The 284,701-nt window shown below is 50.4% G+C and overlaps 3 protein-coding genes and 1 pseudogene across 14 annotated transcripts; 2 read left to right on the top strand and 2 right to left on the bottom strand.

The window, feature by feature from the left end:
* Window positions 1-15,126: 15,126 nt before the first annotated feature.
* Dnaaf5 (dynein axonemal assembly factor 5) lies at window positions 15,127-63,591 on the bottom strand. Its single transcript, XM_047533591.1, has 13 exons — window positions 62,999-63,591; window positions 61,718-61,902; window positions 55,283-55,407; window positions 54,727-54,845; window positions 42,896-43,128; window positions 40,446-40,658; window positions 36,632-36,775; window positions 34,959-35,127; window positions 30,432-30,579; window positions 27,039-27,189; window positions 26,173-26,329; window positions 23,499-23,690; window positions 15,127-16,009 (listed from the first exon to the last, which is right to left on the bottom strand). The coding sequence occupies exons 1-13, from the start codon at window positions 63,579-63,581 to the stop codon at window positions 15,873-15,875; spliced, it is 2,556 nt and encodes an 851-aa protein (XP_047389547.1). The 5' UTR covers window positions 63,582-63,591; the 3' UTR covers window positions 15,127-15,872.
* Window positions 63,592-63,737: 146 nt separating this feature from the next.
* Window positions 63,738-200,887, top strand: Prkar1b (protein kinase cAMP-dependent type I regulatory subunit beta). Of its 5 annotated transcripts, XM_047533592.1 has the most exons (12): window positions 63,738-63,993; window positions 64,128-64,214; window positions 78,590-78,790; window positions 102,084-102,254; window positions 104,749-104,840; window positions 158,781-158,842; window positions 159,441-159,487; window positions 169,902-170,060; window positions 178,383-178,443; window positions 182,139-182,260; window positions 198,516-198,597; window positions 199,348-200,887. In XM_047533592.1, exons 2-12 carry the CDS (start codon window positions 64,200-64,202, stop codon window positions 199,518-199,520), a joined length of 1,185 nt encoding a protein of 394 aa, XP_047389548.1. In that variant the 5' UTR covers window positions 63,738-63,993; window positions 64,128-64,199; the 3' UTR covers window positions 199,521-200,887. The 5 variants fall into 5 exon arrangements, with proteins under 5 accessions (XP_047389548.1, XP_047389549.1, XP_047389552.1 ...); XM_047533593.1 differs by lacking the exon at window positions 63,738-63,993 and having other exon boundaries at window positions 64,115-64,214; XM_047533596.1 differs by lacking the exons at window positions 63,738-63,993; window positions 64,128-64,214 and adding an exon at window positions 64,236-64,254.
* An 11,305-nt stretch (window positions 200,888-212,192) lies between these two features.
* Window positions 212,193-233,703, top strand: Pdgfa (platelet derived growth factor subunit A). 8 transcript variants are annotated; one of them, XM_047533527.1, is made up of 8 exons: window positions 212,265-212,589; window positions 214,999-215,128; window positions 216,478-216,574; window positions 221,151-221,255; window positions 223,059-223,246; window positions 230,331-230,457; window positions 230,950-231,017; window positions 232,660-233,702. In XM_047533527.1, exons 2-7 carry the CDS (start codon window positions 215,066-215,068, stop codon window positions 231,003-231,005), a joined length of 636 nt encoding a protein of 211 aa, XP_047389483.1. In that variant the 5' UTR covers window positions 212,265-212,589; window positions 214,999-215,065; the 3' UTR covers window positions 231,006-231,017; window positions 232,660-233,702. The 8 variants fall into 8 exon arrangements, 7 of the variants coding, with proteins under 7 accessions (XP_047389483.1, XP_047389484.1, XP_047389486.1 ...); XM_047533530.1 differs by lacking the exon at window positions 212,265-212,589 and adding an exon at window positions 213,477-213,613 and having other exon boundaries at window positions 232,660-233,703; XM_047533533.1 differs by lacking the exon at window positions 212,265-212,589 and adding an exon at window positions 213,737-213,910.
* An 8,805-nt stretch (window positions 233,704-242,508) lies between these two features.
* LOC124970675 (jupiter microtubule associated homolog 1-like) lies at window positions 242,509-242,984 on the bottom strand (annotated as a pseudogene).
* Between the last annotated feature and the right edge of the window lie 41,717 nt (window positions 242,985-284,701).

The raw sequence follows: 284,701 nt of genomic DNA on the forward strand, positions 1-284,701 counted from the left end.
CCTCTTGCCCAAGGAGAGGCTCCCTGACTCAGGCCTCCTTGCTGATCCTCCAACTTGCCAAATGTGTTCCACTCAGGGCATTTGTTCTTGCACAGTTGGTGGAGTCAGGTTCAGAGCTCGGACTCTACCAAATGAACTTCGCCCTGGCCTTGACCTTCCTGTGACTTGAGGTCAGCCCCAGTGCTGGATGTCCTTGCTCACCCTGCCCAGGAGAGTGACAACTTTTCTGTTTATTCTAACCCACCTGTGTGTATATGTGTGTGTGTGTGTGTGTGTGTTCTATATTGAAACAATTTTAGACTTTTTTAACATAAACATTGCAAAAGTGCTGGCCATGGTGTTGCACACCTGTAATCCCAGCAGCTTGGGAGGCTGAGGCAGGAGGATTGCAAATTCAAAGCCAGCCTCAGAAAATTAGTGAGGCTCTAAAAAACTTAGAGAGATCCTGTTTCAAAATAAAAAATCAGGGCTGGGGTTGTGGCTCAATAGTAGAGCACTTGCCTAGCATGTGTGAGATGGCACTGGGGATGTGGCTGAGTAGTTAAGCACCCCTGGATTCAATCCCTGGTGGCAAAAAAAAAAAAAAGCCAAAGTAATAGAGTGTTCCCATCTATTCTTTCTTTGCTCAACTTCTCCTAACACTAACATCTTACATAACCAAGGCACAACATCAAGGCCAGGAATTTAATCCTGGCACAGTATTGTCAACTAAACCACAGACTGCCAGTTTTTCCCATGTCCTTTTCCTGCTCTGGGCTACTTCAGGGTCCCATGCTTCCTCTACCTGCTGGGTCTCCTAGGCTGCTCTGTTTCGACAGTCTTTGCAATTCCCTTGTGTTACAGGAGCGGGACACTTTAGGGGCACTGCTCAGCCATCTTGCAGAGTCCTGCAACAGGGTCTGTCTGATGTTTCCCATGCTTAGAATGAGGTTATGCCTTCTGGGCAAGAACAGCACTGATGTGACCTGTGTCCTTTTTTTGCTGTACTAGTGATTGAACCCAGGGGGCAAGCTACCACTGAGTTATATTCCCAACTGTTTTTATTTTTATTTTTTATTTATTTATTTATTTATTGCAGTTCTGGGGATTGAACCCAGGGCCTTGTGCTTGCGAGGCAGGCACTCTACCAACTGAGCCATATCCCCAGCCCTGTTTTTATTTTTAAATTTTTTCTTTTATCGCTTTTTGAGACAGGTTCTTGCTAATCTGCCCAAGCTGGCCTTGAACTTGCTATCCTCCTGCCTCAACCACCTGAGTAACTGGGATTACAGATGTGTGCTACTAGACTGCAGATATAATTTGATCAGGAGAGAGAAATTTCTTGGACAGACAAAATAAAAAGAGAATAACCTTTCTTTGCACTCATCAAAAATCCCAATAGCAGGGGCTGTAGTTGTATCTCAGTGGTACAGCACTTGCCTAGTACATGTGAGGCACCATGTAAAAATAAATAAATAAAATAAAAGTATTGTGTCCATCTGCAACTAAAAAAAAAATTAAAAAGAAAAAAGAAACTAAGCAAAGATTAAAAAAAAAAAAAACCAACAACATGTGAACAAATAAACAGTGTTCTCCTCTGGGTCACCCCTGGACAACTAATCTGCAGGGCAGGGCAAGACTCTGTACAGCTTGGCTAACCCAGGGATCTCAAAGTGTGGTTCCTCAGATCAGCATCACACCTAGAATTGGATAGAAATGCAAATTCCACCCCATTCCCAATAGTTCAGAAGGCCTGGACCAGTGCTCTGGGTCTGAGAACCACTGCCTCACACTATCAGGAAGGATAAGAGGTAGAATTTAAGAACACACCGCTGGCACTGGGGTGGGGAGAATCCCACCCAAAATATATCATGGAGCCCCTGAACCTAATCCAACAGTCATTAAAATGTCCCATCCTACCCTATTGTCCTCTGGTCCATATTCCTTGTGAGAAACCCTTCAATGCAAGTCAGGAGTTGGTCTGAAGGACAGGCCACCAAGTCAGCTGCCAGAGTGTCTGGAGTCTTCTAAGTGACCCAAACTACCTCTGGCTCTGCCTCCTTCCTGGTGGCCAACCCCAGCAGGGCCTGAGCAGTGCAGAGCTGCTTTCCTTTCCTGCCTCTGGCTTTGTCTCTTTCAGAGTCTGTCTTCTTGTTGGAAATATCTCGCCCTCCAGGCAATAAACGGAACTATTAATTACGATTTAAATAAATGTCCAGGCTGTGAGACCAGAGCACCATCTCTATGAGGGGCATTTCTCCATCTGGATGAGCACAAAGTGGCCTGGTGTGGGCACCTCCCCAGAGGGAAGGGACCAAGGTGGTTCACTTTCCAGAGGGAGGGAGCCTGGGACTTCCTGGCCCTGGCCCCAGATGGAGGCTTTGCCCACCATGTGCACCTGTCTTTAGCCGGGGCTCCTGGGGGATGGGGGGCACTGCAAAGTGTCCAGGTCGTTAGTCGCAAACCTAGTTTCCTAGCACTTATGGTCACTTAAAATACCTCCTTCCTCTATGTAACAAATATATTTTACAAATAATCAGAATAAATATTCTATCGTTTTCTTAGTTCTGTCTTTAGTTTTTAAGTAGCCCCCACAGGGGATTGAAATGCTCTGCCACTGAGTGGCATCCCCGCCCTAACTGTCATTTTAAAAGTATCATGATTTCACTGTTAAAGACCTTATTCAAATATAGCAAAATAGTTCAAGATGAAACTAAAATCTTCACTTAGCAAACAAAAATATCCCAGCTTGCAACTTGTATGCTATTCACTATTTCAAAGTTTTGCTGCAAATTAACTTGTAAGTGGTCCCAGAAGAATGAAATTGGAGCAGGTCAGGGTCCGTCTTCTCCTCTCCACCCTCACTGGGTTTATTTTAGATTCAATGTTAAACACTGTCACTTTGTAGCACCCGAGAGGCTGGAGAGGTACCCAAATTGGAAAAAGTAAAAGTTGACAACCAGGCGGAGGCAGCGCTGGGGCGTCTGGGGAGAAGAGAGGCGCAGGGTCACAGTCTGTGAAATCTGAGTCGCTGGGCTCTAAGACCCCTCTGCGCCGCCCCTGTTCTGTACTCCAGACTCAGCTTCTGACCTGGGTTTTGTCATTACATGTCACCCAAAGTTTTAACTTGTTTGTGAGTCTTTCATAGTAGTTTCCAAACCAATTTCACTAATTAGAGAAAGAGGTTCAGGCTGCAGCACTTGGGGTGTGCTCTCTCCCTCTCTGCCTCCCGCCGCCCTGAATTGACAGTAGTCCTCCAACTCCCCCACCCACCCGGATGCTCTGCCTCCCCTCCGGTCCAAAGCCAAAGGAGCCGCCCACCATGGGCTGAACCCCTGAGACCAAGAGCCAAGATAATCTTTCTTCCTCTACATTGTTCTCCTTGGGTATTTTGGTCACAGCAATGACACCACACAAAACTAACAGACACGCCTGCTATTGTCACTACCTCTTCCCTCTCCACCTCCGCCAAAACCAACTTGCTTTTTAAAGAAACATAAGTAAACTAACAAAGTCTTAGAATAAAAGTGCGGGACGTTAGGCCAGGGAAAGGATGCCTGGACTTCTGAGCAGGTTCTGTACACTGTTGCCATTGGCTGGGTTTATTGTCAGCACAAGCGCTGCCTCGGCCCTTCAAATTTCACTTTCCTCATCATCAAGAAACTCTGGAGTGGACACCTGAGTGAGCCCTGGTGAGCAAGGGCTTCTGCCCCAGCAGGCTCTGGGCCTCAGTGTGTGCCCTGAGACACCTGCTCATAGGTGACCCTGGGGCGAGGGCCAGGCCACTCCCAGGCAAAAGGAGGGAGATTGCCAGCACCAAATGCCGTCACTGAAGATGCTTTCAAAGTCAAAAGTGACTCAAAATCCTGGAAGGAAAAGCAAAGGTACTCTCAGCCACCATCCTGGTGTGGGGGGAGGCGCCCTGGCGTCACAAGGGCAAGGACTCCATGTCTGTTTGGTACTGGCCACTCAGAGAGCCCTGGGAAATGGGAGAAAGACCTCTCCTCACAGAAAACCAAGTCCCAAGGCTGCTCAGGAGACAACTGTAGGAAAAGGCCAGCCTGAGCCTGCTACAAAGGGGTCACACGTCCCTGCCTTGAGGAGGCAGGCTGGCCAGAGGCAGCCTTCACCTTGAGATCAGCCAGGGGGTTGTCTTCAACGTTCTAACACTTTCATATGAAAACCTCACACAATATCCACATATACACAAGCAGAACAGTGTGAACCCAGGTATACTCACTGATTCAGGGATCTTAAAGGTAGCGAGGATAGCTTTGACAGTTCTAGACTCTCTCAGGAAAGTAAGCCCTGATTTGCTCGCGCTCTCTTTTTCCTGATTTGCTCTTAGGTCTGGCTTCATTCAGCCGTGAGAACCATCTTTGTCCCGTGGTGTCAGTCATTGGCTTGTTCTTGTGGCAGTGTGGCATTCCGTTACTCTGTGTGCTATAGATTGTTTACAGATTCAGTCCTGTCAGTGGGCAGTTCGTTTATTGCCAGTTTGGGCCTGGAATAAGGCCACTATGAACATTTAGTATAAGCCTCAAGTCTCCCACCCCAGTACTACGGATCAAACCCAGGGGTGTTCTATCATCCCCGGGGGGAGCTACCCACCCAGTCCTTTTTATTTTTATTTATTTATTTTTTTAAAGGTTTTTTTTTTTTTTTTTTTGGTAGACGGATGCAATACCTTTATTTTATTTACTTATTTTTCTGTGATGCTGAGGATGGAACCCAGTGCCCCACATGTGGGAAGCGTGTGCTCTACAACTCCAGCCCCCTTTTCATTTTTTATTTTGAGACAGTCTCAATAAGTTGCTGGGTCTAGCCTTGAACTTGGGATCCTGCCTCGGCCTCCTGAGATGACAGGCCTATGTCCCCACACCTGGCTATCAGATAACCTTCTGATAAACCTTTTGCTTTGACATCCTGACATCCTTCAGGAACCCGAAGAAACAGGAGTGCTGACTGGAGAGGGAGGAGTCACCACTGTCAGTCAAGCTTCTGATCCTAAATTACAGTCTCAGTGAAGATATTTTGACTGAGTGATACAGGCACCAATCGCAAATTCAAAGGCACCAAAAGGTGTAGACAGCTCCCGCTAATTAGCCTTATGACAGCAACTTTTTGAGCTTCTTAAAATTCAGGAACTGAAATCTGTCTGGCCTTGAGTTAAGTAAAGATTTCACAGCTACAAAACCAAAAGTACAAATCATCAAACAACAAATCAGTAAGTTAGACTTCATTCAAAATTAAAAACTTCTTCAAAAGATGCTGTTGAAAGAATGAAAGACAAGGGACAGAGAAGAGAACATTTGCAAGTCATCTATATGACAGAACACTTATACCAGAATAGATGAAACATTCTCAGTAGTCTACAAGAAAACAACCCCGTTTTAAAATGTTGCGCAAAATATTTTTTAGAACAACAGAAATAAGCACATGAAAAAGATGCTCAATGTCATTAGAGACTAGGGAAACGCAAATGAAAACCACCCAGGGCTGGGTTGTGGCTCACTGGTAGGAGTGCTTGCCTAGCATGTGTGAGGAACTGGGTTCGATTCTCACATATAAATAAATGAATAAAATAAAGGTTTATCAACATCTAAAAAAATATTTTAAAAAACCCATCCTGAGACATGACTTCACATCTATGAGAATGGCAAAAATTAAAAACCCACCTATAAAGTATGGCAAAGATGGGGGACCAATTCTCAGAGGCTGCTGTTGAAAATATAAAATGGTACAATAACTTTGGAAAGAAGTTTGTCAGTTTCTTAAATAAAACGTTTATGGTGATGGCCATTTTACTCCAAAAAGTGTACCCAAGAAAAACGAAAACATCTATCATACAAAACTTCATACATAAGTGTTCCAAGTAGCTTTTTTGTTAATATCCAAAAGCTAGAACAAGCTCAAACTCAAGCCCATCAGCAGCTGAGTGGAGAGATACGCTGTCCAGCCACAGTGAGACCACTCAGGAATACAAAGGGATGGAGCAATGATGGAGCCAGCATGGGTGGCTCTCAACATAATTCCATTGTTCCAGTGTCATGGTGCACACCTGTAATTACAGTGACTCAGGAGGCTGAGTCAGGAGAATCGCAAGTTCCAAGTCAGCCTTAGCAACTTAGCGAGATCCTATCTCAAACAAACAAACAAACAAACAAATAAATAGAAAAGTGCTGGGAATGTGGCCCAACAGTTAAGCACCCCTGGGTTCAATCCCCAGTACAAAAGGAAAAAAGAAAAAAAGAATAATTACATTACATGAAATAAGCAGGATAAATAAATCCATTTACACATAACTCTAAAAATGCAAATGACTGTGTAGTGACTAAAAGCAGGTGACCTTGAGTAGAGGGAAGGTGGGGCTGCAGAGGCCTGGTGTCCAGGAGAGGCCCCCTGCCCCAGGCATAGTGGGGTATCTTGGTTGCATACATATGTCTGAATCACCAAATTGCATGCTTTAAATATGTGTAGTTAATTGCAAGTCAATAAAGTGGTTAAAAATAGCAATCAATCCACTCGGGGACCACACTTAAGGGATATGACCTCATGATTCTGCTCCCGGGTGCCCACAGAGAAAGACAGTAGCTCAGGACAGTTTCAGTCACAAAAACCACACACACACAGTCCAAATGTCCATGACGGATGAATGGTAATGTCACAGGAGAGTGGGGAGCTGAAGTTCCAAGCCTCGGTTCTGTCGTTTTGATGAAAGAAAATGTAAAGTTAGTCACTAAAAACCATGTGAGAGAACTTTTTAAGTAAAAGCAAAGTAAGGCTCAAGCAGAGAGCACCCTGGAGAGCAGAAGGAGAGTGGGTGGTCTCTGAGAACTGGGGTTCACCTTCTGCACTCTGCCAATCAGCTGTCAAACTCCTCCTTCATGTGGTGTGGTGGAGTTTTTGACCCTAATTGGTCCTCTCTGGAACTGTTATGGTGGCCACCCTATTCAGGGGGCTGCATCTACAAGTCAATCCTATGTTAATGTGGGGATTGGGGTCAGTGGTTGGTCAGAAGTTTCCTTATGCAATGACATACCTGTAGTCTCAGCTGAGGCAGAAGGTTGAGGAGGGAGGATTCCAGTTCAATGCCAGCCTCAGCAGCTTAGTGAGGCCCTAAGCAACTTAGTGAGACCCCATCTCAAAAGAAAAAGTAAAAAAAGGTTGGGGATGTGGCTCAGTGGTTAAGTGCCTCTGTGTTCGCTCCCTGGTGCAAAAAAATAAAAAATAAAAAAATGTTGCCTTAGTGTGACTGTGCTACTAAAGAGACCTCCCTTCCAAGATAAATGGAGGCACCCATGGCCCTAACTCCTAGCTTCACATGGACCTCAGTGGACCCTGTCAAGAGTTAGTCCCATTAATCCTTCTTGATATATTTCTCCAATTAGTTCCTTTTGCTTCTGTTTGTTCCTTCTTAAGATCTGGGCCCTTGATGTTTCCCTATAGGTTATCTGTTGTTTTCTCATCTGCCTTGAAAATAGTTTAAAGAAGACTCTGAAAGTAATTTATAGGATAACTGTGACCTTGCCATACATTTCACTGCTCTTTACTAGCTACTACCTAACATTCCCCCCTCAAGGATTGGAGACCCTAAATCATAGATGGAACAAGGGTGATGAGATCAAATCATTAGCTACTTCTTGCTGATTAGGGGTATAGGCCTTTAGGGTAGGTATCCCCAGTCCTTGCCATCAGTGAAATGTTATGGATTATGAGTAAGGTCATCCAGGAGACCATGGTAAATTTCTGATTTAGTCGAAACAGATTGTAAAACCATCTGTGAGGCAGATGCCCTATGAGAAAAACAAGAAGACATAAATAGCAGAATAAGATGGATATAATAGCTAGAGAAACATCTAAATATATCAATGAGTATGATAATGACTACAGACACCAGCAATTTCCTTCATCAGGAAGTGCCAGAAAATCATGAACTAAAAAGTTGCCCCCACGATAAGGCTAGTGAGGGCATGGCATCTATTTGGAAGTGTAAATCTTTGAGGAATTTGGTCACATTGTCAGAGTCATCAGGGATGTATGTAAACACAACATTCAGTCTGAATTTGATTTGGTGAAAGAGATTTTCTCATGAGTTCCACCTCAGTATTAAGGAGAGGAACACCTCTCTCAGTGTCATGGACAGCTTTTGGGGTATAATTGGTCAGAGCTTCCACATGCCATGTTACATCCTTCAGAACAAATCTTGGGACAAACAGTGAAGCTAAATGGTCATACCAATGAAAAGCAGATCATCCCCATCTCAGACTGGGGAGCTTTGTATGTTGTCCTGTTTTTTGTGTCTAGCTCCCAATACTAGATCTTCCCATCTACCCTGGAGGAAGCCAGGTCCATAGTTGTTCCCATATATTCACTGGGTCCCATTGGGTGCTGGGCATCTAATTCCAGGTCTTGATGAACCAATTAGTCCCAAATCAATCATCAGTCTATAAAACCATAATATGTTGACATGGAGATTCTGGGGTCTATCTTAACTCCTGAGTGGAATTAGGCCACTTATCATAAGTATAATTACATTGTTCCCAATGGATTGGGGTCTTCTGATTTAGATGTCCTGGGGTGGGTGTAAGCCATATATATTCATCTCCCCATTTTTCTTTAAACTGGGAATCGAGCCCAAGGGGCATTTAACCACTGAGCCACATTCCTATCTTTTTTAAAATTTTTAATTTTGAGACAGGGTCTTTCTAAGTTGCTTAGGACCTCACTAAGTTGCTGAGGCTGGCCTTGAACTTGTGATCCTCCTGCCTTAGCCTCCTGAGTTGCTGGGATCATAGGCATGTGCCACCACGCCTGGCTATATTCATCCCAAATTTGATAGTAACCATCCTAATATCTTCAACATTCTGGCATTAATCATGGAAGATGAGGAGTAGATAGGCTCAAATTTGGCTTTACGACTGCAAAAGCCTGGAAATTGGTTTGCTCTAAAGTAAAGTTTTTTGCTGTAACCTGGGTGTGACAGTCTTATTTATAGGCCATAAAATAACATCTGCACAAGTAGCAGTTCATGATGAGTACATCTTTCTCTTTTGTTCTAGCATTAAAGATTGTAATTTTATCTAGTTATTCCTTTTTAGGAAGATACCCAACAAGGTAATGTCAATCAATTGTTTTCATTGTTCAACTAGTGAGAACATAAAAAAAAAAGACAAAGAAACAAAGAAAAGAAAGAAAGAAAGAAAGAAAGAAAGAAAGAAAGAAAGAAAGAAAGAAAGAAAGAAAGAAAGGATTTGCTGGGTGCACTGGCACATGCCTATAGTCCCAGAGTCTTGTGAGGCTGAGGCAGGAAGATCACAAGTTCAAGACCAGACTCAGCAACTTAGCAAGACTCTGTCTCAAACTAAATATAAATAGGGCTGAGGATGTGACTCAGTGGTTAAGTGCCCCTGGATTCAATCCCCAGTACCAAAAAACAAACAAACAAACAAACAAACAACAACAAAAAAAAAAAAAAAAAAAAAGGGAAGAAAGAAAAAACAAACTTGGAGTTCCTTGAGTGGAAAACTGAAAACTTAGACAAACTCCTAACTGTATTTAAGATATCACAACCCAATAACAGAGTTGGACATTTAGTTATTTACCAAAAAAGAATGAGTGACTGTTCTTTCTTCCCAACTGCAACAGAGAGGAGGAGTAAAAGGTCTTATCCTGGGTATTCCCTCAATTTCCACTGGAATCTGCAGAAAGCTGTCCAGGGAGCAAGATTAAAGTACTATAGGTAGGGCTGGGGAGATAGCTCAGCTGGTAGAGTGCTTGCCTCGCAAGCACAAGGCCCTGAGTTCGATCCCCAGTACCGCAAAAAAAAAAAAAAAAAAAAAAAAAAGTACTATAGGTAGCATCAGTATCCAAAAGGAATTGAATGGCCTCGTTCTTACCTCCAAAGTTACCCTAGGTTCAGCCCCACTGATGGTGACTGGGCTGCCGATGGATTCCGAAGTCTCCCTCATTCTTGGGCTATCATTCAGACAGTGTCTGATCTGAGGCCCCTTTGACCTTAGGGCAGTCAGCTTTCCAATGGCTTCTCTATCACATTCAGGGCAGGAGTCTTTGGAAGCCTGCTCTTAATTGAGCAATCTTTCTTCCAGTGTCCTGGTTTTCTGCAACGATGACAGATGTCTTCAGGGGCTAGAGGTCCTGTGGAAGAAGGAAGAGGTGTCCCCTAAGGGCCACAGCCTTTCTCTCATCCCTCTTTTTCTCCTTTCTCCTGTCCCTTAGTTTCCTGTCTTGGTTATAGAAGACCGGGGAGGGTACCTGGAGTAGGTCATTGAGGGAAGTCCCAGGACCCGTTGTCAATTTTTGTAACTTCTTTCTAATATCTGGAGTGGACTGAATGATGAATTTATTTTTTAAAATAAGTTGCCTTTCAAGAGATGTAAGATCTAACGGTGTATATTTTAGTAAGGCTCCCTTCAATCTTTCTGAAAAGCCATGGGATTTTCCTAACTTCTGATCAGTAGTTGCCAATTTCATGTAATTAATAGGTTTTATCCTACTGTTTTTAAGTTCTGCCATGAGACAAATGATCATGGGATCCCTATGCTACCTGCCACTTGATTCATCATAATTTCATTGAGGGTCCTCAGTTGGGACAGCTGAAGGACCCACAGAGTATAAGTGTAGGTAAAATGTAAATCATTTCCAAAAGGCCTAGCCTCTTCTGTTATCAGATGTCTCTCTGTGTCTCTCTGTCTCAAAATTACTCTTTTATCTCCCCAGGTTAGCTCAGAAGTTTAAAGTTAGTTTGAATGTTGGAATCTCTCTATATGTTTATCAGGGTTTATCAGGGAAAAGTTTAGAAAACTTTTCCAAATCCTGTTTGATTTGTTTTAGATCTCACATGGAAAAAGGAACCTGTAGCCAGTCGTGGTGGCTCATGCCTGCAATTCCAGGGGCTTGGGAGGCTGAGACAGGAGGAACACAAGTTCAAAGCCAGCCTCAGCAACCGCAAGGCACTAAGCAACTCAGTGAGACCCTCTCTCTAAATAAAATACAAAAATACAAAATAGGGCTGGGGATGTGGTTGAGTGCCCCTGAGTTCAATCTCTGTTGGCAAAAATATAAAAAAGAAAAAAAAAAAAAACAGAAAAAAGAAAAAGTCACCTGTATTCTGTCTGGTCCAAATTCTCCACTTGTTCTTGTAATGGGTGTAACCTGGTAGTGAGCTCAGTGGGGACAGCTTGTGATGAGGCAAACAGGAGCAATAGGTAATGTGGGCACAGAGGAAGAGTGGGAGAGTTAGACTTTGATGGATCCGAGTGTGAAGCACATTGTTGAGAGGGAGGAAGGTGTAGTTTTGGGGATCTCCTAGGCCAGCAATGTCCTGACTCGTCATAGCTAGAAGAGCATCATCAATGCCACACTTAGCATATAAATCTTTTTGATCCCTTGATAAAAAGAAAGCCTGTACATAGAGGAATTCTGACCATTTCCCTTCCTTTCTGCAAAATGAATCTAACTGGGAGAGTATTGTAGTTTAGAATCTCATTGATGGACCATTTCTCTTTATCCCCTAAATCATACTGAGGCCATGCAACATTACAAAAGAAAATTAATCTCTTCTTAAGGGTCTCTGGGTCAAAACAGTTCCAGTTTCTCAAAATGCACCCCAGGGGGGTGGTAGACGAAATTGACTGTTGATTTCCCATCTATAAAACAAATAAAGCCAGAGTCTATTAATACTCCAGATGTCCCTCAGCAGTACTGACTTCCAAGAGAGATGAAGACCTGAAGGTGTCCCTTCCACACATTCCATTTTAAACCCAGAAACAGGAGGTGTCCCTGCATGGTTCCCAAGAACTTGGTCCAAGAACTTGGTCCTGCTTGGTCCAAGCTCTGCAACTTGTGGCTTATTTGCTGAACCCTCTGTTACTTAAGATTACAATTTAAGAAATATTTTTAATAACTTTATGCCAGTCAGTTGATATAACTTGGGGGTGTGACCCTTAATCCTTTTGCATAGAATTCTAAGAGCAGCATAGGCCTGAGGTCAGAGAGTAGAAGGGAGCAGTGTTTTTGTGTCACGACGTTGGAAATGTAGCAAATCTGAAAATAACAGGATAAGTGACATAGAAAAGAGCAAGAATCAGGCTGGGGAGATAGCTCAGTTGGTAGAGTGCTTGCCTTGCAAGCATAAGGCCCTGGGTTCAAATCCGCAGTACCGCAAAAAAAAAAAAAAAAAAAAAAAAAAGAGCAAGAATCATAGTATTGTTCAGCTTTCCCTTCAAATAATAAATGTGAGGGGACATAGTGTTCATGCAGAGTCACTATACAGTCCCACTTCATTATTATCGCTATTATTTTTTTATGATGTGAAGCTGGGAATTGAACCTAGGGCTTCACGTATGCTAGGCAAACACTTCGCTGCTGAGCTATACTGTCAATCCAGAGTCACTATACAAAATTACTGTTTTGGTGAAAAAAAGAAAACCAGCTGAGAAAAGGTTTATTATCTATGAGGTATCTTAAACTAACTAGTGCCCAATGAGGTGATTTGTAAGTAGGTAAAGATGGTGAACTCATTACCCTCCAGATTCTGGATATGGCCTCTGATAGAAGGTGGGATGATGCCTGATTCTGAAGAGAGTCAGGTGTAAAGTTGCCACCAGACAACGGACTCGACAGTGGAGTTATCCTGCTGTAATGGCCCTGCTCAAAAAGATGGCTGAGAGTGCAAGTCTGCATTCCAGTCAGAAAAAACAAGGTGTCACTGAGGTTGCTGACTGCAGAAAAGCTGAAGAAATACAACAAGATGACATAAGACATCAAAGGTAAAAGGCAAGATGTCAGAGGCTGTTACACCTCATCTCAATCAGGTTGGGAGATGAACGAGGTGAAGTTTAAATACCTGTCCTGTACATGGCTGTGGATTCGAGTTGAGTCACCAGGTTAGATGTCACAGAGAGTGGGGAGCTGAAACTCTAAACCTCGGTTCTGGTGTTCCGATGAAAGAAAATTTAAAGTCAGTCACCAAGAGCCATGTAAGAGAGCTTTACTGTAAGTGCAAGTAAAGAAAAAGCAAAGTTCAAGCAGAGAGCGCTCTCAAGAGAGTGGGTCATCTCTGAGCAGAGAAAGACGGAGTAACAGTGCCTTTCCAAACTTATTGCTATTTTACGTTTGCTCGGAGAACTGGGGTCCACCTCTGCACTCTTCACCAATCAGGTATCAAACTCCTCCTTCATATTGGGTGGTGGAGTTTTTTGACCCTAACTGATCCTCTCTGGAACTGTCATGGTGGCCACCCTATTCAGGGGGCTGCATCTACAACTCAATCCTATGTTAATGTGGGTATTGGGGTCAGTGGCTGGTCAGAAGTTGCCTTAGTGTGCTTGTGCTATGAAAGAAACCTTCCTTCCAAGATAAATGGAGGCACTGATGGCCCTAATTCCTAGCTTCACATGACCTCAGTGGACCCTGTAAAGAGTTAATCCCATTAATCCTTCTTTCTTGATGTATTTCCCCAATTAGCTCCTTTTGCTTCTGTTGTTTATTCTCAAGGTCTGGGCACTCAGTGTGTTCCTACAGGTTATTTGTTACCAGTTGCTTTCTCATCTGCCTAGAAAGTAGTTTAAAGACTCTAAAAGTAACTTAAGGAACACCTGTGACCTTGCCATGCATTTCACTACTAGCTACTACCTAAGCGTGACAGTGGGGCAGAGCACTTGCAACAGAGACTGTAAAGGGCACAAAGCCTTCACAGGAGACAGCCGATCTGGGGTCTCATCAGAGATGACCAACTTCAAATGGACTTGGCTTTTTCACCATGCCAAGGGAAAAAATCAGATGCACAAAGCCACGGAGTACATGATCCCATTTATACAGAAATACTTTAGAAAGATAAAACTAGAGATGGGAAGCAGAGCAGGGGTGCTGGGGTTAGGGGACACAGTGCTGCAGACTGGAAGAGAGTCACAGGGCGCAGGAATCCTCTGAGGCTGAGTTGTGGTGATGACCGCACGGCTCTGTAAATTAATTAAAACTCACCAAGCAGCGCACTTAGAATGGGCAAACTTTATGATCTGTAAATTATACCTCAGTAATGCTGTTAAAGTTGACTGCAGGGCTTGCACTACCAGATCCTTCTTTACCACCTGGCGCCTGGCACAGAGGACTCCATAAAAATTTGCTACTGAATTGAGCAAATTTATGAGAATTTCAAAGAATTAATGCTGCTTCCTAAGTATTAGACCTTTGCAGGGTGATGTGGGTCTTTGTCTACACACACCCCAGGTCCTGGGGATTCCCTCGATGGCCTCCCTCAGCAGCGCCTCTGTGACCAGCAGGCCTGGAAGGCACAGCTGGCCTCTGCTGCTTTTCCTCAGTCAAGACTTCTGTGTTTATTTCTGTATCTTGTGACAAGATGAAAATGAAGCTGATTGCTGGGGAATGGGGTGGAGCAGAGTTACCCTTACAGGCCTCAGAATTGAATCCCTGGATCTCATCAGGCTGCCTGCGGTTCTGCCATGGGGTAGGGTCTTAGGGGTTCTTGAAGGAAATGGCAGAGAACACAGAGAAAAAGGGAAAGGTCCCATCTGAGGGCACCCTAGGTCCCTGCCTTCACCAGTGATAGGAGCTAGGCTGGGGGCAGTTAGGATGCAGACTTGGACAGGGCCGATGACGTGACATCCACAGCGAGAGCACAACTCCAGGGCTGTAGTAACCTGGACTGTGGTGCAGACAGATCCCTTCAAGCCCTCCCTCTCCACACTCTCCCTGATCCCTCCAAGGCCATCCCCCTCTCCCTAGTCCCCTCCAAGGCCCCTTCCCCCACAGTCCCTCCAAGGTCACCCCTCCCCTCTTTCCTCTGCCCTTCCAAAGACTCTCTGCCTCCCCCACCCTCCAAGTTCCCCTTCAACCCTCCTTCAAGGATAAGCCTCCCCTTCCACCTGGAAGCTCCAGCTCCTTCTCTGCTGACACCAGCAATGTCTCTGGTTTATGTGGAGCTCCAGCTGCCTGGTATCCAGAGGGGACACCACAGCCTGTGGTGTCCAGCACTCTCAGGAGCCCATGGCACGGCACACCCCAGAACTCTCCAGGCTGGATCACCATGAGGCTGGAACTAATGGAGCCCCAGATGTCTCCAAAAATGTTGATTCATTACTCAAACCCATAAAGGCAAGGCAGGCAGAACTACAATAAATAATTTAATTAAAATTTCAAACACTAAAGCATAAATGTTAATATTTGATTGTTGGAAAATATACACAGCCTTTCCCCATGTTAACATAAACACTGGTTCACGGTAATAACACCCAATTAAAATCATTTAGGCACTTGGGTGTAGAAAGTGCTGAAGAATAAAATACAATCTTCACTGCTACTCAAAGCAGCCAGCTGAGGCCCGAGGAGCTGCTCTCAACGTGGTCAGCGTCACTGATGAAAACCTGTGGCCGGGCACCTACAGGAGCAAGTTCCAGTACATTTAAAATGGGAAAACGTCCACTGATAACAGGTAAGATTTCAAACTGCTTTCAGGCTGAGATAGAACCCAAAGAATGATGAAATTTCCTTTTTAATCACTTTGGCTTTTTTTTCTTTGTTCTTGAATAGTTAAGAACGTTATTGGTGGGCATTTAAACAGGACAGGACCCAGGGATGCACATGAGGAAAGTTAAGCGTCTGCTAACTTGCTTGCCTATGTGGTAGTTGGCATTCAACTTTAACTTTAACTCAGATGGGACTTTTGGGGACCCCTGAATAAAACAAAAATACAGAACCACCAGCATGTTACTCAAAGTGGGCCCAGAGCACTGTCTGGGGGGGATGAACAGCAGGGTGTATCTTGGTGCCCTCTTCTTGCTGTGGGCATCCTGAGCTGCGGATCAGGTGTCATGGCTGAGGCTGAGTCATGGTGCTGGCCCCGCAGCCTGTGGTCACTGAGCAGCCGAAGCAGCCTGCATGTGCTGCAGGAGCTGCTCACAGTAGGTGGCCGAGCGGTGCTTGTGGATGACGGCCTCAGTCTCACGCACCAGGAGATCTGGAAACAGGATGCTGCCCTCTTTGAGAACCTCTGTAAAACAGCAAAACACCTTGAAGATGCCAGAAGCCAACAGTGAGCAGCCTCAGGGCTCCGCACGCAAGCTCCCCAGTCAGCCCGTGTGAGCATTTCCCAGGCCGATGAGGTCACAGATGAGGTCACAGTGCAGGCAGGAGGAACTTAGGACAGTCCCCTTGGAGCTGGCTGCTGGGGAAACCTAGCACGGATGTCTCTCACGTGACCTCAGGGCCTTGGTAGCATCTGAAGAACTGTTTTGGAATTTTTTTCCCTTGGCACTGGGGATTGAACTCAGGGGTGTTCTGAGCTATACCCACAGACCCCCCCTTTTTTTAATTTGAAAAATAACATTTTTGTTTAAAAATAAAAGTTATTCATGATATGTTTCTTGTTTGAAATAACTTGCTGTCAGTTTTAAAATAGTGGAGATCAGCTTGTATTGATTTTGTTAATGATGAATTTGTGAGTAAAATAAACAAAGGTAAATGGTTAAATAATCACTTGTATAATACATCATGAATCTATAATTGTCATGGATTCCTAAGCTCAGCAGTGGTAGAAGGATTAAGAGGGTTGCTAGGATGTAAGGAGAGTGAGTAAAAGGTGATTTAAAAATATTACAACTACATTGACCAACTTTGATGTTTTCTTATGGCCTTTCCCGCCTTTGAATCATGAAATTATTTTACTTAGAAATCTTTTTTCCATTTACTTCCTATCAAAATTTCTCCTTCTCTAATCTTTTCTAGTTCAACTGGCTTCATATTTCTAAAAAATTTTTTATTTGTTTGTTTTAGTTGTACATGACGTCGAGTGTGTGCTGATATATTATACATACATGGAGTCTAACTTCCCATTCTTGTGGTTGTACATGATGTGAGGTTTCACTGGTCGTGTATTCATATATGAACACAGGAAAGTGATGTCTGATTCATTCTACTATCTTCCCTATTCTCATCCCCCTCCCTTCCCTTCATTCCCCTTAGTCTAGTTCAGTGAACTTCTATTCTCCCCTCCCCTCTCTTATTGTGTGTTAGCATCTGCATATCAGAGAAGACATTTGACCTCCAGCCCTTTTGAGAGTGGGGTCACTAAGTTGCTGAGGTTGGTCTTGAACTCAAGGTCTTCCTGCCCCAGCCTTCTGAATCACTAGGATTGCTCAACAGATTGTAGGACAATGCCTACCTAAATTTAAATTTCGGATGAACAATGAATTCTTTGCTAGTTTATATAAATATATTCCATTGGCTACAGAGGTCACACCTGTAATGCCAATGACTCAGGAGGCTGAGGCAGGAGGATCAAAAGTTGGAGGCCAGCCTCAGCAACTTAGGGCCCAAGTAACTTAGTGAGAACATGTTGTAAAATAAAAAATTAAAAGAGCTGAGGATGTAGCTTAGTGGTAGAGCATCCCTAAATTCAATCCCAAGTACTAATTAACAAAAAAAAACAAACAAAAAACAAGCCATGTGTTTCACGCCCCCGCCCCGCAGGTGTGTGAGTCAAAGAAACAAAAGAGGTGAAAAGACAGGTGATTCCTGCTCCTGACACCCCCATTTGCTCCCAGTGGCTCTTTCCCTCAAGCAGAGGCCTCTGGCATGGCTTCACCCTCTAGCCAAGCAGCCCACACTCCACTAATCCACTAACCCACCTAGAAGTATTCTTAGAAAGGTGAAATCTTTCAATGAACAAGTAGACTGCTTTTAAAAGTGATGTTACTGAAAGCTCACATTTATTCAAGTCTCAGAACCAGCACCATTAACATTTTCTGAGACTTGTTCTGTGCTGCAAATGAACCAGCTTGGAAATAGACAATCTCCATAAATTATCCACCAATGCCAACTCTCTGTCTGTCTGTCTCTCTCTTTTTTTTTTGGTGGTGCTGGGGTGAACCTAGGGCCTTGTGCATGCTAGGCAAGCCCTCTACCAACTGAGCTGTATCCCCAGCCTCCTCGATGCCACTCTCAACACATACTTGATGCAAACCTACTGTGTGCTAGTGCTACGGGCACTGCAACCTTTTTCCACAGGGCTCACGCTAGTGAAGAGTGGGCAGTGGCAAGCAGCTGGAATCAAGAGGGAAGCCCATGGGCACTGGCAGTCATGGACAAGGGGCCAGGGAACTGGGCGTGCAGGGCAGTGAGGACTGAGTCTGTCTTGACAGGGAAGGGAGGACAGAAGCGCCCTGAGGTGGAGCTGACCCCATGCTGCTGAGGGTATGAGAGAATCCAGCAGGACCCTTGGGCTCTATCCTCAGTTAGGAGGACGATGGCCACTGAGGCCCCTGGGGAATAATAGGGAGGGCAGGCAGAGGCAGCGGCTCTACCTGGGTGTCAACCATATCCCCTGGACAGATGGACACTTGTCTGGGTTCGAGAGCGGGGCCTGCCAGAGGTGTGGATCTGGGTGTGCTTGAGGCAAGGCAGTGAGATCTCCAAAGGAGGGAGCAAAGGACCTGGTGCTCTTGAGACAGAGATGAGAAGGCCCAGCAGCAGGGGACAGGTGGGTGAATACCAGCTATGCCCAGTGCTACCTGAGGGGAGAAAGGCCACACAGACCACTACTCTGGGGATTGTTGAAAAGGTGGGAAATGGTGGGAGGGGCTTGTGGGGAGAGGCAGGCAGAGGGTCTGTGCCTTGTTTTCTTACAGATGGAGAAGTAACAAATGTGCAGGGTGGAAGTGCTCCACTGATCCTGGAGAGGTCAAAGGGCCTGGGCCATGGGGCACGGTGGCTGTGAAGAGGGCTGAGCAGTAGCAAGCAGGGTGGGTGTATGGAGAGGAGCTCAGGCAGCCCTGGGTCACAGGCATCTCCCTGGCTAGGCTGTGGCCAGCTCGGAATGGTGGTGGTCGACGTGGACACAGGCAAGCTGGGGCTGCATCAGGATTCAGCCCCTGGGCAGGAGGCTGTTGAGGAATGAAGGCCAGAGCTCTGCCTTGCATTGGTTACTGTTGGTATTCAAGCCAATTTCTAATTAGCCTCTACTCCCCAGCTTCCTTCCATCATCCAGGGCGCCTCCGTCTGGTGCCTGGATCTCTGCTGCTGGTGTGATCCTTGTTCTCAAGACAACTTGATGCCAGACCAGCAGCAGTTTTTGAAGCATGCTCCAAGAGTCCAGGTCCTTCAGGGATCTGTGAGTCAAAACTACATCCACAACATACTCAGGGCATGATCTGTGGCCACTATGCTCATACTTTGCTGAGGGCAGGTGAGGGGCACAGGCTGTGCTGAGCTGGGGGGACCTGGTGGCGTCTCCCTGGTACATACATTATTTTTGCTAGAAAGAATGACTGCTGATGAAAACTGACAAACCTGGGAATGTGGCAGGAGACGGATGGAGTGTCTTCCACCCCAAGGAGAACAAGGGGCAGGATTTGTGGCCAAGGATAAAATTCAGGCTTTCAAGCAAGGAATCGGGACTAGAGAAACCCTGCCTTTCCCCAGGAGCCAGGCTCTCCCAAGGCGGACACTGCTTAGTGAGCTGCATCCTTGGGGGAAGACGTGCATGTCATTGTCAAAGTGCAAGAAGGGCTGATGGCCTGTAATGTGGGGAGTACAGAGGGTTCCTGGGGCAGCTTCCATTTGCATGGTAAGGAATCTCAGGACCAATGTCTGTCCATTAGTACCCCTGGCACCACATGGTACCAGAGTGGAGGACCCACTCCAGCTTCCATTTGCATGGTAAGGAATCTCAGGACCAAGGTCTGTCCATTAGTACCCCTGGCACCACATGGTCCCAGAGTGGAGGACCCACAGTGGAGGACCCACGATTATCTGAAAAGGCTTTAAAAATGCCCTTTGCTTCTCCAACTGTATGTGAGTAGGGGTGGGGACACATCTTTTTCCTCTTTCAACCAAAGCACCATAAGCCTCACAAGACTAGGTGCAGAAGCAGATGCGAGAATCCAGTCATCTCTCATCAAGCTGGACGCAGAGATTTGCAAAATGTACAAGCTATGCCACTCTTCTGCTGTTTTGTTTTAGAAACTACATTCCCAAAACACAAGTTATTTGTGTCGACACATAATGGACTTACTGTTATACTAGTTTTTATTTTTATTAATTTTTTGGTACCAGGGATTGAACCCAGGAGTGTCCTACAACTGAGCTACATCCCCAGTCCTTTTTATTTTATTTTCAGACAGGGTTTTGCTAAGTTGCCCAGGATGGCTTTGAACTTGTGATACTCCTGCCTCAGCCTTCCAAGTTGCCGGGATTATAGGCATGTGTCACCACCCCCAGTTAGTTATTTTAAACTAACAATTACTAAAAAAAAAGTTGTTTTTTTTTTCTTCTGGAGAATGGTATTTTAAAAATTTGTCCTAATTGCTTATACATGACAGCACAATGCATTTTGACATACTGTATACAAATGGAACATAACTTCTCATTCCTCTGGCTGTACATGGCGCTGAGTCCCACCAGTAGTGTAATCATACATGTATATAGTGTAATACTGTCTGTCTCATTCTACCATCCTTCCCATCCTCACCCCTTCCCTCACTCCCCTCTGCATCCAAAGTTCCTTCATTTTTCCCTACTCCCCCCTCAACTCTGGATCAGTATCCACTTATCAGAGAAAACATTAAGCTTTTGGTTTTTTGGGATTTGCTTATTTCATTTAGCATGGTATTCTCTAGTTCTATCCATTTGCCTGCAAATGCCATAATTTCATACTTCTTTAAGGCTGAGTAATATTCCATTGTATATATGTACCATATTTTCTTTATCCATTCATCTGTTGAAGGGTATCTGGGTTGGTTACATAATTTAGCTATTGTGAACTGAGCTGCTATAAACATTGATGTAGCTACATCACTGTAGTATGCAGATTTTAAGTTCTTTGGGTATAAACCAAGGAGTGGGATAGCTGGGTCAAATGGTGGTAACAATTACTAAAAATTTTCTCAACTTTTACTTATGAAGGCCTTTGATAAAATTCAGTACTCATTCATGATAAAAACACTAAAACTGGGGATAAAAGGAACCTACCTCAACAACATAAAGTTACATATGAAAAAACCAAAGCAAATCTCATGGTAAATGGGAAAAAATGGAAAGCATTTCCTTTAAAATTTGGGACAAGGATGTCCACTCTTGTCACTCCTGTTTAATATAGTGCTAGAAACTCTAACCAGAGCAACTAGGCAACAGAAGGAGATAAAAGGATTAGAAATAGCAAAGGAAAAAGTCAAATTATCACTGTTTGAAGATGATATGATCCTATACCTAGAAGATTTGAGAACTCCACCAAAAGACTGCTAGAGATAATAAAGAAATTTGGCAAAGTAATAGGTTACAAAATCAACATACAAAAATCCATTGCTTTCCTATGTACTAACAACAAATCTGCTGAGAAAGAAATTAGGAAAACAATTCCATTCACAATAGCCTCAAAAAAAAAATAAAATACTTAGTAATAAATCTAACCAAGAAGGTGAAAGGCTTCTCTACAATGAAAACTATAGAATACTGAAGAAAGAAATTGAAGACCTCAGAAGATGGAAAGGCTTCTCATGTTCATGGATAGGCAGAATGAATATTGTTAAAATGACCACATTACCAAAAGCAATATATAGATTCAATGTAATCCCCATCAAAATATCAATGATGTTCTTCACAGAACCAGAATAAACAGTCCTAAAGTTCATTGGAAGAATAAAAGACCCAGGATAGCCAAAGCTATTAAGCCTAAAAAGCAGTGCTGGAGGCATCATAATACCTGACTTCAAATTATACTACAGAGCTGTAGTAACAAACACTGCAGAGCACCAACATAAAAACAGACTTATTCTGTACCGCTGCACACAATGGCACACAAACCCACACATCTACAGTCATCTGACCCATGACAAAGGTAGCAAAAACATACACCAGAGAAAAGACAGCCTTTTAAAAACAAATGGTGCTGGGACAACTGGTTTATCCACATGTAGAAGAATGAAACTAGACCCTTACCTCTCATCCTGCACAAAAATCAACTCAAAATGAAACAAAGACCTCAGAATTAGACCAGAAACTATGCAACTCCTAGAAGAAAACATAGGGTCAACACTTTGGCATAGAGGCACTTTCTCAATAGGATCCACAAAACCCAGGAAATAATGCCAAGAGTTAATAAATGGGATGGCACAGCAAAGGAAACAATTAGGAATGTAAAGGAAGAATCCACAGAATGGGAGAAAATCTCTGCCAGTTACTCTTCTGACAGAGAATTCATATCTAGAATACATATAGAATACAAAAAACTATACACCAAAAAAAAAAAAAAAAAAAAAAAAACCCAAATTAATAAACAGGCAAACAAATTAAAGACACTTTTCAAAAGAAGAAATATAAAGGGCCAACAAATATATGAACAAATGTTCCACATCATTAACAATTAGGGAAATGCAAATCAAAACTACACTGAAATTTCATCTCACATGTCTAAATGGCAGTCATCAAGAATATAAATAGGGTTGGGGAGATAGCTCAGCTGGTAGAGTGCTTGCCTTACAAGCACAAGGCCCTGAGTTTGATCCCCAGTACCGTAAAAAAAAAAAAAAAAAAAAAAAAAGAATATAAATAATAATAAATGTTGGAAAGGATGTAGAAAAACAGGAATCCTTAAAAAAATTTTTTAAAGCTGCAGATAGACATAATACCTTTATTTTATTTATTTATTTTAATGTGGTGCTGAGGATCAAATCCAGTGCCTCACACATGCTAGGCAAGCGCTTTACCACCGAGCTACAATCACAGCCCCAAAAGGAACATTTTTACATTGCTGGTGGGACTGTAAATTAGTACAACCACTATGGAAATCTGTATGGAGGTTTCTCAAAAGGCTAGGCATGGAACCACCATACAACCCAGCTATACCACTTCTAAGGTATTTATCCTAGAGAATGAAAGTCATACAACAGTGATACATGCATGTTTATAGAAGCACAATTCACAATAGCCAAACTAAGGACAGTCTAGGAGTCTATCAACAGATGAATAGATGAAGAAAACGTGATATATATTCAGTCATAAGGAAAAATGAAATTATATATAATTTGCAAGAGAATGGATGGAACTAGAGATCATTTTGTTACATGAAATAAGTCAAACTCAGGCCAAAGGTAATGTTTTTTTTCAGAGATGAAAAGTAGAGAAGAAAAAAGGAAAAGAAAGGTGGGGGTGGAGCTCATGAAAATCAAAGGGAGATCAGCAGAGGAAAGGGACCAAGGGGTAAGAGGTGGGGAGGGAGGAGGAGAGTGCTTGGGATTGACATTGGCCAAATTACATTGCTATACTGTGCATCATTTGCATGTACAAATTTATTACAGCAAATCCCATCAGTATGTACTATAGTGCACCAATTAAAAAAAAGTGGGATAAAATTTTTCTTGACTTTAATTCCTATGATAGTATCATCAGTAAAATCACAGAGAGAGCTTCATGGGACAGTCACAGCCTTCTGAGTGCAGCTGAGCCTGCGGCCCTCAGTGTGTGCAGGCATCTGCACGTTAGCTTACCTAAGACTGCGTCCTGGATGGCGCGCTCGGGGTCGTCGAGGTGCACGAGGAGCTCCCTGTACAGGTACTGAATGCTGCTCTGATAGTACGCCCTCCCCTCGGTGCTCTGGACGCACTGCAGCCAGGTGAGCAAGGTAGAGGCCGCTGTCAGTCTCACTTCGGTGGACACGTCATCCAGGCGCTTCAAGAGCTCTGGGAGGAGGGGCCCAGACAGGAGTGAGAGGGTGCAAGCAGACACTAACAATATTTAATCCACAAAGTTGGGAGCACTTGCCCTTAGATCCCATGAACCCACACCTTGAGGGAGACATCAGGTATTAAAGCACTTACAGTGAGGTACTCTGGGTTCTGACCGGGGCCCTAGACCACACTGTGTTCTAACAGTCTGCCTGCAGGCTCGGCAGCTCTGTGCTGCCCAGGAGCTGTGCCCCACCTGTGAGGTGGCCGGAGCCCAGTGGCTCTAAGATGCTGATCACATATAGGCTTCCCAGGCTGGCTGCCCATTTTTCCCAGCCAGCAGCTGGCATAGGAATGGGTTGCTGATCCTTCCTCCCACCACTGTGGGCTCTGGATGGGGCTGAGGCAGTGGTGTGGTGGCTGTGGGTTTGTTTCTACTAGGCCACTGTGACCAGGTCACTCTGCCCCCCCAAACAGAACAATCTTTCCTGATGGGTGAAACTTTCAAAGTAAAAGAATAAGATTTTTAACCACATTTACACTTTTCCCTATAATCTTAAGAAAACCTCTGGCTTCTGGAGAATTGGTGCAGGTGGGAAGAGTGGGTGCTGGCGGGAGTCCACACCTCTCTCCTGCATGGAAGGCATGAAAACATCCGAAGTTCAGAGTGTCCCACAAAGAGGGGTCTCTGGCTTCCTCATGAGACGCCTGTGGGCTCTCTCAGGTGCTGGGTATCTGCTGTAAACTGCGTGGAAGCACGCACGTCTGCACGACTGGGACTGGCACAGGGGAGGGAGTGCCCCAGGCACGCTGTGTGACATCCACACATCCTGCAAGGCAATCACTTCACCTTGCATCTCAGGATGAGGAATGGAGTCAGAGTTAGGATGTGTGCAAGGCAGCAGTGCACAAAGCCAAGTGCAAAGGCACACTCCTCCAGGCCATGAGTGCCCAGGCCAAGTCCAGATCACAGGGGCTGGTACTTGCTCCTGTAAACCAGCTGTGGACAGAAGAGGCTGCCTGCAGGTTCACTTCTGGGATAGCTATCAGGGCTGGTCCTGCTGTTCCCTTCATCACAGTGGGTCAGGCATGCCCTTCCCTCTCTGGTCAAGTAGGCAACAATTCTTTCAACACATCAATTTAAGAGCACAGAAGGGCACCGAGAGGTGCAGGAACCTTCTGAATTTTTTTGTCATGAAAATAACCACCACGTTTGCTGAAACTGCAGGACAAATGCCCAAACACATGCAACCTCCTCACTGGCTTTCCCTTTTAAGAGCAAAGAGTGGCAGGTGCAGTATGCATGCCTGTAATCCCAGCCACTAGGGAGGCTGAGGCAGGAGGATCTCAAGTTCAAAGCCAGCCTCAGGAAAAGCAAGGCGCTAAGCAACTCAGTAAGACCTTGTCTCTAAATAAAATACAAAATAGGGCTGGGGATGTGGTTCAGTGGTTGAGTGCCCGAGTTCAATCCCTGGTACCCGCAACACCCCGACTAAAAAAAAAGCAAATAGTAACCAAACTGACCCTGGCAGCCAGGATGCACTCCCATCTCCTCTTGGGCTGCACCTCACCTTCTCTTCCATGCCTTCAATGCACTGAGCTTTAAATTCCAGGGCTTATTTCATTTACAGGAATCTTTGAGAATCACCTTTTGGAAATTAGGTGTGTGGGCACTCCCGTTTTAAGAAATAAGCAACAACAGACAGGCATCTTTCTAGAACTTCCTGTTTTTTAAAATTTTTTAAAGAATTTTTGTAGTGCTGGGGATGAACTAGGGCCTCCTGCATGCTAGGCAGGCGCTCTCCCACTGAGCTATATCCCAGTCCGTTGGTTCTTTTCACAGCTAGCTGCTCTTTATTCCTGCTTGCCTTCTAGTTTCCCGGGTGTTTTAATGGATGTTACTCTCTCAGCTTTGAAGAGAGAATGTGGGGCAGGCCCTCACCTCCCTGCGCTTCCATCCAGGGCCGGCCTTCCCTGTTCTTCCATTGCAATATCTGCAAGCTCCCCTTGAGCCACTGGTTTTCCTTCTCCGAGTTCACTACTTGGTTCAGCACATCCTTTTCTTGGTGGCTGCTCACTGACTACCTGGTTGGCACCTCTCCCTCCTGCATTCATCTCAGTCTGGGATGTCTGGTGTTTGCAGACACGGGGCTGTTGGTTCTGTCCCTCCCTGGTGCCCAGGTCTGGTTTCAGCACAGGGGCACTTTCTCCAGTGCATTGTGATGGAAGCTGTCCCAGATTTTATTTTCACAGTGAGGGCCTGGTCATAGCACCTGCCTGGGCAGGGGGTCCCGCAATCCTTATGGTCATGCACACTGGCTGCTGTGGACATGAAGCTTTGTCCTCCCTGCCCTCGTTCTGCTCCAGAAATCTTTACCTTCCACACGTTCTACTCACTGGGTGTTTTATACCTGCCACTGCTGGTATAAACTTGTACCAGCTCAACCAGAAGCCAAAGAGCATGTGACAGCAAATGCTTTGATGAACGGTGTCCTACCTGGATAAATCTTGATGAGCTTATCTGGATCCATCGTGTCACCAGTTGTCTTTAAAAATGTGTTCAGGACACGGCAGGAAATAAGCCGGGTGGTCTGGACGTCCTCCTCCAGGGTGGCCAGCACCTGTGGCATCAGTGCTTCCTGCACTTCCTGCATCTGCAACCAGTCAGCGTGTGAGGGGATGCCTGGAAGCTGACCTGCCCATCTAAACACTACTTGGCACCCACGCCCTCACACCAGTTCCAAAATGACAAAATGACATGCAGTCTGAAAGGCTGTTTTGGAAAGTTCTACTTGGAAGTATACTTGATTTTAAAACATACATAACTTCAACAGTTTTTATTTTAATGTGGCCAGCTGACAAGGTCCAAGTCCTACTACCCAGTGCTGTGCCTGGAGCAATTAGCTTGAGCGACAGCCCTCCCATGTGCCAGGAGGGGGCGCTCGCACACTGTGGGTGCCCAGCACAAAGGCCTTGAGGAGGATGAGGCATTCACAAGACCTGGCAGGAAGCCACGGTTTTCTAGCTTCCCAATTCCTGCACTAGTCGGACATGCTAACAAGCAGAGCAGAAAGCCTGAGGCCTGCCCCTACTCAGGGACTCCGTCGTTAAATTCTCAGTCTTCTAAAGGATGCAATACATAAACCAAGAGGAGGAGACCAAATTCCGTGCCAGGCCACCAGGTTTCTCAAGGTCACAAAGCCTGTGATCCCAGCCCTGCCCGCCCCCAAGTACAGCCCTCTGTGTTCTCCTGCTCCTTGTAAGAAAAGCACTGTGCTGGTGCTGTGAAACCCCAAGTGAGGCCCCACGTTTCCTACTGCAGGCTTCCTGCCTGTAGCCAGGACATGTCAGGGCCGTCCCTACCTGTGTGGCCGACAGGATGTCGCTGCTGGTGAGTGCCCACAGACAGGACACAGCAGCCGTGCGAATGGCTGCAGCCGTCCTCCCTGCTCTCCACTGCAGATTGGGAGCCAGGATGTCCTTCAGCACCATCTCCAGGTAGCTGGGAAACTGCCTGGAGCCAAAGCACGAAGGCGGTGAGGGCAGCGGATGGACTTGCGCCAGAGAAAGCACTTTAGTTTGGGAAGTGCACTGGGCTGGGACAGCCTAACAGGAAGCACTGGAAGTGACACCCCCCAGGAGAACTTCCATTCTGGGGAGGAGGTGGCTTCGGGCTGGGTGCTTCTCCAGTGGAAGAGGGAGCTGTTGCCCAGCCAGCAGACAGAGGCACAGCGGTCAGGGCAGGGCTGTACTTCCAAGGGCTTCAGTGTCCTCTCTTTGGACCAGTGGTAGGTCCTGATTTTCAGGGGAACTCTACAGTCTGAGGATGTTGTTCAGTCTCTTTAACACCAGAGGCTGCAACTCCAGTGTCTCCACTGAGAGGCCTGAGCTACCCTGACCCCGGCCACCACAGCTCCCAAGGCCCAGCAGACTCATATCCATCTGTGTTCACTTTATAGAAACTGGTCAATGGACACCTTTGACCACATGACCCTCCATGTCAGCAAGGGCAGCAGCTGTGGGGTCACTTGGCCTCAGGGAGGGAAGAAGCTCCTGCCAAGAGCCAGGGCGGCTTCGTCCTAGCTCCACATGCTGTCAGGGCAAACAATACAAAACCCCAGTCGCGCGCTCTCACTTCGCCTGACCAGCTCTGCATCTGCACACTTGAGTGCCCTGTTAAAATGGCAGAAGCCTCAGCATCTCCTGCTGGTTCCTGCACCTGCAGGCCCCTCCTGACAGGCCCTGTCTCCAGTATCAGCTGTGCCAGTGGCATCCAGGACAGTAAGAGACCACCCCACATGCGTAGCCCTCTCCTTTGAGGGCTCCAGGTGCTTGCCCCCAGCAGGGCACTGGGGCCAGGATGGAGATGGACAAGCAAACCTGGAGAGTTAGTCGGCCGCAGAGGGATGCAGAGTTTCAGTCAGGTTTCCAACGTGTTTTAACTTTTAAACACAGAGCTGTCATGTCCTGCAGTGATTCACAAAAGGACTCCGGGAATGACCTAGCTCCCTGCACCCGTTTCCAGGTAAAAGTGGCATTGAAAAGTTGTGGGCTTAAAGTTGAGGGGGTGTACAGAGGCTGACTGGACCCTGGTCCTTAGGAAAGATGGCTGCAGCCACATGGTCCCCAGACCCTGCCATCTGCACCATTAAAACAAGGGGAGTAAGAAAAAGACAAATTCCTTTGAAGCAGGAGTTCTGTGAGGATGCACACCAGACCTTGCTATTGCAAGGACATGTCCCGGTGACACATCCAAGAGGCCCCTTCAAAAGAGAGGACACTGCTCTGCCAAGAGGCCAAATGGAATGGGACAACGCACAAAAGATCACACACATCACCTTCCTTGACAGCATGACAGCAATTTTTAAGTAAATCTTTTACTCTCAGGTTGGCAAAAAGTTCTCCACTCATAACCAATGAGGATTGGAGTGGAGAGTGGCAGCCCGGGACATGTTATTGTCCTAACTCCTCCCCACGTCCCCTCTCAGATGCTCTGGCAAGGGTGGGAATCTGTGAGGAGGAGGCAAACAGGAGAGTGAAGACAAGCATCCCTCAGCAGGTCACTCCGCAGGTCACTTTAGGAGGAAGGCCCAGTCACAACCAGGCCTGCCTGCAGGAAGCCTGCCAGGCACAGGAGCCAGGGGCCTGCAAAGGACCAGCATGCTGGGCTTGCTGCTGGCACGCATCCTTCTCTGGAAAGGGACGTGACCTCTGGATATGCCCGAAGGTGGCACAGCCTTACACTATGCCCCTCACCATCTCTTTGGGGTTTCTGGTAGATATAAGGAAGCCCTGGAAGCCTTTTAATGGTCCATGTGCGTCCACGGTGGAAATACCTGATCCCAGACCTGAACCTCTCAGCCACCTGCTCTCCAAGGTGCTCAGCACTTGCCGATAGCGAACCACTCTGTGTGGGCCACAGCCAGCAGTGGCTCCTCCCCACAGTCCAGTCATGTCAACTAGAGACCTCGTGTTCTACCACGTTATGATTCCCCAAATAAAAAGCAAATGCTGTTGTGCTTTAAACCTTTCCTGCCTAAAGAAAAAAAAAGCAACCACTTACTTCACCAGAACAACCGTACTTTGAATAATCTGTTCTGATGTCAGTCTCGTCCCATGAGCAGCCCTCGGTGCCTCTCTGGAACGCTGTGCTCATGGGCTTAGCTGTGCTGGAGCCCAGGAGGAGTGTGTGCTGCTCCTCTAGGTGCACGGTGGAGTGGAGTGTGGGGAGGCCACAGCCTGGCCAGTCCTGTGGCCGCGCTGCCTCCCCATCGACCATGTGCACGCCTGCCTGCTCGTGGCCGACTGCCAAGGCGCTCATTAATGCCGTTTTATGGACCCTTCTATCCCTGAGGGTTTTGCAGACAAGCAGGAAACAAAATTTCCTGATGGCTGGCTACAGGCCCAATAGCAAAGAGGAGATTAGCGTTGTAATCAAAGAGAAGTGTGAATGACCAAATTATTTCCATAGGAAACTTTACAGTTGTGGCTGCACTCTGCATTGACTGGCTTGTTCTCTGGCAGGGGAGGGGTCAGGTGCCAACAGCTCAAATCACTTAGGGCTGCACCAGTGAGACCCACGAGCATAGGCCCCACCACCTACCCCACCGATGGTGGTCAACTAGGGTGGTGCCCAGTGTGACTCTGGACACTCTCTGACTTACAAAGTAGGACGAGCAGCCTGGGAGCAGCTGGGACTCATCCCCAGGTCTCTTCCCTCCAGAGTGACCCTGGGAGCTGAAACTGCTCTCCCTCCAGATACTGGTTCCCCTTCTCCATGTTCTTTGCCTGCCTTTTCCTTTATTTCAAAGCCATAAGAGTGGAGGCCCTTTCTGTTTTAATGCTTACCTAAAAGTTCTTTAGATAACAGAAGACTAGCCATCGATGGTAATTCAATCAGTTCTTTGTTAGGTTTGAAAGGTACCAAAAGGCTTTTAAAATGGAGAACAGCTAATATATAAGCCATTAATAGTTAATGTTCCCTAAAACTTTTTCATTCAATGGAATTTTAATGACCACACTAAAATGACTTTGATTTAGCGTCTCAGTGTTTCTCTGCTGTGCACTACTGTCCTGATCTTGTTGTTTACCCAGTGAGGAAAAACCCAGCAATTCAGGCCACCAAGAAGCTCAGGGGCAGTGGGGGGCAGGTGGAGAGACTGCCCTGTGGTGGGAAGAGAGGCAGGAGCCCTGCCCTGCCCTGCAGTGTGGGGGATGGGCCCTGCTGGGCTCTGCACAGACTTGGGAGCAACCTACCCCTGTGAGTCAATGGTGTCCTTAGGCCTTAGCAGCACCGAGGAGAGGACAGAGAAGAGCTTCAGGCGCATGTGTGGGTCTTTGGCAGGCTGCAGACAGGCCCGGAGGGTGGGAACCACGTGCTGCAGCGATTCTCCAACGGCAGGGCCTGTAAGACAGACAGACCGGGCTGTGGCAAGCTGTAGCCATCCCTTGACAGGGGGGCCTGGCCAGGTAAGGAAAGAGACCCAGGAGCACATGATCTTGTGAAAGGCCTGCTGTGGCTCACACCACAAGAAAAATAAGTATCAACCAGAATCATTAAATATGCATGCACCCACAGACGCACACTCCCCATACCATGTAGAGACTTCAGACACAGACTGGCATTTGATCTGAAAACTCACTGAATCACAGCTGGAAGGAAACAACCTCTGCTGTCACACTGATTCATGCAAACATAGGCCCCAAGACACTTCTTCACTGTCCTGTGCCAATGAATACACTTCATATTTTAGAATATGTAGCCTCCCGAGTCATTGGGATTACAGGTGTGTGCCACCACACCCAGACTAAATGCTGCTACTCGAACCAGCATTCTCTTTAACATGTTTTGCTAATTCTGCGATAAATTAGAGAACAAGCCAAGTGACCTGAACTTTTGCTCTTTTAAGATTCAGCATCTCAAATCCCAGCACTGTCAAAGCCTGAGAGATGGAAACAGAGAAGCCAGGTGCAGAAGGCTCTTTCACTCCCTGAAGCCACATATGGTCTAGGGGAAGAAAAAGAAAAATAAGCACCACCAAGATGGTGGGAAAAGGAACTACTGTACTAAGGAGCAGGATCCCAAAGTACTGGTGGGCACCGGGGGCTTTCCTCAGCACCACATGGGTGAGGGTCAGAGGTTTGCTCAGACTCCGTCAACTAAGAACAACTGACAAATGTCTCAAAATGTTTCGATGAGAGAAGGAGAGAGAGTTTTTAGGGTAAACACCAATCTCCCAAGACCAAAGAGCTCGATTCACAAAGGATGGAGAGACGCACAAAGGAGAGGAAAGTGTGAGGTTCAGTGGAGCCTCTGGTGTCCCTCCTGCAAAGTTTTAACTTATGCTATTCTTTACAAATTAAGACTAAACAAATTATTTTTTATATCTAAAGTCTGGGTCAAACATTTACTAACAAAAATAAAGAGAAAAAAATTCCTAAATAATGCAGGGCATCTGTCCTTACTTAGGTATAAAGCTGGGTGAATTTGAGCACCTAGTAAAGAGCCCTTGACACTCACACGACATTGTGGGGAGGCTAATGTTCGGTGGGGGCAGGTGACATCTCCTGTTTGAGCACTTACTCAGGCAGACTCCGTCCAGGGACACTCATCAAGGTCAAGCAGAGTAGCAAGAGGCCTTCCTGTGGTAAGATGACACTATTTCTGCCTTTTGAACTCTTGCTACTTCTTAATAAAATGGAAACGAGCTACCTTTCCTGGTCTAAATACAGAAGTGAGCATACTGTCCCTGGTCCCGCATGGTGCTGGAGTGTGAGAAGAGAAGGGCCCGTGGCCCCCATCATGATAACCCAGGTCTGTGGCTGGGGTGGTATTGTGAGGCAGGACACTGGGTATTAAGAATGTTAAAGGGGACAAAACCCAAAGGCAGAAAGAGCCCTCAGACCCTTGGCTTGCTGCAGGCGCACACTGTGGCGCTGGTCCTCAGTCTCTCCTGCCACGCTGCCCTGCTCCATGGGGCTCTGATGGTGGCCAGGCCCTTCTCTTGTGGGAATGACCTTACACTTTCAACTTCCTTCTAGGTATTTGGATCACTTCCAATCCCTACTAGCACATTGTGCCCTGTTGAATATTTTGGGTACGAAGCTGTTTTCTTAGTTAGGACCACTACTCCTCATGTGACTGCTGAGCAGGTGTGGATATCCTCAACACACCCAGCTGCCCTCCACAAGGACTGCCCACTCCGCTGCCTGTCACTCCCAGGCACTGAGCTGATGACACGGGGACAACCTTGTTATTTTTGGTCTTAATCTGATGGATGGATTTGCAACTCCTATTTCTTCATTGCTGGGAACACTGACAGCTGTCTGCTCTGGCCACACTGACTCTCCCACGACCTGAACGTCCTGCCTGCATTGTGGGTTTGTGCTGTCCTTGTCTCCTGTGAGCTCCACACAGCACAGGCATGATGCTGGAGTTCACTGGGACACCTCCCCAGGTCCACTCTCCTTTTATTTGGCTTCATATAAAGGCAAAGTTGTCTATTTCTTTTCTTTGTAGACTCCGCTTTCTGAAGTTTTAAATGTTTTGTACTTAAACAGTTGTCCTCTCATAGGACTTTAATAACTTAGAAATTTTTAAAAGTCTCTCTGGTTTATTTATTTTTTGGTACTGGGGATTGGAATTAGCGGTGCTTTACCACTGAGCCATGTCCCCAGCCCTTTTTTCTTTTTAGAGAAGGCCTCTCTAATTTGTTGAGGCTGGCCTCAAACTTGCAATCCTCCTGCCTCAGTCTCCCAAGTCATTGGGATTACAGGCATGTGCCACCACACCCGGACTAAAAAAATCTCTCATATTTAAAAAACTAATCTAATCCTTTTGCTTCCTCCATTCATTACAGTAGTATATGTTCATCATAGAAAACTTGGAAAAAACAGAAAATGATTCATACTGCCTGGACACTGTGTTGGAAATATATCATATTTTGAGATTTTACACACACACACACACACACACACACAGCAGAACAATACAGTGGAATTACAGGTTCATGGTGATCCTGGGGCTTAACATCCTGCTGCTATCTTTCCTGTCTTTTGGTGTTATGATATGAGATATATACTCGAATTTATTTTGCTAGTTATTAATCAGTTATGCTAGCACCATAAGAGACATTTTCAAACATAAATAGAAAATCCTAGGGAAATGGCCTCAGGTCTTGGCTTTACTGCTAACGGCTGGTAGTCAGTCTGAGGGTGTGCTCGCCTAGTGTTCCGACCTCGGCAACCTGGAGTAATCTGATATGTGAGATCCTTGTGGGTAATAGTAAAATGTGAAATTAAATAGCCCAGGCCCCTGGTGTCCCAGCCTGTGGGAAGGGGCTGGATGCTGCCCAGGTTTACACCCTAATCTGTCAGCTGTGACTCTGGGCCAGTCACTGGAGCTCCCTGTGTCTCCCCAGAGACAAGAACACAACAGGCTAATGTTTGAAGCAACTGGAGCAATGACTGGCATGAGTGTCAATGCTGTCACGACCTTCTTCTTTCCACTTTCTTTTCTACTTCAGAGATAATTTTGCACATAACTGCCAAAGAATAATTCTGGACTCTCTCCAGGTCTTGGAGCACTGGCCACCAAGACCAACCATGGTGACTGATGCTATGCTGCATAGAAGTCATAGGCTGACAGAGGCGCCCTAGACCCAGGGTGTGATGGCAACATGCACATCTCCAAGTGGCACCACTTGAGGGAGGCATGGGAGTGGCAAGGGAAGGGACAGTGGGGGCCTCCAGACCAGAAAAGGCTGACTTGCTGGACAAATCTCTGTCCACTTTGGAAAGTGCAGGATACATGCAGTGAACCACTGCAGCTTCTGTTAACGAAGGCCTCATGAGCACTCAGAGGTGCACACTCCACATCTGTAAGGATCACATACCAATGCTGCTCGTCTCAGGAAGAGCCCAAGTTTGGGGGCTTTGGGAGAACAGAGAAATGCTGAGGCCTCCAAGGGCCAAAGCCTCCTCACGACATTCTTAGCGCCAATGTGGCTGGAGGTGCTGCTAGAAAATGGGTAGTGAATGGATAGAAATGGAGATAATACCGTGTTAAGTGAAATAAGCCAAACTCAAAAACTCAAAGGTCAAATGTTTTCTCTCGTATGTGGAAGCTAGAGTAAAATAAAGAAAAGATAATATAAAGTACCAATCAAAAAAAATTTTTTTTTTTTTTGTATCAGGGAATGAATCCAGGGGCACTTAACCACTGAACCATCTCCCCAGTCCTTTTTATATTTTATTTTGAGATAGGGTCTTTCTAAGTTGCTTAGGGCCTTGCTAAGTTGCTAAGGCTGGCTTTGAACTTGTGATCTTCCTGCCTCAGCCTCTCGAGCTGCTGGGATTATGAGCCACCATGCCCGGTTATAGTATAAATTAAAAGATGAGTGAAAGGAAGTCAAGTAGAGGAAGGAGAATAGGAGAGGGGAGGGAGGATGGAAGGGAAAAGGGGGGGGATCATGAACTGAAATCCATTTCCATGCATGTATGACTCTGTCTGGTTTTGGGCTAGGGCTCTGTGAGAGCATTTGCTAGCAAGTGTAAGGCCTAGGTTCAACCTCCAGCACCACAAACAAACAAAACCCCAAACAGGTCCTTGGCATCTATGGAAGGTCTTGTCACAAGGCTCCTCTCTGCAGGCAAGGTGACTATTAGTCACTCTCTAAGATGCCCCAGTCAAATTAGCTCAGTGACCTGCATCCTTATTTGTCTGTGGAGAGGAGACGTGGCCGCAGTCTGAGCTGGGAGTTGGCCAGCACAGTAGGGGCTAACCTGAATGGGTGACGATCACACTGAACTGCAGCAGCTCTATGGAATGCACCGTCCAGTCACTGTGAGAAGCCGTCAGTCGCTCTAGGAGGGGGCCCATGTGTTTGCGATAGAGGTCCTGGCTGCTGGGGACATTCTCCACCGCAGCCAATGCATTCATGGTCTCCTGAGCCTAGAAGATACAAGTCAAAGGTGGGGATGATTCTCATTTTTAAGGTTCAGATTCCTTACTGGAGACCTGCCCTATCATCTGAGCCTATGACCTGTGAGAATAATTGGGTCAAACGTGAACACCGGGCCAGGAGAGGAGTGATGCAAGATGGAAATGCTCTTGAGAAAGGGCTGGAGGGCTGGGCTGCACTGACAACACTAAAACTTTGATTTCCAGTCATATGGCATCAATGCTGTTTGTAAAGCCATAAAAGAGACGATGCACCTAAGACAATTAGTGCCAATGGCACCCAGGGCTACAGTGCTCCAGGGCACAACTGCTCAAGAACCTTCTGATGTAGGGTGCCAGCAGGGATTGGCCAGGCAGGAACGTGGGGCCAAGCAGTTTTATGGTACTAGGGATTGAACGCAGGGTGCTCTACCACGGAGCTACACTCCTAGTCCTTTACATTTTTTTAGTTTGAGACCGGGTCCTGCATGCAGCACTGTGCCTGGTTCAAGTGGTTTTAGAGAATATTTTTACCGAAGACCTTCCTCTCACCCTCCTTCACTTAGCTCTCTCTCTCTCTCTCTCTCTCTCTCTCTCACCCCATCAGTCCTTAACGCAAAGACAGGTATGCAAATGGCTCTGGAGGGGACAAGGGATGGTTAAAATGTCAAGCTGGACAACCACCTGTCAACCTGTGCCTTCCTCCCCAAGGTTCAAACACATTAGGAAGTGGTCCAGATCTTGGTGGCAGCTGCCCAGTGGCCTCTCCTGCCAACTGATGGTGCTTGGCTTCCTTTCTGTGACTCCCAGGCACCGCCTTGCTAGTGTTTATGGCCTTATCAGCGACAAGCTGATTGCAAAGACATGCACCCTTTGCAAAGACTATTTTCAAAGATAGAAAAAAAGTTTAAAGAGACCTCAAGAAAGGAAAGGGAGGGCAGCAAGTCCCTTCAATGTGAGGCTCCCTCTGGAAGGTGCCCATAGCCACCTAAGTCTCCCAGAGAGAACCAGCCCAAGGACTGCTAAGAAATGGTGCTGAAGAGAAACTATGTTCTACACTAGCAGGTAAGTGGCACCCTGGGTCCCACATGTCCTTGGATCCAAGGAGACTGGTGGTTAAGAGACTTTTAGGTGAAAATACAGTGCCAACGAGATAGAAATACTTCTGCAGAGTGGAATTGCCATTAGTGTTCTGCCATTGCTCTCCTCTCTAGACTTCCAGTCACACAGACATGTGTGCACTTCTGAGACCCCACCAATACACACAGGCCTCAGGGTTGCTTCTTTGCCACAGGCTCTGTGATTAAACAGTCTTCCCCTCTAGATGCTAAAATACTTCTGGAGGTGGAGGGGACACCCCCATGGCACCTCATGCATGACTCATCCCAATTGTTCCACATTCCTTCATCTTTGCTTATAGGGCACATTCAAGTGCCCTGACATTCAAGTGCAGAGGAAGTCTAGGGAAGATGATCACATTTCCTTTACAGAGCGGGGAGGGGGGTTTCAGTCTCACCTTATCTCCAAGGCCTGTGGCACCTGAGACAGCCATTATGGTCACCAGCACCTCCATGAGCTGTAGGCTGGCTACACTGCAGCCCTCCTGACATGTGGACACCAGTGCCTGCACACACAGCAGCAGGTGCTCCAGGTAGAGGCCCTAGAAGAGACCAGAGGACAGCACTCAGTGCCCTGTGCCTGCCACCCCTGGAGCACACGGCCCATGTGCACAGCAAAACCAGAGGACCCACCTGCCACATCAGCCACAAAAGGGTACAGTTTAGACAGCAGGGAGACAGAACACAGGCTGAGAGCTAAGGGCTCAGCTCACTCTGTGAAATGCTAATGGTATTTTAAGTTACATTTAAAAAGTTCATAAGTGTCAGTGACACGTACTCTTATGATTATAAGTGAAATGACGTGTATCTCGCATTCACTTTTTAAAATAACCCAGAGCTCTTCCTACTCTCCACAAGTGTTTTTCTTTCTTTTTTTTACCTCCCTGGTGGTACAGGGAGGTAAAAGATGAAAACAAAAGAGCTGGTGATCAAAGTGGGGGACAGATACACGGAAGTACAATTCTCTATTTTTCTTTTTATGCATTTTTGAATATTTCTATAAGGCTAAGTTTTAACAAAAACAAAATTCTATATTTCTAAAAGCGCTTCCTGATGCATGGGGGCACTAAAGGCTGGGCTGGTCATAACATTTCCTTCTCAGCTTTAGCCACATCCACTACACAGTGTGGGTGGAGTGACGGAAAGGGCTGCAGCCTATGCAGACACCAGGTGCTGCAGGGTCCAAAAATTCCTAGGTTTCTGTTCACATGTGCTTTCCATGACATCCTGTATGTAGCATGACTATCCTACATACGCTTCACAAAGTATAGAATGAACTGGGTCAGTGGTCATGTATGTAATTTATATATGTGATTTAGAAACAACAGTACATGTATTTGAGGCAAATGCTTACATTTTTTTTTTTTTTTTTTAACTAACGGGTGTGGATTCAAAAAAGTATGAAAATTATTTGGCTAGACAATGGATTGGTTCTAAATTTCTGAAAGGGTTCTAAAATTTCATGACTCACTCGCCAGTGCCATAGTGCATTGCAAAGATTCTCCTGCACCCCAGCCCTGCCCTGACTCATGGACATCCTAATCTGTAGGACACCTGTCTGCCTATTCCCAGAAGCACCTGCAGATTTCTGCTTTTATTCCACTCCTGATTTTCCCAATGCCCTATTTCTTTTGACCTGGATCTATGGATTGATTTCTAAGAATGCAATGTGATGATGGCCAATGTCTAGGTGACCTGACACATAAATCTAAGAAGTCACCATTTTCCAACTAAATCAAAGGGAATGCACTTTTAAAAGGTGTACAACCCTCTCGGCTTTGATGGAGCGGTCTCATCACAAACCCAAAAGTGAAGTGGGTAGAGGGTAGTGGGCATCATCTGAGGAAACAGCAAGACCTTAGCATCCCTGGCTTTCCTGACCCTCTGATGGGTCAGGAAACAGAGAACGTCAATCAAACAGAGAACGAGAAATGAGAAGGAGAAAAGACGCATCAGGGGATGGGGCTGTTTCCTGCTTCTAAAATGCTATCTGCAAAAATGAATTCACCAGATAAAGCATTAGAGTTGTTTACATTGAGGTAAAAGTTATGTCCCTGTTCATTACAAAGGATAAGTGAGCTGTCCTCACACTGCCTCCTCATTTTGGGGACCTGTTGCTGATACACCCCAAGGACAAGGATCCCCTTTCCTTCAGCTGGGCCCAGGTGCAGAGCCTAGCCCAGACATCAAGAAAGTACCTTTTACTACAGAGCCAGCTTCCCAGCAACCACACCCATGCCCAGTCAGACTCACAGTGTAAAACATGGCTGCACAAATTCCTGTTTTAACATGAAATTTAGTAAACTTGTTTTTTTTTTTTTTTTGACTGGGGATTAATTCCAGGGTGATAAGCTTAACCACTGAGCCATATGCTCCGTTCTTGTTATTTTTTATTTTGAGACAGGTTCTCGCTAAGTTGCTGAGGCTGCCTTTGAACTTGTGATCCTCCTGCCCAGTCTCAGTTACTGAGATTACAGAAGTGCACCACTGTGCCCAGCTGTCTGCTCTTGAAAGATATTCTTAACCTGTTCTTATAGTCACTGAATAGTTGCAGGAAAAGCAAACTACTTCCCAAATACAGAGGTAAGTTGCCCGTGAATAGGAACTTAGCTGCGTCAATTCAGAAGCAGCAATGACCTTGGACCTGGACATGTTTGTCCTTTCTTGCTAAAACTTGAATCTATTGAGAAAGGAGTAAAGTGACCTGAGTTCTTATTGTGACCAGTTCCTTGGCCTAGGGTCTGTAGCATACTGGAACAGTAGGCTTATGCATCATCAGCCTTGGTCAGAAAGGAGCCTCTGCAAGAAAAATCATTGAGTAAGTTTGTCCTGGATCAAACCAGAGATGAGGAGCCAAAAATACATGATGGCCCATGAAGCTCAAGTTCTTTGTAACTAGCACTGAAAAATGAAATGATTACTTTTTTTGTCATTAAGATTGTAAACATTTGGGGCTGGGGAGATAGCTCAGTTGGTAGAGTGCTTGCCTTGCAAGCACAAGGCCCTGGGTTCGATCCCAAGCACCAGAAAAAAAAAAAAAAAAAAAAAAGATTGTAAACATTTAAGCACCTGTATACATTTTCAAGTTATATTCCTCTAGAAAAAGAATGCTCCTGGCCTACAAATCTGTATACAGGAACCAAAATCTTCTCAGAACTATTCAGAAATAAAACTGCAGAACTTACACAGATGGAATGTTGTGTTAAGAATGGGTTTGGGGGAGAGCTGAAATGCAGCCGAAACCCCACCAATGGCAGCCAGGCCTCATTCCTTCCCCACCTCTGCTCTGCTTTCCTCTTTTTCTCATTTCAGAAATGGCTTACGGGTTTCTGAAAGTAGATTATAAAAATGACTTAACAGAGAAAGCACCTGGACAGAGGACCAGGGACTAACTGATCCCAGCCAGTGGTCTCCCTCTGGCCCAGCTGCTGAAAAACATCAAGCCAGAGTACGTGCTGCCTCTGGGGCATGCCCAGACCTGTGTGGGACAGCTACCATGAAGGTAGAGCCCAGTCTCGTGATAGGAGGGTCTAGGGAGAAAGAAGGATGCACGAATGGACAGGGTCAAGTCTAACACATCCAAATAAAATAGCCATTATTTTGCTTTCAGCAGAGAGAATGACAAATTAAAACAAGCGATTAAGCCAACCCACCTAGACTGTCTCAGCCTCAGATGAGAGGCATCACTGCTCAATTTAAGACAAGCTGTCTGCCTGCAAGTCCTTGGCCAGTTACACCATGCCTTTATCCAAATGCCAAGAGGCATTGATAAAGAACAAGTGCTTGTTGATCACTAAGGATGCACTGCTTGTTCCAAGCACAATGTGACAGATGTGTCTCCTTCTTTTGGAGGAAGGCCCAAGATTTTTGCAGAGCTGTGCCACTAACCTTTGACACTCTTTGGTCTGTGACCACCCATAGCAGGATGGTCTGACAGACTCTCCTTGGCAATGTCTATCCTGTGCTATCCAACAAGATGGTTCCTGGGCACTTGATACATGGCTAGCGCAACGAAGAAAAGGAAATCTTGGTTTAATTTTAACTAATTTAAATGGCTGTCTGTGGCTAGGGTCAATAGTACTGGTACAGAAGTGATGCTGCCTGCTAACAAGCACCATCTATAGTTACGCTAAGATAGCCATGGTGGGACACCGCCTATCCCCCACGCCAGGAAGTGCTCTGCTTGCCTGCCCCTCCACTGCACCATCTTACGTTTTCAGATGCCTGGCAAACGTGTGCCTGGGTTAGCTCTGTGGCGATGACCTTGAGGTGTGGCTGGAGGGCGTCACATGGGCAGCCTCGAATGACTGAAGAAAGGACCAAGAGGCTGGCAGAGGAAGGTGCCTTCTTCAGCATCGACAGGATCAGCTTCAGAAACACTTCCGGGCTGACGAATGTCCCGATCAGTTCTGCGGACCTCATGCACTGTGTGTGGACATGGAAGACAGTGAGGGGGTGTGGAACACCTGGCCACAATGGGGTCTGGAACACTGGAATACACCTGGGATTTGAAACACCTGGCCACATCTGGGGGTTTGCAACACCTGGGCACACCTGGGGTTTGCAACACTTGGTCACACCCAGGGGTATGGAATTTCTCCCTACACTGCAAGCCCCTCATCTGATACCAGTGACCTGAACTTCTAATTGCTAATTGGCTCAACGTACACAGCACCTCCTCAGCCCAGATTTTATTTGGTAGGGGGAAGGCAACTGGGCTGATCTCTAGGTGTTATGTGTAAAGAAAGCTAATCCCAAAGTCCACATGCTGATTCCTTTCATAAGACACTCTCAAGGTGACATAATACAGAGATGGAGACCAGGTGAGGGCTGCCAGAAGGCAGGTGGAAGTGGCAGGAGGAGGCCGGTTGTGCTGGGTGGCCCTGGGGCACGGGTGAAGGGCCTGGAGCACACACGGTTTAGAATGCTCACCAGGTGCCCCTCATCCTTGCTCTTCTCACCCTATGTAAGATTAGACAGAGATACAATAGTCACTTTTTCTGTGGGGTAGTAGAAGCTTACAAGCTGTATAGAGACAAGAACTGCATAGAGCTTGCAGTGATAAACCTTTAAATGATGCCCCAAACCTAAGGCTATATTTTGTAAAAGAAGACTAAATACAATTTAAAACTGATAGTAGGTTTTGAAAAGTAAAAACACATGATGTGAGCTGGGCACAGTGGCACACACCTGTAATCCCAGTGGTTCAGGAGGCTAAGACAAGAGGATTGCAAGTTCAAGGTCAGCCTTAGAAACTTAGTGAGGACTTAAGTAACTTAATGAGACCCTGTCTCAAATAAAAAAGGGCTGGGATATGGTTCAGTGATATGTATGTATGTGTGTGTGTGTGTGTGTGTGTATAAATATATACAGAGAGACAGACATATGGCACGAAAGTAGGCTTTATTTATTTATTTTGGGATTGAACCCAGGGCCTTGTGCTTGAGAGGCATGCACTCTACTAACTGAGCTACATCCCCAGCCCCGAAAGTAGGCTTTAAATGGCTTAGTTCTTTTGGTGTTGAGGATTGAACCCAGGGGTGCTTAACCACTGAGCACATCCCCAGCCCTTTTTTTTTTTATTTTAAATATTTATTTAGAGACGGAGTCTTCCTTAGTCATTAAGGGCCTTACTAAGTTGCCACGGCTGGCTTTGAACTCACGATCCTCCTGCCTCAGTCTCCCAAGCTACAAGTATTATAGGCATGCACTACCACGCCCAGCTAAATGGCTCATTTTTAAAATGTGGAACCTGTAACATTTACTTTAAATCAGCACAGTGACTTATACCATTCAAAACAAAACCAATCAGCAAGGTTTCAATGAAATTACAAATTAACATGAGAAGGATACTTTGTCCTAAAGCCACAAATGAAAGCATTAGGGCCATGAAGTGTCCTTGTGTGATAGGTGTGAAGTCCCTGAGGTAGTGACCATAGTGACCATGTGTCAGCTCAGGCTCTGGCTGGCTGGTGCCAACAATGGTCGTGGTAAGAGGGAGTGGACAGATACAAAGCTCCCTGACTCTCCGCACTGTGCGTGGTGGTGCCAGCTGCCAGTCACATGGTGGAAGGGAACCAGAACACTAAACACTCAGAGTCTGAGGCACTGAGCTTCTGCCCAGGCTGTCTGTCTCTGTTGTCCCTATAGGGCTGGATAGGGCCCAAGTCAAGGAAGCTGGAATTCTGGGGCAGGTGGCATCTCTATTGACAGCCTGGTCTTTGAGGTGGTTCTGCACCACCACAGACCTGAGTGCCTGAGTGTGCTTAATGAGGAGCACACCAGCCTCACCTGAGCATGCTACCACCTCCAGGTGCTATAGGTCAGAGGTCATGGGGCAGGAGGACCCAGAGATAGGATTGTTTTTGGTACTGGAGATTAACCACTGAGCCACATCCCCAGTCCTGTTTAGTATTTTATTTAGAGACAGGGTCTCACCGAGTTGCTTAGTGCCTCAATGTTGCTGGTTTTGAACTCGAGATCCTCCTGCCTCACCTCCCAAGCCACTGGGATTACAGGTGTGCACCACTGTGCCCAGCAGGAATGCTTTGAATCCTAACTGTGGCAGCAACCACACAATTACCTGCTTGTAACCTAGCCCTGCACACCCCAACAGGCTGCGACTCATCACTCATAAATACGAATGGAAACAGGCCACTCACACTGCTGACCACGGCCTTCTCCTCATCAGCACAGGCCAGCTGCAGGGTTCTGAGGATGATTTCCAAGTGCTGGGTGGTGTGGTCCTCTGCATGCAGCAGCAGTACTGGCAGAAGCTGTGCAGACTTCACCCTGGTCCCCACCACCCAGTCAGTGATGTCACGACAGATGGCAGGAAGGACCTTGGAGAGGTTCCTGAAGACCAGCTCCCGACAACCCAGCCCAGGGCGGCTCTCTGGGGATGGAAAAGATGAGACTTATGAGTAGAAGGCAGCAACTTGTGTGGTGAGCAACTTATGCACACCTTATTCTGGGCACCTGAAGTCCTGAGATCTTAAAAATTAGAATGCCTCTCAAGATAAAATGAGACCAGAGTCAGAATATATCTTGAAGTATTGTTTATGGCTGTGTTGAAGCATAAGTGATGCATGAGAAACTACATATGGTTGAAGTGTCCTTAAAGGGACACGACTGCAGAACCACACCAACCTCCCTGTATCCAATGCTGCTCTGCAGTGGCTGTTCCTCCCCCAGCAGCACTGACCTCCCCAACACTACAGACCAGACTGCATTTCCTAACATTTTTATGTAACTAGAACTGGATAGCGTACATGTTCTTTTTTTGGTCTGGCTTCTTTCACACTGCATAATCATTTTAAGATTCAGCCACGGGACAGTATGCATCCTTTCCCATGTACTGATGAGAAGTACTGATGATTCGGATGTGCCAGTTTATCCACTGGCCATCTGCTCATGAGCACAGTCGTTTCCGGTTTGAATGCTATGAACATGAGTGGGCAGGTCCTTGGGCGGACACGTGCTGCTTCTTTTCCCTGGTAAACATCCAGTTGTGGAATGGATGGCTCACACGGCAGGTATGTGTCAATGTCTGAAGAAACCATGTGACTATTTTCTCTTTTTAGTTTTTTGAGATACCAGGAATTGAACCCAGGGGTGCTTAACCACAGAGCCACATCCCCAGTCCTTTTTTATTTTTTATTTAGAGACAGGGTCTCACTACTGAGTTGCTTAGGGCCTTGCTAAGTTGCCGAGCCTGACTTTGAACTCTTGATCCTCCTGCCTCGGCCTCCTGAGCAGTTGGGATTACAGGTGTGTGCCACTGTGCCTAGTTCCACCTGACTGTTCCCTAAAGTAGCTGTGCCACTCACTCTATACTCTGCCATCAGTGGGCTAAGGCTCGGTTGCTCCCTGGCCTGATGTTAGCTGGCCCAGGAAGCTGTGGTGGTCCTTCCGGTCTGACTTGATCCAGGTCTGACTTGCACCTCCCTGATGACAACAGCTGTGAGCAGGTTGTTTTCTGTTATCTTCCTTGGTGATGTGTCTCTTCAAATCTTTTTAGCCCATTTAAGTAAGTTGGATTGTTTTCTTTTCTGTTGTATTTTGAGAGTTCAGTGTTTGGGATACAAGTCCTTACACATATAATTTGCAACAGTTTTCTCAGTCTTTGACTTGTCTTTTCATTCTCTTAACAAAGTCTTTGAAAAAACAAAAGTTTTTATTTTGATGAGGTTAAATTTATCACCTATTCTTTTATGGAGTGTGCTTTTGATGATGTGTCTAGGAAAGCTTGCAGACCCAAAGTCATATCAAGGCTTTATCCTAGAAGTTCTTAGGTTTAGATTTTACATTTAGGCACATGATGTATCTTGGGTTGCTGTTTTCTGGTACTAGGGATTGAATCCAGAGTGCTTTACCACTAAGTCATATCCCTAGACCTTTTTATTTTGAGACAGGGTCTTGCTAAGTTTTTTAGGGTCTCTCTAAGTTGCTGGCATTGAACTTGCAATCCTTGTGCCTCAGCCTCCTGAGCTGCTGGGATTACAGGTGAGTGCCACCGCACCTGGCTTGGGTTGCTTTTTGTATATCATACGAGGTGTGAACCCAGGTTTACTTTTTGGCATGTGGACAACCCAATCACAACAACACCTTTGTTGGGAGACCATCCTTTCTCCACCAAATTGCTTTGACTTTTGTCAAAAACTGTTGTCTACTATGTCTGTTTCTGGATGCTCTATTCTGTTTCACTGACCTATCTTTTGCCAAAACCACACTGTCTGGTTTTCTGTAGTTTCATAACAAGTCTTGGAGCCAGGTAGCATTAGTCTTCCAGCTTTGTTATTCATTTACAAAGTTTTACTGTTTTTGGTTCTTTGCATCTCCAAAGAACCAAAAAAAATTTTAGAAAAAAAAAAATTGTTGATTTCTACCAAAACAGCCTTTGAGAACAGTGATGAACAGACTTTGACCTTAAAAATTCAAACCAGGGCCAGGGTTGTGGCTCGATGGTAGAGCGCTTGCCTAGCACGTATGAGGTACTGGGTTCGATCCTCAGCACCACACAAAAATAAATAATAAAATAAAGGTATTGTGCCCATCTACAACTAACAATATATTTTTTTTAAATTCTGAAGATAGAAATGAAACCATGACATGTCAGAATTTAAAGCATATTTAAAAAAAGAACAATTTGGACCGTAAATAAGCCCACTTTTAACTTTATTTTTCTATTTTTATACCACATTGGAGAATTAGTTCAAAATGATTCAAATTGTGTTGGCTGTTTAAATGAGTTTGTCATATATATTTTTAAAACAAAGAACCAAAGCACAAGTATACTGTCCTCCTGCTGACACTGGTGAAGTCTGCGGAAATAAGAGAAATGCTCAGCTGGGGCAGTTGGGAAGGGTCTGCTGACCACTGGAAGTTTGGGCCTGCACAGTATTTTCAATTGCTGGGCCGTGCTATGTACGTGGTTCCAAAGCCTCATTTTCTGCACTTAATATAGAAGACATAATATTCTTTTGGACCAGGTGTCAGTAGACTGTGGCTCATGAGCCATACCTGGCTGCTGTTTATAAATAAAGTTTTATTGGAACCCAGCCTTGTCTACTCAATCACTACCATCTGAGTTGCTTGGACATCACAACAGTAGGCCTGTGATGTCCAGGCCTGTGAAACAGAACTGCTTTTTACAGAAAAGTGCAGGCCACACACTCTGGACTCTAGCACGGAGACTTCCAACACAGCAGCTTTGCCACACGTGGCTATTCAAACTTCAGCTATTACACGTATCTACATAAACAACTCTGGTCTTCAGTCGCATGTCCCTGTCTGAAGTATTTGACAGCCACATGGCCAGGGACTGCTGCATAGCATAGCACAGAAGCAGAACACTTTGGTGATGCAGAGGGCTCTGCTGGTTGGCACCACTCCAGGCAGCTGCAGTTTGCAGACTGATTTTAACAGTGATAGAGAGAAGGGTATCAGGACAAGGCCCCAATAGTTCCTAACTTTCTTCTAATTAACACTATGAGGAACATCTGTGTGTAAATCTTTTTATACATCTGATTGCTTAAATTTGGATAAATGCTAAAAATGGAATTATTGGATCAACAGGGATATGTTTTAGCATTCCCAAATGGATCCTATACCAAGCCTATTCCCCATAAGCAGCACCGCTCTATAAAAATGGGGTTTTGCTTTTCTTTCCTAAAGAAGTAATACAAAACCAGAAATAATTCAAGCAATTCCAAGAAAATGAAGACGCTACATCTCAGCCTGCCCTGCCCAATTCCTGGTTCCCTCCCTGGAAACAATACCTGCCCCTCACTTCCAGCACAGCCCTGAGAATGGTCTGTGGGCAGAACCACACACCAACCCCTTGTACTCCCCCCCAAAGATGAGAGCACACGGCTGTGCTTATCACCCAGGGTACTAAAATTTTCCCACTAGTACACAGAGCAAACCTGTATGTATATGTACATCCATTTATCAACCTGCATCCCTGCTACCATAAGCCGATGCACTGTCTTACACACACCTTTGCACACATGGGTGGGCACAGTTATAGGACTGCTCCTAATCCCAGTAGACATTCTGGATCAATGTATATGTGTATTATCTTTATTAATCTAGCATGTTTATCCAACATGTTCAAGACTGTGCTCAGAAACCAAGAGAGGCACATGACTCTGGGTTAAATTCAACTGCTCATTTGATATGGTACCTAAGTTTCCAAAGTAGTAATTTCTAAAATTACCAGGCTGGCAGAATTAAACCTTCTTTCTCTTTCTCCATATCTCAAAGTGGTTTCCATATGAACATATAAACAAAATGAATAGAATTTAAGGCACAAATAATCTTATTTTGTACTGTGAATCATGGAAAATCAAAAAATAAAAACAAATGTCAAGTGGTCAAGCAAAGATACATACAGAGCCACAGCCCTGGCACAGGTACAGGCAGCTCTGGTCTCCTTTCAAGAGCTCCCTCATCTCCAGACTCCATTCAGATTCCTGTCCTCTGGCAGCCTGCCATCAACCTGCTCCTCTCCCAATGATGGCCTCACCTGCACCTGCACCCTTGGGCAGCAGTGGCTCCCATTAGGTCCCAGTGAGCTGGCCACAATGCCAGCTCCAAGGCCCTGCCCACACTGCCTACAGCTCACAGTCCATGTGGTGCAGCTTTAGCCCAGAATGCAACAGGAGTTCAACCCTGCCTCCTGCAGTATGGTGGTCAGACGGGGTTCGGCTCCCTCCAGTAGGGGTGGAGGGTGGTCCTCAATATACACTTACTGAGTGTATAAGCAGATGGTTAAAACTGATCCTTTAGGTGAGCTTCCTAGTACAGCTTTCCTGGACATCACTTATGTCTTAGACTCCTCTCATCTTTAGCATGAGTGTTGAGCAGAGGTAAATGTCCATAGCTGTGAAGTCACTACCCCAGTCCTGCCATCTAAGAAATCCCATCTGTAGTCAATGCCAGTTCCCATGCCAGTCCTGGGGCCAGGGATCTGCATCCTGTGTCTGTTGGTTTTGTCTTTTCTATGAATTCTTCATAAATAAGCTTCTTTTACTTAGTATGATGCGGGGGATTCATCCACACTGCTGCGTGTGTTATGCACTCTTCCTCTTTTTTCCTGAGTGACATCTCACTCACTGGCTGGATGCAGCTTGTTTATCCACTCATGTGCTGGCTGGCACATGGGTGTTTCCACTTTGGGGCTCTTCTGAAGAATGCGGCATGAACGTTCACCAGCAAGTCTCAAGGGGACATAAGTGTTCATTCCTGTTGAGTGTTACCTGGGGTGGAAGAGAGTGTGTGTGTGTGTGTTTGATGTGCTGAGAAGTGGCAACTGTGCTCCAAAGTGGCCCCACCACTTGCCCTCTACCAGTGATGCATGAAGGCTCCAATTTTTCTACATCCAAATTCCTTCCCAGATTTGATTATTTGTGGATTTATGAAACAGAATTTGAGGTCAGCTTCTGCCTCTCTATCATACAGCCCAGGCAGCAAATGCAAACACAGAGGAAGTGCCCTGAGGCCTGAACAATCATTAACTCAAGTCCAGAGTCCAGAACTGCCGGGTCAGGTGCCCAGAAAGCGCAGCAATTATCTATTAATCTTTTCTTGAAAACATAATTGCAGCACTTTAGTGAGCAAAAAGTGTGAAAAGACAATGTAAGTGGACAGCGCCTACAACAGAGAAGACGAGGTTGCATTGGCTCAACTCTTGCAGAACACAACTGACAACTCAATTAACAAGCTTACTTGACCATAAACAAAAGAGATGTGATGCAAATATCTGCAAAGCCAACTTATTTTCATAATTGAAACAATCTGACCTAATGGCAATGGACAAATGTCGAACTTTGCCAAAATATAGTGGAAAAAGTGAGGAAGTGCCAAAGAGCCCAGTGTTCCACAGAGAAGGAAATGCCCACCTGGAGGAGGGTTCAGAACCGTGGAAGCCAGAGGTTGGGTCAAAGTTCAAAGTTTGGAGGGATGCAGGAGGTGTTGAGAGTCTGAGCATCAGATCTCCCTCCACTGCATGGGTGTGGGCTGGCAGGACAGTGTGGCAAGACCAGAGGGTACTTAGTGACAGCACAGCTTTTGAACATCAGAACTAGCTCCAAATGAGCATTTCTAGCTGGCTGTGGGGACACATGGTGCTGCTCACTACTCTGGATCAGATGGCAGCAACCCTCATTCATCCCCCCCACTTCTCCTCTTTCCAGGAAGTATGGCTGCAATGCTTTCAAAAAATTAATTAAAATAAAAATGACTTGCCAGGTGTGTGGTACACAGCTGGAATCCCAGCAACTTACAACTTAGAAGGCTGAGGTAGGAGGATTGCAAGTTTAAAACTAGACACAGCAACTTAGTGAGGTCCTAAACAACTTAGCAAGACCCTGTCTCAAAATAAAAAGTAAAAAGGGATGTGACTCAGTGGTTAAGCACCCCTGGGTTCAATCCCTGATACCAAGCAAACAAAAACACAGTTCAGACCAACATGGCCACTGAGAAGCAACAACTGATTCTGACGAACGTTCTTCTGGTATGTCCTACAGGCAATGGTGGAACATGTTATTGAATGTAGAACTGTCATGTGGGTGAAATACTTTGTATTTACCAAGAGAAAGCACAATAACCTCAGGTTGATGACAAGGAGGGCTCTGAGGGCAAGAGGTCCCAAGGGGTGTCTGAGCCCTTCACAGAGCGCTGGCTTCCATTGCTTGAGGGCAGTGCAGTGCTGGCACCCTACAGACCTTTACTCTTCTCCCTTGTGCAGGTGACATGCCCACCTATACTTCCACTGCTACTACTAACCAGGTTCTGATAAGCTGGGTTGCAGTTCTGTTATGGAGCTGTGTGGGTGCCCATGAGCTGGTACAGAGCACCCCAAATATGCTTTGCACAGACCCAGCTGTATCCAAGAGTTGGAGACTTGCCTGGAACTGCATGGGCCAGGGTGACAGAAGCTTTGGGCAAACCCCGGAGCAAACCTGGTCTTGGGACAAGGCTCAGGCCCTTCCAGCCTGCTGTGTTTTAAGCATACCCTGCCCACCTCTCAAATCAGGGGATGATTGGTAGAACGTCCTGATGGAGCTGGGTTAGGAGTACTGGAACATTAACTCCTTCAACTTATTTTCTGCACAACTAGAGTAAGTGTAATCCAACTGCAGGCAGAAGAACATTTCACCAGTTTCATAACTTGTTTATCCATGTCTGATAGTGGGTCTGCCCTCCATCGTTATGTAAAAACTATCACAGATACACAGGAAGTTCACTGGGGCTCTGAGCAAAGCGTTAGATGTTCCTAAAGCAGAGGTGTCAGTTGGGCATGGTGGCACACACCTCTAATCCCAGCCCCTTGGAGGGCTGAGGCAGGAGATTCTGGAGTTTGAGGCCTGGGCAATACAGTAAGACCCCATCTTAAAATATGATAAATAGCTACATAAAAAGGGAATCTAAGAAATTACCAGAAGCTGATCTTGACAGAGACCTCTCCATGCCAAGGACAAGGTCAATGGGCAAGTGAGGCACAGTGGCAGCACTCAACACACAAGCCACTCAACTCCCAGGCCTCTGTTCCTTGTAGGCAGGGAGTGGACATGTTTGATGTTAAGTGAGGCATCACTGTCCCTTAAAGGGGGCCTCCTTTCCTGATTAGGAAATTCCTTCTTCCCCAAACCAAAGTTGTTTCACACAACACAAACCAGTTCTTCTGTCTCTCTCTCTCCTCTTGGTCACACAATGTGATGCTTCTGACAACTTCCATTCAAGTCCCCCATCTTTCCAAATACTCAGATGAAACACATGTGGAAGTATAGCAGGTAAGAGTGCTCAGGCAGAACTCCAGAGCACAGGAGGGTACTGTGCAGAGCACTCTGCATTACCATATTTATTCAAAAAAGTTTCACTTATTTCTGTAAAAAGTTCAAAAACAAAACAAAACAAAACAAATCAACTCCATTCTTCTGTGTTAATGGGACTGGTTGCCATTCACCCTTCTGAAGATGCTCCCTCAGCACTTAAGCCTGGTGAGGTAGACAATCCCAACAGGAAGATAATTCCAGAGGAGAAAGGCCTCCAGACCCTGCTGTCACCAATGCCCCACTAAGGTTGTGTGCAGATGGGCAGACAAGGTCAAGCACGGACTGTGCTTCTGTGGAGAAGGTGCTCACTCAGATGGACAGACCTGAAGACAATGAATGACGCCCTTCCTGTGCCCAGGTGTTGGGAAAGTTGGCAGCAAACTGTGGTGGAGGTTATGTTTCTTCCCTCTTAGGAAAGGGGCAAGACAAGCTGATCAAACCCCTCCAGATCCCAGGCTGCCTGTCTGCCAGTCATCACATCTGAGCAGTGCATAGCTGTGCACTGATTCACCACCATATGCCATATATCACACTCTCCTGCTGCAAGTCAACAGCCAGGCTATCTGCTCTTGCAGGAGGAACTCATCTGAGTCACTCTACAAAGCTCACCTGTCCCAGGTACTAGGATGCAGCAGGAGACAAGAGCACTGCTGAGGTGGGAGGTGATGGAAACACAAGTCAGCTAAGCAGCAGTGTGAGTTTGTCAAGGCACAGGGCACAGGAAGGAAGTGAGGCCATGATGGAGGCTCACAGGCCCTCTGGGGGTGAGGATCTGAGACAGGGACTTGGATGGGAGTTCAAAGGTTGTCCACCCAGAGAAGACACCGCAACACACAGATCCATCTAAAATGTAAGAATTTCAAAGCTCCACAGAAAACCAGAAACCCCAGATCAATACCTGAGCAAAAGGTCTGAATGGAAAATGAAAGAAGACATATGGACAAGCATATGAAATAAGCATGGAAGATCTAACATCACATGTCAGGGAAAGGTAAATCCCAGCTGCTCTGCACCAATAGGCATGGCAATGACAAAACCACCATGCCTCAAGGACGTGAAACACTGGCAGAGCTCAGAGCAACTGGAGATTGCTGAGCTGCTGGGAAGGTAAAACTGGCAGAGATAATGTGACAAAATGGTGGCCAGTTTCTTATGCAGCTAAACACACAGTTATCAGCCAGTCAGTTACCCACTCCTTAGTGGTTATCCAGGGGGAAGAAAACACCCCCATGTAAACCCAATGCAAATGTCTACATCTGCTTTATTTGTAATCATTCAGCACCAGAAATGACTCAAATGTCCCTCAGCTAGCAACAGGACACAATTGTTGTCCACCTACGGACCGAACATGCCCCCATGGAGTGGAGTGGAATGAGCTGGCATGGGCTACAGACTGGCGATTAATTTCATCCCCACACCACCTGGGAAACTTCTGGAAGAGAAACTGTTGACGGTTGCCTGGGTACCCGGGACATGTGGGTGATGACGTCATCCCCCTCTTGGTGGCAGAGGCAGCGTTTGTCAAAACACACAGACCTGCCGTGCAGAAGGGTGTGTTTCAGGGATGTGAACTAAGTCACAGCTGAAAAACAGCTATAGTGTGGCACCTGAGGAAGAGATGTCACAGAACCTGGGGTGGCAGGTGGTGGGCTGGGCATGGGGCTTGGAGGAACAGCAGGGAAGGACTGTAAGCACAAGACAAAGGCTGATGTGAGGGTTCAAGCAAGAGGCTGACGTGACCTGACATTTGATATACTAAAAAAAATTCTGAAAAATTATATTTAGAACTCAAACCTATACAATGAAGAAAAGTAGGGGAAAAATGCCAACATCTAATGAAATCTAGTGCTTATGATGCTAACTTTACTGTAATTCAATTCTAAATTTATTCTGCTCTAGTTGACAGAAAAATCCTGAACATAACTGCCCTCTGCAAGCCTCAGACTGCATAACAACTAGACATCTGTAACACTAGCCAGAAACATCCCCACGTCCTTTGCCTCATTCTAATGAGGAAGTACCAGAAGTCCCCAAGATAGGACAGGAGATGGAGACTTTCCCAAGGACCTGCACGCAGGATGCTGTAAGGGCAGAGCCTGTGTGCATGCACAGGTATAGTGTGTTGAACCTGTATGTTTGCGCACACCTCCCTCCTTGTTCACCACATTCCAAGGGTTGTACCTTCCTAGAACGGCCACCGTCTCCCATGCCTTCTTTCCTCTCTGCATTGTGATCTGTTAAGGATGTCCAGATGCCAACTACAAAGACAGAAGCCTCCACACCCCATGAGGCCAGCCCAGTGGCTCACTGACACCTGCTGCTGGCTTTCTGTGGACTGTGTGGGTGAACTCTGGGAGCCAGTGAAGGATGACTTGACACATATCTCAGCCTCTACATGAAATCAGTGGGCATGATCATCCACAGAGATCCATCACCCCATTGCTGATCAGAATTCAGCTGAGACTGTCCAAAACAACCCTGAGGTATAGGGCTTTCAGTCCCAAAAGTGCACAAGAAACATAGGTAGCTGAAGGCAAAAAGTACCAAAAAATTTGGGAAACAAACCCTTCAGAATCCTACCGCTATCTTGGTGCACAGGCTCATTTAAAAGTAAATGCACAAGCATTTTTTTTTTTTTTCTGTACTTAGGGATCGAACCCAGGGGTGCTTTACCACCGAGCACATCTCCAGCCCTTTTTATTTTTTATTTGAGACTGGGTCTCAGTTGCCTAGGACCTTGCTAACTTGCTGAAGCTGGCCTTGAACTTGTAATCCTCCTATCTCAGCTTCCCAAGCCACTGGAATTAAGGCATGCACCACCATGCTTGGCCACATAAGCAAACTTTACATCAAAATTCTACATTTTAGAAAGATGATTTGTTCTCAAACTTTCACTAATTAGAATAAACCTTGCTGCCAACTAGTATTTGTAATTTATTCCAAAATATGAGTGCCTCCTCTTTACCAACTTCACAGTGTGGGGTGAAGCTGCCAGAGTGGAGTGGTGCTCATCAGAGGGAGAGATGCTATTGAATTCACAGGCTGCAGAGGAACAGGACCTCCGTGGTCCCAAACTCAGCAGCACACCCAGCAGAAGTGCATGAAGCCGCCTCCACCACTGTGCTCACACCTGGAGTATTCCTTGTGCACCCTGACAGGGCAGGAGGGTGGCCTGGGAGAGACAACCTCTCGCTGAGATCTGCTTAATTTCAGTTGAATTTCTACCTGCTGTTTGTGCTTGTCAGTGTGGATTTTACTCCATTTTAAAAGACACCCTGCATGAGAGTAAAGGGGATTCTGAAGCAGAAAAAGCCTAAGGTGGACAAGTCAAGAGGCAGAAGAGTGGTGGAACCTGATGACAGCAAACTAGCAGGGCACCAACATGTGCTCAGGGGGTGACGGGACAAGACAAGGAGGCTCCAACAGTGGCCTGCACCAGGTATGGGAGTTGCACGGGAAGATTAAGAGCTCATCCAAATGTTTCTGTGTTTGCTCTTGTTTTAATGATACTGGCAATTGAACATGGGGTGCTTTATCACTGAGCTACAACCCTAACCCTTTTTATTTTGAGACAGGGTCTTGCTAAGGTGTCTGGGCTGGTTGTCCAACATACAGTACCACTGCCTGAGGTCTTAGTCCCTGAGCAGCTGGGATTCCAGGCATTCGCCAGAGACTGGTTCCTTATCCTATTTGTGACGGATGTATGCAGCTCTTCTCTTGGTAGATGGCCAAAGCTCCCCTGTGCCTATTTCCAAACTTCCACTGGCACTAGTAGAGCTGTTGGTGACCCAGAGTCCTTTGGGTTCTGTCTGGCCTGGCCCAAGGGGTGTGAGATGAATACAACAGTGGCACATCTGGACACCTACGGGAGGTCAGGAGCCTCTTTACCATAAACTGATCCAGGAGAGGAAGAAGCTAACACAGAGGCACATGAGGGGCTGCAGGGCACAGAGGTCTGCTGCCTGCCCAGGGCTTGGGGTGACAGTGGCTCAGCTGCAATGGCAGCTGACACCTGCTAGGAGGAAGCACCCTACCTGGGGCCTTGGGTAGAGCACATGTTGCCTCAGCTGTGCTCCAGGAACTTGGGGCTCCTTCCTGCTTGGCCGTCCTCACAGCCTTCTCTGCATTCTGCTCATCTACATGGCTGTGCTCACCTTGTAGCGGGTAGTGGGGTGGGGGTGCCAAGGCAAAGTCTAGCTTGTCCTTCAGATCCGCCTCATTCTCCTCTTGCCATTGCAGACCGATTTTCTCCCAGAGGCTGGTGGCCAACTGCCTGTGGCACAGCAAAAAGTGCACGAGTCAGGGTGTAGTCCTATGGAGGAGCTTGCTGAACGGGGTCAGATCAGTGGACACAGTGGGCAAGGGTAGGAAGGCTCCCCTCTCCCCAAGGTCCTGATGGACTTCTGACTGTGTATTAATGGTACCAAGAGGTGACAGATTTCTATCCATGGCCCAAACATAATATAAAAGATGCAATAATGGCTGTGCAAAAACCACAGAGCCCATCTGTATACCTCAGGAGCTCATGATATCAAACAAGGGGACAGAGCAGGTCTCTAAAAACAGGAGATTCTGAAGTGAAGAGAAACAACCATTGTTGTACAAGACAATTCTGGAAAACCCAGAAGCAAAGGAGATTCCTGCTACTACAGGAAGACACACCACCCCAGGGGCAGACTCCAGCCTGTTTTGCTTAGCAGGCACACTCACCTGATTTCAGGTATCTCGTCATTGAAGCTACTCAGCAACAAAGGGATGAGCTTGTGGAAAAAAGAGTAGCGGTCCCGCAGGTTCAGGAGCCAGCCCCCTACCACAGAGGTCACTGCCTGCCGGACCTACATGCAAAGAAAAAAGAGGCTTCACTCTGGGTGAAAAAATGCCAAGAGTTAACTGCTGTGAAAGCTGAGTCCTGCCTCCTGGATGTCCCCTGCTACCCCTGAAACAAAGGCATGCTCTGTGTCCTGGGCCAGGTGCCTCCTTCAGCAGCTGAGAGGAAGTGCTGCTGAGTCCTGTTGCTGTGTGTGTCCTGGGCTGTCTGGCCTGATCTGTAGTACCCTCACCCAGTCATGTCTGCAGAGCCTCCTGCATGGGGCTCTTGGGCCTGGCTGGGCGCTGTCTTGCCCTGGGAGTTTACACAGGCTGTGGTCAACCACCACACATAGAAACCTCTGGCTCCCCAGCCCGAGGGACTGCTGGGGAAGCCACTAGTGCCCCCCAGGGTTGCTGCTGGCTCTCTGAGGTCACACACAGGCCTGCCCTGGTTTACCTACCACAGGAGAAGAAGACAGCTACCAGCTGCCAGGCCATGGCACCATAATTTATTGGGAGAGGGAAGTAGCTGAGGCTGGGAAAGGGCCAGGCACAGAGGTGGCTCAGCTCTGGACTCGGATGCTTTCAGAGTCATCCTACTCCAAGATAGGGGCCAACCATGGTGCCAGTCAGTCACCGGCTTGGGCTGTGGGCAGCAGGAAGGGATGTTCGCCCAGACATTCAGGCTGACATGGCTCCACCTGGATGTGAGCCATCAGCAGTGACACTCAGCAGTGCACAGGGAAAAGTGGCTGTGGGCCTCAACAGTGTCTGATGCTTGTGCATTTGCACTAGGGGTGCTGCTCAGCCCTGGCTGCAGCAAGGCACACAGATGGGTCATGCCCAGGCCCTGCAGTTGCTGGTCTGGGACCTGGGGCCAGTGCCCTGAGCTCTCTGAACCTCATTTTCATCTGGGGAGAAATGAGAAAGAACAGGTTGTCACTCAGTCCCAGCAAGAACTAAACACATTAGGGAGAGGGGAGCACCTGGCACCTGACACACAGCAGGGCTCAGCAGCCCTCATTCCCTCCCCTACTTGTGGGGCACAGAGTAGGTGGCCAGGTGGGCACAGCCCTGGGAAGTCAGGAAGGGCACATGGGAACTCTACCACCTCTGCAGGTTTTTGTGAGTCTTAACAATTTAAAAATTAATATTATTATTATTACTGTTAACTAACATGACAAAATTATTAACCAAAAATGACACAAAGATTTGAGAAAAAAAGACAATCTCCCAACCATCTAGAAATGCACATGACAGCAACTAGCAGCTCCATCATGGAGCCCTCCTCCCTCACCCCTCACACTTGACACCATGAGGGCTGTTGCTGATGAATAAGGGTGACTCCGAGTTTAATAGAGCTGGAAGGTGCCAACTTATGGTCATGTGTATTGTGAAACTACTTGAGATAAGGGACAAACTTAAGGCTCAGTGAATGCCACATGCTGCCAATAGAAAAAAAACGATAAGTCATAGGGTCTGCCCTGAGAAACCAAACTGCACCCTACTCAGTGCCCACACAAAAGAACAGGAGGTCCTGCAGAGGGGACAGGCACACTTGCAGGGTCTGAGCACTCTCAAGAGCTCTTTAATGATCACCTGCCCAGTTCTGGTGTCTGGGTCTCCCACAGACTGGGCTTCTTCTGTAGAAAGGAGACCTCATGCATCATCTCTCATGAACCAGGGCCGTGAAGAGAGTGGGTCTGGGGCTTCTCTTTCCCATCAGCCTCTGGTTAGCCTAAGAAGCCTACACAGTCTAGCTGGCACAAGACAAAATGAATTGATTGAGAGTTACTTGGTCACAGGTCAGGTTTGTGGGTCACAGGGTCACTGGGCTGGAGAATGTCACACTTGATACCATCATTACAATCAAATGGGCACAGAGTATACCCAACCCCCCACAGGAAGGGCAGGAAGGGTCAGGAAGGGAGTGTGGTCATCAGTGTGGTTCCTTTGTGGACAGTGAACACAACTGCTACCACCCCACTCTATTCTTCCTGCTAACCAACTGTCAGCTGTGCTGCCCCTGCTGGTGGCAGGAAGGACAGACACAAGGTCATGTTCTCTGGCCACACCCCCTAGAGCTTTCACAAGCCACATATATTGGAAACAGTCAGTCTCCACACAGGCCACACAAGATAACTCAACACTCACTAGTCTTTGAAAAGTAACCAAAGTGCCCCAGCCTGTCTTGTAATGGTTATAGTTCCCTCAAGGTCATCTTGCCAGCTCAAACACCTGAGGTAGAACAAGAGCAGATGTCTGACAACCATTTGGTGACAAAAAGGACCTCCCTGCAGGGAGCAGCCCTACCCAGTCACCAGCACGAGGGCAACTTAAAATCACAGGTCCCAGTCACTTCACTGGGTTCATATGCTACCTAGTGACCTGAGCTGGAAGCTAGTTACGCGAATACCCTATTCTCACTTTCTCACTGTCCTTGGGATCCCAAGAGAACAGAGCTCCAGGGGAAAGACTCAGGGAGCCAGACACCCACATTCTGGCCCTGCTCCACCACTTCACCAGCATGCTATCTGAGCTGCTTCCTCAGGGACGAGACAGAGACCTCTTCACTGAAGCCACAGATTAAAGTTATTTCCAGGCCCTCACGATGTGGTTCAGTGACTGAAAGTTCAGCCAGCAGGTTGTAGGTCAGCAGTTGCTGGAAAGTTTTCTGGAAGGCAGGGGGAACTGGGACCTTCTGCACAGAGTATGGGTGTTCCAATGCAGCCCTGGTTGTTGAGCAAGTTGCTCAAAGTAAGCTCAAGGACAAGGGACACAGATCTGACATATGAGTCAGAAGGCAGCACTGGACTTCACACGTCTCTGGAAAGAACTCCACAGGCATCCCCACCAGCAGACCCCAGACCAGTGAGTGTGTAAGCTGGCAGGTGATCAGAAAGTGACATTCAGAATACCACAGCAACCAGCCTGGACATTGTAAGGAGCAAATTAAATCCTATCAGGAAGAAATAAGAAAATAAATAGACTAATATTGGGGAGCACATTTTAGGAGATATTAAATCCAAAGAAGAATTGTGGACTGAAGTTTTGGAAGAGCCTATCACCAAAGAAAACACACTGCTGCCTTTCAAGACTCTAGCAGGACAGTAATCAACTGGTGACATCTTCATTATCTGGCCCACGTCACCCAGCAACCTGCAGGGCAGGGCTACATTAACTCCATCACAGGGGGATACCCTATTTCCACCTGCATAAAGGCAAGCCCTCTATGATACCAGAGTCGGGCAAGCTTAACACCCATGTCTTGGATCAAAAGAATGTAATGGCAGCCATTTTAAAGACAGCTATTACAAAGTAAGTAACATATGCATAGCTACTGACACATGGTTACATGATTTGTAGATAGCTGTCCATAGTTCTTCCTATTTATAGAAGCTAATGACACAGTTGTACTATTTACAGAGAGTTCTGGACAGATCTAGAATTTACAGACAGTCATGGATACATAGTTACACTGTTTATAAATAGCTATGAAGGTAAAGAATTAACAGATAGTTATTGATACAGGTGTTTTATTTACAGAGAGCTCCAATACATAATTATTCCACTATTTTGAGGAATGACTTCACCTGTAACACACAGAAATGTTCGCTGCTGGCTATGTTCTACCACAAACTTAAGGAGGTGAGAGCAGATGCTGTTTTCACTGAGACTGTGCTGTGCAGCCCAGGTCTTGGATTATTGATGTGCTGACCCAGCACCCTTACCCTGTCTTCTTCCGATCTGCCATGTGTGGACCCCAGTTGGTGTACACCATTAGATTCAGCCTCAGCTGGCTCAACAAGACTAATGGGACAAGCTAAGGTTCCTGGAGGAAGAAGGCAGAGGACTCCTGTCTCTGCATATAGCTCCCACTGGTAGCCACGCTGCACCTGGACGGGGCAGCCTAGAATAAAGCCCAGAGTGGAGGCCAAGCAGATACTGCATTAAACCAACTCTGCCCTACTGGTGGACCCCAGTGACCACCTCCATGCCATTTTCCTCCAGGAAACCCTCATCCTGCTGAGACTCGCCTTCCAGCCATAGCCCTAAACTGGAGCCAACACAATCCCTTCCTCTAGTTCCCCTGCTCTTCAGGATGGAAGCAGAAGGAAACAGCACTCCTGGCTTCCACAGCCCCTTTCCTTTCCTTTTTTCCACAAAACTGGACCAGGCCCTTGGCTCATTCAGTCTGCTTATGCACACAGGTTAACTGAGCAAAAACTTGTACCTTATGTCATAAGAGTTGAAGGATATAGTGTGCAAATTCCTAGGAATATTGCAGGGGGAAAGGTGAATTTATGTTAAGTAAAAAACCTGAAGATAAGCACATGAAAAGATGCTTAACATACTAACCATTAGGGAAATGTAAATCACACACCCACTAGGATGGCAATAATAATAATAAAATAAAAATAAACATTGGTGAGAATGTGGAGAAAGTGGAACCCTCATGCACTGTGGAAATGAACAACAGCACAGCTGCTGTGGGAAACTTTGGAGATCCTGAGAAACCTAACCATGGGGTCATGGGGTCATCCTGTGTCTCAGAAATTCCACTCCTGGGTATTATCCAAAACAAGTGAAAGCAGGAACTTAAATACTTGTGCACATTTCATAACAGCATAGCTCAAAATAGCCCAATGGTGGAAACAACCCAATTGTCATCAACAGACAAAGATAATAATGTGGTCCATCTTCACATTGAAATGCTACTCAGCCTTGAAAAAGAAATGAAGCCCCAACACACGCTCCAAATATCAAAGGAATGGAGCCTTGACATACTCTATAGTATGGACGAACAGTACAAACACCATGCAAACAGAAGACAGACACTGAAGATCACATATTGTATGATTCCACTTGTAAAGAAATTCATAAAGCAGGCAGATTCATAAAGTCAGAAGGATTATATAGTTGGCCAAATTATACCGTTATATTGTGTGCACATGTATGGCTATGTAACAAATTCCATCATTATGTATAACTACAATGCATCAATAAAAAATATGAGAAAAAAAAGAAAGACAAGAAGTTGACATGATCTCCGTGGAGGTGGATATGCGAGGGTTACTGCTTAGTTATGACAGAGTTTCTGTTTGGAATGATGAAAAACTTAGAGGTGATCCTGGAATAACACTGTGAGTACAATTTAAACTAACAAACGTACTAGTACATGTTTTACAAAATTACAATTGATAATGTAACACACCAAAATGCACTGAATCCTTTAAATATATGAACTGTTTGGTGTGTGAATTATAACTCAATAAAGCTGTTTAAAAATCAAAGCTGGACATGGCGTCACATGCCTGTAAACCCAGTGTCTTGGGAGGCTGAGGCAAGAGGATCACAAGTTCAAGGCCACCCTGGGCAACTTAGTAAGACCCTGTCTCGACAAATAACATAAATAAAATAAAATAAACAAAATAAACAGAATCACTTTGTGCTATAATGGGGGCAAGATGGTGCCTGGGGAGACCTCCTTTTGAATATGACAACATATGACATGCAGGATTCCTGTGAGGATTAGCTGAGGTGGTGTGTGAACAACACATGGGAGGGGTTGGATTGTGCTAATGCACACTGGCAAACACTTTCATCCTAAGAGTAAGGACTTGCCACCTGGATACAGTTTCTCACTCAGTGGCTGAGGACACCAAGGCATGGATGCTTCTAGACACTCTGGAGGACCATGATCACTGCTCCTTCTGTCCCACCTGACCAGAACATGCACTCCTTGGCCATTTCTTCTTTGTGGTACAGAAAAACCCTTAGCCATCCTTTGCTCTGCAGCTTGTGAAATTTCTACAAGTCATGGTGGCCTCAGGTCCAACGTGCTTGTGAACCAGATGTTGCCTGCAGTAAATCCAGTGCTCTGATCTCCACCTGTCAGGCTCCTGCCTCCTTGCCTCCCACTGGGTCCTAATCCCCAATAGCATGAATTGTCCCCACACTTCTGACTACACCCTCTCCTCCCAGACCAGGCCCTCCAACCACCGTGGCTTTTCAGTGAAATTTCCTTGGTGGACCAGCACATAAAAGATGATTCTGCTAACTGAGCACACATGGTTTAGATTTTTCTTTCAAAGAGGCAATAATTGCAAAAAATAATTCCTTCCCACATCTTCTAGAATGATGAATAACATATTAACATGTTAAAACAACTTGGCTCCCCCCAGTTCCTCAGGATATGAAATAGGACCATCCTGCAAATGACGAAGGACACTTGGTGCATATGACACCTTAAAAAGTAAAAATCAAGTGAGCTAGTCAAAACTAGCAGGTCAGCATGCTAGAGGAAATAGACTGTCTCACAGAGAAATTCCTTACCTGAGGGACATCATCAAAGAGCCGCTGAGCAAAGTGAGAAAGCACGTCGTCTACAGACTTCCCGTTACCAAACTGGATCACCGTGCCTGTAGCTTCAATGACAGCCACCCGGACCTTCCAGTGCTGATGGGAGATGGTCTGCATCAGGGGGCCAATCAGGGACTCCGACTGCATGTGAAAGTGTTCTGTAGGGTGGGAGGCATCTGTCACTAGAACTTGCCCAGCATGCCGCACTCATTCACTGTGGACCACTAGCACATCAGACACCAAACACCTTCCTCCTCCCACTCAACCTAAACCCAAAATCTGACGTAAGGATCATGCATGCCACATGGCCCTACTGGCCTCACCCCATCCCTCCAGTTCCTGGAAGTCTTCTGTCTCTTAAATCTGGCTGATCCCTCCTGTTAACACACTTACAGCTTAAAAGTTCTCTCTTTCCAAACCCCAACCTGACTCAAGGGAAGGCCCTGATTAGATCTGAGCTGGAAGATTGGTGGAGAGTGGACTAAAGGGAATCAGGAGAGGAGCAGCAACCTCCACTTAGGAGCCCAACAGCCCAAACCAGAGCAAGTGGATTGGTAGTAGAAAAACGGAGACAAAGTGGATAGGCTGAGCAGTGTTTCTCCAGGTATGACTGGTAATCTCCACCAGAAGGTCACTGTTAGAGAGGCAGCCATCAATACCACCCAAGCCAGGCTTAGAATATGGGCATCAGTTGCAGATGTGGGGGTCTGGGATGAGAACCATGCTGGTAGACCTGGACAAGGGGCCACAAGGGAACTCACCAGGCATGGGTGTGGGGTTTGAGGTTGGAGGGTTCACCCAGAGTGAGTATGGGGTTGTGGGGGTACCAGCTCATCTGGTTTCAATTAGGGATCTGGTTCATGGGGAGGGGGCAAGGATCATGATGCGGGTTCATGGGGTGTGAATCAGGGAGTACGGCCAAGAGGGACTGGAGTCACGGCCTGGGTCTGAGTCGCAAGGATTCATCACCCCACGTGGGTCAGGGGGCATGTGTCTTTAGCTGTGAGGGACTGGGTTCGTGGAGCGCACTGGGGGTTAGAGGGAGGAGGCAGGGGTCGCTGGAGTCTTAAGACACAGGGTATAGGGGTCACAGAGCTTAGGTCTGAGTCAGATGTTCGAAGGGCAGGGGTCGCGAAGAGGGGTCAGGGGTCACAGAAGCTCGCCCAGCGGGAAGGGCGTCCGTCTGCGGCGATAAGGGGAACGGGTCGATTAGTGTGGGTCTGGGTCGGAGGGGCAGAGGATGCGACAACTCACCCGGCGTGGCACGCGCCAGGGCGGAGGCGCACTCGCAGCTTTCACGGCGCACCGCGGAGAAGGGGTCAAGCAGTGCGCTCCGCAGCGCGCGCACAGCGTCGTCCAGGTGGGGAGCGAGCGCGGCGCCGCCTAGGCGCACAGCCAGGCCGAGTAGCTGCACGAGCGCCAGGCGCAATTCCTCGCAGGGCTCTGGCGGTGGCCGCGCGGGTTCCGGTCGGGCCAGGCGCGCGGCAAGCGCAGGCAGCAAGCGCGGCAGGGCGTCGCAGGGCCGCGCGGCGCGGCGCAGACCCAGGTCCAGCAGGTGCACTGCTAGCGCGCGGCAACCCTCGGCCGGGTCGGCCAGGAGGCGCAGCAGGCGCGGTAGCAGCAGGCGCGCCCAAGGGCCCTGGAAAGCGGTAGGGTCGGCCCCGGGCGGCACCACCTCCTCCAGCGCGCGCTGCAGGGCCTCCAGCGCACGCCGCCGCCCCATCTTGCTGTCTGCCTCCAGCCCCGGTAGCAGGCGTCCCAACACGCGGCTCAGCTCCACCGTCTCATCCGCCTCTGTTGGCCCAGCGGCCGCCTCCACCTCCGCCGGCGCCGCCATCTTTCGCGCGTTGCCCGTCACCAAGGGAACCGGCCCTCTTACGACGGCCGCGATTCGGATTACGGCACAACTTCCGCCCGGCAAGGCCTGAGTGGCGTCAGGGGTGGGGCGGGGCGAGAGCGAGGAGGCGGGGTCGCGGGGCCGGCATGGAACCGGGTGGCTAGAGGAACCGCGCCTGGGCAGGTTCTGAACCGCCGGCGTGGACCGTGGGGGACCCTGCTCTTTACCTACCACGGTCCAGGACTCTGCTCATGCGATGCCGGCTGCGCCGCCTGCCAGGGTGCCCACGGCTCCTCGGCATGGGAGTCAGTTGCATACCGGCTGCAAGACAGCACCCGATATGAAAGTGTTCTAAGGACTGAACTTTGTTTCCACGTTGACCCTTCTCTTTGGTTGTTGACGCTGTTAACAGGTAGTCCTTGTGTTTTGTAAATATCTCTGGGAAGTCCTCCAACAGGCATCTGTTGGCCAGGCACCTTCGGAGGCACCTGTGAACTCTGATAATGCTGAGATGGAATTCCCGCCTTCCCTGTGTTCCCAACCTAGGGTACAGCAGGAGGAGCGGGACCCTGGTGGAAAGATCCCATCCATAAATTTGACTGCAGAGGTCCTAGGAGAATGAGTGCAAACAAGGTTGGTCCAGATATGTAACACTGCCTGAGGAAGTGATATCGTAAGTGAAGTGTGAAGAATAACAGTAACCAGGGGAAATGAGGTGGGGGTGGCCAGAGAGGGATGAAATTGCTTGGGCAAAGGCCGTTGGTAGGTGTCATAGACGATCCCTGTCCTTCAAATTCATATGTCAAAGTCCTCACCTCACTGCTTCAGAACATGATCTTGTTTGGAGACAAGGTCTTGGCAGATGTCATCAGATTAAGGTGAGGTCATTTTGATGGGCCTTGAACCAGTAGGACTGCTGTCCTCATGAGAAAAGGAAATTGGGGATCAACTGGCACATAAGGAGCAACCTTGTGAACATGTGCACAGTGGCTAACAAGCCAAGGAGAGAGGCCAGGAGGAACCAGCACTGTTACCACCCTGATCTGGGACTTTAGCCTCCAGAACCATGAGGAGTCAGTTGTGTTGGCTACACTTGGTAGACTGACTTTCCCCAGGAAAGGAAGAAAAGCTTCCTGTGGGGAGAAAAGAGGGGGTGTCAGCAAGGCCTTTGTCTTAAAATGGTCAGGGCTGAGGAATGTCCTGGGTAGAGCATTGGGAACCAGGTTGGCATTTTAAAAACTACCATGGCCCTGCCTGTTGCTTGGCCAGAGGATGGCAGTGAGGCCCCTTGGAAGGCTGTGGTCAAGGTGAGCAATAAGGAACATCACCCTCCTCTGGCCTCCCATCTGACTGCAACTACACACCCTGCCAGTAACTTGACAGCCAATGAGGAAAGGACTTGAGTGTTGGAAATGGGAAGATACACACTGCCAAGGGCCCAGGATTGGAGAAACAATTATGCCCCAGGGCCCTGGGTTTCCTTTTTCTCTTGTATATGTTTCTGGACTGGGTGCCATCCAGAAGGGCTAATAGCCATAGACAGGATATCTTCAAGGAAAAACCCCTGTATCTGGCCAATAGACTGAGGAAGGAGATGCCCAGTGGAGACCTAGAGGGGAGCAGCAAACCCACTCTACAATCTGCTGTCAGTGACAACTTCAAAGCCCCTTGTTCATACTAGGGTATAGTGGGTTGCCCAGATCACACAGGCAGTATCCATGAGCTTGAGACCTCCAGACCTTCTTGGCAGCACAGGGAGACTTACAACAAGAATATTCTGCTCCTTCCCACAGCAGAAGGTGGCCCAGCAGCATCAGGAGGCCTGATGAGCTGCCCTCCCACCCTGGGCCAGAGGATAAGCAGAACAGGAGAGCAATGCAAGGGCTCTGAAGGCACGTCTACAGTGGACAACAGGACACAGGCATGCCTGAACCTACATGCTCCACCCAAACTTGCTGCCTGTAAAGGTAGAGGATTTAAATAGAATCAGCAGCCTCCAAAGATAACAGCCCAAATGTCCACCATACATGTGAAAGTCACTTATACCAAGAACCTGTAAAACCAAGGTGAAAAGATAGCCAATGTGAATGCCCAGATGAGATGTTGCAATTATCTGCCAAGGATTTTAAAGTTGTCATAAAAAATGCCTTAGCTGGGCACAGTGGCATAGTTGGTATCAAAAAAACAGACAACACACCTTAACAAGCAGTTACAGGGCTATGAGTGTAGTTCAGTAATAGAGTTCTTTTATCAACAAGTCTTTTGAAGCAAGTGAAAAAATAGGAAATATCAGCAAAGAGAAGGTTTAAAAAGATCCAAATGGAATTTGAATAATATTGTTTGTTATTGGAAGGATGCAGGGGTAGAGATGATAGAGCAATAGAATTTACTCATTTTGAGTGACAGAAAATAGAGAAAAAAGTAATCAGAGTCTCAGGTCTATAGGAATAATTTGTCACCAACATCACAAGATGAGAGAGAGAGAGCTCCGAGTTAAAATGTATTAAAAGAATTAATGACTGAAACTCCCCGAATTCATTGAGACATAAACTCATAGACTAAAGAAGCTGAGTAAGCTTCAGGATAAGCCCTTCAGAAACCCACACTGAGTTGGCATGGTGGTGTGCGCCTGTAATCCCAGCAGCTCGGGAGGCTGAGGCAGAAGGATCACAAGTTCAAAGCCAGCCTCACCAACTTAGTGAGACCCTGTCTCAAAAATTAAAAGGACTGGGAATGTTGCTCAGTGGTTAAGCACTCTGGGTTTAATCCCTGGTACCAAGAAAACAAAACATAACAAACAGACCCACACTGAGACACATCATGATGAACTTCTGAAAACTAAGAACAAAAAATAATACCAGCCAGAGAGAGAGATCATCCATTGCCTGAACGACAGTGTGATAGGACTTGAGTGTCCCCAAGCCTTTATGTGTTGAAATATAAACTCCACTGTAAGGTATTGAAAAGGTGGAAACTTGCCAGGTGTTGTGGCACACACCTGTAACCCAGCTACTTGGGAGACCGAGGCAGGGGGATCACCAGTTTCAGGCCAGCCTGGATAACTTAGTGAAATTCTGTCTCAAAATAAGACGGGTTGAGGATGCACCTCAATACTTGCCTCATACGTGTGAGCCTCTGGGTTTGATTCCCTGTCTTGGGGAGTGGAGGGGTGGAAACAATCTGTGGTGTTTAGCGGGAAACCTTTGGGAGGCAATTAGGATTAGATAGGGTCATTAGGTGGAGCCCCCATGACTGAATCCTGGTGGTCTTATGGGAAGAGGGAGAGAGGTTAGAAGACACACACCTGTATGCAAACACATGGGCTTCCTGTCTCACCGAGAAGCCCTGTGTTACCTCAGGACTCTGCCCTCAAGAAGGTAGTCACTGAATGCCGCCCCTCTACCTTGAACCTCCAGAACCGGGAGCCAAAATAAACCTTTATAATTGGCTCAATCTGTGATACTGGACTCCTGGAAAGAGAGACAGCCTCATACCCCATCTTTACCTCATGAGTTTTTAATCATATTCCGTAATTCAAGCAGAAATTAACACTGATGTAGTGCTTGGTGTACATGAGAAAAGGTTTACAAGGATAATGTTTAAAAGCAAGAAGGGTAAAGTTTCCACACTGTCCTTGGAGTAGTAAAACACTGATACCGGTAGACTGATCCAGAGCAATACTGAGAACACTAAGCATGGTCATTTACTCAAAAACGTCATAAAGTGGGATTCTGAAAATGTTCAAATATCCCGCAGTAAAGCATGAGAGGTAGAACAAACACAAAAGAGTAACAAAAGGGCAGACCTCAACCTTCATATGCCAATAGTTTAAATGTGCATGTCCTAAGCACACCAACTGGAAGGGACTGGCACAGTGGATAAAATTCACGACCAGAATGTATCATCTATTCTGCTGAAACCTCCTTCGGACGTGAAACATGACTGATTGAAGAATGTAGAAGATGCTGGATATGCTAATACCGACCAAAGTGACTTCAGAGCAAAGGACACTTCTAAGGGAAGAAGGACTTTGCCTTGTTGATGAAAGGATCAACACAATAGGAAGCCACACCCATCCCAAATGTGTGTACCAAACAATAGGTCCTCAAAATACAGCGAACTCTGGTGGAATTGACAGGAGGAATCAAATCTGAAATAGCTAAAGACTTAAATTCAAAACTCAGCAATTGCTAGGACTACTGGGTAAACAGCACAGTAACCAGGGGGGTCCACTGACCTCCGCAGAGCATTCCTTCTGCTGTGGTTTGGATCTGGAGCGTCCCCCAGAGGCCCTGTGTTGGAGGCCTAGGCCCCAGGGTGCACTGTTGATGGTGGTAGAGACTTTAATAGGTGGGGCCTAGTGGGAGATCTTCCAGTCCTGGGGGCATGCCCTCCCGGGGGACTGTGGGGCCCAGGTCCCTTCCTCTTCCTCTCTTTTTCTTCTTCCACATCCTGTACGTCAAAACAAACCTTAGCAAATTTAAAAGAGTTAAGTCATGCTCTTTGACAATAATGGAACCAAATTTAGAATCAGTAACGAGATGCCAGCCCTGCCCCCTTGCAGGCCTCCAAGGGAGCTTGTGGGTGACCTCTGAGGTGGTCCCCATAGGTCGATAATTGGAAAAAAAAAAAAAAAAAATCCAGCAGAATGACAACAGGAAAATCTTCACACTGAGGAAATTAGACAACACAGTTCTACTCCTAGATAAAAAGTGAAGTCTTGAACATGGAAAAAAATAAATACACAGCAAAGAAGAGCAAAACCCCAAGGGTCTGTTAAATAGAATAATAAAATTGACAAACCTCTCTCCAGACTATCAAGGAAAAAAAAAAAACCACAACTGAGCACAAAATAAACCTAAGGAGTTTAAAGGGTGGTCACTATAGTCCCTAAATATTTTAAAAAGATAATAAAAGAATAATGTAAGCCAATCTATGCCCCGCAAAAGTATATGAAACAGGGAAATCATAGGAAAGCACAATTTACTAAAGTATAAAAGGAAATAGAAAACAGAGGTGTCCAACACTTTTAGAGATCAGGTTTCTAGTTGAAAACCTCTCAGTGAAGGCCACAGGCCCAGATGGCATTGCTGACAAATCCTTCAAGCATAATTTTAATAAGGAAATAACTCTGATCTTAACATCTTTCCAAGAATAGAGATAGGAATATGTCCCAGCTCATTTCATGAGGCAAGTATCACAACCTTGATTCCAAAGGGTGACAAGGACATTCTGTAAAAGGAATATTATATGTCAACTTTTATTGAACACAGATGCAAAGATCCTAAACAAAACATTAACAAAATAAATATAGAGATGGTGGATTTTTAAAAAGATAATAAAGTCAAATCGAGTTTATTTCAGGAAGGCAAGTTGACTTACCCCAAATTAATATAATTTACTTCATTTAAAAATGGAGAAAATAGGCCAGGCATGGTGGCACATGCATATCCAGCTACTGGGGAGGCTGAGGGAGGAGGATTACAAGTTTAAGGTTAGCCTCACAGCAACTTAGACTCTATCTTAAAAAGGACTAGTGATGTAGCTCAGTGGTAGATCACCCCTGGGCTCAATCTGCAGTACAAAAAAAAAAGCATTTGATAAAATATGACCCTCATTTTATTAAGTGTTTTCTTAGTGCATTATAGTTATACATAATAGTGGGGTTCATTTTGACCTAATCATACATGCATGGAATATAATTTGCTTCATTTCAGTCCCTAGTGCTGCTTCTTTTCCTCTCCTCTTCCTTTGCCCTACTTCCCTTCCTCTGGTGGTCTTCCTTCACTTAATTATTTTTTACTTATTGTTTTTTAATTGGTTCTTTATAGATATATGTGGAATTCTCTCTGGTTTATTCATATATGTACATAGTATAATTTGGTCAAATTCATTTCACATTTCCTCCCTTTTCCTGTCACTTTCCTCCCTGTCAATCCCATTCCTCTACTCCACTGATCTCCCCTCTATTTTCATGAGATCTGCCCCTGATTTTTCCTCTTATTTTACTCTAGCTTCCACATATAAGAGAAAACATTTGACCCTTAACTTTCTGAATCTGTCTTATTTCACTTAGCATGATATTCTTCAGTTCTCTCCATTTACTGGCAAATGCCGTAATTTCCTTCTTCTTTATGACTGGTTATACATTCCCCATTGTGTATGTATACTGCATTTTCTTTATCCATTCTTCTGTTGATGGGCGCCTGGGCTGGTTCCATAACTGGGCTGTTGTGAATTGCATTCCTAATAAACATTGATGTGATTGTGGCCGAATCACCATAGTATGCTGATTTTAGTTTTTTTGGATAAATACCAAGAAGTGGGATAGCTGGGTACATGTTAATTCCATTCTTAGTCTTGAGGAACCTCCATATTACTCTTCAAAGTGACTATATCCAGGGGCTGGGGATATAGCTCAGTTGGTAGAGTACTTACCTCACAAACACCTGGATTCAATCCCCAGCACCACAAAAAACAAAACCAAAAACAAAGTGATTGTATCCATTGACAACCTATGCGTGCACCTTTTCTCCCACATCCTCACCAGCATTTATTATTATTTGTATTATTGATGGCTTCCATTCTAATTGGAGTGAGATGAAATCTCAACCTCGTTCTGATTTGCATTTCCCTGATTGCTAGGAATGTTGAACATTTTTTTTTCATGTATTTGTTGACCATTTCTGTTTGTTCTTTTTAGAAATGCCTTTTTAGTTCTTTTGCCCATTTATTGGTTGGATCATTTAGTTGTTCGTTTGTGTGTGTGTGTGTGTGTGTGTTTGAGTTCTTCATGTATTCTGGATGTCAATGCCCTATTGGAGGAGTAACTGGCAAAGATTTTCTCCCATTCTGTAGGCTCTCTCTTCCCACTCTTGTTTCCTTTGCTGTGCAGAAACAAACTTTTTAATATTTGATGCCATTCCTCTTATTGATTCTTGGTTTTATTTCTTGAGTTTTATGAGTCTTGTTATGGAAGTCAGTTCCTGCACCAAGATGGAGTGTTGACCCTATGTTTTCTTCTAACAACTGATAAGTTTCTGGTCTAATTCCTAGGTCTTCGATCCATTCGGATTTGACTTTTGTCCAGGGTGAAAGTTAGGGATTTAGTTTCATTCTTCTACATAGAGCTATTCAGTTCTGCCTCATCATTTGTTAAAAAGGCTATCTTTTCTCCAACATATGTTTTTGGCATCTTTGTTGAGTATCAGATGACTATCTGTGTAGGTTTGTCTCTGTGTGACTCTGATTTATATAAAACTTAGCATATTAGGAATAGAAAGGAACATCTTTAAGTTAAATTTATAAAATCCCACAATAAGTATATTAAATTAAGGTAGATAGTTTCCAAAACAGTCAGCAACAGATCTTCCTATCACCATGTGCACCATCTGCCCTTGTGGTCTGGGCTGGGCTCATGGTGCCCAGCTGCTTCCAGTCCTCACTTTTAAGAGAACTGGCAACCATTTCACCCATCAGAATGGCTCTTACAAAAAATCAAGTTCAGCCAAACTGGTGTTGCACACCTGTAATCCCAGTGACCTCGGAGACCGGGGCATGAGAATTGCAAGTTCAAGGCCAGCCTTGGCAACTTAGCGAGACCCTATCTAAAATAAAAAATAGAGGACTGGGAATGCAACTCAGTGATAGAGCACTGCTGGATGCAATCCCCAGTTCTCACACACACACACACACACACACACACACACAACCAAGGGATAAAGAGTGTTGGTGAGGGTGTGGAGAGTTCTCTCACGCTGTTGGTGGGAAGGTTGAATGCTGCAGGCACTGTGGGAGACAGCTTGGTGGTGCCCAAATAATGAAACATAAGATTGGTCATTAACTCCACTTCTGGGACTTTGCAACTGGGACTCAAGGCAAAAGCTGCAGGCCCATGTTCTCAGCAGCATTTTCATGGCAGTTAAGATGAAAGTCCCAGGGCTGGGGAGATAGCTCAGCTGGTAGAGTGCTTACCTTGCAAGCACAAGGCCCTGAGTTCGATCCCCAGTACCGCAAAAAAAAAAAAAAAAAAAAAAAAAAAGATGAAAGTCCCAACATCCATGTGCAGTGAAGGAAATATGGCCAGTCCACACAGGGGCCACCATGCAGCCCTAAAGGGGACACAATGCAACCCTAACAGGGATGTTCTGATGTAGGCACCACCTGGTTAACCTTGAGGACAAGTGAAATAACCCAGGTGGATGACATCCTCAGTGCAGCCACTCACAACAGGTGGCCGGTGACGATGCAGTGTCCTGGGCTTGGCTTTCTCCTGGGAATCCTTGTTGCCAAGTCTGTTCCAGTGTGGAAGAAGTCAGCCCACCAAGGAGGGGCACAAGGCCAAGGAAGGAAAGAGGAAACGGCTCTTCCCGAGGTGGCTCCTAGCTATGGCCTTGCTGGAAAAGAGGAAATTTGTTCTAACTCTGAATCAAATTTGGAGTTTTAATTATTTCATAGTAGTGGACACTTACGATGGCTGAGTTGAAACTGGGTTTATATCTTGACAACTATGGAATTCTTTAATCATCTCCATTTGTTCCAAAATGTTTAAATTTATATCTGTCTAACTCCCTTCAGGGTATATATTCTAAGGAGCTACAAAAAGGCAAGGAAAATGGGACTCCGAAGTCTCTTCCAGGAGTCTCATCTGTCCAAGATCTTAGTTACATGACTTGGTTAAAGTGAGTCATTTAAACCAAATTTAGTAAATTTGGTTTAAATTTAGTAAATAACTAAATTTAGTAAATAACTCTTGTTTCATTCATTATTTCACCCGACAAATATTTATCTGGCACGTGACATTCCCAGGCATTCTGTTAGGCACTGAAGAGAATTATGAGCCAAAGCAGATGTAGTTCCTCATCTTCATGGAGCTAAAGGTCCAGCTGGGGGTTGGTTGATGGGCTGATCTGATGATAACACACAGACATGCAGTGATCAACTGCCAGGTAGGTGCAGGATGCCCGAGGATGGAAGTGGAAGGATGGAAGCTTCTGAGTGGAAGCTCTGGAAGTGGTACCTGGGAGTGGGAGGTCCTTAGCCAAGAAAAGAGAGGGAAGCCCCTTGTCCTATTAGGGGCCATGCCCTGCTAGGGAGAGAGGAAGCCAGGGGGAGGTGGACAAGTCCTTTTGAGAAGATTGTGAGGAAAGGCTTGAGGAACCCTAGGGCAGAGGAGCAAGGGAGACAAACCCAGAGACTGGCTCACCCACCAGGTCAGGAGATGATGCTCCCACATGGCGTGGGAGATGTGGGCAGGTTCAAGAGTTGTTTTGTGGCTAACGTTGACAGAAGCTGGCCACAGATTTGAGGCTGAGAGGCAGGGAAAGGTTCAGCAGGGCTTCCAGGTTTCTGGCTTGGATTCCTAGGCAGATGGAGGTATCCTCCACAAGGCAGAGAACTCTGGCAGACAACCAGGTTTGCAGGGAGAGCACATGTCTGGTTTTGGGCATAATGATCTTGAAATAGGTTCCACTTATGCAACACTACTTAGCAAATCACCCCCAAACGATGGGCTTCAAACAGTGACTTCTGTTAGTTTGCAGATTCTGTGGATCAGCATGTTGACAGGGTGCAGCAAAGAAAGTTTGTCTTCTCCCCATGGTGGAGGGTGACTGCACAATGGACAGCTGTGGACTGTCACTGGCCTCAGCCCCTTGACATGTGGCTGATCTGGGCTTTCTCACAGCATGTGTCTGGATCTAAAGGCGAACGTCTCAAGGGGAGGAAAAAGCTTGCAGGAGCAGGGTCACCTTTGTGTCCAGTGTCAGAAGGCACGCAGCGTACACCATTGTCCTCACAGGTCTCCAGCTGGCTTTCTGCTTCGGGCACATGGCCGTAGGGTGTGCAACGGGTCATTTTGTGGATGCATCCTTTGGTTAGTGTCTGACATGTACATTTCCTCATCCCAGAGGCCACCTCTGTCATTGGTTGCTGCACTAAACTTCCAGAGATGTTCTAACACCTGACTAAACATACTGATATGTAATTTCCCTCTGTAATAGTAGCAAAGTGTGTGCAAAGTTTTATACCATGCTTTGTTTTCACTTAAGAATATACCTTGGAGCTGGGCGTTGTGGCACATGACTATAATCCCAGCAGCTCGGGAGTCTCAGACAGGACCATGAATTCAAAGCCAGCCTCAGCAAAAGTGAGGTGCTGAGCAACTGAGACCCTGTTTCTAAATAAAATATAAAGTAGGGCTGGGAATGTGGCTCAGTGATCAAGTGCTCCTGAGTTCAATCCCAGGTAACCCCCACCACCAAAAAAAAAAGAATACATCTTGGAAGCTGGATGCTGTGGTGCATGTGGCACAGGCCTGTAATCCCAGGGGCTCTGGAGGCTGAGGCAGGAGGATTGCAAGTTCAAAGCCAGCCTCAGCAACTTAGTGAGGTCCTAAGCAACTTAGCAAGACACAGTTTCTCAAAATAAAAAATAAAAAAGGGCTGGGGATGTGACTCAGTGTTTAAGCACTCCTGGGTTCAATGCCTGATACCAAAAAAAATACACCTTAGGGATGAGTTCATGCAGAGCTGTCATCCTTTTTAACAGCTGCATAATATCCCTACCTTAGCTCTCCATTCCTCTAAAGAAACATTGTGACACAGTACATCATTGAATACCCTTTTGATCCTATGGCTGATGGGAGCTGTGATTGCTGCCCAGCATTGTGAAAGAGTATTATACTGCACAGTGTGGTAAAATGTAGACAAGTTAAAATTCAAAGTAGAGTTTCTACTGAATTCATATTACTTTCACATTATCAAGTTGAAAATTCATTAAAGGGAACCACAGTGAGTCAGGGACCATCTGTAATTATCGTCTGGTCACCACTGTGTCTGTTGGGGTGTATGTGATTATCATCCAGTCAATGGGTTCTCAAGTCTCAAACCTCTCCTTCCCTCAGTCCCTCATATTATCCACCTTGATTTGAGCATTCAGTGGCCTCTCCCCAGGAAAGTTCTCAGCCCAATAAGTGTCAGCCATTATAGTTTTGCAGCATCTCTGTCCTCTTGCTCAGAGAGCTTATGTGCATTGAGCTCAGGGGTGGAACTGGGATACACGTCCTGGACATTTGCCTACTGGGCCTGTCTTGAAGCACCAGCTCTGCAGCTTCTCCAGAACCCAAAGGACTCCGTCTTTTTTTTTGCACCTAGGAAAATATTTTTTTTCCTTACCATGCAGAGTGAATAAAGAATAAGACAAACATCTTCCATGTGTGCTTTTTTTTTTCCATGTGTGCTTTTAATATAGCAAGGGAGAGAGAAATTAACCCAGCAGCCTTTCAGGTAATTTAGTAGCTCCTGTGAGAGAGCTTGGTTGTCCCTCAGGGTTCCCTGCTTCACCTGGTAGTGCCAGGTGCCTTGGGGAATTTCCTTACAGAAGGAGCAGCTGAACCTTGGAGGATAAGGAGAAACTGGCACAATTGGGGGGTGGTTGGGCTTTGAGAACCTGGCTTTGAGGTGGGACTTTGCAGGGCTTGGTCACTGTGAACACATTTTGTCACTTGATGAATCCTATAGTCAGGTCTAGGGTTGAAGTAAGAGCCCACAGAGCTGGGAAATATGAAGATAATAGTGTGAAGCACATAGTGTAGATACTCCATTGTGTGGGTGTGTGTGGGGGGACATTCCTGGTTATGCATAATTAAGTTACTGGGACGTTTGAAGGGTAATGAAATCACCAGCTGCATGTTTTTAGTAAAAGGATATAGCTATTTGGATTCCCTAAAAAAGCCAGAATTTGTCACTGTTCAGCAGGGTGGTAACCTACTGTGAATGGTTCACATGGTTTGATGAGCCAGCTCTGTGAGGGACATTCTTATCTTTGTCAATTAAAGGCACTGGTCACCAGTCACTCAGCTCCCCTACTTAAATTGGACTCACCAAGCCCCCTCCCTTTGTAATGTCTTGGACCATTTAATGGGTTGTGCACATCAGGTCTGGGGATAGATTCACTTGGATGGTCTCACTTGCAACCAACAAAGTAAAAAGCCACTGAATTTGGCAATAAAGTTATTCACATGATGGGGGGGCAGATGTGAGAAGAGCTTTGGGATGGTTTTTAGTGTGGTTCTGGTTGGACTTCTGTCTTTGCTTCTGTGAGCTGCTTTCATCTTTGGGGATCCACCAGACAGTGAGAATCTTGAAAACATCTGGCCTTGCTTCAGGCACAGCAGAGGGCAGCAGGAGCCTCGGGTTATGAAGGCTGGGACATTGCTACAACAGAAGTCTGGCAAGGGAGTCTGGGCGGGGCTTGGAGGGTGGGGACTTGAGTGACCTGGAAATGTCCCAAGTGAGAGACTGGAGGGAAGCTCCCTTCATAGTGGTGTGAGGAGATGGGCTCAGGAGAAGCCACAACCTAACAAGGTCAAGGGACCAGGTTGTTAATGGGCCAGGGACAACATGGTCCAAGGAGGCTCTGCTGGGACTAAGGCTCATGCGGGGGTACCTCAACATTGTAGGGCTGTCCTTTGAGGTCAGCAAGAGAGAGTCCCCCACACACCCCTCTCAGGGAACAATACATGAGAAGGTGCCTACAGTGGGGAATCCCATAAGAGAAAAAGCCAGCCCTAGAGCACTGCCTGTGCCCAAGCCAGACCTCCATCATTGCCAGGTGAAAACTGCTCTTTCTCATTCTTTTTGCCAGACTACACTGGAGGAACCAGAAGGAACTGGATCAAGGGGGTGGGGGGCATGGGTAGCAAGACAGAAGGCAGGTGACTCCACTGCAGCAATTCCAAGTCCCAGCTGAGCTGGGCAAGGATTTGAGTTGGTTGTGCAAGTTTTGATAGAGATGAGATGGGGACTTGCATTCTGAAAAAGACCCTATTCTAACATCTGTGCCCATGGCAAGTGTGTCTCCCTGTAATGTGAACAGGATGTGGGGGACACACTGGAGGGCAAAGGCTGGGGAGGTGGAGCTTCCTGTTTGACCCCCTGACCGTGGCCTGTTCAGTTCAACTTTGCACTAGCAGGAAGAGGCTGGGCCAGGGTCAGTCCTGCTGGGAAGTATGGGCAAGCCTGGTGACCCTGCAGAGGGCCTGTGGCCAGGTGATGGGGCAACAGGTGATATGAGACAGGTGAGTGTTGACCAATGAGTGTGGACAGGTGAGTGAGAAAACAGACTGGGTAATACAGGTGAATGAGGACAGGTGGGTGAAGATGGAGAGTAGCTATCCTCAAGACCTGCGCTCCAGACCCTTCCTCCGGGTGCTTAGACCACTCCCAGGAAAGAGAGAAGTTTCTTCCCCGACTCTGGCAGATGGGGCAAAACATAATATTGGGCAATAGAAAATTAAGGTCAATTCTTTTTCCTGCAGGCCAGGTTTGTGGATTAGGAAGTCACTGAGCATGACCCCTCCCCCGCGGGGTGATAGCAGCTCAGACAGCATGGTGGGGGTGCCCTGGCCATTACCTGCAACCGCTGTGCTGCAGCCGGCTGCAGGGTCTGAGTACAGGGGAAGAGTGGGCGTGGGCCGCACTGGGGGCGGTCCTGGCCGTGCTACCCGGGTCCTGTGGGTCTGTGTGTCCAGGCTTGTGGTGCGTCCCTTGCCAGCCCAGGGAAGGGGTACTGGGATGGGGAGGGGGCAGGGAGGCCCAACCCGCCAAGGGTAAGGGGGGATCGCGGATCTGTGGGGAGACAGACACCCGCGACATGCCAGGGTGCAGCCGGCGGCGCGCGGCGGGGGCGGGCGGAGGGCGGTGCCGCTGCAGTGCGGGGACCCGCTCGCCGCGTCCTCGCGTCCCCGCGCCCCGCGTCCCCGCGCAGCCGCCTCCGGCCTCAGGCGTCGCGCATCCAGGTACGCAGGCTGGGGTGGGGTCTGCGTCTGGACCCGGACTGTCCCGACTGGGCCTTCGCCAGGGCTGGGAAGCCCACCGGGAAACGCAGGCATTTGGGGACCCACTGGCCGCGGTGCCCCCCCCGAGGAGTGAGTGAGAAGCCCGAGGTGGAACTAGGCCCGCGCCCCGGCTCCGGCCCGGGCGCCACATCACAGTCAGGGTGGGGGAGGGTGTCTTGCTTTCTTCCTCTTTTGGGGTTCAGGGCGCCGTATCATGGTCTGGGGATCCCTGCCTTCTCTTGGGTTCCGGGGCTCCCTATCATCGTCTGGGGGTGTCTCTCCTTGCGTTCTCTGTTGGGGCCCGAGGCATCCCATCATGGACTAGGGGTCCTCGACTACGTCCTCTCTTGGGGTGTGGGGAGCCCCGTCTTCATCCGCGGGGGTGTCTCAACCAGCGCAGAGGTCAGGACAAGCGCGAAAGATGGGGGCGCCTTTTTGGTGGCCTGAAAACACCAGGGTTTGGCCCGTGGACCCAGTCCTGGAGGGTGGCGGGTCGACCTGGCTATTGGGACTTAACCCTGCGCAGGGCGCACACAAGCGCGTTCTGGCGCCTTTGGCCAGAGGCTGCTATTGTTCTCTAGGTTCCATCCCTCAGTGAGGCCCCCAGCTGGGGCTTCCGCTGTTTCCTTTTTCCCTTTCTTTTCCAGCCTACCCCACCCTTTGATTCCCGATGACCTCTCCCCTATCCTACCCCCACAGTCTCTTTGAGGACCCCACCAACTGGGACCCCACGTGGTGACAACATTTTACATTTCACACAGGTGTCCTTAAAAACAGGGAGAGTGAATGAAAGTGAGACCTTATTAACCCCTGGCCTGGACACTCAGCACCAGGCATCCTACATCATCTACCTTAGATTTCTCAGAGAGAGAAATCTAAGAGAGAACTTAGATCACCCACAAGTTCTATTTGAACCTTTTCCATCCCCACAAAATCTGTTCTGAGTAAGGCCTTTGTGGCTGTTAATATATTAAGCAAATCATCAAGCCCTGAAAAATGAAAGATCTTTGACAAATGCAAAATAAATGACTTTTTCTGTGTTATGCTCTTTATTGGATCTACCCGCCAACAATAAATCTTATGTACCGTGTGCACGTTTGTGAAGCACAGCAGTGCAGCCCAGGGCTCCTCCAGCTTCTCTAACATCCATGTGGTTTTGCATTTTCCTCAGCCGGAAGAAGAAGACACCTTGACCATGGCCTCTCCATCCTCTTTCCACTTGGAGGAGGAGGACAGTCTGAAGGGGTGTGAGCTGTATGTTCAGAAACACAGCATCCAGCAGGTGCTTAAAGACTGCATCGTGCACCTCTGCATCTCCAAGCCTGATCGCCCCATGAAGTTCCTCCGGGAGCACTTCGAGAAGCTAGAGAAGGTCAGTGAGTTCCACCCCTGGGTGTCCCTTTGCGGGTGTCCTGAGGTTCAGGGGTCATAAGCCCCTGTTTTCCTGCCGTTCTCAAGAGAAGGGGTGGATGTCAGAAGAAGTTCGTCCTGAGGATCGTTCTGCAAGATGGAAAGTGAAGCCTATTTGGGTCTGGCCCTAGCTTGTTTGGTCTCAGGTTCATCCTTGGGCATTGTTTCCTGGCTAGAGTTCCCCCCTTTCTACTTCCAGAGGGTTCAGGACTCCCTTGGAAGGTGATCCATGTTCTTAGGTACCATGGAGCTCCCTGGCTGTTTTCAGCTTGGGGAATGGAGGTGGGACCAGGTCTGGTTATAGATTGGCACTTTGGATAAAAGAAAGTAGCTCCGATTGCCCTCATGAAGCCCGGCAAGTGGGATCAGGATTCACATCAGCCTGTACCACTGAGACTTGACAGTCATGGATAGTAACACACTTGAGACATGGGAGAAGCACATACCTGCTCAGCCCTTCTTTTTTATTTTTTGTGCTGTGAGGTAGTGAACCCAGAGCCTCATGCAAGTACTCTACCATGGAGCCACACCCCCTCTTAAGACTGGGTCTTGCTAAGTTAACTAGTCTGGCCTTGAACTTGGGGTCCTCCTGCCTCCTCCTCCAAATTTATCTGAGATTACAAGTATGTGCCACCATACTTGGCTTCAGCTCTTCTGAGTGACCCTTATAACTCATTCCTCAATGAATGAAACCCCCTCACCCCTCCCTGGCCCGCTTCTGAACTCTTCCTGTGGAAGGGCTGGCTGGGCAGGGGAGATCGGATGTGAGACCCCATGGCTTCATCTTGCTTCCTTTCCTGTGGTTGCTTCTTCTAGTTCTCATCCCCCCCTTCTCACCCAGACTGACTCTGGGTGTCATGTGAGATTTCCTCTACTTGATCTTTTGTCACAATTTAACTGTCCCTTGTCTCAGTCACTCATGGGGACCGAATGGAAATGTGGGTAGCCCCAGTTCAGGCTAAGATCTGCTTTTAGGCAGCAGTGAGCTCCCAGGTGCTCATCCATTTTGACACTCTTAACAGGGGCCTCCTGTGATCACATAGCCCTAACCCAAAGGAATGAATTTGTTTATTCCCTTTAAGACAATCCATCCAAAATTTATTTATTATTTGGTGCTAGGGATCAAACCCAGGGCCTCCTACATGCTAGGCAAGTGCTGTATCATTGAGCTACACCCCATCAAAATATTTCAGCCAGGCACAGTGGCGCATGCCTGTAATCCCAACAGCTTGGGAGTCTGAGACAGGAGGATTGCAAGTTCAAAGGCAGCCTCAGCAAAAGCAAGGTGCTAATCAACTCAGTGAGACCCTGTCTCTAAATAACATACAAAATAGAGCTGGGGGTGTGGCTTAATGGTTGAGTGCCCCTGAGTTCAATCCCCAATACCCCTCCTGCAAATATATATATGTTAAAGCAATGCAGCCTATTAAAGAAAATTTGAGACATTCAGGAGCAGAAATAAAATCTTCTGCAGTTCCCCCGCTCCTTCCCCCTCAAGCACTGTGCTTTTTAAAATCACAGTGTTTTTAGTCATGCATAGTCATGTTGCAAATGTACTTGTATATTTTGCATTTTTCCATTTGTCATCTGCTCTTCACAGACCTCATTTTCAATGTCTGCGTGATGTTCTGTTGAAGAGATAAAGGTTTTCAACCTTGCCCTCATGATTGGCAATTGAATTGTTTTCAGGATTCTTTTTAAGTACTGAAAGTTATGCCACACTGACATTTTCACCCATAGATTTTTTTTCCTCCCTCTAGTGTTTGTTTAGGATGGCCTTTTAGTACTGGAATTCCTGGGTGAAGATCATCTTGCTGATTCTGTGGAAGGCTTTCCAACATGGGCATCAGTTCACATTCCCACCAGCAGAGTAGGACTGAATTTATCCACACTCACAACTTCGGCTGTTTTAATTTTAAAAGATTTTCCTTTCTTTCTTTCTGCAGTTGATAGGTGAAAATGGCCCGTCTTTCTTTGGTTAGTCATGCAGTCACAGTTTTGTCGGGTCCCCAACTGGAGAGTGGGGAGGAGGCACTTTGTTTCTTGCACTTGGGAAGAGGGAGAGCCAGGCAGGTGTCCCTATTCCTCTCTCATCTCAAACCACACTTTGTTAGGCTGGAGTCACTTGCTTGGTTTGCTCATACATGATCCCCAGCTAGGTAGCCAGCCCCACGGGATGTGAGTTGATCCTTGATTGAATGCAGGAGTCCACCAGGAGACCCAAGGCCAGTCCAGAATTATGGCTCTTGCCTGCAGACGTATTTTGGTTGCTACACTGGGGGTGAACTTGGCTAGCCAGATGTTATCTGGTGGGTAGAAGTCAGGGCTGCTGGCTGAGCATCCTACAAGGTATAAGAAAACCCTTAGATCTTTCTCCATTCTTCTGTCTGTCCTACTCACTTTTCTCTATCCTCCTGGTTTTCCACTCTCTCTAGCATGCGCCCTTTCTTTTCCTTTCTATTTTCCTCTCATTTTCTCTCTTACCCTGCAGGGAGACACTCTGTTTGCTTAATAAATTCCCTTATGTGATTTCCCGTGTCCGGCGTGGTTTCGTGGGATTTCCTTACATCTGGTGCCGTGACTTGGGATGGGTCCTTCCACTGTCATGAGTGGAACCCCATCTAAGCCCTAGTGCCCCCCAGACATGGTTCCACCTTCCATTCTGCCCGGTCGCTCTGCTCTGCATTTATCACCAGACTTCAGAAGCACCCATCCCCAGATGCCTTTACAACCTGCTCTTCCCAACCGGACTTCTACCATGAACCCCTCAATTGACCCGATTTCTAAAAAGGAAACTCCAACTGCTTGCCCCACGCTGCCCGCTTCCAGCTTGAAGAAGCCAGATGGTCATCACCCCTTTTCCCTACAGCAGTGAAGGAGTTCCTAGAATTAGAGGGGTAAATGAAGTCAGAATTGGGGACAGGCAGTTAGTGTAGAAATAGGGGATCAGTCAAATTGAGGAAATGAAGTCCATGAAAATCATCTGCCTTTGGAAGTCTGGAAGGAGAATGAACTTTTTACATCTCACCTGCAAAACCAACCGCAGTCACTTAGGCAGGAGGAAGAGAGAAGGCTTCAAAAACAACTGGAGAGCAAAAGATTTTCTTATTAAAAAAGAAATGGGGGAATGTAATGCATAAAGCTGCTCCCCTGCCCATCAGGTACAGCCATTTTGCCTGCCTCCCAACCACTTGTCAATCTGTGAACATCCTAGCTAGCTATTGGTTCATCAGTCAGCTTGCAAGTATCCTGCTCCGATATTGGTCCCATTAGCCTGGCGGAATTCAACTGTTTTACTGTAGCTTCCCTGCCATCTTTTTCCATTCTTCTGTCTGTCCTACTCACTTTTCTCTATCCTCCTGGCTTTCCCCTCTCACTAGCATGCACCCTTTCTTTTCCTTTCTATTTTCCTCTCATTTTCTCTCTTACCCTGCAGGGAGACACTCTGTTTGCTTAATAAATTCCCTTATGTGGAAAAAAAAAAAAAGAAAACCCTTAAAATAAGGCATTATCTGACCCCAAATCTCAGTGATGCTGAGATTGAGAAACTCTAGAATTGAGTGGGTGAGGAACTCAAGATCACTGGCATGTAGGGGGACAGGGCCCAGAGGTGACAAGATTTGGAGCGTTGGAGGTCAGGGATGAAGCCCAGTTTCTGGTCTGAGAGGAGGAGGACACAGAAGGATTCAGCTTGTGGGGACTTGATGAGTCTGAGTTTGTAGCTCAGTGGGTCACCTAACAGGGAATCCCAAGGGCAGCTGGAGCCCTCAGTGGGAAAGTGTCTGTGATAGAGGGCAGTAGAAGCCAGGGGGAGCAGCAGCAGAGGTGAGGCGGAGGTGATGGTGTCCAGGTGGGGTTGAGGTGGGATGACCACTGGCAGATTGAACCTGGGGGTGAGGGAAGTAGCCTGGAGCTTGAGTCTTGATTGGGCAGAGCCACTGGGTGGAGAAGAAGGGGCAGGGCTGGGCGGGGAAGATCAAGTGTTCCGTTCTGGATGTGAGGTTTGAGCTGTCAAAGAGCAGCTGGCCGTGAGATGGGAGCTAGTGGGCAGGGCTGGGGCTAGGGTGGAAGATTAACTGTGACACTTGCCCTGGATTTCCTGCCTGACAGGCGAGGGCTGAGGTGCAGATGGGTTTGGGTGCCTCTCCACAGCGGGGTGGCCAGGGGACCTTGTTTTGGCCCTGGTTCCACATTGATGATGTGCCCACCACAAGTTGGATGTGACTTATCTGAAATGCCTGGAACCAGACTTGTTTGGGATTTTGGAGTTTTGAACTCAGATTACTCAACTGCTATTTAACAATAAGGGAATTATGTGAGCCCTTTTCAATCATGGATGCCCGTTGGCTGCTGTATTAGTTTGCACTGGTTGACAACCACAGAGGGGACGGCTTAAACAACAGAAGCTTCCCCTTTCACAGTACTGGGGGGTAGAAGTGTAAGATCAAGGCGTCGGCAGAGCTGGCTCCTTCAGGGGTCTCTGCGGAGGTCTCTTCCAGGCTTTTCCCCAGCTTTTTTTTTTTTTTTTTGGTGGTTGCTGGCAGTCTTTGGTGATCCTTGGATTGCAGAGTATCCTCCCCACCACTGTCTTTATCTTCACACAGCATTTTCCTGTCTCTGTGTCCAAAGTTTCCCTTTTAATGAGGATACTGGATGAGGGCCATCCCAATGACTCATTTTAACTCAGTGACCTCTGTAATACTATCTCCAGGGAAGGTCACATGCTAAGGCCCTGGGGTGAGGACTCTGAGATGTCTGTTTTGGGGAACACATTTCACCCATCATGGCTGTCTCTCCAGGGGTCTCCCTAGAGCTTATCATCGATAACAATTCATTGCTAAAGGGAAATATGTTGCAGGATATCACGTATGGTACAATTTCACTTTTGTCAACCGTAATGCCAACCATAGTGTTATCTGTATGCAAAAGAGAAATCCAAGGGAATCCCCAAACTCTCACAAGGCAGAGTTTATTTTGGTTTGTTTTTTCTGCACTAACTGGTAGGTTCAGGCTTCTGAGGTGTCCGCTTTTATGTGTGGGTGCATTTTATGGAGGAGAATGTCCTTTTGATGTCAGATCAAGTGGATCGGAGATCCCAAAGTGAACAGCACCCAAGAGAGCCTTAATATCCCACAGGAATCCCACTTCACAGGAATGTCTCCGGCCAGTGAGAAGCAGTGGGGCAGAACCAGGAAACTCATCTACTCCTTAGTGGGGCTGCAGCCCCACAGCGACAGTGCCTGAGCCACCCCCCTCTTCCTGTTAAGGTCAACTGGGCGGAGCTCTAGCAGGAGCTGGAGGAACGGAGGTTTTTCTCAGCTTTTATCACAAGTGAGGTGCATGTTCGAGGTGCATGTTCATGAGATGGTGATGAAGCTGCCTCTCACAGCCCAGTGGGGTGGCCAGGCCTCTATGTGAAGCCCAGGCCAGTCCAGCCAGGCACCTGATGTTTAGGCCAGGGCCAGTGAAGTCTTCACCTCTGGCCATTTAAAAAAGTCCAGTTATTTTTTAAAATTATTTAAAAATTTTTTTTTACAGACTGCATTTTGATTCATTGTACACAAATGGGGTACATCATTTCATTTCTATAGTTGTAAGGTCCAGTTATTTTATGATGGAGAGTTAAAGAGTAAAATTTTCTACCATGATGAGGTCTTTCTGAAGATTGTGGAAGGTGATAAAGTCATCCATCCTTTTAGTATTGAATTTTAAATGCTACAGAAAAAGGATACCTCCATAAAACACACCTGTTACCTCCTGTACACTGACCTTAAGTGCTCTGGGACCATTTTTGGCTTTGTAGTATAAATGCAAACATGCATATGTATGTGGGTGATTTTAGCATATGTAATTTTTTTTTGTTAAGATTGTTCTCTGCAGTAGTATTTTTATTGTGGTAAAGTGTACAGTGCAGTTGACCATTTTGATCATTATGGCTTCATGGATCATTGGCATTGAGTACATTCATACTGTTACACCTCCTTTTTAGTAGCACTATTTTAAAAATATTTTTTGCTTTTCTAGTTGTGGGTGGACATAATATCTTTGTTTTTGTGTGTTGCCAATGATTGAACTCAGGGCCTCATACATGCTAGGTGAGCTCTCTACCACTAAGCCACAACCCCAGTCCTTAGTAGCCCTTTTATGGCATCCAATGGCCATGAAATATTCCACATGTGGATGCATCATGGTCTGTGTTTGATGGCTTCCAGGGGTTCTTTTCCTTCACCCTCATGCTAATGAACTGATTTAAAGGAAGAGCATCAATGCAGACGACTCAGGAACAGGCTCTTTTTGAGGTAGAATGGCTGAATATTTTTGTGCCTCTGGAACCCTAGGATCAGTCCACTTCTAAAGGAGAGATGGATTTGTGGCTTCTCCCAGGACAAGCCATTATGGCTATTCTCCAGCCCTTGTCAGCACTGGCTGGTTCTGCAGCTCACTGTCCAGCCTGGAATCCTTCGCTTCCCTGTGGAACATCTCTCAATGCTGGTTCATTGGTGGGTTTCTCTTCCAACCAACAGTTGGGTGATCGGGGCCAATTCTTAGGTTTTTAGTAAAACAGACACATTGCCTTGTGCTTCACTTATGGCATGAGTGTACACCTCTGAGAAGGGAGGATCCAGGCTTGCTTTTCTAAAATATTTTTATGGAGGTGAAGGTGAATATTGGTCCATGCAGATAATGCCTTGTATTAGTCAGCTTTTTTGCTGTGACTAAAAAAATCTGACCAGAATAATTTGAGGGGAGGAAAAGTTTGAGGGCTCACAGTTTCAGAGGTCTCAGTCCTTAGAAGTCCAGCACCATTCCTCCGGACTCCAGGTGAGGCTGAACATCATGGCGGAAGAGTGTGGCAGACGGAGGGATCAGGAAGCAGAAAGAGAGGTCTCCACTTGCTCAGTACAAATATATACCCCCAAAGCAATGACCCCAATTTCCACCTCCTCCATCCACACCCTACCATTTCAGTTCCCACTCAGTTAATCCTTATCAGGGGATTAATTCACTAATCGGGTTAAAACTCATACAACCCAATCATTTGTCCTCTGAACCTTCTTGCATTATCTTACTTGTGAGCTTTTGGGGGGATACTTCACATCCAAACCATAACATGCCTCAAGAATGGGGCTTAAACTGGGAAGTCTCATGAATCTGGAAACCATCTGAAGTCACTGTGATTCCTGGTGACCAGTGCTGCAGATGCCATTCTGGTGGCATAAGCTGAATCTATTGGCTTCCTGGACTCCCATGGTCGTGGAGGACAGACTTGCATGTCATCAAACAGTTGTCCTCTAGCACTTAATAGACCCATACTCTGGGTTCTGAGGAGGCTAGGGGGATGCCAAGATGGGAGAACTGCAGTTCTAGCCTTGAGGGTAGCATTGGATACATGGGCAAATACAGGTGGTTGTCCAAGGTGGTGAAGACCATCTGGAAGCATGTGTGCTGTACTTTGAGGCTGTGGGGTTGACTGTGCCTTGGGGAGGGTAGGCAGGACACTTCACAGAGCGGGGCTTGAGTGGGCATGTGACTGCATAACACTGGTCAGGAAGGGGTGGAATGGAAGGGCTGTTTGGGCAGCAGCACAGCCCATGCAGATCCCAGTGCCTGTCGGGTAGGGAGGAATGGTCCCGTTGGGGCAGGGCATGGAGGGCCCGGCATGTGGGGCAGGACTGTCCTAGTGGCACTGGAGCCACAGAAGGATTTGACGTGACCAAATGCCTTTTCTGCCTGTGCTGAGAATACCATGAATGACACTGGTCGCCTTTTTAAAAAAATATATGCTGATTAAAATTAAAATATTAAATAAACAAACACAAAATTTTAGTACTGAATTTAAAGTTTACATAGATAAGCTCTCAGGTCTTTAGTAGACCATAATATGGTTTCAAAGCCTGTAGCTACAATCTATAGTGTCTACTTTTTCCCCCAAGCCTCAGTTTTACTTTATTTTATATTTTTAAATAATTATATAACATCTACATAAATGGTAAGGAGTTCGGCATGGATTTCAAGTTTTTCACCCAAAGGAAAGTGCACTCAAAACTACTTTGAGTTTCACTTTATACAAGAAATCTGTCCATTTATTTATTTATATTTTATTACTTCTTTTTAGTCATATATGATGGCAGAATTCATTTTGATATAATTATACAAGCATGGAATATATCTTATTCTAATTAGGACCCCATTCTATGGATATGCAAGATGGTGGGATTCGATATTTGCCATTCTTCCCTCCACCTCACCTTATTGTGGGTTAGTCTCCACATATCAGTGAAAACATTTGACCTTTGGCTTTTTGGGACCGGCTTATTTCACTTAGCATGATAGTCTCCAGATCCTTCCATTTACTGGCAAATGTCATAAAGTCATTCCTCTTTATGGCTGAGTAATATTCCATTGTGTATATATACCACATTTTCTTTATCCATTCAGCTGTTGAAGGGCACTTAGGTTGGTTCTATAGCTTTTGTGACTTGAGCTGTTATAAACATTGATGTGGCCGTGTCACTGTAGTATGCTGATTTTAAATCTTTTGGATATATAGAGGAATGGGATAGCTGGGTCAACTGGTGTTTTCATTTTTAGTTTTTTGAGGAATCTCCACATTTCTTTCCAGAATGGTTGCACCAATTTGCAGCCACACCAGCGATGTATGAATGTACCTTTTCCCCCACATCCTTGCCAACATTTGTTGTTACTTGTATTTTTAATACTCGCCATTCCCACTGGAGTGAGATGAAATCTCAGTGGTTTTAATTTGCATTTCTCTAATTGCTAGAGATGTTGAACGTGTTTTCATACATTTGTATTTTTTCTTCTGAGAAGTGTCTGTTCAGTTCCTTTGCCCATTTGATTGGGTTATTATTATTATTTTTTTGGTGTTAAGTTTCTTGATTCCATTATATACCCTAGAAATTAGTGCTCTGAAGTGCGGGTGGCAAAGATTTTCTCCCATTCTGTGGGCCCTCTAGTCACATTCTTGATTGTTTCCTTTGCTGTGAAGAAGCTGTTTAATTTGATACTGTCCCATTTATTAATTACTGATTTTATTTCTTGTGCTGTAGAACTCTTGTTAAGGAAGTCAGTTTCCGAGCTGACGCTTTTTAGATTTTGGAATTGGCCTTGCCTTTCTGGGCCATTTGCTTATGTTAGAAAATCCTCTGTGTTCGATCATCCTCAGAACATGTTACTGGGTTTTACTTGCTAATGCGTTGAGGACTTTTGCAGTATATTCTTGGAGGATGTTGGTCTGTGGTTTTTTATCTACTTAATGGTTCATACCACAGGTGTGTCAGGATAACGCAGGTCCTGAGTTGGGCAGTGGGTCCTCTTCTGTTTTCTGGAGAACCATGGTTAGAATGGCATGACCTCTTCTGAGCCCTAAGTTTTCTTTGAAGGTTTTATAAATTCAATTTCTTTTATTAGCTAGGAGCCTATTTAGGTTATCCATTTCTTCCTGAGTGAGTTTTGGTAGTGTGTGTCTTTCAAGGAATTGGTCCAAGTAATGTGAGTTGTTAAATTTATGGGGATAGATTTTTTGATGACATTAATTACCCTTTTAATGTCTGTGTTTGCATTATTTCATTCCTGATGTTGGTAATTTGTGTCTTTTCTTGCCAATCAGTCTGGCTATAGGCTTGTCAATTTTACGAACTTTGTTTCAAAGTAGATTTTAGTTTCATTGGTTTTCTCTATTTTTGTTGATTTTTGCTCTTATTATTATTGTTTGCTTTCTTCTACTGTCTTTGGGCTAAAGTTTCTTAGAGTGAAATTTTTGATTATTGGTCTAAGACTTTTTTTTTTTTTTTTTTGGTGCCAGGGATTGAACCCAGTGGCACTTAACCTCTGAGCTACATCCCCACTCCCCATCCCTTTTTATTTTTTATTTTGAGAAACAGTGTCTTGCTAAGTTGCTTAGGGCTTTGCTAAGTTGCTGAGTTTGACTTTGAACTTGGAATCCTCCTGCCTCAGCCTGAGTGGCTGGGATCACCAGGCATGTGCATCTCTCCCCGGCTAATACTGTTCTTTTCCAATGCAATGCTGTAGACTCCCTGTGAACATTAGCTGCATACCACAAATTTTGATATGCTGCATTTCCATGTTTTATTTAAGTGCAAAATTTTCCTATTTCCCTTGAGGTTTTTTTTTTTTCTTTTGTTTTGTTAATTATTTAGAAGATTTTTTAATTTCCAAAAATGTGGGGGCTTTCCAGATGCCTCTGTCACTCAGTCCTGGCTCAGTTCCATCCTGGTCAGAGTGAGTTGTGCGCCTCACCCTTTGAATTTGTTAAGGTGCATTTGGTGACAGATACGATACTGATCTTGGAGAGTGCTCCAGGTAATCCTGCTGCTGTTGGGTGGGGCAGTGTCAATGTCAGTATCTGGTGACAGGCATCTTGTGTCCCTGATGGCTTTCTGAACCCTTGTTCTGTTACTGCATAGGAGCACTGAGGTGAGTAGCTATAATTGCGTGCTTATCGAGTTTTTCCTTTAACTCCACCAACTTTGCTCCATGGACTTTGAAGCTCCACTATCAGTTCCTCTCCGTTGCTGGTACGTGTTCTGTGGTGTGCTTGGTCTGACACGAGGACTGCGACACACGCTCTCTTTAAATTAGGGTTTTCATGACTCCCATTTTTCCATTCTTTTACCGTAGCTATACCAGTAAAGAGAGTTTCTTATTGACAACAAAGATAGGAAATCTGACATTTCCTATCTTGTGATTGGTGGGTTTAGACACTTTACAATTTTTTAAAAAAAGAAATAATATTTCTTACCGCACATACACACATATACATATTAACTCTCTATATGCATGTAATGTGATTACTGCTATGGTTGGATTTAGGTCTACTATTTAATTATTTTCCTATTTGGCTCCTCTGTTTTTTTCCCCCCATTTGTTCTTCCTTTTCTGCCTTTCTAAAGCTTCTTTGATTATTTTTAGTATTGAATTTTAATTATCTACTGTCTTTTTTAAGCACTTGCTCTGGAACTTACAATAATTGTAAGCACCTCCTTGCCTGTTTCAGTTACTGTTTTACCATTTCGAGTAAGGCATGGAAGGGTTGCATCCTGAGCCCCACTCACTCACATTACGGTTGTCGTATATATTCCATCTACATACATTGAACCCTCCCGGTTATAGTTTTTACTTTTAATGCAGATGTTAAATAATTTGAGAGGGAAGAATCATCTGGTCTGTGTGCCCAGGATTTACCATTTCCATCTCTCCTCCTTGGTTCCTGAAGTTCCATCTGGACTTGATCACATCTGGAAACCCTGTTTCCTAACGACATCTCCTGGAGTTTCCAGATGGAGTTGGATTTGGGATACTGTGTATGGGTCAGCTTCCTGCCACTGTGACAAAATACTTGAAACAATTTAAAAGGTGGAAAGGTTTGTTTTGGCTCACGGGGTCAGAGTTTTAGCCTGTGGTCACCTGGCTGTGTTGTTTGTGGGCCTGTGGTGAGGTAGCCCATCATATGGTGGAGCTGAGCTGCTCACCTGAAGATGGCCAGGAGAGGGGGGTGGTGGGGGAAAGTGCTGGGACAAGATGTCCCTTTCAAGGACATGCTCCTAGTGACCCGGTTCCTCAAGCTAGGCCCCACCTCCTGCAGTTTCCACCATGTGCAAATTTATGAATCCATTGATGGACTCATGGATTGATAAAGTCACGATCCAGTCACCTCCCACAGGCTCCACCTCTGAATGACTGCAGCCTTGGGGACCAAACCCTCAGCCGGTGAACTTCCAGACCCAGAACTTCCAGATCCAAACCACAATACTCTTCCAGCCCTCACAGTGTCCCACGTGAGGAGTCAGACAGAACAGTGAGGCAAGACAAAAATAAAGGAGGAGGAGGCGATAATCTATAAAAATAAAAACAGAAAAATTAAGGAAGCAAATCAAATAAATGGTAACAATGAACTCAAACCCTGACTCTCCAAGGAGATTAATGAAGCAGACAAATGTCTCATGTGCCTTCCAGGTTAGGGAGAGGTGGCACAAACTTGGCATGTGCCGTGGATGGGGAAGGAGCAAGCACGTTTCTGAGCAGGGCTGGCAGGGAGCATCTTGTCTGGGAGGTCCTCCCTCACTCCTCCTTTCCAAGGCTGGCCCAGGATCCTCTTCCCTTGCCTTTTTCTGTATTCTCTGTGTTAGGCCTGGTCTACAGTTCCTGCTCAATAAAGGATTGGAGACTGTGTTTCTCTTATAAACTTACCACTGAATTACTGAGTACTCCCTGGACAAGTCCTTTATCCTCTCTGGTCCTCAGTTTCCCTGCTGCAGAGGGGGTGAGCTACTCTGGTTTCCTTTATGAGATGCTGCAACCCTGAAAGGGGCTCATAATTCCTGCGTGGAGCTGGTGACCGTGGGACCCTCTCCTGGAGGCCTAGGTCCTCAGATGCCACAGTCACCTACTTAGGACTTAGAGCTTCAGTGTGCAGATGGGCAATTTGGGGATGATATGTAGAACTTCTCCATGGAGATGAGCCAGAAATGCTGCTTATGCTTGCCTGGCATGGGGCCGGTACCTGAGGAAGCCATACTGTTGAAATCACTTTTCCTCCTTTGGGTGTGAGAGCCCAAGGCTGAGGAGGAGCCTGGCTTGATAAACTGCCTCTTTGAATCCCTGTTGGTGGGAGAGTGGCCTGCAGGCTCAGGGCCAGGGAAGTAGACAGCCAGGTGGGACTGAGGAATACCACCAGCCCCAGCCAAGGGGCTTCTCATGAGGATAAATTAGGTTCCAGAAAATCTCTCAGATTCCAGTCCCCACCTGAATTGTTTCTTTTCTTAGACTGAGGTCTGCATCCCTTTCCTTGTGTAGGAAAAATATAGTCAGAAGGAAAGGAGGAACATCTTTACAGCCTATGACATTGACTGGCCTTGGGACAGGAGAGGGACAGTCCCTGGACTGTTGTTACTCGATTCAGGGGGCAAATTCTGGCCACCACGCTTTCTGGAAACCCCTCTGGAAACTAGTTCCCACACTGTTGGTATGAAGATTCCTTTGGCTGGGAAAGCCTGTCCTGACCTGGTGACCTTGACCATCTCGCACTCCAGACGTGAAAACAGAGACAGGAAGGGGGATCTGAGAAATGAGAGGTTTTCCTGGAATCCCACGAGGGGAAGGGGAAAGGATACCATCAGAGATAATGGTCTGGCATTCCTGGGAGGTGGAGCAGGGAGAGGCGCCCTGTGGTGGCTGGGGAGGCGCCCTGGCTCCAACCCTCCCCGTTTCCTCCTGTGGCCTCGTGAAGTGGCCTCTGTGTTTCAGACCACCTGTATCCTGCCCAATGTGACCCTGTGCCTGCTGAAGATGGAAAATCATTTCCGTGCCAGGACAGGCGATGCCCATCCGTCTCAGAAAACCGGCCCTGACTACAGCTGCCTGGAAGAAAACAGCCTTGGTTCCTGAAGGAGGGACCTGGGATCCCCACCCAATGGAGGAGCCTGCACATGCTCCCTTGTGACATGGGTCCTTGGGGTACCCACTGCTGATGTGTCCAGTGGCTGTGGGTCTGAGAGCCTGGTAGATAGCTGTGAGCTCTGATCCAGATGCCAAATCTATACTCTAGAAAGAAATGGCCCTCCAGCTGGGAGCCATCCCTGCCTCCTCACCAAGAAGGTCCTTGTGATTTAGAATGGCCCCAAACCACCTACTGCTGGTCCTGCCCCCAGGTCTTTCTCTGTCCTTGGATGTTGACAGGGACCAGCCTGCTTCCTCTGCCTCCTCTGAACTCTGAGCCCACTCTACCGCCTATTGCGGAGTCTCTGGGAGAAGCTGAGCAGTAGCTTTGGTCGTGACCTGAGGCTCAAACCCTTGTCTTGATCTGTCATTCATTCATTCGTTTTTTTCCAATGGTGCCTGCAGTAAGTACATCTGGCATTGAGGCTCTGAGATGGCGTAGGGATCACAGTCCAGAGGGTAAAAAGCACTCAAACTGTAAATCATTTTGTCTCTGCCCCAGGGCCACAGCTCCAGTTCCCTGTGGGACAGTCCCACGTCTGGGCTTCACTGTTACCTCCAAGTCAGTGTGTCCAAAACCCAGCTCAAAACCATACTGAAAACAAAAACCAAGCAGAAATACCTAGTACTGGTGAGGACTGAGAGAGAGGGAGCCCTCCCGGGTGGCTGTTGGAAGTGTAAAGGGGTGTGGCCACAGGGGAGGACAGTCCTGTGGTTCCTTGAAAAGTAAAACATTGTCAGTACATGACCCAGCAACTCGGCTTCTGGGAACAAACCACACAGAGTTGAAGACAGGTATTCAAAGCAGGAGCATCCTCAGCAAAGGTGGAAACAGCCCAGATATGCATCGGTGGTCAGATGCTCCATCCCAACAGTATCATGTGGCCACCAAAAGGAATGAAGCATTGACAGGCCCCATATGGATGGGCCTTGGGGACATGATGCTAAGTGAAAGAAGCCAGATGCAGAGACCACAGGCATGGTTCCATCTATATGAATTTCTACAATGGCAAACCCACAGCGACAGGAAGCAGATCAGCAGCTTCTAGGGGCTGGAGGTGGCGGTGGCTGACAGACTCCTTTTGGAGATGAGGGTGTCTTAGAGCTGGATAGAAATGATGGTTGTAGTCTTGTGAATGTACTTTTTTTTTTTTTTTTTGTAGTACCAGGGATTGAACCCTGGGGTGCTTGAACACTGAACCACATTGCCAACCCCTTTAATTTTTTTTTTTTTTTTTTTTTTTTGAGACAGGATCTTGCTAAGTTGCTTAGGGCCTTGCTAAATTGCTGAGGCTGGCCTTGAACTTGTGATCCTCCTGCCTCAGGCTCTTGAGTTGCTGGGATTACAGGTACACAGTGATGCCAGGCTTATAAATATACTTAATGCCACTGTGTTGTGTACTTTAAAATGATTGTTGATTTTGTTTTGTGAATTTTGCCTCAATTATTGAAAAAAGTCTCACTCACCTGCTCAGAGGAGGCATCTGCCAGGCTCCTGTTTCCCCTGGGACATCTGGACCAAGTGTGAGACCTCTGTCAGATCAAGCTCTTCCCCCTCTACCCTTGTCTTGGCCATGCCCTTGTCACCTCCTGCATCTGCCTTGGCTACTGTCCCTTTCCAGGCTGAGTGTGAGCTGCCTAAAAACAGCTGTGGGCACAGGAGCAAACTCGTCTATGCATTTTCCCCCCCAGGGACCACAGGGCCTCAGGGGCGTGGACAGTATCCTGCCTTGGGCCTTTCTCAACTCACCTCCATCAGTCCAGGTTTCATGCTTCTGCCATGATTGTTGCCACTATTAGTGGCGTTGTTTTAAATCACTTCCAAAAGTGAAGGCCCAGAGCCTCTCTCTCACTTGCAGCATAACTTTTGTTTCTAGTTAGAATCCCGGTTTGGGTAGGAATGGCTATGATGGATATCATGGTTTCTGTGAAAGATTGCTCCTGAATGAAGGGACGCGGACATGCAATAAACATATCTTTCCCATATCCTCACTGACCTTTGTCTCCTGGTGACTTGAAATGGGGAGATATATAAAAAAGTGATGTATGACTCAGGGTGGGGTAGTGTTTATGCAAAGCTCAGAGATTATGATGTGGCTGGTTTTCATGGAAACAGAAGATGTAGTATGTGCTTGGCCAGCTCTGGAGCCCCGCCCTCCTGAGCCAGGCTGGAGGTCACCCCTTTATGGCACCCATGGCCCTGTCCATGAGTGCCACCCAGGTGAAGTGCACTGAGGCATCAGGCATGTGGAACCTCCCAACTGGGAGAACTATGTGCATTTCTGCACATGAGGAAGCTTCTGTCAGTAAAGATAGTGTAGGTGGAAGACTTTGTAGAAATGAATCAACTGATAATGCTCAGTGGTCAACCTCATTATTTTCCTGGGCAGACTGGTGGGCATGATCTGGAAGCCCAGGCTGAACTTTTATCCTGGGGAAGGGATGTGGCTACTTTCCATAACAGTCACCCTCCTCACCCCACTGGCAAAGCAGTGACTTGGGATCCCATTATTTTCTAGAGGAAGATCAGCTGTTGTTAGGGTCCTGGCAGTGCTGACTTGGGTTTGCCCTGATTTGCACATCTGTTTCACTTTTCATTTTGGGATGGGCATCATGACCCCTGGGGTGGATGTGTGACAGACAGGCAGAGAGGGAATGCAATAGAGACAGTTCATCCACAGCTGTACTGTCAACATGGCCTGGATATGTGTCTTGACATCCTGTGATGCTCTTTGCAGAGCTGATAGATGACAGTCCTGTCCAAGGAGATGGTCTTTCAGGGGTGTAGCAAGTGGAGGACGTCATTTCTGGGATCTGTTAGTTATTTTGGTGGTTTTAGTGGTATTTATGTCTGCCTAGTGGCAAACGAATGTTTTATTTTCATTTAGGCATGATTGTTCCTTCCCATTTATTTGTATTGCATTAGCATTATAACAGCAACGGGAGTCAAGGGACTTCACCCCAGCCCAACTTGGCTTTTGGTACTTAACACTCAGCACTCTTTTGTATATTTAGGCTCCCTTCTCCGTACCCCTGTGTGTGTGTGTGTGTGTGTATGTGTGTGTGTGTTAAAATCTAGAAGTCTAGATATGTCAGCTGATTCCATGGTGTATGCCTGTAATCCTAGTGACTTGGGAAGCTGATTCAGGAGGATCAAGAATTCAAAGCCAGCCTCAGCAACTTAGCGAGGCCCTAAACAACTCAGTGAGACCCTGTCCCTAAATTAAAAATACAAAAAGAGGCCGGGGGATTGGTTCAGTGGTTAAGCACTCCTGGGTTCAATTCCTGGTCCCCCCCCGACAAAAAAAAGTCTAGATATGTCAAGTAAGAGAAGGAAAGTGTTTGGAATTTTGTATGCTGAGTTACTCTGTGACTTTCAAAATATACTCTAAAATTTTTTAAATGTATTCATTAAAAAAATTTTTTTTTGTTTGTAGATGGACACAATACCTTTCTTTTATTTATTTATTTTTATGTGGTCCTGAGATTGGAACCCAGTGCCTCACACATGCTAGGCAAGTGCTCTACCACTGAGTTACAACCCAGTCCCCAATTCATTCATTTTTAAAACATCTTTTATATGTAGGCACTGTCCTAAGGGCTGGGGAGATTTTGTAGTGAGTGAAGCTTGTATCGAGGGAGGGAGACAGTGACCAAGATATGTTATCTGGGGTGGCCTGTGATTAGCTAGCTGCAGGTGCCACGAGAGCAGAAACATAGGAGGCAAGGGCTTCAGCCATGTGGGGCAGATGTTCTTCAGCACAAAGAAGATGACATTTAGATGGAGACAGGAGGTGGTGGCAGGCCTGGGGACACCTGGGAATGGTGGTACTGGCAAATGGACAGCAAGCACCAGGACAGGCCACAGGGGGCTGTGGTGGGCTTGTCTGGCTACAAGATACTTCTGTGCTAGCTCAGACTGGAGGCCCTGGTTAGCAGAGGGAAGACAAGATGTGTTGGTGTTTGGGCCCCCGTGCATTTAGATCCGGTGACAGACACGCCTGTATTTTACATGGCTGGAATGCGTTTGGATTGACTGCACACCTGCTTTTCTGTCTGACCTTTCCTTGCATCTCTGGGCTTCCCCGAGGGTTGTTATTTTATTTTATTTTTTTCCTGCTGACAGATCAGCTCTTAGTGTTTTCTGGAGCAGGGCCTGTCGGTCGTGAATCTTCTGTCTGAACATGTCTTTCTCTGTCCTCATTTGAAAGCATTTCCCCTGGGTGTGGAATCCCAGTTGGCCACTGTTAGCCACAGCCGTAGAAGTGCCCTGATGAGATCCCCCGTCCTTAGGACTCCTTAGGGTGGTGTTTTAATTTCTGGACCCACTTGAGGTTTTTTTCCATTTGTTCCCTTCTGTTGACCTGAAGTGTGGGAATTTGTGCATGGGCTTGACCCTGTGGCCTGATGTTTATATATATGTTTCCAGAAGCATTTCAATGTCTTTGATGATTTGTCTCCAGCTTTATTTCCCCTAAAAGTTGAAAAATCATTAATCAGGGATATCGGAAAAATGTCTTTATCACACTTACACACTAGAAGGCAGGACAGCTGGATACAGAGGCCAAGTGGAGCTGTGGTCCCTGGGGCATTCACAGCCCTGCTCGGTCCCTGGAGCATCTGTGGCCTCACTCACATCCCTATCTGGGGCTTCCTGTCAAGCAGCCTGAGCTGATCTGATGCTCAGTTCCCAACAGGCAGCCTGACTCATCTCCAGGGAGGACTTTTGGAAATTCTTATACCTGGAACTTCTCACTATAGAATATTATAGAATGTCCTCATTGGCCAGACTGAACATTCTGTGGCCTTTTCAACTATGAGCCTCACATCCAGGTTTGAGAATTCTCTCTCACTCCTAATGGTTCCCCCCTTTTATCATTTGGAACTTCCAGTGATCAGATATTGAAACTCTTGGACTGTTTCTGGTAGCTATTTTATTTTTTCTTACATGGCTTGTATTTGTCTTTTTGGTACTTTACTTGGCTATTTCCATAATTTATTTTCCTACTAGTATATATTTTATTTTTACATATATATTTTATTTTATTTTATTTTGCGGTGCTGGGGCTTGAACCCAGGGCCTTGTGCATGCGAGGCAGGCACTCTACCAACTGAGCTATATCCCTAGCCCCAACATATTTATTTTATATGTAATATAAATTAAATGACTTAAGAATAGGGCTGGGCAATAGCTCAGTGGCAGAGCACTTGCCTAACGTGTGAGGCACTGGGTTCAGTCCTTAGCACCACATAAAGATAAACAAATAAAAAAAAAAAAAGGCATGTTGTCCATCTATATCTACAAAAAAAATTTAAAAAGAATAAATGAGATATGTATGTGCTTACATTATTTCTTTTTAAAGGAAGCTTCCATTTTCATACTCTCCTATTAACATCTAGTAGATACAAATCTCTCTGGGCACGATATATACAAATTCTTTTTTTGAAGTTGTCTTCTCTGCCCTGAATTTATTTCCTCCAGGGTCATTATTTTTTCTTTTCATTTATCCTGGTCTTTACTTTCATATTGCATAGTTTCCTTAATGTCAAGAAATCTTTGTTTACATTTAAGAATTAGTCAATAGTCTTATTGAGTTTTTGATTAGATGTTTTAAAAACCCTACCTTAAACCTGGAGACAGTTGGGAAGTTTCAACACTAAGTGGGTGTTTGATATTAAGGAATAAGTATCTCTTTGGGGGCGGTAGTGGGTATTGTGGTTGTGTGTGAGTGTGTGTGGTGCTGGGGATTGCACTCAAGTCCTCCCACGTGCTAGGCAAGTACTCTCTTGCTGAGCCTCCTCCAGCCCCTGTGGTTATGGTTTTTTTTCTTCCACATATTTTTTATTGGTGCATTATAGTTGTACATAATGATGGGATTTCTGGTTACATATTTGTATGTGCACACAATATAACTATGTGATTTGACCATTATCATTCCCTGCACTCCTCCACCTCCTACCCCTTTGTGTCTTTCCTCTACTGATCTCCCTTTGATTTTCATGAGACCTTCCCCTTTCTTTTCCTTTTTCCTCTCTAGCTTTCACATATGAGAGAAAACATACCATCCTTGACCTTCTGAATTTGCCTTATTTCGCTTAACAAAATGGTCTCTAGTTCCATCTATTTTCTGCAAATTATATAATTTCATTGTTCTTTATGACTGAATAAAACTCCATTGTGTATACATACCACATTTTCATTATCCATTCATCCGTTGAGGGACACCTAGGCTGGTTCCATCACTTGGCTATTGCAAATTGGGCTGCTATAAACATGGGTATGCCTGTGTCACGGTAGTATGATGACTTTAACTCTTTAGGATAAACACTGAGGAGTGCTATAGCTAGGTCATAAGGTGGTTCCATGCCTAGCCTTTTGAGGAATGTCCATATTGATTTCCATAGTGGTTTTACTAACTTACAATCCCAATAAGAGTGTTAAATTGTTTGTGGTTATGTTTTTTAAGGGTAATCTGTTAGTGATACTTACTAAAGTATTTAAAGTGAAATTACATGGTATGTGAGATTTGTTCCAATAGAGTTGTGTGTGTGTGTGTGTGTGTGTGTGTGTGAGAGAGAGAGAGAGAGAGAGAGAGAGAGAGAGAGAGAGAGAGAGAATGAGGTGGGATGGAATGGGCTCTACTTTGATCATTGTTGGTGTTGGGTGATGGGCATTTGGTGAGTTATTGTATTATTACTTCCAGTTTTGCGTCTTCTTGAAATTTTCCACAATAAAAGGTAAACAAGCAGTAGGGCATCACGTGGGGCTGGTTGCTGGGCCTGCGTGCTCAGGGATCTTGCTTCTGGTTAACCTTCATGGCCTGTGCTCCACCTGTGGTTTTCAAAGGACAAGTCCTTCCCCTTCCAGAGCCAGGGGACCCTTCATCTGCACATCACACCCCACACCCGGCCCTGCTGGCTGTTTCCAGGAACCTTAGAAACCTCTTGACATCTCTTCCATTCTCTTAGTTGGTGCAGATTTACATATGCACATATTTTAAGGTTACTATCGTTCCAGTGAGTGTCTGGAGGAAGAAGAGATGTGTGTCACTCACCTGCCATCTTCTTTTTGAGAGTTTTACAAAGGTATTTTTAAATGACTGAATAATCCTGGTGCTCTTAGGATTTCCTGGTTGGGTGTTTGGGATCTGCAGGTATATGAGGGGACTGTGAAATTGCCGACGGGGTGTGTGCTGGCCGAGGTCTGTCCCTGCGAGTGGGACATGTTGTCTTTCCCTCTGTCATGTTGAGGGGGGCCAGCATGGATGGTCCGAGCCTAACATGTGGCAGATGAGTGCCCAGAGGGGCTTGGGGACAATGATGGTCTGGAGCCCACTGATCGCTGCCCCATTTGGTGCTGGCCAGGCTTGCTCTGGTCTGTGTGGGAGCCATCACGTATATCCACCACCCACAGGACCCCAGTTGACTGGCGTTTAGCAGGATCTCACATGTCCTCAGTTTTAACTGGTCCAGGAGACAGCCATGTTTTTGCTAGGAGGCTCTGCAGAAGGGCTGGGCCAGCAGGAAGTCAGGCAAGCAGGGGGGTCTCAGATGCTGTGCAGCTTTCTCTGCTTTGGGTCCTGGTGTGACCTCACCCTTCTGGGTTTTCACCTGCCAGGGTGACTTGAAGTGGGTTAAATGTTTGGAAAGAATAAACAGTTTGTTTAAAGGGAGGGTGTTAGAAGTCAAGACAGGAGATACACATTTACTGGCTGGTGCCTGTCCCTCCCATGAGCCCTAGGATGTCTGTGCTCCTGCCGTTGGATGCCTCAGAGCCTCGTCTTCAGCCCTGCACTGGCAGGGTCTTGGACCATCAGAAGGCATTGGTGGGTAACTGCCAGGTTGACCTTGAGTCCTCCCACCACCTGACCCATGAGACTGGGTCACCAAACCCCATGTCCAGTGCAAGATTTCATTGTGCTCCTAGAATGGCATGCAATTTGAATCTTACAAGTTGCTTATTTCCGGAATTTTCCTTTTATTATTTTCACAATGCAGTCAACCAAGGGTAACTGTGGGTAAGACTGTAGTGCCACTCCCTTGCCAGCATTCCCATGTGGGCAAAGCTCAGGGTGGAGTGGAACGTAAGTGCTTGGGGCCCAGGAAGTGCTGCAGGCATCTGGTTCAGGGAGATCTGCAGCTCAGGGGAGGGTCCTGGGGGTGGTACCCAGAGGAACTGTAGGATGGCAGGGAAGGTGAGAAGGGATCCCAGAGTCTACTGGGTGGCTCGTGGACGTGGTGGCTCAGGTCTGTGGGACTCCTGTGGCCTCTCCTGGCCTCTATGTTCGTGCACAAGTGGCTTCCTCAACTGGGGCCCTCTGCGGAGGTCCAGGGGAGGACGCTCACTCACCAAGGGCGGGGTGACTCTGCATGACCTTGAGCAGGACTGGCCCCTGCAGGGTGGAGCTTCCAGCTCTGGTGATCAATACGTTTTCCCTCTCACAGTTGAGAATGAACGTCAGTAGGACTGTGCTTCCCACCTCCCTCTTTCCCTCTGGCGAGGACCCTTTCTTGCTTCTTTCTGGTTTCCGGTGGCCCCAGGTAGTCCTTGTCTTGAATTGTCACTCTGATCTCTGCCTGGATGTTTCTGTAGCTGCTTCTCTGCGTCTTTGTGTCTTGTTTCCTGTGTCTTGTGAGGACACACTCATTGGGTTGAGGGCACATTCAAATCCTGGATGACCTCTTCTCAATTCTGACCTTAGTCACAGCTACAGAAACCTATTTCCTGATGAGGTCCTGTTTTGAGGTTCTAAGTGAACATGAATTTGGGGGGACACTCTGTAGCCTGTGATGGTGGGGCACTACAATTTTTGTTTTTGGGCACTGGAGATTGAATCCAGGGGTGCTTTACCACTGAGCCACATCCCCAGCCCTTTTCATTTTTAATTTTGAGACAGGATCTTGCTAAGTTGCTGAGGGCCTCACTAAGTTACAGAGGCTGGTGTTGAACTTGCAATCCTCCTGCCTCAGTCTCCTGAGCTGCTACCATTACAGGCATGTGCCATTGCACCAAGCTGGCACTGCAGTTTTAGTAAGGGGTAGGAGGCCTCACTGAGCAAGACCTGGAGGTGGTGAGTGGGAGCCATGTGGAGATCTAGAGGAAGGGCATGCCAGCAGTCAGGATTGCAGGTACAAAGCCCTGAGGTGAGACCAGAATCATCAGAGGGACCAGGAGATGGCCAGTGTGGCTAGAACAGGGTGAGGCACCCACAGATATTTCCCAAAGTCAATTATAAACCAGGTACCAGGGTATGGGTTGATCAGAGTCCCTTGTGGGGCCCCAGACCCCAGACTTGAGGGGTTGACACCAGGCACTCGGACTCACCCAACAGGCCCAGAGATGAACATTGTTTAATGTGGGAATGAACAAGTCTTGGTCTGGGGTGAGGGTACCGTGGCCAGCACAGGTGCCCAGCTTAGAGCAGGTGGATTTGGAGATGCCCTTGACGTCCATACAGGAGCCAGAACCTTGGAGGAGGATGGGCTGACTAGGTGTCTGGATTAGTCAGGGGAGGATGGGATAGAGATATGGCCAGCCTGGAGGAGATGGTCTTCAAGACCAGGAGTTGTCAAAAGGAAGCCAGCAAAGGTGCTTGAGGCAGGAGGTTCTGGCAGGGGTGATGGTGACCAGGAGCTTGTGAGATAAATGGTGGGTTCCTGGCCTTGTCCTTGGGACCCCTGGAGGCCCCTCCTCCCACTCCAACCAACTCCTGGGTTGTTTGACTGTGTCCCAACCATGTCCTCACCTCCTTTCCCCATTTCTTCTCTCTGTACAGGAAGAAAACAGGCAGATTCTGGCCCGGCAGAAGTCAAACTCGCAACCAGAGTCCCATGACGAGGAGGTGTCGCCGACCCCCCCAAACCCGGTGGTGAAGGCCCGCCGGCGGCGAGGGGGCGTGAGTGCAGAGGTCTACACAGAGGAGGATGCGGTGTCCTACGTCAGGAAGGTGAGGACTCAGCCCTGCTCCCGGCAGCCTGGGGCTCTCACAACCAGACCCCCAGGGAACCCCTGGTGCCTGGGGGCCCTGGTTTCCTGCTGGTCAGAGATTGGAGCCAGGTGGGAGGGGAGACATGGTCACCAGCAAGGTTGGAGTCGCATCGTCTCTGCCAGTGTGAACTGAGAGCGTTTATGGGATGAACTTTTGGGTGTGGGGGGTGTCTCTGTTTTAGGATTCTGAAGGGCTTGGGGAAGGACAGGGCTCACCTGGGTGGCTGGAGGGACTGTATGGTTCTGTCCTGCTGCAGGCCTCTGGTCTCTGCTTCAGAACACTGACCCCAACAAACCCAGGATCACCCTCATGACCTCTCAAACCCTGCCACCTCCCAGACGCCCTGTCTCCAGCACACTGGTGGTTAGGGCTGAAGCCCCAGTTCAGCCCGAGGTGCTGTCCCAAGACAGTTCAGGGGCATGGAGGGCACTCAGTGACACACAGACAGCACCACCACCCACCACCAGTACCTCTTCATCTTGCCGAATGGAAACTCTGCTCCCTGTGTTGCCCTTTTCCTGGTGCTTAATTCTTTTCCCATCAGATAATAAAGACAGTAAAAGTATGATTTTTTTATTAAATTTTTTTAGTTGTTGATGGATCTTTATTTTTACTTATTTATATGTGGTGCTGAGAATCGAACCCAGTGCCTCACACATGGTAGGTGAGTGCTTTTACCACTAAGTCACAACCTCAGTCCCAAAACTGATTTTAAAATCCATCAGACACCTCCTCATCCATGGTTTTCCTGCCCCCAAACTCAGATCTGTGATCTAACCCCGAGAAGGTGAGGGACGTTATGCAGAATGTGACCTCTACTCATCAAAAGGCAGGAGGGACATCTGAGGCATGCCTCAGACAAGAGGGGACCGAGGAGGCAGGACCACTGAATGTTGCCCACCAGGGTCCCTGAGCAGGGAAAGGCTGCCTGAAAACTCAGGAAGTCAGAGTCAGGGGTGGAGTTCAGCTGCACATTGTGGATCAGGACTGGTTCCAAAGCTGTGGCGAGTGCACTGGGGTGAAGTCAGATGCCGACAGAAGGGGAAACTGGGTGCGGTGTCCGGTACTGTCCTCACAACTTTTAGGCAAGTAGAATCTGTTCCAAAATAAAAAGGTGATTTTTAAAGAGTCTGCTAGAATTGCAGGGGCCCCTGGGAATCTCGGTCTAGTCTCTCAGAGGCATCTCACCCAGGGCTGCGTGGTGTTGGACATCCTGTGCACCTGTGCCAGGGTCCCATCCAACAGACCTTCTGGGGTGGCCAGAGCTCAAGGTGTGTTGCACCGTGGCCCAGGCAGCCTCCCATGTCTGCACCACAAGCAGAGGGCCCCTGTTGGGGCTGCTCTTTGTTGGGGGGCAGTGCTTTCCACGCACTCAGGAATCCCCCTGTCAGCACGCGGATCCAGAGCTCTCACAGGTGGGTCTTGAATCCCCATGGGAGCAAGCATGACTGAGTTGTCTATTTCAGAAATATTTTTTTGGTATTAGGGATTGAACCCCAGGGCACTTTACCACTGAGCTGCATCCCTCAGCTCTTTTTATTTTGAGACAGGGTCTCACTAAGTTTCTGAGTCTGGCCTCAAACTTACAATCCTCCTGCCTCAACCTCCTGAGTTACAGGTGTGTGCCACTGCACCCAGCAATTTTTCTATTTTTTTTTTCAGTTTTCAAAATTTTAAACAACTGCTTATTCTTTTTTTTTGTTTGTTTGTTTTTGATACAGGGGATTGAACCCAGAGGCCCCTAACCACTGAGTAACATCCCCAGGCCTTTTTATATTTTATTTAGAGATAGGGTCTCACTGTGTTACCTAGGACCTCACTAAATTTCTGAGACTGGCTTTGAACTCGTGATCCTCCTGCCTTAGCCTCCTGAACTGCTGGGATTACAGGAAGGGCGCCACTATACCCAGCCGTGTTTATGACCTTTTTAAAAAGTCAGTGAAATGAATCAAGAAAAGATAGTAACCCCACAACTGGATGTCATGGCACCTTGCAGGTGGCTTGACAGCCCGCAGAGCCAGTCAGCAATGATCCCAGATTCTAGATGGTGTCTGAACCACCTCTGGGGGCATTTCAGGTTCTTTTTTTTTTATATTATTGTATTTTCTAAAAAGTCTTTAGATGTTGATGGACTTTTATTTTATCCTTTTATTTCTGTGTGGTGCTGAGAATTGAACCCAGTGCCTCACACATGCTAAGCAGACTCTCTACCACAAGTCCCCATTTCAGGTTCTTTATCTTTTATTTCTTTAAAAAAAAATTAAAAAATTGTGACAGATGCATCAAGTGTCACAGCATGTCTTTTTAGCATCTTCTGGTAGCAACACCACATGGGAAACTGAAGAGTTTGATTTCAAGCCATGTCGCAGCCCCAGGGCCAAGCAGGAGTCTGAAGTCAACTCTGGCACAAGGCCCCGTGCTCTGTCCGCTGACTCCTTTGGCTTCCTTGCAGGTCATTCCCAAGGACTACAAGACCATGACCGCGCTGGCCAAAGCCATCTCTAAGAACGTGCTCTTCGCTCACTTGGACGACAATGAGAGAAGGTAGGCGCGGTGAGGGGGCCGGCTCCCTCGCTCCTGCGGCGGGGCCTCCATGCCCACTCCCACCTTGGAAATCACAACAGCGCCAGAACCATGGGCTCCCAAGGCAGGAGCGACTTCTAGAAAGTCGCACCGTGCTGTGTGTGCCCCGGGTCCTGCTCAGGAGAGGTGTCTCGGCCCTGGCATGCCCCACTGCCTCCCTCAAATCCTGGGCACAGACACACAACTGCCACACACTAAACCGGTCCTGGAAACACACCTCTTTTTGCCCTCATCATACTAGGCTGGGATTTTCTGGGAAACTGAGGCAGTGTGAATAACCCCCCCCCACCTTCAAACCTCAATTCTTATAATCAAGTCAGAAGATTTCAGACAAGTTGCTCAGAGCATCAGGCATGAGTTTATTGAAGGGATAGGAAAAAGGAAAGGGGACACTCTCCAGGGAGAGAGTGGGTTCTCTCAGAGAGGAGAGGGACAGTGTGCCTCTCTTGCCTTCCAGTTTTATTGGGGATCCTAGAGAAGTTTCTAGAGAGTCCTGCCCAGATCCTCCTGACATTTGACAGACATCAAGATGACATTAGACTTTTAAGATTCTTAATCATAAATTATTACAGATTTTATGGTTAGGAAAAATTATCCTTATCTCCCTGAGTTCCTGGATCTGGTCTGTGAAAAGGGTCACAAAAGTCTCCCCCTTCAGGGTAACTTGAGTTCCTTTTATTGATCTTATTTCGGGCCTGCATTTCTCCTGTAGATAACAGGTAGTTTGCTGAGGAATGTGACATATCCTGTCCACTTAAGCCAGGCAGGGCTGCAGATAAATTGCTTCTTGGAAAAGAAAGCATGTGGGGGTCAGCACAGTGGGCCCAGTTTATAGAATTATTCCCTTTACCTTGTGTTCCCGCCACTTGTATCAGTTTGTCCCCTATCAGGCTGACCGTTCCAGTGTCTTCCATATGCTAGGACCTGCCTGGTCCTTGCAAAGATGGAAAAAAATGCACACCCCACTCTCCCACCTATCCTTGGAGCTCAGGGCTGAGACAGGGTGACTGAGTCTCAATAAGTGGGTAGGAGGTCAGCGTGTTCCAGGGAGAGGGACTTGTAAGCTTGAGGGGTTCAAATGCCGTGCTTGGGAAGTTGATCCTAGCAATACTTGGAAGACCCAGAAATTTTTGATAAAGCAAAAAGTAAGTATGTCCCCTGACACCTGACTCCCAAAGACAATCCTGGACTTGGGACCATCCTTAGGGTTTCTTTGACGCACACGCCATGACTCCATAAACCTTCAAGAACAGAATCTCATTCTACAAACTGTCACACTTTGGGTGTCCTTGAATATCTTTCTCTGTCAGTAAAAATATTTTAGTGTTTTTTAAAAGTCAGTTTCCACAAAGTTGCTACTCTTTTGCTGCCTTCCTACTATGGCCATTTGCATTTTTAGTAATATAAATCACAATTTGATGACCACGTGGTCATCACTGAGTTCTTGTCCATTTCTTTAAAATAAATTACTTGACAAAGATCAAAGTGTGATCTTAAATATCTTAAAATTTCCTTCTTTTTTTTTTTGTATTTTTTGGCAAGTTATAGTTCTTCATTAGATTAGTAGAGCACGTTTTATTAACAGTTCCAGACAAAATCCAAATAACACACAATATTTAAGAGAAGGCTCTTTTTCTCCTACTCACTAGGGAACTACTCGCAGTGGGCTGGGATGGTTCTTCCAGACTCTTCTCTGTGTTTGTATGCATATCTCTACCTAAGCATACATAGGGCTGGACTGTGTGGTGCACACCTGTAATCCCAGCAACCCACGAGGCTGAGGCAAGAGGCTTACAAGTTTGAGGCCAGTCTGGGCAAGTTGGGGAGGCCCTGTCTCAAAATTAAAAAAAAAAAAAAAAAAAAAAAGCACTGGGGATGTTGCTCGGTGGTAGAACACTTATCTAGCATGTGTGACGCATGCTTGGGTTAATCCCCAGTACTACAAAACAAAACAAAACACAATAAAAAATGAAGTGTGCATGTAGGCATTCTTCACCCAGCATCAGGACATGCTTGGTATACCATGCTTGGTGTACCTGTGCTTGGTGGATCGATTGCTCTGGGAGGGCCTTCTGTAAGGGTAGATCTCACTTTCTGTTTTAGCATTTGCAGTGTCCCTTTGTAAAAATGAATCAGAGTTCTTCACCTCCCCTTTGCCAAGGTCTCCTAGGTTTCTGATTTCCTATGTTACAGTGTTTCCATGAAGAGCAAAGCACCGGGATTACCCAGCAGAGGCTCCCAAGGTGGCTGCTGGGTCCAGGAGATTGGACTCAAATCCTACAGGGTGCTCAAAGGCTTTTGGTACATTTTGCTGGGTTTTCACCCAGAATGACCAGTGGGCATCCTGCAAGGAGCTCTGTGTATGGCTGAGGTTCTTGACCTCTCACATTGGTGTTGAGAACCCCACTCTGTCCACTGCTCATGCCAGATTGGTCCACGGTGTTCAGTGACCCCTGACCTGGGACCTCTGAGCTTGGTCCACAACAGCTGCTGTCGCATGTTGCAGGGCTATGGTTTAAGCAGTCCGTGCTGTACCCGTCACTGCCAGGAACCCAGGAGGCTTCACTGAGGGGCACGGTGGGCAAGGAGCCCCCTTGTCCTCTCATGCTTTCTTTGTGCTGGGAAGGGTCCACATGTGGTCAGTACTCATGGCATTTCTCAGAGCGGAGCCCATGACACCTCCACCCTGGAAGACACTGGGTGTTACTGTTGTTTTACTTTATGTTCAAGGAAACGTGGAGTTGTTTCTCTGATTACTGGGTTGTGCAGGCTCCTTGGAAGTTTGAGCAAGGCAGTATTCTGAGCTATTCTGCTCAGGGAGAAGGATTTAGTCTTAGATTGAAAATAGACTGTTCAGCAAGGTCCCCCCAACACTGGAGACCAGGGGTGACCTCTCATCCTGAAGACTTCTAGGCCCTAGTGAGGGACAGTAGGGAGATAGGACCCCCCGCAAGATACTCATGACCCAACCCCTGGAACCTGGGAATGTCCCCTACACAGCACAAAAGGATTTTGCAGATGTGACTAAGTCGAGGGTCCAGGGTGGGAGATGGTCCTGGATTCTCCAGGCATGTTTTGAATACTGTCACACATGTCCTTGCTGGGGTGGGGGGCTGGGCCACATGCAGAGGAGGAGGATGTATGCCCACAGAGGCAGGGAGGGTGCTGTGGCCTCGAGTCACAGAAGGAGCCACAGGAAGTTGGGGGAGGCCAGAGGGTTTCCCCTGGAGCCGCTGGAGGAGCATCACCCTGCCCACACCTGGATTTCTACCCACTGATTCTGATTTTGGACATCTGACCTCCAGAACAGTTGAGAGGATAAATTTCTGTTATTTTAAGCCCCAGTTCGTGGCACTCAGCCAGGGCAGCTAGGTGACTGAAGTGTTGTATCTATTTTAAGTTGAATTTAAGCATCCATTTACAGTATAATTTAAATTTAGATTTTAAATGGATGATATATTCACATGGTTAAAATTTCAGAAGGTGCAGAGTAAGAACCCTCATCTGGAGACTGCCCGGGGACCCTTACTTGACCCTACTGGGCCTCTCAGGTCACTGTGCACAGACCCAAGGGCCAGGAATCACCTGTTTCATGGCTCAGTGCCACACAGACCTTTTAAAAATTTTTATTTTTTTATTTGTTATGGACCTTTATTTTATTATTTATATGCAGCGCTGAGATTCTAACCCAGTGCCTCACACGTGCTAGGCGAGCGCTCTACCACTGAACCACGACCCCAGCCCATAGACAGATCATTTGTAGTGCAACTTCAAGTTCACAGGGAAGGGGAACTGAATGACTGGGCCTGGGTCCTATTGGCCCTGCTAACTCACTTTTGTGCCAAATGGAAGGAGACACCCCTGGATGGCCAAGGCATGGTGGGCACTTCAGCTGACTTGGCCACCCCAGTCCCGTGCCCTCTCACATAACTAGGCAGGAAATTCAGCCTGATCTTGTCATTTGCAACTGAAAGGCAGGTGGCAATGACACCCTAGAATTGTGGGAGGGAGCTCACTGGACTCAGATCCAGGTGACAAGGAGCAGAGGAGGCAGATGGCTTGATGAGAGACTGTGTTTTGCAAGGCTGGCCCCAGAAGGAAGCGCGTGTCTGTCTGTATCAGGTCTTCTATTTTGCACAGAGGAAAGCTTACTTTCCACATCGAAATGCTGGACTCCTTTTTTTGGCGACAGTCTCTGAAGAAACAGGCGGATGGCTCAGGAACTGTTCCAGCGGGAGCGGTCAGGGAGGCACTGTCTCTTGACCTTTCACATGATGTCTCCCTGTGCGGCATCCGGAGCCCTTGCTTTTTTCCAGTGTGCTAGAAGCTGGGCTTCACAGCTCCGTCTCGCCTCGGCTGTGGTTTGGCAGGTCCAACAAAGTTCCTTCCAGGTTTACAGGGCGTCTGGCACGCCCTGACCTCGGGCTGCCTGCGGCTCCTCTGCTTCCCCGCGTGGGCAGAATAAAGCAGAATATTCCTTACAAAGGAATCCGCTTGTGGGTGAGCACACGTTCTTGCCTAACGACTTGCCCCTCCAAATTTAGGTTCAAGACAAGCCCAGTTTCACGGACTGGGCGATTTTACTCTCGTCAATTTATAACGGTGTCTTTCTACATTGTGCTAGAGATACTTAAGCTTGGAAAGGATAAGGATTATCTTTAATTAAACCCTCTTATTTAAAATAAGATAATGTGGTGTGGTTGTGGGGGAAGGCTGCTTCTCCCAAGCTTCCTGCTTTCTCTTGCAGGATGTCGATATTTCCAGTCTAGCCGGGTATTGCAGGCCTTCGCACGGTACCCAGAGGAGCACAGGGTGAGCTTCCCAGCCTCCTTGCCCTCCCTGCCCCTTCCCAAGGACACACTGTCCATCGGAAGCAGAACCAGGGTTCTTTCCTGTTGTCCAGAAATTCTCAGTGTGGGGTCTTGACGTCCTGGGGTGAATGACATTTCCAGGGCACTGGATCTCGCGTGGTAGGTGTTGAGCAAGAGAGAGAATCAGGAGAGCCCTGAATACAGAGTTTCAGGCTGGAGCTTTTACACACTGACACACATAATTGTGCATGGCATGGCATCTCACTCAGACACCACAATTTAAGGTGTGTCAAGATGTCTTTTAAAAGGAAAGAGTTGCATGCCACCATTTATGAGTTGTATCTGTGAAGTGGTTCTTTGTGCCTCAGTTTCCTCAAGTGTTCAATGAGGGTAATAAGACCTTCGAGGGTGGTGGTGAGGATGTAATGCAGTAGTGTCCAGATGTGTGTTATCATCACCATCATAGTCTTTATCACCATCATAGTTGTCACCAGTCACCACCACCGTCATCATCACCACCATCATCACCACCGTCACTACCATCATCATTTACCACCTGCTCTCAGGAGGTCCCTGGGAGGTCATCTTATCTCCTTCCTCAGTGTAAAGAAGAGAGCTCCAAGGCTCAGTGACGGGGAGGCCCTTGCCCCTGTGCCAGGCCACACAGCAAATGTCCAAGCTGGGGCTGGAGCAGGGTGTCCTCATACCCTGGGCGCCCCCTTCATAGCCCCTAACAGTCACATTGCTCCTAGTGAGGACCCTGAGGATGACTGACAGCCTCTCACTGGGCGTGGACTGTTAGCAGCAGCCGGAGTAGATTCTCACCCCTCCCCGCGAGGCCTGGGGCAGTTAGTTCTTGGCTATGGACAGAAGCAGCCTCAGGAGCTAGCCCCCGGGGTGCTTGGGAGTCCTGGGATGTGTCTGAAGCATCTGTTTCTGGCCTGGGAGGTTGTTCCCAGGGGAAGGAAATAGAGGCCCCGGGGCCCCATCCTGGCCCTTTTTCAGCTGCCCTGATTGGGGTGTCTCCAGAGGGAGCGTCACTGAACCTCTGGGAGCCAGGAAGTGTGCTAATTAGGCAGCACTGCCTGGGTTTGCAGTGTGCGTTGGGCCCTTGGCTGGGGCTCTGCAGGAGCTGCCAGATGGGCGGGCAGGTGAGGGTGTCTCACCCTGGGCGGCCTTCCTGGCAGCAGCTCCTGCTTTCTGCTGCTCTAATTAAAACACAGACCTCTGGCCTGAGTGCGGCACCGCTGGCCACGCAGCTGTCTCTCCTGCTATCTGTTGCTGTCTCTCTTCCTCCCACCCGTGTATCTTTGTAGTCTGTTTTTCCACAAATTGGCTCCAGGCCTTAGGTGATGGGAAAAACATACTGTCTGCCCAGTCACATGCAGCCTGAAGGGAGCTGTCTCCTTGCTGCTCTGAGCCTTTTCTGTCCCTTTTCTCCAGCCTGGCTTGGGCTTTGGGACTTTCTGCTTCCCTTTCAGGCAACATTAAAAAACAAAATTTGCATATTGGAAAATGCAGGGCCTCATCAGAGGAGAGGCTTATTGGCTTGAATATGCAAAAAGATTTGATTTTCCTCTTGCACAAAGCCAGGTTTGCTTTAGACAGAGGTTAGCAAATCTTCAGCTTTAGAGGCCAGAATCCAGTGGGAGGCAGAAATCTGGGGCTCTGGAGCTTGCATGGGATGATGTGGTCTAGCACCAGTTCCTGGACCACTTGCCTAACCTGCATCGTCTTGACAGGGTCTCCCAATAGTTCTCTGAGGCTGGCATTGGTAATAGTGCTGTTGGACAAATAAGGTACAGAGAGCTTAAGCCAGCAGCCCAGGTCACACAGCTGGGAGAAGAGGAGGCTGTGATTTGAGCCCAGGCTCTGGGCTGACCTGTCTTTCCCCATAAGTGTGCACAGCTCATGTCCCTTCCAGAGGACAGCAACAACCTTTTGAGGAGAACAAGAGTTTTCCACATGCCCAGAATTTTCCAGCTGATGGAGCTGTGATGTGGACTGGGAACTGTGGGTTATGTTCAATCTCTGTGGGATCTTTGATTGAAAGGGTCGCCAGGGCTGCGTTGTCTTGGAGCATAGGTAACCATGTAGCCCCATGCTGCATTCAGTTCCTGGGTTTGGGGTGAGAGGAGCTATGAAGTGCCCCAGCTTGAGTGCCATCTGGCCTTGGCTGTGGGTCTTGCCCATGGCCTTACTTCTTTGGTACTTAATGTTTTAAAACTTCTAGAATTAAATGGTGTATGTCTCCAGCATACCAGAGACTTCTTTCCCACTCATTCACCTTTTTAGGTCACATGGGTTGGATGACAGAGGCCCCAACTCCCAGCACCCACCATATGGAGGGGGACCTCTGAGTCTAGGGAAGGTGTGGGTGTCCACTGCCCTTGCTGAGAAAAGACCTCTGAAAGTCTATTCAGGCCTCAGGCTGTGGGGCCTGGACCCAGGGTCAGGCAGACACTCTGTAGGGTGCCCCCTGGTGGTGGCCTGGGCCACTGCATTTTTCTGGGGCCAGAGGGTGACTGACTTTGGGACTCTCCATCCTTGAGCCCCAGTTCCTAAATATAACCTAATTGCTCCCAGTGGAGTGAATAATTCACCAACTGGATGGGTGTGGGCAGGCTGTAGGGAGAGGTCTGGAGAGAGGGTAACAGCGTGGGGAGGTAGGACACGTGCCTTGTCCACTGGGCTGTGTGCCAAAGACAGCACCTCCTCATCCATGCGAACCCCCCCCTCCCCCCCCGTCCCCCGCTCCCATGAGTCAGGAGAAAACAGGCTCAGTGAAAGCAGGTGCCCTTGGTGCCTAGATCAGACCTCCTGCTGGGGTACTGTACACCCACCTCACTCACCCTGCGGAATGCAAAAACACTTGAACTTGTAACTCAGTGCTAGGTGATGCTTCTCAAGATCCCTACAGGGGCCATGAACCTGGCTGAGAGCTGTAGGTGCACAGTCCCATCTGCCTCATGGTAACCTCAGGGGATATCTCTATCCTGGGACTGTCATCCCCATTCCAGGTGAGGTGTCTGAGTTCCCGGGACTTGGCCATCTCCTCCTCTCCTGACAGGGACCCCCTCAAGTAAGGAAGCAGTATTTAAAAAGTGAATTATTGCCCCTGGACCAGGGTTGTCACGTGGGATGTCTGTTGGCTGCTGCAGGACCACTGAGGAAGAAGGACTGGCTCTCCCCTGGGGGGAGCGAGCTTTTGTCTGTGTCTTCAAGGATGGGGTGTTTTCCAGGCAAGGGAGAGCAGGGAGACACTCCAAGTGGGAATGTCCATGCCGAGATCGGAGGTTCTGGACAGGTGCCAGGTGAGCTGGGAGCTGTGTCAGTCACCCAAGGAGTGGAGCTGAGCCGTGGGGCTGCAGCTGGCGGCAAGGGCTGCTCAGCGGGAAGCTGCTGTTTCTGTAAACCAAGGTGCAAGGGGCAGACAGGAGCCATGTGATACCTCTGCCAGTGGGAAATTTCCGGTGCATTCCTCTCAGATGTTGTCTCGTGTCAGCCCACGTTCTTCTCTTTATTCTTTTTGCAGACATCTGTGCACTGGGCTCACTGGGTCCAAGGGACAGGTTTCACTTGTGAAGGATGTGTCTGGAAAGCTTGCCCTGACTCCCGCTGGCCCAGCTGCGTGTTGGGTGTCTGTTGGGTCAGCCTCCTGGCTCTTGGGCCTATTAGAGAAATCGCATCTTGCCATCAGGGCCGGCTTCTGGGCTGTGGCCTGTGTACTGCTCAGGAGCCCTGCTTAGAAGGACCCTGTGCTGAGACCCGGACTCTGTCATCACAAATTGCTCATCTTTGAACAAAGGGGCTGCACTTTTGACTGCACCAGGCCCTAAAATGGCAACCTGGTTCTTTGAGAACTGTCCTAATGGCTGTCCCCTGTGAAGAAGGCTGAGCCCCTGTTCCTGTGTTATGTGGTCTTTTGTTATTTCTTTTTATGCAAATCATCTGATTTGTTTTCTACTCACATTTCCCTCGGTTGAGTTATCTGTTTCTGATTTGCCTTAGTTATTTCTTTTCTTTTTCTCTCTCTCTCTCTTCCTTTCTTTTTTCCTTCCTTTCTCCTCCTCTTCTCCTCCTCTTCCTCCTCCTTCCTCTTTTTTTGATACTAGGGATTAACCTGGAAGTGTTTTTACCACTGAGCCACATCCCCAGCCCTTTTTATTTTGAGACAGGATCTTGCTAAGTTGCTTAGGGCCTTACTAAGTTGCTGAGACTGGCCTTGAATTTGCAATCCTCCAGCCTCAGCCTCCTGAGCTGCTGGGATTACAGCTGTGTACCACTGCACCCGGCTTGCCTGAATTATTTCTAAACTAACAAAGTCAGGCTGTCAGTGATTAAACACATTGCACTTATTTTCCCAAATAGCAACTGGTCTTCAACTTGGTCTACGACACTTTTTCTCATGTGGAAGTTTTAAATTTGTGTGTTTCTCCCCTAAGTTTTAAAATGTGGTTAAACGTACATAACATAAAATCTGTCACTTTAACCACTCGTAAGTGGAGAGTCTAGCAGCATTGAAAATATTCGCACTGCTATGCAACCGTCCCCACTGTCTGCCTCCAGGTCCTTCTCATCTCCCCAGATGGAAACTGCACCCCTTAGACACTCAGTCCCCAGCCCTTCCACGCACCCCAGCTCCCACCATCCTACTCTGTGCCCATGGATCCAACTGCTCTAGGGACCTCTGTGAGTGGAATCAGACAGGACTTATCCTTGAGTGAAAGACTCATTTCACTGGGTGTCATGCCCTCTAGGAACGTCCATCTGTGGTCTGTGCCAGAACCTTACTCCTTGTTATGCTGAGGGCAATCCTGAAGCCTGGGTTAGGTTTCCATCCTGGGGTCTGGTGGCAGTGGAGGGGGTAGAGTTCAGGTTTGATCCTGTGGGAGCTGAGAAGCCTGAGGCACCTGGAGTGGGGGTGCATCTGGGAGGCCTGATGAGCTGTGAAGAGTCACCAGCCAGCAGGCAGCAGTGTACAGGGGTCAGGGGAGAGGTGGTGTCCCAGAGGGAGAAAGCCACGCCTGGGTGGACCTGGGACCTGAGCTGGGGAGAGCCTCGGACCACCTGCAGGAGAAAGGTTTGGGAAGGGGAGTGCTGGGCAAGGGATGGAGAACCCTGGGTCTGGTGCATACCAGCTCAACTCTTCCCGTCAATGGTGTCTTCAGTGTCTAGACCTTCAAATTCCATAGACCATTTTTTAGAATCTGGGGAGCTAACATAGAATAGCTAACTTTGTGTTTTGGCAAGTGAGAGTGTTGAAAACGGCTGCCCTCTGCTTTTACATCATCTCCTCATAGGGGACGAGGGAACACCAGGGAGGCTTCCGGACAGAGCCTGGCTTTCTCACACTAGCTCCCTGCCTTGTCTTTCCTACTTGGCCTCACCTGTGATGGCAGCTCTGGGCAGGAGCCATGCATGTGTCTGGTGGGAGCTGTGCTCCAGGTGAGGAATGTGGCTGTGTCCAGCCTGGAGGAGGCCCAGATCCACCTCACAGGCCTGGCTACTGCTGCCTTCCCTGAAGCTGGCAGCCTCAGTCCCCAGCACACCATGCAAGAGGTCAGGAGCCTGGCTGGAGAGGAGAGGCCAGAGCAGCCTTCTGGCAGCCCAGGAAGGGCAGGGCACATGGGTGACCCTGGGCCAGGAGTCAGGGTGTGAAGAGCCAAAACCTTGAATCTTCCTGGATCTGAGCAGTGGTTAGGGCAGAGACACAGGTCCCCACCCTCCGGACAGCCCTTACACCCTGTTCTCCTAGCCAGGTTTTGCCTGGGGCCATGCTGGGTGGAGGGCCAAGGCCTTGTGTCTCCAGGTGGGGGTGACATATTCCATCTACTTACAGGTTTTTGAGGTTTGAACCTTCTGACCAGACCTGTCAGCTGCTGTCCTTCCCCTGTCTGAGTGTCCCAGGGGGACTGCAGGGTATGAACCAGGGAAGCCAGATGTGCCTGTAGGCCTAGGCCTCAGCTGACCTGTGGGCCCATCATAAACCTTGCTGCGGAGTGAGTAGGACTGTTCCCAGGGTTGGCAGACAAAAGCAAACCTGAGCAAGACCCAATTTCACATCAGTCTTACTTCATGGATCTGCCCTCCTGGTCTGAGCGTAGCCACACCCAGCCAAGGCTCCGGAAGGGCTTCCATCAGCCTCGTAGGGGCCTGCAGTAGACAGGGCTTGTGATGGCAGTGGAATATGATTGGGTGTCCTGATGCCCCCTCCCTGGGCCATCCACAGCCTTACTCTTGGAGCCTAGGAAGGGTGAGTCTTCCTTTCTTGTCTCCAAAAGGGACTCAGTTTGCTTAGGTCCCTCCTTGTCTCAAGGGGCAGAGACATTTCCAGGTGTCTCATCAGGAAGGTCACAGGGTTTGGGGCCGCTCCTTCTCCTCCTGAATGTTGCATTTTTCATTCTAATAAAAATTCATGAATCTACTCTTTTTTTTGGGAGGGGGGTGCTGGGGATCGAACCCAGGGCCTTGTGCTTACAAGGCAAGCACTCTACCGACTGAGCTATCTCCCCAGCCCCAAATCCATGAATCTAGAAATGCAGAAATATAGAGGAAAGCAGTCCCTCACAAGTGTTCCTTGTTAGTGTCTCAGTATTTCCTTTCCGACTTCCTTCCCCGTGTTAACTTTTGAAGCCCCGCTGCGCTCATATCCTCATTTTCCCCCAATCCATGTCAGGCTGTGGCCCTCCCATGGTGCCTGCCTGCATCCCCATGGCAATATGTGCAGCTGCCACTGATGAGCCTTCCCGTTCCCTCCTGGCGATGGCTGCAGAGCGTGTAGCCTTCCCCGTGGGGACCAGAGTCTTTGGATTGTGTCGGTCTAATGAGTTTTTTAGTAATCCTGCTAAGATGCCCAGGAGTAATTGTGAGGAAGGGGCGTCATTCTTTATGAGGTTAAAAGGACTCCAAGATATTGTTTTTTAAAAACATTTATCATGGAAACTTTCACAAGTATTCAAAGGAAGGGAAACTGGGGCATGCACCACGTGGTTCCCACAGGTGGTTCACAGTCGGTCTGTTGGTTTTTGTCTCCTTCCCACCCACCGACCCCAGAAGCCAACCTCAGCCATCAGACAATGTGGTCTGTGACTATTTCCGTACAAGCCTGCTAAATTTCAATCCGGATTCTTGTCCTCGTGACCTCTCCACATCCGATGTGCATGGCGGCTAGCATGGTTGTTCCTTATAAGTGTGCGCGTGGGGCTGTGGCCCAGGGTGCTGTCTCTGGAGTAGGCTGCCCGTTGGGTTCGCTTTCCCTTCAGGGTTCCATTGGAGCTGTCAAGGTGTGGCATTTTGCAGTCCACTGGGTCTTCTCTGCTGCTCTGGGGATTATAGGAACGTGGCCTTTTGAGCAGGTAGCACTGTCAGAAAAGAGGCAGGACCTCCGGAACAGACACTGATTTTTATGTTTGACAAGCTGCTCACTGAAGAGCTGATCCTCCCTGCTTCTCATCTTGTGGGGTGACAGCTGGCTCATGCTTGTCCTTCAGAAAAAGCAACAGTTGCTAAGAGTCGGCCAAACAAAGATGTGCTTTGACTCCCAGGAACAGCTGCAGGAGGGGGACAGCCGTGTCCTGTCAGCTGCTGAATCAGAATATTCAGGCTGCCTGAAATGGAGTTCTTTAACCCTTTGGCACCACTGAGAACTTCCTCTCCTCCCTGTCCCCCAAGAAACTTTTTATTTTCTAACAGACAAGCTTTCGTGCTTCTTAACTCTAGACATAAAGTTCTCTGACTTAATTGAGGCTAAATCTGGGTTATTGAGGAAGAGGAGGTCAGTATGAGTCAGTCATTTATCTGTCCATCCATCCATCCTCTCACCTACCATCCATCCATCCAACCTCCCACCCACCATCCATCTATCCATCCATCCAATTGTTCATGTACACATGCATTTATTAATTTGTAGATCCCTCTATTCATCTATCCATTCAGCTAGCCTCCCATCCACCTATCATTCATCCATCCATTCTTCCATCCACCCATCCATCCAGCTATTCATTCATACATTCACTCATTTACATATCCTTCTATTCATTTATCCACCCAGCCACTCACCATCCATCCATTATCCATCTATTCAACCAACCATCCATCCATCCATCCAATATTCATCCACATATTCATTCATTCATTCATTCATTCATCCACCCATCAATTCATTCATTTATTCATCTACCCATTGATTGAATGATTCATTCATTTACACATCTCTTTATTCGTCCATCTATCCACCCATCTACTCACCATCCATTCACTCATGTATTCACTCCCATATCCAATAAATACTGATTGTAAGTCTTCTATGTGCCAGGTACTGGCAAATAAGGCCCATAAATGTGACAAGAGTGGGAGGGGAACATGAGGATTGTTGCTCTTTCTTCCAAGAAGAAAGTGACTCTTGGTTTCTGCCCTGAGGGTGGGGGAGGTGGAGGTGGATCCAGAAAGCATTGTGCCCACATAATTGAATCCTTGTCTTTCCAAGACACATAAACTATTTCTGACAGTGAGAAACATGGTCCCTCATACTGGTTGGGTTTTATCCCCACACACAACCTTTTGTCCTTTCTTGTGTAACTCCCAAATGAACCTACAGGGTAAGAATATGATTACCTTTATACACAGAGAGGGAGAGAGACTCCCCTGGAACATGCTTTCATTCATCAGAGATCTGTATCTTGACTTTGAATCATGCATGGCCATCAGAGATGTGCTACAGTAATGGAACCTACACTCACTCATTCATTCAGCAAATGTTTAATGAGCATCTGCTTTAGTCCAGACCTGCTCTAGGGGCTGGAGATACAGCACAGACAACACAGACAAAAACCCTTGGCTTTATGGAGCTTCATTCTAATAGAAGAGACAAAGAATGAACAAGATAAGTTGCTAACACATATAGTGTATGAAGGGACTGGGAAATGCCAAAGAGAAACTTAAGACAATAAACTGAGACTGTAGTGTTAGAGGCCTGGAAAGGCCTTGCTATAAAAAGAGGCTTGAGGAAAAGCTCAGGGATGGAGGAAGTGAACCAGGTAGGTGTCAGGATTCTCAGCAATGGGAGTGCAGGTGCAAAGCCACTGAGGTCAGGGGCATGCCTGAAATGATTAAGAATCAGCACAGAGGCCAGTGAGGCTGAAATAGAGCCAGAAGAGAAGCCAGTGATAGACAATGAGGACAGAGGAATGGGGGTCACATCATGTTGGGTCTTCAAATACTGTGGCCTTTACTTAGGACTTGGGAAAGTTATAGGCAGAGGACTTGCATGTTGGGACTTGCATGTTCTAGCAGTGTTAACAGTGTTCTCTGTTAAGAATAGAATAGATGATGGGGGATAAGGACAGACGTGGAAAACCCACGTAAGCTGTTTTGCTAACCCAGGTGGAGATGGTGATATCTGGGATCATGGCTGTGTCTTTGGAGGTGATACATGGTTGGTTAGTTTTACATTATCAAGGCAGGGCCTATGTGTAGCCTGAGATGGTTCAACTCTGAGATTTATTTCCAGTGTTGAGTTCCTCTCTTGGTTGTGGAATTCCTATGCAAAGGAAACAAACAGCACTGATGGTGTTTATGGTGATAATGATGGAGAGAGTAATGATGGTGATGGTGATGATGGTGGCGATGATATTAATGGTAGAGGCAATGAGTACGGTGGTGACAAAGGTGTGATAATAAAGATGGTGATGATGGTGATGTTGATGATGCTGATTAAGATGGTGATAATGGTGACAGTAATGTAATTATGATGGTGCTGCTGATGGTGGTGGTGGTGATGATGGTGATGGTGATGAGGGTGGTGGTGATGGTGATGGTGGTGACAAAGGTGTGATGATAAAGATGGTAATGATGGTGATGGAGATGGTAATGATTGTGACTGGTATGATAGTTACAATGACATTGATGATGCTGGTGGTGATTGACGGTGATGATGGAAGTGATAATGAACATGATGATGTAGTGAACGTGATGATGGTGGTGGGGATGATAAAGATGATGATGATGGTGACAGTAATATGATAATTATGATATTGATGGTGGTCTTGATGATAATGGCAGAAGTGGTGATGGTGGTGATGATGGTGATGTTGGTGAGCTGATGGAGGTGATTTTGGAGATGGGGACAGTGATATGCCTGGTGATGTTGATGGTGAAGGTGAGGATGTTGAGTACTAATTACAACATCACACTAGGTGTATGTAGGCCATGTAACCTTTCCATAGGCTTTTCTTGCAGTCACAGAGATGAATGTTGGCTTGACTCCTCACTTCTTCTCCCCTCCCTACTGTGCAGCTCCAGGTGGTTGGGATGGGGTTGAATCCACTGAGCTTTAGAAGTGGACCTTGTTTTAAGTCAATCCAAATGAGCCTGTTCATTAATCACTGCCTGGATCAGGCAACCCAAATCCAAGCCAGGGAAGTTCCTGGGGCCCTGAGCGGTGCCCCCGCAGCCTGGTTAGCAAAACTCCTCGGAGAACCAGGGAAGCTTACGGAAGATTTGGGGAAGGGGTCTTGTTCTCTGAGGAGAAATATACTACTGGAAGCCAGCCCTTGCTCTCCTTCTAGATAATGGGGTGGGTGGATGAAGTGCCACTGCTGAGGCAGACACGACAAGAACTAGATTCCTGAATTAAACCCACCTTGAAGTCCCTATAATGGACTTGGCTTTGGTGACCCTCAAAGAGCTAGACATCCTGTGTGGTGATTCTGGGCTTGGTCAATGGTATGTTAGAAAGTGAGGGGCTTGACCAATGGGATGCAAGCAGGGATTGCTTCCTTCTTGGGTCCAGCCGCCATGCTATGAGGAAGCCTGAGCAGTATCACCATGATGTCATGTTCGGCAGGGCTGAGGCTTCTGGACAGGACCCTGAGCTCCAGGTTGGTGGACAGCACTAACTGCCAGGCATGGAAATGAGCCACCGGCCACCAACTGATGCCATGGGAGGGAGGAGGCTGCCCATTCAGCCCACAGAATACATGGAAGAATGAATGATTTGGGAGTGACCTGTTAAATGACAAGAAGTGACCAGGATACCCTTATAGCATTTGAAGCCAAGAAATTCTTGTCAATGGGGTTTCTTCTGGTCTCTAGCTCTTTAATGGTCTGGGGCAGCAAACTGGGTCAAGAGATCTCCCTACTTCACAGATGAGGGTTGGAGGGAGGCTGCTTCCCTTCCCCTCAGCTTCAGGGGAGTCAGGCTGCTCACCCCAGGGCAGAACCTCCCATTTGCATAGCAGTCTTCCACATGGGTGTGAAACATCATTGGGGGAGTTTCCTCTGCTTCTAACACACCAGTGTTTTTGTTGGACCCATGAAGTTGTGAGATCCACCATGCAGGCCTGGGAACCATCATCAGAGTTTCTAAGGGCTCTATCAAGGACTCCCAAAAAGGCATCATATATCTCAAGGGCCTTTCCTTGGTAGGCACAACTTGGAGGATTTTGCACACCAGCTTCTCTGAGTTGGTGTGAACCAGGGCTTCCCCCTGTGGCTTGTATAGTCTGATTCATCTCTTGCAAGAACCCCATATGATGAGTCCTTCTGTGACCTTTTAACAGGTAGTAAAGTGGAGATTCAGGTTTGAAGTAACTTCTCTGTGGTCACAGCCAGGCCAGGCCAAGCCAGGGTCTAGCTTGGATTGTGGCTCTTCCAAGCTTTGGGTGGGTGACTTCCTCTGTGGGCAAAAGGGCCACACACTTCTTTGTATAGGCTGCCCGTTTGGTCCTGGGGAGATGATTGGGAAAGAGGAGATTTGGTTCCTGCCCTTGATCAGTCCCTGTATTCCCAACTCAGGAGAGTTTCAGTGCCATACAAGAGGAGCTTGGGGAAGCTTCCAGAAGGAAACAGATTAGGTCCTGTGCCTGTGAGGCTCCTTATCCATTCTGATGATGCCAGAGACCATGTTGCAAGAAAGAAAAGGCTGAATAGTACCCCCTGGGGCTGGGAGCAGGGCTGCTGTGGGTTGAACCTCAGGGATCTGCCAGCATGTGGGCAGAGCCAGCAGCTGCTGTGTCAGACGACCTTGGACTTGGCTCTGGCCTGCTGCTTGCTCACTGTGACCTTGGTGGATGACGCAATGTCTCTGAGCTTCAGGCAGATTCCCTCCATCCTTAGAGTCAGGGTGGTCAGAGGTAGGCAAGTGGCTGTTCTCGGGCAGGTACTCCTGCCAGTGCTTCTGCATTGGCAGGTGTTCCCACAGCATGATCAGCACTGGGAGGGGTAGGAGGTTGTGCAGGAGATATACCAGGTACAGCATGGCAGGGGAGGCTCTGCCAGACAGAGCCACAGAAGTAACCTCTCTGGGAGGAGGGAATGGGTAAACCCAGAGCTGGATAGTCCAAACAGTTGGGTGGCACATCTGGGCAGAGACTGGCAAGTGCAGAGGTCCAAGGGCTAGAAAGAGCCTGGTGTGATTGCAACTGACCAGGCAGGTGGGTTGGGAGCAAGGCAGAAGGTTGCCCCAGGTAACAGTGACTCTGAGTGCCGTGGTCCTCTGGCCAGGCCTTGGACCTCATATAGACCCTCTCCAACGGTCACTCAACCTGGGGTCAGTCCCCACTCAGCCTCCACCTGTGTGTCTTGGTATCGCAGGTGAACCAACCTGGCTCCTCCTCAGAGGGGAAGGAGGCGCCTTCTCACTCCAACTCTCACCCCGTGAGAGGTACCCAAGGTAGAAGCCTCCAGAACACCAGGCAGTGGGAACAGCCAGTCACTTCTTTTAAATAAGGCACTAGAATCAATAAAAATGCAAAGCTTGCTATGTGATATATTTCCAAAAGTTAACATTAATCCTTTTTAAATTTAATAATTGTATATCAAAATGTTAATGTATTTATATTTAGTCAACCGTGCGCTAATCTAAAAACCATCTTGGAAAAAAATTTAACATTTAGAATCATGTTCTCAGGAAAAAAAATTCCCCAAATTCCAACTGTCTTTTACAGAGACACATGGTAGGGTGATCAATAAAAAACTTGAAAGCATAAATGTTTTTATATTAGGATAAATTCTGTGGGAAAATGGGATAGAAATACCTATTTGAGAAAAAAAAAAAAAAGGAGCAATGTATTAATTCTAACTCTTAAGAGGTTTTTCCTCCGTAGTGTCTTGATTTGAATGACTGCTGAGGGCCCAATCAGTAGGATTTGTATCTCATTGGCTATTTTTAAATGACACAGCAGTTAAAATGCCAACTTTTGTAACAGACTAGCAATTACTCCCTTTTACAACTATGTAACCTTGTAATAGAACATTTTCGATGTGAAAGGATATAGAGTTTATTTTTATTTTTTGTTTTTACAGATTGCATTTCAATTCGTTGTACACAAATAGGATACAGCTTTTTGTTTCTATGGTTGTACACCATGTAGATTCACACCATGCATGTAATCATACATGTACAAAGGGTAAGATATACAGTTTAATTCTGCTGGTGTTCACCTGTATTCCCAGAAACTCTGGAGGATGAGGGAGGAGGATCCCAAGTTCAAGGCCAGCCTCAGCAAATTAGTGAGACCCTATCCAAAATAAAATAAAAAGGGCTGGGTATGTAGTTCAGTAGTACAATACCCCTGGATTCAATTCCCAGTACCAAAAAATAAATAAAAAAGAAAAGAAAGAAAATTCTTTAGGTAGCACATGGGCAATATCCAAAGCCAGGGATTAAAGATGGGTACTGTCCGGGGCCTTTGGATCATGAAGGATGTGGAGGAGGACAGATGGGAGAGGGCAGGAGCAGCTGTGGACCTGGGAGAGGCTGGGCAGTCATGCTGGCCAAAGGTGAGGGCTTGGGTGGACTGGAAATGGGACACTGTGTAGACTGGGTGACAGGCCCAGGCTGGGCCAATGGGTTTTGCTAGTGGATTGGCATTGGAGATGAAGGAAGAGAGTGACAAGGCTTCCATCTCTAGGCTTGGGGTTGATGGTGCCCTCTAGCATGCAGGTGATGGGCACACACAAGTCTGAGTGACTGCTGGATGAGGGAGAGAGGCATCAGATGGCATGTAACCCTGGGTGGACTGCTTTGCCTCCAGCTCTGGTTTCTTTGCTGTGAAATGACTGCCCCTTGGCTCTATATCTCTGGTCTCTCTGCATCAGGCACTTGGCAGAGGGGCCTCTGCCAGCCCACCCACCCCTGCCCAGGTGCTCCTGCTACTTCCTTCCCTTGCTTGGCCCTGGAGACTCTACCTCTCCACTCCTGTGTGGTGCAAACTCAACTAATGGACTTTTTGGAGTTGAACCCTGTTCCTGTTGTGATTGGGCAGGTAGCCAATAGAAGCATTTAAATCTTGGTTTTAATTTAGTTTGCTTAACATGGCTTACTCTTAATTACCAGGGCTATAACGATGCCATAGTATAAAGCTAAGCATCTCTCTGAGCAATTTCCTTGCAATGCAATTTTATGTGGCCCATTGTGAGTTCAGGGGGTTTGGTTGGAAAGAAGGAAGACTTTTCCAAGTGATGCTTTCATGGAAAACAAGGTTTAATTGTTTGGAAATAATAATGATTCGGCAAGCAGTTCTATCAGGAAATGTGGTTTTGCTTCTCTTCTCAGTAATTTTATAGCTGTCGTTAGCCAGAGCTCAAGGAGGAAGACAGAATTTCTTGTGTCTTCTGCCCCAACATGGATCCACTTGGCACTTGGAATTGCAGGACAGAAAACGTTCATGCATTTGGGTTTCCCTGGGTTTGGAATTTATGCACCATCCATCAAGAAGCACGGTAACAGCTCTCCAGATTGGGGTTGCCAGGTCAGGGAATGTTGAGCCCTCAGGAGTCAGGTTCTTGGGCCTCCCTGCCTTGCTGAGTCAGGCGTGGACCTAGGTTTTGCCAATGGCTTTGTCTTCTCCAGGTCTAGACTGTGGGCAGATGACATATCAGAGTCTCAGTTTCCTCATCTGTCACATGGGGACCACAATGGCATAAATCTGGGTTCTGTCACAGGGTTTAAATGAGATAGCAAGTGTGGAAATTCATGGATCCTGCTTGTCATTGGCCTGTAGAAACTATGAAGGTACATTCCAGCCTTTTAACCATTGAATTGATTTCTGTCCTGCTTCCCATTAGACATCCATGTTTAGTTTGTAGCATGTCACCCTGTGCAGGTGGCCTGGATACCAATGGGAAAGCAACTTGTTCCTTCCCCTGTTCCTTCAGTTGAATGGAAGTCATAGTGATGCATTTATTAAGTAATTAGAGAATTATTACAGTAGGGCAGGTTATGTTGATCTTTTTTCCAAGAAATCAGCATGAATGATGTGTGTGCGTGTGTGTATATATATATATATATATATATATATATATATATATATAGTTTAAGTCAGCTGTTTTGCTGCTGTGACTAAAAGATCTGACAAGAACAATTTTAAAGGATAAAAATTTATTTGAGGGCTCACAGTTTTAGAGGTCTTAGTCCATAGAAGGCTGGTTCCATTCCTTAGGGCTCAAGGTGAGGCAGAACATCATGGCAGAAGAGTGTGGGAGAGGGAAGCAGCTCACATAGTGATCAGAAAGCAGAGAGAGAGAGAGAGAAACTCCATTGGCCAGATACAAATATATACCCCCAAGCCACGCCCCAGTTCCCACCTCCTCCAGCCATACCCTACTACTTCAGTTACAACTCAGTTAATCAGGAATTAATTCACTGATTGGGTTAAGACTCTCACAACCTAATCATTTCTCCTCTGAACCTTCTTGCATTGACTCACATGAGCTTTTGGGGAACACCACATCTATACCATAATACATACATACATATATATATATATAATTTTTATTTGTTCTTTTTAGGTATACATGATAGTAGAGTGTATTTTGATATATTATTCATATGTGGAGTATAACTTATTAGGATCCCATTCTTGTGGTTGTACATGATATGGAGTTTCACCGGTTGTATGTTCATATATGAACGAAGGAAAGTGATATCCGATTCATTTTACCGCCTTCCCTAGTGATTGAGATCTTGAAAGCACCATGGAATTTGGCTGGCTTAAAAACCCCTGGAGCTCACCTTTGCCTTTTTGCCTCTGTGCCTGAGGTTCTGCTGACAGACAGGGAGAGCCTGGTGTTGAGGCTGCAGGCCTGGCTCCTCCTCTGCCTGCCCAGTGTCCTTGGGCAGTGCTGCCTTCTATGCCCTCTAAGGGGCGTGGGGGAGAACGTGGGTGGAGGAGGAGCTGCCTGTGAGGTCTCTGCTAGATTTCAATTTGCTTTCCCAGACTCGGAATCTGCAGTGAATCTCAGGGCTGTTAGCCCACCCCTTGTCCATACTGCTCCTTCTTTAAAGGCTGCAAGGAAGGCTCACTGCAGACAAAAGGCCTGTCCTCTGTCATCTACCTGAGATCACATCTCCACATTGCTGGGGTCCTTCTGAGTAGGCTCAGGGCTCAGCTCTGCAGTGTATTGGTGCCTTTCAGTCAGGGGTGTCTGTCCATTCTGGCCTCCTTGGGGTTGGCTCCCCTGGAAACTGTGGAAGCATTTGGGAGAGGGGCCCTGCCCTGTGAGAGTGCTGGAGTGAGCCCCTGGCTGGGCTCCACAGGCACCTAGGCCCTGACAGGTTGAAAATCTGTCCATCAGAGGACCTGAGAGCAGACCCTCTCCTCCTAAGACTGAGAGCAAGCTTCACATTCTCCTCCTTCCCAAGTGAACACACTGATGACTGCCTGGGGCTCGGGAGCCACCTGGCAGCAGATTGGTGGGGCCCTTGAGGAGGGATGCTGGACCCCAGAGGCCTGTTCTAGTTGGAGCCTCACTGAGGAGTGGGGTTGCCAGCAGAGCTTCTTGCAGAGACCCTCTCACTTGAGAGAGGGGAGGTCCCGGCATTGGAGAACTTGTATACTTGATTCCCACATACCAGTGTCCAAAAACACCACACAGTGCTGGGCAGGGTGGGGGACAGGAACCAGAAAATAGCCACTGTCAGAATACAAGAGCAGGATTGGCATCTTAAGCATGCTTCACACACTGGGACTGGCTTGTCCCCTGAGTGTTCACTCAGTTCAGGTCGGGAAACTGTGTACTGGTCCTTTGTCCTGCCGGAGAGCACAGCTCTTAGAAGAGTTAGCATCTCTGCAAGATGAGGCCAGGGCCATCTTGTGACTCAGCAGGCTGTGGATGACCTCACCACCCTAGGGTCTGCAGCAGCAATTGCTTCTCATGCTGTGGGTCTCTGGGAGGGGATCCAGTCAGTGCTGGGGAGGATAACCTATCTCTGTTCCACTGTCTGGGACCTCAGCTGAAAACCATGCATGACTTGGGATGATGGGGTGGCTAGGGTTGGATGATCTGAGGGTGTCTGGGTCCTTGTTGGGAGGACTTAAATCCTGGGCTCAGCTGGGCTCTGAGAGCCTCCCCAATGTTTGGACTTCCCCAATGCTTGGACTTCCTCACAGCATGGCAGTTGTGGCACAGTCAAATGTCCTGTGCAGCAGCTCTGTCCATCAAAGGCCAGAGACCCAGCAACACAGAGGAGGAAACTGTGAGACTCCACCTGGCCACGCTCCAGAATCCAGAGCATTATTTCCAACTCCTCTCAGAGAGAGGCAGGGACCAGGCCTGTTTCTTCCAAGACCCCAGGGTCCAGCACTGTGTTGGCACACAATAGGCCTGTGATGGGAGAGGGGGCTGTGAATTAACCCGGCCATGTTTTAGGTACAAAGTTCAGTATAAATGAGCAATTTGAGAGTGACATAAAACAGCGACTGAATATAGTAACAGGAAGTTTAAAATAAGACTTCTGTTCTTTGTCCTTTACAACAGAGGAGTTCAGCTATTTTCAATCTGATTGTTGTGACATTCACACTCATGGCTCAAGGACTTTACTGAGGACAAGCTGCATCCTGGGTACCATGCAAGAGCTTTGTGTGCACTCTCTCAGGTCACCCACTCAACAGTAAGACTGTGGTTATCCATGTCTTACGGAGGGGATACTGAGGCTCACTGTGACCCAGTGATCATTTAGGACAGGATTGGCATGACTGAGCCTTGAGCCTAGGACTATTTGACTTCAGGGCAGAACCTTTGCTGTCCACTCCGCTGGTGCTGTTGTGGTTGACAAATCTTTGCTACCTAACCAAGCAGCTGTTGCCCAGCACCAGTGCATAGGCAGAATAGGCTTCTGAACAGCTTTATGGAGGCACTCATTTCTCACCCAGTGTACCCACATGAGTCTACATGTTACGGCTTTTAGTAGAGTCCCAGAATTCAGATCCAATCTTTGGACACATCCATCTTCCCAAAACCTTGTGCCCGACTGTACTGACTCTCACTTCCACCCTCGTCCACTGCTAATCTGCTCATCTTTTCTGGACATCTGAAGTAAGTTGAACTGAATTCTATGTGGCCTTTTGTGTCCAGCTTCCTTTATAGGGGATGGTAGTTTCGAAGGTCATTGTACTTACCATGTATCTATATGTCACTCTCTTTTCATTGGCAAATAATGTTCCATTGTAGGAATCTGCCATATTAGATCTACTCACACCCTGCCCACCGCCAACATCATATGGTTGTTTTCAGCTTGGGGCTATTATAAAAAATATTGCTGTGAACTTTTGTGTACATATGTTTGGGTGAAGATAGTTTGGGTAGATCCCTGGGGGTGAAACTGTTGTGTCATGTGCCAACGCTATTTTTAACTTTTTAAGAAACGGCCTGTTTTCCACAACTTTATGTTCCAACCTGCAGTGTACGAGGGTTGTCATCTCTGTCCTTACTGATGTTTGGTATTGTCTGTCTTTTGATTATAGTCTTTCTGGTGGGTGTGAGGTGGCATCTCATTGCCGTTTCGATTTGCATTTTCCAAATGACTGATGATGTTGAACGTCTTCTCATGTGTTTCTTCACCATTTGTATCACTCTTCGATAAAATGTCTATTCAAATCTGCCCATTTTAAAATTGGGTTCCTGTTCTTATTGAGTTGTAAGGGTTCTTTACATATTCTGGATACAGAATGTGTAATTTCTTTTTTCTTGCTTTGTCAGATGCATAAGGTTGCCCATATTTTCTCCCAATCTGTGATTTGGTCTTTTCATTTTCTTAATAGTCTTTCAAAATGCACATGTTTTTAATGTTGATGAAATACACTGTATCATCCCTTTTGAGTCACTTTTAGCCTACAGTGTGAAGCATCTTCAGTTCATTTCTCTTGTGGAGATCCAGCTGCCCCGCACCATTTTTCAAAGACATTATTCTTTCCCCTTTAACTTATCTTGGTACCCTTGTCCAAAATCAGTGGACCATAAGGCAAGGGCTTATTTCTGTATTCTCGGTTCCAGTCCATTCTTTACAGGCCCCTCAATCCACAGTACCATCTACATGGCTTTCATAATAAGTTTCTAAACCAGATGGAGAAAGTCCTCCTGCTTTGTTCTTTGGCAAAACCATTTTGGCTATCTCCAGTTGCCTTTGCATTTCCATAACTTTTAGGATCCACACATATCAATTTCTATTTTAGAGCCCATATTGGATTTATAGGTGAACTGGATGTACAACTGCCCTCACATTTGTTTCTCTCAGTGTTGAGATCTCTGGCTTCTCTCAGCAGTGTCGTGGCTCTCACAGAAGAGCCTTGTGCTTCTGCTAAGTTCGTCTCCTGCATTTTACCCTTCCAGTGTTCTTGTGGGTGGGCTGGCTTTGGTCTTTGGTGGGCTGCTGGCCCTTGCTGGAAGGAACTGTGTCAAAAAAGACCCTCCTGGTGAGTCAGACAGTCGTGTGTGGAAGATTTGCCATTTGCTGTGTTTCTCCTGTCAGAGGCCCTCAAGGGGAGGACCTGTCAGACACGGTAGAGCATGTCTTCTCCAAGCCGGGAGCTCAGTGGTCTCCAAAGTGGATTTTAATTGTGTGAGGTGTGTTCACGACTTCACAAGTGCCTCTGGAACCTGTTTGGAGAGAAGTGATTCCACAGTAAACATTAGCCACACTGTTTTTCTGGGCATGAGGCTGGAATTCAGATTAAGATGTGCCAAGCTGAGGAACTGTAGGGGTTTCTGAAGGTATTTTAGGCTCCCTCTCGGAGGTCCAGGCTGAGGCATTTATCCAGTGCCTGCTGGCTGCTTGCTGCATAGATGCTGCCGGAGTCATCCAGTATGTGGGCACAGGGTCCCTGCTCTGGGCCTTCTCCAGAGGCCAACAAGAAATGTGAAACAGGGGCGCTCAGTAGGAACAGGACTTAGGAAGCCTGCAGAAAGCGGATCTTGGGTATCCACCTGAACTCCCCTGTTGAGTTGATATCATTGAGCATGGGTGTGTTTATTACACTGGTATAATAACCTTCTTACCTAAATTTCTTTGTGCATTTAAAGGTGCATAGAATATTTACAAATGGCAGGAAGAACAAACATTTTCTCATTTTCCTTTTTCTTTGGAGTTGTGTTAAGTTGGGGTTGTTTTCTGCCCTACTCCGTGACTTCCTGCTCATGTGTGTCCTTGAGCACAGTGTCAGAGTGACCTATGTGATGCTGTGAGACACTGTTTTTCCTGACTCACCAACAGGCCTAAGGAGTAGCAGGAAAGGCAGTGAACATTGTAAAAGTGAAATCATAGTTTCTGCAACCCACCATGGGTAGGAGTTCTGTGGGCAAAAACCAGGATATATATATATATATATATATATATATATATATATATATATATCAGAAAAGCACATTTTTATTTCTTTTTTCTTGCTTTATTACTTTGGCTAGACCTCTAGTAAAATGTTGAAAACTAGTGGTGACGGGAGGTTTCCTTGCCTTGTGCCAGTTTCAGAGAGTACATCCAGGTTTTCACCAGGAAGTATGTTTGTGATAAGTTTTTTATTGCTGTTATTCATAGTGTTTCCTGTCAGGTTATGGAGGCCCTTCTAGCTTGGTTACTGCTGGACTTCAGTTGAGAATGAATGTTGGAATTCACTGGTGCTTTTTCTGCCTCAATGATTTTCTCTCTGCTCTGTCAGTGTGAGGGTTACATTCTTCAATTTCCCAGTGTTAAATCAATGATGGGGTAGACATTGACAGTATGTTCTTATATTTCATCTTCAGGGCAGCCTCCTCTCTCTGCTGTGTGATGTACTCTCCTGATGTTGATGGAGTTCACAGCTGGCCTTTCTGGTGCTGAGTAGCCTGTGTGAGGCCCAAGCTCTGGCTCCAGTGGCCGAGCTTCTCATCTCAAAAGGGGGTGGGTGGTCCAGGCAGTCTGTCAGGGACATTGCCCTCAAGTTCTGTGATCCCAGTGTCCTTGAATTAGCTTAGATGCTTTAGGCCATGAGCATCAGAAATGCCATAGGGCTGGAAGATGGAGAATTTGTGTTCTCATTTGATGGGACTTTTGTATATTTGCACATTTGTCCCACATGGGATAATCCTCACCTGTGTGTTCTAGGTTTGAGTTTATGTACCAATGAGGAGGGTTTCGTGCATATGTGGGGTACCATCATTTACAAATGCACATTCTGACAGGGTCTTTGAGTGTTGACCATTTAATTTCACAACAACCACAGAAGGATGATGTTAGTTATCCCATATTGTAGATGCGAAAACTGAAGCCCAGAGCTGGGAGTGGCTCACCCAACGTGCATAACTGTGAAGAGGCAGAGCTGAGACATCATGTCACTCTGAGGACTCCAGGGCCTGACTTACTAGCCGTGGCATGGAGACCTGCCAATTCTAGGCCTGTTGCCCTGGCTGTGTTATGGGGGCTGTGTTGGGTGCCAGAGTTGCCTGCACTGCCCACCAAGGTCTGACTGTGGCTGAAGCTTGGTTTGAGGGTGACTTTTGCTTGCCTGTGGGGGTTGGGGGAGGAGCTGACCCAGAAGCTGGAGGCTTCCAGCTGGGTGAGAACAGAAGACAGTGTGGGTGTCAAGGTACAGCCCTGGCCAGGTGGAGGGACTTTGAGTGGCAGGTTTGCCTTCTAACTGAAGTGTGGGCCTTGGGAAGTTAGAGAGAGGCAGAGGGCAGGAGTATGGGGCAAGAGTCTGACCAGGCTGTACCCTGCAATCACAGACTTGCTGGATGGTTGGGCACCCTTGCTTCTCAGGCCCTGATAGAGGACTGTTCTCAGTGCATTAAGGATCCAAACCTCCTGAACGGTGGCCAGTGGGTCCTTCAGAGTCTTGTTCCCCTGTAGTTGTGTGCCCTTGGGCAAGAGAACACTAAGTCTCCTCCACATTGGTGGCCTGCTGACCAGGCTGGTGGATTGGAGGTTTGTGGGGAAACTTGAGCCTGGTGGATTTGGATGTGCTTTTTCTTTGACAGAGTAGGGTGTGTTTACCAAGTTCTCAGAGGGTCAGGGTGCCTGTGTTTAAAGCCACCCAGGAAAAAGGCCTGTCCTTTAGTCACCAGCACAGAGATTCAGGAGCACTGACCAGGCCATATGCCCTTGTGCCCCAGCAGCCTCCAGGGAGAGGATTGGAATCCCTCCCACAGGAAGGTAGGTGAGATACACCACACCATCTAGGGCCAGGGCCAGCTCTAGGGAGAGTGAAAAATCCAGACAATAATGCAGATCCATATGACTAGAGCTGAAGCCGAGGGCCAGTAAGGGTTAGCCAGAGGGTGACCCTGGTCTCTGCAGGGTTGACTGGGTGGGTCTCAGCATGCCTAAGGCTGCACAGCTCATAAGGGGCAGAGCTAGGTTTGGCCCACACACTTTGCCTCTGGACCTGGTCTACTCTGGCCTCCCCGCCACCTCTAGCAACTGAGGGCCTTTATGCCCCAGCACCCCATTACTTTCTGTGCCCACTTGTCCCTGTGTTGCAGCTGTGGGCACAGACTCTTCTCTGTATATTGAGCAGTGTGGCACAGTGACAATACCTACCGCCATACAGAGGAAGAGAGACAAACATCAGGGTCTCCCTGCCCCTCTACCCCTGAGCAGCCATCTGCTGTCCTTACCAGCTGCCAACTGGGGAGAGGTGCTGGCCACCTGGGGTCACTGTGCTCCAGCTATTGAGCAAAGAGGAGTGGCTGGGTGGGCAGGAGGGCCCCCCAGGTTGGCCCTCTCCTGCAGGGGCTGGCACCAGTAAGAGCAGTGTCTGTGTGGTAGCCAGGGCCACAGCTAGGGCCATGGCTGATGGAGGATGCTGGGCTGAACATAGTGTTGCTCTATAACACCATGAACTTGCTGTCAGAGGCTCCATTTCACAGATGAGGAAACTGAGACTCAGTGACTGAGTGACTTCCCAGTCACTCAGCTAGTAAGTACCACTGTGATTTGGATTCAGCTTCCTGGCTCCAGAAGCCATTAGGCTCCTTGCTTCTTCACACTGAGTCGAGAAAACCCACGGGTTCCATGTGTCCCCCACCTCTTCTTTTACCTGCCCAGGGCTGGCCCTGCTGCTTGATGTGGAGGGAGGCTGCTCACCTGAAGCCGTGCAGGGGAACAGTCTGAGGGAGTGGGACATCCTGAGTCTTCATATCTAGGCCTGTGTCCCACAACCTGGGAAGAGGCCTGGGGTTCTGCCTTATCTGCTGGGACACGCCATGTGGTGGCCTGGGGACCCTCCCTGAGCTCCACACAGGCCAGGCACCTGTCCAATCCTGTGCCCTGCTGTCTGGTCCAGAATCCAGAACTCTGAAGGACCAGTAGGGGCTGGTTCTGAAGGGGGCACTGACTGGGTGAAGATTGGGTCTCTGGTGTGCAGGGACTAGCTCAATGGCCCTCAGTCCAGGGAATCTGCCCAGATGGCCAATCTCTAAGTTTTTCCAGATAAGCTGGAAATGTGGATTTTCTGTGAAACTCCGTTTTTCTTTTGACTTTGTTTTCTTAACTTTCATTTTTTAAATATTTCAAACAGAAAAGGAAAGTAAGATGAAGACCCATGAGCCCTTGGCCTGGTTGCCAGCTGACATTTGGTGGGGTGCATTTGCCATATTCGCTCCATTGCTGTCTCCTACATTCTCTTGTTATTATTCGTTCTGTTGGGACCCTTTGAGAGTTGGGTGCAGGCAGCAGGAACCCCCTCCTGGAATATTTCAGCGGGTATTTCCCAAGACCAGGTTTGTTTAGAGGAACATGTTGCACACCAGGGTTGAGCCTGGACACAGCACTCTGAGCCACTCACCCATTGCCCAGGCTCAAGTTCTGTCCTGATTCTCATGGGGCACAGAGCACAAGAATCATCCAAAGCTGTCCTTGCTGCCCTCAGGAGGGTGGGTACAATGCATGGCACAAGCTTTGTGGCATCCCAACCCTGCAGCGGGAGGTCAGCACCTGCAGAGAGGGCCATCCACACTGCTGGCTGTCAGGTGCCAGGTCTCACCCTGCACCAGGAGGGGTGAGAGCTTTGTACCTGGCAGGCCAGGCATCTAGAGATGGAAGGGCCAGCAAGGCCTGATCATTCTGTCCTGGCCTGGGGATGCCTGCCCATGGCTCTCATGCCCCACTACTAGCTGGAGGGCCACAGCCAACCTCTGGCCAGACCTGGAAGGCAGCATGAACCATCACGTGGGCACTGGTCACTTAGGAAATGTGGCTCAGATCTGACTTCAGTGCATCTTAGGAAGTGCTGTGGAGATGCTACAGATAATGGGAGCTGTGATAAAAAGGGTCTTTGTGGGACCAGAAAACACTGCACAGCAGGAGAGGAGAGGACAGGTGTCCCCTAAGTGGCTGCTGAGGCACATGTCTGGAGGCTGGATGGAGTGTGCCAGGCCAGGGCCAAGGTTGCTGTCAAATGCTCAGCGAGTCTCATGAGCAGAATTTCCTTAGCTGTGGTTTCTCTTTCCTGAGTGTATCTCTGCCCTGGAGATCTTTGCTTCCCCGACAGTCCTTCTCCAACACACACACACACACACACACACACACACACACACACACTCCTCTTTCTCTGTGTCTCTGTTTCTACCCTGGAAAAACAGGCTCTGTTTCAGAAGGACAGGGACCCCATCATCCCAGCCTGCTGTTCCTGAGTTGCACGGGGCTGAAAGGGTGCCTGGGTGGACCAGAGAGTTGGGGGAGAAAGCGGGCATGGCCCCTGACTCCTGGGGCTCCGAACCTTTGTAAGCTTTGGCAGAAAGGGAAGGAGAAGGGAGGACAAATGTCAAGAGGGTTCTTAAAGACAGAAAACAGACAAATATGTGGTGGGAAGACCTGAGATTATCTCACCATGTGGCATAGAAAAACCTAAATGGGATTGGGAAAACTGGGTGTCCACAGAGAGAAGAATGAAATCAGACCCTTGTCTTACACCACACACAACAATTACCTCAAATGCATTAAAAACGGAGTTAGGGCTGAGACTGGAGCTCCTGGAAGAAAGCCTGGTGGAGGCTGCTGGGCGCTGGTCCTGGCCCCGGCCTTGGCTGTGACCCCAAAGCAGAGGCCAGGAGCAGCTGTTAACCGGTCGATGCTCAGATGGATGCCCACTGTGCCGCCTCCCACAGTAGATTTTCTGCCCAGACCTGGAATCAGTCTTTCTGCAAGAGTTCTGCATGCTTTTAACAGGAGATTGTTCAGAGACTCCAGATGGGGCTGGAGGTGCCTGTCGCTCTCAGATTTACCACTGTTGCTGGGTATTTTCTATAGACAGGACTGGATTTCTCTTTTAAAGGTAATTATGTTATGGATCTACATTGGTACTTCCAGTTCAAATTCAGGGCTGTGGGCTTCTTGTTTTGCGTTAACAAAATCTGGTTAATTTTATATCTTTGTCTTTTCTCCTCGGCTCAGTGATACCCATCAAAGAATTCTTCACTTTATTCCACAGCATACATCCCTTTTCTTAGATGAACAATGCCTGACTGCCACCTTCCAACAAATGGTTACTGAGGAGGTGCATGATTCTTTTCTGGCCACTCTGTCCTTGGGTCTTACTGTGTTTCCAAGCCACTTGGCCTAGCGCCCATCTGTATTGACTCTGCCAGTTGGAGATACTTTTTCAAATTCATTTGCTACTTTAAACTTTTGATTTGTAAGTATTGCTTTTTTAAGTCTAAATGTTGTTTTTTTAATAATTGCTTAATTACTAGCCTGGTTCCAAAGCTGTTCCACAAACTAGGTACACTCGAAGAGGCTTGTAGGCCAGGATCCCAGTCTCTTGGGTGCCTAGCTCCCCCACCGTCTTCCTCAGGTTTGAATGAGGAAATGCGCATGCGGGTTTGTATTCTCTCCCCTTTCTCAGGCCTACGCGTACTGCACTTTCCTCCACCTCCCTTTTCCTTTAACGGTATCCTGGAGATTGTGCGTTGGCAGTTTCAGAGCTGTCTGGAGGAGGGCTTTGAACCCGCTCACGGCTGTGGAGCGGGTTCCGGAGTGGAGTGGAGGTGGTGGAATCAACGCTGAACTCACTCCTGGTGCTACAACATGACTGAGCTCACTACGACATGCACAGCAGGCTTCCCTCTGTCCGTTTCTTAGAGGAGGAACCTGCACCTTGCCAGGGTGGGCAACAGAGCAGGCCTGGAACAGGGCGTCTGCTTCCATGTTGGCAGGTGCTGTGTCTCTGGGACATAGGTAGTTGATGGTGCCAGCTGCCAGGGGACCTTGTTTGTGATTCACGTGTGGCAGAGCCCTGCCAAGTCCCAGCTGTTGCAGGTGTGGCCCACAGAACCCCATCACTCCACAGCTCATGTTCAGGTGAGGCTGGCTGTGCCGGTGGCCCAGGAGAGTCAGACAAAGGACACATCTCCATGGTTCTGAGTGCAAAGGAACTGGTGTGAATTCAGATATGCCATCGTCCAAGGGGTGGGGGGACCTTGTCACCAAATTCTCACCAGAGAGAAAAGTCTGTCAGGACACCTGTCTCCAGCATGCTCTGTAAACACAGATGAGTCACTCCTTAGAGAACCAGCCCCATGGCCAACCAGAGTCAGGGCTGTTGGCACTGCTGGTCAGGGTGGTTACTGAGGACCCAAGCTGTGGGCAGTAGGAAGCGTTCCCTAGGGTAGGGCTTATGGTCAGGGAAGCTGGGGTTGGGGCAGCTGCTGGGCAGATGGCAGTGGGGACCTGTCTCAAAGCTGGCCTCTGGGATGTGATACTCACTGCAGTCGAGTGGGTGGTCTCCAAGCAGACCCCTATGTTAAGAGGAGAGATGTTTCTGTGCAGAAATCGCTACATGGCGTCTGCCGGGATGTGAGGTTGTTTAAAGTAATGGTTTTTATATACGGACGTGATAGGGAAAGATAAACAGAGCCCAGCTGGCACCTGCTCCCTCCTGGGGCTCTGTCACCGTGCACGCACAGGGTCATTCCGAGATGCTGTCTTCGTGTACAAGCTTGGGGTCCTGGGAGCGTGCCGCACAGGCTACCCCACTGGTTGCTTTTTCATTTTACATCTCTCTGGCAGGATGCTCCATATCAGAACGTAAGGACCCCTCCCCTGGCCTCTCCTTGGCTGTGTGGGGTTCCTGATGTGCTCAGAGGCTGTGAGCTTGGGTGGTCCCTGCAGGTGGTGGTGTGGCTTCTGCACTGCTGTGATGGACGTTCCTCAGCGCTCATGTGTAGGGCCGGAGGCGCACCCGCTGGAATGGCTGTGCATTGGCTTCCCTCCAAGTGCCTGCTGCCTGTCCAGGAGGCTTTAGGCCAGTGGACACCTAGAGTGGGCCTCAGGCTCCTTACTTGTATGGTGAGCCACATAGTGAGAGGTGGGCTCCTGTCACCTCTGGCTGCAAACATGTTCTGTCCTGTTGGATCAGCAGGTGCGCCTAAAACTCAATTAGAATCAGCTGTCACACTGTGAAGTTAGGAGAGGGCAGGCAACACCGGGATTCCTATCTTTTTTAGCTTCTTAATGTTCAGCTGCTTGACCCTCATTCTCCATGGAATGGTGCTCCCTGCAGTCAAGCCTGTCCCACCCACCCACCTGGGCCTGTGGGCATGGACTTGGCAGTGTCTCTACCCCTGTCTGTCTCCGTGGGCCTCAGGACACCTCCAGCAGAGCCTGGGGTCTTCTGTGGTCATACCAGTGGGGAGGGCATCTGGTTCCCTGGGCCAGCCTCACATACCCAGCCTTCACATATCCAGCTGTGAGATTTCACACAGGACCAAGGTACAGACCAAGTTGAAGTAGCAAGATCAAATGGATCCAAGTTTGTCATGTTTTCCCCATACAGGGAGCCATAGAACCCTACAGCAATAGGCGAAGTCCTTTGATGTACAGGAACTGTGTGTTCCCTGCCAGGACCTGGGCAGGTCACAGAGCCCTGTTGTCTCCCTCCAGGGCTCTTCGTGCCCCTGTTCTTCAGCCCCCAGCTGGGGCACTTTTCAAGGAGGACCATGTGACTGGGTCTCCCCTGCAGATGGGTTGCGGAGTTTTCTTAGCTGCTCTTCTGTTGGGAGCCACGGTCACCCTCCCCTGCCTGGCCTGGCAGGTTCCCTTTCCCCCACTTTGGCACCTCTGAAGTGACCTGGTGGTAGGTGTGTCTGGTTCCTACTCTCTTTCAAGGTTGGGGCTGCACTTTGAAGCAGCACCAGGAGCCACTGATTGGTTTTGCACACCTCTTGGCCCAAAGAGCCCGGTTGCTGTTCCCAGGGCTGCTGCTGCAGCTCTCAGTCCAATGGGCTTGGGGCCAGGTCTGACGGCTGCAGCGACACCAGCTGCTGGAATCTTGGGATGGCTGTGGGCTTGAGGTCTGCAGGGCACCTTCGCCCTGGAGAACATCCCCTGCGTTGGGGGTGGTGGTGGCAGTGGAGGAAGATGCTGGGTTGGTGGGGGACTGTGAACGTCTTGGGATCTCTGACTTCCACATAGGCTGGATGTGGTCTGCGGAATGAGAGTTCTGGGGAGGGGACTTCCCTTGCCAACTGTGACACCTGGAGCCACACCTGAGCTGCAGCGATAGCTTCTGCAGTGACTTGGGCTTCCAGGAGATTGCATCCTTTTGGGTTGGCAACATGGGCACCTCTCCTGGGCTGCAGAGAGAAGGGAGTCTTCATCTGTGTACGAGGGGCTCAGAACCAGGTCACTGGTGTGTTGCATGTTGGGGACCATTGTATAACCACTGTGAGGACCAAGGGGCAACACCAGCATGTGAGGAGGCCTGGTGGGCTCAGATGGACAAGGATTTCAAACTCTGCAAACCTCTTCCCAGTCTGGTGAGGACAGAGGAACCCAGGCTCACCCTCTGGTGGGCACTTTGCCCTGAGCTCCCAGCCAGCTTGCCTGTGGAGAAGCCGCGCTGGCCCAGGCCTGGCTTAGATGGAAGGGCAGTGAAGTCTGTCTCTGGCTTCAGCAGCCGGCACCTGTCTTTGTTCTTCCTTAAGTTGGAAAGGCCCTGGGCAACTGTCTGCAGAACAGCTGGCCTATTTCCTCTTCCAGGAATGATGTCCTGGAAGAAAATCCCAGGAGGCAACCCTGCCTGACCTCTGCTGAACCCTGGGTTCTGGCTATCACAGCCTCCCACCCTGCTGGCCACGTGGGAACCTGTTCCCCTGGCTCCACATCCCATTTGTCAGTCCCTCAGGGAGAGGAGATGATGTTTCCCGCCCTGAGCTCAGCTCCAGGATGTGGGATGCTGAGGCTTCATAGGGTGCCTTGGAGGCCATCACTGTCTCTGGTTGACCACGTGCTAGAACCAGATGCTGCTTCTCTTGTCTGCCTGCCCAGTGCCAAGGAAGCCATGTCATGCCGACAAGTTCATAAAGCAGCACCGGTTCCTTTTGCTAGTCCTTGCCATCACCCTGGGGTGGGACCCGGTATGGTTATTAAATGAATGAATGACAGAAGCCATCCTCTTTGGGGTCCACTCCCATTTTGAAGTCGACTTTACATGGGGGACTACATCATCCCCAGTGCCCAGCACAGTGACAGGCACAGGGTAGGCTCTCTGAAAACACCGCCAGGGCTGCGTCAGGGTGGATCACAGCAGGTGGAGCTTGAATCCCTGCACGGCTGCTACAATAGCCCTGTGTGGCTGCTGTTCACTGTCCTCCCACAGCACACCTGGGGGTGGGCACGAGCTGGGGGCTCTCCTGGAGCTTCTTCTCCAGTCCCTGGCAGCACTGGGACCCCAGAATGGGGCGCTTGGAAGTGTCTTCTGCTGCAGAGCCAGGTTTGTCCTGGGGGCACCTGGGCAGTGTTGGTCTTTGTACCCCCCCACAGAGGAGGGCAGCTATGTTCAAGCAAGGTGGCAAGGATCTTTGCAACTCTCTACTGGTTACATGCCATGGAGCTGAGGCAGCCATGACCATCCTTTCTCATCCTGCTTCTGTCAATCACACTAGAAAGATTTCAGAGTAATAGGCATGAGATTGTGGAAGGGATAGGGAAAGGGAAAGGGGGACACTCTCAAGGGAGAGAGTGGGTTCTCTCAGAGTGCTCTGGAGGACAGTGTGCTTCTCCTGTCCTCCAGTTTTATTTTGGGGTCCCAGCAAAGTTTCCAGAGACTCCCACTCAGGTCCACCTCTTCACTTTGGACTAACAGCAGAATAACATCCGACTTTCAAGTCCCCTCTGCCATGACAACTCTAGCCCATGCTTCATTTCTAATTGGAACCTGTTCTTTCAGATTTTATGGTTAGAGAGAATTATCCTTATCTCCCTGAGTTCTGGAATCTGTCTGGGTAAGGGTCACAAAGGTGCACCTCCCCTCCTGCCCCTCTTCAGGGTAACTTGTGTTCTTTTTATCAGCATTTTGGGTCCACATTTCTCCTGCAGATAACAGGTTATTTGCTGAGGAATGTAACATATCCAGTTGACTTCAGCCAGGCAGAGCTGCAGGTAAATTGCTTTTTTTTTTTCAAAGAAAGCATGTGGGGTTAGCCCAGTGGGCCAAGTTTATAGAATATTCCCTTAACCTTATGTTCCCATTGCTCAGATCTGTCTATTCCCTGTCAAACTGGGTCTAAGCCTGTTGTTGACACACTGTGGGGTCCTGGGGGAGCCAACACCTGTCTCAGCCTCGGTTTCCTTACTTATGAAGTTCAAGAGAGGGAGATCCCCTGGAAGCATCTGAGTTCTCAGCAAACACCAGGTGGCATCCACTGCTCCCCTCTACCAGTGTCCATTAAAAAATCCATTTTTTTAAGATTGGATTTTTTTAGATTACTAAAATGGTATATTCTAATTTCAGGAAAAACCAAGGAATACATTGTTCATCTACCCCATGATCAAGAAAAACTATAAAACATGCCCAGGATTCCCACAAGCCCCCAGCCCTTGCTGCCCACCCCTGCTGTCTACAGCTCCTGTGGACCATGCTGCATATTTAGGAAAATCTGGTCACACCACACATGCTGTTTGAACCCATCTTTTTTTTTTTTTTTTTTTTTTTTTACTAATATGCTTTTAGGTTTACAGATAAATTGTGCAGAAAGCACAGCTGCTGTGTTACCCTTCTGCCCATCATTTCCTCCATGACCATCATCCTGCCTTTGTGTGCTGCATCACAATCCATGAGGCAGTATCAATACGTTGTTAATTAAAGTCCGTCTTTTACACTGGGGCCCATTACTGGTGTGGATCATTCTATGAGTTTTGCCAAAGGTATGATGACAGGGTCACAGGAAATGCTGGCTGAAGTCCTCTGTGCTCCGCTTTCATCCCTTCTCCCCTAGCCCCTGGCAACCACTGATCTCCATCACTTTACCTTTTCCAGAATGTGCTGCAGTTGGAATCTGCAGTAAGCAGTCTTTTTAACTGTTTTTTTTTTTTTCATTTATGTATGTAAGGTTCCTCTGCCTCTTTTGTGACTTGATAGCTCCCTTCTTTTTAGCATCGTATAATGGCTCATTGTATGGACATACCACAGTTCACCTAACAATGGCTGTTTTTTATTTGCGGCAGTTATGAACAGGCTACAAGCACTCCCGTACACAGGTTTTTGGGTGCCTGTAAGTTTCCAACTCATTTGTGGAAATGCCTAGGGGCACCATTGCTGGATGACCCAGTGAGTGTGTGCTTAGTTCTGTAAAGAACCACCAAAGCATCTTCCAGAGAGTCTGCACATTCTGCATCTCCCCCAGCAGTGAGTGAGGGTCCCTGTGTTCTGAACTTGGGCATCTGACTAGTGTGTGGTGGCACCTCATTGCTGTTTTAGTTTGTAATTCCCTGATGACAGATGGTATTGAGCATCTTTTCATATGCTAACTTGCCCCCTGGAAATCTTTGGTGAGGTATCTCTTCAGATTTTTTGCCCATTTTTAAGTTGGGTTGCCCAGTTTGCTTTGTATATTTTGGATCCATGCTCTTTATCATATGTGGGCATTGCAAATATTTATTCATGCTCTGTGGCTTATTTTCTCAGTCTCTTAACAGTGTGTTTTGTGAAGAAGTTTTTAATTTTAAGGTAGCCCCACTTACCTTTATTATTTTCTTTCTTTCATGGAACTCGTCTTGGGTATTATATCTGAAACATTGCCAAGCTGAAGGTCACAAGGATCATCGTCTCTGTTAGCAGCTAGGTGTTTTATTGGGTTTTAGTTCGAATTGTGGTCCATTTTGAGTTAAGTTTGGTGAAAGGTGTAAGGTCTGGGTCTAGGTCTCCCCCGTGGATGTCAAATTGTTCCAGCACCATTTGTTGGAGAGCTCTGGTCTCTCTCTGGGGCCCATTGGTGTGGATGTACTCTGGCTCACTCTTCTGTCCTGTTGATCTGTCTGCTCTCATTGATTGTTGTAGCTCTCTTTTGATTTGGTCATCTCATTTCTCCAACTGTTCTTTTGTCTCTGTATTGCGTTGGTTATTCTGGGTCTTTGCGTCTCCATCTAAACTTCAGAATTCATTTACTGGTAACTACAAAATAACTTTCTGAGATTTTGGTTAGGATTACATTGATCAAGTTGGGAAGAACTGACATCTTGACCTTATTCTTGACATCTTTTTCTATCTCCTCACCTGTTTAGATCTTTGGTTCATATCATCAGAGTTTTGTAGTTTTCGCATATAGATCTTGTACATGTTTGTTAGATTTTTTTTTCCCAGTTATAACCAGTTTTTAAAAATGTTTTTTAATGTTCTAATTATACATGGCATGTTCTAATTATATGTGACAGTAGAGTGCATTTTGACACATCACACATAAATGGCCGCTCATTCTTCTGGCCGTACATGATGTAGAATCATGCCATTCATGTAATCATATATGAACATAAGGTAATAGTGTCCAATTCATTCTACTTTCCTTCCTATCCCCCTCCCCCTCCCTTCACTCCCCTCTGCCTAATGCAAAGTACCTCTATTTTTTTTCCTAACCTCCCTTATTGTGAATTAGCATCCACATATCAGAGAAAACATTTGACCTTTTATTTTGGGGGATTGACTTATTTCACTTAGCATGATATTCTCCAGCTCCATCTATTTGCCTGCAAATGCCATAATTTCATTCTTCTTTAAGGCTAAGCAATATTTCATCGTGTATACATACCACATTTTCTTTATCCATTCATCTGTTGAAGGGCATCTAGGTTGGTTCCATAGCTTGGCTATTGTGAATTGAGATGCTATAAACATTGATGTGGCCATGTTACAATATGTATGCTGATATTAAGTCCTTTGGGTATAAACCAAGGAGTAGAACAGCTGGGTCAAATGGTGGTTCAATTCTAAGTTTTCTGAGGAATCTCCATACTGCTTTCCATAATGATTGTACCAATTTGCAGTCCCACAAGCAATGTATGAGTGTACCTTTTTCCCCACATCCTCACTAACATTTATTGTTGCTTGTATTCTTGATAATTGCCATTATGAAACTAGAGTGAGATAAAAATCTTAGAGTAGTTTTGATTTGCATTTCTGTAATTGCTAGAGATGTTGAACATTTTTTCGTGTATTTGCTGATCGATTGTATTACTTCTGAGAAGTGTCTGTTCAGTTCCTTAGCCCATTTATTGATTGGGTTATTTGTTTTGGTTTTTTTTTTTTTTTTGGTGTTGAGTTTTTTGAATTCTTTATATATCCTGGAGATTAGTGCTGTATCTGAGGTGCATGTGGTAAAGATTTTCTCTTACTCTGTAGGCTCTCTCTTCACATTATTGATTGTTTTCTTTGCTGAGAAGCATTCTAGTTTGAATCCCATTCCATTTATTGATTCTTGATTTTACTTCTTGAGTTTTAGGAAACATTGCTCTTTCCTGGTGCAAATGTAAGTAGTATTGTGTTTTAAGTTTTAAGTTTCGATTGCTCGTTACCAGTGTGTGGGGAAGCATTGGTTCTTGTATATCAACCTTGTTTCCTGCAACCTTGCTGTTGGGGTTGCTACCGAGTTCCAGAGTTCATTGTTCTCATCATAGTTGATTCTTTGGGATTTCTACATAAACACTCATATTATCTGAGCAGAAAAACAGTTTTATTTCTTTCTTTCCAATCTGCATGTAACTTTCATTTCCTTTCTTGTCTTATTTCATTAGCTAGAACTTCCAGCACAATGTTGAAAAGCAGTGGTGAGAGGAGATGTGCCGGCCTTGTTTCTGATCCTAGCAGGAATGCCTGGAGTTTTTCACCACTGAGCACAATGTCCCCTATGATCCTTGTTTACTGAGAGGGTGTGTGTTTCTGTGTGTGTGTGTGTGTGTGTGTGTGTGTGTGTGTGTAGTTAGTTGCTAGGTTTTGTCAAATGCTTTTCAGTATCTACTGATAGGATCATGCAATTTTTCTTCTTAAGCCTGTTGATGTGAGTGATTACATTATTTGATTTTAAAAACATTATTAGTCTCACAGACTTGGAATAAATTCCACTTACCCATGTTGTATAATAATTTTTTTATACATTATAAGATTTAATTTATCAAGATTTTTGTTGAGAACTTACATCTATGTTAATGAGTGGTATTGGGCTGTAATTTTCCTTTCCCGTAATGTCTTTGTCTGGTTTTCATGTTAATTCTGTTCTCATAGAATGAGGTGGAAAGTTTCCTCTCCTTCTATTTGCTGGAAGACATTAGAAAGAATTGGTGTTATTTCTTCCTAAATATCTGGTAAAACTTACCAGTGAATCTGTCTGGTCATGACACTTTCTGTTTTAGGTTAATAATTATTGATTCAATTATTTACAAAGATACAGGCCTATTTGGATTGTCTATTTCATCTTGTGTGAATTTTGGTTCATTTCGTCTCAGTTTTCAATGTATGTGGACATAGAGTTGTTCCTAAAGTTGCTGTGCCATCCTTTGCTGTCTGCAGTTCTATAGTCATGTCCCCTCTTTCATTTCTGATGTTAGAACTTTATCTTTCCCTCCTTTTGTTCCCCCTTGCTTAGTCTGGCTAGGAGCTCATAGATTTTCATTGAACTTTTCAAAGAACCAACTTTGGTTTCATTGACTTTGTTAATTTCCTATTTTCAATTCCACTGATTTGTGTTCTTTTATTATTTCTTTTTTGTGGGTTGCTTTGGATTTGATTGGCTCTTTATGTGGTGGTTACCCAAGGTGAAAAGCTTAGGTTACTGGTTTTAGATCTTTTTTTTTTCAAATGCACACTACAGATTTCCCTCTAAGCATTGCTTCTGCTATTATCCCATGGATTTGGGTAAACCGTATTTTCATTTTCATTTTGTTCAATTTATTTTTTGATTTCTGTGGAAATCAACTTCTTTGATCCATGTGTTATTTAGAACTGTGTTGTTTAATCACCACATACTTTGAGATTTTGTTAGCTATCTTTCTGGTATTGGTTTTAGCTTCATTCCTTTGTGATCTCTGGCAGCACACTTTGTATGATTTGTATCTTTTATATTTGCTCAGGTGTGTTTTATGACCCAGGATGTGGTCTGTCTTATGGATTGTTTCATGTGAGCTTGAGAAGAATGAGTGTTGTGCTGTTGTTTTGTGAAGTGTTCTATAAATGTCAACTAGATCCAGTTAATCCATGGTACTGCTCAGTTCACCAGGGTCTACTGACTCTGCCAGCTGGATCTGTCAGTGACTGGTGGAGGGGTGTTGAAGTCTTCAACTATAAAAAAGTGTACTTGGGCTGAGCATGGTGACACACACCTGTGACCTCTGGAGGCCAAGGCAGGAGGATCGCAAGTTCAAGGCCTGCCTTAGCAATTTAGTAAGGCCCTAAGCAACTTAGTGAGACCCTGTCTCAAAATAAAAAATAAAATGGGCTGGGGATGTGGCTCAGTGGTAAAGCACTGCTGGGTTCAACCCCCAGTACCACCCACCCTCTCTCGCAAAATGTGTATTTCTCTGTTTCTTCTTGTGGTTCCATCAGATTTTATCTTATAGCAATTTTTAAAATTCAGTAGACCTGTAAAGAACATCATCCATCTCCTTAGATGTGACTCTACAGACTATTTTATTCCATCTTTAATTAACCAATGCCCAGCTATCGGGTGTTTCTGGTTTCCATGACCACAAACGGCACCATGATAAACAGCCTGTGGCCTCCTTTCCTCTGTGGAGGAAGTGCTGGAGAGACACCAGTTGACCCAATGGGCAGGCACGTTTTAAGAGAAAAGTTCACGTTCATCAGCCTCAACCTGCATGTTCTGCTTCAAAAGGCCAAGGGGACCTGGGCACCATGAGTGCTATGAATATCCAGGACTGGCACCATGGCCAGAGCTGTGGACTGCTGATCCTGTTTGAAAGTCTGAGAATGAATGGGAGATGTTTTCAACCCTCTACCCTGTTCCCTAGGTCTTCAGGGTAGAGTGGACGCGTGACTTGTACCTGAGCTCTGGGACTCCTTGCATATGTCCCCACCCTGCACTCTGGGCATTGTGTGCAGTCAAGGACCCAAACTTGGCAAGATGGCCCTGGGGCCCAGGTGCAGAGGCCCTGTGGGATTCATAAACACTGCTCGGAGCTGAAGGCTGTGCTTCCCGCTGCAGCCAGGGCTAGGACTGAGTTATTGCTGTTTAGAGAGGATTATTTGGAAAGTTGCAGTCAACAGAGAAACAGAGTGAGCTTCACCCAAACAGTTGAAGAGACCAAATGCAAACTGGGGACGCTGTGTCTGGGGCCAAGTGGCCCTCGCTCATGGGGGGACAGCCAGCAGCACACTGGCGACACCATGGTGCCAGAGCCACAGGGCTTGCCCAGGGCCTGAGGGCTTCTTTCTCTCAATAACATTGACCTAAAGCCCAAACCAGCACCCAAGGGAGATTCTTCCCAGGTGAGGGTGGCACAGAATCACAGCGGAGGGGATGTGTGGATGTTGGCTGTACTGGTTTCCCTTTTGCCCTCTTTGCAGTGTCATTTCCAAGTCAGAAGACACATCAGTGTACACAGTGGACAGTCTTCTGCACTCAGTGGAGTCCTTTTGAAAAACTCTCTTGTTCTCATCACTCACAATTTCCTCCTGTTCCTTGTCAATATGCATATGCACATTTTTTTTGCACACTTTTTTGCTGTGTGGTTGTGTTTCTCTTTCTACACCCTGGCTCTGATCTGCCTCCCCATCCCTAAGAAGATTTAAAATTTTTCAAAATAAAAAGCTCTTTTTTGAAAAATAAAGGGCAAGGGCTGTAGCTCAGTAGCAGAGGGCTTGCCTAGCATGTGTGAGGCACTGGGTTTGATACTCAGCAGCACATAAAAATAAATAAATAAAATAAAAGCATTCTGTCCATCTACAACAAATAAATAAATAAAAATAAAAATAAAAACTCAGAGTCTGGCTTGGTAACACATGATTGTAATCCCAGCATCTTGGGAGGCTGAGGGAGGAGGATTGCTTTGAGACCAGCCTCAGCAAATTAGTGAGATCCTAAGTAACTTAGTGAGACCCTGTCTCAGAATAAAAAAAAAAAAAAATTTTTTTAAAGGGCTGGGGATGTAGCTCAGTGGTAAAGTGCCCTGGGTTCAATCCCCAGTACAGAAAAAAGGGGGGCAGAGCTTGGAAATGGAGGTGCTGGGTTAGTTTGCTTTGTTACTGGAAATGGTCCTGACACATTCACGTTCTCTGCATTCAATGTCATGCTGCTCTAGTTTAAAAGTTTCAAAAATTCTTTTTTGTTTTTTAACATCTCAGGGGCATTTCCAAAATGCAGAAAGGTGGATTGTTGTGGTGGGAGATGTGTGGACTGGGCTGAGGCCATCTCCCTTCTCCGTCCAGTGCATTTCCCACTGTGCCCCAGCCCTGGTGGGGTCAGGTGCTCAAGTCCAGATGTTGCTTTGATTGGCTGCTGGGTCCCCCTCCTCTGTCCCCTTGGGGCACCCAGCTCCCAGAACTGGCCAAACCTGTTTGCTTCAGCAGGCTTATTTGCAGGGTGGGGGTGTTTTCCGTCAGCCACCTCCAGCTGCAGTTCCTGATGTATTAAGAATGCAAACTGATAAAAGAATAAAGGAACTGTACCTGTGTGGGCTTCTCGCCCTGGTGGCCACAGAGCATGCCTTTTGCAGAGTCCAGGGGTGGGGGTGGAGGTCCTGAGACATGTCTGGAGGAGGGCTCAGTCCCTGAAGGTGGTTTGCATAGTGCTTTCCAAACACCGTTAGTCTTCTGGATGGGCCCAGGGGAGGCCTGTTACCAGCCATCTTGCAGTGGGAGCCTCCTTAGGCAGCTCCCTGGGTCCCTTCAGGCAAGTTCAGGAGTTGCAGCCAATATGAGGGGGGATGCCAAAAGGAAGCAATGCCACAGAGAGACTCCTGCGCCTTGACGTGATGCCACAGGCCACCCCAGAATGGTGGCTCCCAGGCAGCTGCAGAGAGAACCTGGGAGGAGGGGTCAGGATCAGAACGGGTGTCAGGGCCTGGGGATGGGGGCCACGGAGAGCCTTGTGCTCATACCAGGGTGGCGAGGGGGCTGAGTTCTTGGTTTTTGAGACCCTATTTTGTCAGATCTTCCATTCTGCTTTAAAAAGTTTTGTTTAAAATTTATATGAATACTCTCCATTTTTAAATACTAGGAGGTAACTTTGAAAGTAGCACTAATATTGGCCTGTAAACAAACAAACAAACAAACAAAAGAAGAAAACCTGGAGCAATGGAGAGGCACCAAAAACCTTACGTGAACTGGGTGTGTGGTGCACGCCTGTAATCCCAGTGGCTCAGGAGGCTGAAGCAGGAGGATCTTGAGTTTAAAGCCAGCCTCAACAACAGTGAGGCACTAAGCATCTCAGTGAGACCCTGTCTCTAAATAAAATACAGAATAGGGCTAGGGATGTAGCTCAGTGGTTGAGTACCCCTGAGTTCAATCCCCAGTACCCACCCCAAAACAAAACAAAACAAAACAAAACAAAAACAGCAAAACAAAGCAAAAGCCTCATGTGATCGCAGGCCTGGATCCCCTCCCCAGGAAGCCTGCATCCCCCTCCCCAGAATGCCCAATCCTGAGGACTTTAGCAGAGAGTTTTCAGACTTCAACAAATGGTCCATTCTCACTTCTGCAAGTTGCTCTAGAAAATAAAAAAGGAGGGAAAGCTACCAGCTCAATGTCCGAAGCCAGTGCCACCCTGACTCCAAAGTTCCATAAGGTTATAGAAGCGAAGAAAACCACAGGCCCATTTCACTATGAATATGGGTATAAAAATCCTAAATAGCCAAACAAATCCAACTGTGTGTTTAAGAGAAAACCACACTTTATCCAGGGCTCAGTGGTTGCACATCAGATGGCTCCATCCCATAGGGCACCTTACAGTGCTAGAAGAAACCGTATGATGTGCTGCAGCGTGGAAGAGAATCCCCCAAAGCTCAGCAAGGGTTTATCCTAGAAATTCTTAGCAACTGAGAGTGGCGGGAGCTCTTCTTTAGTATAGGTCTCACCAAGCAGCACAATCCCAGCAGAGGCCCTCTGCTCCAGGCCCTTTAGAGACTACCTACGGTTGTCTCAGGGGTGAGTTTGTTTTGGTGGAGTCCTAGCTGTAAGAAAAAAAAAAAAAAAAAAAAAAGAATAAGACAAGTAAGGTCATCTCTGTGTAAATCCACATGAAAGGACAGAAGAACTCTTAGGATTATTATGGGTGTTGAGCAGGACTGATGCAGACTCAGCTTACAGAAAGCAGGATTAGGAAGTTCAAGGGATCCATAACTCCAGGCAGTTTTTATCTGTTAATAAGAAAATCAAGTGCTCCTCCCCATCACAACACAGGTACCAGATCCCTGTCCAAAGGAGCAGCAGCATGGCTGCCTGGGGCCGAGGAGAGAGAAGGGAGGGAACTTGGTAGAGGCATGGGTGGGGGCACTCAGGGAGCACCCAGCTGTGACCACTGGAAGTGGATCTGCTTGGTAAAGGTTACCCGGGGCTCTAAGGAGACAGTTTCAGACCTGCATGGAGGGCATGAGATGGCCTGAATGAAAGAAGGTTTTGCCACCATGTTGTTTTTCTCCAAATTAATTTATAAATTTAGAGCAGTCCCGGTTAGAATGGCAGCTGGATTATGGGGGAGAGTAAACACAATCTAGAATATAAAGGAGAAGAACAATCTGCAGGGAGCTCAGTCATCTTTGAAACAGAAGAAGACTCACTCTACCAAAAGGCACACAAGGACGCAGAGCGTGGGGCAGGCACAAGAAGGGACAGAATAATGACATGGGACAGAGCTGCAAGAATGTACGGGAGTTTAATGCTAAATAGATGGGAGAAGTCATTCAAGGCAGTAACTGGAGCAAGGACTTTGGAGTCAGCCCTCAGCTGGCCTCTCACCCACAAAGGGTGATAATGGGATCAATGGTATTAAAGGTTACTGGTGGTTGTGAGAATTAAATGAGCAACTATATAGGAAACCATGTATCAGATTGCTCATGCTGCTGAAACAAAATACCACAAACTTGGTGGTATAATTCTTGTGGCTGGAAGTCCAAGATAAGATATGGTTGGGTTGAACCTCCTGAGGACTGTAAGGGAGGCTTTGTTCCTGACCTCTGTCCTTAAGTCAGTGACAGCCATCTTCTCCTGTTTTTCTTCACAGGGTGGTCTCCCTATGTGTGTGTCTCCCCTTGTAAGAAAATGGGACATCTTGAATTAGGTGCTCCCTCCTCCAATATGACCTTGTTTTAATAAATGGCACCTGCAGTGAGTCTGTTTCTAAGTTAGGCCCCATTCTGAGGTCCTGGGGCTTAGAACTCCAACATATGGACTTCGAGGGACCAAGTCAGTCCTATTTCCCTGGATGCTGTGCTGTGTGTGCTGCAATGATGAACTGATGAGTCACTTGCAAAGGGAAATTGACTGTCTAGGAACAAACAGGACTGGACCCCCATAGGATTGACTGAAGACCAAAAATGGATGTGGAAATGATCTATTTAGCAGAAAGTAATTGCTATGAGTGAATTATGCCCCTTTCCCTGACCCCTGATGTGACATTTGGAGATGAAACCTTTGGGAAGTCATGAGAATGGGGCCCTATGACAGGGTTAGTGACCATATAAGGGGATACAGGGACCAGAGCTACTTCTGCTGTGTGAAGACACAGTAACAAAGTGGTCATCACAGGTCCTTATAGAATGAAGCTGCTGGCACTGTGGCTTCTGGCTCCTAGGACTGAGAAACAAATGTCTTGTTTAAGCTGCCTGGTTGGTGATGCTTTTTCATAGCAGCCCAAGCCCAATAACACAGAAACAAAGGCGTGTATTTGGTAACTTGGTTGTTGGGAACAGTTTCTTAAGTCCATGGCTTAAGAAATGAAAGAGATCTGCTTAACCAAAGGCACATGCAAACATTAACAGGAAACTAATTGCAAAAAATATTTGCAAAATCTAAAATGGACAAGGATTCCTGTAAATCATCAGGAAAAAAGATACCAACCTTCTATCAAGATTGATGCAACCATTATGGAAAGCAGTATGGAGATTCCTCAGAAAACTTGGAATGGAATCACCATTTGATCCAGCTATCCCACCCCTAGGTTTATACTAAAAGGACTTAAAATCAGCATACTACAGTGATGCAGCCATATCAATGTTTATAGTAGCTCAACTCATAATAGCTAAACTGTGGAACCAACCCAGGTGCCCTTCAGCAGATGAATGGATAAAGAAAAAGTGATATATATATATAGATATATATATGACCATTACTCAACTTTAAAGAAGAATGAAGGGCTGGGATTGTGGCTTAGTGGTAGAGCACTTGCCTGGTTTGTTCAATTCTCAGCACCACATATAAAGAAATGAATAAAAAATAAAGCTCCGTCAACAACTAAAAAGTATTTTAAAAAGTTTTTTAAAAAAAGAAGAATGAAATAATGGCATTTGCTGGTAAATGGATGGAGTTGGAGACTATCATGCTAAGTGAAATAAGCCAAACCCCAAAAAACCAAAGGCCAAATGTTTTCTCTGATATGTGGATGCCAATTCACAATAAGGAGCTGGGGGGTGCTAGGGAAGAAAAGTTATTCTAGATTAGGTAGAGGGAAGTGAAGGGAGGGGAGGGGGTATTGTGGTAGGAAGGATAGTAGAGTGAAACAGATATTATTACTTCTCATACACATCTGACTGCATGACCCATGTGATCCTGCAATATGTACAATCAGAAAAATGAGAAATTATACTCCATTTATGTATGATTTATCAAAATACTTAAATTAATTGTACTGTCATGTATACTAGAACAAATAAAATTTTAAAAGAATAATACAAAATGTTAAAAAAAAATAAAGATGGGCAGATAGTGAAAACAGGAGGTTGACAGAGAGGAAACATGCTAAAGGAACAGACCCTTGGAGAGAATCCCAGACTTAGAGATAAGAAACACAAAATAAAAATAAAATGGCAGCTCTTGCTGCAGCCCATGTGTGTTGCCTTGATTTAGCAGACCCATTAGTGAGAAGAAAAGTGCCTCCTGAGGCCTGCAGCACAAAACTGTTTTGGGGATCAAAATCTGCCTTAAGAGAAAACATATAAACAAAAGCAGATACTACAAACTTCTTAGCTCAGGTGGCCTGGAAGGGAATGGAGGGGAATAACTGTATAAATAAAACAAGAACAGTCAGTGAGCATTGTGAGCTAGGGACTACATGTTTGCACCCAAGGTTTAAGGAAGGATGATGGAGAGGGGTGTGGTCAGATGGGCACAGTCTGTGCTTTTGGGAACAGTGGAGATCCACCCTAGTGCTCCACTGAGCACATGGGTCTTTGTGCAGGTGAATGGGTCTGTGGGCGTGGTTCCTGGGCCTGGCCCTGCCTCCTGCTCCTGCCTCCCTTGCCTTCGTGCACTTTTGCTCCCATCTGCAGTGGTCTCTGGTCAATGGAGAGTTCTGTCCAGGTAGTCTCTGACCTTTTAGGACCCTCAGAGCATCTCTGAAGAGACCTCACCTTCCTGAGAGTGGGGGCTGTTTCCAGTGCAGGGGAGCAGGGAGGCAGGATCCTTATGGTGGGCCCACTGCACCATAGGGTCTAGAGTCCTACCCAGCATGCTCCCTGGTACATTCTGGGGCCCTCAATGACAGTCACAGGATAGATTTCAAAGCCTGTTGTCCTGGCCCAGCCTCATTGCACCTTTGCTGCCTTCTGAGCCTCCATCTCCTCATCTGTAGTGTAGGAACCATAAGGGGCCCAGTTGTGCAGGTGAGTGCGGGGATGTTGATGAGGTTTGCTCCTGGGCGAAGGGTGCTGGGTCATTGCTGGTGCTTTAATACAGAGTTGCTTCAGGAAGTAGGGGCTTTTGTCCAAAGCGAGGTGTCCTAGCTCACATCACCCCTCTTGGAGTGTCCAGGAGGCAGATCAGTTCTGTTTTGTATAAACTGTTGTGTGTTGTATGCATGTAGAGTCCCGACTGAAGTTTGACAGAATGTAGCCTGACAGTGGCTCAGGACTTGCTTTCTGTGGATCTCTGGAGGTACTGAGTCTGTGTCCCTCTGTCCTGGCTGGGCATGGAGGGCAAGGTTGGCAGGAGTTCCTCTCTCCCTGTGTGCTCAGGACCCTCTGTCCTGCCCCAGTGACAGGAGGCTCACAGTCATGTTTCTTGGGCTACACGTGTGTCCCCTGACTTGGTCACTACCCTCATGCTGTACTGCTGCCTTATCTTTCTAAGGGCTTAGTGGAGGTTGTTGATGATTGGGTGAGTAGGGAGGGGACTTCTGGAAACACATCCTTAGCCAAGGATTCCTGAGTGAGTCACAACCAGGGGCCCAGGATCCCCATTTGTCCGTGAAAAATGTGAACATTGTATGTGAACATTGCTGAGAGGAAGGGACTCGGTGGCCACATCTTACCTTGTGAGCCACGTGTGGGACTCTTGCTGGGGAACCTGGGCAGCCTCTGCATGTATTGGAAGCATGTTAAGCTTTTAAAGGTCAAAAAGCTTTGCCAAATTGCTCACTTGAAGCAACTTAGAGGAGAAGCAGTGAAGTTTAGCATATGTAATTTCTAGAGGTGTGTTTGGCACTTTGGACGGTTTGAAAGTATGTTTGGCTGAGAATAAGCTGCTGGTTTCTCTCCCATACATTTCTCTCCAAGTGCATTATGGAGTTAGAGTCTACACTACACTCAGATAAGCATGTTTTAACATTTTAAAGTCTAGATTTTGTCTTTTTTGGATGCTTTCAAAAAAGTGCCCCAAGTCTACCCTAAGTAGTAGGTATGGAATTTCCCAATGAGGAATTGCATCATTTTAAAAAATATAGATATATAAATTAACTATAGAACATAGAAAATGCACATTAAGGACATACAATCAACAGGGAGAGAGACAGGACACATTAGAATGACCGCCCCATCCCCTCTCCACCTAATTGAGACTGGACCACCTCTGGGTTAAGTTTTTTTTTTTTTTTATTCAAATTGCACTGATTTGCTAACCACTCCCCCCCCCGCCCATGGCAGCATCTTTTCACTGGTAAACATCTTTCTTCTTTATGATGTGTATCGACATCACTATTTTAAATGACCACACACTCTTATATTATTTAGAAGTACTATAATTTATTTGACAGATTCTTAATTATGCATTTTTGGGGTTTTGTCCAATGTAAGTAGTGCTTTGATGAATATCATTTTACATGCATCTTTTCATATTCATTCAATTGTTTCTTTAAAATGAGTTTCTGCTGGGCGTGGTGGTGCATGCCTGTAATCCCAGTGGCTCGGGAAGCTAAGGTAGGAGAATCTCAAGTTCAAAGCCAGTCTCAGGAATTCAACTAGGCCCTAAGCAACTTAGGGAGACCTTGTCTCAAAATAAAAAATAAAAAGGGCTAGGGATGTGGCTCAGTGGTTAAACACCCCTGGGTTCAACCCCCAATACCAATAAATAAATAAATAAATAAATAAATGCATTCCTAAATGTGGAGCTGCTAATTCAAAGACAGGCAGCACAAAAACTTTTGTTATTTGCTACAAATACCCATAGAAAGGGCATTTGTAGACTTTTATCCTTCCATTATTTTCCCATTCCTCCCTTCTTCCCTTCCCACCCACCCACCCAACCACTCACCCACTCATCATCCACCCATCCACCCTCCCATCCATCCATCCATCCACCCTCCCATTTATCCATCCATCCATCCTCCCAACCCATCCATCCACTCACCATCTATCTACCCACTCATTCATCCATTCATTTATCCATGCGTCCGCCTCCTTGTCCCTTCCTTCCTTCCTTCCTTCCTTCCTTCCTTCCTTCCTTCCTTCCTTCCTCCCTCCCTCCCTCCCTCCCTCCCTCCCTCCCTTCCTTCCTTCCTTCCTTCCTTCCTTCCTTCCTTCCTTCCTCCCTCCCTCCCTCCCTTCCTTCCTTCCTTCCTTCCTTCCTTCCTTCCTTCCTTCCTTCCTTCCTTCCTTCATTTCATCATATTGCACTGCATACCTGCTGTGAGTTGGTTCTTGGGTTGAACATGGCAGGCTATAGGAGGGGGAGGCACAGATGGAGAGTGGCTTGGGTGAGGACTTCTAGTAGCTTGTGGTCTCTGAACTGTGGGTCAGCGAGAGTTGGGATATGCTCACAGTGGCTCCATTTGTGTCCAGGCCAGAGTATGGCTGACACCTAAGATAGTCAGATCCCTGGACAACATCCTGATCCAGCACCATTGGCCAGCCCTGGCCTTGCTAGCTTGAGCTCCTTTCTGGGAACTTGCCTGATGAGAGCTGGGGTATCCACACAAACACTCAGGTCTTTAGCCTCCCAGCTTGGAGACCAGTCCAGGGTGCTGAGGGAGAGTGTGAGAGAAAGTTGGAGAGAGACAGAGACGGAGAAATGGAGGAAGATGGAAGAGGTGCCTACTCTGTTTGCAGGACACACATAACTCTGCACTCAGGAGGCCAGGGCCTTAGGGAAAGTGGCAGACTGGGAACACAGACTGAATGATGACCAGAGGGTTTGTAGCCAGCCTTACCTCTTTCCAGATGCTCGACTTTGGTCAAAGTTACTTAGTGTCCCATTTATTTGTCTGAAGAACAGAGTTTACTATACTTCTGACCTGTGGGGATGGGTAGATGGAATAAGAGGCAGATGAAGGACTCTTGGGTGGTGCCCAGCCAGGCCCCGGGTGCCCGCTGGAGGTGACAGCTGCAGTGTAGCTTTTTTCTCCCACTGAGTCTGAGCACAGGGCTTTCTGCATCCCTGGAAACCAGCATAGCCCCTAATGCTTAAGTGTGAAGCCAGTTCCTCTTGGCAGGGGTGGGAGCCCAAATGTGAGGGGGTTTAAGATCTGTGCCAGCTGCTGTGGTAAGACCTTCCAGAGGTATCTTCTGGATCAGGACAGAAAACTGTTTTTCCTTTTATGGACAGAGGAGCCCAATGCCTTTTAATGCCATTAGTGCTGAGAGAGGGGAAGGGATTGGGTTTTGTCTGAAAGGATGCAGACACTGGAAAAGGAGGCCCAGCCTTTGGGCGGAGAAAGTGGGCAGAGTTGGCCTGAGCTCACTCCAGCGCCTCAGGCCTTCATCCATTGTGAGCCAAAGGGCAACAAAGTTCTTCTGAAGGGAAATCAGGCTCCTAGGGCCGGGCTCTCCCGGCCTCTCTGTTCAAAGTCAGGATTTGTTGCTTCTTCATTTCCTCAGGATGCAGTGCAGGGACACCTGTGTAGTCATTCAGAGGTGACTGAAGGCCATCTGGCAGACCCACCTGGGTGTGCAGAAAAATCTGCTGGGATTGATACCAAGGACTAAACCACCCAGTTTGGAGATCTAAATCTCCCAGGAAAAGGTTTCAGCCCACACCAGCCTTGGCCTAGACCCAGATGGAGCCACAGCAGAGTGCAGATCCCTAATGTTGGGGGATACAGTTGCATTTTTTGGTACCCCTCATCTTGAGGAGCTCTGGGATGTGGGCCATGGCCCAGTGTGTGACTGCAGACATGTGGATGTGGGCAGAGATGGTTGCTGGGTAGTTAAAGGAGAGACCCAGAGTTGTGCATTTTCACCTGGAGGGTCTTCAGGAAAGGGGTCAAGAGAGAGAACAGAGTTGCCAAGGGTACTTTTATGGAAATGGTCAAGATTGAATGATAATAGCCTTTTTGTGGATGCACCTGTGATGTGACAATTCAGAGCAGCTTTGGGGTTGCAGCAACTCCCACCATGCCCTGGGGCCTCTGTGGCCTGATAACTGCAGAGGAGAGAGGTCTGCAGGAAGTGTGGTAAAACAAGGACATTAGCACAAGGTGGCCAGTGGAGGATTTGTAGTGTCTGTTTGATTATTTATGACATTTAAAAAAATATTTTACCATTGTGAGTTGAGGGTTTTTTTTTTTTTATTTTAAATGAGGGAGGAATTGTAAAATCATTTCTTAAAGATCTGTTCCTTCTGAGAGTCCTTATTTTGTGGTTTTAAAGAAATGCAGCCCAAAAAACCAGGGCTAAGATGACTGCTGCAGATGCACCAGGGGTGCTGTGGCCAGGAAACACCCGCCAGGGACGGACGCCCGGGGCAGCTGCCATCTCCCCGCAGCCCCCGTGGGGCGCTGCCCTGCTTCTCCCAGAGAAAGCAGGAAACAAAATTGGGTTGTTACCCAAGTTAGGAACAAAAACTCAAAAGAAGCATTTCTTAAATAGACAGAAAACAGTCACTATTTTAAGAATTCCTTATTTATATTTTCTGGACCCTGGAAATGTTAGGCTAGAGCACTGTTTGGATCTTTAATTTTGCATTTGCTTCTCAGGCAGCTCTGTACATTCTGGAGCCAGTGAGCATCCAGGTCCTCTGTCACTTACCAGTCCTGCAGAGGCCTCCAAGAATTCCTTAAAAAACAGTTAAGGAAGCACTGGGCGAGGTGGCACACACCTGTAATCCCAGTGGCTTGGGAGGCTGAGGCAGGAGGATCATGAGTTCAAAACCAGCCTCAGCGAAAGTGAGACTCTAAGCAACTCAGTGAGACCCTGTCTCTAAATAAAATACAGAATAGGGCTGGGGATGTGGCTCAGTGGTCAAGTGCCCCTGAGTTCAATCCCTGGCACCAAAATAAATAAATAAATAAATAAATAAATAAATAAATAAATAAATAAATAAATAAAATAAAAATAAAAAAAAATAATAAATAAAATTAAATTAAAAAATAAGGTCAAGGAAGCTACCCTTGAAGTTTCAGAGTGATGCGTGTCCTTCCTGGGGTCTCTGGCACCCTGTCCTTTGCCATGCTGCTTCCACAGGTTCTCTTTTGGGAAGCCAAGCATTCCAAGGGTGGTTATTGCATTTCAGGGGAGCGGTGCTGCTGTCTCTGACCATGTTCTGGTGACAGTCTGATAAGATGGAGGGACCAGGAACAGGTTCAGCTCTCCACCCCAGCCAACCACTTCTCCCCCACTTCCCCACTTCCCCACACCCTGCCAGCTCAGGGATGCGCCAGCTCCCCACACGTCCCTCAGCCTCCTGTTCAAATGGCCCATTTCATCTCTAAATTTAGAATTAGATGGCCACAGGCTGCCAGGTTGGCATAACCCAGGCCCTAGCCCCAGTGGCTCATGGGGGTCAGTGTGTAGAAGACGGTCTGTGTTCTCAGCACAAAGGCTCTAAGCTCACATCTCATTTCCATATTCAGAGTCCAGAATTCTACTTGGTCTAGTATCTTCCCAGGGGGATAAAAGGAGGTCAGCGGCCGTGCTGTAGTAGAATTTTGTTCACAATCTATAGTGACTTTCATACTTTAAGAAGATCCAAAGCGGAGGGTATAATGAGATCCCATTTTTGTAAGAAGCCAGAGAATGAGCTGCGTCTGTGCAGAATGAACCTGGCGGGTGGGATGCCAGGGTCTCATGGCAGGACCATGGAACTGTGGTGGGCTTTCAGCCTTGCTCCTTGACTTACGTGGATTTTTTTTCATTTTCCCTGATGACTTTGAATTGATTTCAACAAGGCCATGAGATGGTGAGTGGACAGTGGGAATGGATAGTGTAGCTCATGGTGCTGCCTGCAGCTCCCAATCAGTGTGCTTTGTTTTTCAGTGACATCTTTGATGCCATGTTCCCTGTCACTCACATCGCCGGGGAGACAGTCATTCAGCAAGGTACGTTCTGCTGCCTCAGAGCCACAGCCCCAGGAGATGGACTGTGAACTTGAAACATACTAGCATGAATCACTCGTCCTTGAGAAAATTCACTGGTGAAATCTGAGAAACTAGCAGACCTCTAGTTAACCTGATATGTTTCCATAATCTACCTGTCATTAAAAACTTTGGATGAGGCTGTGTGGTGGTACCACTTGTAGTCCTAGTGACTTGGAAGACTGAGATAGGACAATTGCAAGTTCAAAGCCAGCCTCAGCAACTTAGTGGGACCTTAAGCAACTTAGCAAGACCCTGTCTCGAAATTAAAAATAAAAAAGAACTGGAGACGTGGCTCAGTGGTAAAGCACCCCTGAGTTTAATCCTCAGTAACAAACAAACAAACAAACAAAAAACACCAAAAAACATTGGATGAGGTGGATGTGACTCATTGGCAGAGGGTTTACCTAGCATGTGAGGGGCCCTGGTTTCCTGTGGGTGGTTGAGACCCAGGGTATTGCTGGCCAGAGGATACAATGTAGGCAAAGTTGCAAGACAGACAGAAACTCTGTAACTCCTGTGTTTGACTTGGCCTCATTCACCTCTCCCCTCTTCCTTGCAGGGAATGAAGGAGATAATTTCTACGTAATTGACCAAGGAGAAGTAGATGTGAGTATTGATTACTATTTTTTGGAAAACAGGCTTCGTTCTGGGTCTGGTATGAAGACTTTACACTGTTCAACACTGGGTTGCAAGCATAGGTCTGAAGCATTTCTTTGAGTGATACTGTCCTAAAGTTTTTTTAATTTGTTCCTAGCGCTGGGAATCAAGCCAGAGCCCTGCAAATGCTGGGCAAGTGCTCTACCACTGAGCTGTACCCCAGCCCTATTTAATCAATAAAAACAACACATTTCATTTATAAAAGATAAGAATACTGCAGCACAGTTCTTAAAGGAACTGTGGGCACTGTCAGCAGCAGCCATGGCCCTGGGCTGTCCACTTAGTAGAGGGCCAGAGTGTGGAGGGCAAGTGCACGCTGTTTTGTTTGATTTAGAGCTACCTTTAAATCAGGGACCTGCGAACAGGCCACTCTTGCATCGACCGCCATTTGCTACAGTGGGCGGTGATTCACAGGCTCATAGACCCTGAGGAGTGATGTCACCTTTGTGCCAGTGCATCGCCATTCAGACTGCTGAGTTTTCCCCACCTACACCCTTCCAAGAACCAAGAGCCACGCTTTAATGGAGCTGCACTCACTGTTATGGAAGATGTGTCCCCTGTTCCACAGACTCCACCTTGGCCCTTGGTCCATCCTCCCCTACCCTCCTGACTCCTTCTGCCTCCTTGGCCACCCCATCTAAGCCCCAGTGCCCTGGCTTGAAAGGCCATGGAGTCCCTTTGCTGGGCTCCTGCCCTGCAGGCTGCTCTGTCCTCCTTTGAACTGAGGGCTCTGTCTCTTCCCAGACCTGCCATGGGTTTGCTTCTCTTTGAATCAGGCTGGATCCTGATGCCTTCCACAGGGTGGGGCCTGAGTGAGGTCCCCTGGAGCCCGCCTGGCACTGTGCTGTCCCTCTGCCAGGACCTCTCACTCCCCTGGGCAGGGTCACTGTGGGTGCCCACTTCTCCTTTTGGTGTCCTTTTAAACGTTATTTCCTCAGCTTGGGCGTCAGCAGACGCATCCAATTTCTTACCCTGCAGGTCATCTTTCTTCGTAGTTCAGTTTGTGATTTTGTGGTTTTTCCTGTGACTCTTCTTCTTTTTTTTTTTTTTTTTAAGTAGTCTCCATTATAGCCAGGAAGCGGTCTGAAGGCAGAGACTGAGTCTGTCCCATATTTTGGAGATCCTGAGGCCCTAGACACCTCTGCTTCCCAGGCCAGACACCAGGTCCCCTCTAGACTGGGATGCAGCGCCCCCACCCTTGCCAGATTGTACCATCTACAGAGTACCACCTTGCTCCTAGGTAGCCCCTGTAACTGTCCAGCCATTCCACATCCAGCTGCCCCAGGCAGGGGAAGCTATTTTAGGGCCTGGCCCCCAGTCCCCTATCCTCTGTCCAGTCTAGGCTATTTTGGGGAAGGGCACTTAGTCACTTATTTCCCTAGCGCCCATTTGTGTCCATTCGCTGCCGTGTTTCTGGGAACCAAGCGGGCGTACCCGCTTCCGGAGCTGGCAGCACAGGAAGTGACTCACCTCCGAAGCCCTGCTGGGGGCTCAGGCTGAGTCCCCTCGAAGATTTCTTTGTCACAAGGCCTGGGGCTCTGTTGTGAGCTGAATCTGGCATCTCTGTCATAACCAGGTCTCTGTGGGAGCCTTTGTGTCTAGGGGATCTTGTCTCCCCAGAGAAGGAAACTGAGGCAGGAACTAAAGGCCCCTGGTTGCCAGGCTGTGGAGGATGTGCAGGGGGGAGGAGGAGGAGGAGAAGGTGACCGACTCGTGACCACAGGCACCTCCTGCTGCCTCCTTCAGAGTTAGCCGAGGAAATGGGAGAATGGGGCTGCCCTGTCCTCCTCACCTTGCTTCAGCTGTCCCAGAGGTGGCCAGCCTGCCTGGCATGGGATATGGGTCCCATCCAAACCCAGGCCTTGTGGTGGGTTGGGACAGGCCGGGAGCGAGCTCAGACTCCAGTGCTGGGCAGGGCAAATCTGAAGGTGCCTGTTGCTCTGCTGCCTAGTTAAGTGGTGCTGAGGAGCAGGGAGGGCAGAACGTGGGGGGCCTTGTTCCTAGTTCCACCCAGTGTCCCTCCCAGGTCCTAATCTCACACTGTTCTCAGCTCCTGGCCCCCAGACCATACCCACTTCCTCTCCATTCTCCCTAAATGTTTGCTGGCACTGGCCTACGGCCTCGCCTGGGGAGGGAGGACAACCCTGCCCCAGGGGGTGGGTTTTGTCAACCAATAGGAAGTGAGTAAACAGTCTCTTGCCTCAGGACCACGGCCTTCCGGTGCCCTCTGCTTCTTCCTATGTGTTTTGCACACTCCTGTGCCTCCTCCAAGACTCTCCAGGCCTGCTCCTCTGCCTGCTGTGGAGGTAGACGCCAGCCTGGGCAGGTGACCAAGGACAGATCCTCCTTGCCTCTGGAGCCTGGCAGCCCCTCAAGGGTCCAAGCCCCGACTCACACTCTTCCTCCCATGGAATGCTCTTCCCTCTCTGTATTCACTGAGATCCTGTGAATCTCCCAGTTCCACCCAAGAACACCTTCAGTGTGTGGCAGAACAGAGGACTTGAGATGACCCCAGAGAATTCTGAACTGTACATTTTTGGTTCTCTTAAGGGAAGGGATGTGGGAGATGCAGATGCTGCTCCCAGAGTTCCTTCATGGAGCCTGAAGGGCCCCTCCTGGGAGTCCCAGGAGATGCTTCTCCCAACATACATCTAAAGGAAGATGATGGGTGGGTCCAAGCAGCTCGTGGGGTTTGCAGGAGGGTTTGGGCTCTGTCCTTCCCTATTCGAGTCACCTCATCTCTGTGTTACTCATAGGGTCATTAACAGAACTGTCAGAGGTTGGGAAGTTTGAATGGGGGACTCCCCAAAGTCCCTGAGCAGGGTCCAGGCACTGGCTGCAGTCCCCCTGTCACCTCCATTCATTATCTTTCAGCTTCCTGAGCAGCCCCACCCATGCCTACCTCCCACACAGGTGCCACCCACAGCCCCACCACCGGGGGTGGCCCAAGCTTGAACTGGTTTTGAATGTAGTGACCAACCTCCTTCTACATGCCAGGCCTGTTGAGGGTGCCTGAGAGTAGGAGGTCCAGAGAGGTAGGAGGCAGGAGGATGCCAGCTTGTCTGGTCACCTGTTCCCAAAGACTGTGACCGCCCATGAGCAACTGCTGGTGAGCAGTTTCCCAGTTGGCTCAGCTGGTTGGCTGTGGGAGAGCACCGGGGCCCACTCAGGTTCCGGGCGTGCTTGGCCCCTTAGCCACACCGCCTGGTGCAGAAGCCCTTATCCAACACACATCCCTTGGATTCACGCTTCTTCCTCTTCTCATGGCAGACTGTGAAGTGCTATGCCATCTACCAGAACCCACCCTGTACCCTGATTCCCTTGGACATCAACTGTGAGGTGGCAGGAGAATAACGTGGCCCCACTTTGGTCTGAGCCCTCCCTTCAAAAGCAGGGTCTGAGTCTTCTTAAACCCGAGGCTCATCCCAGCAGGATCCCTTCCAACCACTTGAGGGCCTGCCACGGGGTCCAGGCCCCAGGCACCATGCCATGGGGTTGGGAGATTTCCACCCTTTCAGCCAGGTCCCATCTCTGCTGCCCTGTGATGATGGTGGGCAGTGCTATACCTGGCTCCCCACCAGACCAGGACATGTGGAAGCAATTTGGTGAAGGAAGAAGTGAGGTCACTCCATATAACTGGAGTTCCCCAAGTACACCGTCTGGCAGATCAGGCCCTCCCTCCCCCAGTCTACACCCGCTCCCTACTCCAGGCTCAGGTACAAAGGTAGCACTAAGGCCCTTGCTGGATCCCTGCTCACCAGGGCCAGGATGTCTGGGCACCCCTGGTGGTTGTCTGGTTCCTGTGACAGCCTCAAGTTTGGGACATCTAGGCCCCTGATGGCTGAAGGCTGTGTGACCTGGTGGCTGTAGTTGAAGTGGGCACCAGCCTGACTGCCCCACCAGGGCTGTATGTGAATGCCCAGCACCTTCATCAATCTCAGAGTTTCCAATCAGGACAGGGTGGGCAGTAGGGAGTGCCCTGTGGGGCCAGAGCAGAGGTGTGTGGAGGGAGCTGTTTGGTGGGGAGCCCTGGTGTGCAGGGCACACACCCAGGGCGTGGGTGAAGGCCACTTTGAAAGGAATCAAAAAGATGCTCAGTGAAGGATCTGGAATGAACGGACAGTGTGCGGGGCAGCTGGGCAGAGTTATGGGGTACGTATTATGATGATTACTGTTATTACCACTCTGGAGGAGTCCAGCCAGGTCATCAGCCCACTTTTGAGACCTGTGTTGCCTTCTGTTTGCTGGTTTCTGTAAACTGCCTCTGGGGCACTGGAACTGACATCTGCAGGGCACAGCTTGCAGGTTCAGGGTGCCCGGGGGCTGTGTATGCCTCTGAAGATGTATCCTGAGGGATGGATGTTGTGGGACTGAAGGTATTCTGGTCTTATAGGGGTGGGGGCATCACCAGCATCAATCCTCAGGCCAGAGACAACCTCCCTCAGGACCCCAAAGAGACCAGATGGGGTGTCCTGGGCACCCCTACATAGTGGATGTTGCCACCTGACCATGGCACGCCAGGGTGACCAGGTGACTGAATGCCAGAGGCACCAGCTTTAAATGATGGTTTTCCGGAGACTCTGAGAAAGTCTGCTGCAGTGGGTGCGTTGCCAAGAGCTGTAATCCATTTCTCTAAGTATAAAAATATCTTCCAATTTATTTTATTCGTGGAACATAGCATTTCTACTTAAAAGGACGCTCAGCTGCCGGTTGTACGAGCTCAGGAGTGTGATTCCATTTCCAGCCCTATGAGACCGGGTTTCCACGGTCTCATTGTTTGCAGGGCCTTGTCGTTTGGGGACTCCCTGCTCTGCATACCCTTCCAGGTGCACCTTGGACCTGCTGGCTGCAGGGTCCCGAGGAAGAGCCATTTCCCAGTTTGGAGGCAGGACTGAGCCCTCCCTGGCAGCCCAGCGTCCCCCCACATCTTGGTCCATCTGGCTCCATGATTGGGGTGGGCTCTTATCCAGTGTTTGCCAGGGTGGTTAAGTTGGTAAAATACACTTAACATTCTCTGCTGGAATCACGAAGTGAATAGCTCACACTGCTCTGAAGCCATCTCCACCCTGGTTCACAGAGCTTCCGTCCTCCCACAGTGGAGCCCTGTCCCCACTGCCCACTGATGCCCCTCCCCTCCCAGCCCACAGCACCCATCATTCTGCTTTCTGTCTCTGAAAATCTGACGCCTCTTGGGTCTCACACAAATGGAATCCCACGGCATTGGTGTGTCCCATTTATTTCACGAAGCATCATGTGTTCAGTGCTGTAGCCTGTGTCTGAGCATCCTTCCCATTCAAGGCAGAGTCCCATCCATTGCATGCTCACGCTCGTCACCATGGAGAGCACTCGGTGGCTTCCTTCCATCTTTGGCTGTTGTGAACTGGCTGCTTTGGACCTGGGTGTGCAGATATCTCTGGGAGACCCTGTGTTTTAGTCAGCTTTTTTTGCCGTTGTGACTAAAGGACCGGACCAGCACAACTGTAGAGGAGAAAAGGTTTATTTAAGGGCTCATGGTTTCAGAGGTCTTTGTCCATATACAGCCAGCTCCATCATGGTGGAAGAATATGGCAGAGGGAAACATCTCACATGGTGATCAGAAAGCAGAGAGGAGAGAGGGGAGAGAGGAGAGGGAAGAGGGTCTCTACTTCCCAGATACAATATATACCCCAAAGCCATGCCCCAGTCAGTTTCCACCTCCTCCAGCCACACCCTACCATTTCAGTTACCACTCAATCCCTATCAGGGGATTACTTCACTGATTAGGTTAAGACTCTTATAACACAATCATTTCTCCTCTGAACCTTCTTGTTTTGTCTCACACATGAGCTTTTGGGGGACACCTCACATCCAAACCATAGCACCTGTTTTTCAGTACATTCTGTTTTGATTGGTGACTTGTCAAGGGCCACGTGGTCTGTGGCCCAAAGCTGGTTGTGGAGATTTCCTGTTGAGTTTGGAGCTTCCCACGTGTATGCCACCTGTGAAGCATATCCAGGGACCCAGAATTGCTTTGCTGTCCTCTCTGAGGCCCTGGTGGCCCTGCCTGAGGTTACAGGCTGCTGGACACAGCCTGGCAGTGACTGTGCCTGGAGTTGGGGACAATAGACTCTGAGCCACCCCAAGTGCAGCAGTATTCACATGGGAACAGGTGACATGGGCATGTTGGGCTCCTGCAAACCCTACACAGCTCTGTTCTAAGGGGCAACAGCGTGAGTTGGGGTTGAAGGTTAGCGAGGGAATCAGCGGCAAACACTAGATTCCGGGTCTTGACAAAATCCTGCCTTCTGGGACCTTCAGACTGTGTGGTCACGGGGGGTGGGGGAGGTGGGGGCCATGGCCTGGTTTTGGGATTTGGGGTCCGTGGGGGATCGTTGCCAGCTGGCTGGCCACCCAGAGGAGTAAAGACAACCTGTGAGCTGTTCCACTTGGTCCAGCTGTGCAGACAGAAACCCCAGGATGGACAAGCCACTACTAGCAATGGCCAATCACGTTCAGCACCTGGCATTTGGGGCTGAAGAGGATCGAGGTGGTGGGCTAGGCTTGCGGTGGTGAGAAGAGTGGCAGAGGGAGCAGGAGGACAGTGGGCTGTGGGCCCTGGGGTGGGGATGGAGCTGGCTCACCTGGACACAGGTGCCCTGTCTCCACTCTCTGTGGGCCTGGGGGAGGACAGGGACAGGGTTTTCCCCTTACCACTCCATGAAGCAGAACAATGACTTGACAGCACTCTTAATTCACGTCACCAGGCCAGGAGACTTGAGGCCACGCATCGCCTTCGCCTTTGTTAGGTGACAGCTCAGGCCAGTGTTCTGGCCTCCATGCTCTCTCAGTGAGTTTGCCAGCTGTGCTTTTCTGTGGAGTCAAGTCTGACCTGAAATACCTGGGGAGGCAAAGCAGCCCGAGCAGCCCCTACCCTGGGCTGGGCACCTAGGGCTCCAGTAGCCCAGTGTGCCTGGGGTGGGGTGCGGTGGGGAGGTGAGCCTGGCCAGGCAGGCCACACTCGCTCCACCTTGGACTGGGCCTGGAGTGGGAAGTGGACAGAAACCCAGTGCTGCCTCATGACCCTGACACTAGGGCACCATGGCTGCAGCTGATGGATGCCCTCTCCCTGCTTCTGGCCCTGTTGCAGTCTGAACTGGCTGTGTGTGAGGGGGGGGCTCTTCCTGTCACATGCAGGTGCTGGCCCCCAGGGCCTCACTCAGGGATTCAGGTGGGACTGGGGCTCTGCGTTCTGACTCTCTATGGATGTGGCTGCTGCTGGCTTACAGGCTGCAGGCTGCTAACCTTCTGACCTTCTTGGTCCCCTCTGATTGTCCCTGGCTGCTTTCCACGTGGCTCCTAGAGAGTTCTGTGAGTGTGGACTAGAGGGTGTCTCCTAGGGGAGCTCACAGGCCCTGTTGCTTCCTGTTGCTCTGAGGATTTACACCCAAGCCCTTCCTTTCTCCGGTGCTGAGGTGGGCTACCCACCCATCCTGCCACATCGACATCTCCCCCTGTGTTGCTGCCTCCAGGGTCGCCCACGTTCAGCCCTGCCTCAGGGTCTTGGCACACCTGTCCTTCTACCTTAAATTCTCTGTTTGAATCTTTGTAGGTCTGAGCCCTTGCTATTCAGAACTCAGCTCCAATCTGCCTCCGTGAGAAGGCCCTGTCAGCACGCAGCACCCCAGCACAGCCCTTCTCCAGGACATTGTTTCCCAGTGTCTCTTCCATGTTCTATAATGAATATGTGTTTGTATGGTGATTTGCCTGTGTCCTGTGTCCCCACTGATTGGAAAGTCCCCCGTGGACAAGAACCTCTGTCATCTGCCGCTGGGTCCCCAGTGATGAGATCAACTTGTGGACTGAGGGGAGTGAGGGAGGGAGGGAAGGAAGGAGCAGAAAGGGGCCGGTGGAGCTCTGTGCTCAGCAGAGAAACCACAGTCACTGTGGAGCATAAATGCAGCCCAGTGGGGCCTCCCACCATTTTTCTTTTAAAAGAAGAAAAAACAAAAACAAAAAATGAAACAAAGCAAGAGTAGCCCCTTTGCGTGCCAGCTGGGTGGGGCCCGCGCTGCTCCGGGAGCCGTGACAGAGGCCAGTGTCCTGAGAAGGATGGCCCCTTTGTCCTCTGGGGGGTGGCCCTGGGTCTGTCTGCAGGATCTGCACAATGGTTTCCTCTGATGCCGGGGACGGAGCTCTGGGAGGCTTGAGCTCCTTGATGAGGAAGGGTCTTCGTGGGTAGAGGGTCCTGGCTCCCCGGTGTTGCCCTAGGGCAGCTGCCACCCCATCCCATCTTCATGGAATGAAGCCCTTGGAATGTTGGGGGTGCAGCTACCACCATGTCTGGACCAGGACACACCCTCCTCTGTTTCCATGTCCCTGTGCTCTGTGGCAGGTGACTGGGTGTCCTACCTCCTGCCAGACAACCATTTGAGGGGATCCTTGTTCCTCATGGTTCCAGGAGGGAGATGTGCCCACATCCCGGGCTGCAGATGCTGCCTGCCTGCCTGCCTGCCCGAACTCCTGTTCGAGCAAACTTCTGCAAGCCGCACATTCATGTCCCCAGCCCACATTGCATGCACAAGCCAGCCAGAGGCCACACATGGGAGCATCAGGGCTGGATGGTGAGCGGAGGGCCAGTTGGTGCAACTGCTGGAAATCAAGGTTAAGCAACACCTGCTAAAACAGGCATTAGGTGCACCCTTGATGCAGAGGAGACCCCCAGGCACACACACTGCTAGGGAATGAGGGGGCTCTGTCAGGTTCAAGAGTGTCCCCGGCAGCATGATGTATGGCAGCCCAATGTCTACCCACTAGGTGGACATGTGGATATGTACTGTGTGGTACAGAGGATGAGCAGTGGCCAGGGTGGCACCGGGAGGTGTCCTAGCGGGGTGCCAGGTGTTTCTGAGCAGTGTCATCGAGCAGCACACTTATGTTAAAGCATGTTTCCAAGTTATGCCCCCATAAACAGGTTCTTACAGAAACAAGCAGAGCAGGAGTGGCAACTTCAGCTGGGGCTCCAGCTCTGCCCATGCCATCTCTGCCACCCTCTCTGGGCTCACATTCCCTTTATGAAAACAAGAAGCAGATGCTCTGCAAGGTGTTCTCTGAGGTCCTCTAAGTTCACCCCTAAAGTCCTGGGATTGCCCACCCATGACCCTTGCATTCAGCAGGGTGTGCCAGGGAAGCCCTGGATTCCTCGAGGACTTGTTGAGGGGAAGCCGTGCCCTCCTGCCACTGTGGCTGGCCGGGCAGCAGAAGCACACGCCGCCAGGTGGAGTCTTGACTTTGCACAGCCACTGTGTCCTACTCCCTCGAGACTTGGTGGTAGACCAGTTCTCCCGCCCTTGCGTGCACTTGAATGTGCAGTTATCCATCACCTGCATGGCGTTTTCCTCGAGATAGAAAGTTCTGTTCAGGGTTTGTGATTGGATAATGAGTCATTGATTTCATAAGAATTGCCTCCATGATTCATCACAATCCATTCTTTCCCCATACGCACCCATTTTGCCAATGGGAACTATTCTGTAAGCTCATTGACACGCTGCGGGAATAAAGAGTGTATTGTGTCAATTTATAGTAACTGAATCTGCATAATCGCTGCATAATGAACAATCTGCACCATTCTTGCATGGGTGTGGGCTGCGTGCGCACGGTCAATGCATAGTAGGCACGCTGTGCAGGGCGCGACGGCCACGCAAGCTGAAAGGGAATCTTGTCTGGGTCCCTTCTCAGCACGGTTCAGCAGCAGCGTCCAGCCAATGGGCTCCTGTTCAGACTCCAGGCCAGGGGCCTCGGTGCTACCCTGAGAGAGGAAAGGCCCTGGGAGGAAAAGGCTTTGCACCAAGGACAGTTGACATGGTTCCTTGGGGGCCAGGGCAGTGTGTGCTGGTGGAGGTGGGGGCAAAAGGGACAGTGACCCTTGGGGAGTTGCTGAGTGGCAGGAAGGCAAAGGGCAGTTTATGAATGGGAAAGGCAAGAGGTTGGTTGTCCATGTGGAATCCCAGCACATGCGTGATAAGGGCCCTGCTCATTGGTGTGCAGTTGGGGAAACAGCCCAGAGGGGCAGAGGGTTGAGAGGAGACAGCTGAACTGAAGCCCTGCCTGGGGGAGGCCTGGGGTGTGCTCACTGCAGACTGGGCAGATGGGTCCTGGCCCATCCCTTGGGGCTAGGTACTGTCTGGCCATGCCTCTGTGCAGGCTGGTATGAGTGGGCGGCTGGACCACAGGCCATGCCAGCCTGAGGCCACCTCCTGGGAGGGGAATGTGGGGCTCCACTTTAAGCAAGGGATCCTTGGGAGAGCTTGGAGGCCTCCAGGTGGGAAGCAGCCAATGTGGCCCCCACACATCCCCCATGATGTCATCCTTCTCATGTTTCCTCTAGGTGTATGTGAATGGAGAGTGGGTGACCAACATCAGTGAAGGGGGCAGCTTTGGGGAGCTGGCACTCATCTACGGCACCCCCAGGGCTGCTACAGTGAAGGCCAAGACGGACCTTAAGCTCTGGGGCATCGACCGTGACAGCTACCGGCGCATCCTCATGGTAAGTGAAGGCGGCTCCACCAGGGCAGAGGGCGGCAGCTGAGTCTGGCCCCAAGCTGTGGCCCAACACCCCACAGGAACTCTGACTTTGCTGAAGGCGGATGTGTGCCTGCAAGACACTTCCCAGCCTCCCTGACAGGTACTGCCTGTAAGGTCTTGGGTAGAGCCTCTTAGAAGACAGGCAGATGGGTAGGGAAGTCCCTTTTTCTTTCTCTTTCTCCTTCCAATTGTCTGGAGCATGGTTGTAATGGCTGGACCTCCAGCTGCCATGTTGGACCATGAACTGTAGAACGAAACCCATTCTCCAAGGGAATAGAACACAGAGGTGTGAGGAAGGGCTTCCTGGTGACTCGGTGGGACCACCACACCAGGGCTGGACCACTCATTCCCACACTTCTCTCACGTGGGGATTGGGTTTTAAGCCATTGTAATTTTAGGTTTGTTCTTACATGCAGCCATGTCTGTTCTTCGAGTGTATGTGTGTGCAGCCCCTGTGGGGCAGTTGGGACCTCGGGCTCATGTGGTCACCTTGGGGGGGGTCACCTGGGCAACTTCTGGACTGAAAAGGCCCTTCCCAGCAGGAGGAGGCTGCTCTGTATTCACCTACACAGTACCTGCCAAACTCTGTTCTCCAGCAGGGACATCAGGAGCACAAGACATGAGCCCGCTGTGGTGGAGACAGACTGTGAACTCACACATACCTGTGTATGGATGGTTCCTGAGGTGGGGAGCACAGAGAAGGGAGTGGAGGTGCCCAGGAAGAGGGGAGAGTCACTGTCTTATAAAAAGGCCTCAGAAATCTGCCTAAGGTGACACTGGAGCAGAGGCCTCAGGCAAGGAGGCCAGCACTCAGGCTGTGCAGGAGAGTCCTCAGGCCATGGGAGCAGCAAGGACAAACCCGAGTGGTGCTGCTGGGGGCTGTGGCCAGCGAGGACACCATCCTGGAGAGGAGCAAGGGCTCTGTCCAGAGAGGTGGTGGTGTGTGTCCCCCTGAGCCCCACAGCCTCCATCGGGCCCATCAACTGGACTCTGACCCTGAGTACCCAGGACCACCGTAGGAGTTTGAGCCAGCTTGGACCCAGTTATCTCTGGGCCAGCTTGTTCCATTCTGATGAGGTCAGAGTAGCCCATGGTGAGAAGCATCCTGGAGAGTCTGAGCCCGGCTGCTCTGGTCTGGGGGTCTGCTTGTGGTCAACTCTTCATCTCCAGCCCCTTCTTTTCTGTTGTTGGTTGCTGGAAGCTGGGTGCCTGGGGTGCTGGGTTCTGGGGAGTCACACCTGTTGGCTCTCTGTGCTCACCCAGTGGTGGCTGCTGGGCTAGGAGCTTTTCCTATCTGGTAAGAGGTCAGGAGAATCATCGACGGGTTTACCGTGAGGGTTGTCCCTAAGACAGCATTGCTCAGACTCCTCTCCAGCGAGCCTGGAGTTTGAAGAAGGAGGCAGCCATGGTAAACACTTAGTAGGATGAACTGGACCCTGCTCAGCTCTCTTCCCACGGGTGACTCCTGCCCTGGGCTGCCCTCTACTCAATGCCTGAGACCAGCACCGCATCTGAGACAGCTTCCTTGGGGTCTCGGCTGTCCCCTCAAAGGCCAGCCTGGACAGGGGGTGGGGTGAGGGATACCATTTCTAAGGGGAGCTGTGACTGGGACACCTGAGAGGAAACTGGGGGTCCCCATGGTATGGTTCAGTACAGGGCCCCTGGGCTTAGTTACGGAGGCTTGGAGTCCTGCCCCATTGCCCTCTCCTGGTCCAGGAACTGGTGGGGACTGGCTTTCATACTGCACGCAGGGGTCAGCAGTCTTCAGGGCGACCATTTCATCAGGCACCATGCTCAATGAGCTCCTTTTCCACACACTGACTGGGCACTGGTTGAGTGCCCAGCATGCACCAGGACTGCTGCACTGCTATGGGTACCAGGGCACAGAGTCGATGAACGTGGGACCCTTGGAAGACCTTCCATGGATCCTCCCTTCTCCTACCTTAAATGTGCATGCTCCTGTCTGCTGAGACCTCTGTGTGGGAGGGGTGCTCTGGGGCCTCCTGTCCCCTCTGGGTGCACCCAGCTGGGTGTTGCATAAGCCATCGTTTCTCTGCCGCCGTCTACCCTGTGTCATTCCTGACTGGGATTTTTGCGGCTAGAACCTTATATTCAGGGAAACTCTTAAACCACCAAGGGAGCTGGCACTTCCTCTGTTTTAATTTTGGATCCTTGTGTGCTAAGGATAGCCATGGTGGGGCTTGGAAGTCGCAGAGCTCATGTATCGGGAAAGAAAATGACAGTGCTGGCCAATTTGGGCCGGAGTGCCCTGCAGGATGGCATTCTCATTCGTCCTCTGGCTGGCCAGATTTGGATGTGTCTGTCAGGCAGTGTCCTCACCCTGTGTCCATTTAGCTCTAAGCTGGGATGTGCTGTGGGGGGCACAGAAGAGAGGGGGACACTGGTGTCTCCGGGCAGTGGACCACTTGCCAAAACAGCAACTTGGACTCCACATTCAGGCTGTTGGAATCCCAGAATGTCTGACCTGAAGGTTCCCAATGTCCATCTCTTTCCTCCAGTGTTCTATGTTATTGAAGGAAGAATGGAGCCCCTCTGGGACTGGAGCACATTGACCACTATCCCAGGCGCCCAGGTAGGGGCCCAAGGAGGGCTCAAGGCTTCCGAGCTCTCTTTTCTTGAAACTTTGGGTCCTCTGTACACACATGAACAATACTTGGGACCTGGTGTTGAGAGCTAGTGAATGTAGAATTCTGTGGTAGAGGCTGTTCTAGGGTCTCCAGAGCCCCTGTCAGGGGTGGCATGAAACCCTGGGAACTTGGGTCCTGAACAGAGGGCCCTTCCTGCCCCAGCACTTCTGACCAGGAAGGCTCAGTGGGACCCACTGCTGAGGGATGGCAGCCATTAGGGTGTGGGGCCTCCCCCCTTAGCACAGGCAGTTGGACATTTGCACCAGGGTTATGGAGGGTCCCTAGGCTGGGCTGGGCTTAGTGTCTTCCATTGTCTGCCAGGGGTCATGCAGCCTGGAAGGGGGACCATGTATATACCCAGGAAATGACCCTGAGATCCTGGGCAGTTGGGAAACCTGCATGCAGATAAGTTGTAAGAAGTTTCTGCAGGTTGAGATGTGGGGAGCCTCGGATGTTGGGAAGCCTGCACTGTGGACAGACCCATTCACAGCCATTGTGGTGCATCACAGCCCCAAGCTGGCATGGGCTTTGTGGGGTGTTGAACCTCAGACACCCCAGAATCTAGTCTCAGCACAAATGTTCTCCTGCGCCGGTGAGCAGAGTGGAAAGTGCCCCCACACAGGGTTCTGGTCCTCTTCCATAGATCACATGTCAGTGGGTTAGGGCTGGGCCTGGCCTTCAGGTCCCAGGTCTTGGTGTTCCTGCCTGTAAAATGGCCATGGATACCCTAACAAGGGCCCCAGTCTACTAGCAGCTTAGGACTGGGTGGTTCCTTTCCCTCTCCTCTGGACCTTTCTGCTTCTCAAGGTTGGCCTGTCCAACACCCAATTATAGAAATCTGAGAACAAAGGCCCATGGCAGGTGCCGGTGAGATGGAGCAGAGGCAGGGTCAGGTCCCAGGCTCCTCAGGGAGTTAGCTGTGGTCACCACCAGAATGCCAGTACCCCCCCCCCCCACAGGCCTACTCGGGATGATGGCTGACCTGCTGCAAGTCCCCCAGAGTGGGGTCCCAGTGACCTCAAGTCACAGAGTGGCCCTCCCAGATGCCCAGAGCAGAAACAAATGGCCAGGCCTCCAGTATGGCCTTGCTTACTGTCCATCCCAGAAGGAAGTGATGGAGGTGGCCCCTTCCCCAGGAACCATGCAGCCACCTCCAGTTGTCCGGCAGGGAGAGATGGATGGCCCATGGAGCTGAATTTAATGTTTGAGGTCATGGGGCAAAACATTTGCATTCCACCAGCTGGGCGTAATTGCTGGGTGGGTCAGTGAGGATTTTAAATTATTTTTCCAAAGAAATGCCTTTTTGGGGGCCAGCAGGGATCTAACATGGCTTGGACTGGGTCGTGCAGCAAGCCACCACCACTGAAGGCGTCCTGACCCACTCTGATGGATTGACATGCCATGTTCCACTGTCTGTGCCCATACCATGTGTTTTCAGTAGTGCCCTTCTTGTCACTGGGGGGACGTGGTTTGTTCAGGCTGCCTGCAGTGCACAGAACCACCTTCTACGTTGTCCTGGTCCAGATGGTCTTGGTGACTTAAGGAGGTTTTCGTGGACCTGTTGGACTGTGAACCCCCAACCCTGTTAGAATTTTTGCTGGAAAGAGAGGAACCTGGGAATGGATCTCCAGGCTCCTAAAACTGGGACTTGCAATTGTTTCAGCACTCCCTGGCCCAGAGTTGATGGAGAAGCTGAGGCCTGCCTGGGTAGGGGACTGGGGTCCTTTCATGGTGTCCCATGTAATCTTCATGGGGATCCTTTGGTGGAAGGCATTAAGATATTCCTATTGCCCATGAAGTAGGTAGGCAGTGGGGGTAGAGGTGTGATCTCGTGCTGACAGTTTGTGTTCCAAGTCACCTCAACCCCTCCTGGCTGGTCACTGGGAGAGGGACTATGGACAAGCCACATGCTACCCATGTCTTGGGGGCGTCCTCTTATTAACCATAGTTGTTGCTGCTCCTGGTGGGCTCTGAGCCTTGGGGACAGCACCTGCCTCTTTGCTATGCTCCTCAGTGCCTCTCTACCCTGTCCTTGCTCCATCCCACTTTTGTCCAGCCCCTCCCTGACCTGTTCTCAATGTCCCTCCCCTTTCTCCTCCTGCACTTCTGGTGTCTACCCTGACTTTTAGATAAGATCATTTCCCTTCTGGAAACCTGACCATCTGGGCTTCAAACACTGGCCTCTTGGGGCACCCCACCCCTGGTCTCTGGCCTCCTGGACTGGATACCAGATCCTCACATCAGAGCAGAAAAGTTGGCCTGGATTTCAGTGGCTGCATAGGCAACCATGTAGCCACTTTTAACTCTACTTCCAACCATGATTCCCAAGTGATGATGGTGATAGTGGTGAAGGTGATGATGGTGATGATAGTGATGATGGAGATGGTGATGTAGATATGGTGATGGTGGTGAGGTTAGTGGTGGTGGTCCTAATTCAGTACAATGAAGGAGAACCAATGGTAGGGTCCACACACTCTATTTGTAACCTGATCCTGCCCATAACTCTCCATGCTCATAAACCAGTCTTGTTCCCTCTGGGCCTCAGACTCTCCTTCAGAATAGTGATCAAGATGACTCCATGTTCTCTGTGTCTCTGTCCTGAACTCCCCGCCTTTCTCTGAGATGTCTCACCATGGCCATGACAGTGCTATCTCTACTTCAGTCCAGATGATTCCTTGTCTGCTTCCCATGGAGATGTAGTGAGAAACCAGCCTCAAATGACTTCCCCCCATCAGAAAATGGGATTAGGAATTGCTGCAGACAGTCACTGACCAGTCCTCAGCCTCCTCTACCGATCCTAAGAGCCCTTCTTCTCCCAGAACATGATGAGAAGCAGCACAGCTAACCTTGACTCCCATGGTTACAACCTTTAATCTCTCCCACAAGTGGCACTGTTATATTTTCATTCTATGGGGAAAGGGAGGCACAGAGAAGAGACCAGTATCTTTACCTCTCTGAAGGGCAGAGACTGTGTCTGTGGAGCCCCTCCTGTGTCCCTGCCATGTATTGTTGTCTTCTATCCTTATATCACATGAGGGGAGGAGGGCTTGCAGACCCACCAATGTGCCTAGCCTGCCATTCTTGTCACCACCACTACCATGATTTTTATCATCACCATGACCGCCAGCATTATCACCACCATCTTCATCATCACTAAAACCACGATCACCACCATCACCTTCACCACCATCAACATCATTACCATCACCACCATCACCATCATCACCACCATCATCACCACCATCACCATCAACATCATTACCATCACCACCATCACCATCATCACCACCATCACCACCATCATCACCACCATCACCACCATCATCATCATCATCATCATCATCACCACCATCACCACCATCAACATCATCACTACCATCAACATCATCACCATCTTCACCATCAACATCACCACCATCACCACCATCACCATCACCACCATCATCACCATCACCACCGTCACCATCATCACCATCACCAACATCACCATCACCACCATCAACATCATCACTATCACCATCATCAACATCATCACCATCACCACCATCACCATCACCATCACCACCACTATCACCATCAGCAGCAACTGAAAGAACATGAATTGAGACTTAGTCCTTACAACTACCCAGTGAGGCAGGAGTCTTATTATCTCATTTCACCAAGGCTTAATGGCTTGGTGGCACATCCAAATCTATCCTTGACCTACTCGAATGTAGTGTACTTTGCCTGCTCTCAGGCATACGGCCTGGGCATCCTCTCTGGTGAGGCCCTGGGAGGTACAGGAGGCAGGGCAGCCTAGGCCCTCATCCTTGTCCTAGGAGAGGGCCTGGGTGGCCACTGTGAGAGGGGGACTGGCTCAGCCCCAGCAGTCTGTTTCTGGATGTTGAAGGGGACTCAGCGGATGAGTGGGGAGTGCTGAGCCGCTCGGGGATGGGTGGGAAAGGTCGGCTCACAAGAAACCGTGGAAAAACCCTTGGTCTGGCCCTGTGGAAACCGCTGCTGTGCCCTAGGGACTCGAGAGTCATTCCTTCCCCACTTCACTGCTGCTTGCATTTTTGTCATAGCTTTCTGGGGACAGGCATTTCGTGCCTTTTCTCCAGCCCTTCCCCTGAGAGCCCTTTCCCCTCTGTGACAGAGCCTGCTCCCTTCCCTGACCTTCTCCCACGCCTGTTGCAAGGTCTGACCCAGCGAGGCGGGCGTGGATGGATGTCTGTGGGATGCCTCCCCACTGCCCCACTGTGGAGGGGGCTTCTGTGGCAGCCCCTTCTTTTACCATGCGACAAAGCCACCTAGGGTCCCTTGGAGGAGACATGAACCTCCAGCTGAACCTGCTTTCAGTTCAGAGTCATAAAGTGAAGCTGCATCTTTTGTGGGTGGCCTGAAGGGTTGGGAGAGGGCCTGGAGCAGGAGACCCTGCCCCACACTCAGTGGTGCAGATGTGGACTTGTGCTCCCCTGTCCCCTTTCTCCTCTTCCTTGGGGCCACGGTGAGTTGTGACAACGTACACAGAGCTGAGAACCTGCCTTGCACAGGGCACTTATAAATAACACCCAATGTGACTGTGTTTCCACTCTCTCTGGTGAGGCTGTTGACTAGATAGGGGCAGATGCTCTCAATAGGCCTCTCCAGAGACAAGAGGTTCTGAGAGATCCACGGACACCTGTGGGCCCTCTGTGTGTCAGGGGTCGTGCCTCTCATGTCTGATCCACCTCCCTTTGCCCAGCATCTTCCAACACAGATTCTTACTTAGTAACCGATGGTGGATATACTTCAGTGTCCGAGGCCAGCTTTGGCTTCAGGGACCAGGAGGGTCTGGCTACCGCAAGTGGGTGTGGGGAGGAGCCTAGTGGGGATGTCAGTGCCATCTCGCCGATGGTCAAGCAGGATGATGAGCCTCCTTGGCCACTGTTGGATGTCTGAGGCAGCTGGGAGGGCTGCCCGCCAACTGCCTGCAGGCCTTAGAAGCACTTGTCCCATCTCTGTTAGGATCAGGGTTAGCTGGCCATCACAGTTAGCTATCACTGAGTAACAAACTTCCCCTGAACTTAGCGGCCTCCAACAGCAGTGTAGCATTTGGCACCGTTTCTGTGGATCTACAGGAAGCAGTTTAACTGGGTGGCTCTGACCTGGAACTCTCTGGGGTTGTGGTCACCAGAAAGTACGAAGGATGGAGGATTGTTTCTGGGTTGGCTTGTTCCCATGGTGCTGGTGGCTGACAAGTGGCAATGTTCCTCCTCTGAATCATGGGGATAGTGTGGCAGGTGCCATAGTGTCTTCTACAGCTCAGTTTTGGAAATCTCCTTAGTGTCCCCTTGATTACTCAGGTCAGCCTCCTTTGGTGTGGGACAACACATATAGGGTGTGAACCCTGAGGGTGTACTATCAGGTCCCCCTAAAACCTGGCACACTTTGGGGCATGGAAGCCCCTTCAGAAGACACCAGGGAGGAAGAGGGTTGGGAGCAGGAAATGGTCTGGCTGGCACAGATTCATGGCCATGGGCAACTTTCAGGGCTTGGGATACTTCCAGGGCCTACTCTGAAGAGTTCAGAGTTCATAGTCCTCCGGGGAAGTCCTCTGGAAATGTTGAAAGGATTCAGGTCTGAAGACCCACATTCTCCATTTTTCTTTCAAACAGGGCAGCACACTGAGGAAACGGAAGATGTATGAAGAGTTCCTCAGCAAGGTCTCCATCCTAGGTCAGTGGCTCTGCCCATCCCCAGGTGGCCTCTGTGGCCTCCTGTGAGCACCTGCCCTCCAACCCCAGATGCCTTCCCTTCCTGATGTGGCTGGCAAGTTACGCATGCTTGGTGTTAAGCAGGTTAACAGGGACGTGTACACACACACACTTTCTCACGTGGACACATGCACAGACACACATCTGTGGTGTGCACACACTGTGGTCTGTGGCATGACAGTTCTTCCATCCGTGTCTCTGCCCTCTGGATATGTGCCAGCCCAGCTCTCCCACTGCCTTTGATGCTGTCACCCTTGGTCCCTCTGTTTGTTTGTTTTTTCTTGAACTATGGATTGGACCCACGACACTTAATCACTGAGCTATACCCCCGGCCCTTTTCATTCTTTTTATTTTGAGAAAGGGTCTCACTAAGTTGCTTAGGGCCTCCCCAAGTTGCTGAGGCTGGCTTTGAAGTTGCAGTCCTCCTGCCTCAGCCTCCCAGCTCACTGGGATTACAGGCCTGCACCTCATGTCCCAGTGGTCTGTTAGTTTTGAACTGGAAGCCAGTTCTGCTTCCCAGTAGCTGGGCAAGTTTGGCCTTCTTCTCCTGCCAGGTTGCTTTACTACAAGCATAGCTATCCCAGTGACATCCCTGTGCTTTTGATGCACTTAGTGGTCTGTACCCTGGGGGATATGGAAGCCAGCAGGGGCTGCAGGTGTACCCTGGGCTGGCACACTCAGGTGGGCACCCTCAGCCATTGTGTGGGAAGGACACTGCCGAATCTGTTTTGCACATAGTGAAGCTGGCTGGGGAGGCAAAAAACGGGGTCTGCACCTGCCCCTCTTTGCATCTTCCACCTGCAGTGACACACCCAGCCCCAGAGCAGCCAAAGACCTCTGTGCGTGTGTGTGTGTGTGTGTGTGTGTGTGTGTGTGTGTGTGTCTACGTGAGTACGAATTCACAAGTTCAGTGTGATGGTGGTTTCCTGGGGAAGGACTTTGCCCTGAACCACATCCTCTTTGGATTCTTTCATGAAATGTTGAGATACTCATAACATAGAAGAGACCAACGTGACCATTTTAAGAAGTGCAGTTCAGAGGAAAAGAGCACACGCACGATATTGAGCATCATCAGCTCTGGTCCCAGCACTTAGTCATAACCTGAGCAGAAATCTGCCCCCATTAGTGCCCTTCCTGACCTCTCCCACCCTGGCCACATGGGTCCCCTGCCTGTGTCTGTGGACTTTCCTGCTCTGACATTTCATTTGAGTGCGATCGCACATGTGGCCTTCCACGTCTGGCTTTTGTCCTGTGACTTTTAAGATATGTCATACCTGGCAAAAGAAAAAGTCAGCACTCTCCTGAGTTGATTTCTGAGATTTTTCAGGGGCTGAGAGAGGGACATTTTATTCCCATGCAAAATGGAAACCAGAAACTTCCCTATCCTTTGCCTTTGGGTCTCCTGACCTTTGAGCAGGAGGTGGTGTGGCTGCCTGGACCATTGTCACTTGCCAATTCACTCATTTGCTGCTGCTCTTCAAGCCCACAGCTGCAGGGAGGCATCCAGCCAAACCCAGACCCCTTTCTGTCCTCCAGGAGACCCCATTGACCACCCCAGGACTTCAGCCTGGTATAGGCAGAAAGAGAGTGGAGCTGATTTCTTCCCTTTAATGTCTCAGGCCTTTAGACACCTGTCTGGCCCTGTCCACTCATCTGTTTTCTTTGATGAATGCCACACCCAAGTGTGACTGGCTCCTCTAGGGCCCTAGGGGAATAGCTACAGGACTCTGGTCCCCTCTTCTGCTTGGTCACCACAAGCCACACAAGGGCCTCCAAACATGGCCTGTGGACACTGTGTGGTGGCTGCCTTTGGGAGGCAGCTGGCCTTCCCTTGCCGGTCTGCTCTTGGCTTGGGTGGAGTCTGTTGCTGAGGACAGGGCATTTCCCCCCTGAGACATGCAGGAAAGGTAAGTGCACCTGGTGCCTCCATTTCTAGCCTCCCCTCATAAAAACTGGAGGCCAACCCAGCGTGGAAAACTTCCCAGCCCTGAACGGCCGACTCAGGTGGTGAAGGTCACTGAGTCTCTTCTAGGGGCTTCTGTGCTGCAGGCGCCTTCTCAAATGTGCAGCTGGGTGGCAGGCTAACTTGCCTGCAGCACCTCTTGGGACACTGGCCTGCATTCTCCTGCTCACATGATCAGTGTTGGAAATGCCTTTGAGGAGGGACCCTGAAAGGCAGACTCCTGTAGCCCGAGCACTGCGTTTTAGTATGCAGGGTTGATGGCACCCTGTGTCTCAAGGGACAAGGATCCTAAGTTGCAGTTAAAAAAAAAAAAAAAAGAAAAAACAAAAAATAAATGTGTTTTATGAATCTCCTCAGAGCCTTGAGACATTTTTAAGAAAAATTAGGGCCGAGAAATTGCCATGTCCTTTACGGTTTCTGCTGATGGTTTTCAACCAGGTTTTAAATTGTTGGGAGACTGAGCTTGCTCCAATCCCTATTCCCAGACCTTGGATTATTGCAGGTTACAAATATCATGGGGAAAAATATCTGCTAATCAAACAGGTGGAGATGAACTCTCAAGTAACTGATCTCAGAAACTGAAATCAACTTACCACATCCTTCGTGAGGACATCAGTAAATAAAACCTGCCATGTTCCTGCACAGTCCCTTTCTACCCCCGCTTCCTCCTGAATACAAGCTGTAATCTCACTGCAAAGTCTGTAGTCACAGGCGTGTGGTGTGTGGCCTGGAGGGCACACACCCATCCCAACAGCTTCTGGTCTCACCAACTCAGGATTGCACTCCCTGGTTTGAGCACTTGGCAGCCTGAGCCCTGGGTGGCTTCCTGTGGTCCTGGGGTTAGCTGGGCAGCAATGAGCTTTGCAATGTGTAGCACAGGCAGATCCTAGGGAGAGAAACCCCCTACCAACCTAGATCCGAAGTAAATGCTTTTTTAAAAAATATTTTTAGCAACTGACCTACATAGATAGCATCTAAGTATAGGCCAATTTCTTTCACCAAAAAAGAAATAATCAGGCGATCATGATTTTCTTATAAAAGTCTCACATTATTATTCTTTTCTTCCTTCTGAGTGTTAGGGATGGATAATGTCAGGAAGGGATGGTGTGAGAAGGGTGGAAAGCGCTGTTGAGTTTGCAAATGTTTAAAGTTAAACTTGGCTTTGGAATTAGGAGTTTGGCCTAAAATTGTGGAAGGCCTGCTCTTCTTGGACAGCGGCATTTGTGCAGTGCCAGGGTCTTTGATCAGCCCGCAAACGATGGTGCTGTTTTGACCACTCTGAATTATTCTCAGCTGCTTAGTAGCTGTAGGGCTCAGTCATGACTCCATTGTTTGCAAAAATATAGGCATCCCCATTCTTTTGGCCATAAGTTAAAGCCTTTTCATACTAAGTTAACTTAGACTCAGTTTGCAGGGCCCATTATTTACAAAATGTGGTTGGTGGTGGGTGTTTTCCAACTGCATCTCCTGGTAGAAGGTGGGGTGTGAGCTGTGTGCACATGAATCCCCTGTAATAGCAAGATGTCCAGGTCCCAAGTGCAGAAGCACCCAGGAGCCAACTGTCTGCTCTCCCCTCTGACTTGTGACTCAGCTCACCAACTGGGAGTCCACCAGGGGAGTTTCTAGAGCCATATCCTGAGGAGAGTAGCTGCTGTCACAAGGGGCCAGCCCTGACACCTTGTTGTCCTCTACAGAGTCCCTGGAGAAGTGGGAACGCCTGACTGTGGCCGATGCCCTGGAGCCTGTGCAATTTGAAGATGGAGAGAAAATTGTGGTCCAGGGAGAACCCGGGGATGGTTTCTACATCATCACAGAGGTGAGTACCCCTGCTCGGTACCCCAAGGGCGCCGTGCCAGTCACAGAGCTGCCTGAGTGCCCTGGGGCTTCATCCCACTCTGACCCGAAAGTCCGCCCCACACCAAAGTCCACTTGGGGCTAGTTGGATGGTGGCCTCATGTACATGCCATGGATGTAGGTGTGTCTCTCAAGAATCATCATGGAGACCTAGACCCACACGGGTGAGCATGCTGCATAAAACACGCACATGGCGCAGGCCGAGCTGGGGAGCCAGAGTGAGATGGTGAGCGTGTCCTGTCCAGCCCTGGTGTGCTCCACGGAAAGCTTTACAACACACTGCTGCGGGGGGACCTGCGTACGTTTGGGGTGTGCCAGATCTCTGAATTATTTCTCAAAACTGCACATAAATCTACAACGAGCCCCAGTTTTAAAGTTTAGTTTAAAAAAGAGATGGTCAATTTCTCTGCCCAAAGTGTATGAGTCACTTTGACCACGGCCCACACTGCACCCTCAGCAGGGCAAGCAGCCCACTGGTTCCTCAGAGGCCCCGGGATGTGTGGGGGGCTGGAGGGGCTGGAATCCATGGCCGCCACCCTGGACACTTCCTGAGATGGGTGTGCCACTGTTGTGAGAACAGGATCTGTGAGATAAGCTGCTTGTATGTGAACGTCTGCTGCGGGATGGCTGAGGGAATTCCAGCTCCTGATCTGAGGTGACTGTCCCCACGGGGGGACCACCTCTCCCTGTTCACTAAAGTGGGTAAGCTTTATCCAGAGCTGACCATTGCATCCACCCTGGGGCTGTGTTCCACCCTGGAGGAAGCCCCAACCCTGGGAGGGGTAAATGCACTTCTCGCCTGAGCTTTCCTGACTTTGCAGAACCTAGTACAAAAGTGTCCTGATTCCTTCTTCTTGGTCCTCAAGGTGAGAGGAAGCCCCTGCTCACATCCTCTCTTGCCCATTCTCCAGCCCTCCAGAGAAGAGCAAAGCTCACTCATGGCAGAGTTTGCATGGCCAATACTGTCATCGTGGGGTTGTTGACCGGAAATGGACTTGAGCCAAGAGCTCAACTCCCTGGGTGTTTGGCCAATATGACCAAACTCAGGAGTCAGGTTCTTTGTTTGAAATAACAAACAGAAGCAAAATTCGTTTGCATTATTAAAGATGTGGAACCCTGTGTGTGGACACTTGTTCTGTCAAACAGGTCATGAGGCAGGGACCACAGGAGGAGGGCCCTGCAGATCCAGAATGGAAACTTCACCGGAGGCCTTCTGTTGGGCTCCTGGGCTTTGGAACACTCACCAGCCCTCCCAGGGCCATGTTAAAGGTCTCTTCGTTCCCATCCTTGTCCCTTCTCACTGTGGTCTTCCCCTCAGGAAAGACCCAGAAGGCTGCAGAGTAGAGTAGGAGAAAGAGCAGAAGACCAAAGCCCCTGGCACCTGCACTGCCTCTGGAGGCTTTTTCTTCCCTGGAGTGAGGCCCCAGGATGGGTCTGGACAGGGGCAGTGACCCCTGCAGAGCTCAGCGGTATGGATGTGGGTCAGTGGAACACTGCGTGAGTGAGGCTGGTCTTCAACCCGTGCACTAGAGAGCTGCAGAAGGGCTCCTGGAGGGCTCCCAGGGGACAATCCTCAGGAGGTTCTTGATCCTTAGGGTAGGGGACTCATTCGACAACAAGTTTTCTTTAAAAAGAAAAGAGGAGGAAAGAATAAAACCACAGGTAGAGCAAATTATGGTTCTGGTCGGTGCTGGGAGCGGCCTCCGGTCTACGGTCCTGAGAGGGAAGCAGGCCCAGTTGTCACTTCAGCACCCACAGGATTCCACAGGCTCACGCCCACCTCCCCCAGGCCTGTCCCAGCCCTGTGTAGGCAGAGGCTGCTGCTCTGTCAGCTCTACATGGGGTGAGTGGCCGCTCCACGCAGGACTTCTCTGAGGCTGCTATTTTACTATGGAAGGGACCTGGGGCCAGCATAGCCATTCCAAAAATAGTCCAGCAGAAAATCACTCGTATCCCGCAGTCTCTAAGGAACACAGAGGACGATGAGTGGCATCCCCACTGAAGGCAGGCCCTGGCTCCAACTGTCACCTACATGAGCTATCCAGTGACCCTCTGCCACCAGGGTCTCTGTATTTCTTTTTCCACTGGCCATCTTCCCGAAGTCATGTCCTGCCCCCCTGAAGTTCCATGACTGCTCTGTCTCTGCATTTGTGTCCTTGGTGTGACACTGTTCTAGTATAGGGGCCAGTGAGTAAATGGAGATTTGTGCTTATCCATTAGCTTCCCACCCTCACCCCCAAAATTTGAAATATTGAAGATGGCCACTGTTCATGGCTATATTTCCCATGGAAAAGTGCACTCAGTTCCCTCCCCTTGGATCTGAAATTGGCCCATGGGATGCAAGAGGAAGACATTCAGGCTGGGTTACAAAAAGCTTGCTCATCCACAGCCTCTCGGGCTGGTTCTGGGGCCCTCTTCTTGAGGTCCAGCCACCATGCTCTGGGATCCTCCATAACAGAACTCTGCCCACAGTAGCCCTGAGTGCTCAGTGCCAACAGCGAGCCAGGCGTGCTCTCTGGTGGCCACCCAGCCCAGCTACTGCCTGGTGCAGCCTCCTGAGAAAGAGCTGCTCAGCCCAACTCCAGGATGGTGAGACTGAACAGCTCTCCTGGGTTACACTGTCCTTACCTAGGCAGTGGGATGCTCTGCTGGCCCTTCTGCCATGGGAAAAGGACAGTGTGAGTGAAGTCACATGTCTTTATTTTACATCCTCTGATAAGAAACTGGTGTTCGTGGGCTGAACCTGGCCCAGAGGCAAATTTGCACTTGACCAGCATGGTGCTTGGTTAAACATTGGAATTCGTTGTTGATATCTTAAAACCAGGTGATTTCTCATAAAAGTTTAGGTCTTTCATTTCTTTAGAAGTCTGTATCTGGCCACTCTGGACTCATCCCTGTCTGAGAGGTAGACACCCCTTAGAAAGGGCTGAGCAGCCCATCTCCATCCCTGCTGGCCTGATCAGCAGTCTCTACAGTACCTGGGTCTTTAGAGTTTGCAACCTCGTTTTGAATGGTCTTGAGACAGGGAGCAAGTGACTCTGGCTACTGTGGACAGTCATCCTTTATTCCCTGTGGCTGAGGGCTCTCCAGCTGAGCCAAGAGTCCATGCAAAAAAATCACACAAATATGTGTGACAGGTTGGGGTCACTGAGTGCATCTTGACAGGACACAGAGGAAGTTGACTCTGGAACTGAGAAGAAGCTGTCACTGAAAGTGACTCTGTCCTTGATCATGGTGTGGGGAGGTTTAGGGTGTGCCAGGAGTTGGGTAGGTTCCTTGTGTACTCAGCTATGTCCTGCAGAGAGGCCCCTCCAAGTCTTCTCCGAGAGAGGGAGCAGAGGGGTTGCCCATCTATCTGCCCAGCACACAGGGCGGGCTTGAGCTGGCTCCTGCTCCCAGAGCTCTTCCCTGCACGGCCAGCTTGCATCACGGGTGCATGGACACCTGGTGCCTCGGATTCCACATCCAAGAACAACAGCATCTCACAAGCACAGCTTCCTGCATTTCCTGCCCACTGGTCGCTCTCCCTCGGCCTCTGGTTGACCTGAGTCTGCCTGTGGTTCTCTGCAATGCTCTGGCAGCCTCCGAGGGTAGCTGCACAAAGAAGTCTCCAAGAAGGCAACTGGATAGCGGGGGCCATCGCCGCTTCTGGCAGTGACTGCTGGGTTGTTGGGAATGCCCCACTAACTGAGGGACAAGGGAGCAGGCTGGGCTTTCTTCACAGCACCAGCACTGTGGCCTTTGGAGTATAACCAAGGCCGCTTCTCTCAACCCTGCAAGAGTACTGAAGTGGTTGCCTTGGCAACAAGGATTTTTCCCGGGGTTCCGCCTCCCTGTCTTCCTGGAGCAACACGTGGAGAAGCCTCTGACTCTCCTCCCTCCACTGGGTGTGGTGTCCCCCGTCTGGCAGCTGCTTGCTTAGTTGTCACATTTCTGCAGGTGTACACTTCAAAGGTGTTCTGTAAACCTGCCCTTGATGGGTCACAGGTATCCTTCCTGTGAGGCCTCATCCTGGGGAGCTGGAACATGGAGCTCTCACCCATCTTTCTTCCTGCTCCATCTGCTGGGCTCACTCTGTCCCCTGGGCTTCCTAATGGGTGGACCCCAGGGGCCTTCAGGACGCTACAGTAACTGCCTGTGCATGCCTTGCTCTGCTCTGCTGGAAGATGTGGTTTTTTGGGGGGACTGATTTCCACCATGTGTGGGCAAATCTGCAGGAAATTGTCCTCAGGGGACCAAGCTCTGCCATAGCCAGTTTCTTGGAGGTGATCAGCAAGAGGAGCAGGTTGGCAGGATCCCCAGCCTACATGATCTGGAGGGTCTCTGCAGAGGTGCCCCCCACCAGACAGAGGCATCTCTCTTGTCTCACAGCTCTGTGCACACACACGGGCTGTCTGAGCAGCTGGATCTGCCAAACCCTCAGACAACTAACCCCAGGACTCTTGGAGAACATTCCCAGTAGATAGTGGCAGAACTGACCCTCTTCAAGCTCGCCTATGTGAACCTGGAGGTGCAGCACAAAGACATGGCACCAGTGGATAGGGGCCAGCCCTGCTGTCTCCCATGCCACACCTCTCTGCATCCTGAAGTTGGGCCACCCTGGGCCAAGGAGCCTCAAGGTGGGACACAGTACTGGGGGAACAGCATTGGGACTGCAGGAACTATCCCTGTGTCTGACAAGATACATGCTCAACTTGCCTCCCCAGGAGAGGTGCACTGGGGCCTGGCGGGGGGGGGTAGTATGGGTACAGGACATGTCAGGTAGGGGGAGGCTGCAGGCTGCTCAGCTGCTCTGTGACCTCATCAGAATTCACATCTCCAACTGTGCTCTCCAGGAAAATGAAGGAGGATTTGGGCAGGGGCTCATGTTCCCGCTGTGCATTCCTCAATTTGGGCCTGAGACCTTGTAGCGCCTGGAGGCAGCTGGGCCCAGAGCTGGTTCCCCATAAAATCTGGAGGCTGAAATTCCCCAGCTTGCTCCTAGCCAGAGGCCTGGGAGGCGTTGCCATAGAAACACTAGATTGGATTTATCTCCTCACTTAGCAAATTAATTTTATGAATGTCCACAATGTTGAAGCAACTGCAAAACAACACATTTCACAGCCGCCCTCAGGCCTGGGAACGCTCCCCTCGCCAGAGCCCAACCCCCTCCACGTTCCCCGAATGGCAGATTGTTCAAAATCCAGAGGCCACTCTGGAAACTTAGAAGGAGGCTCCCACATGCGAGTATCCAGGAGTCCTCGGCACATGTCCAGTGCTGCTCAGGGTCTTCATGCCTTGACCTGTGCCCGCTGGCTTTACTCCAGGCACTGTGGCCCTGCAGCTTCACCAACAGGTTTACTCCTGGAGCATCTTGTCACCCACTGCTCCTTTGACAGTTGTTAGTGCCATTCTTTTGGTTCTTATGTGTCCTCCTCAGGACTACTGCCTGGAGGAGGGTTTGGGGCCTGCAGGAGCTATGTGGGTCCATGCTGCATGTATTTCTTAACTGTGGGCCCCCTACCTGTGGGGTTCCTGATGCTGGAGAGAGCTGAGCACCAGACACGAGACAAACCCCACTGCATCTGTGTTCTACAGGAAGTGAGGTGGCATGGGAGGACGCGAGGGCTTAAAGGGAAGTGAGGCAGGGCCTGGGATGGTGTGAGCTTGGTGGGCATCAGGACCTTGGGCAGGAGGGGGCCATGGGTGGGAGCCATGGCATCTGAGGTGGGAGCCATCAGGGTGTGTGGATGCAGGGGAAAGTTCAGGGCTTGGCAGTTTGATGGAGGACCCTCTGGCCAGGGATAGGATGTCCAGTCTTACTTTGGGTGTGAGGCTGCTGTGTGGGGTTGGAGGCTTACTTGCTGAGAGTTCATACTGGGTTTTGCATGGAGCATAAACTGTAGAAGGGCTCAGGGAAGAAGTGGGTCAATCAGAGGTGGGCAGTCACACCTAGGTGATGTGGGAGCTCAAGAGGCAGCAGGACTCAAGGTCTGCAGATGAACCATTGCAGGTGTAGGTAAGAAGAGGTGACCAACAGATGGGAGGATGCAGGTGGGCAGGGAGTATTGGAGTGCAAGTAGGAGTTTTCCAGGTGGAGAAAGAGGAGGCTGAAAAGGGTCACACATGCGGTAGCACATGCAGACGCATGAGACACCAGGTATGGTGGCAGAAAGGGGTCAAGACGTAGATGCTGAAAGATGGCTTGTTTGGATGTTGCCGACAGACAGACCCAGAGCAGTCGCATCTTGTCCCGAGGCCACAGTCTGCTGGTTGTGGGGGAGCTGATGGGGAGGCTTCCAGCGTTGCAGAATCCCTGCCCTTGGCTTCCTGACTCCCCAGGGAGCCTCCCATTTGACCTCCTGAGGCCATTTGAGTAGCTTGCTCTGGCCTTCCAGGACCCACTGGAAGACCTCTGTACCACCTATTAGGGGTCAGAGCATGTGGCGAGAGCCTTCCACAAGGGTCCTGTCGCTTCTCAGAACCACATGGGCGGTACCTGCTCTTTCCATCTGAGGGGGATCCCAGCATCTTCTAGAAGCAGGGAAGCCTGGCTGGTGCCCTGACACCTACCTTCTCCAGCAGTGAAGCTACAGCTTCCTCTGGGCTGGCTGAGGAGCTTTCCCACACGATTCCAGCTAGTTGGGAAAGCTCTCTGGGTCCTGTGTCTGGTACGAGGGACTGTCATAGGTGTTTGCTGGCACATTGGTGTGGGTAACTGTGATGAGGTATCAGGATTCTTGGGAATTTCAGACTCATCACACCAGGTGTCTGTCTGGTGCCTCAGACTCTCTGGGGGCCCTGGGCAGCCCTGAGGGACATAGTCACCAAGAGGGTCCATGGGCTCTTGTCCCATTTCCTTTCCCATTGCAGGACAACTCATCATACAGGGGCTGGAAGAGTTGCATATCCCAAGTCCCAATGTGAGCAAACCCCCCTGGCCTGTGTGCCATAGGCCCTGTCCTGAGCACAATCCCAATTGCCTCTTCCCTGTGGGCTGGATGTTATTCCGCAGCCCATGGGAAGCTGGGAGAGCCTCTAGCCACAGTGAGCTTGGTGCCCCAGGCTGAGACGACCACACCAAGCTGCCTTGGAGTGACAGGCTGATTTCCCAAATGTGTACTGCGCCTTGGCTGTGCCCTGGAGACTCAGCTGGGTTTTGTGTGAATCCAGGCATCTGAGAACTCCGTGCAGGGCAGGAGCTGGCGGGAAGCTGCAGAAGGTGGTCAGCCTTGAGCTCAGGGCTTCGCATCCAGCGATGAGCCCCTTAAAAAATCTACGGGAGGACAACATGGCATGGGTGAAGATGGAGGCAGAGCGCTGCTCAGAGGAGAGAGACCTCCGGCCCCACGTGTGCAGTTCTCTTGACAATGTCTTCCCCGTTTCGTCTTTCTGATGTTGTCAGTGTGAGAGGCACTATAGAAAGTGTACCCCCAAAAAGGCACAAAGCATCATTTCCCTCGTCCCTGGCTTCCCAGACACCAGGCAGACCCCTCAGGCCTAGGCTTCCCATTTCAGACATTTGGGATCCTGGTTGCCACCCGTCTTCCCACCGACATGCAGGCGTCCAGACTAGACAGATGTGGAATGTGTGTGCAGGATTCCAAGGTCCTGGATTACCCCGGACGCGGCTCCTGGCACCATGGTAAGGGGGGGCGAAGCACCCGCAGACCGTTGCCATGGCGACGCATGTTTTGGCCGGGAAAATCCTAACAGATGCGGAGTCCTGGACAAGTCCATCTGTGGGGCCTCACAATCCATTGCAGCCACAGCGTCTGACCCAGAGCAAGGCTGCTGAGCAGGCTGTGGCCGCTGGTGGCAGGTCGTGGGTTCCACTACTAGGGTGCAGCTCCTCTCCTCCCCTCCTCACAGGCCTGGGGACACCATGAACAGGCCTGAGCTCCTTGTCCTGGGAAGTCACCCACCAGAGCCAACAGTGACCCGTAGAGGATGTCCTGCTGTATACTGAACTTGGCCTTCTGAGTCTCCACTTGGATTTACCTGGCGGTGCAGGCCTATCCTACTACCCTTCCCTGCAGTTGGCTGCAGGGAGGGGGAAAGACTCTGGAGGGGAGTGTGAATTCTCTTCCCACTTGCTGGGCCAGGCTCAGCCAGGGTCAGTGAAGAGACTCCTCTCACTCCTTGCTCTGCTCCTGTTTGGGGTGGTGCTCTCCACTGTTCTACATGTATCCACAGCCTCTCTGGGCATGAGACTCCTGTTGTGCAGAAGGGGCTGACACTTGGCACTGCCTGGGCTGGGCTCTGAAGGGTCCAGGCAGCACTTTATCTGGGCCCTGCTGCCCAGGTCACTTCAAGGGGGCTGCAGGAAGGTTGCAGTTAGCCAAGGATGGGCTCCAAGATGACCTGCCCTCCTCCGGATCTAAGGGACACCCAGCCAGGGACCAGGGGGCCAGGGTTTGTGCTTTCCCTGGACTTCCTAGGTTTATAGAAAGATCTGCTGGTACAGACCCCAAGGCCCGCAAAGGCTGCTCTAGGTTACTGGTCTGCCTGGCCTTGCCCCCCACATCCAACAGTGCACGTGGCCCCTGAGGGACAGCCAGAGCATCTCTGTAATTGTTCTTGCTTTATTTGATTGGGAACTAAACCATAAAGAAACAGAACACAGCCTGGGATGGGTCACCCTCCTTCCCCAAGCTGAACCTTGTTCCTGCTTTTGTACTTTAAAACATCACATGAACATGTGCTCATGTGCACTCAATGTAGGAACTGACACATATACATACGGCGTGCATTCATGCACACAGATACACACCAGTGTGTGCCTCTGTACACACTGATGCATGCACTTGCACGTGCACACCACGTGGACAAGCATGCACATACAGAAGTGCATACTCACATACACACACACTCTCCAGTGTGCAGTGCACAGGCCATGACGTGCACACTCATGTACACAAACACTCATATACACACCGACGCACACCATTTTCACACTGATGTGCACACATGCACATACCAGCATCCCAGGGCTACAGGCTGCAGTGTCTGGCAGGACCCTTGAGTCTGAACACCACATCTGCCTGCTGGAACCCTGTGTGAACAGCCATGCCTAGGTTCTCCTCAGGGGTTCTGCTTGCTTTTCTTTTCCTTCTTGTGTGAGGCCCAGCCTCAGCCAAGGCAGCCTGTCAAGGACTTTCAGGCCCATCCATCCCTAATTGGAAAAGGAAATTGGGGTATCTGATGGAGGCAGGGAACAAGGCCTCTGTGCCCCAACCTTGAGGTACGGGAGTGGACCAAGACTCGGGGGTCAGCCCCAGGTTGGTTGGGGGCCTGGCTGCCCATACCTGCCCTGTGCCAGCTGCCCCTGGGGAGGGAGAGGGTGTGTCCCTCAAAGCCCAGGTTCTTGGGACTGACAGCGGGGTTGGGGCAGGCTGTGGACTGCACCTCCCCACCTGTGAGGCCTCTGGGTCCAGCACACTAGTCAACCTGTTGAAAGAGTCTTCGCCTACTGTCCAGTGATGGGGTGGGGGCACCCTGACTGTGGGGCAGATGGCCAGGCATCACAGAGCAACGTTGAACACAGCCAGGCCATGGCTGGGGAGAGTCGAGGTCAAAATGTTGCTGGGTCCCATTTGGGAAGAGCCTTGAGGGCCTTGAAAGAGATCATGGATGACAAAGACCCCAGAGCTCTTTTGGGAACCTCTTTGACCATCCAGATGGGGAGGCAGAGATGGGGCTGGGCTCTGGCACTACGCAGATGGCAGGTATGGACTATGGTGGTGGAAGGGCAGGTCGGGGGCAGCTTCCAGCCTCTTGGGAGGCAGAATGGGCTGTGCTCAGCAGCCACTGACTGGCATGGTTGGGTGAGGGATGTCTGTGAGGAAGCAGGTGCCTGGGGGGCCTCACTCGGGACTTGGGGCCACAGGGACCCCAGGTGGGGGATGACAGCCAGCTACCTCCCTGCCCTAGGGCTGGTCCAGGTTGCTCTCCCCCGCCCGCCTTGGCACACAGCAGGACTGTTCATGGCCATATCCGCTTGGGGCCTGTGTGTGGCCTGGTTCTCAAGCAGATGGCAGGGGAGAAACTGGGCTGCAGAAGGGCATTGGGAGCAGGACCTGACATGGGCAGCAGTGACCACAGCCCCTTTGACTCTGCTGTCCAGTTCACCAAACAGCTCAGGGACACCTGAGCACTGCCTCCGCCCTCCTTTCCTGGAGCGCCTGGGAGCTTCATTACAGCCATTTTGTGTCCATCCAATGGGCAGTCCCTGGCCTCAGAGAGCACCAAGCAAACAGTTCTGCAGAAATAAGGGCCTTTCCACGTGGGGCTTTCATTGTCTTGCACTCTGGTCCCCAGGTAGGGGGCTGACAGTGCCGAGTTGGCACCTGTTCCCTTCCTCAGAGTCCTGGCGCCGGAATCCATGTTAAAGTCTTGTTTTCCCACAGAAGCTGCTGGGCCATGCCTTTGCCAGGGCCCCAGACCTCACGGAGGACCCATTAAATGTTGGCACAAAAACTGACCTCGGCTGCTCACCAGCCAGGTGTGTTGTCTCAGTCCTTCCCAGGACGTGCACACACCCCCGTCTCAGAAGGCTGAGCCGAGGGAGGCTGAGCAGAGCTCCTTTGCAGGCACGAGGCGCAGCTCCTTAAGTGAACCATTGAGAAACTGCTCTGCTGGTTCTAAGACATTTGCAATCTGCATTTGTGGACTCTGAAAAGTCCCCACCTTAGAGAGCAGAAAGTGGATTTTCATGGAAGGAAACTATAGTTGAGTGTGGAAAGTCATGTTGTGACCATTGCTTTTCTACAGACATCGGAAGGTGTGTGCTTGGGATCAATACTCAGGAAATCACTGAGCACCTAGGAGGGGTTTCATAGTTGTGGCAGGCTTAGTGTTCTGTGTGTGCACATGGGTGTGTGCGTGTGTTCACATGTAGGATTCTGCTTGGGCTTAAATACAGAGACACAAAGGCAAATGAAAGGTGTATGTGAACATTACAGGCTTCGCTTAAGTCTGAATTTTCCAGTTCTTGGGAATTTTTGTTAGAGGTGGGAATTTGTCACTAGTGTGGTGACCCTGAGAATCAGCATTTGGTGTCCACCCACCTTCTCTGTTACTCTTGTGTTCACGCCCTGGTTATGATCTGTCCTGTTTGACATGTGTGCCATGTTCTGCATGTGTTGGGTCAGTGGTACAGCCTGAAGCCCATCTGGGGACTGCTGGGTAAGGAGCCGTGGTTGGGCACAGGCCGCCATCTGCATGGGTTCTGCAGGTGTCAGGAGAAAGCCTCTGGGAGCCCATCCCCCGGCACCTCCAAGAGCCACCATGCTGGGTCCCTTGTTGTTCTTTTCACTTTTCAATTACAAGGGAGTGAGGCGCGAGTCTATGTGTGGTAGTGCCGCTGAGATTCTTTTGAAATACATTTCTTTAAATAAAGCAAATAGTTGTGGGGCTGGAGAGATAGCTCAGTTGGTAGAGTGCTTGCCTTGCAAGCACAAGGTTCTGGGTTTAATCCCCAGCACTGCCAAAAAAAAAAAAAAGCAAATAGTTGCAGTGGCGCATGTCATAATCCTAGCGAGCCAGGAGGCTGAGGCAGGAGGATTGAAAGTTCAAGGCTAGCCTCAGCAACTTAGCAAGGCCCTAAGCCACTTAGTGAGACCCTGTCTAAAAAAAAAATATAAAAAGGGCTGAGGATGTGGCTCAGTGGTTAAGCACTCTGGGATTCAATCCACAATGTAAATAAATAAATAAATAAATAAAGCAAATAGTTTGCTTCTTCTAAAACATCACATTGGTACCAGTGTGGTCTGGGCTGATCGGTGGCCCTGTGAGACAGCCGTTTTTCATGTGTGTGCAGCTCCCTTGCAGGAATATCACGGTTCCACATTCTTCTCTGAGTGGTGTTGGCTTTTACCAGGCTCCAATGGACTTGGGCTCTTGTGCCTAGCCTGGCTTGTGTCCAGGTCACCATCCCACAGTAGTGAGCAGACCTTGCCACTGTTCCTCCTCAGCATCCTTATCATCACCTGGTCCCCTGCCCATCCTTGCTGCCAACGGGCCCTGGCTCCTTTGCCTGGCTCCTGTTATCCAGATCTTGGCTGCATGGTTGCTGGGGTAAGATCTTGCCATCGTCCCCTCCCTGACTTACCCTGCCCTCCCAGCATCTGAACCCTTGATGACTGTCCTCCCCAGGGATCCTGATCCCAAAGGGATAGGGACACATCTATCATGTTCCCTGTTGTATTCCCACCCCCAGAACTGTGCTCAGCCGAGAGCTATTGTTCAACAGATCCTCAGCTAATGAACGAGGCGGGCCTAGAAGAACACACTGAAGGGCTCTAGTGCCTAACTGAGCAAAGTCTGTGGATGGACTTGGGGGTCCATGCCTGCAGCGTGTGTCCTCCTGGACTCCCCATTACCCTGGCTGGGCAGCCATCTTGGGCCTCAGAGCCTGAAGCATGCGGGGCTCATGGCCAGGCCAGTGGTGAGATAAAAAGGGAGAGCGGGAGGCCTGTCTTTCCACCCAAGAGTCACTGTCGGGCTCCTCTCTGCCATGTCCCACGTGGAAGAGGAAAGGGTTGACTGCCGGAGGAGGATGTTGGTGATTTTTCTATCTATTACCCAAAAAACTTATCTACTCAATAAACACACGAAAGCCAATACTCCTTTTATGAGAGAGGTTGTGACAGGTCTGGCCAAACCAGCTCTGGCCTCTTTTCAACATTTGACCTCAAGTCACCCAACTCTCTTTTATCTATAAAGACCCAGCTAAAGGGGGCAAGACTGGGAGGAGCTTCTTCTGTGATGGACAGGATAGGGTGGAGTTAGGGGAGCCATCCATTTAGGGGGAAAATTCCAGAAGGAGACAGGGAACCACTCCCACGTGCAGTGCCACATACTTCCTGGCAGTTCATAGAAGCCAGGCCTCTGCGTCCCATGGCTCAACCTAGTCTGATTCTGCTAAATAAGGACAGCTTCCCACAAGTCACAACTTTGTGGGTTCCTTTTATGGTTTTTGATTTTGTAGAGTTTTTTTTTTTTTTTTCCTGATGCTGGGGATTGAACCCAGGGTGCTAAACCACTGAGCCACGTCCCCAGCCCACCCCACCACCTGCTTCTTTTTTAAATTTTGAGACAAGGTCTCACTAAGTTACTGAGGCAGGCTTTGAACTTGTGATCCTCCTGCCTCAGCCTCCCAAGCCGCTGGGATTATGGGTGTGTGCCCCTGTGCCCAGCAAATTTTGTAGAAAATTTTAGAAGTAAAAATAGTTGAAGGGAAATGGAGTGTCAGTAACCCCACACCTCATGCTCAAGTGGGAGTGACAACTTGCCAAGCCCTCTCCACTTCCAGGTGATCTTCTGTGGGTTTGTGACCTGGTTTCCTAGTGAGAGATTTAGAGAATGTGACCCAGAGTTTTGACAAATGTGCTTTTCCAGTCCCAAACTCCATGTTCGCGTCCTCCAGTGTGTCTACCTGCTTCCATGGTGGCTGGGGACACGGACCTTGGATGGGTGTTTCTTCCAGGATCTTTCCATGGCAGAGAGGCTGGCCTGTCTTTAGATAAAGCTGCCTAGAGAGCTGGGAGCAGATGGCAAGGCAGGGACTGTTACTACCTGCCATTGTGGTCCATGCCCAGGATGGTGGATCAGTTAGGGCAAGAGATCAGCCACTGTATGGGCCCTGCAGCAGCAATCAGCTGGAAGACCAAGGAGCATCTCTCTTCCTGCAGTGTCTGGGTCCATGGAGCGGGTGGGGAGGGTGCTAGGAACACCTGCTCCTCTTCATGAGGACCCTCAGGCCAGGCCACCCATGACACTGTCTTGGAGGACGAGACAGGATCAGGCAGCCTGCCAGCCCTGCTCCTTACTCTGGTTATTGCATCCTTACCTTGTGAGTGCTCTTTGTACATTTTGGCCCCATAGATGTCTTGTTCAGGAGGTTCTGTGACCATAGGTGAGGAAACTGAGGCTGGAGAGGTAAGATGGATCACCAAGATGTATGGCATAGCCCTGGGACTGAAGCACAGGTCTTCTGGTTCCAAAGTCCCCCTCTGCTCATTCCTGGGATGCTGAGCCCTGGTGGAGACAGGTATCCCAGGGTGGGGATCCCCAGGCCCACCGACACGCTCCCAGTCCTTGTCCATTCTAGTGGGACATGCAAGGCTGCCAGTCACAGGGCTGGGAGTGGGCAGAGGCTGTGGAAGCTGTCTGCTGCTGAGCTGTGTGGAGGGTGAGGGTGGGCATGGGGGTTGCTGCAGGGAGGTGAGGGGCCAGCCCGAGAGGGGAATTTTAGCTCTCTTTAATACTGTGGTTTTGCATGGAGAGACCCTTCAATGTCCTGGAAGTTGGGGGCAGCTCAGTGTCTGCAATAATCTGGCTTTTGCTGCCCCAGGACCCACACAGAGTCCCTCTCAGCCCCTACCTGGGCAGCCAAACTCAAGCCGCAGCCATCTTTGGAAAGGTGAGGGTGGTGGTGATTTGCACTCCCCTGCAGCCTAGCACCCTTGGTGCGGCAGGAAGGATTCAAGCCCTGAATGTGTCCCTTTGCCTCACCTTGTGACTGATACAAGGCGTTTTGACAAAGACTCATCAAGATGCAAATTAGAAAAAGTGAATGACCGCTGGGTGCAGTGGCGCACGCCTGTAATCCCAGTGGCTCAGGAGGTTGAGGCAGGAGGATCGCAAGTTCAAAGCCAGCCTCAGCAAGTTAGGCCCTAAGCAACTTAGTGAGACTCTGTCTCAAAAAAAAAAAAAGTGTGATGAGGAGCTGAAAATGTTGCTCAGTGGGTTAAGCACCCCTGGGTTCAATCCCAGTAACATCAACAAAAATAACCTGCCCGGGCCAGTGCCAGCACCCGGGTGGGGAGGGGCTGGCTCCCTTCCTGTCCCCAGCGGGCACCAGGCCTGATGTTTACACATCCTGCTGCATCCATCATCAGCTGGATCCATAAACAGGCAGACCCCAGGAGCTGAGTGGCCGGTGCCTGGAGGGAACTGGGTGCTGGATCCAGCTCACAGCCTGCTGAGGGGTGTCTGGGGATTGTGGGCATGGTGAGCACTGACAGGGCCCTGACCCTTTTCTCCCAGACTGTGGAGAGGTAGGAGTTACTCATTAAGCCAGGCACGGCCTAGCCAGGGCTGGTGAGGCTGGGTCAGGTGAGCCAGAGGAACTGAGCTCCCCTGAAATCAAGTGAGGTGCCCTGAGGGGCACCCAGCTGCTGGGTACCAGAGGCTATAAATGGGCAGCCCTGAGGACCTGGGTGACACCAACCCCAGGTCCTAAGGGCCAGGCAGCAGGAGCCTCAGTCTCTCTGGCTGTAAAATGGGATTTGCAGCCTCATGCAGGCACAGCTCTGTGGGTGGTGAAGGGCCTCTGGCTGGGGCTGGTCAGAGTGAAACCTGAGCAGCCTTGGAGGCTGACCTCACATGCTGCCCTTGTCAGTGTTAAAACCTTAAAACTGGCCGTTTCGACTGGGTGATGCAGAGAGCCTCTCTCCACCCTCCCCAGAGCCTGAAAGGCTACAGGAGAGGAAACTGTCTCCAACAGGAAGGACTTGTCCAAAGTACTGGGTCAGAGCCTACACTTTTGCTCAAGCGGGACTGGAATCTTGGCCCCAGGGGACACATGGAGTCTGGTGTGTGGCCTCCCAGATGCCCTGTATGCCCTCGCCGAATCTCTAACGTGCACCGCATTCCGCAGTGTCTGGTGATATTCTGCCCCCAGCCTCTGCGTTAATCATTGAGCAGGCAATGTCTGCAGACCCCGCTCCCCCGTGGAGGGTCAGGAGGGGACCACACTGCTTGGCAGGTGTATGACCCTGAGACCACACTGCCCGGGGAGCCCCAGCATGGCTGGATAGCTTCCTGTCCTTGAGTCTTAATCCAAGGTCAGCGTCAAGCGCTGGTGCCTGTGACAAAGTACTGACCCCTTGGGAACATCCCCAGAATTCCAGCCTGCCATTTTGGCAGATGTGGCGCTGGGTCTTGGTGAGTCCCAATGAAAACAGGGACTTGGCCAGGACAGGAAGGAACCTTTGGGAAGGCCCATCTGGTCCTGAGTCTGTGTGTGTCCAGGGAGAGAAGGGGAGGCAAGTGTAGTGGCCAAGGCTGCACCATGGGAAGGGAAGGTCAGGCAGGAGACAGGAACTGGGGTGGCAACCCCCACTGCGTGACCCCCAAGTATAACCCCAGCAAGTGACCCCCACCATGTGGTCCCCAGTGGGGTGACACCCCTACCACCAGCCTGATGATTCTCACATGCCCCCTTCTTGCAGGGCACAGCCTCTGTCCTCCAGCGCCGGTCCCCCAGCGAGGAGTACGTGGAGGTGGGGCGCCTTGGGCCCTCTGACTACTTCGGTGAGTTGGGGTCCCTTCTTCACAGGCCACCACATCTCGTCGGGGGTCCTGGTAGGGAGCTGCATGGGAATAAGTGACCTGCAGTGCTGCTGTGAGGGACCTCATGACCTCAGCAAGGGCAGGACCTGGGCGAGGGCTGCAGGGAACACCAGCTTCCAGCTTCCTGCAGCTCTGCGTTGTGTGGGGGGATGAAAGGTCCTGAGGGAGGCCTGGCCTCACCTGGGCACTCCCACGGATGGGGGCTGGATCATGGGGGAGGCCTGGGACATATACCACAGGGCCCATTGCATGTAACATTGCTCCACAAATTGCAGGACAATGCCTAGGTAAATTTGAATTTCAGACAAACCATGAATATTTTGCTTATTTATATAAATATATCCCACTGGGTGCAGCAGTAATCCCCGCAACTGTAATCCCAGCAACTCAGGAGGCTAAGATAGTTAAGTCTGAGGCCAGCCTCAGCAGCTTGGCAAGACCCTGTCTCAAAATAAAACATAAAAAGTGCTGGGGATGTGACTTAGTGATAGAGTGCCCTTGGGTTCATTCCCCAATAGCAAAAAAAAAAAAAAATTATGTGTGTGTGCCAAATATTTTGTGAGACATATTTACACTAACAAATTTTTTGTGTATTTGAAATTCAAATTCACTGGCACTGGTAAGTGGTGGTTCTCCGGGTCTGGCCCTGAAGGAGGGGGTGTGAAGGCCCTGGCCTGGGGCCCTCAGCCTGACCCTCTCTCCTTCCTCTAGGGGAGATCGCACTGCTGCTGAACCGGCCTCGTGCAGCCACTGTGGTGGCCCGGGGACCCCTCAAGTGCGTCAAGCTGGACCGGCCCCGCTTTGAGCGCGTGCTGGGCCCTTGCTCCGAGATCCTCAAGAGAAACATCCAGCGCTACAACAGCTTCATCTCCCTCACCGTCTGAGCCCGCCCATGCCGCAGCGCTCCCTGTGTGGCTGCAGTTCCTGCTCCCTGTGTCTGGGGTCTGGGAGTCATGGGGAGGTAGCAGGATGGGGCTGGCATCCCTACACGGGACCTCCCCTTCCTCTGGACTCGTTTTTTTGGAATAAATAACCACCGTGTGCATATCAAAAACAAAGGGCAAGCAAACATCCCAAGACCCGGGAAGTGACAGGCCAGCTCCCCTCCCACACACTTCCTCCTGTCCACCCCTTGTCTTAGGGGGCCCACCTGACCCTCTCCACATCTCCTGGGCCGTGCTTGTCAGGTCCCCAGCCCCAGGGGCAGACAGGTCAGGTTGTGGAGATCACGCCAGCTCTGGGTCCTACCAAGGCTCAGGAGGAGCATGAGGGCTTCCAGCCACCTTACAGTTCTGTCCCCTAGAACCATAGGAAACCACCCTGGGGCCCTACGGACCCTGCGAGACCGGGCTTATCAGGTCTAGGCACAAGTGTGGGACAGATTGTGTCAATGGGAGTGTTCCTTGAGGGACACTCAGGCTGGGATAGAAATTGAGGCCCATTCCCACAAGGGCCCAGAGGAAGCCGGGGGCCCCTTCTCCTGTCAGGGGACCAGTCCACAGGCCTCAGGCAGACCCATAGACCACTCTGTGCTCAGAGCACTGGGAGGAGCCAGCCTGAGTCTGGTGGCTTGTCCTCACCTCTTGGAAAGTTCATCCCCAGGTGGGCCAACCACACCCACCAGCCTTTGGGCAGCTGGTTAGCCTATGGCCTCTCACTGGTTGGTGCCCAGAATGGGCAGAATACACCACTGAGCTTGGGAATTTCCAGGATCTGCTCAGCACTGGGCTGGGTCATTTATTCCTTGGAGTTGAGGGAGCCAAAACAATGTCAGGTCACTTCTCTGCCCAGGGGCGTCTGAGAGACTTGGAGGGAAAGTGAGCTTTCAGAGACATCTGGATTGAGTTAGAGGAACGGGAGTCCCTCTTAGCTGTTCCCCACAGATTTGCCCACGTCCAGCCTGAGTCCCAGCCCCGTGTCCCTTGACCGTTCCCTAGGTGTGAGGGAATATAGTAAGTCAACCCAGTCGCAGGTCCCACACCCCGAAACCATCCACCGGCTTGTCTCTTAAACCTGTCTCCAGTGCCATGATGATATGGAGCTGAGGGAGCGCTGAGTCTGTTGAAATGTGACCAACTCCCTGTTGCCCTGCCGTGTGGTCCTGGGGAGGCGCCCTCCCGCTGGCCTCCAGCGCCCCCTGCGCCCTGGCCGTGCCCATCCTGCCTGTGTCGTGGGCTCTGTGGACTTGTGTGCCCTCCTGCTCGTCTTGCTGAGTGCTGCATGAACTATTAAACGTGCAATGAGGTACCTCTTCCCGACTCGGGAGGTCTCCGTCTGGAATTTTTTGTAGATAAGGGTCTTTTTCTTTTTTTAATCATAGTGACATATTCATGACCCAATGTATTTGCCAAGCACACAGCTCGGTGGTTTTAATTCCATTCACAGTGTTGGGCAGCCTCATCCTGGAGGCTACCCAGAGGACCAGGTACAGATTTGTGAGTCACAAATTCCTTGGTTTGTCCTCCTTGGTCTTTTTCTCAGGTCTGAGCCTCTCACGTGCTGCCAACAGTTGGGAGGTGGCCTAGCTCCCCAGAAAGCATTTTCTGGAGGCTGAAGCTCTGGTCAAGGGACTCAGAAATGCATTCTGAGGGTTCAGACACCAGGGCAGCCATAGGCTGCCTCTTGCTGCTGGTCACTTGAGGCTCAGTAACCCTCCCCAAGTCATCCAGGCTGTGTTGGCTTTGCCTCTAGCATGGTGCTCTGTAGCCTCACCTTTCCCATCTGTAAATGGGTGTAAGGATCCATCAAAGCCCTATGGTGAAATGAGATCATTACTGGCCAGAAGAGGCTGGGTAGAACCCCACCTGCATGTCTTGTGGGGACAATGACCTGGAATGGGGCCCCTCCAGACTGTGGACAGCCCCAGCCTCACCTTCCCCGGCTCAGTAGAACCTGCTGGACTGTGGTGACTCACTGTGAGGGCGGGCCACACCTCACTGTGAGGGGCCAGGGGAGACAGGCAGCCCCACCTCGTGGGGCCTGGGGCGGGGAGTGAGTTTGTGTCTGGGGACCTGGGTCCTGCCTTCCCACGGCCACTGCATCCGGCCTCCAGGGCTCTACTCTCCGATCCAGACAGGGTCTCTGGGGCCTGCTCTCTCCTTGCGCTGCCAGGAAGCCTGGGCTGACGCCCCTGGCTGTGCTGACCTCTCTCATCCCTCTCTAGCCTCCTGGGATATGACCAAATTAGGAAGCTGCCCAGCCCCACCTCCAAATGACCAAGGACTTCCCTGCTTCCAGATCAGTCTGGGCTGGTTCTGACTCGCACCCCAAGGGCAGGGATACTTTGACTCTCCATCTGGGCCTAGAGACCTGAGGCTCATGGCATTCTGACGGGCCACCAAGGTCCTCAGAAATTTTTCATGGGAATTGCTTAACAAAGTCAGATCTTGCATATATACAGTGGATTTCTAAATCCACATTGAAGACTTTTATTTGGTTGGGTAGAAGGTCACTGGATTAGTTTCCCCCAACCGCCCTGTCAACCTTGGCCACAGTTGGGGGTCTGCTCTGGGGCAGGCCTCTGAGTGTCAGGCCTCCCTCTAGGACAGAGCCCAGCATCATTCCACTAGAGACTTCCCTATGGTTTGGACAATCAGCCTCCTCACCAACCTCCTTGGTCAAACATTTGTTGAAGAAATTAGGCCAGGGTATTTCAGGAACCCACTTGGCAAGGAGCCTGTGATTGCTGACCTCTCCGCAGCTGTTGTGTTATGCCTCAAACTCTGATCTGCTGTGTGGTATCAGACAGTGTCCTTAACTTTTCTGAGCCTCAACTGTCTCATCTCTGAAGTGGGAATTTTTGCCTCCAGAGTTAGACCTTAGCTTGAAATGAGACTGTACATTCAGATGCAGATGCAACCCAAAGGCTCAGAGCTGTTGCTACATGCAGTATCCAATGACATCATGTCCTGCTGTCACTTGGACAGATGAGCTGTGGAGCTCATGCATACCGGTGCTGCAGCTCCAAGAGGGCCACCCTGATCTGCATGTGGCTGCCATGGCACAGGCCTGGATGCTGCCTCTGGTCCCACCTCCAGGCTAGCTGCTGCCCGGCTTGTCCACTGCCAGCTTCCACCTTTGCATTCAGCTGCAGGTCCCCCATTCTGGTCCCAGTGAGGGACATTCGGTATTGTTCAGGGGCCTGTTTGCAGAGGTGGTGATGTCCCAGCAGAAGCCACCTGCCCTGGGTCTGGTCTGCAATCCAAGTGTGTCGTTCAGTACTTATGATCCTAAAAGCACTACTATATTATTTAATGGATTCTGCAGGTGACGCTTCAGACAGGGCCAGGGTGGTGTGTCTGCTCCATAAAGCCTGGGGACACCTGGAGTTGGGGTGCCCCAGGCCTTCCTGGGATACTATCACACTGGTCAGGCTCCCGGGGGGAGGTTGATCCCAGTCAACCAGGTGGAGGCCAGGAGCCCTCTCAGCCCAGGCTTGGTTATGCAGTGTGGCCTCCCAAACTGCAGATATGTTTATGTTGGGGCGTGGGAGGCAGGATATGGGGTTCTGGTGCTGAGGCCCCTTCCCCTTGCTCAGGGGAGGACCAGAGAGGGGCAAGCCAGTTCCTGCTGCTTCCTCCAGCAGGGTCCACCAGGTCCTTCGAGGGATCTCAAAAGTCTGTTCCTGGGTCCCAGCAATGATGTCACCAGAGCCCATGTGATGCCAGTGTCAGCAGAGTGTTGAGTGTCCTATGAAGGCACCTTGATACCACTTAGGAGGCGACACTGCCACTGACTGCCTGTCCCTTCATCCACCCACTCGTTCACTCACTCACAAGCCCTCGGGAGGGCACCCAGCCCATGGGACCGGGGGCTGCAGGGTGGCCCCCTGTCCTTTCCCCACATCTTCTCCAGATCAGCAGGTGGAGCCATGTTGGCTTGTGTCTGAGGCCCTTTGGGGCCCAAATCCACTCAGCAGCCCTGTGGGGCCCAATTACAGATGAGAATGCTGAGCTCAGAGCAGGGAGGTTACCTGCTAGGCCGCACAGCAAGGAGGCCTCGGGATGTTGGGTCTGGGCCTTCCCCGCCAGCCCAGGCCTGCCCTGGCCAGCTCTGCCAGTCCTCAGGCTATAAATCCTGTTTATGGTCCTGGTCACCACCCCATGGAACTGGCTAGGTTCCTCCTCAGAGGGCAGCCACACCTCCCTGGGAGTCCCCTGGGAATACCCCAGGGTGGAGGAAACCCCATGTGGGAAGCTGTGCGGCGCAATGATCAGCACCAGGCGAGGGCCATGGGACTGTGCCACATTCTGGCTGTGTGGGCTGGGCAGGGGCTGGGCAGGGGCTGAGCAGGGACTTGGCTTCCCAGGTCTGTTTCCTCTACCCTGCATGTCCCATGCAGTGAAGGCCTGTCCTTGGGCTAATGGCTGCATCTCTGCCTCTAGGCTGGGAGTGGAGCAGGGCTGACTGGGAGTACTGGAAATGGACAAGGACCTGCCCTACGGCACGTCCATGGAGGGCTGGCGCAGCCCTCGGGAGCTCACCGGGCCCTTCCCTTGGTGGGGGTGTCGGGTCTGAGAAGCAGCTGGGGCAGCAGGCTCTGCCTACAGGAGCCCTGGTTACAGTGGGCAGCAAGAAGTGCCTGGGCCTTCCGAGCTGTGTGAGAAGGCATGGCTTAGCCTGGGGCTGTGGAACCTGACCAGGGACTTCCTGGGGTAAGGAGTCCAGGACTGTGCTTGAGGGTCCCAAGGTCAGGTGAGCGTGTAAACAGGTGGAGAAGCCACGAGGGCTGCAGAACACTGGTTTGGGGGTCCTCTCCACCCCAGCTGGGGAGTTCTTCCAAGTCAGCGGGGAGAACCACCCAAACCCTATTTGCAGGGGCCTCTGCCAGGAGCCAGGTGGCGGTGAGCAGGGCTGACTTCATCTGACCTCCTGAGACTGGGAAGAGCGGGATGCGGGGAGGGGGCAGTCCTCACTGGACTCTGGCCGGCTGAGTTGCCATGAGCCACACCCAGCCGTCCAGCTCCCAGAGGAGGCCACAGCCAAGGGAAGAGAGATGTAGGTGCCGGCCCAGCAGGAGGGGCTGGGGAGCCTCTGAGGCAGACAGGTGGACAGGGGAGAGGGCTCTGAAACCACAGGACTCACCTGTGAAGCAACCCACCAAGAGGCAGGGACAGCCTATTTATGGTCCTGGTCACCACCCCATGGAACTGGCTAGGGTGGGTCCTCTAGTGCAAGAGGCGGAGCAGCAGACCCAGCTGCCACCTCCTCCAGGGAGGCCACCAGAAAGCAGGAGGTGGTCCAGAGAGTGCTGGTGTTGGCGTGTGCCTGTAACCCCAGCTACTCAGGAAGCTGAGGCAGGAGGGTTGCGAGTTCAAGGCCAGCCTAGGCAACTTAGCAAGACCCTGTCTCAGAACAAAAAGGGCTGGAGCTGGAGCTCAGTGGTACAGCTTTCCTAGCATGCGCAAGGCCCTGGGTTCTAGCCCCAGCACTGGAGGGGGACAGCACTTGAAGATGGAGTGGGTCTTGGTCAGCCACTATGGCCCTCTGGCCCTGACCCTGAGCAAACCTGGCCCCTCCCTGGGTGTCTGCTGCAGCAGCTGCCTTCCCTGGACCTGGTGGTGGCTGAGAGGGAATCTGAGGGTTTGGGGTGAGATGTTCCAGGAAAACCCTCCTCCCCTGTCCCCAAAGCCCTCCTCCTCCTTGCCTACCCATGGGATGACAGGAGATCTCAGGGCTCAGAGTCTTGGGTCTGGCCAGGCTAGGTCAGGAAATGATGGGCATGGAGGGGGGAGGGGAGGGCAGAGGAATTGAAAGTGCATTCCAGACTGTTGACGTGCCCTGCAGGGCAGGGGAGGGGATGAGGCTGAGCTGCCCTGTCGGGAAGGTCCCTGGGATGAGGTGGGTGGGACCGGACTAGAAGGGAGGAAAAGATCCTTGCCCTGGGGGTATTCCTGCCACTGGCTGCTGTCCTTCAGGGCTGGGCTCCCTTGCTGCCTCCCCCTGGAAGACCTCAGGTTTCTTGGCCCTGGATCAAGGGCTCCCTTCAGGCCACCTGGTATAGGCCTGGGACAAGCCCTCTCAGCTCAGCATGCTTGCTGTGTCCCTGGAGTCCATGGCTGGACTGGCTGGGTCATCCACACTGGTCTTTGGAGGCCCCCAGGTGCATGCAGGGTTTCAGGGCTTCCTCTGGCGGGAGGAGTCCCAGGAGGGAGGGAGGGCTGGGAGTTTGCCCTGTGGTTTGGGCCCACCGGTGCTAGGCGCTGTTCTATGTGCTTTCTGCCAATCACTTGCTCACTCCTGTGTCTTGGGACTCAGGGGCTGCCCTTGGACCAGGCTCTCAGGGGCTTTGCTGAAGGCCATGTGGCTGGTCGAGGAGCTGGCACCCTGACCTTGCAAGTGGACACGGCTGGAGGCCTGAAGTTGTGCTTCCTTTTCAGACTGAGGCTATGGCAAGGCTGGGGGTCCCCAGGGGCTGCATCGGTGTCCTTGAGGGGAACCCCTTGGGAGAGTGACCAGCTAGGATCACCCTCCTGGGGCTTCATCACCCACAGGGGTTAGCCCCTTTGCCAGCAGGGCCCCTGGTGTCCCTGCTTCTGGAAGGCACAGCGGGCCCTTCCTGGAGGCCCTACTGTTTTACGTCAGCAAGGCCGAGGACTTGTCACATCCGCAGGATGGTGGCTAGCACGGAGCTTCGGGAATGGCACCCAGCCTTCCCCGTGGAGGGAAGTGTTCTGAGAAAGAGTTACTTCAGCCCCACAAGGAGGCAGAGGCAGGACTTTTTGCCCTTCCTCTTGGGCTCCTGATGGCAGCCATTTTGTCACCACATGGCAATCGGAAGACCTCAGAGAACCCCTCCTGAAGCCAGTCTCTGGGCTCCCAGGGATGGCCCTTGTGGTATGAGCATTTCCAACTCCCTGAAGCTGATGGCGTCCAGTTGAGACAGGTGGACGGAAGAGTCTCTGGTCCCGTTTTTGTCATCCAGCTCTACCCACCTCCGCTGTCCGGGACAACTCTATGGGGCAGGGACTGTGCTGTTCACGGCTGTGTCCCTGGGATCACTGGGTCCCAGACAGAGGACACTGTAGGTACAAAATAAACACTTGGTGAATGGCTGCCTCTCAGGTCACCGTAAAGGCTGGGACATGGAGCAAGAGGAGACGCAGGGAGACAGGGAGCACAGCCTTCCCATCCAGAAGGTTGTGCCAGCAGATCTAGAAATGATCCAGCGCACACGGTTTGCCATGTGTTTTGTTCTGGGATTCACGGGTCCAGGAACGCTATGCCCCTAGGGCACCTGAGGGCTGAAAGGGTGGACGTGGAAGCAGTACTTCAGGGTCACTCACAGCTGGCGGCCTGGGGCTGCCTGATGTCACCCAGGCACACAGACCTGTCCTGGGGAGGGCAGGGCCACTCTGCCACACGGAGGTGGAGACCCTTGGACTGCAGGGGGACCCACTTCTGTTTGTTGAGCACCTGCTGTATACCGGGCTCTGAGTGTGCGCATATCCAATCACACATATCCCTCTGCACACTGGGCCACAGGCCAGGCTCCATTCGAGTGCATCTTCAGCCTTACCTCAAACAACCCTAATTAGCAGCTACTTCTGCTTTATTATCCCCTTATCACCTTTGAGGTCACAGAGGCTCAGAGAGGGAAACAACAGGTAGAAGATGCACAGCCAACAGCCTCCCCTCTTCCAAGCCCCTTCTCGCCCTCGAGGCCAAGGCCCTGTGGTACCTGCAGGACAGCATGTAGTAGGTGCTCAGGGAAGCCTGCTGCTGGTGTTCCTACACAGGGCTCGGCATGGCTCCCCTGCACTGCCCCATCAGACAGAGGCAGCCTCTGCGGGGATGCTCTGCACCTCCCTGCACCCTGAGCAAGCAGCAGAGAGGCTGCGATTATGACAGGACTCCACCTCCACCCTCAGGGACTATCTCCAGGTAAAGTGGCTCTCTGTGCTGGGCCAGGCTGGGTACAAAGCTCGTGTTCACAGGGCAGGGGACAAATCTCCAAGAAGGAAGGACCACCCAAGGTCATGCAGAACAGAGGGCTGAGCCTCCCCCACAAACCCCACAGAAGGCTCCCCTGGCATGATAGAGCAGGACTGGATGGAGCAAAGAAGCCCCTCAGCAGATCTGAAGCCAGGAGGGGACACAGGGCTCTGTCCACCTGGAGGGTTATGTTTCTCCTGGAACCAAACAGGCCTGGACATTGGGTTCAGATCTGGCCATAGGAGCATGTGTCTTCCTTCCCAGACACAGTGGGGGCTTAGGATGTCACATGCCCAGACTGAGCTGAGCTAGGAGATGTGTGCTGCACTAAGCTTGGCCACCTTGAAGAAGGAGGCAGATGAGGCCGGAGACTGGTTCTACAGACATGGGCTGAGCACCCTGATCCATCCATACCTGATGCTGCCACTCCTGAGCCTGATGTTATAAGAACCACTATACTCTCCTGATCCCTTAGTCCAGGCCAAGTTGGGTTCTAGAGTCTTGAGGTCTACCCAGGTAGGCTGGGCTGGCCCGTGGCTTTCTCTCTTCCTGTCACAGTGGTGAAAGGACAGGGAGCAAGGTCTCTCTGCTCCTCCTCTCTTCCACTTCCTCTCTTGCTCATTCTTTCCCCTCCTCATTTCTTTGATGGAAATGAGGCTTCAATGGAAAGATTCTGGCAGGCTTCCCCTAACTCAGACCTTCTGGTACTTTCCCTGCACTTGCTATGGCTTCACAGTTGCCCCTCAGACCCAGCCTTTTCAGGGTACTCCTGGTTTCTCTGCACACCATGCGCAGAGACTCCATCCAATTTATGCTTCTGCTTAAAAGAGCTGCTGAGCTCCAGATTCCTCTGGAAGCCTTTCGATTGCTAGGGGCTGTCTCTGGAGGTTGGATGGAGCCTGGTTTCTCTGCAGAGGCCGTGGTGGCCAGCCCGGCATGTCCAGGCCAGTCCTTGGGCCCAGGCCCAGCCTGACTCCCTGACTCTTCCAGGGCACCTGTGTCTTTGCCTGGTGGCAAGTCCCATCAAAATCAAACAGAAGCCAGTGGTGATGGTGTACACCTGCAATCCCAGTGACTCTGGAGACTGAGGCAGGAGGATTGCAAGTTGAAGGCCAGACTCAGCAATTTAGTGAGATCCTGTCTCAAAATAAAAATTTTAAAAGGACTGGGGATGTGGCTCAGTGGTAGAGCATCCCTGGCTTCAATCCCCAGTACCAAAAAGAAACTAAACTAAAAAAATGATAATAAAAAAACCCCAAAACCCTGAAGGTACACGGGGATCACAGGCCCCTCCTACCCTGTCCATGGTCAAGGACAGAGGCCTGAGGGAAGGAGCCCTGAGTTGGTTTTGGATTCAAACCAGGTGACTCACTGCCAACTGGATGGTGGAGGATCATACCTCCCACATCCCTGGACTCACTCCAGTGGCTTTGTCCTCCCTAGAATAAAACCCAAACTCCTGACTCTGGTCTCCAGTCCCTGCCTACCTTCCTCAGCCCCACTCTGCCTATATACCCTCTCTTATCCTTGATGTTTCTTGAACATGCCAGAGAGGACCCTGCCCCAGGGCCTTTGTACTTGCTGTGATTGGTCTGCCTAGAATGCTTGGCTTAGAGCTTCTCATGACTGGTTCCATCTCTGATTGTTCTTTGCTGGCTACCTGAAGTGGCACGCCCCTATTTGTGTGCATATTGCTTTGGAGAACTGAGCTCTGGGAAGTCCTTGATGCTATTATTCCACCTCCCATCCAGCTCAGCACCTTCACCTGTTGAGTGAGCAGGTGAATATTTCCCAAAGCAAATTTCTGAGCTGGCTGTTACCCAGAAGAGGCTGTGCTTCCAAGAGGCTAAACCACCTGCTCAGGGATCACTCAGGCAGGGGAGGGGTGGCAGTGGGGGGAGTTGACCAGATATGGGTCCCTACACCTGAGGTTTTGGCATTCCATATCTCTCCTGGTTCCGTATCTGTCTGTTCTACCATGCAGCTAAGGATTCTGGGTGCCAAGAGATATAGCATGTAACCAGATGTCATTTTAAGGTGTTAGTGGCCACATTAAACAAAGTGAAAGCAAACAGGCAAAATGAATTGTAATGCTGTTTATTTGACTTCAAATATCCAAAGTATTATTTTCAAACTATAATTAACACAATTTCTAATGAAAAATTTTACATGCACTGTCTTCTAAAGCCGGTGTGTTTTGACCTTTCAACAAAATTCTGGTCAGCTGCATTTAAATGCTCTGGAACCACATCTGGCTGGTGCTTCTGCCCTGGATATGACCTAGACCCTGGACATTTTCCTGAAGCCACCAAGTGTCCTCTAATGTAGGTCTTCATTCACAAAATAGTCACAGGATGACTGTGGGCTCAAGTGCTACACTAAATTTCATTTCTGTTGGTGTATTTAAAATGAAATAAAAATAGGGAGTTGAGAGTGCAGAGACACTGAGGTGCCTTCCCACTCTGAAGCAGCTTATCTCTCTGGGGAGCCTGAACTGGAAAGGCCTGATCCTTAGCCTCAGGGCCAGAGGTAATGACTTAATTAGCGCCTGCACTCGGCCTGTTTGATCTTCAAGGAGCGAGCCCACATGGCTGAAGCTACTTCTGGCTTAATTGCCAGAACCAAGAAAGCTTTGCCCACAGATAAATGGGGACTGGGTGTCACACCACTGCCAGTTGTTCTGAGACCCGAGTTGACACTGGGGCATAGGCCTCCAATGGCCCCACCTGCACAGTCACGGCCCTGTGGTCTGAAGATATGTGCTGGGACCTCTACTGGGCTGGGGGAGCTGACCTACTATGATCACCACAGTGTAGGGTGACAGCTATTCCTCCTTTCCTTTTCCAGATGAGGGAACTGAGCTTAGGACAGGTTAGGGACAATTCAGACCAAGGTGGCAAGGTCAAGGGACAGAGCAGGATCTTGCCTTTTGGGACTGGGGCTCAGGTGGGTGTGGACTCCAGTCCTGGGGCTACTGCATTGCACGGTGGCCATATCAGTCTTCACATTTCTGCCTATGAACCCTAGGAACAAGTGATATCAAGTAATTCAGAATGTGTATTTATGGAGAAGCCCAGGAACTGGGAGCCTCATTGTTTGCAAAGGGGCTCAGTTTCTCACCTGCAAAATGGGAGGGAGTTGAAGCCTCCGGGGTGTCACTTGAGTGTGAAATGACATGATACAGCGAAAGGGCTTGGCACCAGCCTGGCACAGTTCAAGCACTCAGTAAATGTTAGTCATTACTACTAATAAATAGCAATAATGACAGCAATAATTGAATGCCTCTTGGTACCAAGCCCTGGAAGGGCAGTGGCCAAGCCGTGAGGATGGAGGGAGGTGGGTTTTAGGGTAATATGAGACCACAGATGCACAAAGAGCTGGGGTCTGACTGTTTCTTAATAAAGGTTGGTTGTCTCCTTCCAGTTCCCTGCCCGAGGGGACCCCCTGCTAGGTAACACCTACCTGAGGAAGGGCCAAGGCCCTGCCTGCCTTCCTTGTGTGCCTTTGGTCTTGGATTGTGTCGGGACGGAACCAGCAACGGGCAGACACCGGCCAGTCACCCTGGTTGCGCCCCCACTCGTCCTCCTTGGAGAACCTGACACCATAATTACGGGTCCACGGGAATGTCGGGGCCCGCCAGGGATGCCCGAGATAGACCGGAAGCACCAGCTCGGGGGCGACCGGACATCCCCGGTCGCCAGGTGCACCTTCTCTTCTCACCCACAGCTCCACCCCATCCTCCCGAGCTCCTCGCTGCGTCCGCTTCTTCTGTCCAAGACTCTGGCTGACTTCGGGCGCTTCAGAGCCTCCCGCAAGCGCGCCTGCATGTTGTCGTGGGGGCGGAGTAGGGCCGCGTCTTCCCTGCTCAGGAGGCTGGCAGTGTACCTCGGGTCGGCGTCTGGGTCTGCAGAGCCTGGGCGGGGATGCCCCGCAGAGCCTGGAGCGCCGCGCCCACGCGCTTGGGCAGCGGCCGCCCACGCCTCCTCCAACTCTAAAGTATATTTAGCCTCATTATCAAATGTTTGCAGTGAACCGTGTGAACCGCCTAATAGCGGCTGGAAGTGAAACTCGATTCCCAGCCAGAAGAAAGCATGTGACCACTCCCACCGACAGTGCTGGCGGGACAGGTGCTGCGGCCCCCGCGCACAAAATCCCGTCGGCCTGGCTCCGGTTGCACTGTCTCCTCCCGCGGCGGAGCTCCGGAACCCACCTACTCACTCACCTCCCTTCTCCCGGAGTTGAAATGAGCACAATTAGCGTTCCAAGAAGCGGGAGTCAGGGGAGGGCAAGGAGCCCCGCCCCCCGGACATGGTTCACCCCCAAGCCCACCGCCTCTTGGTTTTGTCCTGCGGTGCCTCCTTCTCCAGGTCTCAGAAACCTGGCGTCTAGGGGTCGGCTTTCTCCTCTTTTCTGAGGATATGGAGGAGAGGAACGGGGCGGGGTAGGAATCCGTGTCTCGCACCACGGTACCTTGGGAGTTTAGGGCGCGTGTGCCCGAGTCCCCCATGCGGCTCTCGCACGGCCGCTCGAGTTCTCGCCACCGCGCGGCGGCCACTGTTGTCGTGGTCGCTATGACTACGGGTCGCGGTTTTATTTTTAATAGCGGCCGCGATTAGAAGATACCTGGGCCATGATCCCCGCAGCTCCTGCGTCTGGGTGGTGCACCCTGACCCCAGCGCACTCAGACTCCGGCCCAGGGCGCCCCCTTCCGCGTCCCCAGATACCCCCCACCCCGCCCTCATTTCCAGCTGGGCGCCCACGAAGTGCAAGGAGGATAAGGGAGCAGAGAGAAACTCCCGTCCAAGAAGGATTCCTAGTAACCAGCGGCCTCCATGAGGGGGTTGGGGCCCGGAGGGTGCGGCACCCCTTCCGAAATGCAACGCGACCTTCCACCTGGATTCCCATACCCACTGTCACACCTGATCCTCGAACCCCAACGTTGTGTCCTGGGATCCCCTTTGCCCTCGAGGAGCCCACGGCTCGGCGGGACACGATACGCACAGCTCCCAGGATAAGAAGGTGAGGGTTTGACCTGGGTCCAGGCAGTGTGCTTTTGGCCACCTTCCAGAAACCATCCAGTAGGTTGCCTCTCCAAAGTCGCAGAAGGTTCCATCAGGAGGGACCAGTCCTGATTTTCAGGTGCTTCTCAACGTGTCCAAGTTTTCCCTTGTTCTGCTTTCCTGATCACCTGGCGGGGTCGCGGTGAGGGTGGAGGGTTGCGGGCTTGTGGAGACCCGAGAAAGCGCTATTTTGACGCCGCAGAAGCGCCGGGAGAGTCCCCGCCCTCCAGGTATTTGGGTGAAGGCGCGCGCCCCCAAAGACCCTCTCGACTCAGATTTTGAAATACGGGAGCCGCCCGCGGGGCTGCGCACCTCCCTGCGAGTCCAGAGGGAGAGGCTGCCACCGGAGGCACGGTTCATCTACAGGATGTGGGTGATGTTTGGGGCCCGCAGAATTCTCGGCTGCCCCTCACCCACCGGGCGTCTCTTACTCTCCAGCCTAGGTCGTCTATCTTCGGGGTCTCCAAGGGCCGCCACCCCACAGCCCTAGTACCTGAGAAGTACGCCCCCTCGAGGGAGGGACACTGGCAGGCATCTGATGCTGCCGTCCGGGTCCAACCCCACTTGGTCTAGACCATCGGTATCCACCGCGCCCGGGCACACCAGCTTTTTCGCCGCGGGGGAGCGGTCCAGCCCCTCTCAGACCTCGTCTGCTCGCGTCGCTCCCCCGCGTCGCTCCCTGTGCTGAGCCTTGACCGGAGGTGGCGCTCTGTGCGCCCCGCGGCTCGCGACGCACAACCCAGGAGCTCCTCACGAGCGTTTCCTTTCTCTTCTTTCCACTCTCTCAGTTCCCGGCTAAGGGTGCAGCCCGGTCTTCCGCGAGGGAGTGGGAACCCAGGGGAACGCGGGGGTCACAAGAGAGGGATGAGGCAGGCAGACCCCTCCCTGACCTGGGTTTGTTCCCACCTCGAAATGTGGGTGGAGGTTCCTCATTCAGGTGCCCAGGCTTCGGATCCTGGGCGGGGGCGCGTGGCAGCCGCCAGGTGAGTGCCCCAGACGCGCCCTTAAACCAGCCCCACCTCTCCCTAGAGACTCACTCCCCCTCCTTTTATGGAAAGGGGAAGGCAGGGGCCCTGGATCCAGACGGTGGAAAGCGGCCGAGCGCTGGGGCGGGGGCCGGGCTGGCTCTCGTGCCCTTTTTGGCGCAGCAGCTCTGGGCGCTGCCCTCTGCTGCTGCTGGGGCCCGAGAGAGGCGAGCCGGCGGCGGCGGCGGCGGCGCTTCTGCGGCGGCCTCCTCCCCTCCCCGCCCGGTGCCGCAGGATTGCAGCTGGCACTGGAGGGTGGGCAAGCTCGAGGGAGGGGCGCGCGGGGAACCCTGCCGCCTGTGCTTGGAGCCGGGCGCGGGGCTTTGATGGATTTAGCTGCCTGCGTGAACGCGAGTGTGCTCACTGCAGTAGCGGTGGCGGCCGGGCCCTGCCCGGCCGCAGGACCCCCGCACGCTTCCGAGGTGCGGGTCCGGGGCCCGGAATTCGCGGGAGGCGGGGGGCGGGGGCGGGGGAGGGGCGCGGCGGCGGCGCTATAACCCCCTCCCCGCCGCCGGCCGGCTCCACACGCGCGCCCTGCAGAGCCCGCAGAACTCCGGCGAGCCGGACCTGCCTGCGCCGCCCTCCTCCTCCTCCCTCTCTCCCCGCGGCTGCTGCTGCTGCGGCGGCGGCGGCATCGGCGCCGACTCGGCCCTGCGCCCGCCCTCAGGCCCGCGCGGGCGGCGCAGCGAGGCCCCGGGCGGTCGGCGGCTGCCAGGCGGCGCGGCCGCGGGAGCTGCCCGTTCTCTGCCGGCGGAGGGCGGAGCGCAGCGCCGTAGCCGAGGGCGCGCCGCGGCGGGGCGCACGCAGGCCTCCGGGCCGCGCCGTGCTGGGCCGCGCTGTGCCCGGCCGGGCGGCGGCAGCCAGAGGAGGCCAGAGGCGAGCGCGGGCCGGCGGTGGGCGCCAGAGCTGCCCGCAGCCCGCAGGGAGAGCGCGAGCCGGCAGCCGGGGCTCGGCCGGGCGTCCAGACAGGTGATCGGTGGTGCGGCAGCGGCCCCAGCCTCGCTCCGGGGTCCCTGTCGGAGCCGATGCCCGCAAATATGCGGAATTACCAGCCGGGTCGCTCCTAAAGCCGGCGCCGGGGAGCGAGCGCGGCGGCCAGCACCGGGAACGCACCAAGGAAGAAGCCCAGCCCCCGCCCTCCGCCCCTTCCGTCCCCACCCCCTACTCGGCGGCCCAGGAGGTTCCCGGCGCTGCAGGCGCGCTCTCCCTGTTCCTCCTCCTCCTCCTCGCTGGCGCCGCACTCACTGCTCGCGCCGGGCGCGCTCCGCCTGCTCCCAGCTCTCCGCGCCACCCTCCTCGGGGCCGGGTTCCCTGAGGGATGGTACTGAATTTCACCGCCACAGGAGCCCGGCTGGAGCGCCCGCCCTGCGGCCTCGCCTCCCCGCCGAGCCGCCAGCGCCTCGGGACGCGATGAGGACCTGGGCTTGCCTACTGCTCCTCGGCTGCGGATACCTCGCCCATGCCCTGGCCGAGGTGGGTGCCACCCCCGCGCCCTGTCCCCTCTCTGGTTCCCCCGGCGCACGCCCCCCGCGGGACCGGGCGCCCCAGACTCTGCAGAAAGCATTTTGATTTGTACTAGACTGGTCAATTTAAAAATTTTCCCAACTGGGTTCTATTTTCTGCCATGCCCAAGTGTGTCTAGTGAGTCTACAGCGTGTTGCGTCGCTCTGCCTGGAAGGGACGGCGGAGCGGCGAGGTGCAGAGTGGGGAGAAAGTTCGGGGGGCGCGGGCGCGTCTTCGGGGAGGGGTAGCCAGGTCGTGGCGGGCAATGCAGTAACGGGGTGCGGGCAGCAAAGAAGTGGGTGTGTGTGAGCCGGTGGAGCCCTGGGAGGGAAGCTGGGTGGCTAGTAAACAGGTAGAGGCGGCTGCAGCGGAAGCCCCAGGCTGGGCAGGGTGGGCATCGCCGAGTCGCAGCCCCGGGTTCGCAATCCCCAAGCCCCGCCGGGCACAGGGCCCGTGCAGTCCGACCCGCTCGGGGCCCTGCTTACAGGTGGCTGAGCGAGGCAGCTGGGGCCGGGCCAGGCGCCCGCGCCCTCCCACCGCTGGCGTCCCCACCCCCCGCCCGAGTCCCTAGGAGCTTTGCCGTGATGAATGACTTTCCACAGCCTCTGTCGTGGGAACTTAGTGCTTGAGCCCCCCAGCGACCCCCGACTCCCTTTAAACACCGGGAGGGAGAGTGGGGGAGGCCGAATGGTGGGGGTGGGCTGGGCAGGGACCCGAGAGCCGGAGGTGGATATTTAACCCTCGCTTTCCCTGCAGCCTCTCCCGCCGCCGCTGGATTTGGGCGTCCTAGTCGGCGCTAGGGCCGCGGCTGGGCCGGAGTCGGGTGGGGCGAGCGCGCGCGCGCGCGCGCGTGTGTGGTGAGGGGAGACCCTCTTCTCCAAGAACTCGGCCCGGGATTCCAGGGCGTGAAATTTAAGCCCCTGGCTAGATTAAAGTGTTAGAGCTGCCGCGACTTTCGTCGTCGATCCGTGACGCATTTCGACTCGCTTTTTCTAGATGTGGATTTCACTATTAAACCAGAAACTCCGCGGCCCCCTCGCCTCCCCCAGACCTGTAACTGACACCCCAGGCGAAGGCTGGAGTGTGGGGGCTTTTGTTCCAGCAGTAAAGGCGGCGGTGGGGGCCTCTTTTTGCAAAGGGCAGACAAGGATGGGGGCGGAGAACTTGGGAACTCAGCCACCCCACCCTCGTCTCGGACTCCACTCCACGGCCCCGGCGGGATCCGTGTGGGCTGCCGCGCTGCAGCCCCTCGGGCCTGGCAGGAGGCCTTGGACTGCCGGACGCGCGCCGCGGGCGCTGACCGTGTGGTCTGCTTGCAGGAAGCTGAGATCCCCCGCGAGCTGATCGAGCGGCTGGCCCGTAGTGAGATCCACAGCATCCGCGACCTCCAGCGACTCCTGGAGATAGACTCCGTAGGTAAATCGCGCCCCTGCCCTTGGCGCGGGGAGGGCGCGGGTGGCGGGCGGGGAGTCTGCGCGGAGCCGCCCCCCGCGCGGCCGGGCCGGGCGCCGCTCCGAAGCGCACCGAAAGGTCAGAATCCATTCCTCGGCCATAAACGCCCAGGCGCATGAGTCAGGCGTTTCTCCTCCAGTCGCCACTTTCTCTCCCAGCGGCGGCCGAGGGCTGCTTGCTCGCGGGGGGATTGTTTTCGCAGTTAAGGAAAACGCCGCGTGTCATGAGAAGTTCAGCCGCGGAGAGGGCGCCGGCGCGGCCGCCAGGTGTGCGGGCTGCGGAGCGCGGGACTGGTCGGGGTGGGCAAAGCCCTGGCTGGTGCGCCTGGCCCGCCGGCCACCTGGCTAGACCCTGAGGGGCACGGAGCCTGTCGGGCCAGGGCCGCTTAGTAAACCCTGCGCCTGGTGCTGCGCTTTTTCCCGGGCTGGGCCTCTGTGACTGCTGGAGGCCAGTGACTTTCTCTTTTCGCGACCCAATAAAAAGGCACGCCTAGGACACATGTGCTTGGGGCTATTTTGGGGGCTCACTCCAGGAGTCTGGAGCCCAGCCACTTAAGAAAACAGTTTATTTGTAAATGTGGAGTTTTGAAGGTCTGGTTGCAGGGTGGGCTAGATCCAAGGTTGCAAGAGTTAAAGGGGTCTCTGCAGTGGGGGCAGTGGTGGTGCTGGGGACTGTGTTCCCCGAGGACTGGAGAGATAGCCCGGTGTTGGAGGACCAGATTTCCTCTAGGTCGTTGTGGCGCCATTTTCAAAATTAACACTTTGGAACGCCATCCCGAGTTAACTAGGGAGGTACTCAAGCGGGAAAACCTACTGACTGGTTTTTTAAAAAGGCCTGAGATGAACTTGTCAAGAAGAGGAGTGAAAGGCAGCCAAAGTGAAGAATTTTAAGTGAAATGAAGATTTTTCTCACTGCAACTATTCTGAAAAGGGGGGTGGGTGGGGGAATTAAGTAGAATCACATGGTCTAGTCATTTGGAAATTTGTACCTAATTATGATGGTGGAGAAGCCCAAACTGTTTTCATTCCATGCCAAAACCATTTTCTAACAAGGCGGCTGGTTTCTGTAGTTTCTTGACCCAGGAAATCCTTCTCCTGATCCTTATCAGGAGTGGGGTAGGATTTCACTTGGAGATCACAGTTGGGCCAGGGGATTTTGACCCAGTCCCTTGATGTGCAAGCTGGGGACGAAGAGTATGGTTTGAGAAATTAGGGAAATATTCACTGGTCCCTGGTGGATTTGGAGGCCTAGAGACTGCCTCTCTGAGAAGGTTCCAGGGCTTTGCTCTCTTGGCTTGTGGGAGTGAGACCTTGTTGGGCTGGACCTCCTGTAGGTCAGTCATTGGATGTGGCATGGAAATGGGCCATTCACTTTCTGCTGGGACCATTCTTATGCTGGTCTCTGCAGCCCCGCCTACCCCACCCCACCCCCACCATTAACACTTTTAGCATTGCAGCTCTGTGGGGTTTGAGGATGGAATTCCTGACCTGGGGGCTTCTGGGCTAGAGCCTCTTTCGGAGAATCCAAAGGAAAAAGCCAGGGGTGCACGGATAGTCCTCAGGCTGTTTTCAAATTGCCTCTATAAAAGGGGGACTGCCTCTCCCTTCTGCCCTGGGGAATGCAGGGGTGGGTCATATGCTCCTGTCCACCTGTCAGACATTTGGGTCTGAATAGGATTCTCTGAGTGCCTGGGAAACTGTGAGAGTGAAATGAGGGCCTCTGGAAACCATCTTGCTCCCCAGTGTTGACCTGGGGTGGGGACTCTTTGTGACAAAAACTCCAAAGTATCTCTACACCCCCTCTCCCAGGTGTGGAAGCAGAGGAGTCTAGTCTGATCAGAGGACAGGAATGGCCTGTTGGCTCCTGAACTTGTGTAGGGTTCTCCCGGCCCCCATCCCCCCTCTTCCTGACTGAGGGGATTTGCTGGGGGTTGTAGACAGCCCTGGGGGCCAGGTCTCTTGAGAGGCTGCCCTCTGGGCCCTGGCCTCCCCTTTAGGTCTACTCAGGTACATCTGGCCTGTTAGGGGTACCCTGGTCTGGCAAGAGCCATTTAGAAGGCTTGGGTGGGCGAGGAAAGGCCAGGTGATGGGAGATGCCCAGTTTGACTACCTGCTGTGTGTTTCCCCAGGAGTGGTCTCTAGGAGGACTCTTGGTGATAGGTCCCTCCAGGGTAATTCTGCCCTACTGCCAGCAGGGAGGCTTTGAGTGTCTGGTCCCCACCTTGAGTGGGTGGAGCTTTGTGACAGTCAGGTAACACATCCAATGGGCCAATTACCCCCATTTTACAGATGAGAAAACTGCTTTCAACCTCATATCTTATCCCTGGTGTGGCAAAACCTCCAGAGGCTGTGGTGTTCCCAGCCCAGAATGTCACTGAGCTGGGAGTATTCCACAGTGTACAGTATATGAGGGGATTTGCATGTGTCTTTCAGTGATCAGCAGCCATAGAGTTTGGGGCCTTTGTGGCTAGTGGTGTGGCAGCTGAGCTTTGTTCTCCAGAGTGGTCTAGATGGATGCCCGTGGGTCATTGAGTAACTGATACACAAACATCCCTGTCCTGGCCATTAAGACCTGACCAGGACAGGGCAGGAGGAGTCTCTATCTTGTAAGTTGCCATGTGTCATCTTGTGGACACCTTCATCGAAGACCAAAGGGAAACAGCTTGGCGAACTGTCCTGAGAGTGGTTTCAGGGGATGATTTGTGCGGGGCTGTGAGAGATCTCATCTGAATTCCTGCCATTTGACTGCGTCCCCTGAACAAGGGTCTGCTTTTGTGACCCCCCATCTTGATTGAGGAACAGAGGACCGGCTTGTCTGAGTAGGAGCCGCTTGCACTTGCTCATCTCTAAGGAGATAGTACATCCGCAGCACTGAGCTTTGAGGACTGAAATTCTCTCAGTGCATTAAACTGGACCAAGGGGCCTGGGGTGGGAGTCTGAGCCACTGGTCCCAAGGGTCCTTTCACTAGCCGTTTGTCCTTGTCTTGTTCCACTTTTGGGGGCCTAGGTTTCCTCGGGGGGTGAAAGGCTGATAAAGCCTACTGTATAACCATAAAGGTTAAGACCCCAGGGAAGCAGTTGAGCCAGCATGATGGTAGTAAGTTGTTAGATTGCTGGTGTCCTTCTTGAGTCTCCAGAAGCTGAGATGGACCTTTTCCGTTTGGCCATGGCAAGATGGGCACCACCAGGACATGACTCACAATGTCACTTTTTCATGAAAAAGTGCTCCTTGTAACAATTGGTTGATGGGAAATTCTTATTGCATGAGTAGTTATGTTCTGAACTTATTTTGGGTCTCAAAAAAAAAATCAGTAGCTTTGGAACATTGAGTCATTTTAAGTCAAAAGTTGGGCTCTGCTCAGCCTTCATCTTGGACATTCATACCTTATGCAAGGTTTTTGGTTCTCATTTAAATTGCGCAGGATCCAGACATCTCAGGGAAGAGGAGGAGGCCAGGGTTTCTGCTATTGACTGTGGATGCTTGGATGGATTGGGCAGACAGCAGCCTTGGGCTGCATGTCCTGCACTGGGGTGGGCTCCTACCTGGGCTAGAAGTGGGAGATCCCTTGAGCTGGAGAGGGGAGGAGGCTGCAGGATAGGACCCAGCAAATCTTGGAGAGTCCTGACTGTTGGACACATGCCCTGGGACTTCCTGCTGCGTCTGGAGGACCCAGTCGTAGTACCAACTGTATCCAGGTATGGGTGGTGTTGGGCTGGTCTGTCCACATGACAGGTGGTAGGGCTGTGTCCTTCCTCAGTCCCAGAAATTGGAGGGTCTGAGACTCAAAGCCTCTGTATTATGTGGGGTTGGGGTTCTTGGTTTGGTCTTAGTGCTGGGCTGTTGCTCTATGGCTTTCTGCAGACCACCTCCCTTCTCTGCCTGGCACCACAACTCCTGCCTCAGGACTTGGGCCACTCCTCACTTACACTCCATGAGCGCCGTGTTGCCCTTCTGCTGTTTTCTCATGACCTCTGGCCCTCAGGGCAGACTTATTTCAGGAACAAGTGGGGGCTGGCTCACAGCCCAGTCTGGCCTTGCTTCTGATGCCCCTCCAAGGTTAGGACACTTCATCTAGGATTGGTTTATGGGGGCAGGGGCCCTCAGCACCAGCAGGAGTCTCAGGAGCCCCATCTTTCAGTTCATTTCTGTGGCTGTGGTGGAGCCTGGAGATGGGCCCAGCTGGACGGTACAGGCTCTTGGCTCTGGGTTAGATGGCCTCAGGGACTTTCTGACCTGGTTGAGCCCTCAGCGTGGCTTCATTGGAGAACGTGCCATCAGGGAGACCACCTGGAGCCCCTTCCTGAAAGGGTCTCAGCTTTCCCCTGCGTTTGGGGGACCTCTGCATTGACAGGACTATTTGACCTGGTTGTGTTTCACTGCACATCTGAAAAGCCCTGAGTAGAAGGAGAGGGCCGGGGGGATCTCACCTGTCTTGCTAGGAGGGTTGGACTGAGCCCTTTGTCCCGAGTGGGGACCCTGCCTGAAAGAGGCAGGCCACACAGTGTGGACAGTTGTCGCCATGTTCTCTTTCTACCCATAGGAGCCGAGGATGCCTTGGGAACCAGCCTGAGAGCCCACAGGGCCCACGCCACCAAGCATGCGCAGGAGAAGCGGCCTGTGCCCATTCGGAGGAAAAGGAGCATCGGTGGGTTCAGGAGCTGCGCGGGTGGGAGGAGCTGGCCATGAGACAAAGGCTGGGCCTGCTCCTCCAGCTCTGGCCTCCTGCCCTCTCGGAGGCCGCCCTCCTCCACCTCCATGCGGTGTCTCCCGCCTGCCTTGCGCTGCAGTCCTAGTTCGGGCCAAGAGTTTCCAGGAGAGGAGAGCCATCATAAATTCCTTAAGTGCCCCGTCTTGTTGGGGCCTGTCTACGTGGAGGCCTTGCTGGAAAACGTGGCGGAGCTTAATTTCCAGTTCCTAATGTGAAGCACCAGTGCTCTGGGCCCCTAGCCACAAGACGGGTGCAGCCGGGTATGCCAGGCTTGGGGCCTCTGGAGACACCTTCCCCAGGGCCCCGCCCCACTCATCTTTATCTCTGGGGCTCCAGGCGGGCCTCCTTTGGGGAATAGTCTTCTGTAGAGCCTGGCCTATGCTATTGGGGTTGGGGGTGACCCACTCAGTCCCTTTCCGTCTGAGGGTGCCGCCACTTATTGTAGGACTGCTCATTGCTGTGTGACTCTGGGCAAGTGGATCCCCTCTCTGAGCCTCAGGCACCCACAAAAAGGTAGACTTTTATATCTTTCACCTTTGGGTGTGGTATGTAGGTGCTTTCTAGGTGCTGTGAGCAAGGGATGTTACTGGTGCGAACATGCATTTCATACCCTCAGATCAGACCCCAGCCAGGTCCCAGCATCCAGTGCTCAGGATTCCTAGTCCAGGCTGGGGGTGGGTGGAAGGCCTCTCCCTGGAGGGGAGTTTTGAGTGGGAAGTGTACAGTGGCTCCTTCCAAATACCCAGAGCAGTATGTGGAGCCCAGGGCCTGGGAGTTTCTCATGCCTACTTCTCCCTGGTGTGTCTAGAGGCCCTTGGGGGTCTCTTCACCCTGTGAACAGGAATCTGGTGGAGGAACTGGCTAGCTTCCCTGCTGGCCTCTTTGTTAGAGCCTTCGATTCCAGTTCAGGCATATCTGTTTCCTGAGAGAGCCTGCAGAAGACGGGGCTGCTTGCCCTGGAGTGTGGGGGCTGTAGGGTGCACATAGGTCATGCACCCTAGGGGGTGCCAGCCTCTCCCTGGCTAGCTTGGTGGACTGGACCTCCTGCCCCTAGCTGCTTCCAGCTTCCCCAGCTCTTGGCCAGGGGTCTATATCAGCCCACAGTGTTGCTGAGGGCAGAGGGAACAGGCTCTGTGTGGCCCCAGAGACTGTCTAGCCCCTTGAGACTGTCTGGGGGTGGCCTAGTAAGGGTTATCAGGGGAGGAAGGTTTGTACCCCAGAGTCCTATGAGGACTTCTTCACACCTGGTAGGCAGATGAGATCCTTAGGGCTGGGGTGGGCTGTACTGAGGACAGCAGCGCAGGAAGTGGCTGCTGCCTCCTCCCTGGGGGCCAGCTGGGTGGCTTCTTGGTGACCTTTGTGAGCTAGGCCCCAGGTGGTGGGGGGTTGCTGCTGGTCCTGTTCTGCTGCCCTCCTTCCCCTTGGCTGCTGTGTGTGAGGTAGGCCCAGCGTGGCCAGGCTGTTCCCCAGGGGCTGCCCAGGGTTTTCTTTGGGTCTTTGGGGTCAGGTCATTCCCTTTGCCCACAGCCCTGACCTTGCCCCTCGCTCCTGAGTGGCTGTTGGGGACCAGTGTGCCAGCTCACACTGGGGGCATCAGTGATGTGGGCTCAGCTCCTTCCTTGGCTGGGCCCGTTCAGCATGGACGGGGCCAGGCGGGGTCAGGAAGGCATGCACACTTGCTGTGCTGTGCTGACAGAAGTGGAAGGGGCCTCTGTGTTCACCACGATCTTGCCTCTGCAGAGGAAGCCATTCCTGCAGTCTGCAAGACCAGGACGGTCATTTACGAGATACCTCGGAGCCAGGTGGACCCCACGTCTGCCAACTTCCTGATCTGGCCCCCGTGTGTGGAGGTGAAGCGCTGCACGGGCTGCTGCAACACAAGCAGCGTCAAGTGCCAGCCCTCGCGGGTCCACCACCGGAGCGTCAAGGTGAGCCGCCGTACCAGTGCAGCACATGTTCTGCTTGGTGCTTTTTTTTTCTTTATTGGAGACTGAACCCAGAGGGACTTTGTCTGTGAGCCACATCCCTAGTCCTTTTTATTTTTGAGACAGGGTCTCACTTAGTTGCTTAGGGCCTTGCTAAGTTGCTGAGGCTGGCTTTGAACTTGTGATCCTCCTGCCTCAGCCTCCCCAGCCTCTGGGATTACAGATGTGCGCCAACACTTCTCGCTGCCGGGTGCTCTCATGTGGTGGAGGATAAGAAGCAGCTTAGGGAAGGCCCAGGTGGAAGCGGGTGAGGACCCAGTGACCTGGTTGGCGTTCTTGGCACCAGCCTGTGGTCACTGAGGGCCAGCACACAGCTGGCTACACAGCCATCTCCTAGGCAGGCTCAAGCTATGGTGACCCCTGGGTCAACCCTGGGGGATTCGCATGGTTACTGTTTCTCTTTCACCCCCTCAGTCCTGGGGGCAGATTTTGTTGCTTCAGTCCCTCTGGGCAGCTGGATTGGGGCTGGTAGCTTTCAGCCTGATTTAGGGCTGTGGGGACGGGGTCTGCCTGTCTGGCCCCATGTGTCCCCCTGTGCAGCAGGTTTGAGTGGCTGTGACACTGGGTCAGTGTCACACCTCTCAGGTGAAGGGTTTTCTGTGCCAGGGTTTGGGCATGGCCTCTGTCTTCAGAAGGACTTTAGAGGGCAAGTGTCTTGGGTGTTTCTGGGCTCCTATGAGGCCAGTTGAGGCTGGAATCTTTGGGGTCCCATCCAGGGACTGGATACCCTTAGGGTTCTGCAACCTAGACATTGGTTCCAGTTAGTTGAGATACCATTACGTCCTGCATGACCCTCAGGACAAGCAGATCCAAGCTGGGAGTGTGGCAGGCCTGCCAGGCATGGCTCCCATCAGGAGAGCAGGCCACTTCTGCTTAGCCAGGCTTTTAATGCAGGGGCCACTTTTCCTGGATAAAAGGATTCCTGGAATTAGGGTTGAGGTTTCATTTCTAGGGCAGTGTTGGAATCCATTTCTGAGTCTAGGAAGAAACCATTTCAGATTCCACCATGTACTGTGACTCTGTCCCTGGAGGGAATGCTTGGAAGTGCTTTCTTCCCCTCGCCAGGTCTTAGACCCAGGGTGGGATGCCTTAGACTTATCATTGGTGTTTTTTTTTTTGTTTTTTTTTTTTTTGGTCCTGGAGATTAAACCCAGGGATGCTTAACCACTGAACTACATCCCCAGTCCTTTTTTATATTTTATTTAGAGACAGGTTGCTTAGGGCCTTCCTAAGTTGCTGAGGCTGGCTTTGAACTCCTGCCCTAGCCTTCCGAGCCACTGGGATTACAGGCGTGTGCCACCATGCCCAACTAGCTAAGACTTATCATGATCTCCAGCACTTGGTCCTCATGGAGCCCTGGGAGTGGAATGAGCAGATTCCACATCTTACTGCTGGATCTCCCAGGCTGGCACTCCCCTTAAGGGGCCCAAGGGTTTCCCTGCGCTCAGGGCTTGTCTGGGGAACTCTCCTGTCTGTAGGGCAGACAGTGGGGGCTGACTCAGTCCTCCAGGCTCTAGTGGCCAGGGATCCCTTCCTTAGCCCAGGCCATCTCAATCCCTTGTGTAACCCTGGCCCTTTCCCTGGGCCTCAGGGCTCTTATCAGTGGTATGGTGGAGGTGGGGGTGGGGTCATAGACTCCTGAGAGTCTGGGGTACCTGTTGTCTTGTTCTTCTGAGCACAGGGGTAGATCAGATCCAGGTGAGATGTCTCATGTGGGCACTGGGCACTGAGGGACTGGGCTGTTCCTATGGCCTCTGGCCTCTGGGACCCCCCACGTTTCCTCTGGGGTGAGGACAAAGAGTGTCCATTCACAGCTAGGTAGTGGTGGCTTCTCTGGTCCCGAGTGACCAGGTGGGTTCAAGGTCTTTTGACCTGGTGCCCTCAGAGGTGTCCTTCCTGGGAGAGGCTTCTCTGCACTGTGCAGGGGTCATGCCTTGGCCCTGTGGTTCTTACCTGCCCATAGGGTTGTGGTTAGCCTAAGGGGATAGAGTCTTACAGCTGGAGTCTGGCCCTTCCAAAGCTCCCTCTTGGGGAAGGTTCTCCCCCTACCCACCCATAAGGCTGCAGGGGAACATCTGGCCCCAGACACTGGGGGCTCTGGCAGAGACAAAGAGGTCAGCAGGAACAGGAGGCCTGTTGTGGAAGCCAAGCAGAAGGCCTGTCCTGCTCCATTTGGGATTGAGGCATATGACCTGGACAGAGGGAGGTGGGCCTGCAATACAGACTCATTTGGAGCCAAGCACTTGTATGAGTGGATGAGGGGTTAGCAGGGCCAGTCGGAGCTGGGGAGGCCTGTGGCAGCCCTGTCCACCTGGAACTCCAATCTTTATGGTCTTCAGAAGATTTTTAAGCACCTTGTCATGCAGGTGGCAGCAAGACTGGGAATGGCCACCCAGTGCAGCCCGGGCTGGTGAATCAGGCTCCGGGTGTCTAGTGGTCTTGCTGGGGTTGATGGCCAGTCCCCTGTGACTTCCATGGGAACAGCTCAAAGACTCAAGTATTGTGACCACTGTGTGGGACCTGGGCTGGTCTTTCCTCTCTTGTGGGGACGTGTGGAAAGGAGGCCTCAGTGTGAACCTAGCACCTGCAAGGGTTCTAAACCACCACTGACCATCAGCCACCAGGGGTTCCAGCCATGCTTCTCTATCCTGCATCACATTGTCAGCATTTCTTCCAGACCCCTTTGCAGGGTTGGGAGAGGGGTGTGGAAGCTGATGTGGATGCTGTTGGACAAGCCTGGTCCACAGAGCTGCCCCAGTTGTTTGGCCTAGACAGAGCAGAGGCCCAAAGTCCTGGTCCAGTGTGAGTAGTGTGTGATGGACTTCGCCTGGCAGTGTCCACCCCTGGCCCTGCACTGTGGGGCCACTGTGAGGTCAGGGGGGGTTCCAGCTCTGAGCTGCCATCTGATCTGGCCCTGCCGGAACTGGCAGCTGCTCCTGCTGCACTGGAAAGCTTCAGGCTGGTGCCTTTTAAGGCAGTCTCAGGAGCCAGGGTCTGGTGGCATCAGTGCATAGGTTCCGTCAGCTCATCTCCACTGCAGCACCCACTGTCATCACCTGGCTCTGGCTGGGCTGGCTCTGCTGGCAGTACCTCAGGCTTCCAGAAGGTGTCTGCTCACTAGGCACCCAGGATGGGCCTCCCTTCCTGGTGGAGGCCAGAACAGTGTTCTGGGGGGGAGTTCCCAGTAGGTCCATTAGTCGTTGGGGTCCTTCTGGGGAAGGGGTGATGGTAGTAGCCTGGGTCTCAGGTAAAGGGGTCTCAGCGTCCTTCCCGTGTGAGGAACACTGGCGTGGAGATGCTGAGTGTCAGCATAGTGGGTGATGGTGCCTGTCAGGCTGTGAGCCCTGGAGTCTGGAGTCACTGCGTTTGAGATGCCAGGTTGGGCCCTAGGAGCAGGTTGGGCAGGGCTCCATTCATGCCAGTGTGAAGTCTGGTGTTGTCCTCCCTCCTGGGTTGGGGGAGGACACACGCGGGGCCTGTGGACCCATGGCTTGCTCCCACAGGGCCCCAGTGTGGGTTTGGCTAAGCAGGGGTTTCTGGATTCGGAGAGATATCCATTTGAGTGGCAGGCACAGGGCCTCTGGGGTGGGGCCTCGTGACCTCTGGACTGGGGTTATGTTCTTTCTAAGTCCAGGCCTCCATCCCTAGAAAACAGAAGGTCCTGGGATTTGAAGCCTGGGGACCCTGAGCGGGGCTGCCGGCTTGTCTGTAGCATTTCCTTCTCTAAAATGGGCCATCCTGGGCTCATGTCTGCTGTAAGGGTCACAGTGCTGGGCTCAGTAAGTGGTAGTGTGTATCTGCCCTGTCCCGAAGCTCCGGAATGATCAGGACCAGCCCTCAGGGAATGTCTCTGAGGGTGACAGTGTGACTGGGGAAACTTGGTGGCTTACCAGGGTGGGTATAAGTGGATGTCTTTGAAAGAAGTAGGAGTCAGGGTGTTGGGTGTGAGAAGGTGCCGCCCATGTGTCCCAGAAAGAGGAGGGGGGTGGACCCTGTGCTGAGGGTACAACACCCCCAGCTGGAAGCTGTATGGGGCCCCGGGGCCTGAATGGGGGTCCCCGGGATGTCATAGTCTCTATTTTGAGAATTGGCTTTTGTGGAGAAGGTTTTTGAGAATTTAATATTCCTAACGTGTTCTTGGGAGAAAAATGTAGCCATTTCCTGGCCAGACAGAGGTGGCGGAGCCGCCAGAACCCTCGTGGACCCAGGAGCAGGTGCGACCGTAAATCACTGTCTGTTTTTCTCTGATAAACATGGGGCTGTCTGGAGAGAAAGTGGGCCCCCAGACCAGAGCAGCCCCATCTGTTCCCCTCTGAGGAGCATGAGGGTGGCATTGCTGAAGTCCCGGGAGCCCACCCTGCTCTTGGTACCCGCCTGTTTCTGGAGAAGAGCAAGCCTGCTTCCGACCTGGGGGAAGGGGGTTGGCCTGGTTGGGCCATCTTGGCTGAGCCCAGGCCTTAGTGTCTACCCTGCAGGGGGATCTAGGTGAGGCTACTGTTGACCAAAGAAGCTGTGCCACCTGGAGGGCCAGGGCCAAGGCCAAGACCAAGACAAGCACCTTGCCTGAGCCCAGCCCCAGGGCTCTAATAGCCCTGTCCTGCTTCTCTGGTCCCCTACAGAGGCCAGGGTGGCAGGTATCAGAGCACCCACCCACTTGGGTCTGTGGTCAGAGCCCCATGGGAGGGAGGAGGCTGCTGGGCCCAGTCTTGTGTGCTATAGGCTCCCTAGTGATTAGCACGGAGACAGACTTGGAATCTGATTCCTGGACAGCAAGGGTATGGCTGGGTGCTCTTCATCTGTAGGGGGACTGTCCCATCCTCAAAGGGAAGGTCTCTGAGACCCTGCTCTGCCTGCCGGCAGCCAAGACTACTATGTGAAACTCGAGGACTGGAGAGTGGGCCATGTAGGAGCCCTGGGGGCCTCTAGACCTGGCCTCTTTGAGCAGAGCCTGGGCTGATTTTGGGGCATGGGCAGGCTCTGTCCCAGTCCTGGGCACTACTGCAAGAGCATCTTATCCCTAACCTTATCCCTGGGTGGCTAAGCTAGATGTCCCCATTTCATAGCCGGGGGCCTATGTGCCTGAGGGCACAGTACAGCTCTCAGGCTCCTCCTCCTGGGCCATGGACCTGGGAAAGGGACAGGTGTAGGCTGGCTGGGGCCGCTGCAGGCAGGTACCTGGTGGAACACCCTGGCCGGGAAGCCCAGGGCATGTCCTGCACACCTGCCTCCAGGCGGGCATCTCTCCCACCTCCTGACGTAGCGAAACCTCCAGGGCTGACCCCTGGCCCCTGGCCACACCCTGTAGTCTGAGCTCATACCTGGCAGCCTGTGTTCACACCTGAGGCAGCCCACGCCAGTCCACACGCCCGCCAGGCACCCGGCACCCTTTGCACTCCAGGTTAACCATTAACACAGCTGAGGTGGCAGCCACGGCAGGGTTCAGCAGAGTCTGGTTCCCAGAGCCTCAGGGTTGGCTTAGCTGTGGGCAGCTGCCAGCCCGCTAGAGGGCCAACCCCTCTGACTGGGGTCCTCTTGGTTCCTGGCCCCCAGGCTCCTTGGGAGACGTGGGAAACCTTCCCTTCCTTGTCCCCTGACTGCTGCAGAGCCAAGGCCCTGGATGGAGCTCCTTGTTCATCTGTGGCCAGTGCCAGGTGTGGCACTCCCTGACCTCCAGGGGTAGCCTAGGTGAACCTGCTCTTCCCAGCCCCAGTTTTCCCCTGGACAGTGAGGGATGGAATAGGTGAGCCCTGAGGGCCCTCCCAATGTAGACACAGATGGCTGTGCAGGGCTCTGCGGGGCTGGGATGGAGCTGCTCCCCAGCCTATGCTCCGGGGGCAGGTGGGCTGCCCAGGGGTTAGGAGCAGGCTGCCACTCATGCTTTTGGGGCCATCTTGGGCAAGAGGCTTCCTCATGCCTCAGTTTCCTTTTCTGGCCATGGAGATGATAACTCCTGTCTCCTTGCAGGGTATAAGGGCTAAATGAATGATGGTCTTTGCACTTGACCAAGGAGAGAACTGCTTCTCTGGGCAGATGGCTCCTCATCCGTGCTGGGGTGAACGGAGTTACTGGGTGGGCACTGCCCACGGTCATGGACTGAGTGTTTACTCTGTGCACGTGTGTTTCTCATGGTGGGCATGTGTATTTATTCACATGTGCACATTAAGCTGTGTTCCTGTGACCCAGTGTGTAGGTCCAGGGCACAGTGCCTGTCCCGTAGGACTGGGGATTGGCTTCTGGTCCCCCATTTTTGAACACTTGGAAGTTGAGCCTAGGACCCTCTGCTTCCTCCTGCAGCTCCTGGGGAGGGCTGTGGGGCTGTGGTTCTGTGTCCAGAGAGGTGGGGGCTGGTGCTCATGAATGAGGGAGCTCCTGCTGAGTTCTGGGTGGCCTCCAAGCAATCTGCACTTGAATCGTGGTCCTGCACCCACTCCTGGATCCACCTCGTGTGGCCACTGTGGCAGCCTGGGTTCCTGCCCTATGTTTCTGAGAAGGGCAGGCCTTCTCTGAGCCCGAGGAGAGCCTCAGGCCTGGTGTGGAGTCAGCCAGTGGCTGGGACCATGTGGGTCATCTGACCTCTGGAGTCCAGTCAACTCTTTAGAGGACCAGGCAGGTGGAGCCAGAGACTCCCCTGCAGGAGGTCCGGCACCAGCCCAGCTCAGCGGCAGGGCTCTGTCTCCAGCCAGGGCTTCTTTTTCCTCACTAGTAGTAAAACACATATTTGGAAACATTCCTGCTGCAGGTAAACATGGAAGCAGATGCCTTCCCAGCCCCCTGAGCCATGTGCAGCCCTCGGACCTCCTGGGCATACATGAACCTTTGGGTTATTTTAAACGAAAATGGGACCAAGATTGTTCTCACCTGGCCCCTGTTCCCACCTCAAGGGAGGATGCCCGGGAGGAGGGTGGAGGGAGGTTGGAAGTCAAGTTCAGGCTGTTCTCCATCCTCCGCCTGTGGAGGGCCAAACCGCCAGGCCCCACATCATGGTGTCCACAGCCCCCAGGTGTGAGTGGCTCTGCTGTCTTGGCAGGTGGCCAAGGTGGAATACGTCAGGAAGAAGCCGCGGTTGAAAGAGGTCCAGGTGAGGCTGGAGGAGCACTTGGAGTGTGCGTGCGCACCCTCCAGCCTGAGTCCGGACCACCGGGAAGAGGAGACGGGTAAGTGGCTGCTGCCTTGCTCTTGGGGGTTCCTGGAGGCCTGGCTTCTGGGGACATCAGGGAGGAGACCTGCCACCTGGGGAGCACAGGATAAGCCACAGAACTGGCTGGAGAGGAGGGTTCAGCTTGAGTGAGGCTGGTGGGGTCCTTCCTTGGCTTCTCTGGGGTGCTGGGGTGTGGGCAGGTGAAACATGCCTGCAGAGCCCCTGTTCAGGTGGGCAGCAGGAGCAGATGGGAAGGGGGGCACTGGACATGGCTGCGGCCTTGCAATGGGGTCCTGGCCTCCACCGTGCTAGGCAGTATGCCCAATAGCAGCGAGGTGCTGTGACCCGCTCTTTTGCCAGCCTGGGTGCAGAGGAGGGGACGCGGAAGTGTCTCTGTGCCAGGGCGGATCGAGCTTCTTTCAGAAAGATAAACACCTCAGGTATTTATTGCTGCAGCTTTGCTCGACAGCCTCCAGGCCGCTCACGGTCCCTGCCCTTTCATTAACAGGAAGGCGTAGGGAGTCAGGTAAAAAACGGAAAAGAAAAAGGTTAAAACCCACCTAGAGCGCCAGCCAGGTAGGCCCCGCCGCCGGGCGCTGGGATGCTGCAGGGCTGGGAGGCCGATCCACCGAGGATCACTGATGATCACTGCAGCGAATCAGCTTCCCTGGGGCGGGCGCGAGGCCTCGGGCTGCGTGCTTGGGTGTCTGCTGGGCGTGGGCTCCTTGCAGCTCCCCCTCCCTCAGCTTTGCTCTGCTCTTCTTGATTGGGCTGCAGAGCATCACACACAAGTGGAAGGGCTTGGGATGCTGGGGCAGCATGGTGGCTCTCGTGTTTACCCACTGGGACCACCTCCTGCCCACTCCACTGGCAGCTGGGGAAACTGAGGCCTAACCGGTTACAGATATGGGTTGTTGAAGGTGGACCAGTGGACCCTGGAAGTACAGGGCTGTTGGCTCCCTTGCATCAGCAACATCAGATAGAGATAGGGTAGAAGTTTCTGACTCTCAGAGTTGGGGAAGAGCTAAGCAGGTGTGGCAGTCCCGGGTGCCAGAACCACCTCCTGGGCCTAAGTGGCTGCTCAAGCTCCAGAAGTCATATTAATACTCCAGACTGGAAGATAAAAGGAACGTGGGGAGAAAGAAGGGCAAAGGCAGCCCTTTGGAGAGTCAGCCAGGACTTGCTTTCTCACGGGCTGTCCTGGGAGACGTTGGAGGTCTGTTGCCTCCCAGAGGAGGAGGGCAGCTCTGGGCCTTCCCAGCCTTGGTTGGCCTGTCTGGCTCAGGAGGCCAGAGCCCGTCTGGCCTGGCCCTTCCTCTTGGCACGTGGGCCTCTATGGCATCCAAGACAAATAGTTGTCGTAGACTAGAGGAGATTCCTCAGAGATAGTGTGTCTGAGAGCCCTGGCTCCTGTTGGGCCATGTGGCTGGGGACGTCTGCCAGTCCAAGGGGCTCTGGAGGCCCGTGGGTTGGGCCCATTTGTGAGGACCCCTTGGGAGAAGAGCACCCACTTGGCATCCCTGAAGCAGCCCAGCAATGCTCAGTCAGGGCCTCCGCAGCCCAGGGTGTGGCGAAGGGGTGGTTCTCTGCCTGCCCCCGAGGTCCATTCACCTGCTTTGAGAGAGAGCTGCCAGGGCCAAGGAGCACTTAGGCTCCAGCTTCGGGTGGACCAGGTGCTGGAATGTAGGATGCAGTGAGGTAGACTGGGGCTAGGGTGTGCTCAGGGATAAGAGCGCTTGCCTAGCATACAGAAGGCCCTGGTTCCATTGCCAGCATTGAAAGCAAAAACAAAAGAACCCAGCATAGGTCAGTCTGGCCCCAGGGATCCCTCTGTCTGGGGCTGGTGCCATCTATTTTCAGCTAGTTGCAAGCTCAAAATGGTTGCCAGAGCTCCAGAACCTGCCCAGGACCTATGCTGGAAGAAAGGAAGGCAGGGAGAAGGGCATAAGAACCCTTCTGGGCCTCAGTTTCCCCATCTGTACAATGGGAGCATTGGGTTTGCTCTCAAGACATGTTCTTCTGTGAGATGCTGTGAGCCTAGTCCCGATTCTTTCAGGATATTGCAACACGGTTAAGGTGGCAAATTTGATTCTTCAAATCTCACGGCAGGTTTAAATCCTAAGGCTTGCACAGTGTGTGCCCCTGATTGGGTCAACTGCCTCAGTGATACGTGCCTGGTGGCCCAACCACTGAGCCTCTGTCTTCCCTCTCCCTGCAGATGTGAGGTGAGGATCGGCAGCAGCCCTCTCCTGGGACACGGATGTACATGGCGTGTTACATTCCTGAACCTACTATGTACGGTGCTTCATGGCCGGCCTGCGGTCTTTGTTCTCCTCCGTGAAAAACTGTGTCCAAGAGCACTCTGGAGAACAAAGAGACAGTGTACATTTGTTCAGTGTGACAGCAAAGCGAGTATTGTAGCACTCGGAGAAACTGTAAGCTTCCTTGTCAGAGAGAGAGAGAGAGAAAACAAACCACAAAACACGACAAACAAAACGGACTCAAAAAACATCCAAGCCGTCGGCGGAAGGGCCGCCCCGCGGGGTGGAAGTGCAGTGGGCTCGCGGGTGGATCTGTCTGGGCCGCGGTGCTTTCCCGGAGTCGGAGCCGGGCGTGGGGAAGCCAGGCCTTGGAGCCACCACTGGACGCCTCCTCGCCGCAGCACTCGAGTCTGTGGGACCCTCCCGGGAGCCTTAAGTGGGTTTTTTTACACCATAAAGTGATGGAGCTTTCCTTTTTACTCTTTGCCTAGCTTTTTTTTTTTTTCTTTCCTTTTTTTTTTAATTATCTCTTGGATGACATTTACGCCCATAACACACGAGGCTGCTGTAACTGTCAGGACAGAGCGACGGTATTTTTCCTAGCAGGATGCAAACTAATGAGATGTATTAAAATAAACGCGGTATACCCACCTATGCATCATTTCCTACATGCTTCTGGCTTCCTGTGTTTCCCCCTTGCCCCACGTACTTCGTATTTTTCCATTTAAGCCATTTTGAGAGGACTCCATGGGAGCCATCGATTGCTGACCTGGTGCCTGCGGCAGAGTGGCTTCCCAACGCGGACTCCCCACTGCGGTGGCGTCGGGGCAGAACCTAGAATCTTTATTTTTGGTAAAATGTTGTGCTTTGCTTGTATTAACAGAAATGTGTGTGTGTGGTTTCTTTGTCCTTTTCATTTTGATTTGTAAAGGTGAAGTTTGTATTTTTAATATTATCAGTTTTATCTACCTGCGAACCTGCTGTTTTTTTTTTTTTTTTTTTGAACCAAAAGAAAAAAGAAACAACATCAAGACTGATGCCGTGGAAAGCGTTTTTGTGGTCATGTGTTTCTGGTCTCTTCCTGGAGTCTCGTCCCTGTGTCCCGTGCATGAGCAGTTGGGTGAAAATGGGAACTGGAACCATCCGGGCTGGTGCCTCTGGACCTGGCTGCCCTTGGGCTCCAGAGTGGACAAGAATAGGCCAGAGTGCTTTGTCCTGTGGGGACGAGTGTCAAGAAGCAAGCCCAGCTGTCTTGACCGCTTGGCCTAATGCAGGATGCCTGGAGCCTGGGCAGCCACCTCCCTCCAGGTTCCTCTGGCTCTCAGCCCCTGTTGCCCGTGGGATTGTCTCTGGCAGGGAGGCTGGGGTCTGTCTCCATGGTGCTGATGCTTATTAGGTGTCTTCCATGCCTCTTCCTCACGCGGTGGCTTTTGGGCTTCCACTGAAGTGACCAAAGCAAGCCTGGAGGGTGTGTGCTGGAGCTGGTGGCTGCAGGGAGTGTCCCCACCTCCTCACTGTGGATGCTGTGCCGGGTGCTGAGGCCCTGCCTGGCCCTGTACCATCTCAGCACTGCACCTGAGCTACACCTCTGACGCATCAGATGTGTGAACCTCTCTGGTGTTTCTGTGAGATGCTGATGTACTGCTCAGTGTGTGCAGAGCCATCTGCACACACCACCAGATGGTGAGATGCCGTGTCCATTAAAACAGTAGAGCACAGAAACCTGGTGATGTGGGGAAGGGAACCACAGCAAGCAGCTGGAGTCCTGGGCCCCTGCAGAGGAGTGGCACTGGTGGAAACTGGCCTGTGGCTTCTTCACTGCTTCCCAGGCGAGGACCCTGGGGGAGCCCAGTGGGCCTCTTCTGTCCTACTGGGGTGTCTGGCCTGGCAGGCAGGGTGGAGGTGGGGCTGCAGGCCAGGGAGGCTGAGGTCTGGCTGGATTGTTCCAAGCCTCCGCCCACGCCTGCAGCCTTTGTTGCAGGTCTGTCCTGCATTCCTGACATTTCTGCTCCTGCCTGCACCCCCTCTAGCCTGGCCTCAGGCTGCACCTGGGTGTTAGCCCAAGAAGACAGCTTCTGCTCTGGGCCCTCTTCCATCTTGGGAGCTGTAACCTTGAGCCAGGGCCTCCACCTGCACCTCTACATGGTGGAACCACTGCCCAGGGTGGTGAGGACATTGCCTGTCAAGGTGCCTGAGGCGGGGGTGGGAGGTAGGGGGGTGTCTTGGCATCTCCCACCTCCTGATGCTGTGACCTTGGGATCAGGCCACACTAATCCCTGGTGTTTCTAGGCCTGAGGATGCAGAGGCCAAGCAGTGGTGGAGACAGGTCCTGTTCCTGCCTGCTGTCCTGAGTTCCCTGCAGCCTTTGCTAGGCTCCTTCTGTAGCTCTAGTCGCGCCCCCCACCTCAAGGAACCCTGGTCTGGACCAGACTGGCTCCAACCAGCCAGCCTCAACTGTCCGGGCTGCCTGGGACTGCCAGGTGAGGCCAGGCCCCAGAGTCAGGAACTGTTGGACCTCTGCCTGAGTCTGCAGAGGAGTGCCCTTTGTGTGAACCCTGCAGGTGACCATGACCCCTCTGTACTCAGCTTTGGGTTTCTCTAGAAATTCCAGGGATGGGAACTTGAGCCTACTTGAGGGTTGCAGGGTGGAGGCAGCCTACTTGAGATGCTGTGACTTATTTGGAGGGACCCTGAAAGGATAGTCCCAGGGACATGGTTCTGGGGGAGTGGGCAGCAGAGGAATTCTGTGGAGGCCAGGTGTGGCTAGGAACCCTTCTATCTCTCTGGGCCTTGGGATCCCTGCCCCAGTGTGAGTGATGCTGGGAACTGCTGTGTGCTGTGGACCTTGGCAGCCCCCACACTGGCTGACTGTCCTGACTGCATCTTGGGCAACTGATGGTGGCCGAGCCCAGGAGTGAGGACCCTTTGCTGTTCACTTAAAACCGTCTGGTTCGGTTTCAAAGAAACATGTGTCTAGATCCTCCTATGAGATGGGACAAGAATTGCTACAGCCTGGACCCCTCCCCCTCCCCCACACACTGCTCAAGCTCAGGAAGAAGCTGAATTTGAGCTCAAGCCTCAGTCATACAGGACCCTCTGCACACCTGTTCCCCCAATCGGGGTGTTCTGAACTGCTGCTAATACCCTGTGTCATGGCTGAGAAACTGAGGCACAGAGGGACTTTGGGACTGTCCCAAGGGCCAGTCTTTAAACCAGGAACCCTGATGTCCAGTGCCTGTGGCCTAGGGGCCCTTCCTGCAACTCCCTGACATGCTGGAACCTGGCAGAGACCAGTGTGCAGTGTCCTGGGCTCAGGGGTGCGGTTAGCGAGTGGAGGGCCTTTACTATCCTCTCCAGTGAAGTAAGGTGAGTGGATTGAGGGGCTCAGGCCCAGGCAGCTCCCAGAGTGCTCAGGGGGGATTTGAACCTGGCCCAGCTGCCTTCATCCTGGTATGAGGTCTGGATCCTGGGTCCCGGGTGGCCCCTACCTTAAGGTTCTGTTGAGGGCCTTCATCCCTGCTTCAAGTGGGGTGCAGTGGGTGCTGGGGTGGGGGAGCAGAGCCTCAGGTCTGGAAATGATGATAAAATAACATGTCTCTATTTCCCAGGCCAAGCCCAGCGCTGGGTGCTCCACAGTAGCCGTGTGGCCTGGCCTGTGTTCCAGACGGCTGCGACAGACGGGGCCGTGTTAAGCCGTGCTTTGGATTAAAAGCACATTAGTGACAATGCTGTGATATTTCATTTTTGGCTCTGATAGAAAGTTTAAAATAGTTTGATTTAATTTTTTAAAAGAATGTTGATTTAAATTAAAAATTCATTTGCGCAGGGTGGAGGCAGCCTGCACATTGTGGGTTTGGCATGTGGCTTCTTGTGACTGAGGACCTGTTTTGAGGGGGGTGGCTGCCAGGGCCTCTTACCTGGGGCAGGCCCCTCCCCTGCCGTTCAGCACGGATGGCACTGTGCGGCCTTCCCTGTACTGATCCATGAACAGGTGGTTGGTAGGCCCTGCCTAGACTGCTGGAGCCTCAGTTTCCCCATCTGTAAGAGAAAATGATGGTGACGAGGAGGGTTGATGAGTCTGTGGGAAACTCCCAAAAGGCACCCCAGGGAAAGGATATGGATGTGCCACATCAGACCCTTAGCCCACCTGGCAGCTCTGGCCCATGCCGCCCCTGTGTCTGGTCCCTGGCCCAACCACTTAGGGCTCAGGTCTCTATAGGAAGGAAACCCTGAGAGGCTATGAGAAGGACCCTGTGGGATATTGGGGCCTCTGCATGGGCTTCTGTTCGGGGGCAAGTGGGCCTTCACTGGCCCCAACCTCTGACTAGCCTCTCAAGTGCTCCAGGGTCCTATCTTCTCACCACAGATACCCCCAGGCTCTGGTCTCCATCCTGCTGCCTGCCCCTACCTCAGGGAGGGACCCAGCACCTTCCAGGTGTATACACAGGGGGCCTGCTCCACCCTGCCCTGCTCCTCTCTCTCCTCCACATTCTCCAGCAGACAGTGACAGTGAATGGAAAGCTAGCCAGACTGGCAGAAGCAAAAGGGAGGGTTGGGGCAGGTGTCCCTCAGGCCCCCAGCTGGGCATGTGGCTCAGGATCCCTGGCATTTGCTCCATGTCCACACAAATCCCTGGTTCCCACAGTGCAGGTGAGCTCACTGCTGGCTGAGGTGGACCCTGAGCTTAGGTCTTGTGTCCATTCTGCTGCAGGGTGGGATTGCACTGGGAGGTGTAGCTAGGAGAAGGGGTGGGGTGCCCTGTTTGAAGATTGGGCTGCAAAGTGGGCATCTGGGGTGCCTTGGCCCCAAAGACCCCAAAGTGGAGCCTGAAAGTGGCAGAGTTCATGGGAGAGAGGTTCCAGGAACAGGAATGGGGGCTGGGAGATTGGGTCAGGCCCCTGGCTCCACCCCGCAAGGTCCCTGAGGACCTTGGGAGACACCTCAGAACTGTCAGTATTTATGATGGGCCTGTTCCCGTAGGCCAGGGCCCAGCATCTATACCCAGCCGAGGCCGCCTGGGGCCTGGGGCAGCAGAGATAGGAAGCCATGGGGGATCCTGTGGGGCACCTCTGACCTCATGGGCACTGGGAAAGTGTGGTGAGCCCAGAGCTGTCTCGGGGGTGTCCAGTACACCACGTGTATGTCTGTTCCCACTGGCTAGCCAGGTCTTCCGTGAGTGCCACACTACACTGTTACCCGGAGGACACAGGCGGTACCCTCCTGCACTCCTGCCCTCTCAGAACATCTGCCCTGTTCTGCTTCTTACAATGAAGATGACGTGGAGCAGCCCTGGCCTCCCCGCCGGCTCTGCTGCCTGCTCAGGCCCTAGCCATGCAGGCTGTCTGCAGCAGGATGGAGACCACAGCAGGCCCTGGTGGAAGGAGCAGGGCTCCAGGACGGGCTTAGAAATGGCGCACTTCCAGCGGGGCCCTTTGGACCAGTGTGCAGCCACAAACGACAATTCTCTGGGAACTGTCCCCAGTCCCTGTGTACCCTGTGACATTGCTGTGGAGTGAGCTGGACTTTTAGGGTTTCTAGTAGGCTGGCCAGCAGTGCAGACCAGCAGTGCCCTCCTCAGGGTCTGAATTTGGGTCAGGGAGGCAGAGTGCCTGGAAAACATGGGCACTTGTGAGGGTGGATATTAGAACGCTGCTCTGTGGGCTCTGCCCATGGTGTGACCTTGGACCCCCGCCCATGGCTTTGGGTGAACTTACTGTGTGACCTTGATAGAGCCCCTCACTGTGACCTTGGTGAGCCTACTATGACCTTGGGTGACCTCACTGTGACCTTGGGTGACCCCACTATGACCTTGGACTGGATGCTATACTGGTCAGCTATCATGAGAAAAAAGGGAATTGACCCCATGTCTGGGGAACACCAGGGGTCCCTGAAGTGAGGGAGGAGCAGGGAGGGCCATTCCAGGTCCAGCCGCAGGACCATCCCCTGTGCACCCTGCACTTCCCGGTGGGAAGAATGCACGCGTCCCCTTCCTGGAGCACAGAGCTGTGCGCTGAGATGCAGGCAGGATTGGGCTAGTCAGCTTCCAGACGGGAAGTTCTGGAAGCTTTCCTGCCACTTACCCCCAGGCAGAGCCTCGCCCTGGACATCTTGAGCTTCTGTCTGTGACCTTACCAGTCCCGTGGCCTCAGACCCTCAGGGCTGGAGTCTGAGTCTTCTATGGGTCCACCGGTGTCACCAGAAGAGACCCTGGCCCAAGTGAGCTCTGAGGAGGCCAGGCACCAAGGGACAGCAGGCTGTTTGCTCAACCCGAGTTCTTTTTTGCTGGGGTTCCAGGGCCTGGCCCTCAGCATTCACTCCTGGGTGGGAGCCAGGACCAGCCTGGCCTTGGAGGTGACCACAGCGTGCTGGAGGGGGCCCGCCCCCAGCATACCCCGACCTCTGGAGTCCACCCCTCCCTGCGGGCACTCAGACGAAAAGCGTGTGGTTTCTGCAGAATGAAACAGCGACTGTTTCCAACCATGCCTTTGAGCCGCCAAAAAATGTGGAGTATTCATTATCTGGCCCCCAGCCTGCCGATTAGTGGGCAGTGTTCCTTAGAGGGCTGACCCGAGGGTTGCCCTGCCACGCATTGGGCATCCGTCCCCAGAGTGCCCGCAGCCCCAGGTCCCTGCCCTCGCGGGGGTAGCGGAAGCAACCCTCCTGCCCCTTTGTGGCCTGGACATGGGGCCCCACCAAGTGCCACGCTGCCCAGAAAGCCCTTTATCATCTAGATAGACATACAGACTCCCCTTTGCTGCTGCCCAAGAAGTTCCGACAGGGCAGAGAACCCATTCTATGTTCCAGCCTCAAAGTGGGGAGCACGGTGGTGACCCCCTCACCTTGCCTGAGGGGCTCTGTACCCTGAGAAGCTTCCCAGGCATCAGGGCTTCAGACCTGGAGACAAATGTAGCGTATACAGTTGGCAGGGCCAGCCTTGCCTCCTGGGGGGAGGGTCTGCATGTTCATGGGGAGAACACTATTCCAGTTCTGAGGTGCATGGGTGTTTTACAGTATTGGGGGGTCTGGGTACTTGTCCTGGGGCAATGAGGAAAATGCATGAAGAAGGGGCGGGGCGGGACCAGGGGGCTATGTTTTCTTGTGCTTTGAGGGTTGGGACTAGCAAAGCTTGTCTGGGAACAAGTGCTGAGATCCCCTGCCCCCATCCCCCACTGCCTCCACCTCTGAGGCTTCATTGTCCTGGCTCAGCCCTGCAGGTTCCCAGAGGCTGTGGCACCTGGAGAGCAGGGTCAGGAATCTCATGCACAGCCTGCAGCACCCCTAAGAGATTCCAAGGTCTTGCTGGATCCCCAGGACCTGGGCCTTCTCCTACAGTGCATTTCTGAAGAGAAAGCAGCCGCTGCAGACTTGCCAGGACTTGATCCCACAGAGGCACAGCCACCTGGAGAGGAGGCTCCAGTACCTGTCAAGTTGGAAGCTCTTAACTAAGCCCCACAGGCACCAGTGAACCCTACCTGACCCCAGAACAATTTCTCCCACCCTTTGCTGGGCCAGGCCCTCTGCCCTGTCCTCCAGTTCCCTTTGAGCCTCAGCAGCCAGGAATCAGTACTAACCCTCAGAGTAGCACCCACCCAAGACTTCCAGGACTGAAAAATAGAAAAGTCTAACCTATATTCCAAACAGGATAGACCTGTTTCTTGTGGTCAATGGGTCTCAAGAAGTTCATTCACCACCTATCCACACACTATCTATCTATCCATCCATGATCCAGCATCCACCAGCCATCTTCCATCCATCTGCCATTCATCTAGTCATCCATCCATTCACCATCCACTGTCCACCATCATCTACTATCATCTACTCATTCATCCACCCATTCATCTACCTATTCATTAACTAGTCATCCACCCATCTACCATCTGTTCATTCATTCACCATTCACCATCCACCATCCATCCTTCAGCTCAACAGAGAATGCACACCAACATGGTCATTGAGTCAGCCTGGTGTAGAAGACAGAGAGAAGTGAACTGAAAGTCAGTCCTGTCCCTGACGGGTCACTGACCTTGCACAAGGACTTACGTCTCTTTGGCCTCAGTGTCTTCATTTGTAAGGTGATTGGATTGTTCAATTAGATCAAATTAGACCAGGATTGCCCCCAATTTTGTATACAAGATGCATTGATGAAGGTTTATGACCATGTTTTCTTCTAAGAGTTTTATAGTTTTAGTTCTTATATTTAGGTCTTTGGTCCATTTTTAGTGAATTTTTGAATGTGGTGTGAGGTAGGGGTTCAAATTCATTCTTTTGTTTGTTGAAATCTAGTAGTCCCAGCATCATTTGTTGAAAAGACTATTCTCCATAATAATAAACTGACGATAAATGTGTGATTTTGTTTATGACCTCTCAATTAATTCTGTTAATATGTATTTGTGTTTATGCCAACTCCACACTCTTCAATAATGAAATTTGCAGTCAATATTGAACCAGAAAGTGTTAGTCCTCCAGCTTAGTACTTTATTGAGATCATTTTGACCTTTTTTTTTTTTTTTTTTGTCTATTTGGATTTTAGGGTCATCTTGTCAATTTCCTCAACAAAGGTGCTGGGGTTTTGATAGGGATTGTGTTGATCGGTTTGTAGGTTTTGCCATCTTGACATTACATCTTCCAGTCCCTTAACAGTATGTTCCTTGCAATGACATTTTGTTTTCAAGGTACAAGTCTTGTACTAATTTTGTTGAATTTATTCCTATGTATTTTGTTCCTTTAGATTCGATTGTAAATGGAATCGTTTTCTTAATTCCGTTTTGGGGTTGTTCATTGCTAGTCTACGTTGATTGATTTTTATATATTGATCTTGTGTTCTGAAACCTTGTTGAACTTGTTTAATAGCTCAAGTGTGTGTGTGTGTGTGTGTGTGTGTGTGTGTGTGCATTCTTTAGGATTTTCTGAATATAAGATCACGTCACCTACAATTAGTAGTTTTATTTATTTATTTATTTCAAAATGTGGGTATTGTGTACTTTAAGCAACAGTCCAGAATTGTGAGTACAACCCACATTTTAAAGATGAGACTTTTGTTTCATGGTCAAGCACCGGCATCAAGCACCCAGCATCAAGTTATTCAGTAAGAACAGTGCCCCTGTGGGACCTGCTCCTGGATGGGGGCCACCTTGGTGACTCGCCTCCCTGGCTTGCTTCACCACTTTGAATCCCAGCAGCTAGACTGTGCACTGGAAGCCTTCCTCCTGCTCAGCGGCCAGCCAGTCGTGTTAGTACCTGGCTCATTCTTAAGGTTAAAAGAAAAGGCAGCTTCTTTGCTTTCAGGCAGCAAGTTGTGAGGTGTAGGTCTCTTCCGTATGGCACAGGAAGATGCTTTAGCTAAGGGCACCCATAGGTAGGGCGTTGCCATGGAGAAGATCTGCATATAGACCACCGGCGTGGTGGGTCTGCTGGGGCGGTGCCTGCGGACTGTGAAGGATCTGTCCAATCATGGTAAACCCAAGAAGAGTGTGTCAAAAACCTCAGTCCAAAGGAGCCTCTAACACATCAGGAACCAAATGATTTGTTCTTAAAAACACAGTACTAAGCATCACAAAACTTTCCCTTTAGTCTACTACTAGAAAACACTCATGCCATGGCCCACAGACCCAGGAGTCAAAGAGAAAACTGTTCTTCAAAAGGAAAAAGGAGGAAGAAGAAAACGAACAAACGAAAAAAGATAGCAGTACATAAAATGCTTCTTTTTAATGAAACAAATTCAAAAGATACAGAGTCAGGCTCGAGTTGCACGGTTCACAAGAATGAAGAAAACAAAAGAACAAAATGACAGAGTTCCGTACAGTCAGTTAACCCAAGACCAGGCTGGACTTGCGGCCAGGAGGGTTTCTTCTGGATGGTGCAGGTGCCGAGGCCACGGGGCTGGGCACAGGTGCAGCAGGCACGGTGCTGGGGCACAGGTGCTCGCTCTGCCCCAGGCTGCCTTGCAGGTCTGTGTCCATGTTTCCATGAACATCACCTTCTCCCTTCAGATCAAAGAAGTCTCCACAGCTTGCTTCAGAAGAGTTCCTTCTCTATGGTCCAGATGACTCCAAATCTTCCCTGCCTCCACTAGATTTGGCACCTGCTGACTTGGCCCAAGAAGGGGAATTTTCTTCAAGTGTTCCAAAGATGCTAGAGGCCATTTTATTCTTCCTCATGGGCTGTTCTGTTGGTTCATCAAAGCCTAATGAGAAACTGAATTCACCACCGGAGACTGCAAAACCCGGGAGCTATTCCTGCTGTTGGGGTCGACACCCTTGAAGTTGGTGGTGTTGGTGGTCATGGCGCCGAGGAGCGAGGTAGGCTGGCTCGGAAGCAAAACGCCAAAAGCGTCAGGCACGAGTGGCACAGAGGTGCTCCAGACCCACAACCGGTCACCGCTACAGGAGCCTCTGCCGAGTTCTATTTCTTTCTTTTCAACTTTTATGCTTTTCGTGTCTTTTCTGTTTCATTGCCCTGACTAGAACCTCCAGTAGAACATGGATCAGAGGTGGTGAGAACAGACATCCTCGTCCTGCTCCTGACTCAGGGCCGGGTTGTAAGTCCTTCACCATTAGCTACGATGCTATGGGTGGGTGTTGGTGGATGCCCTTTTCCAGGTTGAGGACATTTTCTTCTACTCATTTTCCCCACTGTGATGACAGGTTTTATCAATTGCTTTTTTCTGCATTGAAATGATCATGTGTTTTTTTTTTCTTTATTCTCTTACTATCATGTATTACATTGATTGTTTTGTATGTTGAATGAAACTTACATCCTTGGGATAAATGCTACCTGGTCACGAGATACAGCCATTATTTTTATGTGTTGTTGGATTTGGTTTGCTAATTTTTTTTTGGAAAAAAAAATTATTTAGACTTGAGGGAGAGTGGTGGTTTGGTGGTTTTCTTGTGATGTATTTATCTGGTTTTGTTGTCAGGGTGTCCCTCTGCTTCTATTTTTTGGAAGAGTTGTGAAGCATTGATGTTAACTCCTTTTTAAATGTTTGGTAGAATTCACCAGTGAGGCTGCCTGGCCCTGAGTTTTTCATTATGGGATTTTTTTTTTTTTTTGTACCAGAAATTTAACCTAAGGGCACTTAACCCTGAGCCATATCCCCAGCCTTTTTTATTTTTTATTTTGAGACAGGATCTCACTAAGTTCCTTACAGCCTCACTAAGTTGCTGAGACTGGCCTCGAACTTGTAATCCTCCTCCCTTAGCCTCTCAAACTGCTGAGATTATAGGCATGCACCACCACACACAGTTGGAATTTTTCATTATGAGTTCAATCTATTTGCTTATTAGGTTTTCATTTTTCTTGGAGTCATTTATTCTTGAGTCAGCTTGTGTGTTCCTAGGAATTTGTTCATTTCATCTAGGTTGTCTAATTTTTGCCCTGCATTTGTTCATGATATTCTTTTATAATTACTTTTATTTCTGTGAGGTTCATAGTAGAGTTTCTGTTTTTATTCCTGATTTGATTCTATTTTTTTTCCCTTGGCCAGTGAAGCTAATTTAGCTTTGTCAATTTTGTTGAATCAAGGAAGTTGAACTAATGCTTGGTTTTGTTAATATTTTCTATTGTTTTTCTATTCTTTATTTTACTTACACACACACACATACATATATATGTATATATATATATATATATATATATATATATATATATATATATATATATTTGAGTAGCAGGGACTGAACTCAGGGGTACTAAACCACTGAGCCACATCCCCAGCCCTATTTTGTATTTTATTTAGAAACAGAGTCTCACTGAGGTGCTTAGTACCTCGTTTTTGCTGAGGCTGGCTTTGAACTCATGATCCTCCTGCCTCAGCCTGCCCCAAGCCACTGGGATTACTGTCGTGTGTCACCACGCCTGGTTTTCCCTCTAGTCTTTATTATTTTATTCCTCTTCTTGTTTTGGGCTTTTTTGCTCTTCTTTTTCCAGTTTCTTAAGATGGAAGATTAAGTTGTTGATTTGAGATCTTTAATTCTTCTTTTTGAAATGTAGGACTTTATGGCCATGAATTTCCCTATAAGTGTTGCGTTAGCTGCATCCCTTAAGCTTTGGTGTGTGGGTGTGTATGTTTTCATTTACCTAAAACTATTTTATAGTTTTCCTTGGGTTTCTTCTCTGACTCATTGGTTATTTAGGGAAATGTTGTTTAACTTCCACATTTGTGATTTTCCTAAATTTTCATCTATTAATGATTTCTAATGCCATCTGTCACAGTTGGAGAATATATTTTGTATAGTTTCAATGTTTTTAAATTTATTGAGACTTTCTTTATGGCCTAACACATATTCTTTGTGCTCTTGAGAAGAATGTGTGTTTTTCTATGGTTGAATGGAGAATTCTGTTAGATCAAGGTGGTTTAGGATATTGTTTAGGCCTTCTATTCCCTTGTTACTCCTCTGTCTGATTATTCTGCTTCAGTTCATTTGTGTATATTTTCCTTGTATCTTGTAACCTTATAAGATTCTCTTGTTAGTTCTAGTTGACCTTTTTTTTTTTTTTTTTGGTAGAATTCTTCAAGTTTTATACATGTACAATCATGTTACTTGGAAATAAGAATGATTTAATTTCTTCCTCTCCACTCTCATGCTTTTAAATTCTTGCCTATTGTATTTGGCTACTATTTTCAGAAAAGATTGAAGAGATCCTAGAATGGAGAACCTTTCTTCTTTCTTTCTTTCTTTCTTTTTTGTACCACTGAGCTACACCCCTTGTCCCAACATTCTTTATTCTTATTCTTGTGTAGAAGTATTGAGCATTTTGACATGAAATATGATGTTGTAAAAGGTTTTTTGTAGATGTCTTTAATCAAATTGAGGAAATACACTTCTGCTATTAGTTTGCTGAAGTTTTCAAAAGCATGAGTATTGAATTTTATCAAATATGTTTTCTGTGTCTATTGAATCTCATTGTAGGTTTCTGCAATATTAATTTCTATTAATATGATTGGTTTTTCAAATGTTAAATTAGCCTTTTATTCCTGAGATAACCTCATTATGTGTTCATTCTTTATACATATATTATTGGTTTTATCTGATAATAGTTTGTTAAGGATTTTTGTATTTATGCTCAAGAAAATTATTAGTCTGCACTTCTTTCTTATGGTGTCTGGTTTGGGATCAGGGTGATATTCAGAGAGACACATAGCCACAGTCACACAAACAGATAGACACTTGCAAGAATCACATGCAGACACATACAAGTTGCTACAGTCAGATACCAAATCAAGAATCTCAAAACCCACCAAAGGAAGCCTGTTTTCATGTATCAGTGCAGATGATTTGGGTGATTTTGGATATATCTGTTTCCTTTGCAGTTTATTAAATATTCTCCAAAGCCAGGGTTTCTGCTGGCATCCAGGATGCCATTGGCTGGGGGATACTGGCACAGCACTGTGTCCTTGTCTTGCCCTACTGTCTCCTTCCCATGGCAGTGGCCCTTGCCTGGCCAGCTGTGTCTTCCCCAGCCCCTTCTGTGACATGGGCTGCAGGAGCTTATGGAAATGGGACAGCAGGGCTATGGCAGGGCCGGGATGCATGTGAGTAGATCCCGGGAGCTGTTGCTGCTAGCATGGCTCTGGTCCTGCTGTGGGCTCAGGTCTCTCCTGCAGGGTGAGCAGTGGCCCCTGCAGTCCATGTGGTGGTGGGTGTCCAGCAGCTCCATACAGGGCCCCGGGAGACGCACCTGCCACGAGCTGGATCTGCACCTTGGCAAGGAGTTTGAGCAAATAAAGTGCCACAATTAGGAGGCAAAGGACCTTGCCTGGAAGCAGGTCTGGGGAGGCCAGGGGAGCTCACAGAAGGAGCTGGCCACCTCCTGGCTGTGTGCTGGGGCAGGGGCCTTGGCCCAGAGTGGGGGGAATGATGGCGGGGGTCCGCGTGCAGTCTCTGCAGGCGGGGCTCCTGCACGCCTCCTGCACTCCACATCCTCAAGGCCTGCGGACGTGGTTTTCCTATTATAAAGTGAACTTCCCACTAGGGAAGGTTGTGCCAGCCCAGGATAAGTGGGGATGCACAAGGACCCCAGTTTGGGCCCATATTCTGAAGAGGTTCTCACCTGAGAAGTTAGCCCTCCTTCCTCCCCCTCTCTACACCCCATTCATGGGTTTGGAGTGATAAGTTTCTGGACCTGATCTGGGGACCTGGGGATAGTGAAGACTGGGGTTAGGGGACCTAGTTCTAGGATTACAGTGGGTCCTGGGCCGTGCAGAGTGGACTCCACCCAAGGGCAGAGGGCTGTGTTTACTCAGTGTGGTGCCAGTGTTGGGGCAAACAGCCCTTGGTGGCTGACCTACCTGTGCTGTGGGCTTGGTGAGGGATCTGGGACCCCTAGGCCTGTCTAACTGCCCCTGCCCGCTTAGGGCTCGGCCTCTGCCTTTCCTACATACTGACCGTAGTGACCTGGAACAAAGGAAATTTCTAGTGCTGACTGCCATGGGCTGTGGGAGGGCATGTGGGAGGGGTCGGAGCCTGGGAAGTGCCTGTCATGTGACTGGAGGGTCTCTTCTCAACTTCAAGTTCAGAGGAAAAGACCTGAGCACTGCTGGCCTGGACAGGCGACTAAGCAATGTGTCGAGAACCCTGGGGTGGGGAGGGCCTGGTTTCCTGGCAGTGTCCAGGCCCAGAGATGGAAGCGATTTGCCTGAGGACCCACAGCAACTCCACAGGCCCTTCTGGTGGCCAGTGGACTCATCTCAGGTCCTGAGACCTCAACCCACAATGCAATTGAATCTCAAATACCAGGCAGTGGCTGTCCGAAGCTAGTGGAGGGGGAGGCCAAACTGGAGGGGGCTGGGCTTCTGCGCCAGATCCGCAGCAGCCCGAAAGCTCCCTCCGGGGAAAGTGCGCATAGCATCCTCTCACGTGTCTCAGAATCCTGGCATTCCCCCTCAAAATCTGTCCTAGTTATGCTGGAGATCTCCTGACCCCGAACACTTTCATCTGTGACAGAAATTTCATCTCCATGGCAACACCTTGGGAAGCTGCAGTCTGGGAGCAGAACTTTCTGAGCACTGAAGACGATCCGTGGGTTTCCACAAAACAGCCAAGAGCAAGTCCTGTCTCTCGTCTGGGCGGGAATGAGTGTGTGGGGTGTGGGGACACAGGAGGGGTGTGGGGACACAGGGAGGAGGGCTTGCACCCACCTGGGTTCAGGCTTCAACCTGACCCAGCCTGCCCCGGCTGCACAGGGTCCCTGAGCAGCACCTCTGTCGGTAGGAGAGGACACTACCCATGCAATGGAACCCCCAGCCCCTGCCCGAGCACTTCTCTGCCTGAGTAATGGGCAGCAGGGGTGGGGGGTGGGCAGGGGGAGGTCTGCTTGCCCCAGGGAACTGCAGCACCCTCTCTCTGTAGCCCTCAGGAACAAGGGTTGGAGACCCCTCCACACAGAACAGCCTCCCAGGCTCAGCCCAAATTCCACAGAAAGGGAGCGAGCACTGGTCCATCCGGCTGTGGGTGTGAGAGGCTTGTCTTGGGGTAGGTAGCACGTCCCATTCTGGAGATCCTGCCTGGATTCCTGTCTGAATTGTGGCAGGGTCTCCCCTGCCTGGGCTGCTTCCTGGACCCAGGAGAGAGGATGGTGGCCTGCTTGGAAGAGGGACTTTCTTATCAGGGTCCTGGGAATGCTGGTTGGCTGGCTGTCCCCTTCCATGGTTGTGACCTGGGTTCCTCCATAGGCCCGGGGGACCCTGTCTGACCCTGTTTTTCCTGCTGAAAACAGTGAATTGGGGTGGGGGCACCTGGCACCTCCTCTGTTGTGACTGGACCCCAGAAAGCAGCCTCCCCACTATATACAGATCCCTGTGGTTCCTTTTACCAGAGCAGCTGAAAATATTCCTTAGCAGCATGTGAAAGGTGGGGGTGGACCTCCTCAGTGAACCCCCAGTAGGGCCGAGAGGCATCTTGGACTGAGCCCCATGTGGGGTCCTGGCTCACCCATTTCAAGTCTGTCTTAAGAAAGGGCCATGGCTTCCAGAAAGGGAGGTCCAGGGGCTGTCCCTGCCTGTGCCTTGGGCTGGCCATGCCATGCTTCTCAGTATTTGTCTGGGCCTCCAAAGAAGTTGCCCCTTGCTGCCAGTGTGCTGGGCCCAATGTGAGAGCCGTCATCAGACTTGCCACGCAGCCATCTGAGAGAAAAATGAAAAATGCTGAGCGCAATTCATTCATCTCTTCCTCCCTCCCTCCGTCCCTCCTTCCTTGTGAATTCCTGTGGGTGACCTTGATCCTTCTCACAACCCTGCCAGGGATGTCCTAGTGGAAGGCTCAGCATGACTGGGAAGGGTGGGCTCCTGGCCTTGGGTGACCTCTCTGCTCTCCAGGTCCCCAGGTCTCCTGGGCATGAGGAAGACCATGGGGACATTCTGATTTAGATCCACAGACTTGACCCCTAGGAGCCTGTCAATGGTGGTTCAGAAACTCATCTTACAAGAGAGTCAAGCAGGGTGAGGACTTGCTGGGCCCCTGCAGCGGCCTCAATCCCTGCTATGTGGAGCCCGCTCGCCCCAGGCCACTCTCCCCCAGAGAGGAGTATGGGCCTCATTTCCTGTGTCCCGCCGCCTCCCCTGTGTCGGGGCGCCAAGGGAGCCCATGTTGTCTGCACGGCACCCCTCTGACCGCAGCCCTCAGGTGAAACAGCCCTGTTTTAGGAGGAAAACCCAATTTATTTTTGCACATGTTGGGATAATGGATTCCAAAGATATGAATAATTCATCTCTCCGCTTGCTGTCCTCCTCAGACAGTTTGGGGTCAGAAGAAATGGCTGAATTAATTTTGTATTTTAATGTGACAAAAACAAGAGCTGAGAGACTCAGGGGTATTCGTGTCCCCATCCTGGTCGTGTGGAATGCTTGCTGGCAGTTGTGGAGGGGTCTCATGAAACCACCCCTCTCCCCTCCCCCACCAGTCTGTAGCGTATGGGGGAACACAATCCTCCCTGAGGACTGCTGCCCCAGTGGCCCCAACTCCACAGAAACAGCTCCACTTTTTCCCTGTGCTGGTGCAAACCTGCAGTGGCTCTTGTTCTCCTGAGAGACCTGTGGAGTTTCTGCCACCTGAGGATGTCTGCTGCCCTGTCAGTCCAGCACTGACTTGTCTTAGTGGGAGGAGCCTTGATTGCAGACCACAGAATAGACAGTTAATTGGCCTGGACAAGGGAAGGACTAATGGGAAGGCTGGGGACGCAACAGAACTGGGTGTTGTCTGAGGGTTGATGCCAGGTCCGCAGCATGCTTCTGGGAAGGCTGATGGACAATGTCACCATGATGCTGGTGCTATGCATGATGCCTACTGTATTCCTGGTGCCTGTGTCTGTCCCCTGAGATTCTAAGCCCTGGGCAGAAGTGCGTGATAGTCTGTTCCAGAGAAAGAGGCCAACTCTGCACACTGCTCACACTTGTGTGCATGAAAAGGGGTTTGTGTGCTGGGAGACTGGGACCCCAGTAGCACAAACAGCAATGACCACCCTGGTGTGGCGGATGCCCCTTCCTTTTCTGTCCCTGAATGAGATGGGTGGCCCAAGGTATGACCATGTTGCTGGGTGGACGGGATGTAGGTTATTTCCAGGTCTGGCCACTAAAACCGTCTACCCTGCTCCAGCATGATCCTCTACCCTCTTCCCTGACTGCTGGTTGAATGAAGAGGAATCAGGAATCAGAGGCCCCAGAGCTTTTCTCAGCTGGAGCCTGGATCCCTGTGTGACCATGTGGACTGCTGCAGTCTTGAGGAGAGAAAGAAACCTCTTTTGTCAAGCTGCTGAGATTTTGTGGTCTAATAATAATTAGTTGCTTTAAAAATTATAAAAAAATAAAACAGCTTAGAGTGAATTTCTTTAATGAATGAAGAATCTGGTGGGTAAGGACCCCTGAAAACACTGGTCACTCTGTTAATTTCCCCACAGACCCTGGGATTGCTTTCCGAGGACAGCCATGGTTTTACATTCTAAATCCTGTGCTCTAGTAATGAGAGGATTTCTTCTTTTTGAACCCAGGAGTGATTAACCACCAAGTCACATCCCCAACCCTTTTTATATTTTTATTTAGAGACAGGGTCTCTCTAATTTGCTTAGGACCTCATTAAGTTGCTGAGGTTGGCTTTGAACTTGTGATCCTCATGCCTTAGCCTCCCAGGCTGCTGGGATTACAGGCATGTACTACCACGCCCAGCCTCTAATGAGAGGATTTCTTTAGAAAAATTATCATTATTATTTTTGGTATTGGAGATTGAACCCAGGGATACTATATTACTGAGCTACACCCCCAGTCCTTTTATTTTTTGAGAGAGGATCTCGCTAAGTTGCTGAGGCTGACCTTAAACTTGCCATCCTCCTGCCTCAACCTCCTGAGTTGCTGGGATTATAGGAATGTGCCACCATGCCTGGATTAATACTGTTATTAATATAAAAGAAATCCATATTCACTTTTGAATAAGTAGCATGGAGACAAACAAACTTCCTATAATCCTTCCAACCAAAAATTGCTGGCTTGGGGTTTCCCCTCCAGTCTGTTTTCTGTATCTCTGTGTCAGTCTTTACTGGCTGCCCCCAGGTTTGACGCCCTCCTCTGTGTTGGCAGTAAGACTCCAGGACCAGAGCGGAGATTGCCGAGGACTCTAGAAACATCTGCCCAGCTCTTCAAAGGGGGCAAAAGGCTCCTTAGATGTTAGTGGATGATAATGTGATACCTGGAGCTGTGGCTATCATTTCACAACCACAAGGGGACAATTCTGAGATCTGAGGCCCAGCAAGAATGGCAGGGGAGAGAAGAGGGATACTGAGTCCTGGAATGTCACATGACTGCTGAGCCCATCAGCCTGAGTTTCTTGTGGCACGACAATGCACTGCCTTGGTTTGCAGTCACTGGGAGTTGGTGTTTCTGTACTTAAAACCCAGAACGACCTAGGTTTGTCTCCGTGTGTGCATGTGCACATACATGTGTGTAGAAACTTCCCTTCTTAACATGATGGGGTCAGAGGTTTTCCCTGTGCAGATGGAGACCTAGGGAAGGCAGTTTCCAGAGAGGAAATGTCAGAACAAGGGTCCAAAGAGCTTGTGTTCCTGAGCTTCAAGCCTTCCCAGTTCTATGGTGCAAATGCCAGGGTAGGCACCTTTGAGGGGTGTCCCCTCTTGTCACTCAGGCTGTCTAGGGTGTGCCTCATGGCTGCTCCTAGCTGCAGGACATCTGCCACGCAGAATCCCTTCTCACTTCCTCAGGAGCTGTGGCCTGAGTTGGCACAGCCTGTGGGGCCAGAGCTCCGGCGGATGGCGCTTTCCCACAGAATAGAGAGGGACTGAGTCAGCAGGGCTATTCCTGGTGTTCCAGTTACTGGATGCACCGTCTGAGTTTGTAAGGCAGTTTATTCTTCTTAGAAACCCAACCTGCCCTGGAGCCCCAGGGAGCTTCCAGGACTGATTTTGCTGCCAGCCCTCTGGCCTTCCCTTCTCTTGTGGGGAGGAATATGGGGTCTGGCCTGGACAGGCTGTGTGAGGAAGTTTCAGATCTTATTCCAGGGTGACTGCCTTCCAGAAGCTTCCTGGGTGTTACTGTTTTGATGTGAGGTGACCCCCAAATCTCATGTGTGAGACAATGCAAGAAGGTTGAGGTGAAATGATTCAGTTTTGAGTGCCTTAACCCAGTCAGTAAATTAGTCCCCTGTTAGGGATTAATTGAGTGGTAACTGAAGGCGGGTAGGGTGTGGCTGGAGGAGGTGGTCATTGCGGGTGTGCCTTTGGGGTATATATTTTGTATCTGGCAAGTGGAATCTCTCGCTCTGCTTTCTGATCATTAACGTGAGCTGCTTTCCTCTCCTACACTCTTCAGCCATGTTGTTCTGCCTCACCTGGAGCCCAGAGGAATGGAGCCAGCTATCTATAGATGTAAGACCTCTGAAACCATGAGCCCCTAAATAAATGTTTGCTCCTCTAAAATTGTTCTTGTTGGCCTTTTAGTCACTGCAGCAAACAAAGCTGACTAAAACACTGGGCACCAACCGCCTCCTCCTTGGGGCTCTCTCCCCTCCAGCCCCTAGGGTAACAGGCAGGTGTGGTGTGATCCCCATCCCCAGAACCCAACTCTGAGCTTGCCTGGCCACCGAGTTGGACAAATGACCTCCTACAGTGGGGGTCTTCAGAACTACTTACCATGGTCCTTCACGAGCTTAGTCCTGGGCTGGTGTGCAAAGACAGGTCCAGAACTCCTGTCTCCCTATCTCTGACACTGTCCTTCTCTGAGGCCATTTTGGAGACCTGAGTGATCCCTCATTAGACCCGGGCTCCCAACATACCTGGCCCTGCCCTGGTCAACTTAGGAAGGGCAAGAGGAAAAGAAGGAAGTGAGGTGAACCCCCCGCTCCATTGTGCAGATGGGAAAGTGGGGTTCAGACAGTGACTAGGCTGTGGGATCACCCAGCTGATCAGACCTTACCCCAGGCTGTTCCTTACCACAGGCTGTTTGTGGATCCAGAAATTTCCTGCTGGGGACCAATGGCATTACTGAGCATTCCTAGAGATCAGGTTGTCAGACATGTCATGGCCCCTGTGTTCCCTCATTTGCTCTTTGGTTCACTTATTCATCAATTTATCCATCCAGAATATGTAGAGAGTGCATCACGGCCAGGCCTTGGATGGGCAGAGGTGAGCCATGTATGTGCTTTCTCATATTTTGGAGGGAGAGTCAGATGGACATCAGGGTTATGTCATCAAATGCTCAGAAGGTGATGAGGGGCACAGGGAGCCACAGATGGTGATGGTGGGGGTGATCTGGTTGGAGCCACTGCCCCAAATTCAAGTCCACCCAGAACCCGTGGATGTGACCTTATTTGGAAGGTTACATGACTGCTGTCCCAGGAAGAGAGAAAAGACAGGTACACACACAAGTCTCTGATCACGTGCACACACACAGATGTAACTAGTTATGACCTTAGTGAAGTTGTCCTGGAGGAGGGTGGGCTAGAATCCGCCACTTTTATTCCAGGAAAATAGAAAAGACATATGTGGGGAGAGCAGGTATGTGGACTTCCCAGCCTCTGTGCTATGTGTTACCACACGTGACCCAGCTGGCCCCCGGGCCAGCCCCTGATTAGTTTATTTTTAGGCTCAGGTGCGTCTTGGATGCGGCCATCCTTGTCTGAGCTTTGTGGAAGTGCCCGGTCTTCTTTGACATCCAGTTTTGATTTTTTCAGTTTAAAATATCTAGGGCTTTGCCAAAAACTCTGATTTGGGGGCAGCTGCCCCAGACCCTTATGAGCGTTCACTTCCTAGGGATTAACAGAACTGTTTTCACAGACTCGGCCACCAACCCCAGGGAAAGCTTCAAGGTGGCAGTCACTCTTTGGCAGGCTGCTCATCAACCTCTTCCCAGGATTGCATAAACGCAAGTTGGGTTCTCAGAATGCAGGAAATGCCCACCTTGGTTCTGGGAGCCAGGGTGCTTTGTAGTCACATAATTACCATGAAATTAACGCCTTGGCTTCATTAGGAGAAGGGAAGAGTTTCCCGATACAAGTGGCATATGCAGGATTTAGGAATAACCTTCAGCTGGGTTTCCAGTGACCAGGCATCAGCACAGGAGACGGGACCTTCCACACAGGCCCATCCCACTGACCTCTCCCACAGCCAGGAGGACTGTGGGAACAGGCAGGGGGAATCTCTAGAGCTGGCCATGGTTTCATGTCTACCACTTGCTGGGTCTAAAAGACATGCCACACCTTATTAAAGGAAATAGGGTCAAGGGTTTGATGATGATGGGGGACAGTGAAGGTGTGATGGTGACGAAGAGGACAGACTGGGTCAGAGGTGATGGTGATGAGGAGGTGTGATAGGAGGTGGGGATGAGGTGAAGGTGATGAGAAGATGATGATGGAAGTGATGGTAATGAGAGAGGGTGTGAGATGGTGGTGGTGAGGCCATGGCCAAGAGGAGGTAAAGGTGATAGGATGAGGAGGTGATGGTGAGAGGGAGGTGATGGGATGAGGAGGTGATGGTGTGAGATGGTGGTGGTGAGGCAATGGCTTAGAAGAGGTAAAAATGATAGGATGAGGAGGTGGTAGGATGAGAAGGTGATGGTAAGGAGGAGGTGAGGGGGAGGAGGAGGTGATAGGATGAGGAGGTGGTAGGATGAGAAGGTGATGGTGAGGAGGAGGTGATGGTGAGGAGGAGGTGATAGGATGAGGAGGTGATTGTGATTGTGGTGGTGAGGCTATGGTGCTTACAAGGGTGTGGTTATTTTCAGCAGGTGATGGTGGGGGTCATGAGGACATTGTGGCAATAAAGAGGTGACAGTGGTATGGAGGGATCTGGTGGTTGTGAGGAAAGAGACAACGGTTCCCTGCATCCAGTAGGTGCTCAGTGGTGGTCTGTTGGACTGACTTGCGGCTCATATGTTTGTTTGTGTGTGTGTGTGTGTGTGTGTGTGTGTGTGTGTATGTGTGACAATGTGGGGTTCTCCAAGGCTCCCTAGCTCTCTTCTCCACAGCCCAGAGCGTTCTTCTGTCAGAAAATGGCCAAGAATCCAGAATTCTGCAGCAACTGGAGCGGGCGAGTTGAGCGATGGGCGTAGAAATCCTTGTTCGCAGCCAGCAGTGCACAGCTGTTTCCTCTTGTGGCTTCCACAGCTTCAGATGATTTGTGTTATTAGAGGAGATCGTGTTTGCTACCGACCGACAGCGCTGGCGGCCCGGGGGAGGCAGACGCCCAATAGCCACACGATAACTGGGCCAGTTCATCCCTCTGTGTGTGAGGGTGGCTGGGGCGTTGGCTGCTGGTGCCATGTGGATGGCTCCCAGCTCAGGCGGAGCCCCCACGGTCCCCCAGAAAGGGCTGACCCCTGGGTCTTGTCTCCTGGGAGCACACAGGAGCCCTTGCTGGCTGCGGGAGACCAGGATTGCTCCTGCCATCTCTTCTATGCCCTTGGCCGCAGGGCAGTCTGTGGGGATCAGCCCCTCCCAGCTCTGAGTCAGCCTGCAGTGAAGTGCATCTGAGGATGCCCAGAAGCCCGTCCCCCGTCACTGGGCGTGGGCCTCACATAGCTGTCACTCCACAGTGATGCACAGGAGCTTCTTGTCATGGGAAAGGGTCCCTCCTGCCTCGTGAGGGTGGGGAAACTCTCCCCACTCCCTGTGCATGGAAGCCTGCCACCTGTAGGTGTTCGGTGGCTCACCAACTGCAGTCACAGAGGGTCAGGCGAGGTTCCTGAGATGGCACTTCACCTATGGGGGTCTGTGTGGTCAAGCAGAGGACGAGCCCCTCTTGGAGTGCCAAGCAGCTCTGCAAACAGATTAATTAATTAATTAATTAATTAACCAATCAATCTTGGTACTGGGGATTGAACCCAGGGGTGCTTAACCACTGAACCACATCCCCAGTCCTTTTTTCCCCCCCATATTTTATTAGAGACAGCGTCTTGCTGAGTTACTAAGTGCCTAAGATGCTGAGAGACTGTTTTTGAACTTGTGATTCTCCTGCCTCAACCTCGCGAGTCACTGGGATTACAGGCATGCGCCACCAAGCCTGGCAGATGTATTGTTCTTGAAGAGGTAACCCTGTGCTTCCCAATACCCCTAGCCTCCCCAACCAAGTACTGGGGGCCCCTTGATCTATTTCCTAGAGCAGGTTGAGGTGAGGTTAGGTCATATGTGTGTTGACAGGGAAGAAATTAGTATGGTTTGCTCTGACCTTGGGATTGAAATTTGGTCCAAATTTTACTTGAATTTTTTTTTTTTTTTTTTTTTTTTTTTTGCGGTACTGGGGATCGAACTCAGGGCCTTGTGCTTGCGAGGCAAGCACTCTACCAGCTGAGCTATCTCCCCAGCCCTTTACTTGAATATTTAACTCATAAATATTTTAAAAGTTTAAAGGTTTTAAAAGTTTTACCAAGGATCCACTGCTCAGCTAGCTGAGTCCTGACATTCTCCAGTCTGGATTTGATACTAGGCCAGGGCGGCTGCTGCCCCTCCCCAGCACTGGGGCAGCAGGCTCCAGGGAACCCGAGACCCCAGCCCGAGCAGCAGTGGCCACCTGTCTGCCAGTGCAGCCTCCATTTCACGCTCCCCGTGGTTGCGGACCAGCAGAGGACGTTGTGAGGAGCCGCTCCCTCCATGCCTGCCACAGCTGCCCTGCACCTGGTTCTATGGGAAATGGTGAAATGAGATTTTCTCAGGATTCTTCTTTTGGGGGTTGGGATGGGGTGGGGTTGGGAGAACCCTCCTGTGACATGCTAAACCCTCCATGGGAGGATTTACTGCATAAGTATCACACGAATGTTCTGGCTGTTAAATCATTAAGTGAGTGAGTTGGGACTCTGTCCTCCTCTCTCTAGGCCAAGCTGTGAGCCTCACAGACTTTTTTATCAAGGAGCTGGATGGCCGGGTCGCTGAGCTGCAGGGTGGAAAACCTTCCGCTCGCCGCACGTCTGGGTTCACAGCTTCTGCTGGAGGGCGCCCAGCTTGGCGCAGCCAAGATGAACACGTCCTTTATGTATGCTGGGCCCCACATTGGCCTTCTGTGTTCTCCTGGCTGCCCCGCAGGGCTGATCAGGGGACACTCTCTGCCCTTCCTGGAGCCCCCACACTGCGAGTTGGGAGGGCACAGGCCGGGCACTGTCCCTGGTGGGGCAGGAAGATGGGGTGCTGGGTGCATCTCTGGTGTGTCTTGCAGGGTGACCTTGAACCTCCTGTCCCTCTCTGGCCTTAGCAAGGTTAGGTGTCTTCCCTGTACCTCAGCAAATCCTCCTTAGGTTGCGTGAGGAAGAATCTTGATGACCCTGGGTTGGGACAAGGTCACAGATGAGGCTGCTAATTGGTGGTTAGGAGTTCAAACCTCACCAACACTGCGTGGCTGGCAGAAGCGTTCCTGTTTAAAAGATGAGTCTTGTCTTCTGGGTCCTCTTGGCTCACCGTGTGAACCCAATACAAGGCTGACCAAGCAGACCCTTTCCCCAGGAGCAGCCAGGACTCCTGTGTCAGGAGACATATGAGACAGGAGACATCCTCTGGCAGGCTCCTGGGACTCGGTCTGGGGAACATGCCGGCTACGGGGTTGGAGCCCCGTGGACACCCCTCCTGGTTCTGCTCTCCTGCCCCACTGTACTCCTGTGAAGGGGGACTTCCAGCCCAGTCTGGGGAACTGAGGAATCCTTTGGGGTTTTTCTTGGGGTCATGTCTTCCATGAAGCTCCCCAGGCCCCCAAGTGCTCCTGGTGTTTGGGAGGCAAGCATCTCCCACCCTGATCCCTGGGGCTCGGCTGGGGTCCTGATCGTCTCATTCAGACATCACAGAAGGTCCTTCCTGGCATCTGCAGGCCACTGGGCACTGTGCACTGAGCAGGGGGCTTCCAGGCCAGGTGGGACCATGCATCACTGCTGCCACCCACTGAGGCTGCTACTGCTGCAGGGCTACTGCCTGGGCCCCGAGGAGACTGGCTTCTTCCTGAGCATCAGCCTGGAATCTCAGCTTCGAGCAGCAGCTCCCATACATGTGACTGTGTGGCACCCAGTAGGTGCCACATGTATGCCCACTGGAGTTAGGTACAAGGGGGGTTGGGCTGGGGGACCAGACCCTGGCTCTTCCCACACTGTGGCTCTGCATCCCTCCCTAGCACCCTGGGCCTCTCAGCAGGATGTTGAGGGAAGGGCTGGTTCCAAACTTGGAGCTGGCAGGGACAAGACCAGCCTCTGTCCCCCTAGGGTCAGCGCAGGGCCATGCAGTGGGCAGAGGCCGGAGGTGGCCCAAGAAGGAAATGGTTGAAATTTGCAGCCAGGGCAGGAAATGGACAGAGTGTCGAGGAGGAGTTGGAATGCCAGCTGGAATGCCCCCCCCCAAGACCCGAGCCAAGTCAGGAAGTGCCTGGTGTCTTGGCAGGAGGAGCTCTTGCCCCACTGGGTGGGTGCCTGCCCAGCACCACCTCCGGTTCCCAGCTAGTGGCTTTAAGGGGGAAGTTCAGAAATAGAAGGGGCTGCTGGCCAGGGGTCCTGCCTCTGCTTTATCTACATGGAGCTCTCTCTCAGCTCCCTGCTAGGTGCACAAGGCCCCTGAGAATCTGCTCCACCCTCAATGCACTGGGGATTCTGCATACTCTTTCTGATGCCACACTGCACAGTCTTCTCTCCACTTGATTCTTCTTCCAGTGGAAAACCATTCAGTCTTTGCAACTCGGCAGCTCCTGGATCAAGCTGTCCCTGAAGCACTCTACTCACAGTTAGTGTTCCCCCTTTCTTCCCCAGTTTTACAGCCCAAACTTGCTGCCTCAGGGCCACCTTCCCACTCTTTTTTTCTTTTCCAACAGCCTGATAACAAGGTCTGGTCTGACTCTCTGCCTGGCACATCCCTGCACTCAGTTGACACCCAGGGTTTGCTGAGTTTAGCAATGTGGGCTCTTGTTATGTCAGTGAACTGCCCTCGGCTGCCAATGAGGGCATGCTCTGACCATCACGGCGCCTGTGTGGCCAGTCCTCACCCATCGCCATTGCCGCTGCTCCTGATCCCAGGGCTCTCTGCTCTGCAAGACTGATCAGCCTGGTGTCAGGCCCGGCTCTGCGGCCCACCAGCTCTTCCTTCCAGACCTTCAGTTTTCTTCTCTGAAAGAGGCACGATGCTGGCCTGGAGGCATGGGGAGACCTGCAGGCGGGCGTTTGGTGGAGACTTGGAGCTGAGTGCTCAGCAGACCTGCGTGGCTCACGCTCAGCACTTCGGAGGCCGTGGCACCCACCCCACAGGTGTCCTTGGCAGAGAAGGGCCCAGAGGACAGCTTGAGGGCAGGTTTCTAGGTCCCGATGGCCCCTGTGGGATTCCTTCATGGGGAATTAGCATTCCAGCCCCTCAGAGTCGCCTGAATGAAGAGATGCCCGGGGCTGACCTGAGTTCTGACCAGCCCACTGGCCTGGCCCCACGGCTCGTTTCTCTGCGAAGACGGCCTATCTGGGGCCCAGCTGCTCCTCCTGAGAGCAGCCTGGGTGCAGGGCTGGCCTGGGGGCTGCAGAGTCTTATTCACCCTTAGCTTCCAGAATTTTGTGAACCATGTCTTGTGGATTCCAGCTTTGCCTGGTCAGCGTCCAATGGGTACCCCCAGAAATTAAGACCGTGCGTCTAGCTCCTGTCACCCTATTGTCTTGAGGTCCCCAGAGCAGTCAGCAGGGTGGTACAATGAGTAGGACTCCCATTTGAAAGAGGAGGAGGTCAAGGCCTCAAGCTGGGGAGGCCAGTGTGGGGCTATGGTCAGTAATGAGTGAGCTAGGAGCTGGTCACATGCTGAGGCTCTCTCCAGGTGCCTTCCAGGGTGTCCAGGGAACCACAGCCAGACCCTGAGGTTGCCTGGCCAGGTGAGAAATGGAGGCATGGAAAACTCACAGAAAGCTGAAGAGTCATGGTGGGGTTGGGTGGCCTCGGCTGTGTGGCTCTGTTCCTGTCTGCTGTCTGGGGACAACTCAGGTTGGCCCTTCCCTGGGTGTCCAGCAGGATGGGCCTGCCCCAGTGTCTGGACGTGGGCTCACCGACTCCTGATTCCCAAAATTCACTGCCAACCACCAGATGCGAGTTAAGGAAACATTTATTTTAAATGTAAACGGATCTCGTGGAGTTCCTGCCGGGCCTCTGTGGAGGCAGCCCCTGGACGGTGAGGCCGGATGATATAAATAGGGTGCAGTTGTTGCTGCCCGTAACAGCAGGGCCGAAGGGAGGCAGGGGTGGGGTCAGACCCCCGGCCCTCATCTCAGTCTCACCCTCTCTCAGCTGGGAGTCAGCAGGAGGACAAGGCCACCCACCAGCAGTGGGAGGAAGCCTCCTGCTGGTCCTTCCAGCAGCTGTGGCCAGCCGGTTGGAGCCCCGTGAACACCCCTCCTGGTTCCGCTTCCCTGCCCCCACTGGACTCCTGAAGGCTGGGCTGAGTCCATCTCGTCTGGTTCACCTAGAGCACTGGTAGCGCCTGATCCCTTGCCTTCTCAGTGGGATGCCCTATCCAAAACCACACGCCCACCAGCCTCCTGGTGCAGGGGTGGGAGACCCAGGCTCCTACCATTGCAGTGGGGATTCCAAGCCACTTCTAGAGCTCCCTCCTGGCTCTGGACGCTCCCTTCCCAGAGGACCCCGCGTCATCTGAAACAAAAGCCAAGAATGCTGAGGGGCCCCTGGGGCGTGTGACAGCGTCTGGCTGGGCTCCAGGAATCACCCACAGGCATGTCGGGGGCTGGCGGGCTGCCAGGACGTGTCCCTGCGGCTGCCCGTGGGTGTGCGGGCAGGCGGGGGGCCATGGAGCAGGCTCCTTCCTGGGAGCATAGGGGGAGTTTTAGTCTCTGGCCATGAGAAAGGTTGCCTAGTCCCATCCCTGCACCAGAAAGCCACTTGGACCACACAGGCCTGGGGATGGAGGGTAGGACTGGAAAAGTCACAGGCATCTTGGACCTCTGAAGTGAGCATCACTCAGAGTTGGGGAAACTGAGGCTCAGCTGAGGCAGTAATGATGCGTCTGGCATTTATAGTAGCTCACGCACTCCCTGGGGACCCCACCCGATCTGTTCCCCATGTCCCCAGAGTCCAGTCTAGACCTAGCACCTTGGCGAAGGGATTTGCTCAAGCTTGCTGTGTGAACAGCAATTTCTGGTAAGACTTTGCACCAAGAGCCCTCTGAGTTGACAACAATTTGCTTCTATTTTATGGATGTGGAAACTGAGGACAGGTTGATCCCAGGAAGTGTGATTCAGGGCTTGGACCCTCTGCCTTTGTTGCCCAGGGCAGGGCCTGAAGAGGGCCAGTGAAGGCAGAGGTAGGTCTGCCCAGGGCTCCTGGTTGTCCCAGGGGCCCCTGCTGTCACATGTGGGGATGGGATGGAAACGAACTTGGGGCTGGAGGTCTCTTTCCAGGTTGGAGCCAAGAGGGAAAGCCCTGAGGAGACGTCTGTCTCTACTGGTCATCTGAAGGCTAACAGGGTGTCAGGGGGATGCTGTCCCTGTGGACATTGACTCAGCTCCAACCACGGAGCCTTGACCTTGGGGTCAGAGGGAGAGACAGATGGGTGACTTGCAGATCCAAACCTCATGAGGGTCAGGACACGTGGAGATGTGATGTGCAGTTCCTCCATTAGGAAAGGTCTCTGGTCATCTCCATCTATAGCAAGGATTTGGAGACACCCAAGTGCTGTGTTTTACAGGGCAGGTGAGTGGGCATTGGAAGGACAGTCAGAGCTCATCTGGCTTCCCTCTCTCCTCTGCTTTTACGGGTGGAGAAACCAAGGCCTGCCTGCACCTGTGCTGAGAAGGCTCTGGAAGGACCTTTCGTGAAATTTCCTTGGTAGAAGGGAACATGTCCAGAAGCTAGGCACAGAGCTGCCCAACCTGTTGACCTTCCAGGGCATGACCCCAGGAAGGCACGTTTCTGCATTCCCATTACTGAGGACTCAAAACTGAGTCTGTTGAAGTTTCATTTCCCTGTGACCCACAGAGCCTCTGAGTCTCCCTCTCCCTCGGGCCCCAGCTGGCACTGATGTCCAGGCACTCTGAGGCCATAAGGCTCCTTTCTGACATGGCTCCAAGGGTGGAAGTCCAGGGCCTGGAAGCTGGAGGGAGAGACAGGCAATGGTTCTCAGCAATCAGAGGTGGCTAGGGAGTAGGAATTCCTTGTGACTGAGTTGCTCAGTGGTTAGAACTCAGACTTGGGGTCTGCAGGAAGTAAAACTCAGGCTCAGCTCTGCTTTGGCATACCTTCACCTTCCTGGCCCGGTTGCTCAGCAGTGGGATGGCAGCTTAGCACATATACCCCAGTCAGTGGCAGGACACGGGCAGTGGGTATGTAAGCTCTGTCACGGGAAGCCACGAGGAGCTCACGGGCGGCTCCTGAGCTGGGTTGGGGCGGGCAGAAGCAGCTGTCCCTGTCTTTTCTTCCTCACCAGAGCCTGAGCAAGGCAGTCACTTCACTCCAAAGACAGCAACACCTCTCAAGAATGCCATCCGTGGGAAGATGCCAGGGACCCACGTGGTTCTGCCACCTGATAGGCCATGAGCTCAGACGATTAGGCTCTCAGAGGACTCAGCATCTGGCCCTCCCACCCCAGGCCCTCGCCTCCCATAACTAACTCGAAATGAAACAAACTAAAGCATAAAATAAAAATGGGCAACTTACACAACTAGGGATCCTGGTGTGGGGTCAGATTCTGTCTTCTCCTTACCACCACGTGCCCTCGGAACGTGGCCCACATTGCTTTGTGCCTCAGTTTTCTCATCTTTGAACTGGGGTGATAGAGTACCTTTCTCAAGGGTCTAATGTGAGCATTAGTGAGTTCATGGATAAAAGTCCTTGGACCATTACACCAATGGTATGAATCTACATTGTGCCCAACCATAAAAAAGAAAAGATGTACCCCATTTGTGTACAATGAGTTAAAAGGCAGTCTGTAAAAATAAAAAAGAAATTAAAAAAAAAAAAAAAGCCCTGGACTGGGGAGATAACTCAGTCGGTAGAGTGCTTGCCTTGCAAACACAAAGCCCTGGCTTTGATCCCCAGCACTGCAAAAAAAAAAAAAAAAAAAAAAAAAAAAGCCCTTGGACCATGTCTGGCATCACGTGGCTCAATGAACAGACATTTTGATCTTTGAACTTGACCCAACCTACAGGTTTGCTATAATCAAAATAGGTTCCTTTTGGATTTGGGAGTTGGTGGGTGTGAGTGTTCATGCACATGAGTGCTTTGCGTCTGCTGAATGGGTGACCAGCTCAGCTTCCTCTGTGGCTTCTCCCAAGGATCTGATCCAGCTGGACAGATGTTCATGGCACCTGGGCAAACGGTGCTGTTGGACCTCCCATCCAGTGGCACCTCCTGGGGTTGCAAGGCATCCCTGGTACTGGGCCTGTGCCTCAATGGACATGAAGGGCTGGTGTCCTTCTCTCATAGTTGGGGCCATTCCAGGGGCAGGGCCACATCCCAGTCATGTCCTGCAGCACATCCAGGAGAGGTATTAGGTGTCTCGTGGGAGGCTGTGTGATGTCCTTCGAGGCAGCCCTGTTCTCCTGAGATGCCCCAGCTTTCATGAGTGGGACTGTGAAAAGAGATGTAGGGACCAGCCCATCTCACAGATGCTTCCCCATGGGACTGAGCTCTGGGTCTCCAACCCCAAAAATTCCCAGCCACAGCACCAGCTCGCCAGACCCAGGAGAGGGATAGGAGCAGCCTCCCCATTCTTCTTCCTGGAGGGTGGATTCCATCTCCACTGGAGGGCCCCAGGGCCTGTCTTTGCTTCCCTTCCTGCAGGTTGAGGTGGAGTCTTCCATTCTGATGTCTTCTTGCAGGTCCAGGGCAGGGACAGCTCAGCAAGGAAGGAACAAGGGTGTGGATGGCCATGCTTCTGAGTCTTGAAGGGCTTGGAGGAGTCCCCACTGAGTGTCTGGGCCCTGACAATTTCAGTGGTATCAGTCAAGTTTTCTGCGGTTCCCTGCCCTGGACTGCATGGTGGTCCTCCCCTGGCTAATTTTATTCCTTCTTCATACAGCTTGAGAGGAGGTGTGAGGATCAACCCATCTCACAGATGCAAAGCCTGAGGTACAAAGATTGGGAGCCGCTTGCCTGAGGCCCCTCATTGAGATCCTCGAATCCTGGACGCTGCTATTCGATCTTGGACAGATCCTGAGGTCCTGCACCCTCAAATGGTGGGGACAACAGTCCTTCCCTTGCTCACCCATGGCAAGTGCTCCTCATGTGAGCTCCCTGCCACTGTTGGAGGAAGGACCTCAAGCACCAGGATTCGGCCTCTCACATTGGAGCCTGGAAGTTGGCATCATAGTGCCACAGGGCTGTGTGCCCTCTGTGGCTCCAGGGGAGGGTCTGCTCTTGGCTGGTGCATTTATTCATTTGCTCATTCATTTCTCTCGTAAGCAGAACTTTCTCCTGGGGCTCCGATGGGTCAGGCCATGGAGGGGCCCTCCCTCACTGCTCTTCTTGAAGTTTCCTCAAGTCTCTCGTGAGCCTCAAAGGCCTTGGAGCTTGGTGACCTCTGTCCTCCGTGGTGTGGCTTCCGGGCATTCCTGGGGTGGCGGCAGCTCTTGAGGCTATTCTTGGATAACCACAAGTCACCCTCCTGTGAATGGGGACTTTTCATCAGATACTGATGGGGGTAACGTCACTCCCAAATTACAGGGACTCTGTGGGTGGGGCTGGGTGTGACCCGTGTGCCCTAAGGGGTCCCAGCTCTGCCACTTTCTGCCAAAACCCCTGGCCTTGCTGCTCCCTGGGTTCGGAGCTCCCTGCAGAGACTGCGAGAATGTGGAGCCATGGTTCCCATCTGGGACAATCAGAAGCTCTGGGCAAGAGGTGTTTGTTTCTTAGGATGAGGCAGGTGAGTGGCTCTGAGTCCAGGGAAATGACCCGATCACGTGTCACTCCCAGAGAGGCTCCAGCAGCCAGCCTCCCTGGAGGGAGGGTCCAGTGGGCCCACAGGGAGGAGGCACTGCGGGTGTCGTCCCACCTCCTGGCCTGGGTGACCCCAGCTCTTGCTTAGACCCACACAGCATGAAGGAGAGGCTCTGGTGCCCACTGAGAGTCCTGGGAAGGATGCCTCCTGGCTACCTGAGACCTGACTGCTCCTCCCAGGGCAGGACAGAGGATCAGCAGGGTTGCAGCAGCTCAGAGCTCATTGCCCTGGTCGGGAGAAACCAAGCCCCAGCTGGAATGCAGGGATGAAGTGACTCTTAGCTTTATTCCCAAGCCAGGGTGAGAGAAGAGAGAGAGACAGAGAGAGACAGGCAAAGAGACAGAGATGGAGAGAGAGAGAGAGAGAGAGAGAGAGAGAGAGAAAATGCAAGAGAGCAAGAAAGAGGAAAGAGGGGAAAAGCAGACTGAGAGAGCTGGAGCTGGAGCGAGACCAAGGCTGAGGCAGGCAAAGAGGTGCACACAGGGAGGCGGAGCCCCTCCCCCAGAGGGGCTTCAGGACCCTCCTGAAACATGGGGGCGGGATGTAGTAAGGCCCTCCGGAAAGGAAAGCGGATGCAGGCCAGGAGGTACCAGGTGCTCATTCAGGCCGTGCTCATTTGTTCACTCAACAAACGTCCCCCAGGTGGACACTCTGGGCCAGGCACTGGTCACAGCCTCCATGCTTTTTCCCAGTGGCTGTGACTCTCTGTTGCATCTCTGTGGGATGCGGGCGCAGAAAACTCCTGTCCCTGTGTGGCTCACCCAACTCAGTGCCTGACTGGCAGCCACACTGGGAAGAGAATCCTGCCACTACAGAGCTGGCACCATCTGGGCTTCAGTTCCCCGTGGGTTCTGCAGAGTGGCGGGTGACCTTTGGTGGCCTGCATAGGTGGAGTGGATGCTTCCCCCCAGGCCTGATATCCCCAGGCTGCAGAGGCTGCTGATCCTGTCCAGACATGCCGGTGGCGGAGGAGGATGGGGTGATCTGGCCACTCTGGGGCACTGGGGGCTTCAGCCCACTCCTTCCTTCCATGGGGGGCTGCTGACTCCACCCTCTCCCGGCCCCAGTTTTCTTACATGGAAAAGAAGGTCAGCATGTCCAGTAGAAAAAAGTATGGGTCACATAAGTGATTTAAATTGTCTTGCAGTCACATTAAAAAGATAAAAAGAAGCAGGTAAAGTTAATCATAGTAACAATTGTTTAACCCAATATATCATATCAATGTAATCAATTAAAATTATTAATGAGATATTAAAATTCTTTTTCATCCAAAGTCTTTGAAATCATTTAGCACATATGAATTTGGGAAATGCTTGGTGCGCTTGTAGATTTCATGAAATTTACAGTTGAAAAGCAGGTCACTTACCTGATGGCCTGAACCCACTTAAAGGTTTTCTAATTGATTAGAATAACTCAAAATGCCTTTCGATTAATATTCACATTCCCATAGACAAAACCGCTTCAGTTTTGTTTTTCCACTGGCTATTTTTTGAGCATATTTTCATATGATAAGGACATTGGCATTTCCCTTTTCTGTTATTTATTCATTTCTTTGGCCCATTTTTTCCTATAATCTTTTTCTTTATTTGCAGAAGCTATTTATATGACAGGGCTATTAACCCTTTGTCGATGATATAATTTGAAAACGTTTTCCCATTTTGTCATTTCTCTTTTTAATTTCTTTTTTTTTTTTTGTGAAACAAAAGTTTTTTTGTTTTTTTAATGTAGGAAACACCCATGTTTTCTAGGCCTTTATGGTCTGTGTATTTGCTTAAAATTCATTTTATTTTGAAATAAATTAGTTTATTTCAAACTAATAGTCTCAGGGTTTAGTCTCAGGGCATTTCAGACAGTTCAGGGGTTCCTTGTGTAGTTTTAGGTAAAGGTTTTTTTTTTTTTTTTTTTTCTTTTTTTGCGGTACTGGGGATCAAACTCAGGGCCTTGTGCTTGCAAGGCAAGCACTCTACCAGCTGAGCTATCTCCCCAGCCCCCCTTGTGTAGTTTCAAACCCGGAAGTTGTCCTGGCTGCGTGGCAGTTCTGGGCCATTAATCCCTGTGCAGGGCAGGGCAGACCCCTGGGTGCCTGGCTCAGGGCTGGCTCCTCCCCAGGAAGCCTCCCTATTAGGGTTTCACTTATATTCACCTCTCTGATTCATTCTCTCTGTACCACTGAGCTACAACCCCAGCCCTTTCTTCTTTTTATTTTAACATTGATTTTTATTTATCTATTTAATTTTATTTTTTATGAGTACATTTTAATTATAACAGTGGGATTCATTATTCCTCATTTGTACATACAAATAACATACATTTCAATTAATTTTGTAATTTATTCTAATGACAGTAGAATACATTTATACATTTTGATAAATCATACATAAATGAAGTATAATTTCTCATTTTTCTGATTGTATATATATATTGTAGGATCACATCAGTCAGGCAGTCATATCTGTACATGAGGTAATAATGTCTGTTTCACTCAACTATTCTTCCTACTCCCATACCCCTGCACTCCCCAGTATCTTTCCTTTCCCTCCCCTAAAAACTAATAATTATTATTAATAACCAACTCTCTAATTATTATCAATAATTAACTATTGTTAACTATTAATTATGAACAATATTTTAAGTAGCACATTATAATTATATATACAAGTGGGATTCATTGTGCTATAATGATGTTGGACATGGCATCATTTGGTAGATTTCATTCCCTAGTAGTTCCCCATGCTCCCCCTTCCTCTACTCTGTGATCTCCATTCTATTTTTGTGAGATCCCCCTGCCCTGTCAAATGCCCCCTCTGCCCAGTTTTCACATATGAGAGAAAACATTTGACTCTTGAATTCTGAGTCTGGCCTATTTCACTTAGCATGATGTCCTCTCTCCAATTCCATCCATCTACCAGCAAATGCTATCTTTTCATTCTTCTTTATGGCTGAGTAGAACTCCACTGTGTATATGTACCACATTTTCTTTCTTCTTTTAGAACAGCTTAATTGAGGTGAAATTGACATACAACAGTCTGCACGTATTTCAAGAGTGTAGTTTGATAAGTTGTAACCTAAGCATATGCCGTGAAATCACCACTAAAGTCAAGACCCCGAGCATGCTGCATGAGGGATCCTCCTGGGCTGTGGACTCCTGTCCCTTCTGCAGGCCCACTCTGCCTCACTGTATGTTGGTGTTTTGCGTGCAGATGAAATCGTGTTTTTGTCTGGTTTCTTTCACTCATCATTCCAGGGCTTTGTCCTTTCTGTGACTGAGTAATATTCTGTGCTAATGTACGATGACTTGCTGATCTGTCCACCCACCTGTGGGCGTTTGGATTGGCCCTGGCTCATGCCCACTGCAAATATAGCTTCAAGGAACATCTGTGTACAGGTCTTTCCTTGGGTTTCCACACAAAGGCTTGTTCACAGCATTTCACTTTTACATTTAAATTTAGATTATTTGAAATAAACTAAAATACAAAATGCAGCCCTTTGGGACTCATCTGTACTGTGTCCAGCCCCAAGCAGGTGCTGATTGCCACCAAGGGATGGGCAGCTGCTGTGTCTGATAGGTCCTCGTCTTTCACCAGCACATAGAAGGTGCTCACTGCTCTTCTGTTCTGTCCTGCAGAGTGGCTGGGCAGGGGGACAATGAATGTCATGCTGCTCTGTGACACCTGCTCTGGTTCCAACTTCCCTGTTTCCTGGGATTCCAGGACAGCTGGATGGGGAGGCCACTCAACCCTCCTTTGACCCCAAGATGTTCCCGAACAAGTGTCTGCTGCCCAGGAGGCAGGTGGAGCCTCATTTCCCTGCTTGAAGTCTGTGGGGGAAGGGGACATCAGCAACTGGGGACCTCAGCTGGGGCCAGGCATCTTGGATTCTAGGGCGCCTCAGGAAGTGATGGTGAGATGCATCTCATTTCTGGGGGTCAAAACAAACAGGTTAAGCCCACTGGGGTAGAGTACTCTATAGTACAGAAAAACCTGATTAAGTTGGAAGCCAGTGAATAGGGAGGTGGGTGCCTGGGAAGCCCTAGTGACCTCTCTTATGTGGTGTGTTTCCTGGAAGCTGGCAGGGAGCTGGAGATTTGGGCTCACACTGCTATGCCACTGCACTGCAAAGGCCATGAGTGGGGAAGGCCTCCTGGGTCCCGCAGTCTGTTGGTTCTGGTTTTGACTAAAACCCAGGCCTGGGCTTAGACCTTGGACCCCTGCATCAGGGTTGGGCACTGGGACCTGAGAGGTTGGAGACAGAGCTCTATGGCTGGCAGTTCAGGTCTTGGGACTCTATCCCTGTGTTTCTCTCTCCAAAAAGAAACACTGAATGTCCCTAGGATGTCACAAGGTTCTGGCAGCTGCAGCCTCCACAGATGAGGGAAGTTGGGTGGTGGGAGGGGGATGATGTTTCTTGAAGCCTGGCAGTGGGCCTGAGCCCCCTGTTTCAAATTCGGGGGTACCTAGGGCTTCATCTTAGTCACCTGGGTCCATAGCCCAGTATCTAAGGAGGTAGGTGGTAGCCGTGGGAGTGAACTCAGTCTCCATCCCCGAAAAGTGGTAAATATGGGGAGAGGTGTGGCTGCTGTGGGAAGGTGGGGTGGGGGCCTTTCCTAAAGAGGAATCAGCTCAATTTATATAGTGGGGGGAGGAAGACCTTGGAGAATTGACTTTCATGTCTTCAAAGTGGGCTTGTGACTTAACTGACCCCTCCTCCAGCTGTTCAGGTGAGAGGCTACCTACCCGAGTGCCAAGAGCTCATGTAGGCTGGGCCAACCCATTCATACTATCCATCCATCATCTGTCTATTCATCTACCCATTCATCATCCATCCATCCACCCATTAATTTACTTAACATCTATGCATCCAACAATAGCCCGTCCACCCACCTATCCACCATCCAATTCAACAAATAGCTACTTTCTCTGTGTCTAGGTGAGGAAATCAGGCAGTGACAAGATATAGCTCTGCCTTATGAAATTTACACTCCAGTGCCACAGAACAAAACCCCCAGGGAATCTGGAGATCAATAAATGATCCTCCTTTGGTTTTTCCTCTTTGGTTTTATGTTCAAGTAGGAGTTTCTGGGTTAAGTAAAAGGCCTCTCCACCCATCTCAGCTTGGGGTCTCCATACAGTTGAGGGTACTAACTGGGGTGAGTCCTCTGCCAGGCAGGCTTTGTGTTTTTGGCAGTGCAGAGGATGGAACCAGGGATCAGACATGTTAGGCAAGCACTCTACCATTGAGCTACGGTTCTGGGTGCCATGGAGGTTTTAGAGGCCCTGACAACAGAAATTTCTAAGTACCAGGTATTATTCCCCAGAGCCCCCAAGCCCTGAGCCTTTGGTAGGCACCAGGCTGGGAGTCATTTTCTGAGCACCTGCTGTAAGCACCTCTGGCCTCCTTACCCAGTGATGAACGCATCTAAACCCTGTTAGAAGATCCCATTTTGCGGACAGGACAAGAGCCTGTAGGGAGGGAGAACGCGCAGCTGGACCCAGGTGGTCTGAGTGGTTTTCAGTGAGGGTATGCTCCAAGGTGTGGGTGGTGGCTGAGTGCCTAACTTGGACACCTGAGAGCCTCTGAGTCTTGCTTTCATTCAGAAGCTGACTTGAGACAATGGGAGGCCTGGCAGTTGCTCTCAATATGACCTTTTATCTCCACGGCCCTCCTGGCTAGGCTAGAGGTGGGTTTTAGTTTCTTTTTGGCCTCCACTAGGATTACTTAATGGCTTAAAAATAGCTAAGTCTAGGGCTCAAGTATCAGTCACAGGAACAACTGAAGGTGGTGGCCAAGGGCCTCTCACTGGCCACCCACTCTGGGAAGAGCTTGGCTCTCCTCCTGGCAGCTGGGGTGGGGCTTGTAAAGGGAGGTAGGGATGGAAGGAACTCTGCACCTGGTGTCAGGAAGCCCCAGGTGCAGATCAGACCACCAGAGCAAGTCAGTGCAACTTGGGGTATATCAATGGCTCTTTTGTTAAAAATGGGCCTATGAGGACTCACCATGGATCATTGTCACCTGAATGGGAGCAGGGGCCTTTGGCACACAGGTGGATCTCACTTTTTCTTACTAGTTCTGCCCTCGGCAATGCAAAGACATAAACTTCTCCTCTGATATGATGGTATCTGACCCATCTTGGTTATGGGACTACATGTCACAGGCCAGGTCCTAGGCTCTCATGTGCCTGGTGCCCATGAACTGTCAGTAAGGTAGATCAGGTCAGTGAGATGTCTTGCTTATCTACCATCCATCCATCATTCATCTATCCATCCATCTACCTTCTATCCATCCACTCATCATCTATCCATCTATTCATTCATCCACTATCTATCCATCTATTCCTCCTTCATCCCATCCATCCATCTATCCATACACTCATTAACTCACCCACTTCTCTTATTTCGCGCTGTAGGCTAGATGGTTGCAGCCCTCTTATAGAGGAGCTCCAGGTCAGAATTTGACTCAGACTCAGTTTTTCATACTAAACTCTTACAACATTGTTCTGACTCCAAGCAAGCAATCTTGCAAAGCACAACCAGCTTGCCATCCTCTAAACTGATTCTGTTCTGACACTGTGTAACTGGAGCGAGTGTCAGATCCCACAGGTTGAGGGATTGATCCTCAAGACTGCCTGCCTTCTAGATGCCAGTTGCAAGCCCCAGGCTGTCTTGCCTGAGCTTCTGACTCACCAGTTACAAAGAGAGGTTCCCACAACCATCTCCTTGAGTTCAATGAATCACTAGAACTCAGGGAAACACACTGATTTATTACAAAGGATATAGATGAAGAGATGTATGGGGTAGATGTGTGGGGAGGGACTCAGAGATTCCGTGCCCTCTCGGATGCTACTCTCTAGGGAACCTCCATGTGTTCTGTTATCAGGAAGCTCTCTGAACCCTGTCCACTTAATTTTATTTATTTATTTTTTTGGTACTGAGGATTGAACCCAGGAGCACTCAACCACTGAGCCATATCCCTAGCCGTTCCTGCCCTTCCAGCCCTTCTATTTTGTATTTTGAGACAGGGCCTCATTAAGCTGCTGAGGCTGACTTTGAACTTGCAATCCTCCTGCCTCAGCCTCCTGAGCCGTTGAGATTGCATGCATGTGCCACTGTGCCTGGTTCCTTTTAGGATTTTATAAAAGCTTCATTGAAGAGGCATAATTGATCATGCCATTAGCATTGATAATCAACTCAATCTTTTGCTCCTGTTCCATCTCTGGATCCCAACCTTCTGATTCCACCTTGAGATCTGATGATCAGCCTCATTGTGAAGCCACCTTGGGTCTCCAAGCCACCAGTAGACTTATTGGCATACCAAAGCCACTTTTGATAGATAGTCCTAGGGTTTTAGGAATTGTATCCCAGGAAATGGGGTGGTAAAGACCAAATACATGGTGGTAATGGTGATCTTTCCCAGAATTGCCTCCCAAATAAACTGATTGCTCAGTCTCTGTTTCTGGGGGACTCTAAGCAAAGACAAAACTGAGGAGAGAAGGGTTGTAGAAGGAGGAAGTAAGAATAAACCCCTTGGGAGTAGGGACCAGTCCTCCAGCCCAACAGTGGAGGCGATGACCTCCCCCATTCTTGAAGCCCTTTGAGGATGGGTGAGATGATGCAGGAGTCTCCCACCAGGTGGGACATCTGCAGCAAGGCCCTTGGAGGAGGACTTTCATAACTGGAGATCAGTCAGATTCAAATAGATGAACAAATAAACATGACCCCAGAAGAAGGCAGGAGAGGCCTGGACTTGCTCTGACCACCTACTGTGTGCTGGGTCCCTTGAGGGTCACGTGCAGAGAAGTGGGGTCTGAGGGTGACAGAGCTGGCAGGGGCACAGAGGAAGCTCTTGAGCTCCAGAGTGAGATGGCAGCAGTGAGGCAGCCAAGTGGGGTGGCTAGGCCTGAGTGGTCAGCCAAAGGCACCCACTCCCACCTGTGGGCACATGTACCTGCAGCCCAGGTCTCTTCTGAATTTGACCTCCCCAAGGACTCGCTCACTCACTCAGCAGAGACAGTTGTATTCTTCCTCAGCCCCAACTCCTCATTGGCAAGATGAGGAGGTTGTTGCAGGGCAGAGCTGCCCAAGAGCCATTGCATGTGAGCACATACAATATGTCTGCATTAAGTGTAGAAAGAAACAGCTAAAGTTTAATTCTGACTATATTTGACCCAGCAAGCCAAACACTGTAATTTTAATATGCAATTGATAAAAATTTGTTAGTGCAACGCTCCACAATGTTGGCCTTGAGTCTGAAGTCCTGTGTGTGTGTTTTTTTTTTAATGTGCGTGACTCATCTCCACTGGGACTGGCCACTCCAGGTGAACAGCACTCAGGCAGGGCTAGACAGCATGGCTCTCAACCTTCCAAGGGTATTCACCACCAGTCCACTGGACTGGGTCTCTGGGGTGGAGCATGAGAGGGTTGGTCAGAGGCAGCAGAGCCCCAGGGCTGGAGCTGGACATGGGAGGGACCCTTGGATGGGGTAGGAAAGTGGGAACTTTCCTGGAGTGCACATTTGAGGGCCCTCCTCCATGCGCTTGGTGCTCCACACTGGGACAGAGTGACTCAAACCTTATTCTCTTGCATCTACTAGTCACATGGTCTGGGCAAGCCAGTGTCCCCAGAGATCATGGGACAGCTCCCTTATCCATTCTCAGGCTTGATTCAGTTGGAGCAGGCCACAGGCAGCACCTGGGAACGTCTGTGCCTTCAGATGCAGAGAGGCCCCCAAAGGCTGCTCCCCACTGATGATGAAAATGCTGACCTTGGGGGGGGGGGTAGGGCTAGTCGCCCAAATACAGGAAATCAGCAGTGGGGGAGGGGCAAGCCCAGCCCACCATCTGCCCTATTTCCCTCCAGCCCACCTGCCTGAGCTGGGGCAGTGGTCACTTCATGGACGGGTTGCACAGGACGGAACCAGCTGTGGCAGTCCCTGTGGCCTCGGCCCTCCGGAGGTTGTGCTAGGGCTTTGCCCTGGGCCCTTATTCTGGGGGTGTGGGCATGACAATCCCCTCTAATGAGCAGGCCCCCCTCCTGGAGCCCTTTCATCTGATCTGAAAAGCGTTTTACAAACACTGACTCATTAACCTCCCACGGGCGGGCAGGAGGTGACTCCGTCCATTTTGTAGGAGGGAAACTGAGCCACCTCATCTTCCAGGTTTACTGCAGGCCACCCAGCAAGCCACCCTGAGATCCCAGACACAGGAATGCAACTCAGAAGAACAAGACAGAGGCCCCTTTTTGGGGGCTGGTCCCGGGCTGGGTCTGGGGAGTGTGGGCCTCTGGCTGCTGGTGAGGGGCACGCTGTTCCACACAGGGCTGTCTGTGCTGGACACCTGCTCACATAACCCCTCTATCATGTGCCATCAAATTCTCTCATTGAACTTACACAAATCAGGCATGGAGGTTTACTTTTTTCCCTTTTCGTAGGCAAGGACACAGCCTCTGAGGAATTGGCCTTCCTGAGAGGCAGCACAGGCCTGTCTGCCCCCAAGGCAAACTTTCCATCTGCACACCTGTCATCAGGAAGGGACATCTTGTTCAGGAATTGCCAGGCTTGGGGTGAGGGTGTGTCATCAGGATCCACGGCAAAAAATAAAGTCTCGGATTGAAATACAATTCCATAGAAAGGAAGGAGATTCTAATTACTGAATATCACAGTTCCTTCCTCTTGTCTTCCATCTCAACTAAACTGTAATCAAACTTTTGTTGGCATTTAGAACATATTTAAAGAGAAATGCACGGGACCAGAGATCGCTGTGCCTGCTCATCCATGCCTTGGACCCCTGAGAGACGGGTGGGGGAGACGCCCAAACCTGGGAAACATGCCTGTTCCCGCCTGCCCACCTGGTCTGCTTTGATAACCCGGACATTATCCGGGCGCCCATTGTGTGCACGTCAGTCAGGCCCCTTTGCGGATTACTTTCATTTAGGAGCCTCCTGCTATTTCTGTTGCTCATCAGCTCCAACTTAAGGTGAAAACTTGTCCCCTGGTTGACAGGGAGGGAGGTGAAAATTACTATGTGAGCAGAAAACTGCAGGTTACACAAATAACATGTCACCGGAGATCAGGGCCGAGCTTTAAATCAATCCATTAGGCAGCGAGAGCCTTTGTGAGGAGGTTTGCCGCACTGCACCGGCGCATTGCAAAATCCCCTCTCCCCTGCCCTGTGCTGGAGGCGAGGGGGATTTCTGTCTGAACTGTGTTGACTTACTGCTTGGTCGACATTCTGCCCCTTCCCTTGCTTCAGCGCATCCCTTGCCCCAGGCTTTCTTCCGGAAGGTGGGCCCCTGGCCTAGCTCTCTTGGAGATGGGAGAAGGGCGACTTCTAATTTCTTCAGCAGCAGCCTTCAATTTATTGTCACAGAGGCAGCTCCTCTGCCTTGGGGCTGTGGTCCCCAGCTAGCATGGAGGGGCTGGAAGGGGGACCCAAACCCAGAGTGGGCTGCAACTTGAGGAGCTAACTATGCTAAACCATCAAGAACAAGAACGACAATAGCAGGTGACTTGTTGAGTGAGGCCCCTGGGTTAAGTGTTTTACCAGACTTACAGCTTCAATTCTGTCCCAAGTAGACACCACTGTCCCAAAAAAGATCTGGTACTGGAAGCTGCATCTCTGGCCAGGGGTGGAGGGAAGATCTGAGAGGGGTTTCTTAGCCCCCAAAGCCTGGCTCCTTAACCTCTGCCCCCACGTGCCTCCCAGCTAAGCCCACATCAGTCTCCATTCAGAAAATTGTCCTGGGAGTGAGGGAGTTTCTTTGTTTGGGGGAGCAGTCGGACCACCAGCAGAGACTTGCAAACTATAATGGCAAGACGGCAGGGTAGAATGTTGGGAGTTGAGCCCTCTGAGTGCTTCTGTGTCATGGCACCTACTCTGGGGGTCTCTGAGTGGACAACCAGTGTTGGGGAAGATGGAGTTCTCCATCCACACTCTCCTGTGCACCCCAGAATTTCCTGATGTCCATGTCCTGGAGGGTGGGGGATCTGCTTCTGTGCCCACTTCTCTCCAGCAAATAGCCACAGGGACTCTCTGTAGGCTTGGGTTCCAGTGTACCGTGGGGAGAGGGTTTGCTGCTGAGTGGCAGCCACGTGCCAGGCTGGGTTGTAGGCGTCCATGGGGCGCGTGCCGAATGGGCCTCGCCCGGCCCTGCAGGTTGGCTCTGTGATCCTGTTTTACAGGTAACTCGCAGAGCTGCTGTGTCTTCCCTGCACACCCCAGAGCGTTGTGCCTCGGGTGCTTTAGGAAGACTGACCCAATCAACTTGGATGCCTGGGCGTGCTCTGTCCCTTTCTCCTGGGCTGCCGGGGCCAGGCCGAGTGGGCAGGTTGGGCGGTCTTGGGGCATCCGGGGGCCTCCCAGCCCCACACAGAGCCTGGCTGCCCCTACCTGTGCTGGCCTGCGCCAGCAGCAGTTGTCATTTGGAAAATATGTGACCCAGCAACCCGAGCCTCTGCTCCAGCTGGAGCACTGCACGCCCTGGCGAGGGCCGCCCGCCTTGCTTCCCGGGGGCATTCGTCCGGCCGGATCAGACCCCTAGAAAAGGGGGCCCAGGGCCCCTTGCCTTTGTGAAGGACTGGGCCACCTCCGGTGGTTCCGCTGCACAAGGTCTGGCCTGCCCCCAGCCGTCTGCCATCCTGTGAGGGAGGCTGATCTATCACCTGCAGGTGTCAGTCAGCCAAATCCCCGGGGAGCCAGGTGCAGCAGCCGCAGGGAGGGCGCTGGTCCCCAGCCAGTGCTTGGGCAGCCTGTTGTGTGCCGGGTCCCATGATGGCAGCTCCAGCCCCATCCTTCACAATAGAGGTGGGGCCTCCAAGTATGCCACCCTGCTCAGGACCACCAAGGCACGCTAAGATCTGGGGTTCTGTGCCAGACGTGCCCTTGGCCTCCATAGAGGACTCAGCTCCTGTTGGCCCCCAAGGATGCTGAAGCCTGTGACCTGCCTAGCTGGCACCAAACCTGCCATCCCTGCAGATTCACTGCCTGCTGACCCGTGGCTGACCCAGGCAGAAGAGTGGGCAGGGCCCATCTGTTACCTGCATGGATGATTTATGCTCCAGGACTGGGAAGCCCAGGTGAGGAAGGAGTGCCTGCGTCTCCTCCCAGGTGCCCACATTTGCTGTCCCTCACCGGGGTTAGGATGGCCTATCCCTTCCTCCCTTCCTCTTGGGTTGGAGGAACAGTATCACAGGAGCTGAGTGGGGGAAGCGTGTATGGCTTTCCTTAGTGGGTTTTCTGCAGTCAGAAGGATAGAGCTGTCACATTCCCACGACCCAAGAACACCAGGCCAAACTGGACAGAGCCCAGCCCAGTCCATGGATCAACCCTGCTCAGCACCCCTGCTTGACTGGTCTGTGCTGGTTTGTTCTTCCCACCTTTCTCTGCTTCCTCACAACCCTAGCAGGTGGGTGTCATTGAGCCTATTTTCAACTCATAAGGTTCAGAGAGGTTAAGCAACTTTTCTGAGGGCAGACAGCCAGAAACCATGGGGATCATGAAAGAATTCACAGGGAGACACAGGTCAAAGCTAAGTGCCAGAGTAGTTCCGCTTTATTCAGAAAGGAGTGTGTTTATGTAGGGCCGGGTGTGTGCTGATTGGTGGGGGCATGAAACTGGGTGAGAGTTGATAGGACGAGTCCCGTTGCCGTGGGTTTCAGGTGGAGGTGTTGAGTGCTGATTGGGTATGGCGTGGCGCTGGTGGGAACAGCGATGGGAAGTAGAATCCGGAAGAGAAGGCTAACCAGCGCCATGTTGGGAAAAGTAAGAGCGGTGACCTTATAGATCAGACTATGATTCTCAGTCTACAAACTCCCTCCTCTGCATTGGCCAGACAGGGAAGTGGGGTGTGGAGGCTACCATGGGGCAGAAGCTCAACTCTCAGGGATCCCTTCTTGTGGGCTATTTGTGTGTCCTCTGGAGTCAATTTCCACAGTAACTACAGGGGGATGCTGCAGCCTTCGGAGGGACCACCAGAGGGTGGGAAGAGAGGCAGGAGGATCATGAGCAGATGCAGTGAAGACAGAATTGAGAGCCAACTGTGTGCCAATCCCTGGGGAAGGGGACGGCAACCAAGGCTGCAGAGGGCAGGACAGGACCCAAGGTAGAGGGCCTTAGCACCCTCCAGGTCCAGGAGATAGAATCCCCATATGAGACATAAATGTCCTGTTGACCCAATTTGAGTGGGGATTCTATCTCCTGGACCTGGAGGATGCTAAGGCCCTCTACCTGGTGTTGCCTTCAGGCATGGTTGGTTCGGGCTACCACCCTCCCTTGGGCCTGGCTTCCTGGTTGTTCTGTCCCTATGTTGGGTCTATTCTCAGGTTGTTCCCTTCCCACATGGTGACCCAGTAACACCTGGTTCCCTCCCAGCAGCTGACCTTGCTCAGTCATGGAAAGCCTGTTTCTAAGTGGTTAGGCCTGGATCTCCTGCCTCTTCAAGACCCTCCCTGGGACCTGGACTCCCTTGGGTCCTGGGTCTCCTGAGCACCAAAGTATGGAGCCCCCAGGTCACACTGAATGTCATCAGAGGGAATTGACTGAAGGAGGGTGTGGAGGTTTGTCACAAATGCCATGAGGGTGAAGCAGCCTCTGTGCTCACCTCCCTAGAGGCAGTTCATCATCTCTGGGGAAATCTGTTTTGTTGTGGGCAGACTCCTTCCCTGACAGGTACTCTATTTCAGGGACAGGGACACCATGAAGCCACTGGTTAAACACCAGGTTGGTGTCTCTGGAGAGCTTGGAATCCCTGAGCCCTATTGCTTGGCGCTGTTGGCCGGGAGGTCACCAGCACTTTGGTCCTCTGCAAACCAGGGCTCAGCCTTTGGCTGCCAACTCAAGGGCTTCCATGCCACCCATTCTAGAGGAAATTCCTCCAGAAGCCTGGCTCCCCCTGGTAGGAGGGCCTCTAATGATTAAGGTAGAAGACTTGTGCTTCAGGCCTGGCTGGGAGACCTCAGCTCCTCTGGAGCTCATTCTGAGCACCTGGACCATGCAGAACACAGCCTGAGTGATTGTGCAGGACCCAGTGGCCTCGGCTGATGGCCTTTTGTACCTTCAGCCTGTACACACCTGCCTGAGAGAGGCCAGCTAGCCAGCTTCCTGGACCAGGCCCTGACCACTGTCCCTCAGCCTTGGAACTCTTGCCCCAGTGTCTAGTGTCCTCTCCCCAGTACTCTGCTTACCAGCCCCCAGGATGACCAGCCCTTGGCTCTTGTGTTGATGCTGACCCCACCGTCCAACTCCCCTCTCTAGCCCTGCAGCCCTTCACCCCATGCCTGCCAACTCTGGCTACAGGCCTGAGCAATCTGTCCCTGAGTGCTGGCTTTGAGTCCCCCTGCCCCCCTTCCTCCCCCAGCTACTCCTGGGTTTACGCCTCTTTTCAATTCTGTGGCTCTCTGGGTCCTGGGTCTGAGCCTTTCTTTCCTGAGGACCACGGGACCAGGCGAGGCTGCCCAGTCTGAGGGAGTGGGCGCCGGCCTCCCTTGAAGGCTGCACAGAACTCAAATGTAGGCCAGAGATGTGTCTGGAGGCTGCTGGGGAGGGGGCCGAGGTTGCCTGGCCAGCTGCTGCCTTGTTCGGGCCTCCTTCTGACACCCCCTCTCACTGCCCTGTGTGGCAGGCCTTCCTGGCAAAACTCTTGGAGCAGCTTGAGCTGGAGGGGAACATCCATTGTGGCCATGGGCCTCTCCTGGCCAGCCTTGGCCCCTTCTCTGGTTGGGCATTTGCTGGCCTCAGCCTCTCTGTGGAAGGTCACAGAGTGCAGAGTGTGGGGAGGGGTGACTTGGAGCTCCGGGCCACTGGAACCCTCAGAGGTCACGTTGGCCTCCCTAGCTCCAGAAGAAGCGCATCCTGCTGAAAGGATTTGTGCTCACTGCCCAATAGCTGGGCAGGGCTCCCGAGAGCTGACGTGTCCTGCGTTCCCGTGAAAGTTTTCAGGGAGGTTAAGCTTCAGTCACTGTGAATGGAAAGGCAGCTTGGGTGGTGACAGTCTTGCAGCAGAGCATGCTGGGAACCCTTGGATGGCAGCTTGGGGAGGAAGAGCCTCAGTAGGTGGTGATGGGTAATTTCCCATTGTGCTGACAAGGTGCCACCCAAGGGACTCGTGTGTGCAGAGCTGGGAAGACACACTGTGGCACCCAGTGTACCGCGCCTCTCCGACCAATAAGGCTCAAATAGATGCGGCAGGACCCAGAAAAACCACTGGAAGTGATGCCTGTGGAGTATATACTACCTGTGCTTTTACTGTCTTATTCGTCAGTGAGTTCACATAATTTAACTTTTAATAATGGTGATGTTTCACAGTCGGCTCACTCAAGGTCCGACGGACACTTGACATTTGGAGTTGGACAACTGCCCATCAGATGACGGTGAGCCCTGGGCTTCAGGGGAGCCGGGTGAGGGTGGCCCACCCTTGCGCCCAGCAGGAGGCACTCTTGTTCAGGGTTCTACTTTCTCCCTCCTTGGCCCATGGGCTAAGGAGATGTGCCCCCCAAACCCACACTGCTCTTTAGATACTAGGGGCAAGGGCCCTAGGGTTCCTGCCCAGATGTCCTCCTGACCATCCGTGCTTTCTTCTCACTTGCCCCTCTCCTAAAGTGGGCTGTGCATAGGCCAAGGTCAACTATTTGTGCAGGGTGTGGACCCAGGTTGGTCATTTGGAATATGGCAGCCAGTATCAGTATGTTATGTCCACCCATGATCAGCAAGGCTGGGTCAGGAAGGAAAGCATGTAGGCTGAGAATTCTAACTTTGAACTTGGATGTCTAGGTCAACTTGAGCTTTATTGAAATGGAGCACAGAAAACCCAGATGAATTTAACAGATTGATTCCCAGCCTTTAAGTGCACAGACATAGAACGAGGACCTCCAGCGCTCTGCTCCGGGTCTGCCAGCATCAGGTGTGGGCCAGGGTAGGGGTGCTTCAGAGGAATCACATAGGGTCCAGGCTGGAGGAGAGAAAAGAGACCCTGCCTAGGGTGTACTAGGTGTCCAGGCAGACAGGGTCTCCGTTCAGCAGAATTGAATGGTGCAGCATTTGGTGATTTTGGCTGAGAAATTTGGGCCGTATCCTTGAGGGTGATGGGAGTTAGCAGGCAGGGACTATCTCCTCTCTGTGATCCGGGGTGGACACTTGTGCTCAGAGAAGTCAGGCAAGCCAACTGGGGCCACACAGCACATGCAAAGGGCTGCAGAGCAGGGTGGGGTGTGTGGGACGGGAGCCAGCTTCCTCTTGCTTCCCGGCAGCAACTTCCTCTTGGCAGGAGTGCTGTTCTCCAGTGATGCCTTGTAACAGCTAACGGCCTCATTTAGTCTAAGCACTATGATTTATTAATACCAGGTGGAAACACTTTGAAGGTCCCATAGCTGCTGTATTAGGATTGGGCATCAAACGAATGCTCACAGAACCATTTGCCTCCATGAAAAATGCATAATTGTGCTGAAGCCGCTGAGAGCTTCGCACGATGCCCAGGGGCAAGGCCCCTGCTGCAGGGAGCCCATATTGGCCATGGCCAAGCATTTCTGCGCCTGCGTGTGCAGGCTTGGGGTCATCCTGTCAAGAGGAAACTGGGATCCTGTCCACTCTAGGAGTGCCAGCTCCCTCCACTCCACCTTCAGCTGCAGAGGTGGGACATGTGCCTGGGGAATCCCACTGAGCAAGGCTTGGGGAAAACCAGAACAAACCCATTTTAGATTCCAAGTGTGGCCTGAAGGGGCTCTGGGCAGTCTCGTCCAGGGGGAGTCTGTGTCTGTGTGGCTCATTGAGTGTGGCCAGCATGGCCAGCATGACTGAGCAGTAGATCTTCATGTCCTGCCCACCTTGGACTGATCTGGTACCACACTGGTCCAAGTTGGTGACAGTAACCTCTCCTAGGGCCTGGCTACACAACTACACGCCTTTGTCAAAACTTGTCTCTTCTGAGATTTGAGGCTTTGACCGTCAGTAAATTTTGCCAGAAGCAGGCCAACTGTGGACAGATCTTGAGCTTCACGGAATGGTGCTCTGGAAATTTGGAGAGAATATTGAGAAGTCCACGAGTTACTGTGAAGTGCATCCAACAGACTAAGGTGGGTTGATGGACAGATGGATAGAGTGGTGAAAAATCTATGGCTGTGGTTAACTGTAGAATCCTGGGAGTGGGCAAAGGATTCATAATAAAATGCTGAAAAACCCACATGTGTTTAGATAGAATATTCTCTCACTTCCCTTGGGGGTAAATCTCCCAACCAGGAGAGTCGGGGAAGAGCCAGAAGAGGAACTGGGGTGTGTGGAGTTGGCTCCTGCCCTAGCTCCACCTGCCTGATATCGCTGGCCTTGAGATCAGCCATGGTGGGAGAATTTATACCTAGGAACTGGCTCCACAGAACAGGGCTGGCAGGCAGCAGGGAGGCCCTAGCTTCATGTCCCCAGGGTCTGGGTTCAGAGAGGGCAAGGAGAGGGAAGGTCCAGGCGGTGCATACTGGTGGAGGGTAAAGGAGGAGGCTGGCCATGGTGGGTGGTGGTGGCCTCAACTCACCCTTCTCTCCCTGCCTTCTCTGCAAGAAAGCAACATTTGGACCCAGGCCTGGGGTGATGCTCTGAGCCCCACCAGCCTGGAGACAGTTGCACAAGGGCCAGTCACTCCACAAATGGCACAGGTATTGACGGCTGTGGGCAGGTTGGTCACTGCCCACTGCAGTTTGACATTTCTTTGACTATCAGGGTATTGAGGCAGGTGACTATGCTCTGGCCCTGTTGGGGATCCGTACCACCTGGCCTGAGGGTTCAGTGCCGTCCACAGAAGCAGCACCAGAAGGATGCCTGTCTTCAGGATTGCCCTCTGGCAACATCCCTCCCTGAGCATTTAGGGCAAATCCTGAAAATAAACATGTGTCCTAGGGCCACAGTGCCTCCAGTCAGCCTTGGAAGGGAGTATCCACTTCCGCCCTGTTTCCTGGAGCTGTGCTTTGCCCTCCTCTTCCCTCCATACCTCAGAGACTGTGTGTAGGTTCGGCCCATGGTGCCACCTTGTGATCTGTGTGTGGCCTCTGGTCATGCTTTGTTGGGTGCGGTGGGAGCAAAGTGGCCTGGATGGGGTTCAGAGCACGTGCTGAGTCTCAGAACCTTGAGCCCCCAGCAATCTGGCCCTGTCCACACCAAAACAGCGTTCGCTGTGCACCACAGCAGGCCGGAAGTGCTTTGGTGGAACTGCATGTGCAGAGCGATCAGCAGTGAGATCCACCCATTGGTCAGTTTACCTGGATGCTCCCCTTCATCCTGGGGCAGAGGAAGCTGGGAGGAGGCCTGATACAGGTCCCCAGGCCTGGGCACAGCCGGGGGAGGGGAGAGAGCAGTCAGCTTGTCCAGTGTACCCTCTGCTCTCTCTTGTGGGTGGTTTCAGGTGAAGCCTGATCTTTTTCCTCACCTGATTGCTGAAGAAGCCAAGTGTGGCAGCCCCTGGGGCATGTGTGAGGGACATAGGGACTTGGGTCTCCTGGCCCTGGGAAGCCCTGGTCCTGCCTTCAAGGATCCCAAATAGCACTGGAAGGGTTCCTGCATCTTTTCTGGGTTTTGACTGGGCCATCCTAGATTAGGAGCAAGGTTCCTCTTGTCATGAGGCATGGCCAGTCTGTCTCCTTTTCTGGGAATTGCCTGTTCTGTTCCTTTGAGAGAAACATGACTTACACTTTTAGAAAATGCTGTGCCCTGCCCCTCTCTCCCCAGTGCTGGCCACAGCTATGCTGAATGAGCCCTTGTTGACCAAGGGTAGGACTCACTTTGAAAGGGACTGTGTGCAGAGCCAGGGCCCAGAAGAAAGCAGGCAGCCACCTCTGCGGGAGAGAATTGCCGAGGGTCTGAGCCAGGATGCTGAGTCATGGGCAGGGGAGGAGCCAAGAGGCCTCAGCCCCAGCCCAGCGGGCGGTAGCTGCCTTGTGGGACCTCAGTTTCCCCATCTTCTGGGATTGCAAACCACATGTGCAGTCTGCAGGCTGTCTTTGGGTCTGTCTTCCTGGCTTCTGTCTCCCAGAGTTACCCACCATCTGGGCATGTTCCTCTCCCTCTGGAGCCCGTGGGGCCAGGCGGAAGTACTTGCGGGGAGGGTACCACCCTGCTCAGCTGTCCCATACCAGGCTTGCTCTCCATGATGGGCAGCGGTCCCCTGTGAAGGAGAGCTCTGTGCCCCTACAGCTTCCTCGAGGTTCAGGGGCTGTGTTAGATACTCAGTGCTTGGGTGACAGAGTGGATGGCTCTGCCTGTCGCTGTCCAGTGCTCAGAGCAAACTGCCATCTGTTGACAATGTGCTGACAGGTGCTCAGGTCTCTGACATGCTCAGTCAGGCGCCGTGTGTGGGGGCAGCGCTGGCAAGAGCAGTCCTCATTTCCTGGCCCTTGCCACCTCTGTTGGAGCAGAGGCCAACCCCATCCGAGGCGCTCTGGACCAGCTCCGGGTGTTGGCAAGGCAGATGATTTCATCAGGCTTATGGGCGGTAGGCGCTTTACTCAGGAATAAGTGAAATTGGTCATCTCTCCCCATCCCCAAATACCTCAGTTCCCCACAGACCCCCAATCCAAGCCTGAAGCCTTGAGGGGTGGCCCCCCCATTGTGTATCACCCCTAGCCCTGGATTTCCCAGAGAATCACTCAGCAGGGTGGCCTGGG

The sequence above is a fragment of the Sciurus carolinensis genome, chromosome 18 (assembly GCF_902686445.1).
Source record: "Sciurus carolinensis chromosome 18, mSciCar1.2, whole genome shotgun sequence".
In the NCBI taxonomy this organism is placed as follows: Eukaryota; Metazoa; Chordata; class Mammalia; order Rodentia; family Sciuridae; genus Sciurus; species Sciurus carolinensis.

Excerpts from the sequence above, each read along its gene's own strand:
- Dnaaf5 (XM_047533591.1), bottom strand. The coding sequence starts at position 63,581 with ATGGCGGCGCCGGCGGAGGTGGAGGCGGCCGCTGGGCCAACAGAGGCG. Across the intron at positions 30,580-34,958 it reads TGTGATCGTCACCCATTCAG|GCCCTGCCGTTGGAGAATCG; the intron begins GTTAGCCCCTAC and ends TCTGTCTTACAG. Across the intron at positions 23,691-26,172 it reads GCTCATCAAGATTTATCCAG|AGCTCTTGAAGCGCCTGGAT; the intron begins GTAGGACACCGT and ends CCCTCCTCCCAG.
- Prkar1b (XM_047533592.1), top strand. Across the intron at positions 158,843-159,440 it reads GGAGACAGTCATTCAGCAAG|GGAATGAAGGAGATAATTTC; the intron begins GTACGTTCTGCT and ends TCTTCCTTGCAG. Across the intron at positions 182,261-198,515 it reads GTTTCTACATCATCACAGAG|GGCACAGCCTCTGTCCTCCA; the intron begins GTGAGTACCCCT and ends CCCTTCTTGCAG.
- Pdgfa (XM_047533530.1), top strand. The coding sequence starts at position 213,495 with ATGAGGCAGGCAGACCCCTCCCTGACCTGGGTTTGTTCCCACCTCGAA. Across the intron at positions 216,575-221,150 it reads CCTGGAGATAGACTCCGTAG|GAGCCGAGGATGCCTTGGGA; the intron begins GTAAATCGCGCC and ends TTCTACCCATAG. Across the intron at positions 221,256-223,058 it reads TCGGAGGAAAAGGAGCATCG|AGGAAGCCATTCCTGCAGTC; the intron begins GTGGGTTCAGGA and ends TTGCCTCTGCAG.